Source organism: Erithacus rubecula (genome assembly GCF_903797595.1).
Source record: "Erithacus rubecula genome assembly, chromosome: 8".
Classification (NCBI taxonomy): Eukaryota; Metazoa; Chordata; class Aves; order Passeriformes; family Muscicapidae; genus Erithacus; species Erithacus rubecula.
In genome coordinates this window covers 18,255,667-18,507,589 of record NC_136659.1, presented here as the reverse complement: position 1 = coordinate 18,507,589, position 251,923 = coordinate 18,255,667, and the positions used below count along the sequence as shown (strand labels likewise).

Genomic DNA, 251,923 nt, shown 5'->3' with positions numbered 1-251,923 from the left:
GCTCCAATTCATGAGCCCTTCAGTGCCAATCTGCACATTGTTGCAAGGAAGCAACAAATGGGATTTATACTTGAAAAGGAATGGGAGGTAAAGAAGCATTTGCAAATTACTTATGATCTAAAAACTTTTTAGGGTATTAACAAGGAAAATAGGATAGGCTGGGATAACTCTGCATCTCCTTTACTCTTTTCATTGGTTTACTTTCTTATTAACAGATGAGAGATCTGTTCAGAACAAACACCTTTGTAAGTGGGATTCATACTAAAAATGGTTAGGTCTCATTCCTCCAACAGCTAGGATGAAATGCTTGAGAGATCACATAAGCACTCAGTCAAAAGACCTGAGAAAAGATAAATAATAAGACTTCAGTAGTATTAATTAAAATTCCAGGTCAAACCCAGGGTAATAACAGTAAACAAATGAGAACATGGTTTAACAGTATAGGGAAGGCAGTTGGCAGATTCTCACAGTTTTGATATGTATTACAGAACATCAATGTTCACCACTGCTCACTTAATAAAAAAAGTTGAAAATATGGCCTACATGAATTTTCTGAACAAGCCTCCTCTCTTATTGAAAAAGAGAACTAGACATCAACAGGCCTATTAAACACCATCTAAGAACAAAGTTACTGAGTGTATGATGAAAGTATAGCTACCCCACAACACCCTGTGAATCACTGATTTGTATACAGAGATATTTGTAATATAAATACATTTTTAATGTTAAATTAAATGGAAAAAAAACACAAAGAAAATTGTAGCTCAAGATAAGCCACACTGTAGCAATTCTTAGCCGATTGTTAAGGAACAATACCCAAAATATTTGGTTTGAAAATAGCACCTGATTCAGTCAACCTGCAAAACTACTTTGACAAGAAGAGACCAAACTCATGAATGCATGAGGTCAAAAGGATTACAATAATTAAAAAAACCCAACCTCTCTCCTCCTTGGGGGACTTGTTCACAGGAATGAGATCTAGGACAGTTCAGTGAGCACAAACTTTGGTAAGCAGGGTGACTGGCTTGACTAGTCCACCCTTCCCCCTTTATCCACTTTCCCTCAGGGCTGCTGCACAGCCATGCCCAGTCCCGTTTGTCCCCACAGTTAGCAGAGGGGTCACAGCACAGCCCCACAAACGCACCCTGGAGCAGCAAAGCGCAGTGGGGACACAACAGCCTCAAACCAACTGTACTGCTCGTGCCAGCATCTCAACAGGTTGTACCTTACCAGCCAGGAGAAGCAGGATAGCATGGCTGGATAAGCTATATCCACCTGAGCTACCATGAAAAGAGTACATAATGTTATTTTTATAGTCGCTTCACAGAATACAAAATTGTGAGGCAGAAGTTTGCCATCAAAATCAGTCTGATGACATGAATTGTACTTTGCTATTTGCTATATAGATAGCTAATTGAATTCCTCCTTCCTTTCAGTATAGTTTTTGCATTCAGAAGTTATTATTGTACAATCCAGTTTCAAAATTTAAGATTTTTCCTAATTAGGCAACATCTAAAGACCTTAGCACAGTAAAGGCTACCTCCTGTTGCTTTACTGTTTTGAATACATGGTGATCAGCATTATGAAGGATGACATCTCAAAAGCCACATGGAAGTTACTTTTCTAGCAAGAAAAGGAACTTCAAGAAATTTAAGATATGCAACACTTGCTTTTCTAGTGCAGCTGCACAGTAGCATAAACTGAAGAGCATATTCAAGAAACTGATACACATTCTTGACTCCTTTTGCCTAAATTCTCACTGGAACAGTAGTGTGTGAGTTCTAAAATAATGTATGAGGACAGCTAAGCAATATACTCATTGTAATTACCACTATCTTAAAATGCTTTGGAGGGGTTGGTTTTTTTTTTTTTCTTTAAAATAAATAATTGTGCTAAAGTGTCATTGTAAACCAGAGCCAGAAGCTATTAAAAGGAAATAGGAAGTTACATACCACATCTCGTAGTATTAAAACTTTGATCCTAAAGAGTGACTTTAATATTCAGCCTTCTAGAAAAACCGAAGCTGTGTCACTTTGTGTCAGACACTTTAAGAGATACTAATGAAAATGCCCTCAGTCCCCATAATCTTCTGTGGCTGATTAGGTACAGTAGAAGTTGTTTCATTAATTTGAAGGCCATTAGCTTGAGCCTTCATATTGACCTGAAAGTAATGTTTTATTCATATTGTAGTGTTGTAGTCAAAACTCCAGAAATAATTAAAAGGACAAGCCTCAAACCTTAGACCTTTGATTTATGAAGCTGAATACCCAGTTAATTATTGCACCATGTAAAAAGGGGAGTAGGAAGCCAGCAGTCCTAATAAATTAATATTGCCCTCTTCCTGTGAAAAACTGTTGGGTAATCAAACAGATATGTACAAGTTAGTCTTCAATTCTACAAATATTCCAATTACTTCCACAGCTCACAGCTCAAACACTTCCAAAAAAAAATTAGGTTAAATTCAGGCTCCATTACACTTTGGAGGCAAAAGTCCAAAGTTCAGTAGTTTCAGCTAAGATTCATCAGCAACCACTGAACAGCTACCATAGCCATTATCCAAATGAAACACAAGATGCCTGGATCTACTACAGGAACAAAAGAGAGCATTTTTCAATAAAAGCTGACAAAAAACCTATCCCTGACTTTAGAAATTAGGTTTCTAGTTTTCCTAGATATAAGCAGGAACTCATTGTAGTCAATGATCAGTTCTTTCAGTCAACCTTTCAAACAATCAGTCTCCTGAATTTTTATTAGCTGTTGCTTGAGTGGTGTTCAAGGTTTGATACCTTTTGAAGGCAATCAAACGATTCAGCCTGAAGTGCAAAGGCACACACATATGAATGGTAAAGTTTTTTTTTTTTAAAAAAAGAGTTGTTAAAAATCTGTCATCATCCAACAGGCAGATACTGATATTAAGAAATACTGAAATAAAGACTAGTGAATAGAAAGTCTGCTGACTCGTCTTTACCTTTTCCAGCAGAAGTGTATCTCTCTTTACATCCAGCAATCAAAGAAACGTGAAAATTCAAGGCAGATTTATGCCCTCCGTAACCAACACAGGCATCCCACACCATCTTTGGAGATGATTTAGTTGTATCTGTTCCTTTATCCACCTTGTTGCCAACAGTCACTGTGGATTCCATCTTGCTTGGGCTTTGATAAGTCTCGTAAGTGAGGCAATACATTATCTTTAGATGAACTTTTTCATATTTTAAATCAACTGAGATAAGTGAGCTTCAACTTACAAAACACATTCAAAATATGTGAAACTCTTCTAATGTTTTACGGTCATTCAACTTTTCCACGTTATGAGACTACAACCTCAGATTCTGAAGCACTTATTACAATCAGCAGAGATTCAAATATGTAGCGTTAGTGTCAGCACTCTTCCATTTCTGCAGCAAAGTCTTTTATCAAAAAGAGAATATTAAACCCAAATGTTGCTCTCAGAACTACAGCATCCAAAACCATTTACTGTTCTCTTAATGGACGTTACGGTCTTCCCTTTATTTCTGTTGCTATACTTGCACTTATCTCAGTATGCATCACATATTCTTCTAAATTGCTCTTCCCTTTTCCTTCATTCACAGTATATTTTGGTCTTCCTAATATTTCATTGCAGGCAAAAAGCTGCTTCTTTAAAGATTAAGTTACAAGAGACAGCAAAAAGGAATGCAAGCAAAACCAACATAATCAATATATGCAGAAGTCCTTACTACTCCTCTTACAGCAAAACAATGTTTTTTTATGTGAACTGACATGTTGATCAAGTTGCAGTAGGAAGATACAAGGTCAGATTCACAACTGCTGATTTGAACTAACTTACCAGTATAAAGAAATTATACAAACTGAATATAGTTTAAGATGACCAGAGCAAATCTTACTCCAGCACACAACTAGAATACATATCACAAAGAGATGAACGTACAACACTATAACCTCTATATTTTCCTTCTTCACAGGGATCTCTGCAAACTACATATGAGACAGAACATTTCATTGACTACTTACTATGCCTGTGATGTTTAAATCCCCATAAACCAGGATTAGGAAGGGACAAAAGGTACTTTAAAGACACCTGTCATTATCTCACGCTCATCCTGAGTTAAACACAGTGAAAGACTAGGGATTTGTGGGCAGTTTTCCATTTTGGTTTGACCTTTAGGTTTTAACAGTATAAGATTATATTAGAAGAAAGCTATGCAAAAGTATTATTCTCTCTGGTATTCAGCAAAGGGCTAGAATAAAAGAAAAAAAGGATTTTATAAGTTCTAGAATACCAAAGAGAACCATTATTATTTTTGAAATTATAAATCGTGTCACAAATTACTGATTTCCACTGGGATACAACTGTACTTTGTAGAGTAAGAAAATCCAGTTCACACACTAAGATTTAATTCTGGCATCAAATCACCAATAGAAAATGAAGTTCCAAGATACAATATGATTGGTATGATTTATAGGGACCAAGGGAGTCAGAAGCCCTTCAGCCCTTCCTCATGCTACATCTCTTGACATTCTCCTTCCAGGTGCTAAGCAGGGCTCACCTGTAAGCAGCTCTTAAAATGTGCATTATGGCCACAGACAAACCAGCAATATATTTCATGCAGTTTAATTGAAAATATCTTCATTGGGTTTGATTCATTGTGTATTTGTGAAGAACAAGAGCAGACAAGTAAGATGTTGGCTCAGAATGCAAGTTCAATTATATCAGTTCATTTTACAGACAAGAGCATAGAATTAATCTAGTGATTTGGAGACAGGAATAAGGAAGAAGAAAAAAATGTGGGTGCATCTTCCAGTGTCTCCAACACATATGGTCCCCTACATATGGTCAGTCTGAATGTGCAATATATAGCATAGAGACTCTCACACCAGATTCCCAAACAGATTCTCATACAGATTCCCATTTTGCCCTGGATTTAAACATCTACAGGAATAATGCATTTGACAGATTTTTGATACATTGCTAGCATGCATGCTTGCAGAAGTACAAAAGCAGCTGATAGCCGGTATTAAGCCTTCTGTACAAAAAAGTTCAATATTTTTAGGGACTTAATCACACACTATTCCTCTTGTAGCACCCTTGTAACTCATTGTTCATTTTAGAATCCAACCACAGAACAAAGAGGACAAAAATAAATGCAAATATCTATAAGCAATTTTAATACACTAAATGTTGGTTTATTTGGTTTACCCTAGAAGATAATAAAATATTCCTCTTAGTTTTAATGCCATTTTGATCTTTATCTCTTCATTCCCCTATCTGCCAAAGCAGATATCATAACTTCTGTCATTTGTTTTATAAACTAAAATAATAACCCCACCCACCTTTTGTGAGGAAGATCATAAGTTTTCCAGGGAACATAATTTACATTTTCAGACTACTTAAGTTTACAATTTAAGTCGGTTTAAACTAAAAGTCAGTTTAAATAAGTGAAAACTAAATTCAACAATCTGGAAGAAATCTTTCAGATTTTGGTTTGCAGCTCTTTTAGTATTTGATTTACACAATTTTCCAGAGGGTGAATGATAAAAAGGAGTCAACAGAAACTTTTCTATCAACTCAAATGCAGCATCAAAAAAGAAGTTAGTTAGTTTCACACACACATTTGCCAAAATGAGCACTATTTTCTTTGAATTTGCATTTGTGTTTGTATTTGTGCATGTTAGAAGCAGACTCACATTCTGCAGCTAGAGTCTGCTCTTTTTCTCTGCAAATTTCTTCAGGTGAAAAAGTGGGAGATGGTTGGAACGAAGCCTCCTGGTTCTTTTAATCTTATCTAAACAGTCCTAAAAGGAGTTGCAGCTGAAGATAAGGCATGTCAAGTCACATGCCTTTTCTCCCTTAGATTTTTATTGTGTACGGGGAATGATCCCATTTCTGTAACAACAATTTTAAGCTACTGCAATTCCAGCATCTTTACAGGAGAAGTTCCTGATATGCACAAATACGAAAATAACTAGGCATGGTCACAACAGTTAACTGTGGCAGTAAAATGAGGACTACTAACTACAGCCACTACAATGTCAGGTAAAATTAAAAAAAAAAACAAAAAACAACAACAACAACAATGCTTTGCCTTTGAAGTGATCTTTACTTGGGCTGCTCCTGGCTAAAAGGGTTTAAGTAGAGGATGTGAAATTTTTCCCATTCTCTGACGTGACATTTAACAGACCTGGGAAACAGATATCAGCTGTGATGGTCTACTCAGGAAGGGCTATGCCATGAATGACTTCTAAAAGCAAATAAAATAGTAAGGTATTCAGTACATTTAAAGTCTCCTTCTTTGACAAAGGACTTCTTCCTTCTCAACTTTATCTTCTTGTTGATAGTAACCACTACCAACAGGACTGAGATGGACCAAATACCTGACACAGCAAAGAAACACAATACTCAAAAAATGTTACTTCAAAATCCTTGTAAACTGCGAATTCCTCCTGCTTGCATTTGACAGAGTAACTCTGAACTATGTACAGCATGCTTCATAATACAATGATTAGAACCAGGAGCAAGCATTTGAGGCAACATCTTTTTTTTTTTTTTTTTTTTTTGCATGCTCATGGAGCCTGACCTGGACAAAGCAGCAACCACTTACACAAACAACCTGCCTGTTGCTTGTGCTGTGGTGCAAATCAGTGGATCTTAGACCTGTTTGCCTCCTTGGCTTGAGAACCTCTTGAGAGCTCTAGCCCGGAGCTGAACTTCTTACCCCACTCTAAATATATGAAGTTCTAGTGGGAGTATTTTAAAATAATTTGAGGGGGGGGAAAAACCCTACTGCTGTTTTCTAACCTTACTGCATCATCCATCATCTCCCAGTTCCCAGTTACAGCTTAGAACCATCATACTAGGACTCAGCAACCTCTACAGATATGTGATAGTTGTTGCTATATAACTCACTGAAGCAAGTTTTGAACCATATTTTGAGCAGTTCTATCCCACAGTGCTCCCAGAATCTCTAATGTCTATAAACCACTGTGAAATAATTAAAGAGGCTCCACAAAAAAAGTCACTAATCTGTAAATTAAATTGAATTCACATATCCACATAAAAAACTGACTAGAACAAAAAAAAAAGTGTAATAAAGATGCTCCAGGATACTGTCTCAAGGATATCAGAAATACAAAACTAAGACATTTCTTAACTTTAACCAGAAGGAACATTCCTTCCCAGTTATGACACCTCCATCAGCACTACCTCCTCATACTTGAAAAGTTTTATCAGGGAAAAAAAGATTTTCTGAAAATGTGAGCAATAAATGCAGTTAATTAAAAGAAGTGGAGAAGGAGCAGACTGTTAGAAAAAGACAGAAAAAATAAGCTTGTAATTTTCTCACTTTGGAAAGCTTCTTAAATGAATTTTGCTTAATTAGAATTATATTTTACACATTCCTTTGAATTAGGTTACTCCTCTCTGAAGGTCTTCATACTCTGAGATGATCCAAAATAGAACTCATTTTAACCACTAAAATATTACAAAATATTAATACTTACAAACAGAGTGTAGCAAAACTAATTTACTACTATTTTATGCTCTGTAAGTAATGTTTTTATTTCCCTGTCCGTGAGGTGAAAATATGGTTAACATAAGGAAATGCAATATAACTTTAGACATTTATTGTATATGCAGTATCCAAAGCTGACTAAAAAATACTTTTTTTTTTTACTGAAAAGAAGGAGTATAGAGAAAATCAGGAGTGAAGACAGTATAGAAATCTATTGTTCAAAAATCCACTTTATTTTCTACAATCAGAAAAACTGAAGACTTTCAAGAGGTTTTCAGGAAAGAGGGCTGAAAGTCTGTCACATTACAGTCACTCTAAAAAGGTCTAAGTTCTTATAAAAAGGAAAAGTACACACAAAGGGCAGCAATACAGTAAGCAGCCTAGGTTACCAACAAATTCAGTCATTGCAATAGGCAAGGCTATTCATACAAGAGATCTTTTCTGTGTCTCCCTTTTTCTCTACTTCAAGGACATCTCTGGTAGCTCACATGACATTACAGGCCAGGTAGGAGGATAAATCAGCTATTCCCATCCTGATATTTCTAATCCATAGATAAAGCACAATGCCCCAATAGACCATTCAAAAGAAAAAGAAAACTATAAAGACACCTACCATATTACTTGCTTTGGTCTCTTTTTGAACCAAAGTGGCTATAATGATAGCACTGTTACTCCTACACGACATCCATTACCTGAAGTTTTAAGAACAGCTGTTAGCTGTGGTACTGGTATTCACAGCCTTGCTCTATCAGTCATCTCTCAGCCAACCTATGCAGTCAAGCAATAACCATGCAACCTTGAAACGTGAATCAAGGCTGACACCCCGTGGACCTATCTTGTAACTGATTCACATTCCACAAGTTTTCATTTAGAAATCATACAAGTTTGCATTGGAAGGGACCTTTAAAAATCCCCTAATCCAAATCCCCTGCAGTGCACAGGGATATCTTCAACTATATTAGGTTGTTCAAATCTCCATTCAACCTCCATCGAATATTTCCAGGCATGATACATATATCACCTCTCTGAACAATCTGGTCCAGTGTTTTATCATCTTCATTGCAAAAAACATCATCCTTATATCTAATCTATCCTCTTTTAGTCTAAAACCATTACCCCTTGTCTGATTCTAACAGTCCCTGCTAAAAAGTCAGTGCCCATCTTTCTCCTCTTCAAGTACTGAAAGGCCACCATGAGGTCTCCTTTGAGCCTGCTTTTCTCCAGACTGAACAACCCCAACTCTCTCAGTCTTTAAACATATGCTTACACAGACCTTTTTTAAACCCCTGAATGAGGTAGAGCTTTACTAGTTTATGAGCATGAAGACCCCCTCTGCTCCACTAGCAGAGCACTTTATCACAAGCAAATGCTGTTTAATAGGGCTAATGTTTCACTGAGGGCTCTCCAAGGGGTTTGTGAAGAGCTGTAGGTGCCCACTGACATTGAGATGCCTACCAGCATTCATGGTGACCTCTAAATAACGGCAGTAGTTCTGTCAGGAGCAGCAGATCAGCTGCATCCCCGGGGCAGAGGAAACAGGGAGTCCCAAACAGGACAGCAGAGCTGGGCTTCTCATCCCATTGCCCACAGCAAGGGAAATGGGCTGGGAGCAGCTCCTAGTCCAGGATATCAGGCACCAACACGGGACAGGACAATATAAGACACCAGCAAACACACACAGGGCTGTGGTGGAGCCAGGTGGGTCCTGGCTCCACAATGGGCAAGGTTGATGGCCTCAGGCTGAGCCTAAATGGAGCCCTCAGGTGCAAGGGGTATGGGTGGGGGTGTCAGCTGAGGTTGCTCAGGATCTTTAAAAGGCTCTGAGAGCTAGCTCACAAGCACAATTACTGCTCTGAGCTCAGAGGTTAATGTGTATTACAAATAGTTCAAAAATAAGTCAAAAGATCAAATTCTAACATTTATGCAAGTTTAGAGTTATACTAGCAACACTGGTTCCAGGATAAATGCATGCCTGTTTGCAACACTATAAATAATCACCCCTCTGAAAGACAAAATCTATTCCCAGCATGGAAAAGATCCCAACTTTAGAACTGTTTAAAACAGGACTCTTTATACCAAATCTCTGTCATGTGCTAATATGGTGTTCTACATACAGCAACATGCTTTAACTAGCTGGTTGTATTTCCAGCAGTTATTCTGCTTTAAATTAGTGGAAAATATCTTTTCAAACATGCTAGGTAAGATTAATGTGTTTGCTATTTATTGTACCTTTCCTTAAAATATATGAGCCTCCAGTACTTAAAAATGTAATTACTCTATTTTAAAAAGAGCTTTGTATTGCTAATTACAGTTATTAACAAAAAAATCAGGTAGGTGGAAGAAAAATAATTATGCAAAGTGTACTGTGCAATAAGAAGTAACTGGTATGTAACAGCGAATTCAAAATAATTACTTGTCAAATACATTTTCATTGGCACCAATGTAGCAAATCAAATTAAATCTTTCATAAATCATTAATTTCAGAAGTATTCTTGATCTAGTTAAATGTTCATGTTTGTACCATCAAATGTTAGGTCAAATATTTTGTATGTTAAAAGTGTAGCTGTACTATTTTATTAGCATTCTTTCATTCTCTTGTAAGGCTAAATGCTTCAAATACTTTTGAAAATAATTTGCTTACATACTTAGGATGTAAGATGGAAAATATCTCTTGGTGAGGGAAACTGAAAATGAAAGGAGCATTATTAGAATAAAAGTAGCAATAAACAAATACCTTAAAAACAAAACAAAAGCTTTGACATTGATTGATACTGCATGCAGATTATGAGTATTTACCTACCACCAAAATGCTCAGAGTGAGTTTTCAACTGTATTGTCTCTAGATAAAACAGGATCAAATAAGAAAGTACTGAAGACAGTCTCCTCCTTTTATGCCTTGTTAGAATCTTTTTCTTGCTGCACCTCCTGAAAAACATTGCAGAAGAGCAGTATTAAAAAAGAGAAAAATGGAGACCCATGTTCATACCAGCTGCAAAAAAGAGAAAAGACATGTTTACTACTCGAGTCTCAGAGAATCATTAGAATCTGTTGGGAACTATACAAAGAGCAAGTCTTTGCCATCAAAGCCTTTGCTTACAATGCTTACAAAGCATTTTCTGTGACAGTGGGTTCAGAGGAAAACAGCTGATTTTTTTGATCAGCTCTTTCAGACTACATGCTCAAGATTTGTACCAAAAAGCAAAGACAAAATTCTGATTTTGCTGGAATCAATAGTTCTGCAACTGCCTTCGTATACACCAAGATTTCATTACTGATTTTATAAGACTGTGCCATTAGATGAGCATTTTTCATATAGAACAACTAAGTGAAGATGCAGAATATATGTTCATATTATAAAAAATTTAAACTGTAGCCTCAAGAGTTGACAAACAGAAGTCACTTTGTCAAGACTTAACCATGCTTAACTGACTGCTCAGTTGAATCCTGGGCTCTCAAATTCACTAGAATACATTTTGTAGTCAAAAGGTGAAATATAGGTTTTTATTTTATCTTTCTTGAGATACAATCCTCAGTAAAGTTCTGGGTTTTTTTAAATTTTCTTGTTCAATTCCTTCAAGTATTTGAGTTTTTGAACTGTTTTTCCCAAAATTCATATATGTCATACAACTTGCAGGACTGTGAAACACATTCTTTTTAACATTGCTCTTTTGCATCAGGATTCAAAATAGTGTAAATGATGTGCTTTCATTATTTTACAAGTTCAAGTCAGGTAGGTTTTTGTTTCTTGTGGGCACTTTGGTCATGTACTGACACGTATAATAGAGAAATACCATTACACCATGATGCAGTCAGGTTAAATGGTCAAGACTATCTTGAGGCCATGAAGAAGAAGTTTGTGTGAAGTGTGCATATTTTTAACAGCTCACAGCAGACTTGATATGTGAATTATTCACACTGAGGTAGCACAAAAATGCAAAGGTATTGCAGGAACATCATGTCAAGCTTTTTAGGACCAAAAAAATTACCATCAAAGCAGAGGAAAATCAAAGGCATGATTGTCTGCTTCATGCTACTCCCACAAACTGGCCTTCCCCAGTAGCTGAGAACTCATTTAGCATATGGAAATATTCAGATGGTATGTTGCCAGCTATGCTGGCTCATGATTACTCCATATCCACTGATGTTGTAGGCTTGTAGGACAGCCAAAGGGCTAGTCAGGACTCTATCACATTCTAATGACATGATGTCATGCAAGAAGATCTTAGTTACTCTATCTTAAGAGAAATTACTCAATGCTTCTCAATAATGTACTGAATTTTGTTAAACAGTGGATGAAGGAGTCTCAGTTGAGCCAGACCAGTCTCAAGAGTGTGTGTAAAGGACCTACCCACATACACAAGGAGGGACAGACAAAGAAGAGAATGGGAAAGTAGTTTGAAACTATCAGGCTTGCTGCTAGTTCTGCCCATTAGAAAGCAGTGAGGGCTGTTGCTGACACAAGAGATCATGCAACACCACACGAAGTGACATCTAAGCCCCAGTTCCTCATTCAGTGTCCCTTCAACATACCCTTGCAACCTCATATAGCTCTGAAGGTGTCACCACCTATGCCATCAACAAAGGGGTATAAATATCACCTTTTTTTTTTTCCTTTCCTAAAAGTGCTTAAAACACTTGCAAAAAGATCTTGCAGATCTTTCCTCATGATGCCTTTCCTCACAGTTCTAAAATGATAAGTAATTCCCTTTGATTGAGTATAACCTATTTAGATGTGGTTTTAAACAGCTCTCATATACCCCTCTATTCTTTGAAAAAATTATTGGACCTCATTTCAAATATTTGAAATGAGATCCGACAGCTGAGAACTCTTGGATTTCTAACAGTTATGGAAAAAAATCCAGAGATCTGAATATGCAGCTGTACCTGTGATCTCAGCTTCAGTTGGTACAATCACAACATAGCCTTATATTCATGTCAGTCTTTAACTTCGGCAAAAATTACCAGTCTTATTGTTGGAAGCATATATGAGGTAAGATAGCTGGGCCCAACTTAGTCAACTAAGTACAGAAGTCTGTAGTGTCATCACACAGAGATGTAAAATATACTTAAATATGTTTAAATATGAGTGGAATGGAAATGCAATTAATTGTGTGCTGAAGCACCTGGTGTCTAGACTCCTCAGGAAAAAATACACTTTTTTACTCTTTTACAAAAGAAAAAAAAAATCAGCAATACATTTATAACACTTAAATTTATAACACTTGAATATTCCTTAGCACAGGTTTTGAGACATTTATTTTATTTTAAAAATACATACAGTATAATGCCATTAAAATGTCAAATAAGCACTTAGTAAAGTTTATGGTAAATGAGGCAAGAAGTCTTGCTGTTAATTTTTATTTTTAAGAGTTATCTCAGATGTATTAGGGCATACATATTTACATTGGTATCATTCAGGTTTTGATAAACTGTCACTATAAGAATAGTGCAGATATTGAGAACTTCACACAGAAAACAGCAAGTCGAGATGTGTACTGTGTTATGTCACATAGCTGGAATTCTGGACAGAATAATACCATGCAAACAGGTATAAAAATGTGGAGGCCTCACTAAGCTTTTAAAATTGCACCTGGCCAAGAAAAAAAACAGAAAAATTTGTCCTGAAGGTAAACATTATTCACCAATGAAGGGGAGTAGCCTGAAGCCAGGAACTTGCTACTGCACAAGAAAGTAGAATAGTTACTTAATTTAGAAAATATTTCACAGCTATGTTATGAGGTAGGAATTATCAGTGAAAAAGAAAGAATGACAATGTTTTACTTATGGGAGGCATAAAATCCCAACCATAAATAAAATGCTTTTTCTTGCTAAAATTAGAAATGTTTTCCCAGTAAGACTTAGGGGCTATGGGAGATTTATTATACATATTTCAGTTAAACACCATATCATTTGTGTTCCTAAATGGGAAGATATTGCCTTTTCATTCCTGCCTTAATCAAAATCTGAATGTGACAGTCTAAGCACAGAAAAATCAAAGTGGCTGGAGAGAAATAAATATCAATCCTTTCCAGCCCTGGAAGAAGATTCTTTCTTAGCTGTAATTGTGGCAAAACAGCTGTAGCTGAGTTAGTTTCAGCTTAGGTAAGGAGAAGCAGCCATACAATATGTACAGTTGCATTCAGCCATCCTAGTTCACCAATTTTGGACTAATTACCAGCAAATACAGAAAATAGAAAATGGGGTTAGAACCACAGCAAATGGCTTCAGCTTCCAGCTGCATTGTCCTACTGGTGTCTCTCATGTATCTAAACTGGAGCCAAAGCTGCATCCTTTCCCCACAATCTCCTCAGCTGCCTTGGCTGTGCCTGTGATAAGTGGGCTGAGCTGGTGGACACTGAAGATGGAAAGGAGGACAGCAGTTAGCACTGGGTCCTCTTTGCATGCTGTTGATGGAAAATGACTACACAATTAAACAAAAAAAGGTATTTCTGTGAAAAAAACCCTACTTGTTTAATATATTAATTTGGAATGCAAAGTTTTCTGATCTTAGAAGAATTAGGTGACAAACTGCAATCACTGCTAAAAGAGAAAGCCTTCAGGATCCTTAGCCACCCAGCTTAGATTTTGAAGGCATTATACTATGTGCCAGTCATTGTTCTCTAATATTACAGTCTTTGAAAGGAGATGTGTGACAAACCTGCAGAAACTGAAACTGGCTTTCAGACCGGCCTGTCTTTTTTACCTCTTACTGGACAGTTTTACCAGGAACTGAGATTTCAGTTTACCAAGTCCATGGGACAGTAAATATCTTTTCAGTTTAGTAGTTAACAGTAATCCCTAATTATGAGGAGATTCTTTTAGGTTTGAAAGGGATCCTACAGGCATCAACTGCAAAGATGATGTTGACAACATGATGTCCATTACAAAAAGCTGCCTAGTCATGCATGAGAGATGTGCAAAATTGTGAGGGTAAAGTGTGTGTAGTAGTGATGGGGGAAGAGAATGAACACAACTGGGCTGGTGTGTAGGGAAGCCTGTTAGGGTGAGAATAGCCCTCTTCCATTCACATCTAAGTTATGGATGAGAATTTTTGTGTGTAAAGGGCTGTGGAGGATAACCTGGAATATGCACAGAATATAGAATATAACCTAGTATATGCACAGCCTCGGAGGGAGGAGAGGAGCGGGTGGGTGCAGAAGAGGGGGAGCCAAGATTGCTGTTCTTTGCCTTTCTCCTTTCTGCTGGCCCCTCCTGACACATGACACCGATTCTCACAGGAGCTTATCCCTCCTTTCCTCACAGAGCACCTTCACAGGAGGGCAACACAGCTGCCAGAAAGCCCAGAGCAGCATCCTGCACCTCTGCACAGCCTTTTGCTTAGGAGTATTGAGGTAAGGACCCTCTGCCTTCTATGTATTTGTGGGCACAGGAATTCCCACCCTGAACTATCAGAAGCCAAGAAACCCTGCAGACAAGGTTGTGTTAGGAAATTTTGTGAGTCAGAGGACTTATGCTCAGTCCTGGGAGGTTCATTCTTGCCACCCAACTGCCCTTTTGGTATGCACTGTAGCTACCAGGGGAGAATTTGCAGGGAAATGGCAATGAAACCAAAGTTCATCAGGAATGATTTATCAGACCCTGAGCAGCCTGTGAGGTATTCTGTGAGGCCAGGACAAACAGTTATAATCTCTTCAGAAGGAAAAAGTCCTATCAGTTGTTGACCCTAGGCTCAGCACTCTGGGCCCACGTCCCCAGGATTGCACAGCAGGCACATTCATGCCTTGACAGCACCCTCAGGCTGTGCCTGCTCCTCCATAGCACTGTTGAGGCCAGGGGACTGGGATGGCATGGAGAAATGTGCACGACCCTCAGTTCTTAAGAGAACAGAGAAAAACTGAGGTTTGCCTCGGTATTTCCTTCTCTCCATGTAAGCTCTGGAAAAAGCAGGTTTAGAAAAAACCACCTCTGTGAATTACACTTGGGCTTCACAGTGCATCCCCACAGGTACAGCCATGGCTAAGGTTTCACAGAACTACGATACCAGGCAGTGAGAGAGAACTGAAGTGTGTTTGTAAAAGTCTGTCTACAGTTTGTCATGTGCTAGAACAATATGCATTATGCTTGAAAATCATTTCAGTATGTCTCTGTTTATTATTTATTATGTGGTTTTGAAACTTTTTTACCCAAAGAAAGGAAAATCAGCTTGTTTTTAGGGATGATAGTTTAAAATACAAGATTGCTAAGCAAGCTGTTGAAGCAAAATTTAATAATGATTTATCATCCTTGTATTGCTGTGCTTCTGTATTTCTGTTGTTTAGGAAACAAACAAATGATGTTCCTCAGATTCTGGTGGCTTTTGTGGATACTTGAACATCATGAATTTTTAGCAGAAAATCTCAGGGAAGAGAAGATATATGGATTGAGAAGATCAAAACCTAAACACATTCTGTCAAATATGGTAGAAAAATATCCCAGCCCAAGTGATCAAGGTGAATATTGTAATTTTAAAACAGGTGTGATTTTAAACATCCTGATTTATTTGGATTATGGACTTTATGGCTAACTTGCCTTCTAAGATGCTTATAATCAGCCAGGTTTGCCTCATCCTACATTTGCACATGCCTTATTTTTCCACTTTTATTTTTTTATCCATCTTTTCCCTCCCTTTTTGTGTATTTCAGAAAAGGATATAGCATCTGTATTTTGTTATGATGTGGCTGAAAGTCTATTACTGTCAGAAGAATAATAGCCCATATAACTCCATTTTCATAGAAGTAATGTCATCAGTAGTTCAGAAAATTAATTCTCTACAGATCCTGCTTTTGGAAATTTTTGCCATAGGATGTGAGTATTAGTGCTAGGGACAAAATCCAGCCCTGTCGAATCATATTCCACTGTCTTGTTCAGTAAGTCTCATTTTCTTGTACATGACTTCCACCTATGTTGGTAGGATATACAGTGAAATACCAGGCAAGATGACAGAATGAAATTTAAAAAAATATTACTACATTTCTTATTTCATACTACATGAACATCAACACACCTTCAGTTTCTTATTCCTTGTGGCATCTGTTCGGGAGCAAATCCCTCAGCCTCTATCAGCCCTATCTTCACAAAGGGCTCACACTTGTGAACATAGATGTCATCAAAAGTTTCCATAATTCTAATCCTACTCTTGAATCCTAAAATACATGTAAGGGTAGAATGAGATTTAATATGAAGTCACTCCACTCACTTGTATACCTATTCATTCTAGATGAAGATTGCATTCTGGAAATTGCTTTTTTACTGGACAGCTCTGAAAGTGCTAAGGACTATAATCACGAACAACAGAAAAAATTTGTACTGCAAACAGTAGACAGAATGAAAAGTCTGCAGCTTAATTCTGGACGTACTCTTCGCTGGAGGATGGCCTTACTTCAGTACAGCAGCACTGTTTCCATAGAGCAAAGTTTCCATGACTGGAAAGGCCCTGAAGCATTCAAATCCCACATTGCTCCCATCGCCCACATAGGTCATGGCACCTACACAACTTATGCTATAACTAATCTTACCCAACTCTACATGGCTGAAGGCACTTTGGGTAGTGTAAAAGTAGCTGTGCTTTTCACTGATGGAGTGGATCATCCAAGAAACCCAGATATTTTTGCAGCTGTAGCTGATGCTAAACACCAAGGAATTGTATTTTTCACAATGGGAATGAGCAGAGTGGCTGAGGAGGTTAGCAATGCTGCCAAGCTCCAGCTCCTGGCCAGTGTCCCAGCATCCAGGTTCGTTTTCAACCTCCAGGAGAAAGAAGCTGTGGAGAAGGTTCTCAAAGAAATGGTATGTATGAGAAAGAATTTCAAATAGTGTTATGAACATATGTAAATCTTATTTCCAATATTTTGAAAACACATTTCTTTTATATACCATTGAAGAAACTTGTACATTTTACATGTTAAAGTGGCCAAACTATTAATGTTTACCATTGTAATTTTAGAAAATTATGGCTGGATAAGAAAAATCAGTGATTTCAGTCAAAAATTTATAAGGATTGAAAATATTTAAATTATTTTTTTAAACTGGAGAGTTTCTCAGAAATTAAAGTTTAATTAATGTTAGTCAATATATTAATTGCATAATTTAATTAGCTAGTTGCTGAATTTATTTATTTTCATATTTTGCAGTGTCTTTTCTGTAGAGTTGGAATAAAACTTTAAGTTTCTAATGTTTCAATATCTGTCTTTTACAGAAAGACCTGTCTGAGGAAGAGGTAAATATTTTAAGGGTTTTTTTTTCCTGTGTAGACCTACTGCTTAATATAGATATTTACAATTATATGGAAACATAATTCAGGAAAACTGATATCTCAGGAAGGTGGTTAAATGGTAAGTCTAATGGGATTGTCTTCAAGTTAAACATATTTTTGAATTTGCAGGACAGAGCTTTAATTTGCTATCCTAAGGTAATTTACTAATGTATTTAGTAATTAATAACTTATTAATTTACTAACCTATAAACTGACCTTGTGAGGAGTTTGGAAGTAAAGCTATTGTCAAATTTGGGATGGAGTGTAGGAGGCCATCTTCTGGGTGAGTGGTAAACTGATAGTTAAAAGATTTCTGTAAAATATGCAATTTTTGGTCATTGCAGGTATATTTAAACTAGCCATACAATACATTACAGGAAATGTCTGTGTGTTTTCTATCTCTTCCATTAAAATGTGGTGATTTGTACTATTTTCATTTGAAGTGTCCCCAGGTTGACAAATGTAACTGTGAGAAGGGGGAAAAAGGCCTTCCTGGTCCTGCTGTAAGTAGCTGTCATTTCTCAAATAACTGATGTACAGTATAAATTAAAATGTAATTCATTGTTGAAAATTTAAATCAATTTTAATAAGAGGAAATTATTTGAACCCAAAGAAGATGCCATGCCAGCAGGAAGTGCACAGAGGGACCTGAGAATGCCATGAGACATTCCCTCTGTGTGAGAACAGACAGAAGGAAGAACAGTGTGGTGTGGTGAGCTCTCCTTTTAGCCACAGCAGTGTGAAAGGCAGAAAGGAACATCTTTCCTGCTGCAATCAGACAAGACCAGCTGGATCTAACTAGCCTCAAATCAAATATTAATATCCAAAAAGCTCTTTGAAAGCATGAGAGAGCAAAAATACTGAAGCACTAGGAACAACTGAGACAAGAATAAAGTGGACTGAACTTCTTTCAGGATACTCTTATAGATATAACCCCTTAGCAAATCTAGGGGGTTTCTTCATACAAGATTTGGTGATATAAATGGCAGGGTTTACATTTCAAAATAAATGTAAGAATGATCTGATATTATATCCCAGACACTGAACTAAAGCACCATAGTACCTTACAGCCCTTACAGCTGAGAAGAAAACAAAACATCCCCTTAGCAAGCTGGGTAGTTACAAAAACAGCTGATCACCTCTTTTCTTCAGAGAAGAGCTGAACAATTTTGTTTATAACAAAGACAAAAGAGAAAAATTACTGCCTATTGAGCTGGTGCTGCTGCTCCCAGATATTCAACTTCAATTCTGAGATTTTGAGAAATAAATCTATAGGAAGCAAATATCTCAAGTTTGAGAAAAATAGCATATATATTGTAAAACAAAATGTTTTTTTCCTAACATATATCATAAGAATTGTATTTTGTTGTTTCCAGGGTAAAAAGGGTCGCACTGGGGACGATGGAGTTCCAGGTCTGAAAGGAGCAAAGGTGATTTGTTTTTTAGATTTAGGAGAAAGATTTGTCTTGTCCTTATTTCACTGATCTTGAAGTTTAATTATTCATAGGGGGAGCCAGGTCTTAATGGGATCCCAGGACGAGATGGAATAGAGGTAAAAAAGTATTTTTTCCCCCTTCTTCTCCAGTGAGCATTGTTCCTTTAAGGCAAAATACCATCTTATTTTTGTTTTGTTTTTCATTGTTATAAGAGCAAATTTCACTTCTAGTTTACCATCTAATGATTCATAAACATGAGAAGAACTGAAAACATTCACATTGCTTAATGAAAATTAATTATTCCTTCTTATATGTGTGATCTAGAAAATACTCTCCAATAATACATAGTACATCCAAAACATACACATGCCCTGATACGATAACCTAAGAACATTACAGAAATTGACACTCTGCCTGCATCATTCTGAGTTTATTTAAATTTGACAAATAAAGGACTCAGTGTATAATAGCAGTGAAAAATTTGAATGAAATATATATAGGCAGTAAGCATAGGACCAGTCTCTTTGTGTTTAATTCTCAAATAATTCATACATGAATCCCTCTACTTTATGCTTTCTTCTTTATTCAGTACATCCTTTTTAATTAGTAACTTTTTCTTGTTTTCTTATTTTAGCATGTTGTACACTGAGATGGAAATATGAGCTCTTCTTGATCTGTTTTTACATCACCAGAATCTCAGTCTAAAATGATACACTAATACAATTTATTTACCCATACAACAGCATCTGCCATGACTAAAAGTCACAGTACTTTGAATCCTATTGCCATATTTATCAGAGCCATCTTTTCTATTTGAAGTGCTATTTTTCTGAACATAGTAGAATATTAAGGAAGCCAATACTCACGTTCCTGCTTTGGGTTCTATATTGTCACAACCTGCTATGTTTTTTGTTTTCCCAGGGGAAATCTGGATATAAAGGAGAGAAGGTACTTCTTTTAGTTAGAACTGATGCCTCCATCTTTGTTGCTATTTATTATATATAGTGCTGTATTTCTTCTAAATACTGGTAAGGAACAATAACATCATCCTAGCAGCTGCTTCAGAAGCTGTAATAGAAGATGTAACTGTTCCTCAATGAACTTGCAGCACAATTGCTGTAATATGTTCTGACTAGAATAACATTTAGGTTTTCAACTAAAGCACCTAGAGAATAAGGATGATATGCCAATATAACTCATAAGTATTTATTCCTATTCCTTTCCAGGGTGAAAGAGGTGCATGTGGAATCCCAGGAATAAAAGGAGACAGAGTAAGTAGCCACAAAGATCTTGTGTTTCCAAGAAACACAGTTAAACCACAAAAGAAAAAAAAATTCCCTGAATAACAATCATGATGATAGATGTAATGCATATATTAGTTGTAAGGCTTAGGGAAATTAATAGCTGACAGTTTTCAAATATATGAATGAGCAAAAGTGAGCAAGGATACCATTTTTACTAACTTCCTGAGCTCTTTCTATATTTTCATATGATTCCTCTTATGGCCCAAGGCTGAGTCTGTTTAAAACAAGGTAAAACTCTACTTTAACAGTGGCAGAAGGCTTGAAATAATAAGCAAAGGAATGAGACATAAAAATGAAAATCAGGTTTCTAACTCCAGTCTCTAAGATTTAGTGCATAATTGCTGTAAATATTTCAAATTGAGCAAATAGAGTTTAATCCTGGATTACTGGTCCTTGATAATTAGCTCTGTAGATCGTTACATGTATTTTGATAACCAGTTAATTTAAAACTGTTTATTGAATATTTTGTGGCTGCTGAGCTTCTCCTAAATTTAGTTTCTATTTTGATGTAAAACTATCTAAATAAGACACTTTTGTCAAAAGTTACCTAAAAGTAGTTTTGACAAAAACTAAATTTACAGAAATATATCCTTTTTTTCACTTTTCAGGGCCCTGAAGGTCCAGTAGGCCCCCAAGGAATAAGAGGGATTCAGGTAAAAAAAGAAAAGAAAATAAAAACTAACGATGAAAACAACAGTACCTGGTTGCCTGGGATTCAAAGATTTGAAATAACATTATACCCCTACTGAAATAAAATTTTTGAGTTGCTGAGTTCAAGGCACCCAAAATCTATCTTCTTAAATAGCAAAATAATAAGAATTTGGAAAAGCAATTTAGTCAAATAAATCATCCTTATAATTCATTCAGTCTAAAAGACCACAGCAAGTACAGTTCCATAAAAACCAAAATCACTAATTTCTTTTTCAATGTCTTGACTAATTTCATTCCCTCAAGAAGTATATGGAAATTCTTTAGTGTCTTGTCATCCCAATACTCTCAGACTTCTGGCCGAGAAACTTAGCCCATCATAGATGTTTCAGATCTTGACTGTAGATTACTTTTAATTGTATTCAAAAAAAGGGAGAGCCAAATTCTCTCCTCAAATACCAGAACCAGCTTCAACTGGTTGAGTAACTGAATATATTCATGCTTCATAAAGCAAAGCTTTAGTTCTGATATGTTTAAAGCTCTTATTTTCATGCAGACTTCAGCAAATAATAGGTTGTTTTTCAAGCTACCATTTTTACAAAAGCTTGAAAAATACCATTGAAACCACTCCTATTTTAATAGGGTCTGCAAGGACAATCTGGAGATCAAGGGCCTGAAGGCCTGCAAGGATCAAAGGCAAGAACTGCTTTATTTCTTCTCTTTATTAATGTTAAAATGCATTAATATAGACTCACAACAACTATGATTTTATCCTGATATTTTATACTCTTCGTGTGGATGCAGTTTAATTTGACACAGATAGCAATTTGTGTAATTTTTGTACTCTACAAGATCCTTAAGAAAGGTGTTACTTTGATTTTTGTGTCGATTTCAGGTCCAAAACACACTCCCATCTTTATTAATGAACAGTTAAAATATGGTAGAGTCACAAAATACTGCCTAGCATGGCATTTCTTCAGTTTTCAATTTAAAATTTTTCCCCGAGTCCCAAACAGGAATTCTGTTTGACATCTCAAATCAAACCTTTTCTTGAAACTGAACATTCTCAAGAATTCTATAGTTCAAAAGGAATATTGTCATGAAGAAAAACTCGAAAGTAAGTGTATAGGGGACATTAATTGTTATCTCTCTTGATATCTTTTTTGCACTTGCTGGCCAACAGTGATACACAGAACAGCCGAGTGATAAAACTTACATGATACGAAATACTTTTCATTTTGTTTAATCTCTTTTCTTTGTACAAGATGAATTATTATAAGGGAATTTTGTAGCACTGAAAGGATGAACAGATGAAGTACTAAGACAATTGTGTAAGACAATTCCAATGGGTTGAAATTCATTATATACTAAAAATTAATCTACAATGTGAGTTAAACTGATTTTCCTAGACACCACTTTATAAGCAAAGTTGTTTTCTTTTCATTCTTTGAAAGGGTGAACGAGGTCTCCCTGGGCCACCTGGCTTACCTGGAGAGACTGGAATAGGACTGCCAGGTCCAAAGGTACAAAATTCTCATCTTCTGTATTGCATGTATTGTAGGCTAAGGACCAAGACAGCTGAGCTAATAGACTTGCTGATTCAGAAGAAAATTCAAGACCACAAATGCTGTTTTTGTGGTACTGGAAAGGTATTTTATATGCTATCAAAACTGTTTACAAACAGTTGCAAACAAAAAGTACATTTTAAGTTTATACTTTAAAGGATTTTTTTACAATAGGTGTTTTGCTTGACATAAACTCAACCCAAGAAGAGCATGGCTAGGTAAAAACACACCCACAGTCTTAAACAGAAATTAATCTTGGCAAAGCAGCCTTGTTGGTTTAGATGACTGGCTTAAAGGGAACAGAAACTGTATGATACTGACTTCTTGGGAAAGAACAATAAGTGATAAATGACTGGGCATATGAAGGGAATAATTAATCCTTTAAACTCAACATTGTCTTCTCTCAAATGCAGAATTGAGGCTGTCCCCTAAAGCTGTGAAGCTGCACCAGTTCAGTGCCTGTTGGGCCTTGCATGGTGTATGACTCTAAGGACACTCAGATTTTCTCTGCTGTTCCTGTATTCCCCTATATCTAATATTTCAAGCACAGAATGCCTGATGAGTTGCTATATGCTGCACACATAAAAATATCTAAATCAGGTGTATTTAAAATACATCTTTTTTTGAAGGGTGCCACTGGTTTGACAGGAAGACCAGGTCCCATTGGCCCACCAGGAGTTGGTGAGCCAGGATTTATGGTATGTCTATTTTTCTATTTGGTGAAAGGCAAGCAGGACAGAAAACAAAAATTCTATATGCTTTCCCATAAAAATGTGTGCTAAATTATACCATCTCTTTTCTTTCTCCTACTGTTTCTCACTCTTATACTTATTACGTTGTCTGGCTCTCATTTCCCTCAATAAACTGGAAATGTTTCCAATTTCTTAGCTATTCTAATTACCATATCTCCAAAACAGGTATGAAAATATAATATCTGATGCAAAAGCACACAAATATATAAATAAATCTGTCTCCTGATAGATTTAAGAGTCAAATCCCTATGTGATAACTTTGAAGTTGACTGCTTTTCAGTATCACTAGAACATTAACGTCAGCGTGGATTCGAGGAGACTTTCAGAATTTATAGTAGGTTTGGCTCTCAAATCTCTTTCTTTTCCTTCCCTTCCTCTTGCTGGCAGTTGCAAGCTCGATCACTCTATGGTAATTCAGGAAACCAGCATGTCAATTTTATGGTTCTTTTTGTTTCTAAGTATCAGGCAGCACCTTTTACTGAGCTATTTACAATACAACAGACTTAAATTCATTTCTCTTCACCCAGATGAAAGATTTCTATGCGACCACAAGGGAAATTTTGTTCAGTTTTTTTCACAAGTACCTTTTCTCCATTGACAAGGCAAAATTTGGAATAAACATTTCTTAAGAGGTGCTCCCATGAAAAAAGAGAATGATCCTTTGGTAGGTGAACTGACTGATTTCAATCCTGCTTGAAAATACACAACTGGAGAGCAGTGTGTTCTTGCTGAAGAGCCCAAAGAGAAGAGCATTACAAATAAGGCTGATGGTAACAGTCAGTCCAAGCAGGGCAATGACAATTCCAGAGTCTCTTCAATAAACACCACAGAGCAAAGACCCACTCTGTGGGGGAAGAGGTGCCTGTGAGGTGAATCTTTCCTAGCCTAGCCACAAAAGTACTGCTATAACAAGAGATTTTGATTTATAAGAAAATATATTCTAAATATGTTTCTTTTATTTATTTTAAAGTTTATTTGCTTCAAAATAAGTTCCTTTTAATGGCTTAATAGAGAACAAATATCTTTATCTCAGGAATAATTCTAGAGCTCTCTGCAGAAGGAGAAGCATATTTAGGCTATAAAGAGACACATCGGCCAGCATTCTGTGATGTATGTGTGACCTCAAGCAATAAATCAGAGAAAAAACCTCAAAACACAGATGTGAGAAAACACTGTGAAGCAGACTCAATATACACAGGTGTTGGACATCCTTTTTTTTGTTATTTGCCCCATGTGCTTGGATCACATCTGCTTTCAAGAAGAGAAGGCATGCTATTACTCTCTCTGCCAATTACAGGCAAATCTCTCTACAACGATGTGTCTTTCAGGATTACTCTGCTTGGGCTTTAATCTGGTTCTATCTCTCATTATTATATTGATACATTAGTAATAATTAGCAAGAATTTGTAAAACAGAAATTTGGGGAGTGAAGATTTCCAAAATGTAAGGAATAGAAATTTCATAACCTGAAGGGTATTGTTACTGTTATAGCTACTATTGTTATTGTTATTGTTACAGACCAGAATGCTCATCATTTATTCACTGGGAATGCTGTGTTACTGCATTATTTGTAGCAGATTACAACTACACCAGAATTTGAAGACATGCTTATAACAAACAATGACATAGAACACACTGCTGTTCATTTGAGTGATTAATACATATTATAGGTCATTTTAAATTTATGTTAACAGGGGCCTCAAGGACCACAAGGTATTCAAGGAGAAAGAGGTTCACCAGGAGAAGGGCTTCCAGGAGCAAAGGTACAGCAGTCAAAGGGTTCTAAGACCAGAGCAGCACCATTAAACGAGTGCATGCCCAAACAAGTCAATAGAAGACACAGGAATCTAAGATAGTATCTTGTAAATTAATATGAAAATTTGCCATCAAATAATCCAATATATTTTGATGGAATTCACTTGGTCCAAACATGACTTGTAAACACAGCTAGCCTTTGGGGCCTGTAAAACCAATATTTAATTACCTGATACTTGATTTGAGGGATCTAAGCCTGGAATAAATTCCATAATTTAAAAACAGCCTCAAGCATTTGACTTTAAATAAAATACCACTAAAAGGTTCCTAGATTAAAATTTTAGAATTTTGTTGTTGGGTTCTTTTCTTAATCCTTATATAGAGAGATATTTTCTGTCACTATAATGACAGCTTCTAAGCTTCTTGCATACCTCAGCCACTGGCTTATGCATTTTAAAGAAGACTGAATTCAGTTTGTGGGAAAAGAAAGGTGCTGACAGTGGTAGTTGCACCTACATGGATGGAATTACTAGAAGATTATTTTCTGCCCATTGAAAACCAGTTCCTAGGCTGAGTTGTCACTTTGCCCTTTGGTTACAATAGCAAAGTGATGCAGCTTGTACATGAACTGAATGAGCAACTGAACTGTTAGGTCATTTTTATGCAAGCACCAATTGTGCTTGAGAAAACAATAAAAAATGGTTTCACAGATGCAGAGCCCAACTGCCCCTTTTACTTTTTAGTAAAATCTATTATTTCTGCTTAGCACAATACTGTTGTCAGCCAGATTGAAATTAAATTGCTGCTAGTAAAGTAATATCTTCAAATATCCAATGTGCATTTTATGATGATGAATTACATGAATTATTTAACCTCATTATTGATGGCTTGTATCTGCTTGGCAGATCTCATGAATGAAAACTAGTAAAAATAAATTTGAAGAAAATGCACTGCAAAATCACTCAAATACCAATTCACGGGGGAAGAAACACTAGAACTAAAACCTAAAACAACAACAGGGCACAGTGGGAACAAGTACAGACAAATGCATAATCTAACCAAAACTATTAAGTAGTTGAGATGGATGGCAGAATAAAAGAATCAAAGTGAAATTCTGTCAGTATTATTGGAACTCTTCATTCTATAAAAAATGTACTACTTTTTGCTGCCAAGTCTGACCTGGAGCCAAGCATGTATCAGCAGAGTCCATATGTATCTCTAATCCAATCTGTTGCTGCCAACCATGTCAGTTCTTCACTTTTAAACACATTTTAAATAGGTGATTTATTAATCTAAGCAAACTTTAAAATTGCTTTCTTCATGACTTCTTAGTATATGCTCACAATTTAGTAAAAAGGATAATGAAGGCAGATGTTCTAAAGCATCAGGAGTAAAGAATATTATTTTAAACAGAAATCCTCATAATTTATTTCTGTCAATGTTAAAATGATGCAATTGTTTACTGAGGATAGAAAATATCTGTCTGGGGCATAATTTTGTTATCTTGGGTGATTTTTGACAATGTATACAATCTAACATCTGCCTCTACGTGTCTTATTAAGAGAAGTACAGGAAAGCACAATATTTGTACCTTAATTAGTAACTGGCACTTTCCTCAAGACCACTGTTAGTAAACGAACATTTACAAAGACAATGACATTTACAAATAGACTTCTACAACAATACAGTCAACCTGGTCAATTCTGGCAAATGCTAAGTGAGAGCCAGATCCTCATAACTTCACTTCAATGAGATTGACCTTCACTTTAATGGAATTAACCCATTAGAAAAATAAGCAGAATTCACTTTTTAGTTAGTCTCAATACTCAGTCCTGCAGACATTTAAATCAGTTGTGGTTTTGCCATTGATTTGAGAGGAAGCAGAACAGGACCTTGAGTAATTGAGGTGGGCAGAAAGATAAAAAAGAAGCTTGTTCAGCTCTTTCATCAGCAATTTCAAATTGCAGGGCAAACTCTTTTGAAAATATAATCTCTTTGGTATCCTGGAACACAGATCCTGGAGCAGTTTTCTGGTTCTTTTCATTTTAGTTTTCATGATGACAGAGCAAACACTGTCTCTAGTTACTTCAGAGAGAACAGCTGTGTGTCTCCACAATTAGCAACTTACTATTTTTTCATGTAGGGAGACCGTGGCTTTGATGGACCAAAAGGCCCTCGTGGACTTCCAGGCATCAGCATAAAAGGTGAAAAGGTGAGCAATAAATACACCAGGAGATTAATGGAGTGCAAATAAATCTAATACAGGGAATACAGGGTTGATACTCAGTACAAAAGGAGCAAGGAACCCATAAAAGACACTGGATAATGTGGTATTTAGTTGAGATTTATGCTCAATAAATTCTCCCAACCAATTTTAACATCTCCTTATACAAAAATAGGAGATATTAGAAAAAGCATTAGATTATGTGTGAAAGTTAAGGTTTAAAAAGGGAGAAAAGAGACTAGAAGTTGTTTGCAGCTGAACCAGCGGGGAATAAATGCATGTATGAAAGATAAAAGGTCAGATCCCCAGCTTTACTGACTTCAAAGAGAAGCTAAGTCAACATGTACTGACTAGCATGGGAGCTGTCCCAGATTGTTTCTGTATCTTTACACAGCTAAGCAACTGTACTTTGTTTGCCAGGGTGAATGTGGTCCTCCTGGTTTACCGGGACCAGTTGGATTACCTGGAATTGGAATACAAGGAGAAAAGGTACAATCTTTCCCTTACCACACACTTCAGTGTATAGTAACAGAGACTATTTCATTTTTAATAATTGCTTAACTACTCTTCTTAGGGAGTGGAGGGCCCAAAAGGACCGCCTGGCTCTAGAGGTCTACCAGGACAGGGGATACCTGGACCAAAGGTCAGGGAATCTTCTGATATAAAAGCTACTGTGCTGTTTTCACTGTTATGTTTTGTGATCAAGAAATGGTCTGTCTCTATACTTATCCAAATTACACTGGATGGCTGAACACCAATGTAAGTATTGACATAGATGCAGGAAAATATTTTCTATATTAATATTATAAATTGTACAGCAGATCATACCCCTCTGAAAAGCCATGGTAAACTAATCCCATGGCTATTTATTTAGGATTTTGTTTGATTCACACAGAAGCTCTCAGGTACCACGTACCAAACAATGAGCTGCACTTTGCCTGATACACTTCCACTGAGAGGGTTTGTCTGCCTTAAGCTTGCACTTTCTTCATATCAGGTGGAGGTGCAGTAAATTTGTTACAAAAAATAGTTGCACTTGAAACAGAGGACCTTCCCAATTTTATTCTCACTGTACTGTTTCCATTCTAGAAAAATATATACGTAGATATATTAGAGATGGACTGCCTTCCTTGCAACTTCTGCCACTTATTGTCTCACCTGAATTTATATATCTACTATCTATATGTTAAAAATGTCCAAGGTGTAAGGAAGACTACTTTCTGTGAAGAAAAACTGTCAGAATAATTTAGCCTTAACTGATTTGCAAAATACAGAATTGTTAATGAAAAACATTGCCCTAGAGGTGTTTGGAATGGAGATTTAAAGTCATTTCCTGAAAAATGTCACAAAGTTCTGAATTACTGAAGGCTATTAAAGCATCATATAAAGGAACTAGAGGTGTAAGTGGGTCAAGCGTTTTTGAAAAGTAAATAATTTTGCAGTATCAAGTATCTCCTCTTACATTTTAAGTAATTGTGCAGAGATATGTTTGCCACTGCTAAAAAGTAAAAAAAAGAATTAATTGTCTGTGGATGTCATATATGCTCCTGAAATACCAGCTTTTTGGCAGGAAAGATTCCTGGGGACATATAGATTTATATCTATATAATATAAGCAATACAATATATATATATATAATATAATATAAATATAGATTTACAACATTAATAATTTCCATCAACAGCTCTTTGGTGAGAGCCCAAAACAGGTGGCAAATTCCCAGTCTTTGTGACCAAGGGTTCAACACATCTTACTACAGATAATATCACACTAACCTTTCTTAAAATTTAAGCAATGAAGCATATGCTTTTATAGTTTTCATAATAATGCATTAAAAACTAATATCTGTTTAAGGGTGATCAAGGCTTGCCAGGAGAGACTGGAGTGCCAGGAGAAAGGGGTATTGGAGAACCTGGTTCTAAGGTACATTGTTAATAGAGAAATTATTTAATCTATTTATTAATTTAGATTATACATTTATATTTCCTAAGTATCCTTTCTGAAGCCACATAAAACCAGTTAGAAATAAAATTTAGTTTCTTAGTATTTTGAATTTTTAACCCTGACTTTCAATAACCTCCAGATATGGCAGCATTTTAAATACCGCTGTTCTGTAAAAATACAGTAAGACTTATGCTAACTGGAAATTTCCACCTGCCTGGCTCATGTTCAAGTCATCATTGCACACAGCTCACCTACAGCTCTGTCCAGAAAACCACCTAGAATTTTAAACAGCTGCCAGAACTTGCAATCCCAAGTGTAAGCTACCCTGTAACCAGAGAGGTGAAAAAAAGACCTGAACAGCGGCTATTGTCCTGCTCCTTCCCTTCTCACATGAATATCAATATGATGGAAACAGAGCAGCTACATCCTCACACCTTCATATGAGAAACAAGCAGGTGGACAGAAAGAACACTGAGTTGCTAAGAGGAGAGGAAGCTGTAAGCAGATTACTTTAGCACTGAAGTGCCCAAAATAGTACCCAGTCCCTATGTCATTAACAGCCAGATTTACATACAATATGGGAAGAGATGAAAAAGTACTTTTGTGACAGTGGAAAGGCACAAGGCTGTCCTGGCTTTGCTCTTGCTAGGGATTTGTGACAGGGACTGAAAAAGAAAATAAATTATTCAATTTCTCTCTTTAATTTCACAAAATACACTAATGCTGATTGAACCCATTTGACCCTAAATTATCCCACTTAATCTAAAATCAGGCCAGGGTCTTGAATCTTACATAAATAGGACTATGATAATTCCACTGACATTAATTGATTTGCGTTGATATTCATCAGCAAGATGTCAATCACTGTGTCACAAATAGCTTCGAATACTTCAAATAGCTCCACTTAATTAAATGATAGCATTATTTTTTAGTAAGTTGAATCATTAATAGCTAATAATTTTAATTACATAGATAAAATGCACAGTTCAAAATAATCAGAAAATAGCATAGTGCCAAGTAATGAGAACTGTCTTTATAGAAAAAGACAAATCTTCAGTTCATATGCATAAATATTTTCTAAAAATATACTCAAAGTTTAAGAAAAAAAATTAAATAGACTTCCTCAATTCAGAGAAGGAATAGTACCAAGTTCTGCATTTAATAGAAGAACTTACTTTTTACTGATGTCAGGGTGATCCAGGGCCTTCAGGACTGGCAGGTCTTCCTGGTCTTCCAGGAGAAGATGGAGCCCCTGGACGAAAGGTTGGTTCATCTCTCTCTCCAATCTATCTGCTTCACCCCAAGCACTGCTATTATTCTCCCTGTGCTGACACCCAAACCTGAAAGAGAGACTGCTCATGAACAAGGGGAAAGTACCACATTTTTTTCAGAAAAAAAAAAAAAATCTCTTTCAAATATAGTTTTTTAGGAATTGATTAAATGGCCTGCAAGTCAGAAGGGGAACCACCAAAATGGCTATGGCAAGCTTTCATGGCCTTCCGACTGTGTTTTTTCTTAGATTCAAAAACCCCATTATTTAAGTTTATATACTCAGAGTGTTCAGCTAAGGAAATGTGGAAATGTGCTACTTCGTGCATTCCACATGGAGTTGGTACAGTGCTTGCATCTGAATATGGGAAAAAAACCCTGGACACACCTGTCATCAGTGGGAGTTTTGTAGTTGATTCTAAAAGGTCTATGATTTTATTGAACTTATTCAAGCGAATACAAAGTTCATCTTTCACCATTGTCCACGCAGTGCTCTGAAACTCTCCTTTGATTTTTCTATTCAAGGGTGAACCAGGGTTGCCTGGTCTTAGAGGGCCTGAAGGTTCTCCAGGAACTGGAATACAGGGGGAAAAGGTGAGGATTGCCTACTAAAGGTGTCACTCAAAATTGTAGTGTTCCAGGAATGGGTTTGTCAAAGACCATTTTTTTTCTTTTTTTTTTTTTTTCCTTTTTTTTTGCCTGATATAAGTAACAAAAACTATATTATTCTGGACTTATAATTGTTTCATTTTTGTTGTAATTATTACAGTCTAGTAATATGCTTGAACAGCAGTTTTCCCTTTAGAACTTTATACAATCCTTAGCTTTTCTGGTCAATCAGACAAGGCATTGTGATCAACTGATTTGCTCTACTTGCCTTCAAATTAAAAAAAAAAAAAAAAAGAGTACTAACAAGTGAACTATATTTTCTTGTTTTGATTATTTTTCTTAGTATATTTTCTAATGTAATAACTTCCTTTTCAGCCGCAATTATTCAATTTTAAGATTTTAAACTTTAAGATTTTTTAACTTTAAGATTCCTTTTGGCTTTTATTTTTCTCACAGTATTCTGTGGAAACCAGTTTATTTAATTTCAGAAGAAATCTATGTCATTTTAATTGTATAAATCCAAAACAGGACAGTCACTGAGCAGAATTAACTGACTTGCCAATGAAGGCAATAGGAATAGCTCATGTGCACCACCTACAAATAGAAGTTTGCTTTCTTTCACTGACATTTACAATTTATTTCAGTTAATATATTCTTAAATTATTTGGCATGTGTGACATGTCTTTTTCATTTTTGTAGGGAGATCAAGGACAGAGAGGAATACGTGGATTAACAGGAGCAACAGGAGTGCCTGGACCTGTTGGAGCTAAAGTGAGTTTATTACTATGTTACATGTGTAAAATAGTCTCCCAAAGCTGTACATTGTTCCAGATCTCAGAAACAACTGTTGCAGAATGAACTTGCTTCATAAAAAAATAATTTCAAAAATGTTCAGCAAAGGTTTCTCTTAGCAAGAATCACCATGATCCCTATATACATCTAGCAGTGTTTTTAAAAAACCTTTGCATTTACTATATTGCTTCCCTGTTGGTTTGGAAAAAGTAAAGGTATATACTGGTATTTCTATACTGAAATATTTGAGAAGATATAAATAAATGTATTATAAATGTATTATAAATAAATAAATATATGTCAGGACTTTATTTTCCCTTGCACTGACTCATGACTGATATTCTTTTATGGATTTGGGAGTTTCTGTTAAAATGCTCAGTACTTACTGAAAGTGAGATAAGAGCTACTCCAGGTTTCTCCTCAGTTTCTTATTCTTTCACTATGGATACACACAAGAGTGTTTCCACAAAAAAGGAAGAAGAGGTTAAAAAGTACACCAAAAGAGACGTTTTAAAAAATCAATTCTAACAGAAATTTATATATGCTTTCAGTATGCCTACACAGCTGGGCAGAGTGTCCTGAGCACTGTATGGGGTGCACCAAGTCTTAAAGAAAAGAAAGGGACTTCTAAAAACATGTTTATTCAGTGACTGAGAAGAACATCACTTCCATGGAGAAAACAGAATATGGTTGTTATCAGTTCTCCAAATAGATTGATCTCTGCATAGAATAACTTACTATAAATTCTAATAGAATTTTCATGGAATTAAATGTAAATTGTTGCATAAATATTTTCTCTATGCAATGGTCATACTCATTTTCTGAGAAATCCATTGTTTTTTCTCTCCTACCTTCACTGCAGGGGGAGCCTGGTGCACCAGGACGTCTTGGAATGCCAGGCCCTCCTGGAAGATCTGTGCCTGGACCAAAGGTATCATCCACATTCCATCTCCTAGTGCTTAGAAAACCAGAATGAAAACTGAAGTAGGCTATGTTAATATTTGTGTAAACAATTCCAGTCTTATGAGATCAACTAAAACTTCTTCTTTCCTATGAACAGTGATTGTATTCAGTCTAGTTACCACTGTGCCCTGATATTAATTGTATGACAGCTTGAGGTGTGGCTACCTTTGTTAATTTCTTTATTTTGAATAACCCTGGATATCAAAATACTTTTGTTTATTTTTTGTATTTTTTCTATTTAATCTTTCAATTTTATTTATGCTTTTACTGTTTAATGTTTGCAATACCAATAAATAAAATTAGCTTGTTGTGTTCATAATATATGAATTTGTATAAAAGAAACCCACAGCCTGTGCTGTTTAATAATATATCTAACCAGAGGATTAATTTTCTTCATTGCAGGGTGACATTGGGCTACCTGGTCTTGCTGGGCCAATTGGAGAACCAGGTTTTGGGCTTCCTGGGCCAAAGGTAGCTGCTGAATTATTAAACTAAATTCTGATACAACTGTAAAATAAGGCAGGAGGATTTCAGTGAAGCAACAACAAATCTCCCAGGATGGCCCCAGTTTTCCACTGAAATGTTCCACAGTTCTTGACGTGTGTGTCCTACAACTCTGGCAGTATAAGGATTTGCAGAGTTGGAAAACCATGGATGGTCAAGCCTCCAGAGTGTGAACAGTAAGCTTTCAGATGGCAGACAACCAGGAGAAGAATGACTGTTTCTAACTGAGTGAGAGAGAGCACCCTACTAACCCTGCTTACATCAGCCTATGTGTTAATTAGCAAGCAGTTAATTTTTCTCAGCCAGGCTCCTTTGCTTCATTCATACCATTGACACCGGGTAATAGTGTAACAAGAACATAAGTATAGCTAATAGCTTATTATATAATAGCTAATAGTGAATAGCTAATCTCTAATGGCTTTCATCTACCACTTTTCTAGTACTGCCTCAGTGGTACCTAGATTCAACTTTCATAAGCCACTCTTCATTCCAGAAAAGATTTTGTTTGAAGACCAAGAAACTCAGGACATATAAAGCTGCATTTTTCCAAACATACTGGATCCTGCCTGCCCCGCCCCCACCTTCTTTCTTAATGAGTTTAACATTACTATCGAATACATCTCTAATCCCTTGTTCTTTGAGTGAACTGAACAGAGTAACAGAAGCATGAGAAACATGTGACAATCTCTATACCTTTTTGACCAGTCAATGGTTTTCAAGATTTTTACATTTATTTTCATCAGAAGGAGATTATGCTGATGGATTCACATAATTTTCTGGTATAGTCCAGCTAATTCAGAGAAATTCATGTTGTCCCATTTCTGGGGATCTAACATGAATTAATCAACTGGAAGCACATCCTTCACTCAGAGTTACAAGTGTCTCTCCCTCAGCCTTGAGCCCGCTAAAGCTCTTTCAATTGGGCAATACTACATGTTTCCATGACTGTGTTCTTCATTTTTGCTGTTTTTGTCAGCATTAGTGGCCCTGCTTTTGCTTAGTTCTTAGACACACAACCATACAGGGTAAAGCTTTATACATCTAATTTTTAAAAATTATTTTTTCATGGGTCTTTTCTTGCCACTGTTTTAAATGCCCATATTTTGGGTAGCTACAGGAACAAATGCAATCTTAATCATCCATTCTATTGCAACTGAGCAATTCACTTCACCCTCCAGTGTAGCTGGGAGGTTTAAAGGTCCTCTGAGTTTTCTTGGTAAATCTGTTCCTGAGATACTCTAGCTGTCTGGATCCATGAAAGAAGTTTAGTTGTATATTTCCCATAGGAAGATCCTGTTATATTCAAAAGCTTTAATGAGATTCCACAGCATCATAGAAAAATACAATTCTAAAACAAATTATGACAAATATATGGGAAATGCAACTAAAGTAATTTCTTTTTTTATGTAGGCCACAAATGATGACAGAGCTCTTGAAAAATATTAAAATTACTGACTTAAGAGTCAGAGGTCCTATAAATCATGAGCACTATTAAATGTCACTGTTTAGTCCAGGATTAAATGTAATTCACATTAATTACCTAAAATAATAATAATTCACATAGTAAAATACATTAGTCAATAGACAGACAGATAAAATTAAATTACAGTATATTTGCCAAGTAAGTTTCACTTGCATGGATAATTTCCTGCTAGCAATTATCTTGGCATTCACTCAGCTGTTTTTCCTGCCTTCACCAGGGTGACCAAGGCCTTCCAGGACCCCCTGGGCCCTTTGGACAAAAAGGAGATGGTTATCCTGGCCCACCTGTAAGTTTATAGATTTTTCTTTTATGTGAACTGGGAAGAAGTAAGTGCTACACCTAAGGGATTATCCTCCATGTCTGACATGCTAGAAGATGGTCTAAAAAAGCCTAAAAAGCCTAAAACTCCTCAACTGTGGAAATGCACTACAGCACAGAAAAAAATGAAAGCTCCCTCTGAAAGATCATCCCTGTCCTCCATTTGTCTTGACTACACACTGTAACTGTAATATTCCAAGTGGTTTCTGTTTTTCCAAAGCGTCACTGATGTTTCAATCAGTTCCCCCAAAACCTTCATGTAGGGTCCTGTTATCTGCCCAACCCTACAAAATTTATTCCCAAACAGGAAAATACAATCTAGCCAAGCAGCTGGGTCCAAATACATCCCAGAACCACTACAAAAGAAACTGTTGTGCAAAGAGCCAGAACTACTCTTTCCAGAGGCCGTTATTGGCAGATATAACCAATCCCTGCAAAAAGGATGCAAAGAGAAAAGGCTCCTTCCTATCCCTTCCCTGCACATGTGTGCAAGGTTGGCCTCACAGATCCAGTCTGCTCATCAGCCTGCTCCACCAGCCCTGGCAGGTACCTGCCTATGCAGCGAGGAAGTCTCTGAAAGATTGCTGGCTACAGGCAGGGAGTTTGGATCACACATACTTGGCATTTGCCTATGCTAAAGACAACAGCAAAACTGCTTGCATTTGCCACACTGAGGAACAAAAACTAACAAATATCAACATGGAAACTAGAAATTGATTTATAATACTTTCTGATATTTTTGTACAAACCCAATGAAGAGCTGCTTCTGGAACTGCTTCTGTGGATGAGACTCCTCTACCTTCAAACACATTCAACCCCCTGCATGACATGCAAGACACATGCAAATGCTACTGACACTACTTCTGGCATATCAGAGTAAAGTTCAACCAGCTGTAGATCACAGTGATCCCATTAAGAGACAATATAGTCAAGATACTATCATATAAATATTAACAAATGCATGTAGTCAAAGCATGCCACTGCAAATTAAATTTATGTTCTGTGCGTACAATTTCAGGGCTTGCCAGGCCTCCCTGGGATTCCCGGTGAACAAGGCCCAGAGGGAGTTGGACTACCAGGACCTAAGGTACAGACTTTAACTTCTAGAATAGCAAATGCTTGTGTATAATCTACTTCATAGAGATACAATTCCTACCTACAGGTGATGGTCAGAATACCTATTTAATCCAGCTATAGCTTTCTTCTCAGTATATAAAAGATTTTTTCTCATTTAGATTTGTTAGGGGTTTTTTGGTTTGGGCAACCTGGAGTTCATTTTATAATATGGGAATTGTAATTCCTGTGTAACTGCATAATTGACTTGTATATGTTTAGACCACCAACCACCAGTTATCCCAAATAACCTTCTTGCCCTGCCAGCAATATCCTTGGGTTAGCATTGTTTGGACTTCCACAGTGCAGTTCAGTAGTTCTCTTTGTTCCATTTGCATATAACAGATGCTTAGAATTCTAGAGATAAATTAAACTTTGGTATTCACTACTTATTTCTTAAAGTATGGACTTTCAGGGTGATCCTGGTAGTAGAGGACCACTTGGCCCCCCTGGACCCCCAGGAAAAGGCCTACCAGGACCAAAAGTAAGATATTTAAACAATTATATCTCTCTTTGTCTAATCTCTAAAACACAGTGGGGGGAAGTATATTATAAAAATGTGCGATTACACATAGACATCTACATATTTTCTGTCTTCACTGGAAACAACTAATCCACCAAATAATCTTTATTTTGTGGAAAATCAAAAATATTTCTGATTACTATATCAAAACCATAGCCTCCTTGTGGTTGCATATGATAAATGATAAGGTGATAACCTTGCAGTGAAGATCAGTGACAAAACATTTAGTTCCTGCAGACATTAGCTGCAAGTGAGTGGCAAAAATTTCTTCAGACTCAGCACTGGTCAGAATTAAGGGCTGGGCAAGCACTTAGTATGTCTTGCCTATTCTATTGTTACAGCTATAGGCAATACAGTTGAGTTCTTCTGGGTTTAATTCATCTTTTCTACTGTATAAATAAAATAATCATCACATAACCAGTATGAAGATTGATCCCTGCAAAAAGGATTATTTTTATAATTATTTTTTAACCATAACAAAGGCCTGAAAATAACTGTAACTATAAAAAGCAATTTTCACTGTGAAACCTCCCAAACTGGAAACTTCTATGCTCCTACATCTGTTTCAGAAGTCTGTTGGATACAAAAGAACAGGTTTGAATGTAAACATAAAGGAACTTAACAACATCAAATGCAAAGAGTATGCAACATAATAATAGGTTACCTGCACACTGTGGCTTTTTGGTCCCTGAGATTAATTTCCCAATGGCAGGAAGGCGGAGTCCAGAGAAAAGCAGTTGTGAAGCACCACCTCAGGCAGTACTAGTCCCAAGGAACAACATGTGCACGAGATCCTTACAAATGAGAAAACTGAGAATTTCATGCAGGGACGCTAGAATAGCACTATAGATGTAAAATTAATATGTACTTTGTGGTTTTAAATTGCTTCCTGTGAATAAGATGGAATGGGAACATTTTTTCTATGGTTCTACTTAAAATTAACTTCTAAATTAGCAACAAGTGTTTATTTGCAATGCCACATTAGTATGTATACATAGAGGTCTTACTGTGTAATGGTGGTAAAAGACAAAAACTAATAATGTTCTGTTAAATTTTAATTCAGTCCTCAATGTCCCACAATACAATGCATCCTTCAATGCAGTGTATATCTCTATCAGCAAGGTGATTCATGTTCACCAAGTATTAAGCAAAGTGGCTCCTTTCAAGTATAAACTGAATTCTTAAAATCTGATAAAGGCCAAAAAGAGTCTTTCTCAGCTAGAGCAATCTTATTCCCACTACTTATAAAAAAGACATGTTTGGTAGAGGAAGGACAAAAAATTACATGGTGGTATAACTATTTATTGTGTATTTTTATTATGAACATTCTCTAGGGAACCACAGGACGCCCAGGGCCACCTGGTTCTTTGGGACCTCCTGGTGAAGGTATTCAAGGAACTAAGGTAAAAAGATGCAGTGTCTTCAATATTTAACCTGTGTTGAGTGGTCAATCTGACCATCACAGTGTTAAGGAGATTTCACATTTTTTCTTATATGAAGAGAGCCTCAGGCTAGAAAATGAGAAGTATAATGTGAGCACCTGCAAAGTATGTTCTGTCTACTGCTGCAAACTAGCCCAAGCATGTGTGTGTTGAGAAAGGATGAACTTTTATCAGCTAAAGATACACTTACAAAATTAAAAATACTACTCCTTCAACTCTCATGCCCACAAAAAAAGTCTGAATTACTTCTGCGTACTACCACTCTCTCCAGTAGAGAAAAGGCCTTCATCCTGAATCTGTGTGTACTATTAATTTTTCCTTGTAATATGTACTTTTACCCAAGGCATCAGTCAGATGAGACAGACTCAAAAGATAGAAATAAGAAAGGCAGAATGAGAAGGAAAAAAACGGGATGGAGAGGGAAAAATTAAAATTACAATCAAATTAAAATTAAATCAAATAATGATCATATGGGTTTTCAAAATTGTGTATCTTTATACTGAAGAAGTATTTGAGAAATATGTTAGACACTAAATTGTCTCAAGTGTCTCAAGATCCTTGTTAAATGCAGTTTGATAACTTTCTTTTTGAACATTTTAAATTACTGTGTGATGAATGATTACGAAGGGTTAATATCACTACCTGGATTATCATTAGGGGGAACAAGGTATTCAAGGAATGCCAGGACCACGAGGCCCCCCTGGAGATGGGCTTCTGGGAGAGAAGGTATGATATCTAAATCAGAGATAATAGTGAAATAATGCCCTAGATGGAAGCCAACACACTCAAAATACTCTTTTACAGTCAGTTCTTATTGAAGGCATGTGAATTCCACGTAAAGGGAGCCCCAGACATTAGAAGATTAAATTGTACAAAGGCTGTACAAAGTCCCATAGTCTACTAAAAATCAAACCAAGAAGAGCTAATACATCTGTTTGCTAGGCCAAACACCTTTTCTGGGCCAAAAGGTTTCCCAGAGTGATATTCCCATTATTAATTCCAATGACACCCTTGGATTTCTTTTCTATTTCCCTAGTTTTATCTTATTTTTTAAGGCAGGGATAATAATTTTCATCATGCAATATCCCATGAAACCCCTTAGTCTGCATGTAGTTATTTAAGAGGTTTCATTGTTCATATCACTTCAGGTATTTTTTCCCATAAAAATGCTTAGCCAATACAACAAGTTATTAACGAAATTCATAAAGTACTAATTTATTTAAATGATTTCTAACAAAGATTTCTAACTCATGTCACAAACTTAATGTGCAATGCACTCAACAAAGGCTACTAGAGAGAAATTTGAAAAGTGTAACAAAAACTGACTCACACTTTCTGTCTGCTTCCCACCATGGTTTTAAAGGGAGATCGAGGAGCTACAGGTGACAAGGGGAAAAAAGGAGAAAAAGGTGATGTGGGTGACCCTGGCTTATCTGGAGAACCTGTGAGTAATTCAGGTTTATCACAGATGTTTTCTTATACCACTCAAAAACCAAGCTGGGTTGCATGTTCTTCTTTCTATTTAATTATATATAATCTGAAACACTTAAGAAACTGAAACTATCAAAAACTTGAAAGGAACAAATAAGATATTTACTTGATACCCCATTTCCCACAGGAATGTGGTTTCTTCCTTAAGGCAGTCATCATGGTTTAATCTCAACCAGCAACAAAATACTCCACAGCCACTCCCATGCTGTGGAATGTCCCCTTGGCCTGTCCGGGTCAGCTGGCCTGGCCATGCTCCCCCAGCTCCTTGTGCAGCTTCTCACTGACAGAGCATGGGAATCTGAAAAGTCCTTGACTATGGATAAGCAGCACTTAGCAAAAATCAAAACAACAGTGTGTTGTCAACATGATTCCCATAGTAAATCCAAAACACAGCACTGAACCAGCTGCTAAGAAAATGAGCTCTATCCCAACCAAAACTAGGACAGCATTGAAAGACAACTGACTATCAGTGATTCAGTGGGAGACCTGAGGCCATCCAATTCCCATAAACCACCTCAGAAGGTTCCAGGTACTACATGCATGAAGCAGGACATGTGCATCAGAAGCACACTTTTTCTAGTTTAACTTCCTATTGGTCAAATATTATTCTAATAATGGTACAGATGAAGTTATATTCTGAATTACAATGTTACTATCTAATTGCAAAAGCTTAATTAGCAATCACTGTTACAGGGCAAAACTGGACCAAAGGGAGACCAAGGCCTAACAGTAAGCAAATTCCATTATTTAAATCCCATTACAGCACGACATAAACAACACCATCAGATGAAATGTAGCCTTTTAATTATTTTGGAAAGAGCTTTTTGATTAGAAGCCATCTCAGTAATAATATAGAAAGAAACCAAATCAAAGATTTCTGGGTTTTTTTAATATACTTTATGCTGAAATGGAATTAAAAGTTCCTGGTGACGCTAAGTATTTTTCTGCTATTTTTCTGTTCTTTAATAGCTAGTGTTAGATCACCAAGGTGTGTACTTGCTGCAGGAATGGTTTCTATGCAAGTATTTAAAAGTCTAAAGAGCAAAGATCTTCAAACTTGTCATGGTCTATCATGCTATGAACTTATTTATATTTCTGCTAAGCCTTTACCACACTTGAGTCAAATTCACTAAAGTATGTCAGTGAGTATATTAATACTACCAAGGTTTATGATGGAAGCTGAGCAGCAGTAGCAAAAGGTTGTATTGAAAGACTAACTCAATGCCAGTTGAGTTCTGTCATCCACTTCAAAAAACATAAATAATTGCTCTAATACTGAGAAACACTTTGTTTACATGTCATAGAAGCTATAGTTTTTCTGAACAGACAGCTCTGAAGGCAGTAGTTTTGGGGTTTTCTGCTAATGAAGGCTGCATAAGAATGGGCCAAGTACACCAGGGCTGACAGCTCCCAATTCCATTCCATACTGGTGCTCTGGCATATGTCAGTTCACTACAAGCAATCCTATGCTTCCCAAAGATGAGTCTATTTCACTGCTCCTAGTACATTTAAAAGGAATATCATATTATTCAGATGCTAAAATAATCATTCCTTCAGTTTTAATTAGAACCTATTAATCACAAGACATTCTTTAAAATAACAGGAGTTAATTGTTTTAGATAGAGACGTTAACTTGTTGTCAGGTTATTGATTCTTGTATGTATATGAAATAGTTCATTGTAAAATATGGAACTCATTCCCAAGGACAAGGCTGGAAGTTAAACAGTGAGATTTTTCGAAGTCACTGTAGGACACAAATATTAATTATAAACATAATCTTTGTTAGTGTCAACACTATACCTCACTTGAAAGAGGCAAGTTGTAAAATATTTTAATATTTAATTTTTTTCATATCCAGAGAGAAGATATAATTAAATTAATTAAAGAGATATGTGGTAAGGACTCAGTAAATCTTTATGTTCAGATTCTATATTTCCTTCATTATATTTGCATTCTTCTCTTTTCCAAAAGCATGCCAAATCAAGTCATTGATTGGGTTTCTTTTCTTTTTCCTTTGTAGGCTGCAGTACTAAATGTAAGGAAATTCCTATGGAGCTTGTATTTGTGATTGATGGCTCTGAGAGGGTGGGACCAGAAAATTTTGAGATTATCAAAGACTTTGTAATTGCTTTAGTAGACAGAGTAACTGTAGGCAGAAATGCTACCAGAATTGGCCTTGTGTTGTACAGTGTAGAAGTTCGGCTAGAATTTGGTCTCAACAAGTATCCAACCCGACATGATGTCAAGCGAGCAATTAGAAGAATGCAATACATGGGAGAAGGCACTTACACAGGAACTGCTATCCGCAAAGCAAGCCAGGAAGGATTTTCTGGTGCTCGAGCAGGGGTGCGGAAAGTAGCTATTGTGCTAACAGATGGCCAAACAGATAAGAGAGAAGCTGTAAATCTACAGCTTGTTGTTCGAGAGGCTCATGCAGCAAACATTGAAATGTACGCAATAGGAATCGCAAATACTTCAGATCCAACACAGGCTGAGTTTGTGCGTGAGCTAAATCTGATTGCTTCAGATCCAGACAGAGAACACATGTATGTCATTGATGACTTTAACACCCTCCCAGGTGTGTTCATTGAAGTTTTATTCTGCCTTGTTGCTTCTCACAAGGGGGCAGGGTGGGGGAGAAGTGTTATCTTTGTGGACATGTTTTGATGCTGCAAAGTAATAGGAGTCCACAGATTCCCCTTTGTTTACGGTGCTACATTATGGGGCAACGTGCCAATGGGGGAATGTCACCCAGTCTAGGGAAACAGCTGCTTAAACAAGTTTTGTAAGATAAGTGCTCATGCACTGAAAATCTGCTGACTGTAAACCAGAATGATACCCTCTGTCATTAATGCTACTTGTTCACTTCCCTGGTGAAACAACCCGTTTTCACTTGGTTATTCACAACAGCAACATAAGCAGTTTTTTCCCATTACCAACTAGTAGCTGTTACTAAGCTTAGATGAACACCCTTATGTGGACTTACATGCTGGCAAATTTGTGACCAAAAAATTCATACTGCAAAGAGTCAGGAATAATCTTCTTACATGAGTGTAAACAATTCAAAGGAGTTCTGGATTATACGTGTATTACTGACATATATAAGTAATCCAAATTTTAAAAATACATTGAATTTCTCAGTCTTATAAGTTCTTTTCTTTTTTTTTTTTTTTTTTTTTTTAAACAGCTCTGGAGTCCAAATTAGTCAATCAATTTTGTGAAGATGAACATGGCACCTTAGTATACAATCATAATGAAAATAGTGCAAGTATAAGTGGTCAGTCCTTCCATTCAGTATCTCCAAGTTCTTTACATTACATACTTCAGAAGAACAATGTTAATAGACAATCACTTTCAGTACAGACACTTGGAGTATCTACAACAGAAAGTCCTCTGAGTCTTGGCCATCTTCCTCAACCATTAGCTCCGGTATGAAAATTCAGCAGGCTTTAATGAGCAGAAGTTTAAAGTATATATTTTTCTGTGCCACCTAATGTAATTTGTACCATTTCTCTTAATTTTCTACAGGACAGGTACTTTAACTTGGTATGCTCAGAGCTGCTTGTTCTGAATAGAGCTCTGATGTTGTATGCAGGAAATTAACTAATAGCTATAGCTTATTCCTGATACTGTTAAAAGGATTCCTTTGTTTATTACAGTAGTATTTGTGCCACAGTGTGAATCATAATATAAAAAAGCAATTACACTCTTATAATTAAGTCTAAGAACAGTAATTGAACTCAACTGTAGATTATAATTTTAAGTCTATAAATAAACTTCTGTAAAGCTCAATTTAAAAAAATTATCCCACATTTAGGTACGACAACTTTCCTGGTAAACCAACAAGAAGTGGTTAAAATTCTGGTTCTTAACAGTGAGTCAGGGTAAACGGAAAGGAAAAATATTAAAAAAACCCCAAGTCATGGAGGCCTTGTTCATTTTCAAACACTTCACAGTGTCTGGAAACAAAAAATAATCAAATGCTTATTTCAGACCAACATACCTCCTGTAGCCTATGAAGAGGAACAAGATGAAGACAAACAGCCAACCCTTCTAACAGTAAACACTAGAGGTATTTCTATTGTCACCCATTTCTTTATTTTCATTTTTGGCTGATGAAAAATCAATGTCTCATTCTGTTTCTTTTCACCTGCAGCTGTGTTACCATTATTGTCATCTAAACAACCATCATCAAATAAAGTGATGACACTATCTCTTTCAACTGCAAGCCCCACACCAAGACCCGGTGGGTTATAGATCATAACTAGTCTTCCATTTGTTTTCCTCTTCACCTGGTACTAACTTTTTAAAAGGCTTTAAATCAGAGTAATTTTGTTCCATTCTCCAAGGATTTTGAGTCTGTGATATAGAAGTCATGTCAGGATTTTATAACAGATCTAGTTGCAGTTCTTGTCTTCCCAAGTTCCCTATTCCACCACTCCACTTAAAGCAAAAGCAAGGTTGTCTATAACCTGAGAGGGAGCTCCTAAGGGGCATCAAAAAGAGAACATAATGCTCACTGGGAGTGGACCAGTCAGCAGGTCATTCACCAGCCAAGGAGGGGCAATCTACAGAGGTAGGAGGCCTCATTAAAGACAAAGATAGTGATTTCAGAATTGAATAGAAAGAATGTATTTCTCTTTCAGAGGAGCAATAGGAAAAAAAGATGTTTTGTCATTTTAAGCGTAATAATCAGTGGAATTCTTAAAGGGTTGATTTTTTAATATGAAATGCCCAAATGTATTTTGCTTACCATTTTCTGTTCCAGAAATACAGTATTATGATGGGAGCAGCAAAAGAGGACAATAGAAACATGTTTCCATGTTTCCTGGGAACAGTGACATTACTTATTCAGTCTCTGTCACTAATGCTTTTTTCAAAAAGTGACAAGATATTAGTCACAACATTAAACTTCACAGGAAACTATTTTCTATCTCATGGTATTATTGAAGTGAGTGAGACTAGAATAGTATGTCATAGTCCTCTAGTCCATTTCTGTAGGGGTTTTACATTCAAACTTATGTACATAACCACTACCATTTTATTAGATAAGTAGCACAAATATCTTACAAAAGCAAGACAAGAGTTTTATACTCTTCTCTGTATCTTAATATCTCTTCTCCCACACCACAAAGAAAACTAATGCACAGCAGAAGGATACAGCACATGCAACTAGCTTACAGCTCTTTGGCTTACATTTTCAGTTTGCTCACAGGACTGGTTGCATGTAATCAGATTTCAAAAAATGTATTGCAAAATTATCATATTTATATTGTTTGCGCTTTTTGTATGTGGAGCCATAATACTATTATTTCTGGAATTACTAGTATCATGCTAGTAAAGGAACAGTTTATTTGACTACTAAGATGCACTAGTAACTTGCCTTCAATATTAACATCTTTAGAATTAAAAGTGAATCTCACACTATTGTATAAGATTAACAGAAAAAAGTAAAACAAAGTAAGGGTTTTAAGGGTAAAATCTACGGAATACAATTGACTTTCACAAGCTGAATAGTTTCTATTCCTCTCTTTTTTTTTTATTCTAGAGAGTGCTGTGGGTGTCCGGTGCCAGCTAAGGCTCGATCAAGGGCCGTGCCGTGTTTACACAATCAGATGGTATTACGATCAACAAGCCAACGCTTGTGCTCAGTTTTGGTACGGTGGCTGCGATGGAAACGCAAATCGCTTTGAGTCTGAACAGGAATGTAGACAGGCTTGTGTACTTTATTCTGGAGGTAGGAATTAGTCTCTACATTAAAAATGATAAGGATGAAGCTGTTGATTGTTTGGCTTTTTTGTCAAGTATCCAGAGCGGTATCAAAAATAAAAACAATTAATTTATAGAATGCTAATATGGAGTTGTACGCTCACTAACAAAAAAAAAAGTCTACCTATGCAAGTATATTTTAATACTTCTAGCATTTAGGATATGGCATAGAGATTATGACAAAATAGCAAATTGTGAACAGCATCAAGAGTACAAATAGTGCTTTTTTACTCAGTTATAGTAAGACCAGTGTAGCATTTGCCATAGCAATTGCCCTTCCCTCACCTAGATCTTTAAATACTACCATCAGTTAGTAGAATCACTAACTAGACCTTATTTTAAGCTACATATATTGCTTTGGAAACCAATTCTTGATCATTACGTAAGTTCTTTTCCTTTTGTTATGGAAATCTGATATTTGGCATGGATTCTGCAATGAAAACTTCACTTCTTTTACGTGAAACTGTTCTCACAAAAAGTATTTTACTATTTAAAGCACAAAATATCAATTTCCAAATTACGTGCAGAGTACTACCTATTACAGATAAATACAAGAAATGCATCTACTTGTGGCCTGTGTGCTCTCTGGGTCACAAGGCAGGGAGGTGGTTCAGTTACTCATCTTTCCTAAACACATCACATGTACATTTCATCCTTTTTTTTCAGTAAACTCTCCTCAGTTTTTATCAGCTAGCCAAGATCCATGACAATTACAGTTAAAACACATACACAGATTTCTATGAGTGAATATACTAATAACAGGTATTACTGTGTTGAGTTAGTTCATGTCTAAAACGGTCCTTCCAACGTGTTTCTCTTCTGAAAGCCAAGTCTAATTTTTAAATGCATTTTAATATTTTCATCTTCCTTAGTTAACTATTTAAACTTAGTTTAAAAGGTTAAACACAGCAGTTTGTCTGCCACTGCATACTGCTTTTTACCCTTATGTCTGCTTGTATATGTTGCATTTCCTATTATTTAATATACTTTAAAGCTTATTTGTAATAAAACATTTCTGGTTGTACTGCCAGGACAGAAAAAGGATAATGGTACCACTCCAGGACTAAAACCTCACCTCACAGTTAAATTACACTCACTATGTCATATATTTCTGGTAATGTAACTGGATTTCTGCTACAGCCCTTAAAGCCAAACACCTCAGATTATGCACACGAAACTCGTTGATCATTTTCAGTTGGATTTCTGTGGTTTGGGGTTTTTTTCCCCCTGAGCGAATGGTAACTTCAAGCGTACCAACACAACCAAACTCCCTCCGCCCTCTCTTTCCCCAGCGCTCAGCCGCTCCCCTGAGGGGCCAGAGCGGCCGCGGCACTTCTCGCCTGCTGCTTTATTTCATCCATCTTGCGTCGATTTTCCGATGGGTGCAACACGGTCCTCGCCAACCCAGGCACAAGTTTTAGGTAACGATCTACCAAAGGATACGTTTTTTCTTAAGATTCTTATTCTTTTTAATTTGAAAGTGGTAGGGCGCTGCAATTAAAATTTGGATACAGTTTTCAAGTCATTCCAAATTAAAAATGACACATCTCAGCTATTTTAAAACCGCCAAGGCCGCACTACCGAGAGCGCGCGGCTCCCTCAGGATTTGGGTTTTAGCGCCTCAGCCGAGCCGGGGGCGCAGCCAGGGCGGGCGCGAGTGCGCGCGCGCTCCCCGCGCGCGGCGCCGCAGCCAATCGCGGCCGCCGCGGGAGCGCGCGACACCACCCACCTGCCCCCCCCCCCACCCCGTTGCCACGGCAGCGCGCGGACTCGTCGGGGAGGGTGGCTGCCATGAGCGGGGCGCTGGACGTGCTGTGGGAGGACAGGGATGTTCGCTTCGACATCTCCCCGCAGTGAGTGCCCGTGTCCCCACCCGGCCCTGCCCTCACAGCGGCTCTGCCCTCACAGCGGCTCTCTCGGGCCCGCCCGGCGCTGAGCGCTGCCCCCGCAGGCTGAGGCCGAGCGGCGTTACCGGCGCGGTGCATGGCGGGAGCGCCCCGGTGTGCCGCGAGCGCCGCGGTGTGGCGGCGGCGGAGGAGCGACTTCGGCTGCGGATGGGGCGGGACAGGGCTGGCAGGGCGTGCTGGGTGGGCTCCACTCGCCGTTGCCGATCTATAAAAATAAAACAAAAGGTTGGATGCTGGAGGGCTGAGGGAAGGGCGTGTACTCTTCCCAGCGGAGCTTTTCTAGCACTGAGAAGTACAACCAAACTGAAGGTGGCATTCATGGGTACCAGGACCTGGCGCCTCTGCCGTGCAGTTGGCATCCTCTTCTAGAAGGGGGCTGTGGATGAGCAGTATTTCACGGAATTCGTGTCTTAATAATACATTTTGTTTCTGTTTTGGCTGCTTTTGGCAGTACCATTAAAATACAGCAAAAATTCACACTGTTATGTAATTAAGTGTTGTTATGTAATTAAGTGGCTAGATCAGTTAAATTAAGCAGAATAATAATATAAATAAATAAACAGTCCTCACTAAAAAGACCAAACCAAACCACACCCTTTGAGGAAAATTTAGCAGAGCATTTCACGTGTCTTTATAGATCTGGTATTTCTTTTGCTGGCTTCTCCTTTCCTGAGCCTAGCTCCACTCCTCATGACCTGAAAGTACATCAAGAGGCAATGAAATCTGTCCTCTAAAAATTGCATTAATTCAAGTGGGTTTTTTTTTTCGCATTTTCCTCCAATTTCCACACACTTTGTCCTTCTTTTGGGGTACAGTTTTCATGGTCACGCTTGCTACATAATTATTTATCTATTTACTGTTAAAATTTGATAATAAAATTACCATTATTTTTCATCTGTGAGATGTAGTGATAATGTCAGGTATGTAAAGGTTATTTGTATGTATGTGTGCATATGTGGATTTTTCATTGCATGATGTACTGAGCAGAAAACAAGAAAGTGAAGCAGGGAAATAAAAATGGCCTTATTTGTGAAAGATAAATTAAATTATTTTACTTTTTCTTTAGACAAATGAAAATGAGACCTGGAGAGGTCCTTATAGACTGCTTAGAGTCTGTTGAAGATACCAAAGGAAACAATGGAGACAGAGGTAACTCAATGCTCAGGGAAATCGTAAACTTCCTATGAAACCTGTGTAGGTTCAGGAAAGCCCAGTCAGGTTTCCACTGAACTCTGTAGCAGTGCTCTATTGCACAGAAGAGATTCTGCCTATTTCACAAATCTGCTTTAGAGTGTTTTCTTAAAGTTGCAGGAAGTTAATTCTTGTCTCAGAATTTGTTTAGAATTGAAATCCTTGTAGGAATAACCCATTTACAGTGTGATGCTGTTCTGCTGTAATCCTCTTCAATGCTCAGTTTGTCCCACCTTGTTTTTAAGTGAATCAGTAAGGAATATGTAGTGGGCAGGGGCTGGGGCTGCCAGCATGCTGAGATGACCCTTCGAGGGGTTGGATGTGCTGCTCTGCAGGGTAAAGAAGGGAATAAATTTGCATATGGCAAAGGAGTGAGGTTATTCCTGAATACTGCTGTGATAGTTAACTCACTGCCCTCCCTCTCTCCTCCCCAGAGCAATTCTGCACTGATTGTGTCTACATTTTTACTATAGGCATCTGGATTGAAATCAGTAACTGTTCTTGGTGTGATTTTGAGGAGTGCTGGTATCTATTCGAGTTTGTTTCATTTGTTCCTTGTTGGATTTTCTCTGCTAGCATTTTAAGCATTTAAGTGTTTAGTAGTTTAGTGATTTTTCTGGTGGGATATCCTCTACTTTTTTCCTGTCAAGGGGAAGGATTATTCTGTTGTTTCAGAATATTTCATGTAATGGAATTTGTTTAGATTAAAAATAGCTACACTCTTTATCTCCAGGCAAGCTGCTTGTGACAAATTTGCGGATCATTTGGCGCTCACTGTCATTGCCCAGAGTCAATCTCTGTAAGTATTACCTTTTGTTTCCTTTGTGATGGCATGCTATTCCTTCACAAAGTACTGATTTCAGTACAGAATACTGAAGTATAGCTGTGTTGCTTTGTAAAGTCTGAAATAAACTGTTACTAATGAATCTCTTTATAATATAGGAACTGAGATGATAATTCATAATAAAATACTAATATTTAATATTCAATGTTAATTTCTCAGAAAAGAAGTTGAAACGTTCTTCAGACATATTTTTAATTTGGCCAATGTGGGATTTTTAGAAACAAAAATTTGAGTTTCATCATACATTGCTTTGCTTGTAGCTCTTGTTGCCACCTGTTTATTTACATTCTGCGTTTCTGTATTTATTCCCCACGAGTATTTGCCTTTTCAGTTTTAGTGTTGTAAACTCTGAATAAGTTTCTCATTTTAAATGTATGAGTTACTACTGTATGAGCAGCTAGAGGTTTGCTCATATTTAATTTAATGTGCTGAAACAGGGGCAGGATGTAGTTACTTTGTACAGAAATTATTTCCAGTGCTCAGTGTGGAATCTCCTTCTGTGGAAATATTTATTGAATTGGACAGTACACTGAGCAGCCAGAGTTGGTTCTGATTTGAAAACAGCACTTGACCAAAGAAGCTCCCATGGTCCTTTCCAGCTTAAATTAGTCTTCAGGGTTGTGATGAGGACCCAGAGCATTTACCACAAAGTGTAACTCTCACAAATAGCATCCAAAGCAGGGCTACAAAATTCAGTAATATACTTTGTAATTTTGACTTTTATTTTCCTTGTTCTCAAAACAATGTTTTTTTCTCCCTTGACTTTTAAGCTGTCGGTTACAACTGTGTTATAAATATAACTACAAGAACTGCCAACTCAGTAAGTTCCAAAAATACTTTTAAAAATAACAAAATAAGCTGTAATTAGTTGCTTATACTTCTTGCACTATATCAACAATAATCTGAAGCTCTCAAATACATAACCTGAATGGAATTGCATGCAAATGTGAAGCTGTTTGACTTGCCACAAAGAATTAGCAGAAAGATGATGTCGGTTTCCTTGGCAACCATATGATAACAAAACCAAAAATACTATTTCAGTCATCACATTGCAAATGTAGAGCAGGCAGGCTGCATTAGTTTTACTGTTGGTGGAACTGCTAGTTGGTCAAAAAGAACAACTTCAGTTGAAAACAGCAGTAGATTAATGACAGAATCAGGATTGCCTATACATATACATAGTTTAAAATAATAACTTAGAAAATATCTGAAGATTATTTATTATTTGTACAATCAAACTACTATATTGCCAAAATGTAAAGTTTCATATTTTCCTTACAGAAATTACGAGGGCAGACAGAAGCCCTGTATATATTGACTAAATGTAACAGTACTCGCTTTGAATTCATATTTACCAATATTGTTCCTGGAAGTCCCAGACTCTTCACTTCAGTCATTGCTGTGCACAGGTAGTGTACTTAAAATAGTATTGGATCAAGGACTCAAAGATGGGGGATTACAACTGCTGATAGACACAGTATATGACTGTCCATATTCAACATTCAGGAAACTTTCCCAAAAGAGAACACTCTCTGGAAGTAAGGGGGAGAATGATCGCAAATTTTAGTAGATAACTGCACATAATGAAAAATTTAAGTGTATTTATACTAGTTATTGATCACAATTTATATACCTTGTGTGTATAAACTATCTGAACAAATAAGAGTATAAAGGAGCTAATTTTAGTGTGAATTTTCTAGCTATAATTTCTGTCTGCAATAATTTCCCATAATTTCAGACCATGTGAAGGAAACTAAGAGTTAAATCCTGGTCAAAACTCTTCATTGACTTCAAAGCATTGTATGCTTCCCACCTAAAGACAAGTCATATGAATGAATGTGTGCATAATACATTACCATGAGTGTCTATTTAAGAGCTATGAAACACTGACATATATATTGGATATTTGTGGTTTAAGTGGCACTGAAAAATAATGTTAATGTCCATGCTATGTATGGCATGGGACCCAGAGAACTTAAGCTTAGCAATAGAGGCTGGGTGATGACTGTCTTAAAGTAAAGGAAAAAATAGTAGAGACATGAACAATACTGAAGAGCAAAAAGTCGTTAAAACCTCGTTATAAGGAAAAGATTAATGAAAGATGGAATATATTTAATTATGTTGAAAAAGTTTTAATGGAACTCTCACTTTCGTGTAATGTGGTGACAAGAAAAGCTGAAAATCTACACTTCATATCTGTATTAAAACAAAAAGTAAAGATAATAGAAAAATGGAACTATGTATGAACTATGTATGTATTTAATATTTTTTGCAGAGCTTATGAAACTTCCAAAATGTATCGTGATCTGAAACTGAGAAGTGCATTGATTCAAAACAAGCAACTGAGATTGTTACCACAAGAACAAATATATGATAAAGTCAATGGAGTTTGGAATTTATCCAGTGACCAGGTACAGTAAAGAATCAGAATACACTGACTACAGAAAAGTTAAAATGTTTCAGCTTTTATCTAGCAATTGTAGTTCTATAGTTTGTAACCTCCAAGGAATTGCCCTTAATGCAGTTCATCAGCTGATGCATGCAGAGAAACTGATCCCATATATTTGCTCCTCACTACAACAAAATCTCCTCTTGGCAGCCTGAAGTCTACCTGACCTGGCTAATATGCAAGGAATTAGATATACAATTTCTGTTAAAAATATATATTTATGAGTCGAAAACTCTGTATGATAATGAAAGAAAATTGTATTTCTGAAGTGCTGTGCTGAATATTTGTGTGTTTACATGCGGCTTTGACTAAACAATATTAAGATATATTGTCTTTTGATTAATGAAATTTAAAAATATTGGAAAGGATTCTATGTCTTAAAAAATAATAAAAAATTTAAGATAAAAATAGAAAACATTTATTATTTTACAGGGCATTAGTTGCAAGCATTTCTCAGAAACAAAATGGGATCTGATATTTCTGTCTGTGCAATTTTAGTCCAGAATAGAAATATGATCCACTCTGACAAGCTAAAAAGTTCTTTCCTCTGCATTCCCTTGGCACACATCTCCTCAGTTAGCTAAGTTTAACCCACATGCCATTATACTTACGCTTTATGCCAGTTCCAGATCTGTACAGTTAATAACGCTCTCAGATGCCTCATGTATTCCCTTGAGGTTGGCTGGGCTCTGACTGGATCCAGCTTTGCTGCAGTAGTAGGGACTCCCAGCTATTTTCATTACTCAGGTTCTGGTAGCCTTTAAAGATTGGATCCTGCTTCCTTGCAATCAATACAAACATTTCAACTGCGTTTGGTAGGAAAGAGTTAGACTTTTAGTGAATAAAATGTGAAGCTGTACCTTGCTTATATGTAAATAGACATCATCATGTTTGGGAAAAAAAACTCTGTAGTTAAAGCAATTCTAATATAACTTTTCTTTAATAGGGAAATTTGGGAACATTTTTTATTACTAATGTGAGAATAGTTTGGCATGCAAATATGAATGACAGCTTTAATGTCAGCATACCATATCTTCAAATTGTGAGTATCTTACAACAACCATTTTCAAAACAGCAAATGCTTAAGTCTTTGGTTAAAACTCCCAGCTTACCAAAATTTTATTTCATATCCCTCATTCAGAGAGGAACTTAGTCTAGCCAGCATCAGCCAGAGGGTTTATTTTCTTTTCTGTCCAGATTAGTTGGGGGATTTCCTGTCCAGGTACAGGTACTGAAAATGGCTTGTATTGCAAATTTTTTTAATATTTACATCGATGCTTCATGCCACCTGCATACACTGGGATTAATAATCATTAATCATCTAATCAAATCTGATGTTCAGAAATTTACTGTTACCACTGTCACCACTTCTAATAAAACACTTTTCCCTGAGGTTTCAGGGGTTCAGATTTGTAATGGTAAATGGGAGGGAATGCTGGTAGCCAAGCTTCCAGAGTCAGTACTTGTAATTATTACAGTGTAAAAAACCAAACTGAAACAATGAGATTTTTATCCAGTAATTACATAATTTTTAACAGCATTATACCTCTTTATCATTAGCGTTCAATAAAAATGAGAGACTCAAAGTTTGGCTTGGCACTTGTGATAGAGAGTTCTCAGCAGGTAAGCAGCTTTAACTGCCCTTTTCTACTGATTACATTTTTATTGTACATATATACAATATTTCTCTAAATGCAATTTTTAATATACAGTATTTCTCTAATTCTGAAATATCATGACTCTGCTTTTAAATTACATAGAGCATTCTTTCTGTGGGTCTTCTGAAAATCTTTTTAGAAAGTTCTCTTGCGCTGCTTAAAGTGCATGTTATTGTCAATATGGCTGTTGGAAGTTATGGTTTCCCTAAGCAAAACAACAACAGGCCAGCATGACTAGCTTATAACTGTCAAATACATTGTCTTCTGACAGATGATCTTTGGGATCTAATTAATTCTGTACTTAATTAAGACCACTCTCCAAAATCTTTTTCATTATTTCTGTTTATCTGAAAGCTTCTTTAATAACAACATCAACATCTAACAGACTCAACATTTGCTGAGTGGCTGGGAATAAATCATTACTATTACTTTTGAATTTGTCCCACCCTTGTTTGCTTGTGGTTTTCTATGTAAGGAGTTTGTTTCCCTTTTATATAATGGCCTAACAGTGAAAAGCTTATCTACCTCATATAGAAGCATTGTCATTGTTTTTATTTCACCCATGATTCAAGTTTTCTCAGCAAGCTTAAAATTGCTATTATTAAACTAGAAATCTCTAAATAGATGTTGTCTTTTTTCTCTTTTATATAGAGTGGAGGATATGTACTTGGTTTTAAAATAGACCCTGTAGAGAAACTACAGGAAGCAGTGAAAGAGATTAATTCACTTCACAAAGTTTATTCAGCTAATCCTATATTTGGAGTGGATTATGAAATGGAAGAAAAGGTACTCCATTTATTTATTTTAAATTAGATACATACTGTGTTAACAATAAAAAAATTATATTAAACATATTAGATATTTGAATTTACTTACTACAGTTATAATTTGCAGCCTCAACCCCTTGAAGACTTAACAGTGGAGCAGGTTCCAGATGATGTGGAAATAGAAGCTGATGAACATACAGATGCTTTTGTGGTAAGCAGTTCCAAAAAAACCAGAAAAATAGAATCATTCTTGTTTGGTTATTCAGATTTAAGCAATGTATAGCTGTAATCCTCTTTTAATGGTAAGCTACAATTGTACTTTCTATATTTAAAACACATCTACATGCCTTTTATTAAACATCATGATTTTTACAGGAATTTATTCTGTATATGAATTTTTAATTTAAGAACAAACTATTACTCAAAATAAATTAAAGTGGTAGATATTTTAAAAATAGTTTTATGTAGTTTCTCAACACATTAAAATTGGGAATAGCTTGAAAATCAGCAGTACAATATAATCGGATATATTATATTAAAACAATAATTTGTCTTCTCTTAAAGCAGATGAATACATGGTGATAGCTATATGCTCAATATTCATCTAAGATTCAAGCTTGGAAGTTTTTTAGAAAGGCAGCAATAATTTTATATTACTATGTCTCCCAGTATTAGTGTGCAACCCAGTAACACCTGGTTCCATGATTGACTGCAGGGCAGATGACACGTGTTTTCAAACATTAGCCTTGATGCACTGACCATTGACACGTTTTCTTACCAGTCTCTGAAATTTGGTAAATTACCAGGCCTAGTACAAGTGTTATTTCCACTCCATTTAATTTTGCAGCCTTTTACTAACACAGATAAGCTCATTTTTTCTTTACCCCTTTCCTAGCTTCTTGTCTTGTTTGTTTTCAATTTTGCACATATTTATTCAGTTTCCAGCATATTTGAAGATGTATCTTTTCTTTAAATGGCAGTCTGTTTGCTCTATTGGTGCCTTTGTCACCTGGATTAAATAACTGTGCTTTGTATATTCTCAAACAAAAACTGGAAGCTGAAAAGGGTTAGAAGCTTGTTGCTGTAAGAGATACAGGTTGTTCAAGGAGCAGCTACACACCAGTATTACACAATACTTGATGCTGTAGGAAAGTGCTTTCTTTCCTGCCCCTCACCAGTCCACAGGGACAGCTGAAGCAAGACTGGGCTCTTTTTGGTAAATAAGATCTAGAACCTGCTGGTCCAGAGATTTCTAGAGTGTGGATATTTTTGGAGATATGATATCCCTAAGAGTTTGAGCCTTAATTTCCACCCACACAGAATACGAAAGATGGTGTCTCTTTCCCACATCTCTATTTATTGAGTTGTTCTATTACTCTATGTTCTTTTCTTAGATTGAGTATAATGTCAACTGAATATTGATATTACACACTTCAGGCTTTGATGTTGAATAGTAAAAGCTGCTGCACAAGGCAGAAAAATACCAGGATGCTGTCAGTTTATCTTCATATTAACATTCCCTATAAAATGTTTGTCAGTTTAACAAATGTAATACAAAAATGCTGCCATTTAAAAAATCTTTCTTTATTGTGATAAAATTCAAAGGTTAATATTTAATGAAAAGTACTGTAATCCAGTGGTATCTAATCTATAACCCAAAACAGAAACTCCTGTTAGAACCCTTTTGTAAACTATTTTAACATAGAAGTAGAAGCATATAGACTGGATTCCTCTGGAAGACCTACTCAATGCAGTTTTGACCCTAAGGAATTAGCAGATGTGGGATTTAGGTTTCTTTTTCAAGGTCCTTCTTTGTTTTCCTTTGCAGGCTTACTTTGCTGATGAAAACAAGGTAAGGAGATACTTTTACATACTACCAAATTAATAAAATAAATAATTTATAAAATAGTTGATAAAATGGAATAATGAAATTAAAATTGCCTTCTGCTTTATTTTATTTTCTCTCATATGTCACGTATTCAAAAAAGCAACATGATCGGGAGCCTGTTTTTTCAGAAGAGCTGGGACTTGCAATAGAGAAGCTAAAGGATGGATTCACACTCCAGGGACTCTGGGAAGTAATGACCTGATTCACACTGGTACATGTTTGTTTCCTAAGCAGGGAAAACTCTCCGTTCTTGCTGGATTTAGATCAGTAGAAGATAATTTAGAAATACCGGAGTAGCAGAGAAAGAACACGGCAACGCTAAAGAGCAGGCAAATATTATATAATAAGCCCTCAGGCTATGTCATAAAAGAAAGATAATTCAGAAACCTTGTACACCTAAGAGCTGTGCGATTCTGCTGTTGTCCGAGCAGTGGCAGGAGAGGCGGACGGGGCGGGCGCAGCTGCCGCAGGGAGCGCTGCCCCCTGCAGGCCCCCCTTGGCCAGGCTCTAGGGACCTGCGAGTTCCTTCTGCCTGTCACACTGGGAGCCCCTGGCAGTCCCTCTGTTTGACACACTTGTAACCTCCACTGTTATCAGGATTGTCCTTTCTACCTCCCCTGACAACACAAATTCGACCATGCTGTTTCAGTCACCGTTTTTTTTTATAACTACATGGCTTCTGTGTTTATGTGTTGCCCTTTGGCTTTGGGAGCAGGCACTGCTTGCCATTTTACACACAAAACTGCTTGCCATTTTACACATTTTACATTTTCTATGTCAGAAAAGGAAGCCTCCTCTTTTTCTGCACATGGAGACAACTGTCTGAAACAAGGCAGTGTGAGGTATGCAGTTTGATGCTCAATTTCAAGTACGCATATACATAGTGATGCACTTTCCCATAATGACTATGTTTGAATTAAATTTCCATAACTTGTTTAATTATTTGCAGCACAGAAATACCATCATACATAAAACATTTTGTATGTATGCATATTGGCTGCATTATTGATAGCTTTAAGTAAAAGAAATTCTGTTCCAAATAATGGCTTTCATATCTCACAATTTTGCTAAATGTTCAGCACGTGTTATTCCAAGTATTTAATTGTAATCCAGATATCAGTTGTTGTTTGTTTGTTTGTTTGTTTTTGCTAGGGCACTTCCTAAAGCAATGATCTAGAAAACAGGGCACATGCAAATAGCTTCTGTGTGTGAGTCATTAGACCTTTTACGATGTTGTGTGTTATAGAGAAATGAGTCATTTATTGTTTAAAGGAAGACGCAGCTGTTACGTTGTCTAATGAGATAAAACCTCTGCGCTGCTTTCTATAAATGGAAAAAGTCAAATGAGCTTTCCTCTCAGCTGTTGTTTCAGCAGCTGACTGTTAAAGTAACTGTAGTGTGAATGTAATACTGGTGTTTTGTAGAAAATCTTTCAAAATATGTATTTTAATGGAATACTACCTATATTGAAAAGCAGTCATTACTTCAATAAACTTTTACAATATTATATATTGTTGTAAATCTTGCATTCAAGTAGTTGTATTTTGTTCTTGTTTCCATTATATTCAAAAAACATTTTACCATATGGATTAAGACTTCAATTTTAATTATTTTGCAAAGCAAAACTTTACCTGAAATAACATGTATTTTATGTCTAAACAGTAGTGTTTGGTTTAAAACCAAATGGATATTAAGAAGCAGTCCAAAATTTCGAGGTCTTATTATCAGAAGAAATTGCATGTGTGATATGGTTATGTATAAAAATAATCTTAGAACAAGGCAATTAATACAAAGTTGTGGAGTTTGTTAGTATCTTTATGACTGCAGCAACTCTGAAAAAGTGAATAGTAGTTAAAACTGACAACTCGATTAATAATATTTATATTTCAGAATATTTAGTAACATGTATCTGTGCAATCTTGCTCATAGTTGTCTCGGTGAGAGTCAGATTCTGCTGTCCTTACTCATGTCAAATAATTTATTACATTGCACATAAACTTTCTGATTCAATGTGGAGAATGATGGCAAAACCTGACCATAGTGACTAAGAGCAACAGTTGCTTCTTTCAGTCTTTGACAGCTGCAAGAGCAACTTTGTTTTTCCAAACTGTCCATCCCAAATTCCGACCTGTAAGTGTATGTACCTATATTTAGCTAGTGAGATTAAATTGCAGAGGCTTCAAGCAGGGCAAAAAGCACATTGGTCTGCCTTTTTTACAAACCTTTGGGCAGACAACAGCTAAAGCTTTCTACTCCCTCCCCTTTCCCAAGTGTTTGCGAAATGGATTCCCAAAGGGAACTCACTGAAGAGCTCAGACTTTACCAATCCACCCTCCTTCAGGATGGCCTCAAGGAACTCCTTGAAGAGAAAAAGTTTGTAGATTGCTCTCTAAAAGCTGGTGACAGAAGCCTGCCTTGCCACAGATTGATTCTGTCGGCATGTAGCCCTTATTTTCGTGAGTATTTCTTATCTGAGCAAAATGAAGAGAAAAAGAAGGAGGTGGTTCTAGATAATGTTGACCCCAACATCCTGGATATGATTGTCAAATACCTTTATTCAGCAAGTATTGACCTCAATGATTCTAACGTTCAAGATATTTTTGCTTTGGCCAGCCGCTTTCAGATCCCTTCTGTATTCACTGTGTGCGTCTCCTATCTTCAGAAGAGGCTTGCTGTTGGTAACTGTCTGGCCATCCTTCGGTTAGGTGTTCTGCTTGACTGCCCAAGACTCGCATTTTCTGCCCGTGATTTTGTTTCAGATCATTTTGTGCAGATCTGCAAAGAAGAGGACTTCATGCAGCTTGCCCCGCACGAACTTATCTCGGTTATTTCACCTGACAGTTTAAACGTAGAGAAGGAAGAGCTGGTATTTGAAGCAGTCATGAGATGGGTCCGAACAGACAAGGAGAACAGAGTAAAGAGCCTGGGGGAAATTTTTGACTGCATACGTTTTCGTCTAATGCCAGAAAAATATTTCAAAGAACAGGTTGAGAAGGATGATATAATTAAAAGCAACTCAGACCTTCAGAAAAAAGTAAAGATTATTAAAGATGCTTTTGCTGGAAAACTGCCTGACTCCAGCAAAAGCACAGAAAAGTCAACCAAAGGGGAGGTGAATGGTGATGTAGGAGATGAAGATTTACTGCCTGGTTACCTAAATGACCTTCCCAGGCATGGCATGTTTGTCAAAGACCTGATTCTTCTGGTTAATGACACAGCTGCAGTAGCCTATGATCCTCTTGAGAATGAATGCTACCTAGCAGCCCTCGCAGAGCAGATTCCCAGAAATCATTCCAGTATAGTCACCAAACAAAATCAGGTCTATATTGTTGGAGGACTCTATGTCGAAGAGGAGAACAAGGATCAGCCTTTCCAGTCATACTTTTTCCAGGTACAAGCTTTATAATTGTTGGTATAATAAGTGTTTGTAAGAGTTACTGAAAAGTGTTCTGAGTCTCTGCAAGTGGGTTGCCTAGTCTCTTTGTATGGTGATGGAGAGAAGTATCTAGAGAGAGTTATTTTTGTCTCAGAGACAGAAATGAAACTGAGGGACTTGCATCTTCTTTTTCAAGATTACCCCCTGGTGAGATCTCAGAAAATATTAAAAAGATTAGTATATTCTATCTAGGCACTGGCTTAAATTAAGCCCAGATTTTTCATGGTACAGATTCTAAATTTAGGTAAAATAATATTTTTATAAAATACTTTCCATGTATTTTTGTTAACTTTGATGAAAGTTGGAGTGCTTTAACTTGTTTAGATCTGATGTCTTTTTTTGCATCTGAAATACTTTAATGACAGCAGTAATGCATGTATTTTAAGTGCAGTTTATGTCACTAAAATTGCAGAAGTCCTTTTTGTTGTACCTACATTAGAAAGTCTAAGGGCCATATAAATATATAATTTATTGGCAAACTGTCAGTGTGAGTACATTAAATACCATGTTTCAACAGAGTGTAAGTGTATATCTTTGTAAATCTGTATAAGGCTGATTAGTACTAACTGTAACTCAAAGTATATTTCAGGAAAATTAGCAAAAATACAGTTTGTCATGCTTATACTATAAACTAAGTCTTGTGTTTTTAGCTACATGCTTTGGTGTATATTTAAACTATTTTGTAGTGAATTATGCAATATGCTGCTGGCCACGTCCTCTGTTTAGGCCCAGTGGCCTAAAAGAGTAAAAGTAAGTCCTATTTCAATATGAAATATGAAGCAGTAATAGCATTTTGAAGCCTTCAGATATTAAAAAATGCAAATATTATTTATAGGAGTATGGCTCACTTATTTCACACACAATAAAAGACTTGGTTTCAGAACATTGTTACGTTAATGAGAGGGAAATCTTAGTTTGTAGGGGAGGGACTAACACTGTTTCAGTTCCTTATGTTGGTGTAAAACACTAATCACTGAAATGAAAAACTTGTTACAGAAATATTCTTTCAATAGAAATAACACACTGATGTAGTAATGCATATTTAGTCCAGAACAGAGTAAGTCTCAGGCTACTAGAAAGGGGCCTCTGAGAAACAAAACCTCAAGACTTATACTAAAAATAGATGAAAATTTCAAAATTTTGCTTTATATGTCAACATCCATTTCCTGAAATCATGTTCATTTGCTTGCTGCTGCTATTCCCTGTAGTTACAAAACTTGTCTGCATTACCCGTGTGGCTGTTGTTCTCTCCAAAATATTTATGTGGTGCCAAACCAATTTTCACTTGCTGATCTTCCTTTTTCCACCAGTGAAGCATTGTATCTGGTAGCTTACAACCTGGGAGAAAACAAGGTTGCCACTGGCTCAAAAGTGCATGACAAGTTGATGTCCTATCAGTAGATATGTCATCTTGAAGACTTATGAAGTAGCTGTGATCTCTGAGGGGTACATCCTCTCATTACCCCACCCAGATCCAGCTACTGGGGAAATCCATGTCCAGGAGCTACATTTCACTGTTGCAATAAAACTTTCTGTCCAACGGGGTGGTCTGTCAAATTTGGGAGATGCATTTAGCATGGAAACCTTGACTGTGGAATGTACTTCTGGAAGAAGAATGTCACCAAGCTGAATCCTGAATTTTATTTTGACTGAACTTTCTTTTCCTTTCTATCAAATGCCTTCACACCCACACAAACTTTTATCTAACCTCCCTTCCTGTACCAATGTTCACCAAATCTATATGCAGTAGGTCTGAGAAAATAATTCTTTTTGAACATTACAGATAATTCAGGTTCAATCACAAGTTCTCAGATCAAAACAAAAAAAAAAAGCACCACAGTTCTAGGAAAAATCTAGTTTATTTTGTCGTCTGTCCTGCTGCTGCTAATTTTCTTTAGGTGTTTTCAGCATACTGGATTTGATTTGAGAGAGCCCTGAGAGTACTGGTGTAGATGTGACATCAATATTATTGCCAAGGGAGCTGCAGTGATTTCCTATTTTGCTTAAGAGTGAAGTAGTTTTTGTGTCTTCAGAGATCTCATGAACTTTTTGAGGTTATTTGTGATGAAACACACATCTGTTGCCCTAGGGATTGCAAAATAAACATTTGTGCCATTTGCCATGTGATGTCTCCTGATCAGTAAGAACAGTGTAAGCATGCCTGGCACCTCATTGTACAATGAGCAGAACCAGCTGAACATACAGGTGTGGAACTGGAGTGGCTGCTCCCTTGGGCAGCAAGAACCACTTGTTCTTTGCAACATGATAGGGAACCAAGAGCAAGAAAGAGGAGTTCAATAAAGAGGCAAGAAACACTGAGGGTGAGCAGACACAGAATTGTATGGCATTGACTCTGCTAGATCTCAGCACAATGAAGCATGAGTGGGTAGAAGACATTAATTACTTGCACTGAGGGAAGGGCAGGTTGTTCAAGCAAGCAAATTTGCTGTTGAGAGACACTGAGTGCCAATAGATAAATTCTGTGGAACAATATTCATTGTGTGGACTTTTACTCTGTGCCTTTCCTAACCCTGTTGTGATGCTCTTTCAGCTGGACAGTATTGCTGGTGAGTGGGTGGCCCTTCCTCCTCTGCCATCAGCCAGGTGTCTCTTCGGGCTGGGAGAGTCGGACAACAAGATCTATGTAATAGCAGGCAAGGACCTTCGCACTGAGGAGTCACTAGATTCAGTATTGTGCTATGACCCTGTGTATGTTTCACATTTAATTACACCCACTGAGGACATGCAGATGGCCCATTGTTAGCTGAAAAAACCTAACAGTGATCTTCTTGTTCCAGGGCAATGAAATGGGGTGAGATCAAAAAACTGCCCATCAAAGTATATGGCCATGCAACTATCTCAAACAATGGACTGATATATTGTCTTGGTGGAAAAACTGATGATAAGTGAGTTTCTAAGTCTTTTTATGACAATTAATAACATTATCTTCTTGGTCTTTAACAGATACATCCTCACACTCAGAGATGAGGGTTTCCCTTTTCTGCATGTCTAGATTAAGGTTGCTAACAGTCTGGCAGAGGGGAACACATGGTATGTAGGATTTATTTTTTGGTGATAAGGTAAATTACATAGAAATTTAATACAACTTGCTATTTCAATAACCATACTTATTTCCAAGGCAAATTTTACTTACACTGCAGACACAGTTGTTATTCATAGCTATTAGGATCTTCACTGAAAGTATTCTTTCCTTTCAGATAGAAGTACCTAGGTGCCCTGGAATTAGTCTCAGTTTTTCCAATTTTCTGACTTGTTAATACCTATTACACCTTAATGGGTATGACATTACGAAAATAATTCGCTCACACTGAACATGTGGTAATTTTTTAGTGTTTTTATAGGGGATATTTGAGATAAAAGTTTGTCATATCAGCCAAAATACCATCATAGATCTTTCCTTTACATAACCTTTTCTATATATTCCTCCACAAATCCACCTGATTACAATATGCTGGGAAAGGATGTTGTCTTTCTCCTTAAAGGTACAGTGGCCTCAAAGGGGAGTAAAATGGCTGCCCTGTATAATGTAAACCACATTTGTTTTAGTCCTATGGATGTGAGTAATGCTTTGTAGACATTGCAAGAATTCTCAGATTAGATACATAAAAGGATCTCCAGGAGAGTAAAGAGGTGGTATAGATAAACCCATACAGTCTACCTCAGTTAGATCTACTTGGAACAAGTCAGAAGTTCATTAGAAATGATCACTGGTTTTCTTTTTGCTCTCCAGGAAATGCACTAATAGATTATTTGTGTACAATCCCAAGAAAGGAGACTGGAGAGATCTGGCTCCAATGAAAGTGCCTCGCTCGATGTTTGGAACAGCCATCCATAAGGGCAAGATTGTCATTGCAGGTGGTGTCACTGAGGAGGGCCTTACTGCATCTGTCGAAGCTTTTGATCTCACCACCAATAAGTGAGTGCAATATTCAAGCTATTTTAATCAAGTGTTTTATCATCTAGGCTTTTAGAAGCTCTGAGATAAGAGTCACAAAGCTGTTCAGGTACCTATACTCCCAGTGAGACATTTGGCCTCCAGTCACATCTTCAGCAACAAGAGCAGCAGTTTACAGAGCGAGTCTCTAGATTTTTTTCCACACACACTCAAATTATTATGCTAATGACACTTGAAATAAGTATGCATTTTGGAAACTGTAGGGAAAAATGAGAAAACTGGGGAACAATATGTCTGTATGAAGCATGTCGCTGAATAATCAGGGAATCAGTAAAAAGTTGTCTCTGGGAAGAGATGTCTTAACAGTGTAATTGTGTCACATAAGAGTGGCAGAAGTCCCCAAGGGGATGCAGACACTGGAACTTACTGCTAATAAATCTCAGAGTTTTTTCCTTTTACTACACCATGGTCTTGGTACCTGAATTTGTTGCCCAGAGAAGTATTTTAGTGCATTCATTTTACAATATTTCCTATGTGTTTAACTTGACTTTTTCTTTTCATCCTTAGATGGGAGATAATGCCTGAATTTCCCCAAGAGAGAAGTTCCATTAGTTTAGTCACTTTAAGTGGAGCTTTGTATGCTATTGGAGGCTTTGCAATGATTCAACTTGAATCCAAAGAATTTGCGCCTAGTGAAGTCACTGACATATGGAAGTAAGTTTAATTTTAGTCACTCTTTCCTGGTAAAAAGTCTTATCTAAAACTGAGGTTTGTAGACACTGGAGACTATACTATTTTTCTGCTTAACTCTGAAAATGATTCATAGCACAGATTGTAAAGCATTTGTTGACAGATAAAAACATTTGTCAGAAAGTAACAAATAAATATGAGACTTGAATCTAATGACTACTTCCACCTACTAATTATTTGATCAGTCCAAGTCACGATCTTCAGCTTCTTTAGAAGAGTAAGTTGCCATCTCTTGGCAGGTTTAGCCTTGCCACTAAAAATGTTCTTTTGTGACAGTGTGATGCAGAAAAGCATGTATACACAGAGGCCTGTACATACTGGTGTGTGGTAATCAAATGAGTTACTGTTCCAAGAGAATCAGAAGTCCCTATCTCCTAGATTTTTTTGTGCTAATCACAGAAGCAGTTATGAGACATCATATCTCTGCTGCAACTCTTAGTTGCTAATGTAAATTCAGTTGTTTTAGTTGGCAGTAGGAACTTTATATGTAAGAGTCTGAAGAAATTCAACAAGGATGCTTAAGGAGGAACTTTTTTAAAGCATGACAAAGGTCAGCAACAAGCTTTATGGATCAGGAAAAGAATAACTTGTGTGCAATAACATCTTTCTGTTCTGGAGTAGAGGACAAAAGCAGCCTTTCGTGGCACTCTTCAGCACATGGTTGCTACAAGCCTGTAACAGATGGACTATCCTCCTTTTCCTATATGTGTGCTGAAGCATTAAACTCAAATTTAAAGAAGCTATTTTCTAACATTTTTTTTAAATGCAGGTATGATGATGAGAAGAAGGAATGGGTTGGTATACTGAAAGAGATCCGATATGCTACTGGAGCCTCCTGCCTGGCCACACGTTTAAACCTCTTCAAGTTATCAAAACTGTAAACAAAATGCTGGAAGATATGATATGGTGAGGGAGTTTTGATAGGCTCTTCAGTTTTGTTGCATGAAAATGTCTCCAAATTGTACAGTTTTGTAGCTGCATACTAGTCATACTGGGAACTGTTAAATAGTTCATTTGTCTGTCCACTTCTTAAGATACTTCCTAGATAACCAGCAACCACTGAATTTTTGCCAGTGTTTAAATTTCTAAAGGGTTATAATTAATGTTGATTAGATTAAGATTTTGGCAAGAACTCAATTTTCCACTCTGTGAAATTGCAAACACTAGTTAGACTTCCTTGCACTCAATACAATCCAGGCATTGATGACTTGTCCTTCAAACAATGTGCATGAATTAATTGTTAAGTAACACTAATATTATAACTGGCTGTTTGTATGGCCAGATTTCCCCTTTTAGTAATGTATTTAAATCCTGCACTCTTCAGAGATATCTTGGAAATATTCTCATCACAGACCTCAAAAAAATAATTTGGCTTGGAATTTAAATGAATGTTTTAAACAAAAGTGGCTTAATACTATGTAGCCTAATAAATGCCAGTCTCAGCCAAAGCTTTACTAGTAGACAGAGGAGAGGGTAGAGAGAGAAGTTCACAAGGCTAGTAGCTCTACTGTTTCACCTACTATGTTTAGACTTGATTTTCCACTTTTTTATGCTTTTATATTTATTTCCAAAGCAAATATTTTATGGAAGTTTTTCTCAGAGACCTGAGGCCAATAACAAGCATTCATGAAAAAGTCCTAAAAGAACTATCTTTAGCAAATACATGTGACAGATAGGACGTTTTCATTTACTATAGAGCTGATGCATTTTGATGTTGAAACTTTTAACAATTAAACTTTGTTTTTAAAACTATAATAGTATAATTTGATGGTGTCTTTTTTTAGTGATTAGGTCATCATCACTATCATACTGACAGGACACAGATCTCTTAGTACAGCCTTTACCCAAGTTAGAGCACAGTTTTCTTCAGAGCATGCATAACATTTTTTGTAGAGTATCTCTTCAAAAGATTTCTCTATTGCATAGAGGGTGTCCTCAATCTAAAGGATTTCATAAATTTAAATGTGATTACAGATGATGCAGCAGGAAAACTGGAAAAGAAGGCCACCACACGTGGTTGAATAGCAATGCCAACTATCAAATGACACCTTGTATTGCCTTCCTGTGAGACAGAAGTATACATATGCAGAGGCACAGCCATCATAGTTCATTTCAGTATGTTACTGAAATGTCCACTAGTACTTAATCTGAGTGGCATTTTCCCTTTAGTACCCAAGTCTGCAGCTGTGCTTAGCACCTTTTTGGATCTAACTTGGCTCCAGTTAGATCACTGTTTTACACCACTCATCTGCTCTAATACTTGCTGATTTAATATAGAAAGAATGAATGCAAAGAATCAAGGACAACACATTTTACTGAATTACTTTTTTTTTTTTTGCTTTTCTTCCATGCCCTTTCTGGACTACTCATAACAAGTTTTAATCCTTTTCCCATTGTGTATACTCGTAACTTTAGCCATACATAAATTGAAGAAAACTGGCTTGGTACAGTGACTGACTGATAGAACCCTGAAAAGAAGGGTTCAGCTCAAACAGGACCATCCTCACTGATAACTTTAGCCAGTGCCACCTTTCTTACACTCCAAGGCTGCTACTTGAAGACTTGTCTGTACAGAACCAGAGTCATGTGAGACCTCTTTGACATGTAGTCCACCTTCTGAAATACTAACCTATATTTATGATTGTCTTCTCCATTTTATATAAAATACAATGCACATAGAATCTTTCTATGTGCTATGCCTTCAATGACTTTTCCTCAAAGCAGTCTTAGAGCCCTTGTCCATTTAATAACCCTAAGTGTCTAGACTACCATCCACTAGTTTTGTCAGTCATGCCACAAACATGAGGGCTGCCTGAGGAGGAAAGTACCTTAGAACTTAAAACAGTTCTGATGGTTTTTCCTGAATTTCCATTCCTGTCCTGATTTGTATTTAGTTAATTTTTTTTTTTCTTACTACTGAATAGTAAAAAAAAAAAAAAAGTGACAGAAGCATAATGGCCAATTCAGATATGCAGTTGTTTATCTCTGCCAGGTTTCAAGTGAAGTGGTAAAATAATGTGTCCTGCTTCTACTAAATAAGCAAGAAAACATCCTCATTGCACATGTGAGAAAACAGGCACAGCTGGTAGTTACCCTAAGGTGAAGGCAGCTGTAGGCACAACATGGCTACCTCTGGAAATGGGGCAATTTGCCAAGCATGATGCCCTGCAGTTACTGCTCTACAATGAACATTCTCCTGGCTGTTCCACTTCTTGCTTCTACATCTCAGTGTCTTACGCCTCCTGTACAAACCCTGACAGGGTTTTCAAGTATGTGAAGGTGTTCCAGAAGGCTCAGCCATTCTTCTGCACACACCAGATCACAGGGTAGGAGAAGCAGCTGGAGGTTCCTCACCATACAACACTCTCCCGCCCCAGCACAGTTCCCACAGTACCTCTGTTCTGAGAATGGAAACTGAATGGCTCTAAAAGCAGCCCTATTCTCAGCAAAACTGCATTTCAGTTTCTCAGTTTCAGAGTACAGATACTGTTTGATTCCTAACTGCTCATTCTGTCACATGCTGGAGGACAGACATAGTTTCCAGTAGACTGCTGACTCCACTCTCCTAGTCAATAGTATTTCCAACTTTTTCTGTGGAGAGTATTATGTCTGGCTAAGCCTCTGTGCTATTTATTTAGGAGATAATAATGTAACTTGATTGCAAAACTGCCAGATTCATGTGCTTGTAATAGCTTCCAGATAATGAGAAATTTTAGGGATCCTTATCACATCTTCACAGCCCACTGTGACCTGCCTTTTGCAATCCCTAACAAGTTGAAGATTAAATCTCTTTACATCTGATGACCTTGACAAGCCTTGGTCCAGCTGATACAGATAAAGAGATTTTTGAAACTTAACTATTCCAGGATTACGAGACACTTGATGGTACATGAACTGTTTTTATACAAGTATTTAGACTGCATGTCTGATATCACTGGAGTCCATACAGCTGCTGTCTCAGGTATTCCAGCTGTTCACCTTTTGTTGACAGAACCATAGAATTCCATTCAAAGTGAGGAATCTGTAGAATAGAATGGTACAAACTGACTTTTAACATCGGTATAAGCCACATACCATATAAGAGCAAAGAAAAGGCTCTCCTTTGTTCTTCACTTGAAGATATTTACCACTTGTGTCCTTCCAAAAGCCTGGCCTATTCTAATACTGAAAAGATCAATTTCTTATTGTAAGATTGTCCTCTAAGTTCAGTCAGTCTGCTTCCAAAAAGCAGCATAGTTGCAGAGCTATAAAACAGATGCCCACACAATACAGGCTATGACAACTCTGTTACACCATCCCCTCCTTTAAAACCCAAATTGAGAGAAAAATCCCAGGTCACTGTAGTTTGTAATGTTAATGTATCAGACTGGAATGGTGTATCAATAGTATAACACGAGAAAGGATGATTATTCTGTTTTTTAAAAACCCCAACTAATAAAATTTAAGCTTAAAGAAGTATTCTACTTAAAATTAGGTTAGGTGAATAATTATATATATAGAAGCCTTTGCATTAATGAGTCTCCATTTCCCAAATGTTTCAGTGCTGGTGCTGAATTAACTCTGGCCTCTAGTGTTCTCTATCACAACACTATCACTACAGCAGACAAACATCAGCCATATGCCATCTGGCAAAACTGTCTTACCACTCAAGGAGGGTATGTTCAATTTTCTTCTGCCAGGGAAATCTTCAGTGAATTGAACTGAAACTCTCATTTCACTTTTTCTCCTTCACTCAGGCTACAATGAGATTGCTTGTTTGCCAGCAGTAAGGTCACACTGGGACCTTAAGACTTCAGTTTTGCTTCACCCTCTTCCAGAGGTGTGAGTTCTGTGAAATCTTTACACCATTTTGAGAACAGCTTAGAATTTCCCCCCTAAATACAAAAATTGCTCTCTCCCAGTAGGTGCTGTCTCTAAATCCATTGTGAGGAAAATGGATCATTCTGCATTGCTCATACAATCCAGAAAGGACACAAAGTCTTGCTGACTGCTCACCTGAACTACCTGGTATCCCAGCATTTCCAGGTGTCTCTTTTTCACTGCAGGTTCTCCTTTCAGATGACGTGAATAATCTTTGCTAAAAGCTTTAGAATCAAGAAATTCCAAAGCAATTCTGCAAACAATAAAAATGTGCATTTACTTTCAGGTCCTACCTGAATAGCAAGAAGCGGTAGTTCTAGTTCATTACTGATAGTTGCAGCAAGACTAGATAAACCTGACAATTCTCAGAAAAAAAAAAAAAAACTAAACAACTCCCTGGAATTAGACAAAACATTTTGCTCCTATTTATCTAGAGATACTTGAATTCAGAAAAAGCTGCATCTCCCTGCATTTCTCCCTGCATCTGTTTTTGTTCCAACAGTAAAAACAGCTAACCAGCATTTTCAAGGCTTAGATTTGAAAAGATGGGAGGAAAACAGTTGTCTAGTCTCATGAAACACATTTCAAGAAACTGTACTTGGTTTGGCTGGGATGGAGGTACTTTTCTTCAGACCAGTTCATATGGTGCTGTGTTGTGAACTTGTGACTAGAACTGTTAATAACACACCAATATCCTGCCTACTGCTGACAAGTAGCTTGCACAGCATCAAGGCCTTCCCTGTTCCTCCCTCTGCACCCACAGTGCCTACAGGCTGCATTGACAAGAGATTGGGAAGGGACACAGCTGCAAGGAAACCTCAGTTGCCTAAAGCAGCATTTCACACCATACAACATCATGCTCAGCAGTAAAGCAGAGGGGACTTTTTCCTACACAGCCATTGTTCTGGTACAGGTCTGCTGTAGGTGAATGACTGCATGGCCACTGAATGCTTTGTTTACCCCTTCCCCTTTTTTTCTCTTCACTTATTAAACTGTCTTAAAATTCAGTGTACAGACCTTTGAGCTCCTGGTGGTAGAGCCTTGTTCCCTTCATCCTTGATATCGTGTCTCAAGTGTATTCCCCCACTACCATCCAAAGGTATACTCTGAGTCATATAGGAAAGAGGCTTTTTATTTACATCCAGGACACACTCAAAATCTGCCAGAAAACAAAATAAACCTGTTTACTGACAAAATAAAAGTGAAATAATTTGATCTGTACAATGTTTACTTCTAGAAAAACTGATAGCTATAATTAGAGATACCCAACATTATTTATACTAAAAAGAACACTTTAGAAACTGTATTTTATATAATAATATTTTCTGTGCAGTATCTTGTGTTATCTTGGGGCCATATAATCAGGATCTTCCTAATCTTAGTGATAACAGTGATATGAAAGGACTCCATACAATTTTTAGAGTATTAACTCCTCACCTATTTCATAGCAGTATGGTGTGAGAACAGATATTCTTGAGTAATGGCTCCCTCCCAAGATCTCTGTCAGCATTCTGTGAATGTGCCGTCGCTGTGGATTTATTCGGCTCGTGCCTACAAAGACAAAATAAAGAATTCATACATCAGCCAAATTCTGAAAACAGTGCTTTGAGACATTGTATTTTTGAAATCCAGGCTACTGAATTAAATCTTTTCCACATATCCTGAGTGCTATTCCATCATAATTCAGAGACAAAGTGGTCATATTTTAGCTAGAATGTGGCAGGTGCATGCTATTAAGTAAATTTCAAATCCAGGCTTTAGATCCCAGGATATTTCCATTCACATACTACAAAAACTTAAGTTTTAGGTTTCATCTGGTGGATTTTGTTTGCTTTTAATTATGTTTAGACATGTATTTATTCACCTTGTGCCATACCACACTACCTGTCCCTTCTCTGTCCATTGCAGATTAACACCTTGCTCCATTAAACATCTTCAGTCTTAGAGACAAAGTAGCTGAATTCTATGGATAGCACAGATCTTCCCATGAGAATTAGTGGAGGAGATACTGTGTTTGCATTAGATGGATTTTCTGAACTGATCACTATTCTGAAAGATCTCAGCTGCTACACTTGATCACTAGCCTACTTCTCTATCACTCATCCCTAATAGATCTTGATACTTGTGAGGCAGAAGGGAGGATCAAGTTCAAAAGAAGGCAATAAAAATGTTTACCTTGAAAAATTTAAGTGAAATGTTCAGTTTTGCAAGTGAAGCAGAGAGCAAACTGACCCATCTCCTCCAGGACAGAATGATCTTCTTCCTGCCTTTCTATCCTTCATGCCATATATGCTGTTTCTGAGTATTTAAATTTTAATTCTTCTGCAGAAATATCCCATCTCTATTACATGAATTCTCACAAGGAAAAACAGTTTGCTCCTGGTTACACTTTCCAAGAATACATGTTCAGCAGAGAGGAGTGTGCCTTCTATTGTGTGCTAGTGTCAGCATGACTGTTTAAGAAACATCTAGTATATTGTTAAAAATAGACTATAATGAGTAACAAGGGCAGTTTTTCCTGTCCTAAATTACTTACTCGTATGAAACACACGTTGGCAGTATGGCTCATGAAACCAAGGGATGTGAAACTCTGGGCATTCCAGACAGACTGCTCTGTTCAATTTCATGAGGCTTGACTGGACCCTTTGCTTCACCGTATCAGGCAGGACTGATTTACAGAAAAACAAAACAACAACATAGAAATGTGTGAACTGAAATGAGAAAAACTCATCAAATTGAATTAAATGGTAATTTCTGAATTTTTTACTAGAAAATGCTAATATCTGTATACTATGGCATTTATAAAGCTCATGCTGCAGAATTTTATAAAGGTTCTCAAAATCCCTGAGAAAATAAATGAAAAAAAACCACAGTTCTGCTCAACATTAAGAACAACAGCAAGACAAAAGGCAGAAATTGTATAAATTTAATTAAGTAGTTGAGGGTAAAATGGCAAGAGTACATTGACAATGAACAATGTAGAGGTAAAGAGGAATGAAACAGTCTCTTACTTAAAGAGAAGAGACAGGTAGGATACATTTCTTGCAGACAAGAATTCCACGTTATTCCTTAAGCTCTGTGACTGTTTCTAGTAATAGACATCACAGTCGGGTAATTTTATGTCCAATAAAATTGAAGAATTATTAAATACGGAGTGCAATAAGTTGACTATAAAAATCGTTTTATATTACTTTCTCTCATCTGCAATACAGGTCTGTACTTTTACAACAGATTTTTGTTCATTCCTTCCCTTTTAGCACTCAAATTATGTCTATATTGTATAGAGGGTATCTTTCCCAAAAACATAATCATTAAAGAGTAATTCTACATCTCAAGTCCTATGTAAGTCCAAATTGCATTTTATGCCAAATGCTAAACAATCAAATTCATGAGAAGCTAGATCACTACCTTTAAGCTGAGCATCCAATTTGCTGAGGAAAGAAACATTAAATATTGTTGTTATCAGAGCTGGAGGAAAATACCCAGCCATTGCCAAAACATGACCAAGCAGCACCAAGTGATAAGCTTCAAGATGACCTTGAAAAAGCAGAAAGAAACCCATATTAACACATAAGAAAGATGAAAGGATTTGCAATGCCCTTTCCCTGACCTCTCAAATCACCAGATTTTCTCTCTTAATGTACAACACAAATCCATACACACTTCCTCTACAATTTTAACTACTTCTTTGTGATGGATTGCAAAATGTCTCCTGTTCCCAAATGATTCCTTGGAGAATACAAAATTTTATTCAATAACAGCACAGTTAATTAATCAGAATTTTCACTTACATTTTACTATGCCAAAAATTATTTGCTAGTCCCTTATCAACAGCCATTTTTAACAGGTGAAACGAAGTTCAACATTGAATACTTGTCATGGTTTAACCTCAGTAAACAGAGTATTAGTAGTAACATACTTACCTTTTCTTTGCTTAATGAAAGTACCATTCTATTCCCATTTTCATTCAGTAAAATATCTTTGTCTATTACACTTACTCAAGTTAGAAGTAAGATGTTGGATACAACTCTTAAAGAATTCTTCATTGTCAGGAGGGTCATAATTCAAAGCAGAGAAAAGGAAGAGAATAAAATATAGTTCAGAGGGGGGAATCTGAAAAAGAAAAACATCCTAAATCAAGTCACTGCAAAATATCCTAATATTGCTTGATAATAAAGAAAAGCTTTATAATTAATTCAGCATTTGGAGATTTAAGACTTGATTAAGTATTTTCTAATTTTTATTTTGGTCAACTTTTCCTAGAGAAAATAGTAAAAAAAATAAAATTCAGTAAGAGTTGAAATTGCAGCCACAACTAAAACTTAAAATTTATTTCATGAAGGTGATCCAAATGTTTGTTTTGCATTAAATGTTCTTGAAGAAACTGAACTGCAACAGGATAAAACTGAAGATTTATATGAACATCAGATTGAGAATGAAAAAAAAAATAGTAAGCAAAAAAGAGTAATTTGACCAAATAGACAGGCTATTGGGGAAATCCCCACAGCAATGAGTACTGTTAAAGTACCTACCATGTGATGTGATTATTTATAAAGAAGTTTAAAAAATAATAAGATGGTCAGATGTAAAGTTGAATGGAAAGGATTATGGCTGACCTAACGCTGACTGAACAGAAAAAAAGAAATGAAAATTAATGCTAAGTGCAAATTTATATACATAGAAGTTAAACAGCTTCAAGTGAGCACAAAAAAAGATGATCTCAAAGTCAGCTACGCTGAAGAAAACTCTTAAAAACGTGTGGATTGTGCTCTGAAACACATCAATTACTAATCTGTCCTTTCTTACTAACTAACTCACAGTAGACAGAAAGAAAAACTGTGATACCTTGTCTATGTTTTCACAAGCCACGGAAGATATTCTGTCAAATAACACAGGGCAACGGTGGTCTGATTTTATGAGGAAAAAAGATAAGGGTAAAATATTTCTCCATGTTATTTGATCTATCAAGCGTTGACACATGGCCAGACTTTCCTCATTCAGGACTTCTTCAAACCACTCTCCATTCACATATGGAAGTTCTTCCAACAGAAGATTTAAGTTGTTGGCTTTCTGAAGCCTCTGAAATCCACAGTCATTTAGTTTTTGCAGAAGCTTGGCACATAGCTCAGAACTGTTTTGCCAGTGCAACTGGCCATGATGATTCCACTTGACAAGAGCTGTAGCAATGCAATTCAAATGATGGAGTCTGCATTGAGGCAAAACTGCTGCTGCTTTGTTTATAATAATTTCCTCCACTTGAAAAGAAGGAAGCATAGCCAGAACACGAATTATGGCTGCAGCATCAGCAGGTATCACACTAGATTTTAAATAACTGGAAGAGAGAAATAAAAAGTCCATCAGTAGGGACTAAGCACAAATGTTTAAACAAAACAAATTACATGCTTGAAACTTCTAATTTAGAAGCTAAAAACTGCACATCAAATATAAAATAAGCAGAATATTAATGACTTGGTAGAAACCCACACGTCCTGTTCAGTGAGATTAACTTCTTCCTTCTAATTTATTCAAAACTGAAGAAGGAGAAGACAGTGAGCAGCTCAGTCAGATGGAGCTGATTCTTACTAATAAACACAGAAGTTCTTTGTAAGGCCAGAATGTCCACATTTGTCAAGGTTATCTGGAGGTTTATGAGCCTGGTCAACTTCTGTCCTAGGGAGCACCAGGTTTTGAGGTGCCTGAGGAACATGAGGACATCATCAACCAAAATAATGTACAGCCAAGGCATTACATTCCTATAGAGGCTGAGAAATGAAAGCAAGATCTCTTCTCTGCCAACTTTCTGGTGCTCTGTACAAGCCTAATAACTAACTGGACAATTCTTCAATCACAAGAGTATTTCTGTGTCACACTTTCACTTGTCCCAAGCAAGGCATTCTGTCTCTTTTTCATTACTTCTTCTGTCAAGCATCAAATACAATATTAATACCTATCCATCCTATCAAATATCAATCAAAATTTGTCATTTCAACATCATTATTTTACAGTGGTCAAAAGAAAAAGGGAAAAAAGTATTTTTAAAAGCTATCATATATATTAGCAGATAGTGCTGGATCTATAGTCAAGACAATATCTACTTTCCATCCTCTGATTTACATGTTTAATAGAATCAAATACTTTTAAAAGTTTGTTATTTCTTCGTATTTTACAGGAACAAAACACATCTTAAGATTGCTGTTAAAAGTCTTAAGTAAAGAGCTGTTTAAAAGTCATATAGCTACATTTTCAAGAACACACACTTACCCTAATAATAACATTTTCAGTTTGGCAAACAGCTCCAGATCCTGGCAATGCAACATCACCAAGTACTGTGTTAACTTTACCAACTGTAATACATGATAGCTTTCCAAGTGTTTGTGCAGAACAGAAGCCATTCTGAAATACAAAGAGGAAAAGATTACAAGGTCTTAAGCTAACACAAAAGATACTGCAAACTCTAACATGCCACATGAAAAAGGGTGGTTCACAATACCTATGTGGAGGGTTTCACACACCTGCACTCCTCTCCACACTGATTTTGACACTATTCCACCTAGAGCAGCCTCTCTCCACTTACTAAATTGAAAAATTCATGTCCTCATCACAACAAATCAGCTACTTCACACTACTAATTTCTGTTTCAGATTTCACATCAGTTAAATTTAGAGTAGACCAAGAATATAGTAAACTATAACAGCATCACCAGTTTCAGCAACACCACACTCACTCACATAACACTGGTTGCTACAGCTGTGTTTGTCCAAAGCTGCAGAGGGGGATAGATTTGCAGTGAAATATAATTCCTTAAGACCTTCTTCAGACAGTGAGACTCAGAAAGAAAAGGCATTAATTCACCTGATCTTCCTTTTAGTATCCCTTTGCTCCACAGAACACAAGTATGTCCTTTTTCTTTCAAGGATCTATTTAATTCACACAACTACCTTCAATCCAATAACTGTTCACAACCTGCACTTACACTCTGCTGTACCTCTGACATATCTAATGCTACATTTTCTGTGTCCAAAACATCAACTTCTTTTCCATTCACTGTATGATAGAACTACCTCTTCCTATAAAGAGTTTTTAGTACAAAACTGCAGAGAACATGGCCCAGGTTCTTAAAAACACAAGCTTTAATAGTCCAAAATAGGACACAATGACTTTTCAACAAACAATTCACAAAAGTAACAGGATCTCCAAGACAGGACACGTTCTCTGTAACTTACTACATTTCACTGGCGTGCCCATGAATTTACAGTAGTTGTTAGAGGCTAAATTTAGAGCATATTTGTAAATTAGACATATTATACAACAGTAACTTGGTAAGGTTGAAATGCTTTTCTTTGAAATTCCTAAATTGCCTCAATTACTTCTGGGTCAAGCTGCAATATTTTAAAATATGTAATAGCCAATAACTTAGAGTGTATAAGCACTTGGGTGCAAGTGATGCACCTGCTGCTCCTAACTTACTGGATATGTCATAGTTTTCCACACTAAATGGAAGTTTACCCAGAGAATACAACTTCTTAGTGATATTAAAAAAAAATTACTTTTTGAGTAGATGAGAATTTCGGCATTTCATTTTCTGCATAGTCTTCAGTATCATCAGCACTTGATGACTGCTAAATTCCTCTGCCATGTGTCCTGCAGTTACTAGCAACCTAAAGAAGAAAAGACATAGTTTCCAATGAAAAACAGTTGAAAATCTCTGGCAGAGATTGCAGCCATTTTGAGAAAAAAACCAAAATTTTGCTTCTGGAAGCAAAATTCTCCCAAACTAGAGACTTTTTTTTTTGGACTTTTCTTCTTAACAGTTGGTCTGTATAGCACAGATAAAGAGGTATGAGTGTGTTGGATCAGTGCATATTGTTCTGATGTTAGAAACAAGCAAGTCCAACAATTCCAAAGGTAGACAAGAAGTAGGGAAGGGACTCTAAGTCACAAATCAATTCATGATCAATCAGCAAGCTACAGATAACAAACATGAACTGAACTGATTCTGTGGTAATTAAAGCCAATGTTTATCTCAAACAATATAAATTAAAGAAAAAAATCAAGATAAGCTTTTGGAACTAAATCAGTTCTGGCGAAACCAATACAGGCTTGCAGCATGTCCAAACCTCTGAATAAAGGAAATGTTCATGAAGAGAAGTATGAAAATATGACTTACTGTAATTTAAAAATCCACCTAAAACTGCAGGTTTTGAGAGACCCATGAGTAATACCACTCCCAAATAACAAGGAAAACAGGCAGAGAAAAAAAAAAGTCTGACACAATACTATGCTCTACTATGCTCTAAATAAATGCAGAAGTGTTCCCTGATGATGATCTTTCATAAAGAATACAATGTCAGTAATCTGGTGTAGGACAAGACTCAGGCTTTTTTAGCTACTGACAGTCTTAAAAAGGAGAAAGCAACACATCTCTGCATATATTTCTCAGGAGAAAGACAGAAAGGTTTTTGCTACCACCCGGTGTGAAAGGAAGGCTGTAGTCTAAGAGACAGACTACAGGGTGGCCTTGCATAACAGCATTCACATCCCCCTTGACTGATGGATCTGATTCAACTTCTTAATAAAACATACTGCTTTTCCATGGTGAAATCATCTGTTTCTACAATGTTACAACCAGGAAACGTAAGGCTCAGCTCACAGATGGGCTCACACATTCCTCCAAACACCAGTACATTTTTAATTTCTGTGCAAGAATACATTTATCTCAAATAAGACAAAATTATTAATGAACTTACCTTTCTCTAACCTTAGATCCTGCCATAGGCCCAAGAGAAAAAAATAATTTTGCAAATGTTTCAGGATCATAACAGTCATCTATAATTTCAGACAGCAGCTGTTTAGCAATCAGGCGGAATTCAGCACTGTCAAAACCCAGCTGCTCATACAGTCCAAAAATATGACTAATACTGTGTATATCAAGATGGGAGGCATTTTCAAGGAAAATCTTGTTGCATTTTTCTAGCAATGGATGATATTTCAGTTTAACATTTTGGAGAAACTGTAGTATTCTTCTGGCATAGTTTAAGTGGACTTGATCCTTTTCTTCTAAGAGCTGTTCAGCCTTGTGTAATAACTGATCTCGAAAACTCTCTGTGATAACTTCAGATATGCTGATCATCAAAACTGACAAGATCCTAAAAAAATCAAAATGTTTTACATTTACACATTGAACATAATAAGCAATACATTTTAGATTTATTAATTGAGTGCACAAAGGAAGGAAAGGTAGTTGAGGTGTTCTTGGCTTCTGTGCAAAAAGAATTTTAAATCTAATTCAGAAAAATGGATGAGCAAAAACCATGTATCCTACTAAAGTAAAAATTCCGCTTTCAGTGAATTTCTCAAACGATTCAAATTTTTCAGCCATCCCTTAAAAAGTTACGCGTGATAAAAGCATTTGCCTAAGGCAAGACCCTAATTTGCCTGATTTATATTTGCAAAAATATCTTTAATGTTCAACAGACACCAAAGAAGGCCAAACAATTCACAAGTGACAGAATGGGGAGAAGAATCATTGTCACTCCAAACAAAGAATTCCTTCCCAAGGGAATAAAATTTATGACCACGGAGAAAGTGATTTCTGTAAAGAAATGCAGTCCTATTCAAGGAGTTTCATAAGCAGGCTCCTCACATCTGAAAAAGTCAGTGCTGGGGATGCTGGTGCAACGTAAAGCAGAAAAAAGAAAGAGAAGCCTTTGCTGTAACAGCCTCAGGGGAACAGAAGCAAGAAAAAAATGAGCTTGGTCTTCTTTGACTAGGGCTATGTTTTAAGTAGTTTAAATATGAAAGTATTGTGCTAGGCATGCTAGCAAGAGAATTTATTAATTCAACTTGACCAGAAAAACAATGCTCTGAAGAAAATAAACACAATATTGCCTTAAAACCCTGTCATAGTAGAGAAACTACCAAGGTCAAGAGAGAAAAACATCTTCTAGTGAGTCAATAGCTTCTAAATTCTCAAAAAAAGTCCATGTTTAGAATCAGGATAAAGCTGATTCTAAATGTCTGTTGTACTGTAAGTAGAACAGTGGAAATTAATTAAATCTTTATAACCTAAACAATCAAGCAGTAGTTTTAATAATTTAGATTGGTTATAAGGAAATTCTTTGTAAAGTCATTGGGAAAATGCATTCACTCGTAAATCAATGTACTAATACAAAACACTTGTTTCCCACAAACCCCCAACTGAAGCAAAGCAACCTCCAGTTGAGAAAAAGGGAAAGTCTTCAAAAAAGATAGACCTGTAATTGCAACATTTTACTTCTTCTGCTTCTTAGCTTATCTTATATCCTGATAAATCTGACACTTACCTTATATCCTGTATAGAATCCAGTTTCATGTCCACAATATGAGCTACTTGGCCAATTATGGGACTGAAGTGCCTGTGTTGCTTGTATAAGCACAGAGCAAATTTAGACAGAGCTGGCAAACTAAGCCTGTCAATACATTAAAGACAGTCAGACAGGATTTCTACTTTTTATTTCAAGTCACTAACTAGACAAAAAGACAAAAGATCAAGACAAAAATCTACTTTAACAATTATATAAAAACCAAGGTTAAAGCCAAATTACAAAATAAGAAAACAAACTATCAAAGTAAAAAGCTTAGGTGTTTAATATTAAAGCATGCTGTGTATATGGAGTTCTACAAGAATTAGCTGTCCTTCACTTAACCAGCCTAAGAAATCTATAAAGATTATATTCTCAAGCAATGATATCAAATGAATAAAATGAATGTGAGCAATTTATTACTTGAAAATAATTTTGTTTTCAAGGTACACTGTATTTCTTTACTTGTCAAGACACTCCACATATTAAGAAGAGGCAATTCTGAGATGCTGGTGTCAAGACTGACACTCAGTTCTGCTATTATCCCAAGATTAAAGAATGAAAACTACAACATCCCCCACCAAAAAAAAAAAAATCTAAAGAAGACAACAAAACACAACAAAAAATGCACAAAGGGAAAATTTAAATACGTGCCATTTAAATACAAATGGTTTTACTGAAATTAAGATAAGCATGGTTCTAATAACCACTTCAGACCTGGACAGCAAGCACTGAGATAAAATTGTAAATATGAAAACCTGCAATTCACTTCAAACACATAAATCTAAACAGACAATATATTTCAAAATCTCAAATGCTGGACTCTGTTGTTGCAGTATCTGAATCTCTCAAGCATTTGTGTACCAAAGTCTATATATATAATTTTCAAGACCTTCAAAAATACAAGTCACATTTAAAATACTCATATTAGGTTTTAAGCATAATACTCTTTGAGAAATCTTGTGTAACCTCACATGAAGCAAATCATGCTTGCAACTTAAATCTTTCACAAAGCACAGTAGGACAATACTTGCCTTTCTAATCTTTTCCACACTTCTGTAACAAGCACTTTTGCTAGAGAAGCATGGTCTTCAACATCAAGCCTTCAAAATAAAGACAATACTTCAACAGTCATAATGAAATAAGAGACAATACTTCAATAGTCATAGAGAAATAAGACATATGTTCTTTCATTATTTATCATCATGTTTTACTTTTCTATCATTCCCTCCATTCAAACAGATTATAAGCATTTGTGCATGAATAATTAGAATTCATAATAATCATGAAACATATTTACTGGGACTGCAAAACAGATCCATTCTGCCTGTATCTCCAAAACTGAGGGACAGGACATTATGCTGTCTGTGTCAAACAGTCGAGTACAGAAGCTGTGGCAGGACAGTCTCATCACAGTCTCCTTATGAGATAGCTTTGTAGTCAAAATTCCTTCTACTTTTATTATCAAATACAAAATGTATTTAATGCTCTTTACCTCAGGATGCTATATAAGATGTCGACTATCACCTCATCTTCCATGTGTTCCACCTTGTTTTCTGCCAAAATGCAAAGGGTAAGAAACTGGGAGTGATTTCTTACATAGTCACTAGTTCTCAAGAGAAAGGGCTTCTTCTTTTGCAACTGCCACAGCATGTTCAATGCAATTCCCACATGCTTTTCAGAAAGTCTGGCCTTGTTCCTCCCAACAAGGCTGAACACTTCATCTTCATGGGTGCAGGCATTAATCTGGCTGAAAAGCAGGTCACTACAAAGAGTCCGAGCTTGGTATCGTCTCAGTGTGAACAAGCAAAGCTGCCTCAAACCAAGCATTTTGCTATGCCTACCAGCCAGCTTTAATGTGTCCAGAAAGATTCTTCTTTCACTTTTTGCAGTAAACCATGCTGTTACAAACAAGAAACTCAAATATTTGAGAAACAGAAGACCATTTTTCTTTCATCCTGTCCGGTCACTGTATTAAGAAGCAAATTCTGAGGTACCTGTAATGAGAAAGTATTAAAGCACTTAATTTCAGTCACAACAACAAAGTAAAAATCAGTGTCACTACATTATAATGTATGGTAAACTGAAACCTACAGCCTGAACTCTTCTCATAGAAAAGCTCCCAACAATGAACACCGACATGCTCACAAATACTGTGAAGTCAGTCCACTTGGTAAGTTTTCAAATTTAGAAAATTCCCTTTAAAGGGCACATGTGCTACCAATGCTACTACTGAGAAAGAAAAGCTGAAGATTTTAACATGCCAGCACTGCATGACTGAGGCTTGCTCTCACTAGGCCATAATCCCAAACTGGGGTCCAGGAACTGCCAGAAAATACAACTATTGGTGGTAAAAGTGAGATGGCTTCTAGTCAAGAAGGTTGATAGCCTTTGTGTTAGAGGATATTGATCAATCACACACCATCAGCTTAAATTGTCATTACACTAAAGAAAAGCAAACTGATTCCAAATTATAATGGAAGCTACAGCCTTATAGCTTGCAAGTGATTTACCATAACCTTTTATACATTTTTAAAGAATTAGTAAATTCCAGTATCTTTCAAAAAGTTCATCAATAGAAAACATTGGATGTTTTCAAACGTCCGATTACACAGAGTAAAACCAGGAAATTTGGATCTTAAAGAACTATTTCTAAGATGTCCTCCTTACCATGCAAAACACACACTAGAAGGGACAAGGTCTTTAAAATTATTTTCTGTCAATTGAAACACAATAAGCATTTTCAAGGCTGCATTACAAAACACAGTGAGCCAGGAAGTTTCCCAAAAAGGAGAAAATGTGGACACTCACCACTTCCCAAGTATAACAACTACTACAGATTTAAGTAATTTAGCCTTAAGAGAGCTGCTTGTGCAGTACAGGCACCGAGCCGCCCGTTCCCGTCAACACCTGTCCCCGGCTACCAGCACTGCCACTGCACGCAGCCGGCTCCGCCACCGCGGGCAATTCTGACCCACACGGGGCTGGGAAGGGCCGAGTCACCGCGGGACGGGCGCGACCCGCTCCGCCGGACTCGGCTCTCGGCTGCCGCCTCCGGGGGCCGCGGGCACCGCTGAGGGGCGCTGCCGGTGCGCCTGCGGCACCGGGCAGAGGCACCGGGCAGAGGCACCGGGCAGACGGCGGCACCGGGCGGGGAGAGGCACCGGGTGAGGTGTAGGCACCGGGCGGGCGGGCACGGCCCAGCTGCCGGCCGGCGCGGGGCGGCAGCACCTGCCAGCGCTGGCTTGAGCGAGGGCTCGTCACACGGCAAACTCCACCAGCCGGCGGGGTTAAACGAGAAAGCGAAGGAGCCACCGCCAGCCGCAGAGCCCGGCCCGAGGGGAAGCTCTCGCCTACCTTGGCTCAGGACCCGTCCCGCTCACTCCGGGGCTCCACGTGCCCTGCGCTGCCATTCGCCGTGCGCATGCCCCGCGGCACAGCGCAGCCACCAGCGCTCAGGAAGCGGAGCGAGAAAGGGAAAAATCTAGCCGCTTAAGGCTTTCCAAAGGAAATAAAAATAATAACTGAAAAGGACCAAGGTTCATACTGACGGTTGCATATTAAAGAAAGCAAAGTTTTCATAATGCATTCTGAGGGGGTAAAAAAGTCTTCCCTGCCTAGGAAAAGCACAAGGGAACTGAAGTTTGGAAGGGTAAAGTTGAAGAGCTATGCTTTGTTGTACTGGAATTGGTGTTATTTTATTTTACAATGTCTTAATTTTTTTATGTTTTGCAAGAAAAATAAATTTAAAATAAATGAGTTTTGGGAGACAGGTCTAGCATATCTTGCAACAAGTATGTTGCTTATTTTGAATCATCTTAATTTGATCATCTTTCTGGACCTTTTCTCATTACCATTGATAGCAGCAGACATTTAGAAAGAATTATAACAATCTCAGATTGCTCTACATTCTATCCAAAAAACCAGAACCAGGACTATTATTACCATGACCAATTCTGACCCGCTGTATTGCTGCTGTCTATCAAATGTTTGGGGATTTTACTTTTTGTCTGTCACCTCCTAATGTATTGGATACCCATGAATATGGAACTCATACAAACTAATAGAATAGACCCTAAGTTATTTATTACAGGTCTGTGGCATTTTAAGAAAAGGAACATGTATTTTTTTTAAACTGGATTAGTTACAATTTTTCAAACTGTGGAACTTGTAATTTGGACAAGTTCTGTATCCTCTTGTTAAAAAATTCCAGATTATCCCAGTTACAATTTACACAGGTATGCAAGTAACCCAAACCCTGTCAGGTGAGCTTCAAGGGTGGCACATAAGGTACCTCTTTCAAAAATGTCAGGCCTTGTGCAAACCCACACAACAATTCCAAGGCATCTGAGAGGAAAACTGTAGCAGAAAACAATTCAATGTTCATATGAAGGAGACTTCCGTAAATCATACAGATTTTTCATATACTAGATGCTGAACGTTTCACTTTTGACTTGTGAAGTACGTTTGGATAAAATAAGTGCCTAAACTAAATTAAAAATGCTAGATAAAATTATGTTACATTTTAAATTGGAAACTTAGGGGAGGAAAGCAAGGCTTAACAAAGCATACTGTCCTGAAGCCGGTGTTGATTTACTGAATAGATGTTCACTCACCAGCTTCTTCAGGATTTCAGTACTCACAGGTGTCAGTTTCAGAAAACTATAAGAAGATCATTGGATTTTCTACTAACAAACTTCTCATCAGCCAGTCACGTAACTTCCTACTTCCCATTATGTATGTGATTACTGACCCAAATGCCTCCTGGTTTGAATTAAATCCCATCGAAGGATGTACATTCTTCAGTGCCAGACTTAGTTAATTTTGAAGGTACTCACAACTTTAGGCATTATCATAAACTTTCATTCCTTAGTTTTAAGATAAATTAACTTTGTATTGCAGTACATACATATGGGACACTATTACCAGTTATTCCTCTTTTGCACCGTTGGCCTAAATTCCCGTTTTAATTCTTTCCAAACCCTAGCGAGGAGTCCTGGCGGAGGAACCCAGAGCGCTTCCAGCGCCGTGCCAGACGGTTCATTGACCACCCGTGGCCATTTCGCGGGCTCACCGCTGAGGCGCCCGCCGCTGTCGCGCCGGCAGGGACACCAGGCCTACTGTCGAGCCCTTTTGGCTGGAAAGCGCCCGTGCACCGCCGCGCTCCGGCCCCTCCGGCTCCTTCCCGCGTCCGCCCGGGCCTGCGGCGGCGGGACGCGGGGCAGCGGGCGGGGCGGAGCGCCGCTGACGAGCCCGAGGAGGCGGGCGCCCTTCCCCCAGCCGCTCGGGCTCCTCGCCAGCGGCCCGCGCCGCCGGGCTGGGTTGTGTCGCCGCTCGAGACCCCTCGCCCCCCGCCCGGGCCGGGACAGCGCCGCTCCCGCCGCCGCCCTCCCCCGCCCGCCCCCGGCGCGCCGCCCCCGGGCCGCCGCTCCCGCCCTGTCCGCCACTGACGCAGTCCGTGCCGCACCAGCTCCAACATGGCGGCAGCGCGGCGCTGAGCAGCGCGGGGCTGCGAGGGCCGCCAGCGGGTGAGTGCCGGCCGCAGCGCCGGGCAGCGCTGGCCGCCGGCGCGGCCGAGTGAGGGCCATCGCCCGGGCCGCGCCGGGGGCTGGGCGGACAGCGGACGGTGGAGGAGGCGGTCGCAGCACCGCGGGCCTGAGGCTCGGTCACGGCGCGGGTAGGAGCTCCGGCCCCTCCCGGCCGGCCCGGCGCCCGCTTCGGAGCGGGCCTGGGGCGGCCGCCCACGCCGCCCCCTCGCACACGCCCCTCGCAAGGCCCGGGCGCCCGTGTGCGGGGGGCAGGCGGACCGCGGCGCCCGGCGCATCCCGGGTGAGGGCGGCCCTGAGGGGTGTGAGGAGCTGCGAGCGCGGCCCGAGGCGGGCGGGAGCGGCGGGGGTGGGTGAAGCGGCGCACGGGGCCTGGCGCACATCGCGCCGGGGGTCGGCTCTACCAGGCCGGCTGTGCCTCTTCGCAGCCTGGCTAATCGCGGCTCTGTGCCCGCCGCGAGCGCCCTGCTCGGGCTGGGGTGCTGCTGCGGAGTTTGAATGAGTCTTCCCTCCTCCCCTAGACGAGGGAGGAACGGGGCTGTCTGCGTGCCACATGTTCTCCCCTGTGCAGGCCTCTCCTAGGGAAGCGGAGCCTGCAGGAGCTACCGTGTCTGGCAGGAGACTCTTCTGCCTCTCTCTTTTAGGGATTTTTCTAAGACGTTCCAGAGACTTGTATGAATATTGAGTTTCAGGCTCATTTTGTTTGCAGCCATGACCAAACCATAAGTACTGCGTATGTATGGCTGTACTTGGAGGCCCTGAAGAGACTTCGAGAGACTTAAGAGAAGTAGTTCACTGAAACTGTGGACAGAATATCTGTAGTAGTGCTAAACATTGCCTTTAAGTTCAGTCACAATTAGCCAGTAGTTTCCTAACGTTTAACTGGGCAAGTTAATTATATGCAATAGTCATCTGAGACCTGTTTTAAGAGAAGTGTCAGACCATTATCTTGCATGTAGTCTATTTTCTAAGATGTGTTTTTTTCTGAGCGAATACTTCGGAGGTTTCATGGGGTTTTTTTCTATATTGCCAGCAGAAGAGGCTGTTCTTTGGACAAGGCTAAAGGCTACTAGGGTTTGGGTTTTTTTGGGTTTGTTTTTTTTTTTAGTTAGTTGTGGGTTTTTTTGGTTGGTTGGTTGGTTTGGTTGGGTTTTTTTTTTGGTGGGGTTTTTTTGTTGTTGTTGTTTTTTGGGTGTGGGTTTTTTTTTCTTTTTTTTTCTTTTTTTTGGTGGGATTTTTTGGTGTGGTTTTATGTTGCTTTTTTCCTTTAATCTTTTCCCCACCCTTTTGTTTCACTGTTCCCATTGCATTGGGGTCCAGCGTGGCTCAGATTTTTAGGTGCTACCACGATAAAAATATGCTAATAATTTGAAGTTAGACATGATTTATGAAGCATTATTTGTCTAAACTCACAGAGCTTGATTTATCAGTTTGTAAAAATTATTTATTAATATATTAGAAATAATGTAGTTTCCTGTATGTGAAGTAGATCAGAAGGGTAGCATAAAAAGGATAGGAGCATCAGTTCTGAGAGCACTCTTTGGGACTGTATTTCTCATTAAGACTTCCCATTTTTTCAGTCCTCTTCTGTGAGACAAGCATTTTTGTTTTAATTAGCTAGCAGTCATCAAGCTGCTATCAAGAGAAGATTTGGAGTTTTTTCCCCTCATAGGATCTCAGAAAATCTGGGGATTAGGAGGGAATTTAGAGTGAAGAATATGTAATGGAGTGGAGGATTTTACTGTGTTGCATCATGATTTCTCCACTATCACCAGTTCACTCCTCCATGCAATGGTAATTTAGGATCCAGCTTCCATTTGGAAGTAGAGTCAGTGAGTGCCAGGTTAAAAATGTAGCCATCTTTTAATGCAGTGAAGTTTAGGTCAGAGGCTGGGATGAAGCACAGACTCTAGCATAGGATCTAGAGAAGTAGAAAAAGGGGTAGAACATGAGAATAAAAGATAATACAGCAAGGGTTTTTTGATATGGTTGACACATATGGGTCTGCATTCAGAGCTGTCCTACTGTTGCATGATTGTCTTGCCTTACTCTCATCTTCAGTAGCAGGTAGGAAAGGATTCCACTGCTGAAGTTAATTTTGGGATTTACATGACTTGGAGATTACACCCTGTAAAAGGTTTTTTTCCCCTTTCATACAAAGAATAAACTTGCCTTTTCTTAGCACTTTTTAAGTTTTAAAATAAAATGGATTTTATGGATTCAGGCCTATTCAAATTCACACCAATAAATGCACTTATTTGTGTACAGGCCTGACAGAAAACACCTGTATTTTTTCACAAGTCATATCACAGGAAAATAAGTGCTTTCAGCATAAATTAGATAATAGAAAATCATGACTAAGACTCAACAACAAAAATTTTTAGTTACAAGTGACAAGAGCGTGGTTGGATATTTTAACATTTTTCATTGTAGGTATCCCTTTTCTAGAAAAATTAAGGGGATGATCTAGGAGGAACCTATAATTCTGTGTAAACAATTTCAGAATGTTACTGCTTTCTCAGCTGAATCTTGTGCTTGTGAATCCAGCTGCGATGTTAAAATTTGGCGTGCATTCCTTATTTTTTAGTGCAAGAAGATTAAATTCATGTTCATAATCACAAAAAGTCATACTGAAAGTGCTAGGGTTAGGAGTAGGTACTGCATATTCAGTCAGGACCTATCTAAGGGTGATCTTTTCTTAAGTCTCTCTTGCCTCATGTCCATGTAAGATAAGGGTTGATATTGTCAGGTGTCTGATTTCTGTTTTTAGAGGAAAACAAATCCTATGTCAGTAGTCCAGTAAAGACTTGTAACATCATTGTAGAGGAGGAGGCCTGGTGAAAAGTGGTGTCAATCTCTTTTTGCTTGCAAAAATATTTAAAGTTTTATTTTATGGTTGGTTTTTCTTTTGAAGGGACAGTCAGATTGAAAGCTTATAATGCATGATTTTTAATGATGACTAGAAAGTCTTCCTGAATAAATTTCCTAGACCTGTACAGAAAACAAATTTTTTCTTCTTTTCTAATAGGTGTGTTATATCCATGTTATTGCAAAGACATCATAAAATAAATCTGAAATGTGTTCTAGTGTACCACCTTATTTCTAAATTTGGCAACAAAAGTCTTGTGTTGCTGATTAGTGAAATGAGCACAGCTGCAAGCTCTGTCACAGAAATGGAGCTATGAACAAATTTTCATGTCTCCCATTTCACAATCATAAATTCATTTATAGTTTAATCCATACTGGAAAGAACTTGTAACGTTTTTAGTCTGTGCTTTTGCCATCACATTGAGCTGATATGTGCTGCTGCTGTATCTTTCTGTGGAGGGAGGAGGAAAGGGTGGTTTTTATGCAGCCAGATAGCCACTTGTGTGCAAGCTAAACACATGGGTGTAGGAACCCTCTATTGTAGTATCAGCCCACATTTATATTGTCTTCAAGTGACTGCAGCCACAGCCTTAAAGAATATATATTCTGAGTTCACTGCATTTGCATTTTCTGAATGTAAAGTTTTGCTTTAAAATACATTTCTAGAGATTCTACATGCCTGTCTTTGAAGTAGGCATCAATGTAGTTTAGTCTTACTGCCTTTGTAGATGGTGTGAAACAAAATGCTAGGAATGTGAATTTGTGTGCTTTATTGATCACTTCATTTGGACACTGAATGAAGATCAGTGCAGGTAGTTGTAAGTTGATGCAAGGAAACACATATAAAGGCAAGGTAAAGGAGAAAATCAAAATCTGAAAGAGCTGATGATGACAGGGAAGGAAGCAAAGGAATGGGGCACAATATCTTTTTCCTACTAAATATCTAATCTTTACTTACTATTCTGTCCTGTATTGGGGTTGAAACAAATCAGTAGTTCAGCACAGGTGTAAAGAAGGTTGTTTTTTCCCTCCTAAAAAAGTAGGAAATACTGCTGTATTGCTGCTTGCTGTGACCTTCTTTGGGATGCATGATGTGCTGAAACTCAGTTGATGTGCTTCTGTGAGTGCTTTCTAGCCAGTTCAGTGAAAAGGTTCTGGTATGTGTTAAAAGATATTACCAAATCCCTGCTAGCACTGGTGATTTTGGAAACAGAATTCCCCAAGATGTGTTTTTTAAGCACATCAACAAATATTAGTGATAATCTCTGGGAGAAAGATGCTTGTGACCAATTTGGGGTAGTTATCTTTTTTCATTGGCACAGATAATTTTGAAGAAGAGCTGCTGGAAGCCTGGCCTTGAGCTGGCCAGCTTTATCCTGCAAATATTTAAACAAAATGAGGCTGATGCAGATGTGAAGTAATGTGAACCCTGAGGGACACAGTTGGTGAAATGTTGCTTGTGGATGCAGCTGTTATGACAAGACTAAGTACTTCTGCTGTATTTATCAACAGATACCTATATGCTCTAAGCTGAACTGTAATTCTAGTTTCAGACATAAAAGAAACAAGCCTTATTTTTAGATATGCTGAAGTGTTGTTCTAGGTGCTTGGTTGGCTTTGGGTTTTTTCTGGTTATAGATTCTACTTAGACTTAGTGAGAGCCTCTTCAAACAGAACTGGTTGAGAATGATGAATGACTTGAAAATTTCAGAGTAGTCCTTAGGCTGTTTTTTTTTCCTTAGAATTTTGCAACAAAAAAGTGAGCTGACTTACCAAGATCACTCTGCATAGTATATTTTTTTAATGCGTTTGTAGTAAGCATCTTTTTGGGCTAACATCAAATTACCAATTTTATATTCCTTTCACTAGTGAAATTCCATTAAGTTCACAATTTAAAAATGCAAGGTATTGAGGGTTAAGAATATCTATGTTCTAACTGAAAATAAATCTTGAGAAGGAAATAACACAAGATATTTAAGCCCTATTGTTATCAGACATGTAAGCTACTGAGTACGACTGAGCTTGTAATATTCCGACTCCATTGTTGATAATTTCTGATTTTAGTCTTGGCATGTTTTTGGTGTTTTTCTTTGTTGGTTTTGTATTTAACATTGAGACCCCCTGTACTTTCTTTTAATACAGACAGGTTTTGAATTATGAGTATGTAGAACATTGTGTTTGGTGTTACATACTACAGGAGTAGAAATTACTACTTTTAAGGATTATTTGTAACTTGGTTTGCCCTGTAGCACATCAGAAAAAGATCTGGCTGAAATAACAGTGTAAAGGATATTTAAGTATATTGGAGAAGAAACACTCACTTGAATTGTGAGGTAGGTTGGATAAATGTCACTGATATCTTAGGCTGGTTTTCCAGGCACCATGAGTTTGAGAGTGAGATATATTTGCTTGGCCTGGTGTTTGTCCATCAGGGGGTTCATACTGACCCATTGCCATACCTGTCATTTAGAATCAAGTGCAGCTGGTGTTTAGGGGATGCTATTGGAGGGTTTAGAGACAGTGCAGGGTTCACTGGTGGTCATGGTTAGAACATGGACTAACTTCGTTTGTTCCACTGTTTATGAAACAATGGAGAGGTAGAAAAACATCAAATTGAGAAAACTTGGTGGGGATAGGGAGTTGGGTAGAATTTCTGCTTTCTTTCTCCCATCCTCTACAAAACAGAGTTAAAATTGACTGACAGATATATGTATTTCACAATTTAGCTTTAGGCCTTATCAGTGTTTGAAATAAAAATCTTGTCATGTATTAAGATAGTTGTCATTTATTATGGCTAAAATACTGTCTATAAATGTTAAGGCATACCTATACATTTCTCAAGCAAATTGCTTGTAAAGCAGGAAATTCCTTCTCACTTAAGCCAATCATTTGTGGTACTGATGCTCGTTAGAGGTCTCAGGTCAGTTAAAACTGGCAGTTCTAGCACCAAACAACATTTATTGCAGCATTTATTGTGCAAGGTTTCTTGAGAAAAGTGTCCCCGTGCAGCTGTGTAATCTGTTGTGCTGCTGACAGTGAGTGGCTGTGCTTTGGCTGGTCTCAGTTCTGTCCACTCCCACCGATCTCATCCCCTCCCTTCCTTGCACTGCTCACAGTCTGTGCCAGCAGTGTGGTGACCTGGGCAGCCTCCTGCTCACCTGCTAACATCCAAGTTTCCAGCTATGGGCATCTTCTTTATTGGTTTCTCTGCTGGCTAGAAAATTGGTTGTACTAATAGGAGAGAAATGCTAATTCAATTCAAGCAGACTGAGATAAGCCTGCTGCTTTGGACATGTGTCTGGCTTGTGTGTATGAATGTATTTGTTACACACCTAGAGAATATCTAGTGGGATTCTGCATTTTTAAAAAATCTTCTCATGCTAAAAATCACATAAATAATTAACTACTGAGTGGTGTTTAATTTAAGCCAGTCCTGCATTGTTCTTGTGATTTTTGCTGTGTAATCTTAGCAAATTGTTAGGAGTGACAGCACAAGAGAGAATATAGACTAACATGATTACACTGCTGTCTTGATTTTTTCCAGCCTCTTGTTCATATGCTGAGAGTGACAGATGGTGACAATTGAATTTTTCAAAGGTGTTCTATGGTACAACTATGAGAGAAAATTTAGGAGAGAGGTGTGCAGTGCATCAGCTAGATTTGAGCTATGTTTTCTGGCAATAAAAAATAATTAGGACTGAAAATGTATGGATTATATTCCAAATTTTGGAAAAGGTACTCATGTCTTACAGATCCTTTTGCTATTACTGTTGGGCTTTTTTTTTCCCCCCAGGCTGAAGTAAATCAGAGAGGATAGGGATTTAGAAAGTGAAAATAATATGATTGTACATAATGTTGGAATGTTGGAGATGCAAATGAAATTAAGACATAGCTTGTTACACTAAAATAAAAGGATTTATGTAGTCTAAGGGAAAAGTTGTGTTAGAATTCTCTATAAGGAATCATAAAATCATTGGAAAAACTCCTTAAGACCAGTGAGTCAAATAGCAAATGTACAGTACTAAGTCCACAACTAAACCATGTCCTTAAGCAACACTGTGCATCTATACATCTTTTTAATGTCACCAGTGATTGTGTCCCAAGAGATAAACAGTGACACAAAAGGAAAAGAAACAATGAAAAGCTAATATAATTTAATTTGGCAGCAGATGCGGAGCAGCTACACCCTGTTGTTTTTTTTGGTCCAGAATTGTTTGGATCCTAATTGGAGCAATACCTGGTAACTACTATGACAGGAATCCAGGAAATACTGAATTCTGAAATTTGAAAATTGATTGCTGAAGTCTTGCCCATACCTCACAGTATCTTTTCCTTTTGTATTTCCCCACTGAAGTATAGCACTCAAGATTAATGTTATTGCAGCAAATATGAAGAAAATCACTGATTTGTGGCTACAACATATGAAAGTGATATAAAGTACTTGGCATTTTCTGAACTTCTAAAAAATGCTTATATTTGCTGTCTGGGGCTTTTTTTGTTTGCTTTTCTACAGGTTTTATTGACTTTTGTATTGACTTACACATGATTTCAGTATACAGAAGGAAAAACTAAATTTTATTTTTATTACTTACAGTATTTAGACTTCCAAAGCCATGGGAGTAAAGGTCCAGAGACCTCGTTGCTTTTTTGACATAGCCATCAACAATGTACCCGGTAAGAAAATGAAATTAACAATTCAGTAGCATGAGATTAATATAAAACATGTATAGGAATAATACAAATACAATTTAACTTTACAATAAATATGGTGCTTTTTTTTCCAGCTGGAAGAGTGGTCTTTGAATTGTTTTCAGATGTGTGTCCAAAGACATGTGAGAATTTTCGCTGCCTTTGCACAGGTTTGTAGATTTTAGTATTTAATACTTAATTTTTAATGTAATACCATGTTAATTAATTTAATAATAGATGTATATTATTTTTCACGACATTTTCTTAAATATGAAAATAAGTTCAGCGTTGGTTCTTGACACCTCCAAAGTTTTAGCTGATGTACACATATGATCCTACACACATGATGTAGAATCAAAGCTGTTGTACCTTTGGCTTAGTGTGTTGCAGGAAGTATATACTAACCAACTTTAAATACAGGCACAGTAAGCTGATTTTCTGTTACTAGCACAGATATTACTGTTCACATTATATAACATCATCCAGTCTTGAAAGGTAGCCAGCAAGAGGTCAACCATGCAGACTTACTTTTCAGTCTCATGATACTTTGAGGAATTTGAAAGGTAGTGCTGGTATTCGTCAGATGTTTTTTCTATTATTTTAGTTTCTTGATGGAAACTGGTGATTTCTACTCCTACTGAAAGGTATTTCTTGAGGAAAATACTCAGATTATTCTCTCTTGGAAGCATTTACAAACAGAATTACTTTCCTGTGGACTGCATACTTTTACTGAAATGCTGACAGCTTAGCAAAACTTGAGTTTATTGTCACAAAAATAACTTTGTGAATACATAAATAGCATATCTGCTTTCTGTCTTCAGCTTTTTCTGCTTCCTTTCCTTCCAGCTTGGTTGTTTTCCAGATCAACAGTCTGTAGCCATTAATAGTGAATCCCTCAGCAGTACTTGTATGATCTAAATCAGGTGTGGATACATAATTACATTCATGTTAACTTAGAACATACAACACACCATTCAGGAAGTCTGCAAGAATGTAGGTATTATCTGATTTGAGAATAGGTTTTCTGCCACAAAATCAAATTATCAAAATTGTTCAGAAATTTGAACTTTGATGATTTTTAATGGCTGTGGCTACATTAACACATGATCGTGGCATTCTTGATCTGCTGTCAACCAAAAGTCAGATTACTCAATAAAGGTGTTGCTCCCTACTACTGTTTTTTATTTGTGAATTGAATTCTTTCAACAGCATTTTCAGGTCAGCAACAAGTGTGACTTAAGTTCATCCTTTGTTGCTGACATCCATAATCAAATTCAGATCCTGAACTATTTTGCTGCCTTAACACATGTAAGAATAGTGAGAAAAATATGCAGAAAGTTTATTATATTGATCATCAACTTATTATTCAAACTTCTAATTTTTGTTTTCCTTACCCAGTTGTTTTTCTGGAAGTTTTGAAAAGTGTGTGCTGCCTTCATAAAACAGGGATCAACAGCTCCATATTTTCCTGGCATACGTTGAGTTAGTGGAACATACACAGCTTCACATTTATCAGAGTGGATTTTTTTTCTAGCTATTCAAATCCATATGGAGATACCAGTCTGTTACAGATTGAGTTCATAGGCAACTGCCCCTGACAAAAGCTGTCAGTTTAATTGTGCAGGATAAGATTATAGGAAGATGCTGTCTAACAATTTGCCAGCATGAAGGGGAAGTGTCAGAAGTCCCACTGGTTACCTTACTGTTACCTTGAGGCTGGCTCTGTGTTCACAGGACCCACCATTCATCTTGCTAACTCAGCAGAAATCTTTTCTCTTGAGGAGGGAGAGGTCATTGTGTTGTAGCTGAAGCAGAGTTTGATTAAGCAGCAGAGCTGATGCAAGGGAGGAAGATTGACAATTGTCATCATGAGCAGGGAAAGGAATGAGAGTCCTTCTTTCCCCCCCTACTTCTATGACTTTCTTACAAGTTTTTATGGTACCTTAACCTTGTTGTGTTTTAACTACAAATCTGATTGTTCCTTGCATGTTTCTGAGCAATACCAGTTGTCATAAGTATAAGCTGGATGTTTAACTTGAGTCAGTCAGCATGGAAGTGACTAGAGTTGTATACTAATGTCAGTGAGGAGGAGTTCTAGTATAACTATAGAGACAGAAAGTAGTTTCTGCACCACTTTCTTAAATGTCTTTTTTTTACTGGTATTACAGGTAAGTGTTTGCCACACAAGCCAGTTTTTCAGGGCATAGAAGATAATTTTAGTTGAATGTTTTACATAGCACTTTTTTCGTAATGAAGATGATGCAGAGAGTAATTTTTGGTTTTGTTCATTCTCTTCTTTAGGTGAAAAGGGTACAGGAAAGTCCACCCAAAAGCCATTGCATTACAAAAGTTGTCTGTTTCACAGGGTTGTGAAGGATTTTATGATCCAAGGAGGTGACTTTAGTGAAGGTATGACGTGAATCTTTAAAAAAAACTTTACCACTGATGTAATGAAATGTTGCAGAAGTTCTGTATAGAACCATTTACTTACATTAATTATTCTCTGACAGATATCACTGCTTTTTCCCCTTTCTTCTGACTGAGAATCTTTCCATGAGAACCTGTATAATCAATTTATATATGTGCACGCACACACACACTTTTGCTCAAGTTATCTCTACAAGTATTCAGAGAAATAAACACCTCCTACTGAAAGGTTGAAGTGTGAGAATAAAATATTGTCTCTGCTGCTGGGAGATACAGAAAAAAGGGAGATTGTTGCTGCATACAGTGGAGAATGCTTTCTTGTTTTCCAAGTTTTTGCTTTTGGATTACAAAGATGCATCTTGATTGTGTTTGCATTTTTTGAAGAATCGTGTCAGTGACTTGGATGCAGTTATATCAGTATAATGAAGCACCTTACACATAATGTGACTTAATCACTGCTTTAACTGTCACTTTTCCTCTTTTAAGGAAATGGCAGAGGAGGGGAATCCATTTACGGAGGCTTTTTTGAAGGTAAGAATTTTATCAGTCTGTTCTATGTTGTTAAAATAAACAGTCACCTTTACATTCTGTAGTCTCTGTTCTGTAAACCTGAACCATTTTTTTTAAATATTTTTGTCTGGTCTTGAAGGCCTTTTACTATCATGTCTAAGTTATTTTACTTCTAAGATATGAATCTCACGAATTTTAGTGAATGAAGAACTGAAACTGAACTCCTTCATATTTGTCCCTTTCACCAGATTTACATTTATGTTGCTGATTTTAGACATTTACTTTTGACTTGATCAGCTAGATAAAAGCTGAGGATGGTCTTCTCTTTGAGGGGAAAGCAGAAATGTGTTGATGGAGTTGGGTTTCCTTGCAAATTTTTATTTAAATGAATGCGTAGAGCCCTGCTTTCCTGAACCCAAGATGAATTAATGATAGAACTTTTAGTTTTCTTAAAGTCCTGGTTCTTTCTCAGCCAGTTTTGCAGAAGAAGTTATAGTTGCTGCGTTTCTCAGCCTGTGTTTGTCCAGAATGTAGTGGAACATGTGTTTCTAGGAGCAGTTGTTATGTTACATCTTAGCCCACGTGCTGGGGGCAGCCACCCAGGCAAGGTCAAGCCCCTCTCCCCTCCTGGATACTCTTTTTTTTACTGTAGGTTGTTGTCTGAGCTTGCAGCACTCAGAAGAATTACTGACTGCTGTAGTAGGGCCAGGCTGCAAATTTATGTCAGACCTTGAGTGGAATCAACAGTTTGCAACTGCCAAAAGAGGGAGGAGGCCTTACCTTGCACTGACTCGGATCAAACTTCAACCTGATTCAGTAAAATGCCTAAAGATTATTGCAGCAAAAAAGTTATATATTTCCATCTTAGTGAGTGGATCCAATTAAATAATTTGGCAAGCATCAGAACCAACACAGATGAGTAGTTGGGTTTGAGGAAATGTATGGCTGGGAGAAATGGAAAAATGAGCACAGCCTCCACCTATCTTCTGGCAATAGCAGGCTGGCTCTTCAACTTGACTGGCTACAGTATGAAACTGAATTTGTGGAAGGTTTTGCTTTTGTGGATCAATTAACTGACACACCATCGGATTAGACTGACATTTGATGCTATTGTACAGGTGATTGGAAAGTGGGACCATTCCTTTTGTGGTTAGTGACAGTAGCATTATGAATATTGTATTTTCCTTTGTTAATACATCCTCTTGCCATCTGTATCTGAACAGTGTTGAACAAATGTCCTCACACCTGAAGAATTTCCTTCCCCCAAAAGCCTTTTTGCTGTTTTGGGAAAGAAAGGAGAGGTTTCTTACAGGTGTCTTTCTTAAATGAAGAATAGTGACAACATTTTACACATATTTCATAGTTTAGTTGGGGTTTAGTTTGAGCTATTAACAATTACTTGGTCATAAAAAGTAGGATTTATTGAAGTTAAACTAATATTCTTAGCAGCCAACTTGATAAATTCATTTGTGTCTGCCCGACGAACAAGTTGTTTGGGATTGCTATGAAACTATCCATGTTTGGATATTGGAATATTTGGTTTTATCCATGAAAAAATAAAACCCAGAACAACAAAATGCCTGAAAATTAGGGATTTATTGATAGTTAATACAAAGCTTCTGTTCCAAAGAAAAATAGAGCAACAACTTAAACATCTCTCCTACTAGACGTAGAAGACAGATCTTTTGTGCAAGAATACTAAATTTTAATTTTTCTCCCCTTAGGCTATAAGCCATTGATTTATATTTCTCCTTGTTATACAGAAAGAACAGAATGATATGTTTTAAAAATAGCTTTATTTTAGTCTATTTTTAATACAACTTTTCATTCAAGTGACTAATGGATTTATTTAATTAGGGTTAATTTACTTAGACAGTAGCATTTACCTAAGCATATATTGTATGCTTAAAAAGTAACTGAAAACACTTTCTTTAGATGAAAGTTTTGCTGTAAAGCACAACAAAGAATTTCTTCTTTCAATGGCCAACCGAGGGAAAGATACAAATGGTTCACAGTTCTTTATGTAAGTATTGAAATGTCTTGAAATGCATATATGGTTTGCTATTTGTAAGGTGTAAAGGAAATTCCTTTCAAATATTGAAGACTAGCTCAAATTTTAAAAAGCCAAATTTGATGTTTTTCTACCAAGTTGCCTGGAAGTAGCCATTTTCCTAATGTGCTTATTTTTACCCCTAATGTGCTTACTTGTGTTTAATTTCCTGTGCAAAAGGGCTTTTAGTAATTTTCAGTAGCTGTGTTCTAACTTGGGCAATAAAGCAAACCTGTTAGTTTCTTGTAAAATTCTTAGTACTCTAATAAGTTGTTTTCAGAACTGTAGCAGAACAGCTCTGGGGGCTCTGCAAAGTAGTAGAGAGCTTTTTTAAAATCACAAAATAGCTTTCAGTATAGTCTTACTTATAGGTAAAACTTAAATTCTAAAAATATATTGCAGTAGAGTCTTTAAGTTGTCTACAGAAAATATTCTCAAAATACATCACTCTTACCCATGTTTCATGGCCTTAGTTAACATAACAAGTTGTGGATGTCAGCATTAAACTTTATTTTGGGATTTCTATATGATCATTATCCCAATCATCCCAGTTTTCTATTCTGCCATAACTGACAGGTATGCCTTGGTAATGCTAGTATAGGGGAAAGCTGAGAGAGAGTCAGTTCTTGTTTCTGTGTCAAATAATGTGTACATGTAGATACTTCTTCCAGTTTTCTACTTATTTCCTAATGTGTAGAAGGTTATTTGCATTTTTCCTGCAGATTTTTGTATCTGTTCTTCGTAGTATTTATATAATTTAATGAGTAGAAACTTATTATATCCTGTATGAGGATTCTGTCTAAAAATTTGTGTGCAATTTTGGGGTTTTTTTTCAGTAAAATGTAATAATCAAAGTGTTTCATTGAATAAGTAGTTTGACATGTAAAACATGAAATACATTAAACTGTGCACAAACTTAGACTGATATATATATGTTTTGCTCAATTTTATTAGTGCACTCAAAATAATGTTCATTTTCATATATGTAGATTACATGGTTTGAATGCTGTCTGCTTTTCACTAATACTGGTTTTGTCTTTCTCTTTAAATCTGGAAACAACAGAACAACTAAACCTACACCTCATTTAGATGGGTAAATATCTCTTATTTTCTTCTTACATATGTTTGGGAACTGCCTTGAGAAAATTAAGTGCTAAGAGTACTTCCTTTTGTTTACATTCTTCAGGCATCATGTTGTTTTTGGACAAGTCATCTCAGGTCAGGAAGTTGTGAGAGAAATAGAAAACCAGAAAACAGATGCATCTAGTAAACCATATGCTGAAGTACGCATACTGAGTTGTGGAGAGTTAATTCCAAAATCCAAAGGTAAAGTTGAACTGTACATATGAGGTAATTTTGTTTGTTTTCTTCCATGCTGGCTGCTTACAAAATTATTTAGAAACTTACTTAAGATAGAAGATGGCACAGTTGGTGGAAAGGTGAATAGTGTTGCAGAACAGTCAGTCTTCTAAAGAACTTAAAAGTTGTTGATGCAAAAGACATTAAAGAACAACCATACATGTTTTTTTTCCAAAGCTTCTCCTGTCTTAAATTTTCTTACCCTAGTTACATTTTAGCTTGCCAAAGCTGGCAAGCACTTGTCATATCAAATAGGGTCTATGTTAAGAAGATTCGTGGCAGTCTGACTTTGTGATAAGTTGTACTTTGGAAGGTATTGAACTTGTTTCAGGTTGCTCTAAGGTAACTCTTCAAATCAGGCACTGAGATTATAAAAGCCTGGATTTGGCCCTTTAGCTTATACACTTTATAATAAACTGTTCTTAAAGAGGAATACACCAGAACCTGTCTTTCTGGAGGGGATGTTCTGCTCTGCCATTTCAGAACTGAACATAGTATGAGAGCTTGGATCAAGCCTTATTTTCTAAGAGAAGCAGAATCGAAAATGTTCCTGTCACCATGGAGAATCTCATTAGTGGAAAGACAGGATACTTGTTTTGTAGGAGTTATGATGGGGGATCATCCTGCTATTTCATTCATAGCACATTCTGTTGATATATACTGGGAGGGGTTGCACCAAGGATATTCAAGCACAAGAATAATGGTTTGTTTGGCCAAAGGAAAATACAAGTATTTGAACTTCAGCTCCTTGTTTTTTCACCTCCTTTTTGCTCATGATATTTGGCAGAATGATTTTGGCATCTGATGTGATCTCTTCAATACCACAGAATTCCAAGCAGAATTATCTTTTCATGCCTGACTTCTGAAAGGTTCTGAGTCATGCCATGTATTAGGATACAGTTGTGGGATTTTTGGAGGTATTCTGGAGCATGGCATCTCTTAGGAAATGCACAGATGATGTAACTAGGAAATAGAACAGTACAGGTACAGATGAGTGAAATTAAGGGATGAGATACTCACTTACATAGATGTCTTCATCAGATTGCCACACTCCCTTTGAAATCCACTCTAGAACTCTTAAATGACTAAATGAAATTTTTGGCATTGAGCAGTCTGATGACTTAGAGCCTATAGGCAGGGATTTGAAGTGCTTGTCATCCCAAGAGTGAATGAAATAATTGCAAAAATATTAAAAGAGAACAGGCTTCTGGAAGGATTTGAATTGTGTTGTCTTTACCCATCTGTCTATGTTCTTGTACCTCTGACTCAGTACTGCAGCTTTCCTGGCAACTCGGGTTGTTATAACTGGCCTGGTGTGCCATGGAGGGATATTGGCATCATTAGGTTTTTTTTCATTGCCACCTGGCCTACACCTGGCTCCTTTGATTGAAATTAGTTAGAAAAATGTTTGGCTTGTTTTATAAATATGTACTTGTTACATTTTGTAAATATGTATGTATATAGACAATCTAAAACTGATACAAAATATTACAGAGACTTTTTATTAAATGTTGTGAAAAATAAGGATGTTGAGCAAGTTTGAGAACAGAGAGCAGTTATCTTAGTCTGGAGATACAAGAAAAATCAGAAATATAAAGAGAAGTGTCCTTTGGAAGCATTTTGCAAGAAATCTTAAAAACTTCTGATGAGAATGAGCTGATTCCAATCAACAGGCTGCTCTAAACTGGTAAGAGTACATGCTAGTTTATACTGCACCTGGAGGTGACTAGAAGACCAATATACTCTGTGAAGGACTGAAGTTTTTCAGTGGGTTGTCAGGCTTTGTTAGTCTGTATCAGGTGAGGCTTGTGAATAAACACACAGAAAACACTGTGTGTAAATTAGAATTACAGTGCATTCTGAGTTGGAATGGGCCCACAAGAATCATGATTCCAGCTCTTAGGTGAACAGCCCATTACCAAGATCAAACCTTGGTGTTCACACTGTGCCCTGACCAGCTGAGCTCATCTCTGTTGTCACACAGCTATGACTTGTGTCTGTGATGCTAAGCTGAAAAATGAATGACATTTAGTGCAGCAGGATTGAATTCAATCCACTCTACCAGTGTGGTGATTTGTTAATGATGTAACATAAAAAAAAGTATCCATAAAGTGTTTGACCATAAAAAGAGGGCAAGATTGTTTCTGTTGGGATGTATGCCACATCTCTGATGCAGTTCTGTGAATTAAGCTCCTGCTAGCTTGTTGTCACCCAGAAGTGTTATCTCAGCCTGTTCAATTGGAAGCGAGTGTGCTCCATCACTGTGAAGAGGAAACCTTTCACCATTCTTTGTATCACTGCTTTCTGAATGTAAGACCTGACTAATTAGGATAGTGAGCTAAATTCAGTGAGTACTTGGTTTAATCTGTGCCTTTCATTTTTTGTTTCAAAATTCCTCTTATTAATGAACATGCTGTGAATAAATTTTAAAGAATTATTTGTATGTAGCTTAATGTTGTGTAAAGCATCATCAGAAAACTTACATGGTTCTGCAAGTACTTGACAGTATAAATTTTAGACTTAAAGTTTCATAAATCTAAATTATGAAAATGTCTTGTTTTTCTAGACATATTCTTTACTGTACTATGAAGAAACAATGTTTTTCAACAATGCCAATTTTGATGAAGTAATCTCATGACACGATTATAAGAATCTGAGACAGATACTAATTGGGGTGTTTTTTTCTGAGATTAGTTTAGAAGTGTTTAATATTAAAATGTGTCTTTGCTATTCTGATCTAAAGCCAAGAAAGAAGAAAAGAAGAGACACAAGTCATCTTCCTCATCCAGTGACTCGGAAAGTTCAAGCGATTCAGAATCATCTTCTGATTCATCATCGGATTCTGAGAGTGCTTCAGAAGAGAAATCTAAAAAACGAAAAAAGAAACACAAAAAAAATTCCAAGAAACATAAGAAAGAAAAGAAAAAGAGAAAGAAAAGCAAGAAAAGGTCAGTTTTGAGATTTGTTTTGTTACATGTACACCATACAGTACCATTCTCTTGTCTTAATAACTACAGATTAGTTTTCTTTAAGCTAGCAATGCAGGTTTTGCAGTCTGGGAGATAGTTGGTTTCCAAATACAAGAATAAATTTTCTGATCTGTGAAGGGTCATGTTCATGTGCCTGTGTACTGCAGCTTGTAAAGAAAAAAAAAGGAATGGAGTAAGACTTCAGTTGGCTTGAAAAGTTGATGGAGTAGTAAGTTTGAAATGGGTAGGGATAATTTGTTACTGTAAGTTTACTTCTGTACAGTCAGTTTGAAACATATGCAGTAGAACTTATGAAAATGTGGTATGCAGGAAATGACAAAATTAAACACAAAATTAATAAATTAACTTTTTTTTTTTGTCTGATATGCCAAAACTCTTTCAGTTTCACTGAAGGATAATAAAACTGAGAAAGCAGTCTTGCTTCTGAGTGTTAATTTTAATCTAATAGTCTTGTTACAGTTCAGTGTGAGATAAAAGTGGTGTTAGTGCACAAAGTCACATTTTTCTAAGCTAGCAGTGAAATTTAAGAAACGTTCATATAGGACAGTTCTGCCTAAACACTGTTTCTGTGCACCTAAGCCCATTTCACAGGAGTTTGTAAATTGTTTGGGTTTACTATAGTCTGTAGAGAGTTACATATGCTAGTATAAAATCTCTATTTTTAGTCTCCTGATAGTGTTTTTTAAAGAAAATAAACTAAGAAGAAAAGTTGTATTTAAACAGAGAGTATATATATGTTCAGTGTTGCTCCACTGGAATTAGTAGAGAAAATGTATTGGTCAGAAATCTACTGCAGTTGTATGCTTTGGAACAAAGATATCATGGGGGGAAAAATGTTGTTTCTGAAATTGCTCTGTTTTCTGCAGTTCTTGTGGTATCAATGTATGTTGAATTAAGATAATTTCTGAATTATTTAAATAGATTGAAAGGTCTTCCCTCATCTAAATAACTCATTATGCATATTTTCTATACAAAATTAAAGCTCATCCAGTGAAAGTGAAGATGAAAATACTGAAGCACAGCCATTATCTACTGTCCGTCCTGAAGAAATTCCTCCTGTACCTGAAAATCGCTTCCTGATGAGGAAGAGTCCTCCTAAAGTGGATGAGAAGGAAAAGGAAAGAAAAAGCAGAGAGAAGGAAAGAGAGAGGTAATATATCTGATTTAAGTCTGTCTATGTGCTGGCCATGATTTGGTCAACTCTAACGTTGAATCTTTTCCATATTGAACAGTTCCATGTTGTAAGCACTACTGCAAGAAAAATAGATTTCTCCCTTTACTGGAAACTATTGTCTTTGTCCTAGAACAAAGGCTTAGTCTTTGAAAATAATTTTATTGAATAAAGAATGTAATGACTGGCTCAATTTCATTTAGAATGTATTGCAACTGTCCAGTCTGAGTCTATAATTTATTATTTTTTCAAAAATTGAAAAACTCTGAAATCTTGTAAAATTATTGTAGTCACAAATTGAAGTTTTACTGTGTAAATGTTACTGTTGTAAAACAAAATTGTGTGTTTTCATTTCGTTTCTGAAGATGTTTCAATATTGATTTTCCTTTTTTTTTAATTGTACAAACAATATCCTTATTTTTTTAAATTATTTTTAGTAATCTATCAAATTCGCAGTCAACGTACCAGAGAAGGCTGTTAGTCACCAGATCTGGAAGGAAAATAAAAGGAAGAGGACCAAGGGTAAATGTTTTTAATCTATTCTTCAAAATAAACAAGGTGGTAGCACAGTCTCACTGCTGGTGTTACTAATCATATTCATTTGGATAGTCGATTTTAAAAAAAATAAGTGCATCATAATTGATTTGAGGACTGTGGCATGAAGGAGGACAGAAAGGAAAATCAAATTACCTGTTTGCATACTGGGTCTGTTTGAAGAAGGGGGTGAGAAAAAACCATAACAACATTTTATTTAAGTTAATATGGTAGTATTTAAATTGGTGAATGGAACCAGCTCAGAAAGGGTTCTAGTGAACATAGGGACCAGTAAGACATCCGTGCCAAGAACATGGGGAAGACTTCTCCCCTTTTGGCAGGGAGGAGTTGTCAAATTGTCTCTTAATATTGTGAGGCCAATAGTAGACCTTAGCCTTAAAATCAGTTTTCTGATCAGACACTTTGTATTCCCTCATTACTTGAGTGTCAGATACATTTTTACTAAGTAACTAACTTATCAGTGGAAACTTGGTATATACATGTGAAGTGTCATGTTAGGGGCTATGTAGAACCCACTGTCAGGGGTGAAAATCTTGCTGAGGCTATCACAGGTATCACAGCAGGTGAAATTCAAGCTAAGGCATAATTTTTCTTTTTTCCTCCAAGCGTTACCGGACGCCTTCCAGATCCAGGTCAAGAGATCGATTCCGGCGCAGTGAAACTCCTCCACATTGGAGGCAAGAAATGCAAAGAGCTCAAAGGATGAGAGTGTCTAGTGGCGAAAGGTGGATAAAAGGAGACAAGTAAGATTATTTCTTTCTGAAATATGTGCATATGTATTGATTTTTTTATTTTTTTGTTTTAGTTCTGAGAGGATTTTTTGTTTGTTTATTTAAAAGTAGTACCTATTATCTTGGATTTTCAATTACAGTTGCTTTCAAGAAGCCAGGATGCTGACTTTGTTATTCCATAATTTAATTGTGTCTGAGTTTAACCATGCTACTGCAAGTACATAGTTATTAATACAAATTATCTGATGTGAAGTTTTAGTTGTGACGCTATCTCACTTCTGCTTTAATTTTATAGAGAGGAGAAAATGAAAACTTTTTTAAAATTGTATCTTTTTCTCTCCAAGGAGTGAAATAAATGAAACCAAGAAAGATAATCAAAAGAGCCCAGGAAGAGGAAGAGAGAGAAGAATATCAGACCACAGACAAGTTTCTGAAAGTCCAAGCCGAAGAGGAGAAAAGGAGAAGAAGAAAGATCACAAATCCAGCAGTAAAGACAGGGAGACAAGAAGAAATTCAGAAAAAAATGACAAGCATAACAAAAGCAAAGCGAAGAAGAGAGCTAAATCTAGGAGCCATAGTAAAAGCAGGGAGAAATCAAAAAGTAAAGAGAGAGACTCCAGGCACAGCAGACATGATGAAAAGAGACTAAGATCAAGAAGCAAAGAGAGAGACCATGAGAAAGGTAGAGAAAAAGAAAAGCACTATGATTCTAGAGGGAGAGAGAAAGAAAGAAGTAGGAGCAAGGAGAGAAGTAAAAGAGCAGGCTCAAGAAATAATGAACAAGAGCATAGGAAGAGCAAAGACAGGGAGAAACGCAAGTCAAGAAGCAAAGAGCGTGAGCATGCTAGAGGAAAACACAGCTCCAGCAGCAGAACAAGGGATAGAAGCAAAAGCAGAGATAGGGGTAGGAGAGGAAGATCAAGAAGCAGGGACAGGGATCGCAGTAGAAGTAAGGACTATTCAAGGAATAGAGATAGAGAAACAAGAAGGAGAGGAAGATCAAGAAGCAGAGAAAGGAGAGGTACACCAGATAAATACAGAGGAAGAGAAACTAGGAGGAGGAGAGAATCAAGGAGTTCAGAGAGAGATGAAAGTCAAAGCAGAAACAGAGAGAGGTATTCAAATAGGGAAGGTAGAAGCTCATATAAGAGGAATGGTAGTGAAAGCCAAAGGAAGAGGCGTTCAAAAAGCCGTGAAAGTAGCAGTCCTGAATCCAGCAGAGATAAGAAGTCCAGTAGAGATCAGGATAGAAGTCCAGACTCAAAAAAGAGACCAAGTAGCAAAGAAAGAGAATCAAAAAAATCATACTCACGCAGCAGTAAAGAAAAGGAAAAGACCAGATCCTCAGCAGAAAAAGAAATAAACCAAAAATCAAAGAGTCAGGAAAGAGATCATGCCCCTAGTAAGGATAAAAAGTCTGATCGTGAAACAAGTCCTGGAACAGATGATGACAGGCATGGATGAGTTTGTGGACTTAATGTTTCCATTGTCTCAAAGTTTTAGAGACGTTTTGGGGAACGCCTTTTTTAAAGATGTGGACTTCAGTTTGGTCTTTTGATAATCTAAAACCTGGATCATTTGTACTGCTAAAGTTTTAATAAACTTGAAATGAAAAACAAATTACATGTGTAATACAGTGTGCTGTGTTTTAAATATTTCATTGGATTATATATCCTTCTTGTGTATTGTCAGCTAGAAAGGTAACTTCCATGCCACTTATATTTTTTACCTAATGACCATAGTTCAGTGCAAGCAGTGGCTGCCTGCAAAGAGGTTTGTTCCATATATAAAGAAGAAAGATGCAGATAAACTACATGTCATCTTAAAGCTAGGAGAATATTGCAAGGTGTCCATTTCTCCAGTCTTGCATCTGTTTTTCAATAGGTATAAATCCTAAGGAAATTTATTTGTAGAGGTAAATTATTTTAGTTTTTATTGTAATCACAAAATTAATTTAAGTAATTTTTACTGTTTGTACTTCTGTCACTGCCAACAGTAGAATTCGTTCATGTTCTAAAGCAGTCATCTCTGTTGGAGAGTTATTTCTTTGTCCTAAAAAAAAATTCTAAGTGTTCATCGGCATAACTTTTTTCCTCCGTAACCTCTTTTCATTTCATGCTCTCATGTTGTCTACTGCAGAAATGGATGATTCAGACTACATGCCTCAGTTACCTAAGTAGTGGATGCACAGAGATGAAGCAGATTCCAGAACTTAGAGTGAGGTCAGATAAGGAACCAGGAAATCCTTTCAACTTCTGTTTCTTAACAACTCCATGAGAAAACTCTTGCAGATCTCCAGTACTAGTTTTTGGAGTAATTGAAACAGAATTTCCAGTAATGTTTTAAGACATGCTCTTAATTTTTTTTAAAAACTGAAATTTGCTTTCTCCCTTGTTCCCCTTCATTCTAAAGACTGTACTGTGAATTCCTTCTCATTGTCTACTATGTATGTGTCCCTCAAACCAATTTGCTCCCTTTTCTGCTTTCCTCTCCTGCCTCTAGGTCTCACCCCAGTTTGTATTTCACCACTACACCTTCACATAGAAGATAAGGAGTTTGGCTTGTGTTGCTGCAGCACTGCCCCCATATGTGCAATCCCCAGAGAGCAGCTGGTATGTAGTAACTCAGTGCAGTGGTCTGAAAGGGTAGATGTGGTACAAACCTCAACACTCCTTCCAGTCCATGAAACTATTCACATCTAAGACTGGCAAATCTTGAAAGTCCTGAAGGGAAGTGACAAGCATTAATCTTAAGCTGTATCAAAACAAAACAATATTGTAATAGTTGAAATTTTTGCCAAATCTTTCATGGGGTGACACAACTTGCTTTTACTGTCTTTGTAATGAGTTTGTCAACATTTTCACTTTATAATGCACTTTGTGATCAGTGTTTGTTTACAGCAGATTAGGAGGAATGCCAAAACGTGCTTAAAATCCTTATCCAGACAGTTCTTATTCTAAAGAATAGTTGTGTCTTGAAAGCAAAAGAAAACCTAGGATTGTGAACAACATGATGTGTTTAAAGGAAGAAAACCGGAAGTGTGTAGAGCAACTTTTTAGCAGAAAAGTTTGTGGAGCTGCTTTGGCTGTCAAGTGCTTTTTTGCTTTTTTTGTTGTGTTTTAGGAACACCTGTGGATTTTGCATTTCAGCAGTCATTTTATGCAGAATGTTTAAAACTGTTCTGGTCCGCATGTGGGTTGATGACACAGCTGTTAAGAGAACTCAGAGTGAACCAAAGACCTTTATAGTGAATCTCTTTCTGAACTTTGCAGGACTTTAGAGAAGTTGTAGTCCTATTTTGGGGGACTGTAATAAGAATAAAGGTAGGAAGTTAGGCTTCAGAAAGTTTTGTGTGGCAGCTTAACCATGCATTTATACTGTGCTATGCATGCCATGTGCTTCAGAGTCTCATTTGAAAACTGTTTGCAATGTTGTTTCATTATTTTTTCATGGAGCTGACACATGAGCAAGCTATTGTTGAAGAATTTTATTTGCACTACTGAGAATATTCTTGCCAATATCACTGAAGCTTGTATAAGCATGTGAACGAAACAATCCACAACTCTTCTGACTCTGCTGTAGAAGGGGGAAAATATAGGCAGTCAGCAATACAGTAATCCATAGAATATTTTTTAAATTGTGTTTAATTTAAAATCTCAAAATGGAGATTATATTCAATTGTAGTTTGCAGCTGTAACTACTTTAAAACATGCACTTGCATACCCTTTTGTATGGACTTTGTTACAGTTCAGAAAATTATTTGCACAAGTTAAATAGACTTTAATTCTTTTATAGTACATTAAAACTTCAACTGAGTTGGTGGCATAAAGCCCATTTTCTTGTTTTTAATGTACTTTGTTTTTGTTTAAAATCTGGCTACACTAAATTGTAGGTGGTGGGACACAGTTGCCTGTATTGTATTTGATGGCAAATTGGTTTAGTGGGGAACACTTTGTTTAAACAGAAGCACACTTGCAGTCTTGTACAAGGAAGAGCTGGCCAAAATTGTGCTTTTCTTTATCAAACTGGAAATTCAGAATGTTGATTCAGAACTTGCTGGGACTAAAGCTCAGTCCCAGGGACAGCAAGATGTTTCTAAGCCCTAGTCAATTCTTGCTGCTTTGTGAGGAGGCACTGACTTGCTCTTGCAGTCCTGGAAGTGTTTATTCCCTCAATGACAGAGCTTTCCTCTTCCCAGCCTCACAGTAGCCACCGTGTGCTGCAGTCACAGTATAGCTCAGTGCCATCTTTGACATCTGTGTCAGGTCATTCATTGGCTTTTGGCTCAGAGGACTGACTTGGGAGACTAAGTATTCCAGAGGCAACAATGCTCATGATCTTTCATTGTGAATGCAGGAAAAACGTCATGGAGTACAGCTTTTTCTGCTGGTACCCCAGGACTGATCTTATTCCTTGGAATTAATGAATCCCAAGACACAGTCTAAAACAAGAGCAGGGGGATTACTGGACTAATTTAGTAGCTGTATGTTTAAATGTCCATACAGGCTTGAAATAACTTCCAGAGATTAGACATCCACTCTCTGTTGTATCAACAACAAATGCTGAGATTTTACTAAAGCCATTCAACATATAGATGCTGAATTTATAATTGACAGTGGCTTTCCAAACTTTACTAGAAAGAGACTGTTATTTTATATTGGATTCTCTGGGTACTGCCATCAACTCAGAAGCAGAAATTCGTGCTGAGAATGGGTAGATAGAATGTGCAATTATGTAGACACTATTACCTGTAAAAAATGTGTTGCTGTCTGCTAATTCTTTAACACAGCCATAGTGTTTCAGTTGTTCTGTTTGTTTCAGTTCATTGTTTTTAAGAAAGATAAAAGCCGCTGGTTATATTTTGATGCTTTGTTACATTTGGTTGTTACAATTTTAGCCTGAAACTTCGCACTTTGTACTTGAAATCCCAGACTACAGGCTTTTCTTGCAGTGTTCTTTGTCAGATGTGTTGAAGAATTTGCAGTGATCCCCAATAATGTCTAATTTGTAATAGTGTCAGCCCAGCAAATGGATTTTAGGTTAATGTAAACAAAAGAAGCAGACCTTTAGCTGCTTGTTCTGGAACTGTTGATTTATTGAAGCAAATAAAGTATTTTTGGAAACACCTCTAGGGGCATGATAGACTCATTGCTTTTCTGATAAGCAGAAAATGTATATTCCTGTTTTTAGGCCTATCCTTATGATAGAAAACCTAATGATATATATGCTGTACTTTTATAAAAGCAGCAGCCATGAAAGTGTTCTTTTTGGGGGGTTGGTAATTTTGTTTTGGTGTTTTGAAGTTGTTGTTCTTGGAGTTTTTTTGCCGGGGGAGGGGGGTGGTCAGCCACACTTCTAGAGTCAAATTAATGGAAATGTAAACAACTATTATGTACCTTCCCTTTACTAAAAATAGTAATTTTCCTAATGCAGTATTTGACTAAATTATTAAAGAAAATGCACTTCAAAAAGTCTGTGAACTGCATTCTGCAAAAATTGAGTTTGGTACAGTTCTGCAGTTACCTAGCATGAGACTTTAGCTTTCCATGATGCTTATGTACTTTGAGTTTAACTCTTGCTTCTCACCCTTGAACAGTTCATACCATTAGAAACACTTTTTCAACAAAATTTGTTGTGTAATGGCCAAATGTAATGTTCAATTGTTTGGATTTTTTGGTTTTTTTAAGTATCATATGAAAATAAGTTTTCTAGTTCTAGTATTAAATTTCACAAAAGGAATAGCAGTTATAAAATATTAAACAAGTGATGAGTTTAGATAGTAAAACTACATATTTTGTGAAAGAATTAGTAAATTAGTAAATCTTTCCTTAATCATAAAGTCATTGTTCAAATAAAACTAATAGGGCAGTTAACATGCCTAAGATCAGAGGAGAAATCCTGAACTGCTCAATATGCATATGATTGGATTAAAATTTTTATTTGTATTCATGGAAATTCTAAGACATTAAAAGGACTAAATAAACTGAATTAATGCAGCAATCTGATTTTGAATTTAAATTTTGCAATATGTAAAGCACTTGAGCACTTGTTATTTTTGGCAGGAAGTTAGACATTATAAAAGATAGCCTGTATGTGGCATTAGCCATAGCTGCTATTGAGAGACTGGATGAAAGGATTGGAAAGAATTTAGGCATATTAAATTATGAACAGTGGTGAGAGGAAGTAGCTGATAACTGGTTTTCTTCAGCTATAAGAATTGCTAATTATACCAGCAGTGTTGTGCATGTAGTGTTTAGCAGAGTATTTTGCAATTAATCTTTGGTTTTGTACATTTTGCAGTTTGTAACAGGGAAGATTATTCAATTGTAAGCTGGGATAATGAGTTCTTGATTTAAGTGTACAACTTATGTACTCAAGTACTTCTCAGAAATAAATGGGTTTTTTTCCATATTTATTGTGTATTTCACATCTGCCACATGTGCTTCTTGCAATATTAGCATCTTCTGTATTTAGAGAAATAATAATTTCTAAGTCATATTGTGCAACCTGTGCTTGTAAATGCACAGAATATTCCAAGCTGGAAGGGTCCTACAAGAATCAGCAGGTCACCCTTACATGAGTGGGCCATACAGGGATCACCATTATTAGCACCATGCTCTGACCAAGTGAGCTCATCTCAGGGTAAATGTGCTTGGCCAACCTCCAGCCTTCTAAAGTTCTGATACTTTGAGTACAGATTTACAAGGTAGAGTTACATGATGTCAGGATATGACCTCCTCAGTTAAACCAAGATCAATAAATTTTTACTGAAGATGTGAAGTTAGATTTTTATTCCATGTTACATTACATGATAGTTTAAAATGGCAGGTACAATTAAGAATTTTTACAACAGAATGGCAAATGACATTTACTATTACTCTATGGTAACATATAAAAATGCAGCCATGTAATGAAGTTGACCTAGTGTCTTAACTGCAAACTCTGCTTGTTGCCAGCTGTGGTCTTCTACTTGAAAAAATGCAAGTCTTTGTGTGTGTGTATGAATGTGAAGCAGAATCATTTTCACTATTACAGAACTATCTGTTCAATATGAATGTAAATGGAGTGGTAACACAGCTTACAGTCTAGAATTTGAGTGAAAGAACAATTTTCAATCAAAAAGTCACCTACAGCAGTATCACAGCCTGGTTGGTTGGCAGCAGAGTGCTTAGGAAATGAGAGAAGTGTTTTTCCCATTTCCTGGGGTCAGCCAGGTTAGCTGGGGTGCTAGATACACAGTCTTGCTGCAGACATATCCTGTAAGGGATTAAAAGACTCGGCCAATGCCACAACTTCTCAAGATACTATTTCTACCTTCCACTGCATCCTCCAAAGTAAAAGTAAGTGGAAAACTGTCACAAATAAAAGGTACAGTCAACATGGATTTTATTATTGTAGACAGATGTACTCAATTTTGTTTGCTCAGTAAGATTTTTTTATTTTCAAGTCAAAACATAAGGTTTGAATTAAGCCTGGAGGCCCAGCAATACTCAAGGAGTACAGTACATATGAATTGATAGTTTACCTTTGGTTGTTACCTCTTGACTTTCTGAAAAGAATTTACTGCTTTGTTCCATAATAATATTAGACTACAGTACAGTTGCAAGCTAGGCACTTGTTTCTTGAGCTTGAGTTATAGGCAGGTTCTAGCAAATAGCATGTCTTGTAACTTGGTCCACAGTTAGCTTCTGCTGTTGGGCACTGATTGGTTTTGCAGGCACACCGAAGGAAGGAGAAAGTGGCTAGCTTCTTGCTCCTTTGTAGATGCTTCTGTAGTGGTCAGATTTATAAAGAAAAAAGAAACAATTTAAGTGTATAATTAGTAGCTTCTATTAATTGTATATGCACTGATTGTAGCTGAAACTAATGCAGAAATACTTACAAGCTTTACCAAAGATAGTTCCAAACTTTGCCCTTGTCCACTGTTCCAGTTGTTGGATTTTTCTTGGTTTGCTCAGTAACACACACTCCTTTTCAGTACATGCTGCTTTTTCTTTCTAACCTTTGCTTATTTTCTTCTTACACAGAAAAGGAATGAGACCAGATTCTACTCACTGGGGAAGGGGAGGTGCAATTATTATGTTAACAGATCAGCGGTGTTGAATTTTCCTGGGCCTGCAGTGCCGATGTTCAAGCCCTTCAGTAACCAACAGAATTGTCAATATCTCTGGGTAATGTATTGGAGCTGAGGCAATCCACAGAAAAACAAAGGGCCATGCTGGTTTATGCAAGACAGTGTCAACAAGCTACAAACAGCTCTGCTTTAAGAATGCTTACTAGAGAGAGATTGGTTTACCAGATCAGAGGACAGATTTGAATAATTCATTATTCACTTAAATACATAGTAATATCAAAGCCATGATATACCAAGACAAAAAGAATATTAGGTTGAAGTGATGGCAGTGCAGTAGTGTGAAAGCAATGACTTCACACATTACAAGCTTAACAAAGCCTATACCACAACTCATTCTAAACAGAAAAGAAATTAAGATAATTCCAAAGGAGACATCTTATACAGTCTTCTGAATATCTCACCTTCACCTCCCTCTAAAGTCTTAGTCTTCACTGATTATGGGGATTTTTGCATGCTATTTAGAGGTAATGAATTTTCTGTTTTTCAGAAATACATTGCCAGAACAGGAAGGCAGATCAGTATCAGAAAAAAGGATGCACTGCCAGAACAAGGAGGAAGATTACAGACTAGTTACAGCACTCTTCCATTCAAGAGACAACAGGAAGGCCTAAGTTAATAACAGATATTTGAAAGAATTTAGCTGTTGAAACGGAGTAAATTATTTGACCTAACATGAAAATGAAGCTTTGAAAATTTTTTTTTCTTTCTTTTTCAGAAGTATAGAGCAAGTCTGTATTGGGATGTGAAAATGTACATCCTTAATAGTCCCATGGTGCCAGCTCTTCTGTTCTTGGACAATTTTGTTTCCAGGTATGTATCCTCTTCAAACTTCCTCAGAGCTAATTGGTAGCAAAGACTGTCATGCAAAAAGAACTTGCACAGATCTAGTAACTCCAACCTGGAACACTACCTAACAGTAAAGAGCTACACAGTTAATTCAAATTCCCTTAGGATATAAGGCATTTTAGAGAGCTGTTCTCTTCCATTCCCTAGGTAGGAGTTGAACTAGATCCATGAAAATAATACTGTCTTACATGTGTATGCCACACAGGTATGAGTTGAAATACTGTTGGGAGAGTACCATGTTAGACACTGGAGGCCCACAGGTTCAAACTAAAGTTGCTATTCTACTTACAGAGGTGTATCAGAGGTGTGGAAAAAATGCAGTTTGATTTAAGGTCTCTGTTTCAGTCCCTCTGAGGGTTGCCTTGCATTTCTAAGGTCTTGGTCTTCAAATCAGGCTAATAGCTACTAGGACTCTTATCTACTGCAATATCCTGAAGCAGAAAAATATCTGAGTGGATGCTTTTTAGAGCAAAACCAATACTTAAAGTTTACTAGTCAAATTATTTCTCAAAGCATTTTCTGATTTGCTAGCTATTAAAACTTTATATAATAATTTAGATTGGAAGAGACCTTTAAGATCAAGTCCAGCTGTTTACCTAGTACTGATGTCCAACACTAGCTAATCCATGTCCCTAAGCACCATTTACATATCTAAATACCTTTAGGAATGGTGACTCCAGCTAATAACTAATACAAGAATGGCCCTAGGCATTAAATGAGAGATACCTCTCACTAAGTAGGTTCTTCCAGTTCCACAGTTGCCCTTCTTATCAGCCACAGTTCATCTCTCTCTGTTTTGTTACCATCTTTAAATGGCAGCTGGAAAGGACTGTGGTGAGCTGCTACACCAGCCTCCTGCTTTACACCAGACACCTTTTACCAGCAACATTCCACCATTCTGGGCATTCAGATCTAGGTGTCATCATACTATGCTTTATACAGGTTTTACAGAAAATCACTAACTAGAGTTAGCTATTTAAAATAAGCATACAAAGCATGGGCATCTCAGAGTCAATAGAATAAATTGAGATAGTGATTGCTGCTGCATTTTTTTCATGCTGAATTTGGGTAACTAAATCCGTATTTAGTCACTATGCTTTAAAATTACATGGGATTCCCACTTTACTCTAGATATACTGAAATGAAAAGTTTTCTGGTACTGGAGTTTGATGGGTTTTCTGTAGATGTTCAGAGTAAAGGAGGATAAGCCTGATGGAAGCAGGCTGTAGACTTCAAATGCAGACATACATAATCTGCAGAACATGACATTCCTGGAAGCTGAGTAGGAAATGAGGCTGCCATCCACCTTGTTCTTGCTGTTGTGGAAGTAGACTAAAAACCCATTTAACTCACCAATTGCATAGCAGTGAGCATGTGCAAATTTGCACTTAGGGATGCATTTGGAGCATTATCAAGCTCTGCAGGTTTCAGCACCACTCCTGCTGTAGTCAATACTTCTTAAGGCTTCAGCTTCTGCCATCAAAAGGCTTTTACAAAAGTTTCCATTCTTTCTACTTGCTGAAAAAAAGCTTCATGTAATAAAATGAGCACTGGCTCAGAGAGAAAGGAAACAAATTTTTCATTAGTGAACTAAGGAAAAAAGTATAGAAGGACAATTCCACAAGTTAATTGCCATTTATCTTTTTGTAATATAAAATTTCCAAAATTAATTACTCCAAAGTAATTGGAAAGAACTCTGTGTGAATTCTGGTTGATAGTGCAGCAATGTTTTTCTTTTACTTTAGGTCAGAAGTGAGGTTTTGAAACAAGTCTTCATTGTTCCTACTTACTGTGCTTTGGTTCACTTTACAGAATAAGGGCCTTGCTAACTGACATGGTAGAGAGTTAGCTCCACCCAATCATGTTCTTCTATCCAAAAGGAATGCAGCAGCCCAGACCACAGTAGGACTGACCAAGACAATAATAGTCTGTGCTGGCCCTGAGGAGAGTTCTTGGCCCTGCTCTCAGGCAGAGCTTTGAGAGCCAAAGCAGGCTCTAAAAGGCATTGGAAAAACACCAAGTGTTATCTCAGTCCTGAGCAAGCTGGGGGCTCATGTACATGAGGCAGGAAGGCATTGTATCAACCATCTTCACCCACCCACCCCCCAATTTTTACTGTTTTTAATACTGCAGATTATCCATTCCACCATTCTTGCAGTTGTCCTTATTAGGAAGCCCACATCTTGTTCCTTCCTTGAATGTTTTGGAGAGAAGGTACTTCCAGTAATAGCACTGATTTACTTACTCACTGTCTTTATCTCCGAAATGCTCGATCCTGATGAAAAGCACCCTCTCTCTGAGCATCATAGTCCAACTCTGCTTGCTTTTCCTGCTCTTTTCTTGCCTGCTTTTCAGCCTGATGAAGAAAAGGGAATAACAAAGCTTTGTATTTGTTCTTAATATCACCATCCTGTAAAGCTGAGAGGGCTAAAAGCTTAGAGAGGTGTGCAGCATTCTCAGTAGATACTTGGCACTTATCATCCCTCCCCACTTCTCTGCCATATCCCCCCAGAAAGGGTTATATTAAATAGCTGAATGAACATCAGCATTAGCTGCTGCTCTTTGGTGACCTGGCCAGAAGATACAAAAGGACAGCAGTGCATGGTTGAAAAAATGTCATGGCACAGGACAAGATGTGATCTGTCATTGTTGATCTGTTATTACCAGTTCTCACAGTAATCCTCCCTGACTCACATGGGCCAAGTCTGCCTGGAAGAGACTTCTATTTTACAGCTCTAAGAGGAGGCCCATACACCTCTGAAACACATGTATCGTGCATTGTCAAATTCTCAGCAGTAACCTTCTCAGTCCACAAACAAGCCTCTTGTGGATATAGTCGCCTCTCCAATATCAGCAGCTGCAGTGCTTACAGGTAAAAACCAAACTGAAATATGCACATCCACAGCCACCTTTGTTTCTCTCCCTCTATCTCTTCTGACCAAGAGGTCTAATACTATGTGTTGAGTATACTTCTTTCTGAAGGGGCTGACAGTATACAGTTCTTCTATTTACCATTTGCTGGAGCAGAATTTTCTGTACTTCCATGTTTGCATCACGCTGTCTTTGTTTCTTGGCTTTTTCCATTTCCAGGTAGATGCCATTTTCTGTCATCCATTGATTACGATCCCTCTCATCGTCGTCTTTCTCCTGTCTCTCCTTTTCCCCTTTCAATTTCATCTGTAGTTTACAAAACAGAAAGTTACCCAAAGAGCTGGCCTGCTAAGCTGGAAGTTGTATCTCCCTGCAGAAGCAGCCCTGTATCAGCGCTCTGATAAGCATGGTCACTGTGGCTGGCCAGGGTCCAAGCCTGGGTTTTCAGCAGCCCTGGCAGATGTGTGCCCAACACAGAAGGGGGAAAAGGAGAGGGGACTCCAGGAAAGGTGGCAGCAGACTTGCTGAAGCCTGCTGATGTATGGCACCAGTCACCAACTGTGGTCTGGGCCAGGCTCATCAGATGAAGTAAGCAGTGTAGAGTTTGCACAAATTACAAACAATTACAGAGCCTTCTCAGTCTAATGTTTTTGAAGAGAAGATCACCACATATGCTGCTTGCAACCTTTCTTAAGGATTTAGTTGTAAAATTCTAGATGACAAATGAGAAGCAACTAGTGAGAACCTGCATGTGTGTCTCACTCCAGATGACTGTCCTAGAAACGATGGCATTTCCAAACACTATTCCTATGTACAAGTGTATGACAGAGGAGCAAGGACAGCTCCCATTTCTTACCACACTGACTCTGTGTTCTTCAATAGATTCAATAGCAGCCTTCTTTTTAATTTCTTTCTCTTTACTTTGCATTTGGTACTCAACTTCTACCTCTGCAGCTCCTCTAGCAAGTCGATCATCTTCAATCTTAAATGTCTCATTCATCTGTGCAGTTAATTGTTCAAAAGCTTTGTCCTTATGCTTCTGTATCATCCTGCAGGAGAACATGAACTACTGTAACATCTCAGGACATCCACTCAGATTACCAGAGGCAATTGGTAACTGTTCCTTCTAATAACACCACCAATCCTACTGCCACCCCAACAGCAACAATTACTACTGGAACTGGTGGGCATTTTTTCTGCACTTTCTACTTCAAGTTTTAATTACAGAAAACTTGCTTGCATCGAAGTTCTGATTTTGCTGAAATAACACCTGGAATAGTGTTTGTCACGAAATGAAATTGCAGGTTTGAATCTTAATACTGAAAATTATCCCTGGACCCACCTGTCAGTCTCTGCATATTTTTCTCTTGCCAGATCAGCCATCATTTCTTTTCCTTTAATATAAGCCTTAATGCGATCATCATCTTTGTCTTCTTTTTCTTTCTCTTCAGCTTTAAATATTTTTTGTTCAGCTGCATATTCCTGTTTAAATGGAAAACTACTTTAATTTTCATGTAGAATGAGATTTTGGAAACAGAAACTAAAAACAAATTTAGCAAATACTTCAGGCCTACTCTGTAATAAGGAGTTCTTTACATCAGTGGAGAAGCTACAGAAGATAGAAACCCAGAGATAAAAGAAAATATTTGTTATCTGTTTATCAAAAACCAAAACAAAAGTAAAAGCAGTGTGTGGCTGCAGCCCCAGGCTTATAGTATCTTTATTTTCTCTCCTCTACTTTCCCAGTGGCTCCAACTGTACTGTTCACATCCTGTGTATCATTCATATGGTGCAGACTCTGAAGGACTCAAACAATAAGTCTGTAGAACAATCAAAATCTAAAGCATATAAGGCATTTTTGTAATAACTCAGAAATGGTACTTGTGTAGCTTGGCAGTATGTATAGCTTTTGTTGTACATACAAGTTTGGGGGGAAAGGGGAGGAAATTTGTGTATTTGGAGTGAAGAGTATGGAACGAAAAAAAAAATGTAGGGTTTTAGCAGGAATTCTCTCCTTTTACTCTCTCACATGGCAATGAGTCATCACAGTACCTCTACTTCAGTTTCCCTGCTCAAGAAGGCATTGGCACGGAAACAGTAAGTGTGGCAAGTAGCTCATCACCAAGTTTAATAGATATTGTCATACTAAGGCTATTCCCTCTTCCTAACAAAGAAAAATGGACTTAAAACAGAGAAAGTACATGGAACCTAAATCCAGTTCTCCAAGTCAAGGACTTGGAGCCTTGCTGACTCTAGCAGACTTTGTCCATTGAAGACCAGTCAAAGCTCAGGTGCCACATTAAAACTTCCAGGTCTTTCTCAAAAGCACAGGGGAAAGACATGGCCTGCAACTGTCAGGGTAGGCATTTGAGCCCGGGCTACTAAAGCTGTCAGCAAAGACCCTGTTGCCCATAATCCTGCTTATTTGTGAACCAAGTCCAGCCAGCCCAGCCAAGGTGAAATACGCATTTTGAACTGTCTGCTTTTCTGCTACTTACATGATGCTGTCTCTGGAATTCAGCTTTTTTCTCCTGTTCCTTTTCTTTTCCTCTCTGAATTTCCAGTTGGTATAATTGGCTCGATCGCTGTATTCGTTCCCCTTCTCTTCTGGTTTCCAGCTTGGCCAGATCCGCTTGATCCTTGTGCTCCTTTATTCTGAATCAGAAAAGGGAGTGAATAAATAAGCTAGGGACAGAGATTACACACTTCTATGGGTATTTTAACAGTAAAAAACCTGGTACTTCGAAGTAAAATATCAGAGATCAAAACCAGAGTCGGTTTCTATAAGCTAGCTCCAAATTCTTTGGCGAAAGCTCAGTTCCAGTCTGAGGGTGCTGAGTGCTAGGTTGGTCTATACTAGCGAAAGTGAACATAAGCAGTGTAGGGATCAAATGTTAGATTGAATTTAATGAGCCTGTCTCACTGCTATCCCACGCCAAGAGCCGCCCCTTTGCGCGGGCCGTGCAGCCGGGTCCCGCCCGGGCCGGGCTGCCCACGGAAGGTTTTTAACCCAAACCTCGCCCCGCTCCGGGCCCCGCCGCCGGACTCACTGCGCCAGCTGCTCCTGGGCCACGGCCCGGCGGCTCAGGTAGCGGCCGTGCTCCAGCTCTGCCTCCTGGCGTGCGGCGTCCGGCCCATCCAGGTCCATCCTCGGCCTTCTTCGCCGCCCCTCTGGACACGGAACGTCTACCGAAGGAGAAGGAGGGATCCTCAGCGGCGGCCCGGCTTCCCGGGAAATCGGGGCTCCTTCTCTCACTCAAAGGCGGTGGCCGCGGGAGCGTTGCGGCGCCGAGGCGGACAATGGCACCGAGCGGGCGCGGGCGCGGCGCTGCGAGTGCCGGAGCGGCACCGCCCCCGGCCAGCCCCGCCCCGGGGAACCGCGGGCCGGCCGCCACGCCCGGAGCGAGGGAAGGGAGCCGCCCCCGGGAGTTCGGACCCTCCTCCCCAGCCGGTTCCGGAGCATCTCGTTTCGCTGCGGCGCGTCCGTACCCGGTAAGAGGCTGAAATAGCCGCTCCGCCTATGTCCTTCCGCTGCCGCCGGTTCTCCGGGGCCGCGCAGCTCGGCCTGGCTCCGTGCGCCGCCGCGCCTCACAAGAGCCTTCGCCCCGCCAGGCCTGCTGCTGCTACTGCGGCCCAGAGCCCCTGGGAGCTGCATCAGGAGGTCGGGCTTCCTTCTCCTTCCAGGCATTCAACCCTTGCCTTGCCTGTCAGAGACTCCTCAAGGAGGTGACTGCACCCAGGAAGGACAGCAGCCACCTTACACCCAGCGTTTTTACAGCGTAGGGGAGGTAAAGCCAGTTCTGCTCGGCCCTCAGCTTCCTGGAGGTACCTTGCTTCCGGGGTAGCCTCACATCTTCCTCAAAGTCCTGTGCTCTCTCCAAGGCCTGCTGCTTTTGGCAGCTAGGTCGAGGAACTTGAGGACACACCAAAGACCCACTTTCAAAGCTAAAATACTGGCAAGCATCCTTTTTTATTAAGGACTTGTATTATTTTCTAGTCTGGCCAGCAGAGAGTGGCAACTGTGAGGTGCAACAAAGCTAAGCTTTAAGTTTCTTCAGCTTTGTTTCCAGTGGACACCAGGATAGAAGGATACCCTGTTCAAAGGCCAGGGTACTGGTGGAGGAAGTCATTACAGGAATTCCCAGTTTACAAGGCAAGGAAATGATGTTAACATTTCACCAAAGAAACCTAAGCTTAAGGAGGGAGATGTGTCTGTGGTTTGGGTGCTGTTGAGTAAATCTGCTGAGGAATCTGAGATACAATTTTAGGTCACATCTATTTACCACAGACTAAACTGCTATTAGTCTTTTTGAAAGAACAGCCCAACTATGTTGTCTCTTGTTGATGTGCTGATTTTGTAGGCCCCATTTGCAGTTATATTGGGACCTATTTGCCTCTTTGGTGACCTTATAAGAGCTAAGATCAAATCACATTAATATTTTCATATAATAAAACTGATTTATAGCATGACATTTGTTTCTCAGACATAGTTGAACAATGCTACCAAAACTGCACACCCGAACTATTCTAACTTTCACATATATTCTCTTTTTTTGTCCCCTGTAGTTGTTTTAGTTTGGTCTTTGCTATTATGGGGAATAATTAACTGGAAGTAGGCTAGTGAAAGATGTGACTTTTTGCCCTGATAATTAATTTTGTAGACCTGAAAACCTCATGACAGTGAATTTTTAGAACAAATAATATTAAAATTTTAACAAATAGTGGAGTTTTGGCTGGAGTGGGTTACAGTGACAGTCAGTTATATAATATGAATCCCTGTCTCAAGTTTAATAAACTAACATTTATGAAATACCAGCTGGCGATTTTTGAGAATATAAGTAGTTATATGGCAATCTTTTATTTTTTCAAATAGAAGTCCATATTCATGGTTTATTTATTTGATATAAATCATTTACAGTTTAACTCTGTCTGTAAGGTTGAAAAGCATATGTCTTTAACTTGAAAATGGTTTCTGCCTTTCCTTAGTGGATAGTTTAAACAATATTTCATGGTTTTGTTTCTTGAGCAGCATTTCAGCTATAAGGTAACTGGGTCCCAACGTAGAATTACGTTTGGAAACTAGTATTTATTTCTTCTTTTCTCAGGAAAATGGTCCATGTCTAAGTCCCTCTTTGCATACTTTGAGAAGAGGATAAAGATGATGCGTAGTCTTGGACTCTGTTTCAATTACTTCCTGTGCATATTTCTGAAATTCATGCTCTTTAGAAAGTGCAATAGCCTCTGTCTGAGCATCATAGTCCAACTCTGCTTGCTTTTCCTGCTCTTTTCTTGCCTGCTTTTCAGCCTGATGAGGAAAAGGGAATAACAAAGCTTAGTATTTTGTTCTCAACATCACCATCCTGTAAAGATGAAAGAGGGTGAAAGCTTACAGAAGGTCTGCAGCATTCTGAGTTAATACTTGGCACTTATCATCCCTCCCCACTTCTCTGCCATATCCCCCCAGAAAGGGTACATTAAATAGCTGAGTGAACATCAGCATTAGCTGCTGCTCTTTGGTGACCTGGCCAGAAGATACAAGAGGACAGCAGTGCATGGTTGAAAAAATGTCATGGCACAGGACAGGATGTGATCTGCTCTTGCAAACCAGCCTTGATTTGCACCAATGCTCTGAGGAGGCTGGTCCCCAACACCAGCATATGCCAGGCACCCATGATTAAAAAAACAACCCAACAAAAATTTCAAAAAAAACCGCAAACTTCCTCTCAGCAGGAGCTAGTGCTATTGGTTTAGATGTGTGCAGGTATTGACAGAGTACAGCTTCTTCTATTTACCATTTGCTGGAGCAGAATTTTCTGTACTTCTCTGTTTGCCTCAAGTCGTCCATGTTTTTTGATGTTTTCCATTTCCAGGTGGATGCGGTCTTTTTCCATTAACACATCACGTTCTTTTTCAGCCTCTTCTTTCTCCTGTCTCTCCTTTTCCTCATTCAATTTCATCTGTAGTTTACAAAACACACAAAGAGTTACCCAAAGAGCTGGCCTGCTAAGCTGGAAGTTGTATCTCCCTGCAGAAGCAGCCCTGTATCAGCGCTCTGATAAGCACAGTCACTGTGGCTGGCCAGGGTCCAAGCCCAGGTTTTCAGCAGCCCTGGCAGATGTGTGCCCAACACAGAAGGGGGAAAGGGAGAGAGGACTCCAGGAAAGGTGTCAGCAGACTTGCTGAAGCCTGCTGATGTATGGCACCAGTCATCAACTGTGGTCTGGGCCAGGCTCCTCAGCTGGAGTAAGCAGAAGTAAGATCAGTTTCTTACCACAGTGGCTCTGTGTTCAGCAATAGATTCAATGGCTGCCTTTTGTTTTGCTTCTTTCTCTTTCAGTTTTTTTTCTTCTTCTGCTTCTTTTTCTGCAGTTTCCCTACGCAGTCGATCATCTTCTGTCCGTAGTGCCTCAGCCATTTGTTCAGTTAATCGACTCACGATTTTGTCGTGTCGTTCCTGTGCTTGTCTGCAGGAGAACATGAGCTTCCATAACATACCAGGGCAACACTCTGGGTCTACCTGAACCTACCAAACTCAGCAATTCTGCTTCTACTTCTAGAGTTCTCTCCTCTTTACCATAGAGACTGGCCCACCCACCCAACTCAGGATCTCCCTCTGTTCTTCCTGTTTGATTTATTTTTATATTAACTGATTTAGCAAATAAATGTTCCTGGTGTTCTTGTATCACTATTTTCTGTTGCGATAATGAACTGGAGCATTCAGTAAGGATTCCAGTGAGCATCATGCCATGAGGAGAGGAATGTTGGAAGTATTGGCCAGAAGCAGGAAGGGAAGAAAACTCTTAGGTTGACTCCGTGGTATCATCATGTTGCACCCTCAATGTTAAATTGATAAAGCATCTCCCCTTAATAAGACCACGATATAGGTAATTAATTAATTAATGTACCTTGTTAAGAAGTCAAATCATTTTTCTTGAGCTGACTCAGAGAAATATAGTTGTACTCAAAAATATTTTCATCAAGGATCTCAATTGTCCTTAATTGTCGAGGAGGTGGAGGTTTGGCAGGCCATATGGAAAATCACTCTTCCCAATACACTGGTTCAAAGCTTTGTACTTTCATAAGCCTCTGTACTTTGAAGGGTGGAAGGATTGCTCCCTCACACCCTTACTAAGGAACCTTTGAAAAAATTTCCTTTTTCTCCTGAATTCCCTGCTCTCCCTACCAGTAGAATTTAGAATAACTGTTGTGTTATATCATTAGTCTAAATAATCTGAAAACTACAGTATCATTTTAGATCATTTACAATTTATACCCTAGTATTGTACCTACCTACGCATTTCAGCTTCTTTCTTTTTTCTCATCTGGGCAATAATTTGCTTTGCTTTAAAATGAGCTTTGATCCGATCATCTTCTTCCATTTGGTTTTGTTCCTCTATTGCTTTGATTATTTTCTGATCATTTATATACTCCTGTATGGGCAAAATGGTCCTGATGTAACTGATGATGTTTAGAATATTGACCTGGGGTAGCAGCTTACAGGAGTCACTCCCTGTTACCCCTTCTCAAGTTTCTTTCAAAATCAGAAGAGAGAAAAGAGATTCTCAGGAAAGGGGAGAGAAAACAGGAAAGGGATACTTCCACTTACTTCTGCCTCCATCAAGAGGATATAGTTGATGTGAGGGTAGGGAAAAGGAGTTGAGCAACAAACAGCTGCTGCTCTGGTGCATTGCATAAAAAGCTTGCTGTGTGATGCAGAGAGCATTGTCCTGTGTTCCCACTGACACGTGGGTGAGGGGGACGGTGAGTGGCAGGAACTGTCCAACCACCACCCCCACACACAGATCATTCTGCTCCTGGTCCCACCTCATCCAAAGCTATCCCTGTCTAAGAGCTTAATCTGAAACAAAGCTGAGGAGGAGTTTTCTATACTTTATGTAAAAAGCAACTGTCTTTAGCATGCTGGCCAGAACCGCTTCGAGGAACCTCTTGTTTGTACCTTGGTAGGATGTCTTTAAAAATGCAATGAGATGGCAGCAGTTCTCAAGGAGATAGTCCTTGATGTCTACAGCACATGGTTATGTCTTAACCATAGACCAGTCAAAGCATTAAGTGCCAACCGCCCTTCAGACAACAGAAGGGAGTGGCCTCCAAGAGGTCTTTCTCAAAAGTACAGAGGAAAGACATGGCCTGCAACTCTCAGAGTAGGCATTTGATCCCAGGCTACTAAAGCTGTCAGCAAAGATCCTGTTGCCAGTATACCACTTCAACTGTGGGCTGAGTCCAACCATCCCAGCCAAGGTGAAATACACATTTTGAACTGTCTGCTTTCCTGCTACTTACATGATACAGTTTCCGGCATTGCATTTTTTTCTCATGTTCCTTTTCTTTTTTTCTCTGCATTTCTAGTTGGTACAGTTGGACTGATCTCTGCATTTCTTCTCCTTCTCTTTTTTTTTCCTGTTTGGCCAGATCTGCCTGATGCTCTTGCTCTTTTATTCTGAATCAGAAAAAGATGAATAAATGGTCTAGGAACTGCACAAATTAATGAGTTGCATAACCACAGGTACCTTGCAGTTAAGAATGTGATAGTTTGAGTTGAAGGTAGGTGGAATATCAGAGGTGAATAACAGCAGGATTGTTTGCAATTGTAGCCCTGGTCAGAAATTTACTACATGGTATGCTCACAGTTTGTAGTCTCATGGTGATAAATTTTAGCTGGATGACCCATTAGCACCATGGCATTGGTAATGCTCTGGCCTATATCTGCAGCATCCTTGAAGAACAAAATTTCCCTGGTGTGACCCACCATACCTGTGTTTCATCTAGGCATGCAGGCAGCAGTTTAAGCTGGTAGTGTTCTATACTAAATTCTGCAAGGATTTGTGTTGCGCCTGGAATATGTAAGACCAGACTTTGCATCCTTCCTCTGCCTTGGGAAATGTGACTCCTTCTATCAGACCAGGGCCAGTCCTATAAATACCACTGGGGATCCCTCCATGAGATTTACAAAAGACTTGAGAGAAGGAATGTAAGTGATAGTAATGCCTTCTCTTATGCAGTCTGGAAGCTCATTATGGGTAAATGGAAAATCTAATTTAACATTTTCCTTGTCTGGAAGAAAAACTGAGTAAAATACACTTAAATTTCATTAACAACATTTGAACAGTGCTTTGCCTAAAACCTGTTGATACTTCCCAGAAGTGATTTTGCATGCAGACTGTTGGCAACTAAAAATGCATATAGCTTTTCTCTTTTGGGCAAGATCTTCTGTGATCTTTTTTTAGAAGAATGGCATTTTTGAAACAAATTATTAGTAAGTTTCTGTAGAAACCTCACAGAATATATTTTGAGAAGAGCTGAAGTAAATAATGAGGTAGGGTTGCTTTTAATTATTACTTACTGTTCTAGCTGATCTTTGCATAGTGCCTTTTTATTCATATAATGCTGACGTGCTTTTTCTTGCTCACTGAGAATGTATTCTTTAAATCGACGTTGCTCTTCTTCATAATCCCTCTTTTTGTTATCAACTAATCTTGACTTTTGAAATTCAACTTGAGCATCTCTTTCTTTTAGGACCTTAGTAAGTAGAAATGCACCCTGCAAGAGAACATTTAAAGTAATTTTCATGTTCAGAAGTCTTTAAAGACATTCAGTACAATTTCCATGTAAAAAATATAAGTTGTCAACAAACATGGAACTGTCTCATTCTGTCCTCCTGATAACGTAGGTAGGTTTTTGCACGGTCAATAACCTCCTTTCTTTTTGCTGCTTGGAACTTGGCTTCTTCCAAATCAAGTAACTTTCTTTCTTCCTCTTCCTTTTCTTCACGTAATTTTTTGGCTTGAAGTTTCTGTTGTATCAGGCTCTACAGTGCAGACAGAATTAGAAATCACACTTAAATTTTGGATTGGTTTTCTTACTTTTCATTTTACCTTTAAGTAAAAAAAATATAAATGTTTGTTAGATGTTAACTGCATATAAATGGCATTTAGTTGAAATACATATTCAAAAGCAAATGTTAAACAAAGGGAGTACACCTAGAAATGTTACTATATGTGTTTTTGTATATACAAAAGCAACTACTCTTGTTTAGGAACATATCTTGTACTTACCAGAGTGGCATTGGGTGGGTCTTTTCCAGCAGCTTTGGAGTCCAAGTGCACTTCTTCCTGTTTTTTTTTCTCATCGATGTGTGCTGCTTCTCTAATGCTGGCCTGAATCCTTTCCCATTCTGCTTTTGGCAATACAATGACCTGACGAAGATCTGTTTCATCTGGGAGAAAATATTCATCTAGAACATTCTTTTCTTTCAAATTATGTGCTGTGCAGAGGGAAGAAAAAATACAAAGGTTACTTGATAGCAGAAAATCCAATAAGCAAATGTGTATCAGGATTTGAATGCTTGCATGGCAACAATAGTAAGTTATCCTTATTATTAGTTAGTCCCCCAGACCCCAGAGCTAAGACAGGGTATCTGTATCTGTAGTCTGCCTACGACCAGTGCATGTACTTGGACAGGCACTGACTGACTGGGCTGTTTGCATGTGCCTTTGCCTGTTTGTGTGGGTTTGGCTGTGTTTCCCAGGCAATACATGGGCATGATTCTTAGAATAACAAGGAGCAGAGACCATTCCCAAATGAAAAGGAGAATATTAGTAAAACCATTCCGCTGACTAGATGAGGCAGCAATTTGGGCACAGACTTTACCTTACTACCATGACCTGCATACTCATTCTATTTACTGAAATAGTTCTGTTGTAGGACAGTTCTTGATCTGTTGGCAAGACCAGGATTTCTTTATTGCATTAGGCTTACATACACGTGTGCAGGCACAAATGCAGCTTTTCTAGTTGACATCTAGCTTTCCTGAAATGCTCTTTCAAGTGTCACTACCATTTTTAAGTGAATGACCCTGTACAGAGTGGCGTTCTGTAGAAATTGTGTGATTTGCAGCAGATTGACAGGCCGTGTCTGAAAGGTAAGGAGGCTTTCTCTTAGAGTGACACCGCTGTCAAAGTCTTTTTGACAGATTCCATTGCTGACCAGTCTCCCGACAGGGATCACACCTGGTCCTCTCCCTCTGTCCTAGGCAAAGACAGCCTCGCCAGAAGAAAAGGCGCACTGATGCAGCTGTGCCCTGCAGGCAGCAATCTGCCAAGCCCCTCGTTCTACCCCAGCTGCTGCCCTTGGAGGTCACTGGACCTGCGCTGCGTTCAGGTCAGTTCTCTCACTCGGTTCCTAGGGAAACAGCCCCTCTGCCGTCTGCAGCTTGGGGAGCTTTGGGGAGAGTGCCGCTGGGCACCCCTGCAGCCTCCCGGAGCCGTGCGGCCGCGGCCTCGGCACTGCCCTCCCGCCGGCTCCCGCAGCCCGGGGGCAGCCGCACTCACGGGCACGGCCGCTCCGCCGCCGCCGCCCCGCCGCTGCCGCCGCCATCTTCCCGGGCCGCGGGGCCGTTGCCGGGCGACCCGGCGGCGCGCGGTCACGTGACGGAGCGCGCGGGGCGAGCCCCGGGCTGCCCCTTCCCCTCACGGGCCCGGCCGCGGGCGCTGCTCCCGCGGGTGCGGCCCCGCCGTTCAGGCTGCTGCGTCTCCAGCTTTGGTGCGGGGCCCGGAGCAGGGCTGAGCTGCCGGCTGGGGTCACAGGTTCACCTTCACAAATGGCTGCATTTCATGTCGTTGGCTGCTTTGATTTAGTGCGGCCTCGTTGAAGGCACAGGTTCCGTCTGTTCGGTGGACGTTTCCTTTTGGAATACCTATTGAGGCGTTTTGCCAGGAGAATCTCAGTTTGGTTGCATTGGCAAATGCTGATGGAGAAATTAACATCTGCTCAAACTGATGGTGTGTGAGTACAGAGATTGGTGCTGTGTTAGCAAGTATTAGTAACTGCAGCATGAGTTTAGATAGTCACGGTAACTGTTTTGAACAGAAGTTGGGCACTGAACTTTGGCATTTACAGATTGTATTTTTAGCTACGGCACAACTTCCTGTCGCGGTAGTGGCCATAAATAACTCATTTTGTTCAGATATTTTCTTCCAGAATTTTTTCTCTTCTGAGCACAAGGTCAGCGTAGGAATATAGTACTTGTGTTTATATAAATAATTTTCTTTTTTGTTTGTTTTTGGAAACTATTTTCTCACAGCTATGAAATTTCTGTTGGTTTTTGATTTTGACCATACAATCATAGATGAAAATAGTGACACCTGGATTGTGAAATGTGCTCCTGAAAGAAAACTTCCGAATGGATTAAGAAACTCTTACCAACCAGGACATTGGACAGAATATATGGGCAGAGTTTTTGTCTACTTGGGAGACAATGGTGTCAAAGAAGATGAGATGAAAAGAACTATGACAACAATTCCTTTCACTGCGGGAATGATAGATCTTCTGGGATTTATTGGCGAGAACAAGCAGTTGTTTGATTGTATAATTGTTTCAGATTCTAATACAGTATTTATTGACTGGATTTTGAAAGCTGCTGACTTCCATAAAGTGTTTGATGAAGTGTTTACAAACCCTGCAGCATTCAACAGTACTGGCTATCTCACTGTACAGCACTTCCATGCTCACCATTGTGCAAAGTGCCCTGAAAACCTTTGCAAAAGGAAAGTTTTAAAAGAATTTCTAGATAAACAGTTGGAGCGAGGAGTGAGTTATACACAAATTGTATATATAGGTGATGGTGGGAATGACCTATGTCCAGTAATGTTTTTGAAGAAGAATGATGTTGCTATGCCCAGGCAGGGGTATACCTTGGAGAAAAAGATTTCTCAGCTGGCCCAGAGTCTCAGTCCTGTACAGTGTTCTGTTCTGGTTTGGTCATCTGCGATCGACATTATGTCATACCTGAAACTGCTTATAAAGGAATGATTCAAATGATAAAAGGAAACTGGTCCAGTTGCATTTTAACTTATTGGGAGAGAAAAACTGCATGTATATAAAAGTTCAAAATTGTAAAATTGGCTATTACCTGAAATTATGGGTTTTTTAACCATGACATAAAACTGTTTATGTTCAATCCTGGTAATAATAGGAAAGTGCAGTAAAAAAAGGCCTTCTAACAGTACAGATTCCGACTAAGTGGAGAAGGGATGTTGGGACAGGACTTATCATTAGTTTTTGTCTACTCCCTCCCCTCCAACCCTTTCCCAAGTATATAACTGACATTTTGCAATCCCATACACTTAGGGGAAGGAGTAGGATTACTCTTCAAAATAATTAAATTTTTTACTTAGAAAATATTAGGTGCCAGGAGCATGATTCTGGAGCTGTTGGCTTTTATACTTCTTTGATCTGATGGCAAATTATTTGTTGTAATCTTGTTTAATCCAAAGATGCATTTATATTTTCAATCTATTAAATATTTTACCAAACAAAATTGCTTTTTAATAGTTTGTATTATTTTGTATTGTAAAGGCAATAAAAGTTGCTGTCACTGACAAATGCAACACAACTAATTTGTGTCATGTATTCTGCTGGCCTGTGAGTCATCAGGCCTGGGGAGTGTAGATGTAAGTGTAGGTTTCAGCCTTTGGCTGGTCAGATCCTTTCTCTTCTGGAAAATTGTAAGGATGTTGCACTTTTTAAAGGAAAGTCTCTCTCCCATTCTGGTTACTGCCCTGACAGCGTGCTGCTGCCACTCTGTACAGAGCTGACCTTCCATGCTGACAGCTCTGAGTCAGCCCCTTTTTCCTCCTTGGTTTCTGCTGCAATGCACAGGCCCACAGAATGGTACATACACATACATGTATACACTGATTACACCTATTCATCCTCATCTATATCTGTAGTACAATCTCTTACAGTCTGGGAGGAAGCATCTCTGTCCATTTTAACTTTTAAACACATTGTTCTAAGTAGTTCCAAAGAATTGTGAACACGCAGTCTTTACCTCTGACAGTGAGATGAGCCCCAAGTGTATATAAAGGTATTAAAAGTAAGTCTCATTAAAGTTAAATGTGTTTTCATACCGAATGTTTTTATATCCCAGAATAGGTTCAAAATGCTGATCTAGTCTGCTATTAAACTGAGGTCATATTTAGCTTAAGTGCTTTAATAACTGACAGATTAGGGCAACTTTAACCTCAACCTCAGTTGCAGATGTCTGAAGTGTAGCTCAGCAGTCTGCAATTATCATATCTGTCTTCCTTTTGTTTTCTGTGCAATGTTATTCTCATTTTCTTACAGATTTTTCATGACTACATTTTTTTTCCTTCATTTCCTTAATTGAAGATTTTTGAAGACTTTTGAGTGTTTTCATGCTTCTTCTCTAGTTCTGCAGATTTACATATATTTCCCTTGTGTACTTCTTTCCTTGCCTCAATTACTTTACTGTATTGTAGAAGGTTGCTTTGAACAGTGTGTTGCCTAAGATGTCCAAAGTAATATACTTCAGTTCTCAGGAGCCTGGCTTTAGTGATGGATATTTGATAGGTGTCTGAGATGTTCCTATTTGGGATCTTAACCTATTGTTTTACACAAGGGCACAAAGACATCTGAGGACTGGTGGGTCTCAGGCTGTGGCAGGTTTAAGTTTTCTGGTTTACAGGTCGTACAAATGAATAGTAATGGCTGATGCACAGAGCAATTTCGTATGTTACTTTGGGTTTTAAGTTGTTGCCACTGTTTGTCCCCATCTGGCAACTAAGTAGAGCAGCTTGTGCACTCCAACATCCCTCTCAGTGGGGAGGAGAATTAGGGAAAAAATTAAACCCTGTGACTTGAGATGAGACCAGTTGAGACAAAATAAAATACAGTAATACTAAACTATTATAACTGCAATGAAAAGGAGAGAGAAAGGAGTGAAGTCCAGAGAAACAAGCGATGTACTCTGCTACTCTGCACTCTACTCTGTACACTGCTCACCACCTGCTGACGGATGCCCAGCCCATCCCCGAGCAGTGATCGGCCCCTCCCAGCCGACTCCCCCAGTTTCTGTGCTGAGTGTGCCCTCCCATGCTGTGGAATGTCCCCTTGGCCTGTGCGGGTCAGCTGGCCTGGCCATGCTCCCCCAGCTCCTTGTGCAGCTTCTCACTGACAGAGCATGGGAATCTGAAAAGTCCTTGACTATGAAAAGTCCTAAGCACCACTTAGCAACAACCAAAACAACAGTGTGTTGTCAATATGATTCCCATAGTAAATCCAAAACACAGCACTGAACCAGCTACTAAGAAGGAAATTAACTCTATCCCAGCCAAAACCAGGACAGTTGTGTGTTTCCTTAATTATAGATGTGCTGCTGAATGTTCCAGATTCTGTGCTGATCTCTTCTGTGTTTTCAGAACTTAGTTATGGAATAGTTTATTTTCAGTTTGTCCATGGATTTCAGTTACTGCTTACTTAAAAACAAAAAATAATATATCAATAGTTACTCAGCTTTTTCTTCCACTTACACTAACTATTGTTCTTCTAGCCTTAAGGGACCCACCTTGTAATTTGCTGTGAGATTTGAGAAATAGGGTGAGAAATTCTTCTTCATGCTTGAAAAAGGGTTCTTTCTGTGGCTTTGATAAAAGTGCTGAAGCAGGAGTTGAGAGTAGATTAAGCAGAGTACTTGAAATATTAGCAATTATGTTCTAATCACTTCAAGTAGAGGGTAGAGCTGATTACATTAGCCAGACAAGGTGCGTGTTGGAGACAGAAGAAATTTTTCAATTCCAGTAGGCAGACCATTAAGCTATTAATCAGTCCTTGTTTGGGTTTTTTTCCTTACTGAATAAAAGCAAGGACTTCTCTGAAGCACCACAACTACAATTTTTTTTCCACATTTGGTTACAATGGAGGGGAGACAAGTATCTCCAAAGAGTGAAGTTGGTTTAAACTGGTAGCCCAACCAAAAGAAAGGGAGAAGCTCCTTGAAGGGGACACATGTTCAGTACTAAATGTTGCTGACCTCCTCACTTGCTCTCTGGGAGAGACATGACTTAGGTAAAAATGTTATGGAAAAAAAATGCATAATGGAAGTCATATATGTATGGGAAACTTTCTGTATGTGTGCACTACTGATATATGAGTACTTAGCCTTAGTATTGTGTGCTAGTAGGATAGCCAAGACTTGGAAGTGCTTGTCCATAGGAAGCTGATGAAATGGAAAATTCAACCAAAACAAATCTGTTGGCATGGGAATGCATAAAGACTTCGGGCTGCACAAGGGAATTTTCTAGGGAAAGAAATGGAGTAATGTAGCTGAGGGACAGGCCTGTGTCAGACAGGTTTACACTGTCTGGGTTACACTACAAAACTCCAATTCTCTGGGCTAACAATTCATCAAGAATGGTTGAAAAAAAGGAAGGCATAAATGTGTGTAGGTGCGGGGAATTTTTAGTTTGGTGGGGGGTTTTTTGTTAGTTTGGCTTGTTTTGTTTCTGTATCATGCTACTGTGTAAAGGCCAAGGGGCCAGTTTGAATCCTGGTGCAGGGTTAGCATGGGAAGAAGGATGGCAGAGGGGTACAACCATATAACTTTCCTGTTTGGATTTCCTTAGTTCATACTTCTGCTGGGCATTGTGGCGGAAATACCATCGGTAATTATAAGAAAAATATGATGCTTTTACATCTGTGTCGAGTGGGAACTCTTAAAATTTCTCCTTTTGGGTTTTGCTGGCACTTAGCTAATAATAATATTCACCTCCTTTTGGTTGGAGAAATTATTGGCAGTTCTTTCAATCTAGGAAAAAAGCTCTGGCAGGGCAGGGAGAGCCTGACTGCTGCATCCAAAGAATCCAAACCCTGCTGCAGATGGACAGCCCAAGCTACTTGAACCCAGAGGCTGCTGTGTTTCAAATAAAGAAAATGTGTTGCTAGCAGAAAAAAAAATTAGTTCTTAAATTGTGAATCACATTTTCAGGAGTTTTAAAGGCCAATATAGCCTACTTCCTGAAAAATTTACTTATATCTGGAATCTGTGGGCATAATTGGTGATTGTCCTTTGCACCCTGCCAGTTCAGGAGTTTGGGAAGAGCTATGGCTGTTCCCCTTTTGACTCCTGCTCTCTGGTAACGAGGGAGCCCTTGGAGCTTGCTGCTCTTCCCAGTGTCGCTCCTCCAAGCGCCCTGGGAGCGCGGGGGCTTCTGCGGGAAGCGGCTTCAGGTCGCTGACAGCGGCGGCCGAGGCCCCTCGCTTTGTTGTGTGGCTGAGTGACACCGAGCTGGTGACGCTCCCAGGCATCTGCTCCTGTCCCTAATACGACCGGGCCTTCTGTCATCGCCGCGGGCAGCCTTTAACCCCTGCCCCGGGCTGGGGAGCGCCGGGGCGGCGGCGGCAGCGGTTCGGGCCGGACCTTCCCAAGGCAAGCGGTGCGCGGGGGCCGGGCTGGGCGCCGGGGCCCGCCGGCCTCGCCGAGGGGTGGGCGGGGGGGCGGCCGGGGCACCAAAATAGGAGCTGCGGCTGCGGCCCCGCTGCTCCCTCCGGCAGCGGCTCTTCCAAAGACGGTCACGGGCCGCCGCGGGCTGGGAGCCCCCGTAAGCGCCGACCGGGCGGGTCCGTAGCCGGAGGGCGGCCGGGCTGCGCGGACAAAGCGGCGGGAGCTGCGGAGCGCGGCGATGGCCGCGGCCGGGCAGGAGGAGTACGCTTACCTCTACAGGGACCCCGCGCACCCCGCCGGCTTCGTGGAGGCGTTCCGGGCGTTTTACCTGGACGGGCTGTTCACCGACATCACCCTCCAGTGCGCTTCGGGGGTCATCTTCCACTGCCACAGAGCTGCCCTGGCAGCCTGCAGCAGTTATTTTAAAGCCATGTTCACAGCCGATATGAAAGAAAAATCCAAAAATCAGATCAGCCTTCCCGGGCTCAGCCATGCAGTACTGGAAGCTCTCGTGAATTACGTATACACATCACAGATCCAGATAACAAAGAGAAATGTCCAAAGCCTACTCCAGGCTGCAGACCTGCTCCAGTTCGTATCAGTAAAGAAAGCCTGTGAGCAGTTTCTGGTAAGGCACTTAGATACTGATAACTGCATCGGGATGCACTCTTTTGCTGAGTATCATGATTGCTCGGAGCTGGAGAAAGAGTCGAGAAGGATATTGTTATGGCAGTTTGAAGAAGTGTGGAAGCAGGAAGAGTTTCTGGACATTGGCAAGGAGAAGCTCTCTTATATTCTGTCCAGGGAGAATCTCAATGTTCAGAAAGAAGAGGTAGCCATTGAAGCTATCATTAAGTGGGTTGCACACAATGTGGAAGGAAGAGTTGAAGACATCTGTGAAGTGCTGAGCTGCATCAAAGTAGAATTAGACAATGTGTATTTGAGGTCAGCTTTAAGCCTGCAAAACAAATGCCGACTCAATGACAGTAAGATAAGGTCACTCATATATAATGCCCTGAACCTCAATCTCAAAGGCCTTTCCAGAAGATCTACAGCAGCCATGTATGTAATTGGAGGATATTATTGGCATCCCTTATCAGAAGTGCATGTCTGGGATCCTTTAACCAATGCATGGGTCCAGGGAACAGAGATGCCAGATCACACCAGAGAGAGCTATGGGGTCACTAGTTTAGGACCAGACATATATGTGACAGGAGGTTACAGAACAGAGAGTATTGAAGCTCTTGACACCGTGTGGATATATAACAGCGAGAGAGATGAGTGGACAGAAGGCTGCCCCATGCTCGATGCCAGGTACTACCACTGCGCAGTTTCCTTGAGTGGCTGCATTTATGCATTGGGAGGGTACCGAAAGGGAGCTCCAGTCCAAGAAGCTGAGTTTTATGATCCTTTAATACAGAAATGGCTTCCCATTGCAAACATGATCAAAGGTAGGTAAACTTTTGTATGGTGTCTACCTCCAATGTCAATTATTCTGTATTTGCCATTTTTAAGTGTCACAGAAACATTTAGGATTTGATCCAAATTCTAGAGAAGTCCAGGGGAATCTCCTGGTAATATCAGTGGGCTTTGGTTCAGGTCTTCACTAGCCAAATGACCACAAACATCCAAATGCTATACTGGGCTATAGAACAGCAGGTAGAAAAGTAAGTGGTGGTCTCAGTTTAATTTTGCCTTCTTTCCTGACAAAACTTTCTGTTCAAATTAGAAAGAAATCAGAAAACTACCCAGGATAAGAGTCCATTCAGTACACACTCAAAGAGTAGGCTCCAATAAAGGGACTGTATTATTTTTATATAAGATTTTCCATGCAGTCATTTATAAAGGTGTCATAATTTAAAGCCTCTTGCATGGAGTTCCCTTCTATTTCTGTGTATCATCTGTTCAGGATCCTTTGTTTAATCTTTAGGGTGTGTATAATGAAAAGCACTAATACCTGTTTCTAGCAGCCAAAGTACCATTCACTTAAGAGTTGGACTTGATCTTTCTGGGTGTCTTCCAATGCAGACTATTCTATTATTATTTTGTAACAGTAACAATAATGCTACAATTATACATTTTATCATACATTTTTATAAATGAATGCAAATGGTTATAATCAGTTATAAAAATTTACTTGAGTTAATGCAACATAATATTTTTCTATGTACATGAGAATTTTTGAATGCATATGTAAAAGAAAAAAAGCAGGCTTTTACAACCTTCTCCATTGTTTGCATGTTTTTCTCAAATATTGCTACTATTTTCTTCTTATTTCCTTCAGAAGTAGAAATGCTATGCTAATCCTATGAGTTACATATTCTATGCAGTTGTTTTGCCCAGTTTTCATAAGTGTGAAACTAATTAGGTTCTCAGACCCTCCTTTGCTGTATTTAATTTTGTTTTCCTAGAGACACAGTTAAAATGGCTCCATTCTGCCTGTGTCTTTGTTTATACAACAGCTTAATTAGTAATACCATCAGAATGACTGAAAGTATCAGAAAAGAAAGCCTGAGACACTGAACAATCTAAACTCCCAATACCTTTGCTCTTGCCATCTAAGTGATTTTTAACAACTCTTAGTGAAACAGTGAAACTAATTGCCTATTCCAAAATCAGTGAGACAATATGACTTTAATTACTGCCTAAAAATCCTGTGAACTATTGTGTGCCTGTATTATATGCAATATGTATTGGTTACTGCAGTTTTATTTAGTCGTTCTTGACTTATGCTGATATCTTGATAAATCTATTTTATTCACATTCAGTTAAATACTTGCAAGCCTATAATATTAATAAAATATTAACAAATCATTTGAAATGGAGTTATGGATGAAAGAGACCATGGTTATTACGGGCAGTCTGAATGCATGTTTGACTTTCACACTGTGAACAGGAGTTGGAAATGCCACTGCCTGTGTCCTGCATGAAGTCATCTACGTCGCTGGAGGTCACTATGGGTACAGGGGCAGCTGCACCTACGATAAAATCCAGAGATACCATTCAGGTAGCAATGAGTGGAGTATAGTCACCACAAGTCCACATCCAGGTAAATAGTTTCTCTAATAAAAATAGAGCTTGATTTGACTGCTTGTACCTGGGATTCCTTAAGCCCAGTTAGGGGTTTTCAGCGTATTCCTAATTATAAAAAGAAATGCCTGTAAGGTTGCAAGGGCTGCTCCAAACTCTGAAAGTGGAAAGGAAGACCTTCTTCAAGAATCTGTTATATAGAAATCATTATATAAATACTGAATTAAGGAATGTCCACATTCTATTAAATAATATAACTTCCTGTAAATTCTAACTATTCATTGACATTTGTCAAAAAATATTTATATTAATTTAAAAGGATTTTCTTTACATTTTACATCTGATAACAGTAAGTTTTTAAAGCAATTTTCACTGAGTGCTGGTGCTGTGGTGTAGCAGAAATTCTTGAGTGTTTCCTAAGCTCGATGAGGACATTCAGCTGCCCTCAGTAGTGCCTAGTATTTGTCATGTACTTGTAGTTTATGTTATCATGCTGAGCTGTGCTGTATTCCTTTCTTTCTGAAGAATACGGATTGTGCTCAATTACGTTACAAAACAAGATCTATTTTGTGGGTGGACAGACCACGATCACTGACTGCTATGACCCAGAGCAAAATGAGTGGAAGCAGATGGCTCACATGATGGAGAGAAGGATGGAGTGTGGCACGGTGGTTATGAACGGATGCATCTATGTAACAGGAGGATATTCCTATTCAAAAGGAACATACCTGCAGAGCATTGAGAAATACGACCCTGAACTGAACAAATGGGAAGCAGTGGGCAATCTTCCCAGTGCTATGCGGTCACATGGCTGTGTCTGTGTGTATAATGTGTAAGCAGTTAATTTTCATCTTGCTGTTACAGACAACAGCAGATGCAGTATTCATAATGCTGCTGATTACCTCATGAGGGGTTGCCTAATACAATCTCTTAGTGCATGTTGTCAATAACTAGATATAATTTGTTATCATTTTAGACAACTCAGAAACATAAATGTGGTAACAAGATTTCCTATATTTTTCAGTCAAATCATTCTTTATCATGGAAGTTTTCAAATTACTCTCTTATAATGCTTAGGAACTACTGTGAAAAATCGATTTGTTTTTGTTAATCACTGGATGAAACTATGACTTGGTGCTCAGATGAGTAAAGCCAAACAAAATACAGTTCTAAGGACTGCTGGCCTTAAGATGAAATCTTTGTATTCTGAAGGTAGCTGTAGAAATTGATCATTGACACAACCTAGGTACATGCAGTTCAATATCACTTGGACAACTAGGTTATCAGAGTCAGAAATGGGCATTTACAACTCTACCTTCAAGTGCCAGAGCAAAGAAGAGATTGGTCGAGGAATGAGGGAAGAAATGTTGGTAGTAGCCCCAGACACAGACCAAAAGCATGCACTGGTTTTCCAGAAGGAGAAATAAAAAGGCATTTCGCTTTCCCTTTCTCACACTCCCTTTAACACTGCCAATGAGAAATGAAAAAAGACTGCAAGGCTTGCAATGGGATCTTTTGCTGATGCACAGGTTATTTGTAGTTTGTTTTTGGGGGGGAGGGGTTAATGTATAACCCTTTTTTAATATCAATTCAAGATGTGTGCCTGTGTGGAATGGAAGGAGGAAATGAGAGAAACTGGAAAATTAAAATCTGCCTGAGATTCAAACTTCTCTATTTTGTTTAATACCATTTGGTCTTTTCTAAAGTATGACTTCAGCAAAGGTAACAACTAAAGAAACCAGTCAAAGTATGTTGTGCACAAAGAAAAAAAAAATTGTCTAGAGGATTGATGTATTATTTCTCTCAAAACTTAAGATGAGATCTTCAAATTCTGTGTAGAAAGTGGATTTTGTAAAGTGATTTACAGACAAACAGATCACACTCTGACTGGTCTGACAGTGGTGATTTAAATAAATAAATGCTTGGAGGAGCAGAGAAAGTTCTTTAAGCACTGATCCCCAGTTTATAAAATGACAGCAGAAACAGCTGTTAGATATTGGTGTGAGAGGCAGAGGCAACACAGGGCTGCCGTAGGGAGTGGTGGGAACTTCCCACACCAGCACTGCCACCTAAAATGAAATTTTGGTTTTATTGGATTTCTCAGGTACAAAGAAATTACTTTTCCAAGTAGTAAGTTCTGAGTTTATAATATTTCTTTTGCTTCATCACAGGCATTTTCTTTTTTTTTATTATTCTTTCACATTTTTATGCTATTTCTGACTTGGATTTGACTGCTGGTAGCAGGTGGCACTCAGCTGTGACTTTGATGTGAAGTTCTGTGGTGTATATGTACAGTTCTTTTTTCATAATTCTGTATGTTGCCTCACTGTCAGAAGCTTGTGTGTATGTTCAGTGTTTTGCTTTGTTATCCATCCCATTGAGATTTATTTAAGGATCTGATGCAATTTGTTTAAAGACTCTAAACTCTCTAGAGGTGTGGAGAATTGAACTCTGAGGCCATTTGAAATGTGTGAGCCAAGCAGGTGGGCAAAAGAGATAAAGTGAATTTATTTCTCCTGGAAATCTCCACAGCTGAGAATTGCTCAAGGGCCTGTGGAGATTTAAAGGACATCACATGAACATGAAGCTGATCTTTTTATTGAATGAAACCACAATGAACTCAACTGTTTATGTAATTTTTCAGTGCAAATTATGTACTCATGAAGCTGTGTGTTTGTTGAAAAACACAAGCACAGAACAGCTGCTTGTGGTTGGCCTTGAGGTTCATTCTGGCAGGTATCCAGTCATGAGTTAGTGAAAGGATCTATGAACAAGGTGAGGACTAACAAAACCAAACCTCAGCATCCACCTGTCAACTGCTTGCTAAGTGCTTGATGTTGGTGAGAGAGTGCTGTTCCAGGGCTGGAGCACAGGCACTGGAAGCTGGACTCTGCTTTGTGCCCCGGGTGACCTGCAGGCAAGCAAATGCTGCTTTTGGGCCTCAGTGTTAAGTGCAGAGTGGAAAAAAGCCTTTAATTATCTCCTGTCAGGACAGCGTTTGTTGGTCTGGCATAAAAGTCAAATAAATTACTGCTTAGGACTTCTGTTAAATCTTAATTTCTCAGAGATTTTCAATGCATTAGAATAAATGGAGAGAAGAATAAGTTCAGAATCATGGTTAAATTTCAACTGGTGCTATTTTTCACAATAACCTCCAGTGCCCTTTTAAAAGAGATGTGTAGCACATCCCAGGAAGGTTGCAATCAGGTCTTGGGCACAGGTAGTAAAATGAACTCAGCAAGAGGAATAGGATTCTGACCTCTGGTCAGCAGCCTACGAGAGGTGGGAAGCTCAGAGCAGGGAATCTCTTAGCCATCTGTGTAATGTTTTTAAAATCAGTTGGGTGTAAACACTAAATTATTGTGCTAATGGACCTGTATTATGGTAGACACTGTTTTACTGTTTCACTGGTAAACTAGAAAATAAAGTAATGTGGAAGTCAAATCCATTGTAAGGTCAATACTCTGTTAAAATTTTCACTTGTGCGATTCCCGTGTCTGTAGCGCTATAGATGCTTACAGTCCATCTGTAGTGTTTAAGTGAATGTTTGCAATACTATTTAATAAATGTAAATATACCAGCACTGTACAAATCCAAGTTGTTAAGTTACTTTTTCTGTTCAGTGCGCAAAAGCTGTGAACAAAAAGACTGAACAGAATCCCGGCGCGCGGAGCCCTCACGAGGGGCGCGCTCCCGGCGCGGGGCCGCTCGGGGCAGCACCGTGGCCCCGCCCCCGCGCCGGAAGTGGCGCAGCCGTGAGGGGCGGGCGGGCCGCGGGGGTTGCTGGGCCGCGCGGCAGCGACTCGCGGTTTCTGGAGCGGCGGAGCGGGGCCCGAGCGCGCAGGTTGGTGTGCGGCCGCTCCCGGCGGCTCCCGGCCGCTCCCGCTGTTCGGGCGTGCCCCCTGCTCCCGGCCCTGCCGAGGAGCGCCGGGGCAGGGCTGGCGGCGCGGCGCGGCGGCCGGGCCGGGAGGGAGGGTTCCCGGAGAGGGGAGCACGTGCCGCCTTTGCCCCGGCGGGGGCGCGGAGCGGGCCCGGCCGTGCCGCCGCCGCGGTCACTTCCCGCCGGCAGCGCTTCCCGCGGAGCTCGGTGCGCGCTGCGGGGCTCGGGCCCTGCGGGGGAAGCGGAGCCGCGGCACCGCTCCCGCCCGGGGACCCGGGCCCGGCCCGAGGGCGGCGCTCCCGCTCCCGCCCGGCAGAGGAGCCCGCTGGGCGGGAGGCTGGGCCCGAGGCTGCCACAAGAGCTCTGTGCTGCCGCTGCAGGCGTGTAAAACTGTCAGCAGCAAACTGATGGTCTCCTAGCACAGTTAATGGACCGACGTTTCAATTGCTTAACAAATCCTTTGAATCAATTTTTTTCTTACATTGCACTGATTCTGAAAAAAAAAAACAAAAAAAACCCTTTTAAAGTTAACGTCTGTAAAAATGTATGGCTGTAGTTAATCCTTACCCTTAATTAAAAAGCAGGTTCAGACCGCTAGTGCAGGGGTTCCTGAAGAAGGCATAATATGAATAACAGTTCCATGCTCCTTTATCGGGAAAGCTTTCTTATTTAAAAAAAGCCTTTCACTCTATTACAGTAATGGTAGAATCAGCCTGCAACTAAACTTTGTACAGAGCTTGAAACTAAATGGCTGGTAAGAGGAAAATCTGCTTGAGAGTTCTTTTGGGATGATCTAGCTAATACAGTGTGAGATCTAATGGTTCTAGTTAAGGGGCTTGACTGTAATTTTTTATAATTTAAACCTAATGATTACTTGCTTTATTTTAACCTGTCTTTTTATGTGTTGTGTCGTACTAATACAGACTTTTGGCACATTGAAGGAACAAATCAGTGTAGTTTATTAACAAAGTCCTTAAAATGAAATCTTTTGTAGGATTTTGCATGCAGTTCTGACTGCGATTGCTGTTCATTGGAGCTTTTTATCAGTCTTCTATTGATCTGGAAGTTGTGCCAAATGAGTGAGCTAGAGTCTGAAGTGAGCATGTGCAGACAAGGCTAGAATTTCTCTTAAATTAGAAGGCTGCTTCTGTTTTTAAGTAGGTTAAAGCTCAGTGACTGAATTGAATTCCATGCATGGCAAGCTTGAATCTTTCGTTTTAGAAAACTTTTCCATGTTTAAGACTTATTCTAAAGGAGTTGTCCTAAATCTTGTGTTGGATCATACTTTTTGGTATTAACATTGAAAACACTACTAAGGAAGTAGACTTTTTTTTTCTCTCTTCTTAACAGTGAATAAGAAGCTGAGTCTTATGTGGAAATTGAGTTTTTGGTGTTGAGTATCCTGGGCTGAGGCAGCAATCAGCAACATTCTATAGGTTGCCATTAAATTGGATCAAATTTGATATAATGTGAAATAGAACACTGATTTCTCTCTCAAGTAGGGTGTTAAGATACTACCAGCACCTTATTGGTGGTGAAGTGTCAGTCTCCTGTAGTCAGGGTAGCTCATGTGGGACATCTCTGAAGTAACTGCAATTCTCAGCTTGGGTACCAGTGCCTGGGTTTTGTAAAATGCTTTTTAGATAAATGGATCACACTCGGCACAGCTGGCTAATACTTGCTGAAATCATGCTTTAAAAAGTGTTACAGTGATAGGTACAGGTGCAAGCACACCACCTTTCAAGGCTGTAAGTCCTGAAGAATTGCAAGTTCCAAGGATTGAATGCGGCCTTGAGATCAGGAAGAGGAAGAAATGGGAATACTGTAGACTGCAGTAGGCTGTAAGAGTTATTGGTGAATTAAACTACTTAAATAAGAAGATGAGGCTGCCAGCTGGGTATTCTGATTAATAACATAATTTCCTGTAACAAGGACACCTCAGGGGAGTTTTCCCTGCTATGTTGCCAGTCATCTTGATGGCAAAACCATCTTTGCCAGCAGCTGTAGATCTATGAACTGGGGTAACAACCACGAAGCTGCTTTAACTTCTGTAGCTGGATTTAACAAGTGTGTTAGTGCTCAAAGTGAGAAGAAATCTCTGCTTCATAGTTCAAAACTGAATTCAAACTAATTTCTGACAGCTTCATAAAGCTTCTCAAGGATTAATCTTTACACTCTATCCATAAGAGCGACTAGATAGAAAATGTCTGATCCCACTTAATTTTCTGGCCAGTAGCTGCTTTCTCAGTGACTGCATCTGACATACTGGGATTATACACTGCTGCCAGTTAAGTAAAGTTACTTCCAAGCTAAAATGTCTTATGTTATCAAAGATACTTGATTTACTATTCAAGCAGAACTGCAGTGAAGACACATTTGTAAAGGAGAGAATGAGACATCTTTAGGATGTGTCAGTAAATGCAGGTATTTTCATTCCATCCTCCAGTAAGTTCTGGGAACTTTCCAAAGATTACACAGGAGACAGAAACTTCAGAAACATTTCTCATTATACCTATGTAGGAATTGAACATTTTTGTTAGTGATTGTTTTGCCTAGTGATGAGAGGTTGAATTTGACTTAAAACTGAGAGCCAACAACATTGTTTTTTGTTGTTGTTCTGAACTGAGGGTATGTGCCTAGAAAAAGATAAATAACAAATAAAGCTGTGAAGTGCCAACATTTTTAAAATTTTATCTTAAATAACAAATAAGGCTGATAAATGCCATCATTTTTTAAATGTAATCGTGACTGCTGAATGCCAAATGCTGCCCTAACACCCAAAGTGAGGAGCTTTTTTCCCCTCAGTTGTTTCATAGTTTCCTCTTGGATTCTGCAGTCATGTTAATAGTTGCTTCACAGGCATAAATGTATGGCTAATGAACTTGGCTGTTACCTTATTTAGATGAGGCTGCAGTGAAATGCAATGCTATATGAATGTAAGTCTGTATAAAGTACTATTCAAAACTTAGTGCTTTTGCTCTGTATTCTCTTCAAAACAGCTGGTAAAAATGGCTGAAAATGGTAATGGAGAAAACATGTCTATCTTGGAAAGCAAAATCTGCCAGCAAATTGAGGTAAGTTCATTTTATAGTTTGGGATCTGGACTGAGGTGTTTTGGGGGCAGGGGTTGGCTAACTGGAAATTAACTTTATTGGGAGTTAGACTTGAATCTTCAGCTCTTTAAAAATGTCAAGTCTGTAACAGGTATTTAACACTTTAGGATAGTCATAATCATAGTTTAAATTGGAAGCTGTACTTGAATAGAGTTGCTTGTAAGAATACCATTTCAAACTAGAAAAGGTTTAATTTGCTAGCATTTTAGATGCTATAGCAAGTGACTCATTAAGCAATTTACTACCATGTTTGCTGGGGTTATTCTACCTGTGCAAATAGGAGGAGAATGCATTTTAATTCTATGTGCATTAATTTTTGTAGGGAAAAAATCCTGGTTGGGAATCTCTGCTGGTGAAAATACTAGCACATGCATGACTTGCTATTATAATTTATTGCTTTGTATTTTATTGCAACTAAACTTACATGCCTACTTTGAATTAACTCTTTGTCTCTCTAGAGGCTTGGAGGGTTACCCTACAACAAAAAATCTGAGCCAGTTGCTTTTAATGGCATCTAGAACAAAACCACTTTCCTGAAGGACAAAAAATGTAGCTGCACATGAATGCCCATAGCAATATGGAGCCATTATTTATATATAACAACCCAAATGTGGAGTTCCTCAACCACTGTATTTTGTTTTTTATATGTAGTTGGCAAAACTAGACTTTTGGTAATGTGAGTTTGAGATATACTAGAGGAAGAGGCAGTGTTAGAACTTACACTGACTTTTCAAGGCACAATGATATTGGTGAAAATATTCCAACTTATGGTTCCAAGTATTTGACCTTTGCTAGATGACTGCTAGTCAGGGAAAGAATCTGATTAACTTGTCTTGTGAACTGAATTGTCTTCCCATGCCAGACACAATGAAAATAAGGACATAAAATTAAAAGTTAAATATAAAATCATTATTTCTTTATCTTATGATGTTTTCTTGAATGAGACCTAGAATTTCCAGTCTATGTGTATGATTTCTTAGTGTGAAAATACAATGTTCTTGCATACATACTCCTTAAAAAAGGAGTACAACATGTTTCTGCTGGTGACAAATTTGACTTTTGACTGCAGTTTGAGCAGGATGATGAATGCTTATCATGTTAACAGAATAAGCTTTGCTCCTTTCCTAAACAAAATTGTAATCTATCTTTGCCTCATTAATTCCACTGGATGAAGAACTGTTTTGGTGTGGAGTTGGTTTGTTTGGGTTATTGTGTGGTTTGTTTCTGATGGTTTTGTTTTTACAGCTTACACATTGCAGCTAACTTTTGGCAAAATACCACATTTAAGCAGGAAGTAATAATCTCAGAATTCCCAACTGTTCAGATTAATTAATTTTGGTATCTCTTAATCTACTGCAGTAAGCTGTTAGATGAAAACAAACATTTGAGACTGAAAACTTAAGGAGACATCTCTCTTTCCTCCCCTCTCCCCTTTCCCCCTTCCTTTTTGCAGTACTATTTTGGCAATCACAATCTACCAAGAGACAAGTTTCTAAAGGAACAGATCAAACTAGACGATGGCTGGGTACCTTTAGAAGTAATGATCAAATTCAACAGGTAAAGCACAGTACAACTAATGTGGATAAAACAATAACTTTGAGCTACCTATCTGTATATCAGGTCAGGTATTCCTGATGTGCATTTACAATCCTCATTGCTTTTTTTAACATCTGGCTTCAGTTCTGCTTGTGTTTTTGTGATAACCTCTGTCTCCTTACTCAATAGGTTAAGTCGCCTTTCAAAAGATTTTCATGTTATTGTAGAAGCACTAAGAAAATCCAAGACTGGTTTAATGGAAATAAATGAAGACAAAACTAAAATCAGAAGATCTCCAAATAAACCCCTTCCTGAATTAAATGACCAGTATAAGGCTGCAATTAAAAACAGATCTGTATATGTTGTAAGTAAACTTTTCTTTACTTAGTGCTGTCCTGCATGAATTTACGTGATAGCCACCAGAGAGTAAAGCTTGAATTAACTCATACTATAGAGGTGATAATTTTTAAGAGTCACTTTGTGGCATATAATTGAAGCTTATTGCTGTCTTGCAGAAAGGCTTTCCACTAGATGCAACTCTAGATGATATCAAAGAATGGCTTGAGGATAAAGGTCCAGTTGAAAATATTCAAATGAGGCGAACATTGCAGAGAACATTTAAGGTAATGAGCATTTAGACCTGGGGCAGGGATCCCTCCTAGACAACATTCTGTTCGATTCCTCTAACAATATCTCTTTTCATTTAATAGGGCTCAATATTTGCAGTTTTTGATAGTGTTGAATCTGCTAAGAAGTTCACAGAGATACCAAATCAGAAGTACAAAGACACAGAGCTGATAGTACTTTTCAAGTAAGTCCACTTAATTGATATATGAACTAACAGTAGTCAGGAGTAGATTTACACAAGGACCTGGCTTGGCCAGAGAAGTGAGTTTTTCATGCTGTTTTACAGGCATTGATAGATATATGTACCTTTTGGAGACTTAGCATCTCAGCTTGGAAAAATAATTTCAACTGTTTCATGTCTACTCCTGTATTACAAACTAATTATAACAGAATATCTTAAAATAACTTACATTCTATTGAAGGGAGGAGTATTGTACAAAGAAGAATGAAGAAAGGAAACAAAACAAAGTAGAAGCGAAAGCGAGAGCTAAACAGTGAGTCATTGTCAATCAAAGTGGCTGTCTTGCTTGTCTGACCACGCCTGAACTGACTCATAACTAATTTAACTTTTTTGCAGGGAAAAAGAAGAAAAGCAGAAACAAGCAGCAGATGCAGAAATGGTATGAGTTTCTTAAATCATTCACATTTTATAAAGCTAACAAGAAATATTTTATTTGAAATGCTGTAATATAGAGCACTTTCTAGAAAGTCACTTCAGCTTTTCCAAATAACTTACATTGTCTGTTTTATCATGGTGTTTTAATCTTATTTTCTAAGACTAATTTTGTTTAAAGGCTCATGTCCTGAATTTGCAGTATTAGGCATGTTTGCCTGTTCAGAATGATCCTGAATGCACCATTGAGGTGATTGTTTTTCCATGGTATTTAAAGGCTCCATTAAGGATTTCATTGGTATTGTATACAATTTCAATTAATCAGCCTTCAGAAAGCAGTTTGTAAAATTTAAAGAGTGTAATTTATATGGGAAAGGAGTCCTAAGCTCCATATGACAGTAAGCAAAGAACACTCAAAAAAAGGAGGGAGAACACACTGTGCAAGACTTGGACATCAGCAGAACTAGGTTATGTAGGAAAAAACGCTTGAATTACTGTAACTTCAAATGTTTATTTATTACTATTGTGTTTAATAGGATTGAGGGGGGAATATTAATATTCAAACTCTTCAGTTATAATGTGGGGGTTTTTAATTTAATTTAGAAATCTCTGGAAGAAAAGACAGGATGTCTTTTGAAGTTTTCTGGTGATCTAGATGACCAAACATGCAGAGAAGACCTCCATGATGTATTTTCTGGTCACGGAGAAATCAAGTGGATACACTTTGTTAGAGGTGCAAAGGAGGTCAGTAATCTTAGACACTGATTTAAGATCTACGTATTGAAGTTTGAAAATGAATGATTAAATGTTTGTTCTTTTATGTTATCCAGTAACTTACTGTTTTGAGAAATTGCAGAATATTTAAAGAATTAAATGATTTCTTTCGAAAGAACAGATAATGGTTCCAGCCTTGCTAGTTAATAAGGTCAAAACAGAATGTTCATTAGCTCAGGCTGAGGGCTTTGCTTCAGTCTAGACATGTTTTACAGTCATACAAGATTAATGAATTTGCTGAGGTACTTAACAGCATATATTGTTCATCATTCTAGCTGAATGTTTTTGCAGTAAGATTAAAATGTAAATACCACTCTTCTTTTAAAGGGAATTATCCTATTTAAGGATATTGCCAAAGAAGCTCTGGAAAAAGCCAAAGCAGCACATAATGGAAACTTGCAGCTCCGGAACAAGGATGTTTCATGGGAAGTGCTAGAAGGAGATGCAGAGAAAGAAGCTCTGAAAAAAATCCTGGAAGATCAGCAGGAATTGCTGAAACAGAAAACAAAAGGTTCTCTCTCCTCTTCTTAATTTAAGTCCTTATCTCCTAGAATTGATGTATGAAATTCACTTTTAAGTAGTGAATACATACTGCTTACTGATTTCAACTGTAAAGCAGTCTCTGCAGCTGGCCAATTAAAAGACAAATGATACAAAGTTCCTGATCTTGTTTTTCCACAGGGCGCAAAATGAAAGGAAAAGGAAGAGGTGGGAAGACACCTCAGGGTGCACAAAAAGGAAAAATACAGTTTCAGGGCAAGAAAATAAAGTTTGAGAATGATGAAGAAGATGGTGAAAATGATACTAAAACAGGTATGTCATTCTGTGGACTTGATATAGCTTATTTTTTACACAAAGTAGCTCCATGTACTCATGTTTCTTGCATGTGTTTCAGATTTGGCTCTGCTTTGTAGCATTTCTGTCCTCCTGGCAGGATCTGCCTTAAGAATCTTGTACTCCATTCCTTCCACAACTGTCCAAAAAGCATGTTTAGATCATTACTAGACAGAGAAGGCTATACTTGCACAGCTGTTTAACATTATGCATTGAAAGATGGTGGCTGTCAGCAGCATTACACAACTCTACAGACTCAGTCTCTTGAGTGGTGCTTTTTTTGCCCCTTAAAGATATGAGAAGATTCAACAGTTCAGCCTGCCAGTATTTAGCTTGGAGTAGAGGAAGAGCTAAGCTATTCATTACATGCAGCACCTGCTTAACTCAAACTCAGTAAACCCTACTCCTGGTAGATTCTACTCTTTCATTTTCTTAGCTGCTCTCCTCTGTGGAGATAGGGGTGAAGCTCTTAGAATGGGGTATTTTAGAACATCTAAAAGCTTTAGTTACAGTAAGAAGCAAACCCTCTAGTGTAGTTGTGGCTGTAGATAACTGTGACTCAAGTTTACATGGTGGGAAGAGTTTGGGTTTTTTCTGAAGATTTCAGGCAAAGCTTCCATTTTCCCTAAATGACTACATATTCCATCTTGCAGAACCAGCAAGTCCCAAGAAGAGACCACTAGAGGAAACAGAAAAGGAAGAACCTGCACCAAAACAACTGAAAACAGAAAATGGAGATGGCAATCAGTAATACTCAAAAGAATTTTAAAAAAATAGTGGTTTTATTTTTCCATTTTCAATAGGTTTTAAAGACATGCCTCAGTTCAGGACTTTCTTGGCAGAAAATCTAATGAAATCCACTTCAATGTCAACCTACAATTAGAGAAAGCTTCATTTTATTGGGTTACAGCTTTCCTTTTTTGTTTAAGAAGCATGGTTACTCCTAACATAAAACCCTGGAAAACTTTTCTATTTATAGTTTTGTTTATACTGTCAGATCTTCTCAGTTTTGCTGGCATCTCATTCAAATGTAAAAGGTTTTTGACTTTGTAATCTCGTGGTTATGTTTAATAACAGCTGACAATAAATTCAGAACTTAAAACTGCTTTCTACTGAAGCCTGGTTAATACAGTATAGTGTTTCAACTGTGAATTGGTAAAGGTAAGGACAGACTTGAATAATTTTGAGTCACCAAAAGCATTGTCACCAGTTGATTAAAGCTTCTATTCTTTGCTGCTCATACCGTCTTCAACTATTGCTCAGTCTCCTCTCTGCTTCCCTTATGGTGAGGGATGGGGATACATGGCTTCCACGCCAGCATTTAGTAGCCAAGAACTTCCTGTGGGCTTAGGCTGCCATACTGTAGTGTCTTGATTGTATCTTTTAACAGTGGGATGAAGTGCATTAAGTTCCTCCTGCTGCCCCCAGGCTGGCTCTGAAATAATGCTACTGCTGTAACATCCTTGTTACTGTGGCCTTTATTCAGCACTTCATTCACTCCAAGTCTGAGCTGCAGGTACGGTTGAGCAAACAGCCATTAGGAATTGAGTCAAGGAGGCTACCCCTAGCTTGATCACATCTAATTGTAGTGCTGGCTTTAATCTCTGTATATAGCTTTGACTTGCATTATCATGATACTTTTCCCTGTTCTGCTACAAAATGTAGTAACAGCAGTGATGTAACTGAATGCTGTGCGCATTCATCCAGTACATATGGCTCAAAAACTTTATTAGGAGAATTTATTTACCTCAGTATTTTATCAGTTATGTCAGGTTTTATACTTACTGATTTCTTCTTATGGAACTTGTACGATGCTGGTAAATCAAACCTAAGTTCTGTGAACAGTATAAAGAATACATGTTAGACTAGGATGATGATCAGCCACATAAGCCCTACAGCTGTGTACTTCTGTTTCTAATGTCTGCATCTGTTATGGCCTGGCGTACCTGTTTCATCTCTGCACTAGATGATGACTAAACATTGAAGCTGTCCACATCAGACAGTTAAGTGGATGGCTGAAAATGAAGTTGTATTTCAAGCACTTGTGCAACTTTACATCTCAAGTTCTATAACTAAAAAGTATCTGGTTAGTGCTACTGAAAAACTGGGAAGATATTTAACTGTCAAAAACATTTAGGTGACTAAGGACAGGATGCTTTTTTGGTTTGTGAGAACTTTCCAGTGCTTGGCTTTTCTTTTTCAGCAACAATCCCTCTGAAGCAGGAAGAGAGCTAACTTCTGCTAGAAGACAAAATCTAGTCAAAAACCAAACCTAATTCTGCACAGAATATGTGTTCCTCAGAGCTTTATTAAGTGCCTGCTTGTATTCCAGCTGGGTAGCAAAACATTTAATTTTTTTTTTTTTAAGTCTGCTAAAAGAAGAAAAAGACCTGTGTAATTTCTGTGTTAAATAACACTTAAATTTATCTTAGGCTGTTATGACTGGCTGGTAGTATTAGAGATAATATCGTAAAACAAAAGGTTTTTGTTTCTTTTCTGTTGACAATAAATAAATATTACCTGCTAAGACTTCCATCTTCACTTCCCATTCTGCCGCTTTCTTTTCAATGTGCTACAATAGTAGACAGTGTAGAAATGAGCTAAAATTATCTGCTTTATATACATCTACACCTCTGTACTTAATAAGTCTCCTATGCTTTTGATTCTCAAGCTGAAGCATTAGATGACACAGTTATCTTGATGTATGTTAGAGACATAATTAGTGATAACCTCAAATGTACCCTCCAAAGTAGGCAGGAAATCAATGAAGCTATAGACATTTATATAGCCAACTATTTTGTTGTCTGGTTAGTTTCTTATTCTACTGAAATTAAGAACTTACCTGCCGTGTTGAAGTTTTGTGAAGGGAATATACAGCTGTTTTTGCCATTTGTAGAGCAGTTTTCAGAAAAATCATATCAATTCCTAAAAGAATGATGAAATTATTAGAATTGTTAAATGGAAGCTCATAGATCCGCTTAATTTTTTCTGGAATAACAGGTACTTGAGAAACAGCACTGAATACAGTAAGGTACAGAAAGTATTTCTAAAACATAACAGTTTTTAATAAAAATGATAGGGATACTAAATATCTAGTATTGTTTATTTCAAATCCCAGTGACTGTTATTTACAGTGTTACAGTTGTTAATCTTAAGAAGCTGATTCTAGATCAACAAAATATTAAGTAATTAGAATATCTACCTAATAAAGAAGGGAGATGTTTCATTGAAAGCATTTCCCTTGCTGTTTCATTTGTAATAATTTCTGAGTTTCATAGTTACCAACCTTTGTTATGTTTGGTACCAAATGGAGGGTTCATAATAACTGTGTCAAAAGTATCTGACATGGTATCAGATAAAGAACAGATGTCACACTGAACCATGTTGACATTTGTGAGCTCAAAATCTTCAATATTGCTATTAAATATTTCCAGTGCATCTGCATCTATGTCAAGCCCCACACAGAATCTATTAAAAAAAGGAAAGTGTCATGTATTAGTCTACTACAAACTAAAATGGCACTTAAATTCTACAGTAAGGGATCTGTGTACACAACTTGTTTTATCTAGGAAATGTAACAAGCATACATTATAAATTCAGTGCTGATAAAAATTCAAGTACTTCTGTTGCCCCTTCTCAAGTATAAATCCAAATTTTAAGTTTCATGTGTCTGTATGGTGCTTATGAGGAAAGCAAATGATTTCCAAATTCATTACAGCTCCATCACTTTCACAGTATGAATGGTTATTGATGGTCAGAACTTGATGAATAGTCTGACAATCTATCTGAAATGTTGCTATGTTTTAATCTTACTTTCTGTCTATGGCAGAAAAAAATATAATCAGAACTTAATTACTTACCCTGCTCCTAACATTGCACTTCCAATGCTGAGCATGCCACAACCACATCCTAGATCTGCAATTGTTTTGTTTTCAATATCATCAAAAGTATTATGAATTGTATAAAGCATACATGCTGGGGGAAAAAAAATCCAAATAAAAATGTAAATAATACCAAATACGTACATGACTAATCAAGAAAAGCTCTTTCTGTCTTCAGAAAACTTAATTTTGCATTAGAAAACCCCTTTAGTTAAACTGATCTTCTCACCGCCTGTAATTCTCTTTTTCATTTATATATAAAGAGTCAAAAATATTTTGATGAGTTACAAACTGTGGACTTTGGTGGAGAGATAGAGCTCTGAGTATTATTTGTGGGAAAAGTATGCCTTTACACTTTTTTGGGGAAAAACAATAGAATATAAAATGCATATAAAATATGGAAAAGAACATAATTAAGGTATAGATGAGTGTCCTTATAGACACTTTTACTGGTTTTGTGGGCCATGACATAACTCCATTTAAGCTACAGATTACGATTGCTTCCATCAAAACCCTATCTTTTAAATTAATTTATTTGGTTTTTGGATTGGACATAACCAGAATAATACTATACATGTTCCTGTTGGATATACTTTTTTAATTACTTTTGGTAATTCGCCTTCAAAGGAGACAATGCAGTAGAAAAAACTTTTTGAATTAAAAGTGCTGATGAACTAGTAAAAGAGGAAACAGTGGTGTCGTCGCCTCTACCTGCAATATGAGGTCTCGTTGCATACTGTTCAAGGAGGAGCTTTGGACTTTCAAAAATATCAACTTGTTGAAGACAGCTTTCCAGTTCTTTAAGCTTCATGTTTGTGGTTTAACTAAAGAAAATAATGTATAATCAGTTACAACGATATAAATAAATACTACTATCTTTAATTTCATATTTAGAATCCCCTGGTACTCTTCAGCATCTCTCACGCTGCCGTTTCCCGGGACGCAGCTGGCACGGCACCGATGATGGGGAAGGAGCGCGGCCCCGGGCAGCGGCAGCCGCTCTCCTCACGGGGAGAGGCCCTGGGCTCCGCTTCTACAGCCCGAGACCGCCCGCCGCCCAGCCCTAAGCGGGGCAGGAACCGAGCGTTCGCCGCCACCTACACCGTCCGCTCGCCCCGCTCCGCCGGGCCTCGCTCGGTACCGGGCCCACTCACCGCAGCTCGCCCGGGCCCGGCGCTCCGAGCGCCGCCGCGCACTTCCGCCGCGCCGCCCGCCCCCGAAGCGCACCGCCCCTTCCCTTCCCTTCCCGACGGGTACCTGCGGGAACGAAACACCAGGGAACTTCCCGCGTGTCCTTAGCAAGTCCCAGATTTGGTCTCGTGTGTTATAAACACGAGACATTTGATCGCAGCCTTACGCGTCACCGCTGCGCGGTGCCTGAGAAAGCGCCGGGGGACGCACCTGGCAGACCGGGCTTTCTCGGGGGTCCCGCTCCTGAGTGCCCTTAGGGACTGGGAAAGGTTTTCCATTGCAAAGTTGAAAATCTATTTATTGAGGTTCAAAACAGCCGATCGGTGTGCGAAACACGGTAACTCGCATCCACACGCGTTCTCTGCTGGTGGGAGCGCGCAGGCAGCCGCACGCTGGCACCTCGGGGCGCGGCTCTGCGGACACCCCGAGGTGCGGAGCTGCTGCCGGAGCCCGGCGCTGCTCTGCACCCTCAGCGGGGCCGCTTGATGGCAGCGAGCGCAGAACCGCCGGTCCGAAGCCTGATGTGCCTCCCACATTCCCCGCAGTTGCTCCTGCCCTCAAAGCCGCCACCACCTGAGCCCGGCGGGACCCTCGCGGCCAGGACACAGGGCGGCCGCTTCGCTGCAGGCACGGCTCGGTAACAAACGAGCTCCGCTGTCGTCGAGGCCGCCAGTGCACCCTCCACGCTCCCCGGGGCTGCCGGTAGACCGGCACGAGCGGGAAGTTTCGGGCCGGCGGGCGGCGACAAGGCGCGCGGGCGGCGGCGCGGGGCGCGCACCTGCGCGCTGGGAGGGCGGCGGGAGGGCAGGGGCGGAGGAAGAGGAGGGTGGTGTCAGGGGAGGGGAGAGGCGGTGTCGGGAGGGGGGCGCGGGCGGCGGGCAGGGCGCCGGTGCCGCGGCTATCGCGAGAGGGCGGCGCCGCGGGGCGGGGAGCGAGGGCGGCGGAGGGATCGCGGATCCGGAGCCCGGCGCGGCCGTAACGGCCCCTCGGTGTCCCGTCATGGCGGGGGCCGGCGCCAGCAGCACGGACAAGTGGGAGACGGCGGCGCGGCTGAAGGCGGCGCTGGGCGGCGAGAGCGGCGCGGCGGCGGCGGCAGAGCTGCGGGCGCTGCTGGAGCGGGTGCTGGCCCCGGCGGCGGGCCCGGGCGGCGGCGAGGCGGCGGGCGAGGCGCTGGAGTGGTGCCGCTGCCTGCTGTCGGGCGGAGAGCCCTGGGACAGCTTCGTGCAAGCCGTGCGGGCCTACGACCCGGCCACGCTATGCGGCCTGGTTTGGACCGCCAACTTCGTGGCCTACCGGTGCCGGACGTGCGGGATCTCGCCTTGCATGAGCCTGTGCGCCGAGTGCTTCCACCAGGGCGAGCACGCCGGGCACGACTACAACATGTTCCGGAGCCAGGCGGGGGGAGCCTGCGACTGCGGCGACAGCAACGTCATGCGGGAGGCCGGGTGAGCGCGGGGCGGCCGCGGCGGGGCGGGCGGGCACCTGCCGGCGGGGGCGGCCCGCGGGCGGCGGCGCCGTGCCCGGGCCGCGCCGGCTGCCGCCCTGAGGGAGGCTGCAGAGTGCGGCCCCTGCCGCCTCCTGGGCCGCCTCCCTCCATCCCTACCTGCGGCTCGGACCGCGGGCTGAGCCAGGGGTCTGCCGGGGTTCGGCAAGGTGGCTTTGCTGGTGTGTGCGTGCCTTGTTTTCGGACGCTCGTGCGAATCTTGTTGTCCTTGCAGCGAGTGCCAGCCTTCAGGGAAGTTGATAAGGCAGAGTGCACGGGAGGCAGTACCTGTCAGTTCCAGCTAGCAGCCTTGGCCTAACACAGCTAGCCGTGAAGGCAAAAGGACAGCATGTGAGCAGATAAGCCAAAGTGAACAGATTGACTGAGGGAACCATTTTTGTGTGATTTCCCAGTCTGCAGTTCAATTTGCCACCTTAGCTTTAAATCGAGGTAATGCTTGGAGGAATACAGAAGGGCAGAGTTTTGTGGAAGTCAAAGGTCTTTTGTATTCTGACCTACTGGAGGCAAGACTGAGGTGCCTGGTCAGAAGAAGAGGTGGGTACCTCATTAAACCCTCCTTTGTTCTCATATGTACTCAATGGTGAAAGGAAAGATCAGTCAACCAGTTACTGGATGAAGGTGATACCTAGCCAGTAAACTTCAACTTTTACATCTGAGTATCTTTTGGAGCTCCTTGTGCTCCTGTTGATTCACCAGCTAGCTAAAGGCTTCACTAGATGACAGTTTGGAGTGCTTGAATGAGGATTCTCTTCTGACAAACCTTCTGTAATAGTCTGTCTTTACTGTCTTAGCCTGGATGAGATGGTATGCTCTTGAATTCTAAGTTGTGGCATATGTAGCAGAAAACACGAGCAACATAGAGACATAGAGAATTAAAACATTTTCTGTGGTTCTTTTCTTGTTTTTGCAAATTTGCAGTCTATAATTCTGTATCGCTCACTTAGCATTTTAGGATTCCTTCTCTTTTTGCATTCCTGCTTAGAGATTTCATTAATTCTGCTTCTTCTGTTTCTTGAATGTTGTTGCCTTGACTCCGATTCTTTCCGTTCTCCTGCTACAGGTCTTGATGTGGCTTCAGTTTTTGTTTCTCATGCTTTTCTCAGCTTTTCTTTCCTTTGCTATCTGCCTTCATCATTTATTCATTCTATTTTGGTGGACTCTTCTTATTGATAGACTTCCTCCAATGGCGGAATTTTTTCCCTTCTTTTGTTTTCAGTAATCTTCAGTGGTTTCAAGTTGCTGCTGCTGAAGTAGTTCTTTCTTTATCGGTTCTTCTTCAACTTGTGGTGATTCTGCTTTCCTCTGCATCACTGAAGCAAGAGTTTCCCTTGATTTGAGAAGTAGGAAAAAAAATTAATACTACTTCTTCCACTGTACATTGTGGAATAGACTTGGAGCTCCTCTTAGTGGCAGGATTTTAACAGAGCACACACAGATTGAACTGCTTTAGGGTGTCTATTAAAATGATTGTGATGCTGCTCTCATCCCAGACTGGATAGCTTTCACAGTTGTCTTATTTTAAATAGTTTTCTTCTTGAGGAAAGCTGCTTTAATAAAGAAGAAATAAAAAATATTGTTAAATTTGCAATGTAAGCAGATGCAAATCCAGAGGGAGTAACAATCTTCTCATTTCTATGTATCCTCCTTATTACTTTTAATGGTAGAATTTGAGAGGAAATTGTCTTGTTTGTGAGGTAGGTCCCTTCAGGAGTTTTGGTCACTAAAGATAAAGAATTGCATAATATTTGTTCAGATACATCATTGAGCTGCTGTTGGCACTGAGCACTAGATTTTCCAGTCCACTTGGACATATAAGGAGGACAATACATGACAGCATATGGGGTATCTGCATTTAACATAAGGTCACTTCTGCTTATGTTGATAAGAACTGATGTCAAGCCATTGCAATTAAGTGAACTAGGAACTTGGTTTGCTGTGCAAGACAAAGTAAATTAAGCTTAAACCAGTGTAAAAGCATTAATATGTTCAAACACAGAATTTTGCCTACTGACTTGAATTGCTACACTGCAGCATGTTTAGATAGTGTTTTAACTTTGTGTATGCCAATCAGCTGCACAGTGACAGAGGTAATGCTTTGCATGTTGAGGTTAGGAGGCCTTCATGGTGGACTTAGGAAACTGGAGTGTGTCTAGCCTGATATAACCTTGGCCACTCCAGCCTAGGCTTCTATTAATAGCAAGGGAATCAAATGGGGAGCCTGCTTACAAACTTTATCTACCATCTGTCTGCTCAGATGAAATTTTGTGTAGATACTGTATATGAATAATATAGTAGCATTCTTTTGTTTCTGTTCTTGCTATCTGGTCTCCATATTCATATTATTTCTTTGATACAGCTTAAAAAATACTTCTAATTAAGTCATAGTTAACTGATCTGCTATGAAGAAATCTCTCCAGTTTAGAATCTGGAACATCTTTTCATTGCCTTTAGGATGGCTAGTGTAAATCTAAAGGTGGTTTGCCCTAGAGTTTAAGGATAGGTGTGTGTTAATCTCATATTACTAATTAAATGCAAAATTTGCTTCATAGGGGTACCTGAGTGTTAGTTTTTTATTTCTGGTGCCTATATTTAAAGAAGCTGGAATAGAGCATAATATATGGATACTGATTTGCCTTAGGTATCTTGATTTGCTTTAGGTACCTTGTGTAATTCTCATTTCTTTAGAAAAATCAGATTGTCACATTTTTTAACCTTTTGATTTCCATGCAGATTTCAGTGGTTTTGATGTTTAAGTTAATTGCAGTTGGTCTGATCTAGATGTAGACTTTAGAAAACATTCAAGTTTGTAAATGTATCTGCTTGTGAAAGTATTAAAAATTTTACCTATGGCAAGGCTGAATAGATGACTTTAAAATCCACTGATATGTCAGGGGGTGGAAATAGTTTATAGTTGTCTCCCATATGGTATCTAGCTATTTGCAAATGAAATTCAGCAAGTCCTTCAGAGGTAATTAATAATGTTCTGAAGAAGCAAAAATCTTCAGTTCTAAAGCATTTTGAGTAGACATATGCTCATAGTTCAAATGAGTTCATCTGTTGGATTAGAAAAACCCCATGCAGTTGGATGGGGGAAAATTCAGACTGGAGTATTTTTTGGTTGGTAGATGGTCTCTTGTCTTATAATGAAACTGATAGTTTATGAAATAAGCTTGAAGAAAGCAATATGCCATATGGTTATTATAAAGGTATAACTAGTCAGTTATCTGTTACTGCTGAGTACCATCCTGTTTCTATGGTGTCTTGTTCTGATTCCCCTCTAAGTCTGTAGACAATAACCTGATATACCAGAGAGCCTCAACACTTTTGCAATTGTGTGCTGCTGTGTCCTGTTTCAGAGTCTGTCTGTTGGCTTATTAGTTAAATTAATCATGTGAGAAGCAGATCTTTTAGTGCTGCATTACAGTACAACACAAATAATACCTCCCTCAAGGGTTGCATATGCTGAAAGGTGAAAAGCCAGGTTAAGAATTTCGTTTAATAGGCTTTTGCAGTGATGGTTTTTTGTGTATTCCTTGGTAGTTTTGGCAACCAATACATTTACATAGTGTTGCCTTCTCTTATGACTTGCATCAAAGGGACTAAGATGTTATCCATTTCCACTTGCCACACTGGGCTGTTTCTTTATTGAGTAAAAAATCATGTAGTTATAAGAAAGGTGACTCTCACAGATTGGTGATAATGCTGTGTGTTCAAAAGCACCTTCAGGTACCTAGGTCTAAACTTCCTGCAGTTCTGTCTCTACTGATCCCTGCTTATCTTTCCATTTAGCTCTGTGTTTTAAAGTGTGAGTCAGGGTAGGTTTCATAGAGTTCCTGTATGAGCTGCACAGTAGATCAGACTTCTGTTTTCTTTTTTTCCCCATCATTATGTCTCGCTTGGAGACAAATGTATCTGTTGGGTCTATTGTGATCCCCTTATGAAAAGGTTGGACAATTCTCCTTGCCTCCTCTTGCTGGCTTGTATGAGAAGTATATTCTTAGTTTTTAAACTGCTTTTTTTTCCTGCTTTAATTTATTTAGAAATGGCCTTGATTTTTTCAGTGTTTTAAAATGTTTGCACTCAGTAAGGATTATTGAATGTTTTTGTTAAATTTTGGATGGTAGATACCTAATTTTGATGGCCCTTGCTATTCTGTCCCCCTAGAATTCTACTCTTCATTATATTCCTTTTCAGAGATACTTCAGAGATTGGGAGCTATGGAAGATTATATTATATTTCTTTTGCATTCTGTACCTAAGTAAGAGTAAAGGAACTTTTTCATATTCTAGGCTTGTAAAAATTTTAACAAAGAGAAAGATCATAAAAAAGGAAGCTTGCTCTTGAGAAAGCTGTTGTTACTAGTTATCTTTGGATGCATTCGGTGCATGTTTATCAGGGAAGGTCTCTTTTACCATCTTGGATTGTAGCACTGGGATCCCCTTAGATCAAAAACGTCAGATCTGCTTGTGGCTGTGTTCTGGACATACAGGCAATTATTGTTTTAGTGTCACAAAGTGGATTATGTGGTTATTTTGTGGAGTATCTTGCAACAGCAAATCACCTTCTTAGCATATATAAGAAGCATATATATGCTTCATATATATATATGCTTCATATATATGAAGCAGCATATTGCTGCTTTCAGGTTCAGTTCCCAGGACCTAGGCTAGGTTTGGTAATTGAGCCTCAAAGAGTTAAGGATGTTCTTTTGGAACTTTCTTCAGGAGGTTGGTGAAACAGATGCTTTATCATCAGGCTGAGAGCTGACAAGTAGCCAACTTTAGTTTAGCCTCTGAGTTTTATGAAACCACATAAAATGCCTGTGTGTTCAGGTTTGTTGAGCTGTGTAGGGTCTCTGACAACTCCATGCAGCTTTTCTGCCTCTGAAGTCCTTTGAGCTACCAAGGCGGGACTGAAGAGAAGTCTGAGCTGTAGTGGCTGTTTTGTGTGTGAGTTTAGATAAATCCATGGTCATGTGTGATGGATGTAACTCTTCAGAACAAATCCTCCACCGTGTTCATCCACATACAAAGTACAGGAATTCATACTGGAATTCACAGGGATCACAGAATTTGGAGTTACCATGCATTTTTAAATAATTTATTTCCTCTGTCCTCCTTCATGTCTCCCCTACACATAAAGCTCAAGATACAGTATTGCTTCTTAAGATTCCACAGTAATACTGAGTAGTTTACACAGAGCTTCATGTTAGGCCTTATCCTTGGAAAGCAAAAAACATTGCAGATCAACATGTTGGTTAAGTCTATCATGTCATATACTCAGCTCTCAAACCTGCCTGACTTGATTTCTTTTAAGCACATCTCTAATTAGAACTACATTAGCCTCTAAATTAGTTGCTGAGATGTATTCCAAGTGGTCAACAGCCAAGTGATAGTTTTGTATTACTACCTTTAGAGCTATGACCTGACTGGATGCATTGTGACTTTATACATGCCTCTGGAATAGTGTATAATTGTTTCAGTAAGATGTTGAACTATATCTATATACATAACTATAAATATTTAGAAGCCTGAACTATTGCTGTGTTAGTTACTGAACAAACTTAAATTATGGTTTTACCCAAAGGTTTGCTGATAGGACCAGTCTGATTTGAAGAACACAGCAGTACTGTGAAGGCTGAGCTCACAAGATATGACTGCTATATATCTTGCCTTGCCTGACATTTGGCTCATTTATTGTATCACTTGTCTCTTTGTAATTTCCCTTGGTGGTATATATTCAATTTAAGAGGAGCTGTGTTTTAGAGCTCTCTGTAGCAATCTTGTTTAGATTTAGGCAGACCAGTGGTGATTTTCAGTTCCTTTACTGTGATCCCACCAAATTCTAAAGCTGCTTGTATACTTTTTATGGACCTATCATCTGACCGGGATTCTAAGTTCTGTGCATCAGGGTGGAGTGTTATTTGTCTGGTATATATCTGATCTACATGGAGCTGTCAGTGGATCTGTTTGCAGTGGAACAAATGTGATTTTGGGAATATGTTTAGGGAACACATTCCTGAAGAACTATTGTTTCTTAGATCATTTTTACTGGCCATGTAGGTTGATTCAGTTTTCAGGCCATACTTCCTTCTCACTTTTACAGTGTCAGGAATTTTATATTTTTAAAACATCCTAGAATAGTATCTGACATCTGCAGGTGATTTTCAATAATAGTATCTTAGTTGCCTTCCTCTATAGAGGATTCTAGTACCAAGCTTTGAAAACAATGAATTTTCTTTGCATTGAATTAGTGGAGATACCCAAATGGCTATTACAGTAGCAAGGATTAAATGAACTCCTGCCTTCTTCAGGATGCACGTTTTTGTTTCTGCACAGTACCTGCACTGATAATAGCTCTGGCATGAAACACATAAATACTTTCTAAGAGAACTGCAAGTTACTTAAGTTACTTTGGACAAAGCTCAAGTTGACAACTATTATTAAAATTCACACATCTTACTGAAATCCTGAAGAAATGAAGGTTGTTTTTGCATTTGTCTAGCACTGTGTAGTCACTTAGAACTTTGTCATATGAAGTATTTGGGTCAAAATAATACGTGCTATATATTTGACCTGTTTTAATTTCTCTTGGGAGAATTTTGTTAGTCAGAAAATGTTTCTGTTAACTCTGTTTTGAGAACTTGATTTTTGTTCTTTAAAGTAGATGTACTGTCCATGTACTTCAAGGTAGATAATTGATGTTATTCCAAAAGCAACTGGTCAGGAGACTGGGCATGAACTTAGAGTGATTTGGGAAGATTGAGGGCTAGGCAGACATGGCTCTGATGAGGGCCCAGGACCAGATAATTTATTTGCTGATCTGATTGTCTTTCAGGTCTACTTCTGAAGTCAGCTGGTAATTCTGCATGTGGGTGCTGTTTAAGACTAAGAACTCTGCAAAATCAGATCCTAAATATAATTAAGCCTTCAAAATTAGAATATACATTATGTCTTAATTCCTCTATCTTTTAGATCATAGTTGAAGGGGAAAATAAAGACACTACCTTTAGACTCCATACTGTGAAGTAATGTTGAATGTAAATATTTTTCTTGTGTGCTTTTTTCATGTAAACCTTGATAAGGATTGCTTTTTAGAGTTTAATTTGAAACGTATTCTCATCAATGCCTTCTTCAATACAGTGAAATACTGTATTGTAAGGTCCTTTAAGAAGTAAGTTTCTTTTCTCAGCTGGAAAGGCTGCAGTTCCTGTTGAAGACTGTATTCACACATGCAAGTAGATGAATTAAGATAATTTAAAGAACCTTAATATTTCCATGAATACCATAAGTGAAGCCTTTTTTAATTTGTAAGTGCTTCACTTTACAATCACTGTGATGTTTGCAAAAGCTGCACCAAAGAGACTGAGTATTACATTTGTAATGTCTAGCTGTGTATCTGATATTGTACAAATATGTTTCAAATTACGTGTAGATTGAGGCTTTTCAATCAGGCTAGGTAGAAGTTAGTTGTACTTAGATGGAATTACAGTACAGCAATTTAATTCCAGAGCATCCACCTTTTCTCTAAAGAGTATTTTTGCAGCAGCAGGTTGTGCTACTCTCTGGAGTTGCTCTCTTGGCTATCAGAAATGCACAAATACTCACATTTAGTAACTCTGTGCTTCCTTTCAAACATAGCTCAGCTCCAGCTCTCAGAAGTCCATTCCTTCTCACTCTTACTCAATTTTTCTTTAAAAAAGGCCTTATGATTGAAACTGCCAAATCTACTGTTTCTGATTGATAATGGGTACTTGTATACTAAGGTAAATCACTGTAGTTTTGTCTACAGTACAGGATGTTTATGTCTGAGGACTAAGAATACTAGAAATGTTCTGCAGAGAATTTGTCGGCTTTTCCTTTGAACTGCTGTGCTTCTTCTCATAATGCAGCACAGAGCACTGAGAGAGCTTCTAGTGAGTCATTGCCTCTCTTCCTGCTGTTCTGCAAGGACTGGAATAGCTTCTTAGTGTCCAGATTTCTAGTCTCTTAACCTGGCTAGTCAGCTTTGTCATGAAAGCTTAAAGCCTGAAAAGATGTACTTTAAAGGTGGGGATTTTTTTTTTTTTTTTTTTGTTTTGGTCTTGAGAAGCTGTTAGTTGTTCTGCTGTGTTTCATTGTCCTCTGCTATTCACTCTCTTTTCTCTACTTTGGAAATTTTCTGGTTAAAAGAGTTAGACTGACATCTTTTCAGTTGGCTTTGTCCCTAATAGCAGAAATGCAAGTATTCAGTCAATGAGCTCTGTAGCTTGCAGTTTTCATAAAGAGCAGAAGAGTGCTCATTCCTTGGGTCTTGAAGTCAGTACCACATTTATTCACTTTTGGAAGCCTTTTGCAGGTGAAAGGAATTTAACTAATGAAATGTAGTTATTAGGGTGTGTGGGGGAAACATGTTAAACTTAATTTTAATAGGAACAGTAGATTTCTTTCTCTGCATTTCTTCAGAGTTACCATTGTATTTGTTATTACTAGTGGATTTGCATAAAGCAGCAATGCAGTATATCAGAGCCCTTTTTCATACAAATAATTTTCTAATTCTGATTATGCAAGTTTTATTTTGTTCTGAATTAGGATTTGGTTTGATATTTAAAGCTCCAAAAGTAGGAAAAAACATTTAAACACTCTACTAGTGCATAAGAAATGATGAAATGGGTTTGTAAAATCTCAGAAATATTTGTAGCACTCAAAAAGTACTTTGTATTTTGCATCTGTTTGTAGATTGAGCGTGTGTAAGAATAGTGTTTTTATGTTAGTTTTACAGTGGAGAACAAATACATGCTTTTTAAAAAACTTGTGTTTAATTCATATTTACAAAACTTCACTTGAATACTTTATGAAACATTACATGATGACAGTCACAAGTTATACAGTATGAATGTATATTATGCCATGTATGTACATATGAAATGCATATAATGTGCTCAATTAGAACTCAGTTTAGGTATGACTTACTGAACTGAAGAATCAAGTAGAGCTTTACTTTCTTTGCTTAAGAATTGATTCCCAGCAGTTTTCATTTAGATTTTGCTTGAATCCCAGATCCTTATCCCTAAAAGTTTCTTTCAGAGTCAGGTACTCCATGCTGTAATACCATTAAGAACGTGAAATTGGGATGCTTTCTTTTGGCAGTCTTATGATCCAGTTTAAGAAAAAAATTACTTTTAAACACAGGGAGACAGGGTACAAAATAGTGAGAAAAAAGTGGGGGTAAAAATAGTCCATCTGTGTATATGTAAACTTAAGTTTCTGGAATGTCACTGAAACTTGAGACACTGTGGGGTGTAGTGGATGAAGGACTGATCAAATGTTCAAAAGCTGTAAAGGTGTGATGTGGCTGCTACTTGAAGGCATTTATTAGCTGCTGTGATAACTGTGGAGTTTAAAAAACTCTCCTTTGAAGTGATAGAATTGCCTCCACAGTGAGCATTGTATCTACATGTGCTGGCCAGGATGGCATTTTCCTGCATGCTTTTGTTTGGGATTTTGGTTGATTTTGTTCTCTGTATTTTGCTCCTTGTTACGTTAACAAGGAAAGGGATGATGGCAAAATGGTTTGGGGATTTCAGTGTGATTTCCAAGGAGACTGGTCTGTGAGTTGTGGTGGATTTAAAGTGGCCCAGTGAAATATTTTATATATTCTTGTAAGTAAATAACTTCTGTTGGCTTGGCTTCTGAGCTCATTTAACATAGGATCAGTCAAGTGCTAGGGCTAGAACAAATGAGAAGACAGAGTTGTGGCAGGACTGATCTAATCCAACTAGGCTGTGAAACTGTATCCTAAAGGGAAGGAGTTATTTTACCTGAAGCTGTTTCTGAAATGCATTTTGGAAATCCACAGTAGATTTATTAAAAATGGAAATAGTAGGAAAGAATGGAATGAATTGGAAGAGTTTGACATTGAAGTTGTTCAGAAGATATTAATGCTGCTTATGTTTATAACATAGTATTGCTTGCTCATGTAGATGTCAGCAGTGTTCTGCATTTCACAAATAAGATATTAATGCAGTGTAAGATATATCAGAATTTTATTTGAAGTCATGTGGACAAGATTCTTTGTTAAACCTAAGTTTTTATTTAGTTGCAAGTTTACTGTTTATTCTCTCCTGTTGCTAAAATTAGTCTTATATTTTTGTGAAAAAGTGATTTCAAAGGTAGGAAAATACATACAAAATCAAAATCAGAACATAGTTTTGAGTCGGAGAAAAGAAGAAGGTAAAAAGTTTAGGGGTTTTGTCTTCATGTGGACCTGTGTTTTAGTATTTCCATGCCAGATCTTCAGATACGTAGGGCTTGAATATTTCTGTCTGTTGAATTGGCATTCTCACTGATAAACTCATTCTTAAACATCATTCTAGTATAGTAGTAAAAATATTTGAAGAGTATATAGTACAAGAAATATGAACTGCTCAAAGATTGAATAAGGACTACAGGCTTGTTGGAAGAAGTATTTTGCCATGGTGAAATCAAGTTAAAAAGCTTAGATCAAGGTGATCTGTCAGTTACCTAGTCAGTCTTCCCCTCTGTCTTTATTTTTGAGTTTCTTCAGAAAAAATATATTTCTTATCTAGATTATATCCACCTTTCATTGCCCCCCGTTACAGATTTCTACCTGCAAGTGGTGGATTTCTGGGGCTTGATGGTGCCAGGAGACATCTGGGCAGTGCTTCTTTTTGTTGCCTATTAAGGCCTGTTTTGATAGTCTCAGAAGCATTTTGAAACATTTATGTAGATGTCACATTCTTTAGTTGATGCTGTTGTAAAGAAGTTCTTTCAGAAGTATATAAGGAACTGGTAATGGAATAGCTGTGGCTGCTGTTTGTCCAGTGATCATGTAACCAACCCACTGAGGGTGGAAGGAAGCCTTGTGCTTAGCAGAAGCTGGGATTCAAAATTACCTGTGTGTTTCCTTACAGTGGCTTCCTTATGAACATAACCAGTGAAAAGATCTTTTGACAGAATGCAAAATATATGGGGGATGGTGGGCTGTGAAAGATTGTAGAATGCACTGTGTAGTAATCCCTTCCTTTTGTGTCTTTTAGATCTTTATTTACTTATGATCCCTTCTGATAAAGACAGTGGTGAAAGGGAGACCAATTACTTTGAAAATATAGAATACCATGTTTTAGCATAGATGAAGTCACATTTGTGATTTATAGCAGTTTCAGTTTCTCAGTGTGGAAAAGATAAAAGTGGATGACCAAAGAGAAAAAGTGAATGACTTTTACAAGCCTCTTTGAATTACCTGCAGTTGCAAATTGTGCTGTTTATCTGTACTTGAACAAGGAACATGGAATGACTTTACATAGCTTTTGTGGATGTAGTATGTAAAGTGGAAGGCAAAAGTGAGCACTATTTATTTGGACACAAATTAACAGAAAGCAGTCAGTCACCAGTGAATTCTTTCCATCCCAGGGATATATTGGGTGTATATAGAAACAGCAAATTGACTGGCTGATACTGTCCTTCTGTACTTTGTCTTAATAAAAAGTCTCATTTCTAATATGCAAAAGTAGAAGAGAAGCTCTTAATCCTGTGGATTTGCTGGCCGTTTTTTTTAATTGCCATTTTAATTGTTGGACTTGTATCCTTTTTTTTAAATTTTTGCCTTTTTTTCTTGATCCACCTACTTTCTCTGTGGCTTTCTTCTATTTCCTTCTTCTCTTGAAAGTGATCCTTCAGTGATCCTCAGAGAGGGAAGGCTTAAGTTTTAGAAAGTCACAGGCTGCTTCTGGAAACCATGGCATAAGTTTTCTGGAACAGTTTTTGTAGTCAAACAGAGCTGGTTTTTTTCTGAATTTTTGTGTTGAAAAATTATTAGTAAAATCTAGTGAGTGTTTTTAGTAAAAGTTTTTCTTGTGTGATGTATTTTTAGACTATTCTTTGTTTGGTGTCGTTTTTCACGTGGGTAAATTACTCTTTGATGTTGGTATATGTCCTTTCTAAAAATAGCTTGGGAGCTGAAAAGTATTCAGTGTCTCTTGAGTCAGGCTCATGTTAAGTGAGTAGGAAATCATTCTGTCTGCTCTAATGGGCTTTGGCTCAACGTCGTGTCACTGTGCATTAGCCAAGCCTCAGCTGCTACCATGCTGGAATTTTCTGAAGAATAAATGTTTTCTTTTTAAATGAAAGAATTTTGTAAGGATTTTGTAAATCGCAGTTGCTGTACATTTGAAATACACATGTCTGCAAAATCCTGTGCCTTTTAAAGTTATTTTTATTGTCAAAATAAATTTTTAAAAGTCATTGTCTGGATGAGGACTTGAAAAATCAGCCCAAGCTCTGATCATGTCGCAGAAAGAAAAAGAAAGTCGGTGTTCTTCTAATTGCTCAGTGGAAGATAGTTCTGATATTTATGGGAAGAAGCTGAAATGTTAGATATATGAACTTTGAGCAGCAGAAAAAAATTGGCAGCTTTATAATTCTCTGGCCTCAGAATCAGAATGGACTTGAACAGAGTAGTTGGAATTTGAGAATACCATTTCCATACTACCTCTAATGTAAAAGCATATACTCTCTGAAAAATGGAAAAAGGAATGCTTTTCTTAGTATGTGTTAATAGTGCTGAGCTGTGCTTGGCTAACATTTTTCTCATCTGTTTTCTAGGTTTTGTAAAAGACACCGGATTAAATCAAATTCAAATGTTCCATGTGTTCCGAAAGACTTGCTGATGATGTCAGAATTAGTTCTTCCACAGTTCATCTTTAGTCTGATTCAGCATTTAAGAGAGGGATATAATGAGCCTGGTATGTTTTGAATTTGCATGTATCTAGCACATCTTACCATGCTGTTTCCTTTTGCTTTGCAATCTGTGAAGACACAATATATGAATGCTATCCATAGTTTATGTCATTGTATTTTGTACTTCTTTTCCCAACAAAATTATAGCCTGACTAGCTGATTTGATTTTGTTACCTGCTGGCATGCTTAAATATGTTTTAAGCATATGTTAAATGTGTTTAATATGCTTATGTTACCTGGCATTGTGCTGGACTCTTCCAGAAAATGAAATCAGGTATGGTTTGGAATTGGTATGTGAGAATTTTGGAGCATTATGAATATATAAATTATTTTCATTTTTGGAGGTCATAACTGTTCTGCTTGTCACAGTTTTGGCTGAATTATATTATATCTACACCAAAAGTTCTTTTTATGTGGTTTTCAGCTCTTGATCTGCCGTCAGAGAAAGACCTTCATAAAATCCTCCAGGTATTGGAGCCTCATGTTTCCTTCCTGGAAGACTTGACCAAAATGGGAGGTGCAATGAGATCAGTTCTTACCCAGGTTTTAACTAGCCAACAGTTCTACAAAGATCTTAGCTCTGGTATGTTTTTGTTATTTATAATCATTAGATTTTCAAACTGTGAAGAATTAAGGGCATTAGTTTTGTTTATAACTTAATTTTCTGCCTTTTTTTTTTTTTTCTGACATCCCAAAACACAGAGAAAACCCGTATTTTTAAGGCTATTGTGTTGATGGGAACATGAGTTTCAGGAGGGACTAGAAACTTTTGTTATTAAGACCTGTAAGAGCAAACATCAGATCTGTGTCCCAAATAAATGTATAAAGAAACATCATTTTCTGAAAAGTTTTTGTAGGAAATTCATTCTAGCTTAATACTTCCAAACTAGTCGTAACAAGGTTATTGAAAGTGGAATATGTCTAACTTATTTTGGGATCTGCTGTCATAGAGGTTACTCCAGTATCCTGAATAGCAAAAGGCCGTTGTCTTTCTGTCCTGCATTTCTGTGCAAAGCCTTCTTCATCTTTTTTTTCTTAAACATGATTCCCACTTCATTATTTATTCAATCCTTTACCAAATAATGAATCTAAAAATGTTGGCCAGTCACAACTAACCCCAAACACCTAGTGTAAATAAACTCCATGTAATTTTCTTGTGATTAAGAGTCCTTTGCATGGGTATGGAACAAATAGTAATTACTATAGTTTTAAGTTGCCATAACTGGATTGGGCAGCAGCTAGTTAAAGAACAGGCAATCTCCAATCTTTATTGGAAAGGAGAAACATTTAACACAGCTGCCTCAAGGGCAGTTCTCTTTATTCTTTCCTTCCTTTTTCTCTCCTATTATAGTATTCAAATGGGAGTAATTTAATTACTTCTCTTTCCTATATGTGATGGATTTCCTGATACAGAAATACAGAAAGGGAATGGAAAGTAAGACATGCTTATCTGGACTCCTGTAATGGAGAATATGTGTTATTAAATTAAAACATTGTGGGCCATTTTTTAGATTGTTTGCATAGAGTATGAAGTGTATGAACCAAGGAGCTGCTTTTTTACTTTAATACTGTTTTATATATGTATTCAAGGTGTTGGAGAGAATGCATGTGCAAAGAAAAGTCATGAAAAGTACCTCATTGCTTTGAAAGGCTCTGGATTGGCATTTCCTGAGGATAAAATTGCATGTGGTATGCAGGAACAAGGAGCTGGATCTAGCACATTATCTGTTCAAGGTTTGTGTAGAAAAAGATTTTAAGAGAAGACTTGATTATTGATGGGTTTTGTAATAAACTGCTTTGGGTTTATTTTTAAGAAAAGCTTATCTTAATGAAGCTTAGGGAATTACCAGTTATTTATTGCACTACCAAATTACAGTACTCTTACTTCTATCAACAAAGCTAAACATATTAACTTCTTGTTGCTAATATGCTAAGCACCATTTTTTCAGTCATAACATTAGTGGAATTTGAGTAGGCAAGATGAAATTGTTCATAGTGGAGTTTTGCCACTGCAGCAAAGTGTTTATCAGTCCACAGTACCTCTTCTTATAAAGGTTCTGTGAATTTTTTTTTTTTGATCACTGAAGTCAATCAGAGTTGGTTTTTTAAAATTTCTGAAAGAATACTTGTTTGTTAACACAGTGCATTGAAGTTCTACAATGGCATGTATTTGCACATCCCTGGTTTTGTTGGAAATCTTAGTCCAACTTCTCAGTCCACTGCTATGTATCTTTTAAAGAAAGTTAATGTAGTGTTCCATTTTATACTGGCTTAAATATCTTAAAATAGTGTCTTTTCAATATAAGACTTATGAAAAGAATCTCTGAACTTTTTATTTCTAAAGGTTTGGCAGGTGGTACGGCAACATCAGGACAAGGGGATTCTTCAGATGAGGTGAGACTTTTTAAAGACTGTAATGAACTGCAACAGAACATGAAAGGGAGAGAATGCTTGCAGCCAAATCCCACAAATCTTATGTCTTATATCTGTCAAACGTTATCCCAGTTTTACTAATTAGGAATAATGGAGGTATAAAGGAATAGATCTCATGCCTTTGATTTACTAAGGACCTCTTGAAAAATCCTGAGTTTTGCTAATACTGTTGCAGTTTACTTTTTGTATGTAATGGAGAAGAAACCTGTGTAGGTATTCCAGAAATCACTATCAAGTAAATTGGTCTTGATTAAAGCAAACTTAGAGCATGTAATGCTGTGGGTGGTGTTAGCAGTTTTCAGCATTTGAGAATCCAGCTGAACTGGTGTTAGCAGCAGTGAGAATTTCTCTGTAGATAAATTCCCGTGTGTAGACTTGACCTTACTTACAGAGGAGAGGAGCATTATTTTTCTAATTAGCATTTCAGCTTTGCACTTGCACAGTCTATTTTGACTTTTGGATGAAAGGAGTGGACTTCTTTTCAGTAATTTTTGCTTGTCAAGCAGCTCATGGTTAAGAAAAAGATTATAAAATAAAAAAAAATTAACTTTCTTCACTGATGCTTTTTTCAGGGCAGGAGACTTGAATTGCAGAGTCGTGCAGTTCATGGTAATATCCTAGCAAGTGTGATTTTTTTTCTAGAGAATACATGGTCCCTCTGACTGGGGGCTGGGCAGTGGCAGCATCCTGAGAACGTACTGACTCATTCCTGATTGAAGTACCAAAGTACCCTGTGTTCAAAAAGACCACAGGATGCCTAAGTGTTCAAATGTGTATCCATCTTAAAACGAATTTTCAGATGGAGGAAATGAAAGGGTAGGCAAAATCAGACCTTTCATTTACAGCATACTTGTGGTCAGGCCTTAGATATAAAGTGTGAACAGTCTCCTTCCTCAAGGAAGGACTGTAACTTCTTGAGATTCTGGTTCTTTATCATTCCAGAGAAGTTTGGAAGTAAAACATGGCATTTGCTTATGAAAGAAGGATTTTGAGTGCTTATTTTTAACTGTAGATATCTGCATTAATTATATCTCATTTATTAGCTCCAGTAAAAGTCTTTATTTCTAGTTTTGTTAGGACTACCGTTGTTGGCAAAGAGTCATGCAACATTTAATATACTCCTGTAATGTCACATTCTTTTTTAACATGCACTGTTAGATTTTGTGAAGTGCTGGTGGAGATGTTTTTAACTTATATTACACTCTGGAACCTTTGCTGTTTAGTTTGTGGAGTGTCTTGAAAGCTTCAGGTGACAAGTGCTTGTGGAAAATGTTTCCATTATTCTGTAGGGAACAAACAGTTAGAATTGGCCTCTTAAAGGTATCAAAAATACTTTCTTCTTGCATTAGAAGTTTAGATTGATTGGAAAGTAGGTAATTATATATGTTGCCAACTTTGACATACAATATGTTGGCTGATATTTTTTCTCTGAAACAAAACCCTACAAACCCTACAAGTGGTTAAGGTAAAATGTTAGATGTACAAAGGTTAGACATTTTTGAGTGTTAAACTTTTGTAACAATCAGTTTTAGAAATCAAAGCAACTAACTTTATGAAATTAATGAAATAAATGTGCATGATAAGACTGCCTGAGGGGGAAAAAAATGCAATGTAAAAAATTACATTTTTCTCTGAAGGGTTGCACGCAACACATGATTCTTGTAAACAGTAAAAGTGTTTTTCTTGTGAGAATATGTTGAAGGCTTCTCTGTTTTAGTTTGGTAGTTAAACCAGAATTTTGAGAGCATACCATCTCTTGGCAATAAGGCTCTAAGTATATGATTGTCAATTTTTAAAACTCTTGCTCTACCCCAGGAGGACCAGGATGGTAGCCAAGGTGTGGGAAAGCGCAAGAGGGTGAAACTAAGCAGCACCACCAAAGGTATTTATAAAGTACTGATCTCCATTTATCATGTTTGCTTTATGTCTGTCTCAAAAATATCCAGGGATACTCACTTCACTTCCTGAGCACTGTAGTGCTGCATGTGACATGTATTAAACATAGCAAAGTCTAATAAAGCATAGCAAGTGAAAATGTGCTAATTGGCAGGTTACATTTCCCTTGAGTGAGTACCACTGTTTGGGCCTCTATTTGACCATTTTGTCACCTCTGTGCTGTAAGCTGACCTCCAGAAATTCGTTCACTTTTACTGTGTGCCTATCAAGGCTGCAGTATAGCTTTACCAAACAAGTGTTGGATGTATTTGTTCTTAACAAATTTTTTTGATTGTGCCACTGTCCAGTATGATTGTGTTTGCAGCCAGGCAAGAACGGTTCTCTCTGGTTCTGGTTGATCTTTCTGTACTGTTTTAGTAATATTTAAGACAAAATACTTGAATGAAGTCTCTCTGGAAAACACTCTATTATTTTTCTAGCTTGAATTTAGTCCTTTTTGCAGTTTCTAGTCCAACATGAGTAGCACTCGCATTGTGGTCAGCGCAAGTATTAGTTCAAGAGTAACCATAGGCTAGACAAGGTAGTTCTATCTTGTGCTTGACATGTTTCTATGCTAAAAAGTGCTTAATAATATTTGAATGCTGTTGTTAAATAAAGAAGACCTTTTTGCTTGTACTTTTTTTAATATAAGTGTGAGGAGGCTGACATAGGAAGTGCATAGAACTCCAAGCCTTATGAAAAGAATATTTGGGTAGAGAAATTGTGGTGAAAGTTGGAATAAAATTTCTGGAAGGTCTCTGGAGCAAAGGTTTGGAGCTTGAGTTTAAATGCAAAGGTTCATGAATCAATGAAATGGTATGATGTAAGGAGTATGGAAAAGAAAGATCAATTGTTTCTAGTGTGTCCAGATTGAAGGGAAAGTGATAAGGAAGCTGCAAAGCAGAGAACTAAATGTTTTGGCAGTGTTGTTTAGAGGTGATCTTAAAAATGGTGTGAGAAAGATTGTTGTAGAGATGTGGAAGAGGCAGTAGTTTTGGAGAAATGCAGGAAGCATAGAGACATCCAAGGAGGGTTCTCTTACTTTGATTTAGGAGGCTGTTAGCTTGTCTAAAAGATGAGTTAGAGTCAGGTAACACAAGAAAAAAATGCTGCTGTTCTGATGCATAATAACTAATTAGGGTGAGGCAGAGAGAAAGCCCAAATTTAGAAGCTGCCTGATCAGAAAACCGGTATCAGCAGTGGCATTTCAGAATAAGTGATACTTGAATTCAACATTTCATTTCCCCCCAGGATTGTAGTCTTCCCCCTCTGAGGCATCCCAACATGGACTCTGGTCATGATGTTGATAGCTCCTAATATCTGCCCCAGAGGAGGGAGTCTGCCAATGGGGGAAGGGTAAGTATCTGTTTTTATTAAATATCGAATAGTTTTCTGAAGTTTTCAGTATTCATATTTTATGTCCAATAGGGTATAAAATAAGAGTATGAAAAGAAAATTTTGGAAAACTGAGTATTGAATAAAAACAGATTTACCTTTTCCATATAAGCAGACTCCCTGTCCCATACTAGCTCTGCAGTGGTACTGTCTTCATCCAGGGTTATTTATATACTGGGAGTATCTTGGCTTGCTAAGTCTCATATTCCACAGAGGTATTTACAACACTCTGTGAGGTGTTTTGTGGCACAAAGAAAGAATAAAATATTTTCTTAAAGAAAGTACAGGTTTTATGCTGAGATTCACTTATACAGGTATAGGACTGAGTATTGAGTATTTTTTTTTTACTCTGTTTTAAAACATCATTCTGCACCCATCTGAAATAGAAGTTTAAGATAATTTTAACCCAGAGACACAATTTTTTTAAAAAACAAATTTAAAATCCAGTGCTGCTTTTCGGAACATGAGTCCCAGTGTTCTTGACAAATTTTCAAGGTTTGATAAGAGCATTCTGCCTACTCAAATTATATAGCAGGTGTAAGCAGATATGTATTGTTGTGTCCCTGACTGAAACTGCTGCATGAAGTATTGGATATGCACTGTTCACCTGTGCTATATGTCAGAGGAAGCTGCATGGTCAGTGACAGATACAGTGTTGTGTCTTTTCCATACCTGGTGTTCTCACTCAGAAGCATTTGGTACGTGCCTAAACTTGTGCTCTCTGTTCTGTGGACAGAGGGCTTCAGTCTTGCATGGTTACCAAGCTTTTGCGAGCAGTCAAATCACACATGCAACTTCATAACAAGAGATGAGGAAGAGAACATAAATGAGCATCATACGTTTATTGCTGTAGGTGATGTGTAATACCTTACAAAATAGTTTAATATTAATTAATATTGCAAAATATCATAATATTTCAATAACTGTTATGATTCTGTGAAGGTAAGGTTTTATCTCAATGCTTGTTGAATATATTGAATAAAGCATGTTCTTTTTTTAGTGGCTTGCTAGAGTCTTGAGGAGAACCCTAAAATTTAAGTCTGGGCAAATTGGTTACTTGCCTGGGGAACTCTGACATTGGGTAATGGTGGAAATTTGAGATAATTCCTGCTTAGGAAGATCACAAATGCCTATCTTGCTTAGAATAGCACAGAACTATCCAGTGCAGTCTCTAAAGCTGTCACACTTCAAGATCTAGTCTTCAAGGCCAGGCGATGTTCAGTGTAAAATGTTTTCGGATGTGTGCTGGTGGGAGCACTTCATACACTCCTGTTGGAATATATGATTTTGTGTGGAGTTACATTACCTCAGGTGTAGTTAATTTCTAGATATGGAGAAGTAGTACTATTATTACTCTCTTCTTTAGTCCTGTTACGTTGTTGGAGAGAACACGCCTGTTGTAGTTGTAAAGCGTAAATAATCAACCCCTTGAAAAATGATGATGAAGAGTCTTTATTTCTTTTTTAAGAACAAAGTTAATATGATTTATGCTCTATCAAGTGATAATTTCATTAACAGTTTATTCTGGCAAAGGTCAGTTTGCAGCTTTGCAATCAGGAAACTGATCTGCTTGAAAACACAGCTGACAAAATGGAAAGATCCTGACTTGATTCCTACGTAGGTCCCCCACAGGGATCTACTATCAGCATGAGTAAAGGGGCAGAGTGACTGGACAGGAAAGGAGAAAAATGAGACTGTCTCCTGCTACCATCAGGAGTTAGTGCCTCCTGATTATCTGGTTATGGTAATTTTTGTATTAAAAAACCCCAGCAAACTACTTAGTGGTTAGTCAATCAGTGCATGTATTGCTTTGAAAGTAAGAATAAAGGATACATTATTGCTTCTATTTATTTTGTTTAGAGTTTGATAAAGTGTTATTTAGGTAATAGAATTCATCACTTAATCATAAATTGTATTTTATTGTTTTGATATTTTAACTTCAGTTGAATAGTAGTCTGCAGCGTTTCCCTTGGTTAAGTGGTTGTGTAAATATTGTGCAATTTGCTGTGATGCATTATGATTAGTGCAGCTGTTATGGTAAGGTGGTGTGATTCAATGCAATCAATGAAGATTGTACTCTGTGGTAGAATTGTACTGAAAACTTTCACCGACTTCTCTGGGAGGTTCTTTTTATAGTTACAGACCCTGACACTCTGCAGTATTGGTGATCTTCATTTTCCCAGTTTAAATATAAATTGTTTACAGAATACGCTAAGATGTTCTTTAAGTTTTGTTCCTGAATTTTTATATGAGTGCAACTGCACTATTACTGTTCTTAATTGCATTACACATGCCCTGCTTCAACCTTCTATGCAGATCAGTCTATCATGGATGTTTTGAAGCATAAATGTTTTCTAGAAGAGTTATTATTTTGGACAATAAAATATGAGTTTCCGCAGAAGATGGTGACTTTCTTACTCAACATGCTGCCAGATCAAGATTATAAGGTACTTGTCTGTACTTCATTCAAACCTAGTGTCTTTTTATATTCACTTACTTAGTGTGTATTATGCCTTGCATGACACCATGTATGCTTATGTTTGAATAATAAGCAGTAAAATAATACAGATCTTTTGCCCTGTTTTGAGTATTTTCTAAGAAGTTCTGAAGTGTTTAGTATTTGAAAACCAATGTGGACAAAACAAGATGGATAAATCTGGAGCAGCACTATTAAGTTTGACTTCATGATATATTTTCCTTCTTGTCTGTTAGTGCATGTTTGCATGTGTAGGGCTTAGTTTCATTTTATTTTACTTTATAAATTCTTTCTTGTCACTTAAAACATGTGACTCAGCACTGTATGATTCTGTAGCATGGTATGACTAGTGAAAAATTGCAGTGATTTCATTCCTGTTTTAATTATTGTAGTAGGCAGTGGTTTCTCCATACAGGCCATTACAGTGTGAATGTTCTTGCAGCTATGCCCTAGGTGATTTTGGCAGCCTTCCAGGTGCTTCCTTACAGAGTTTTGCAGTTGTCCCTACCAAGTATCTCCTGGCCTGGAGTTGTGGAGACTGGATGTCATCTTCCTGTTTTAAATCTTGGTGTGCAGCCAGGTTTGGTTGTTTGCTCCACATGTTCCCAAGACCTAGTATGCATAGCAATCAGGCTTAACATTTTGCTCTGATCATGTCATACCCTTGAGCCATACAAATATTTTGGACCTTCTCAATCTCTGCTGGGAGGAAAAGATCAAGAAATTCTGAAGTCCAGTTATGCAGATTTCTTCAAATATGTCTGTTTATAATGGGACAATCCTGTATTTGTGCCTCCTTAAAACCTTGCTGCATCAAAACAAAAGACATGAAGATAACTTGCAAGGAAGAAAAAGCTAAGATATGGGCCTTCAGCACTACTGTGTCCATGTCAAGACACCATTTTGGTTTGGGATACCAGCGTAGATTCATCTTGTTCTTAAATTCAGCTAATGCATGAGGAAACATTAGGACTTCTTAACTGATGATCCTATGAAGCTATGAAGCTTGAATTCTTCTTGGTGTTTGGACATCCACATGGACATCCAGTTCTCCTGGTCCATTGCCAGCTAAATTCCTGTCTGTAAAAACACCCAGCTGCTAGCAGCATGCAGAAGAATCTGGTAAGTGTTGCTGTGTTTCCCTTTTAACTGTACCATGTAATAACAGCAGCTTCTAATGATTGTGGGATCTTCCTTTGACAATGAGCCATAGTCTTCAGTGACTTTCTTTGTTCTGTTCATTATCTTTCTTCACTCAGATTGGAGATTGTGGTGTATTTGGTCTCTCTACTGATTGCCACCTTTAAACAGTAGAAATAGTCTATTTTCTACCCACCAATACTGCATGCTCAGATTGAAACGTTTTTATGAACTTTTTTGGTTGCTTGCTTTTTTTTTTGTTACCAATTTCATGTTGTTTTTCATAAAACAGTTCATTCCTATGTAAAAAGCTTTAGCAGAAGCACAAATACCAAGTGTTCAAAATTTTTTTAGAATCTGTGTTTAATTGCTGTGATTGTCTAAATGGCATTTTTAAGTAGAAAGGAAACTCAGAGCAGGAAATGTATCACATAGCAGTAATAAGGAGGCAGTACATTATTTTTTTGCAAGACACCTTTGCTGTGTTGCAAAACTGCCAATTCTGCATGAATGTTAAACATGTTAATCAGGCCTGTGGTTACTTTACAAGGAATGACTCTGCTTTTTTCATGGAAAAGAGAGAACATAGCATTTTGTTATGAATCTGAAGAATGTTTTATTTCATGTGCTTCCATTTAGCTTTTTTGAAAGAAAAGCTTGTTTGCTGATTAATCATACTGCATTCCCAAACAACAGGAATACCTCTAGGGTTATAAACTGTTCCAAGTGGTCTCTCTGGTTTGTATTTTTCTCTCATCCCATCTACACTACATGTACTGTTCTAATTTTTTCTGTATCTGCTGTTGTGAAATTTATCTGATTCTTCGTGAGGTGATTTAGCTCATTAAATCAGCAGAATTCTGCTAGGTTGGGTTTCTGATAAAGAGGGAGCTAGCTGGACACAGAGCACAGAGCTGGCTCTCTGTGTATGCTTTGAAATTATTGAAATCTCTGACCTCCAGCATAAACATATTAGAATCCATCATTGCCCTGTGTAGCAGTCGCTGAGCCACTAGCAATCTCAGTTACACAGATTTTTTTTTTTAAAGGAAAACAGACTTCCCTTTAAGGATTCCCAGTACTGAAAAAAGATGTTGAAAGGGGTGGGCTGAAACCCTGGGTTAAGTAGCTCTTCCCTCTCTCCCCACTTTGGTATATTGGAGAGATGGCACAACAAAAAGTGTGGTCTTTGCCTTACAGATTTGTGCTTGAGGCATCCCTTCCAGCACTCTCTGACATTTGAAGCTTGGAAAACTTGCAAGTGAAGAAGAAGAAAGCAGAATAAAAATTTATTGAAGCTTCAAAGAAATTAAAGGTGTTATGGTTTGGACAAGAGGAAAAGCAAAAGGCTGGAGAAAGAGACTTTCATGTGACCAAGGAGAAGATGAAGAATGTTTTGGCAGTAAACATGAAGATGGTGGAAGAGTGTAAATCATCGAAGAGCAGAGCCTTGCTGAAATCTGGAATACTGGAAATACAAAAATGCAAAAGCATCTGGTAGACATAATGAATCAACAGACATAATTACCAGAAATGCTGTGCTTGTCAGGCACCTCCCATAGTGACCCTTGAGGCACCTATTACAGCAATAGGACTTCACTAACCCCTGGATATGCTGTTCCACAAATTCTGTAGAACCTTAGTTTTAATGCAGCATTCAGTTGGCAGAAACACTTTCCATCTTAGCATTGAAAATATAAACATGGGAGATGTAAGTTCTAACTGAAGCTGTGGGATTGATGTTAGGCTCCAAAGAGTTCTGGCATTGAAGTTGAGTGGTCACCAAGAGGAAAGGCTAGCTGAAAAAAATAACTTTGTTTTCCCATAGATAGAAATTTAGAAGCTGCTCAGGATCATAGAGAGTAAGTCAGTGAAGATAAAGAGATGTACAGAAAGCATGTTTGTCTTAGGAGCAATTTCTTGCAGAGGATTGGAAGCTGAGTATTTGGAAACATGTTATGACAACAATCTCATTCTTGCTTCATTCTGTATTTTTCCTTAGTTGTGTGTATAGCTTTGGCCACCAAAAGAAAGAATGTGTGGATGGACTCATTTGGCCTACTATAGATGGTTTTATGTAGTGACTGCAGTTTACTACAGTATTTCTTAACTTCTGGAAAGAGTTTAGTTTCTTCTTCTCAAAATTGGAAAGGGTTGTATTTGTTTGCTTAACTTGCAAGTGAATGTAGGAGTGAAGCTTCTGTTTTTCCTTTGGTTAAGTGTTTTTCAGAGTCTCTACCATTATACTGTAGTGAGAGCAAATTTACAATGTTTTCAGAAGTTCATTATTGTAAATGAGTGAGACACAAAAAATTTTGATGCGTGCTGATATAAACTAAAGAAAAAAAAATCCAAAATTTATCCCTAGGGAAGGACCTTGTTTTTGCAGTCAATTTGAATTGAGTGTTCTGTGTGAAACAACATAGTTTTTTCATCACTGAACCCAAAAATCCTATTTAAACATAATACAATGCGAAGAAATAATATATAAATATACTTTTTTACTAGCAGCATTAATATATTGGCTTCTTAAAATACCTGCTACATCATTTCTGTCTGAGGCTTAACATAAATAGTGTGAATGTCTTGATAAGTGCTAATACCAGTGATGAAAATTGTTTCAAGCCCTTAACTTAAAGGAAATTGGTGATGGGAATATCTGTAATACCAGAAAGATAATGTATTAACTTTGCTCAAGTATTGTGAATGAGTTGTGCTCAAAAGGCTTTAGCTGAAAACAGTTCCCATTGTGTGGGTGCTGTATGTGGAACATACTTTCAGTTTTTATGCAGGTTTCCATCACTGTGGACCAGGTATAGGAGGGCAAGTTAAATATTCTTTCAGTGTTTCCTGCAGTGATATTTCCATTCTCACCCTGGTTCAGTTTCTTGCATCAGCAACTTTGTCTTTGGGTGTTTGCTGGGAGAAGCAGTTTCTGTGCCTAACAGCAGAATTATGTCATCATATTTTTGGAAGTATTTTTAGGTAGCAATAACACAATTGGGCCATAATAAAAGTATGGGAGCACTGAATCTAAGGCAGGTCAAATAAAGTGGTGATCTGTATACAGTCTGGTGAAAACATGGCTGCCTGAGGGTGGCTTTAAATTTCTAACTCTATGCTTATGAAAGGTTAATATTTCCAGAAGGAATAGGCAAAGGATTTTTAGACATTAGATTTTTATCACTACACAGCTTGTGTTCTTACTAAGCCAAGCAAGTCCAGATGGTGTTAATACAGAACCTAAAGTACTAAGTGAGAAGTGATTTCAAAGCTAGCAGATATGTTCATGTTTGTGCTGTGCAAAAGGTTAATTTATAATGCTTTTTGAGGCTTATGGAGTGGAACACTGAACTGTACTAGGAGTTATGTTGTATGTACAATACATCTAAATACTGATCTGGTTTACAAAAAATACCAACAGTTGTGTGAAGAATAACAAAGCCGAATAACTAATTTAGTTCTTGAGAGAAAAGCACTAAAGGTTTATTTTAAAAGTATAGGATGCTATGATAGTAGAAATGAAAATCAATGTAGAAATGTCTTGATTGAAAAGAAATTAAAACCTAACTTCACAGCTAGATGGCTGCAAGTGATAAGGCAGCCTTAAAAGGCACTACTAAACTCATTGTTCATAGTGTATCATTTTAGGACATCCTGTTGTAGGATGTAAAAATTTAGGATAAATTAATTATTAGAACTTTACTACTTTCACAGGCATGCTGAGACATTATATTCCTTGTTTGAACATTTCTTTGTTGGGTTGTGTTTTTAGTGTGGAAAGTATAGAATGAGAAGATTAGATTCTGAGGAAAGGTAGTAGAGTTAGCAGCCTAAGATACCCCTCCCTATAAATAGTTCTTTTCATTTGGTCTATTTTTAGAAAACAGTCATCACTTTTGGTTTGTCATAGCAACTGGTGTTTCCCAGACTATGTTGATTGTACATTCGTAAAGGAATATTTCATAATCAAAGAAAGCTGTAATTTTTGTATGATGCTTATTAACATCAACATTTCTTTATAATTTGCAGATTGCTTTTACAAAAACATTTGTTCAGCATTATGCTTTTATTATGAAAACACTGAAGAAAAGCCATGAATCAGACACCATGTCTAATAGAATTGTGCATATCAGTGTTCAGTTGTTCAGCAATGAAGAACTAGCACGCCAAGTAACAGAAGAATGCCAACTGCTGGATATTATGGTCACTGTTCTGTTGTACATGATGGAAAGTTGCCTTATTAAAAGTGAGTTGCAAGGTAGGTTTAGTTGTTTGTTTCTTTCTTTCCATGGATAATAAATTGATTATAGAGGAAATTTAATCTTTGTTTGATGGCCAATCCTCCTCTCTGATGTCTTTCCAAAAATGTACCAGATCTACCAATATATGGTAGAGGATGAGTCTCAAAATTCCCTGGAAATATAAAGGGGTATATATATATATGTAAAGGTAGTTATCAAGAGTGGTATCTTTATCCTTTGGTTTGTGGGGCATTTTTTTTTTAGGAATGTTGCATAGAATGAGGATTATTACCTTGTTGCACAAAGTGTATAAGCAACTATTTGAATGAAAAATTATATACACAAATTGAGACCTGTATTAATTAAAAAAAAAAAATTTCAAAGAATTTCAAAAGCTATATTCAGTATTTTAAGTTGTTTTAATTTTTAAAACCTGTGATTTCCTTAATAAAATTTTATATAATTAGATGAGAATAATTTAATAGTTAGCTATTGTAGACTGTATAACATCTTTAGTGAAAACAGCTGCTAAATAAGTATCAGAAACTTCTGCATGAAATTGTATTTTTTTCCCTAAAGTATCCATGTCTGAGAATCCACTCTATGTATAGCCTAAATCAAAATGACTGAATGGGAGAAATAGGAAATCCTCATTGAACTAGCTATCAACAGTGTCCTCATTCAGCAGCACTTCAATATGAAGATTTTTTCTGTTGACCTACATTGATTGCTTTACAGTATTAAAAGGAAAATGCTGAATATTTAACGGTTTGTAGATCATGTGATTTTTGCTAAATAAATGCCATATTGGTGGAATAATTAATAATTAATTTAGTAATTTAGAACTATTTCTGAGCATCTTTTGAATGTTACTTTTTGGTCAGTATGGGATGTTGTTGGTGTGTTGGTAAGGTTCTGTAATGGGTCACAATTGCAGTACAACAGAAAAAGGGTATGGCTGTGATAAGTCATTTTCTGGAGAATCTTCCTGGTAATTAATGGATGTAAACTTGAGCTGGTAAGTTAAATATTGTTAGATATATTTGTGATAGATGTGTGAGAAAAGATTTAACCCTTGGAGAAGCTATTCCACCATTTCCTTTTCTCTTTTCCCAGCACCAGTGATTTCTCTTAATTCAGATACTGTTACAGACTTATAGAATCTTTTAGGTTGGTCATTGAGTCCAGCAGGAAACCTAGTACTGCCAAGTCCACCTCCTGGATATGTCTGGTTCTTTTCAGTGTTTTTACAACATTTCCTCCTCACTACTTTATATATGAGGGGTTGGGTATACTGTTAATGGACAGAAAAGAAATAATAAAATTTGTCATTGGAGTTTTTCCCTCCCATATTCTCAGTGGCTTTCTTTTGCATTTCTTTGGGCTTGTATCTTGTGTTTAGTTCAAGTTATCTCTTATACTGCTGGAAATAGTGCACCAGCCTATGCTGGTGAGATAAATTAAGAATATTGTTTGTGCAGCTGCTGTAAACAATAGGCTGTTTAGTATTTGAATGAGACAAAATTTACAAATCCAGCCAATGGACAGGTGGAGAAGGCATTTTGAGAGGAGTAAGGAAAACATGGAGCAGGACTTGTGTGTGCTACAGCATGTTTAATTTGCATTGCTCACAGATCCTAGTTGTCTTTTGAACAGCTGACAAGTGCTTAAAATGTACAGTTCACTAAGGATATTTGTGGACAAACTGTTTTAATGAAACAATTGTCCTGGGTTGATACCAACTTTGTGTTACTAACTCAGCTTACTTCTCTCATACATAGTGTGAAAGCATGAGGGGTAGAAGTATAGATGCAGATGATGAAATTGGCTCTGTAAAGAGATTTATGTCCGTATGTTCTTAGAGAATTTTTTCCTCTCTATCAGCACTTTCATTCTAATGAACTTTGTATGGGAAAAGGACTTTATTTATAGCCCCTAGGAAAAAGTTTTGGTAATCATTTACCCTTTGAAAATCTCTAAATGCCTTTGCATTAACCCTGGCTTGTAGAGTACTCTAAATAAGAGGCAATGCCAGTGTCCATTTGAAGTACTTTGGATTTTTCTAATCTATACTGGGATAGATGTAATTGTTGGTCCTTTGCAAAATCCTTCAGCAGATTCAGTCAGAGATGTTAACCCTGTTTTTTGACAGGCCACTGTGTAAAGGGTAATTACAGGGGTCCTTCAGTGCATTTGAATGGAGCAATCTCCAAGGCTGCTTATCAGATGCAAGATTTTTTTTTTTTTTCCTTCTGTTCTTCTTTCTGTTGAAATAGAACATTAACTGATGTGGGTACTGGAAGTTGTTTTGCTTGGATGGTGAATCCAGGACCAATTCTGTTTCCCTTCTGGTCTTTCCAGAAGTCCCCTTTATGAAAAGGAAACAAAGACATTTGTTTGACATATATAGAAGATGAACTTCCATGATTTGGGGTGGGAGGGAAAGAACCTCCCCCCCCCCAATTTCTTATCCTCCTTTTCTAGGAACCTTCTCCTGCCCTAGTCTTGGACAGGCTGTATAAACCTTCTCTCTGTCCCAAATTCAGAGTGGAAATGCTTTTCTCTGCTGTTTTCAGACTCAACATGCCAGTGTGGGTTTTGATCATCAGATTTTTTCTTGAATGCTGTAAGGTATCTTGCTCACTGGGGGTTTGTCAAATTCAAAGTAGAATTCAGGTGTTTGTGATAGGAATTGTTTGGGGTTTTTTTTATACTTTAAAGTATTGGAGGAGCCATAGCTGTGATGTTTTCCTAATGTGCTACTTTCCAGAGTTTGTGACACTGTTCAAAGTTTAAGTGACTCTTGCTAAGTGGGATCTCTGTTGGCCAGCCCATGATGAAAAAACACCCTCAGGTACCATGAAAGGACCATTTTAGTTTTCTGCAGTTTTCTCTGTGTGTGTCTGACCCCAGCATTACAGTGCATCCTGATTGTTATTTTTGCATTCTTTTGTAACTTTATTAATAAATGAAAAAAATTACTTTGTTTTCTCCTTCTGTTTTGTTGTTTTCTTTTTAAAATCTAGATGAAGAGAACAGTTTACATGTCGTGGTGAATTGTGGGGAAGCACTACTGAAGAATAATACTTACTGGCCCCTGGTTAGTGATTTTATAAACATACTTTCACACCAAAGTGTGGCAAAGAAATTTTTGGAAGATCACGGTCTTTTGGTAACATGGATGAATTTTGTATCATTTTTTCAAGGTATGTGGCTTTATAATCAGTACTAATACATGAATGTTAAGGCAGTTAATACTCACAGTAGAAAAATCCCTTCAGTGCTGTATGTGAATATTTAGTTTGTTAGTATTGCCCCAAGATTGTATTTCTTGAAGAGAACAGTATATTCTAGAAAACAGATTACAAAAATGATTTAATCGCTCTTTTTCTTGTGTGAAGTAATTGAAGAGCAGTCACATCACACTTAGTCAACTGAGATCCGTGGTGTAAGAATTCTGAGGTTGTACTTAAAGTACAGATCACAACTGTAAAACAAACTGTTTTACTGGTGAAGTTCTAAATTTAAATATATGGGAAATTATTCTGATAAATCTGGATCTTTTTCTAAGTGTTGCTTTTAAGAAATTTTTAAAATTATATTAAAAAAAAATTTAGGATGGTGTATCTCAATACTGATAAATGTTTAGCTTAGGAAGAGGACCAGCATTGAGATGTTTTGGTTGACTGAGTGACATTCAAAGTAGAAGTTAATGTTCCCTGAACAGCAAGGACTGCAGTTATTAGCCAGTCTTTTATCTCTTCTGATATATTTCTATTCAAACTCTGTTTTATCAAATATTTTGCTACTAGATAAAATAGATTCTTACACTTTGTGGAGTTGTTTTTAGGGATGTGTAAATGCATAATACTAAAAATACTGCATTTCATTGAGCCTTGGTTAAATCTTGGATTGTATAATTCTGTTTAAATCTTTGAAGGTATGAATTTAAATAAACGAGAATTAAATGAGCATGTGGAGTTTGAATCACAGACATACTACGCTGCCTTTGCTGCTGAGCTGGAAGCCTGTGCCCAGCCAATGTGGGGTCTGCTGTCACACTGCAAAGTTAGGGTAAGGCTAACATTTCCCTTTCATAATTCTTGGTTTTATTCATGACTTATCCTAGAATTCTCAAACCTGAAAGGGCTGTCTTTTGTGCTTGAAAAGACTTTGGTTTGGCTGTCTTTGTCTGTTTAAATAACATAAAACTCCAGTCAGTTTAGATTCTGTGTATAGTGAGTGTAGAATTTATGCTTGTGCATAATTTGTTGTCTCCAGTACTGGGACAGCAAGTTCAGGATGTGTGCAGTCATTTCATATGACTGTACATATGGAATAACTTCTACTCTAATGAACTTGATAAATGTCTCTGAGTCATTCTTCCTTTATTCATTGGGAACAGAGATACAGAAGTCGTCCTAATGTGGTTCTAATGTTGGCTGTGTCTGTGAATAGACACTTCATTATGATGGAGAATGGAGTGATTTATGGGTTTATGTGGTTCTCCTATCAATTTGAGGTGAAAGCCTCTTAGGTTCTGGCATCACATGGCCTCCAAACTACAGCAAAGACTTGTTGCTGTTTGCTAGACTGTAAAATATATTAAGTTACAGCAAAAATAGGATCTGTCAGCTTTTAGAAATACTTAACATATGAAAATGCTTTTTACTTTTCTGTGAAATAAATACTTACATTTGAAATTAGCTCATTAAGATATGTAGTATTATCAGTGAGACAGAACTGCCTGGATTGAATTATTGCACACTGAAAAACTGTACAAGCAGTCCATGTGATTTTTAGAACAGTTTTAATCAGGCAGTTGCAAAAGCCTTTCTGTGATGTAAATTACACTGATACAGTATGAATTTGTCAATTTATGTGTCTGCATTGGTTTTTGAAAGCTGAATTACAGCTTCTGGCTTTCTGAAGTGTTCCTTTCATTTTTGCTTAGGGATGGGATGTTCTTTGTTTTAAGGCCATGTTCCTCTACCAGTTCTCTCATTGGTCATGTCTTCAGCCACATGTTTGAACATATTGGTCATTCTCAATAAATCTGACAGTGTTAAAGAAAGTTCATAGCTTAGTTGTTGTATTTAGGGGAAACCTGGTGGGTTGAAAGAGATTCCAGCTCATGTCTCACAGCATAGGGAAAGCCAGCAGAGCTTGGCCCTCACAGAGTGTGGAGCAACAGGATGGAACCAGGGCTGTTGTATTTCCTAATGAGAAAAGGTGCCTGACTGAGGTAGTCACCACTTGTGCAACTTTTGGCTGGCCTGATCACTGCTGCCTTTTGCATGAAAAGTGTCATTGGATATCCTAGGAGTGTGAGGCAAGTCTGGAGTGTGTGTTTAGGGGGAAGGGAAAATTAAAGGAAAAATCTGTTAAGAAAAGAGGCTTTGCAAGTTTTGCTGATCACAGAGCAATTTGGTTTAGCTTCCGTTCTACCTTTCCTTCTTGCACACAACTGCCTCTCTCCTGAGGACAGTGTAGAGCTCTAGTCCTGAAACATGATTTAACCTGAAATATAGTTTAGTTTTATGGCATTGTCACAGAGTTATATCATACAATCATAACAAGGTTTGCTTACTGTTGAAATCTATGCATGTAATGTAGTATGGTATCACTTAGGATGTTTTGAGTTAGCCAACTGTAAAGACCTTTTAAGTAGATAGAACGTGTAGGCCATTAGCTATTCCTTTCAGTTGCATGGAAAGACTTTGTTTTATGCTTACAGCTCTAAATTATGGGTAAAAGTAAATGAATAAATTAAACAACAGTAGACACTGGAACCACCTAGAGAGTGAGTCCTATGAGGAGCAGCTGAGGGAGCTGAGGTTGTTTAACCTGGAGAAGGGAAGGATCAGGGGTGGCCTTATCATTCTCTGTAACTCTCTGGAAAGAGGGTGTAGTCAGGTGGGAGTTTGCCTCTTCTCACAGGTAATCAACAACAGAACAAGAGAAAATGGCATCAAGCTGCAGCAGGGGAGATTCAGGTTGGACAACAGGAAGAATTTCTTTGTGGAAAGAGTGGTTAAGCATTGGAGTGGGCTACCCAGGGAAGTAGTGGAGTTCCAATCCAAGTATTCAAGAAACGACTGGACCTGACGCTTAGTGCTGTGGTTTAGTTGACAATGTGTTGTTCAGCCAGTGATCTTGGAAGTCTTTTCCAACCTCAGTATTTCTGTGTACTGTAAAAATATTCTTGAAATAATTGTATTTGTGTGTAGTGGGAAAACAATAGCACTTAAAACTTTTTTGGCTCATATAAGTGTGCTGGTTTCTCTTAATTGCAGGAAACACAAGAATACACACGGAATGTTGTCAGATACTGCCTTGAAGCACTTCAGGACTGGTTTGATGCTATCAACTTTGTAGATGAGGTAAATATCCTTAGTGAATTCAAGCAAAGTACTGTGAAAATCTGATTAAATTTCAAGCATGATACACTCTCTACACCTAGCTCCCTCTCCGTAATTTAACTGACTATTCAAGCAGGTGATCAAGAAAGGATTGCCTTGCTGAAATTAGTTTGTAGTTAACACTTCCAATGTTATGTCCTAGGATCCTTTTTTTCCCCATAGAGTCTTGGTGATTTAGATTTGCGGGTGCAGGCATAGCTGTGAGTTTTAAAAGCAGTGCTGTGGATACACTGCTATTGTGCTGTATGAAGAGCCAAATAAAGCAGGTGCAAAACAGAAGTCCTCTTCTGCTTTGGCAGCTGGGGAGCAGCTTTGCCACTTGGCAAACGATACTTAGTCAGCTCAGAGTGCCATTAGCTTCTGGGAAAGAGAGAAACTACAACTGCCTGAGGAAAACTTCTGAATAATCAGAAAGACAGGGGAATGAAGTACTGCTAGGTTAGTGGAAAGTAAGGCTATTAAATGAAGACCTACGAGATACTGTCCTTGATGATTATGCCAAAGATATTTGTATGTTTAGTTTTTTTCAATATATTAAATACCTTTATTTTACTTACAGCCAGCACCCAACCAAGTTACTTTTCATTTGCCACTACACCGTTACTTTGCCATGTTTTTAAGTAAGGTAAGCACATGCTGTAGTTTCACAGAAGATAGAAATTCCCTGTTGGATGTAGTCACATCCAAGTCAACATGCTTGCTTTTGTTTCTAGGCTGTTAAATGCCAAGAACTAGATCTGGATACTATTCTGCCAGATCAGGAGATGCTGATGAAACTAATGATTCACCCACTTCAGATTCAGGTAAGGGCAGACTTCTGACTTAACTATAGGAAGTATGTTTTAATTGTGGAGTATAAAAATAAGCCGTATGTGACAGTAGTAACTAGAACACAAAGAGTAGTTACGGTAACGTCTTTTTTTTTCTCTTCCTATTTCCAAAATTTAAAAAGTGGCATTAGTTATCACACTCTAAGAAGCACATAGTAATAGTATTCACTATAGCTCTTCCAAAATGGTAGGAAGGACCAATCCTTTGAAAACAAAATTGTAATATGGGCAGAATGGAGTGCAGGTTGACAAGAAACCCAAATCTGGAAATTCTGTATTTTAAATTGAGAGTGAATTCTTTTTATGTTCCCTGAACAGGCAAGTCTTTCTGAGATTCACAGCAATATGTGGGTTAGAAATGGTCTACAAATTAAAGGACAGGCCATGACTTATGTGCAGTCTCATTTCTGCAATTCAATGATTGATCCTGACATTTATCTACTGCAAGTAAGTTACGTTTTCTGAGAAGCCAAGCCAATATCGTTTATCTACAAACTATTGAATAGAATTAATTTAATAAAATCAATTTATTCTCTTTCTACAGGTCTGTGCCTCTAGACTGGACCCAGATTATTTTATTTCATCTGTTTTTGAAAGGTAGGACTAAAAGATGAATGCTCTTGTTGAATGTTGTGCTAGCTGTCATGCTAATTTATAGTGTATAATAGAAAAATTGCATATCTGGTACATATCTTCAGTGTTACTACTCTGCCTACCCAAAACTAGCACTTACCTAAGGGCTTTACTGAAAGATTTTTAACAGCATTGGCTTTTGATTTACAGGACAGTAGTGAACAGATATTTGTTTTCTGAGCATCATTAGGGTTTTGAAAGTTTCATACATGTTCATATGCTAGGGTATTCTATCCTGAAGAACTAGGTAAATAGAACTGCAGTTGCAAGAGACACAGAATGTTTACTTTTCTGGAAAAAAGTTGTAGTTTGAGCACCAACTAATATGTATTAGTTTTTATATGTTGATAAATATAAGGTGTTTTCATGTGGAGTGAATATCACTATAGCACATTCCATTGATAGTTAAATACAAATTGAAATTTAAAAAGAAGTGGGTTTTCACGTAGGTTGACTTGCAGTTTGGGTTTTCATTTGAACTTTTGTATTTTATTTTGGGTTGTTGTGAGTGCTATCCTCAGTTTATCAGTACATTTCACATTGGTGTTTTAGTGTTGGAGAATGTTTAATTGTTGTTTCTGGCTTTACTGTTTGCTATATAGATTTAAGGTGGTAGATCTGTTAACGATGGCATCAAAGCATCAAAATACAGTTCTTGACTCAGAGCATGAAAGGTCCATGCTGGAAGGAGCCTTAACATTTTTGGTCCTTTTGTTAAGTCTTCGTTTACATTTAGGTAAGAGTCACTACTTTAGGAACATTTGTATGTAAATAACATTCTTACACCTTTATTTATATTCAGCATTTGGTAGGTGCCATAAAGCTGTTTAACCATATAGTAACTTAAAGCATTCAACACTTGGTTTCATCTTTGCTAGTTACTGAATTTTAATCCCTTATTAAATAGGAATAGATATAATCATAAAAACGGAGAAAAATGGCTTTAATGGAAGTGGGTGATTTGTGTGGATGATGACATGAAAATTCTGTATCTTTTCCAGAAAGACAGAAGTTTGAGTTTGTTCTGGTATTTTCTCACTGAGATTGTGCCTTTCATAATATTTGCATGTTCCCTTTTTTTTCCCCCCTGTATTTTTATGGCACTGTATCATTACTTAATATTAATTTGGATAATGTTTGACAAGCTTCTAATGTGAAATGAAAACTGAATGTGTGTTTTAAAATCATGCTGTTTTAACAGCTTTTTACATTTCATTGTTCCAGGAATGACAGATGATGAGATCCTCAGAGCAGAGATGGTAGCCCAGCTGTGTATGAATGATAGGACACACAGTTCATTATTGGATCTCATATCCTTGGAATATATTCACTGATGTGACTGAATGAGAATGACAGGTGCCTGAATAGTAGTGACACTACTAAAAACAACGTGTTTTTAGGTTACATAATTTAAAAACTGTGTGAGGGTGTGAATGTATATACTTACTAGCAAAGGCATTTGCTCTGGTTTTGGTTCTTCTTACAATAAATGCAATACTGTTTAATACTTAAAATTAGTTTTTGGTACAAAAGCTGTACTGGTCTTTAGAAGTCTTTTAGGTGTGAAATAAAGCATCTGTTTTCCAGTGATGTTCTAGGAAGTTAAGCCAAGTGTCACTTTTGTCTGGATTTGAGCCTTTGATTTTTGCTAAGTTTATGCCAATATGAAAAGAAGGCATTCTACATTATCTTGGCTTTTGCTGTCAATAGCTGAAAATGCAAATAATATCAATCCTTCATATTACTTTGACACTAGGGTGAAGTGCATGTGTTATGGGGAAAGAATAGCAAACTCCAAGAAGTCCTTGTGCACAGGCATAGGGTTCATGTCCTGGGACAGCTGACCATAAATATGCAGGTTTTCCTGCTGTCACTCTTAGGCTGCCTAGGCAAATTGAATAGCTTGTGGTTGCATAGAAGAGCTTGCAATCCAGGGATAGGCATTGAGCAAAAATATTAGGAATGCCAAGATAGGAAAGGATGACATTGAGATTAACAAATGTATAATAATAATTTTTAGTTATTGAGATATGATCTAGTAACTCAGTCAAGTATGTAAAATAAGCAGTTACTTAGAACAATTCACTTAAGTGAATGACTTAACTCATGTAAGTGAATAATTTATATAAGCCATCACTTATCACTGAGCAGAAGTTTACATACTTGTGTTTTAAGGTAATATCAGTAGGTCAGTTAAGTGTTGCTACCAAAAGTGAGAACTGTAGAATCCAAGGTGCAGAGTTATTTATTATATGTATTATGGATCCTGAGCTATTTGCTTGCTTTCTCTGCACTTGGGTGTAAATGCAAAATATTCTCCCTGTGAAGAGAGAAAAAGTGTTTCTAAATAAAGACAATAACAGAAACGTTATACACTACAAGCAGTGGTTTTTACTTTTTTATACAAAGTACTAACAGCTTGAGCCAAACATGTAGCAAGTCTTACTTTTAAAAGTTTAGTGTCCTAGCTAGTAGGCTTAGATTCTGTTCAGTAAGTTACTGGTCTTAGCAGCTGGAGCATACAGACCTCTTGTGGTAAGCACAGAGCATTGCTGAGATGTGGTCTGAAATGACTGACTGAAAATATCAAGAGAGAAGTGAAATTCTGTGTCCTGCAACTTTGCTTTCCTTAATATAAGCATTACATTCCAGAAAACCCTAATCCTAAAAGTGGTATTATTCCAGGAAGCTTAAGCTTTGAATCAGTCCTGTCAGCAGTTGCTGATTTTAAAGCCCCTGTTTTTGAACCTGGAGGTTCCATGCAACAAGGAATGTATACACCTAAAGGTATGGTAATCAATGTTCTCTTGCAGCATACTCATCGGTAAGATGCCTAACCAGGTTTTGTTTGGTGTTGTTGTAGTGGGCTTTTTTCCTTAAAAAAACCAAAAAGCAAACCCAACCTACCAGTATTGAAAACTCCACCCCATCCTCCCCATGAAAAGGCCAAACCTACCACTGCCACCAAAACCCCACAAAACTTTCTCATTATTGTCAATTGCTTATATTTAAGAGCATTGCTAAAGATTGTCACTAGTCTTTAATAAATTGATTTTGATCTAGAGTTAAAATTAGCTTCTCATGCTAATCAACTACTTTGAGAAAGCAAATGAAAATGGAGAAATGAAAAATTATCTTATTAGTGTTTTACTGATCTGCATACTTAATTATTCATGTGATTTAAATAAATCTCATGCATATTTAGTACAGTTTTGAACTGTTTGCACGAGTGAAATGTCAATTGCAAAAATACTTTCTTTGAACTTCTCTACCTTTTGACTATTGAAGATACCACAATACATAATTCTTTATTTTATGTTGCTTAACTATATTAGTATCCTGTGACATTTTTTGCAGGTCTAGAAAAAAGTTCAGGCTAGACTTTTTATAGAATATTGTTCTGTAATTCTGCAATGCATACAGTGCAAAAATGACAAGTTTCTTTCCCTGACCAGCTTGTCATCTGAATTGGACTCAACACAGCAATGGTATATCAAAGGAGAGAAATAATTTAAAAACTCAGTGTTCCATTATCATATCCTGTCACTGAGCTGATAAGCCTGTAGAAATCTGAAATGCTCCATGTGCTGTGGTTGTGCTGCAGGCTAATAGCAAAGCTGAAGAGGGATTAACTCCTTCTTCCCCCACATACCTCTCCTGATTACTGGGAAGCTTCGAGTCTGGAAATTTTGAAACCATTTAGTTTTGTGGTTTTTTTGTGGTGGGGCTGGTGACTAATGTAGGAACTAGTATTGTAATAACATGTTTGCCAGTTTTTGTACTGGGAGATTGAAGTGTCAATAAAGCTCTTTTATGCAAATTAACAACTAGTGAAGTGATTTTGTGAAACCAAAGTTTTGGGAATTGATTAATCTTGGTTCTTTGATGTAATTAGGCAGCTTAACACACGTCTATATAAAGTAACTTAATTTTAATGTTACATAAACTACATTTACTTATGTCCTGTCTGGCTTCATTACATGCTGGTTTTTTTCATCACACAATGTGAAGAAAAGAGAGATGGATTATGCTGGTTTTAATCATAGTACTTTGTATTTAGGGCATCTAATGCTAGATAGTAGTGTCTGGAGGTTTTTGTATATAGGTTTTTTTTTTTTAACTTTTAAGTAAACAATTTATTCAAGAGGTAAACTGTCTTAAGTGTCTCATCTATAGCATTGAATAATGAAGTGGTTTATAACACTATACAGATTCCCTTTTTTCTTAAAGTAATAAAAGCTGAAAAATCTGCAGGAATAAAAGCTGACATGGCTTTCTTTACCCTCTTAAATGTTTATATTTTCCATATTATCTAGGTTTTCAAAACCTTTGCTTTTAAGAATTGTAATTTGTGGCCTGTCACAGTTAAAGCAAGTCATCATCAGATCAGTTCCCTCTAATCCCCTAATCCCTTGTTTCCCTAAATTTGAGGAGGTGGAATCTACTTTATGTTCACAGATCCCTAGGTTTTGCTTCCATTAACCATAATTTAAAAAAACAAAACCATTTAAAAAAATCAAACCAACTTCCAGAGCAAAGCTCTTTCTACACACTGTAGATTTGTGTGCTGAAGATGAGCTGTATGTGCATTTCCAGTATTCACTTTATGGCTCACTTAGTCCTTTTTTCTCATTATGCATTAGCAGCCCAAACAGGCTTAGTGTGTGTTTCAGACTGCACTACTAAATTCTGTCCAGAAAAAGATGTTTGTTTCTTTTCGCCACCAGCTGAGTTTGATCATATTTCATACATAATAGAAACTTTGCTAAGTGTTCTCCCTCAGCAGTCTGTGAGGGTATCTGTAGAACTGTTTGCCTTAGCAGGGGTTAATATATAGAGGATAGATCACTAGCTATGAGTATAGACACTTGTCTTCCTGTCTGAGGAAAACTAATCTCAGAAGTGTGGTAAAGCTGCTTATTTCTGCCTGTGGAAACTTTGAAGAATGTTGTAAGCACTTGTGTTACACCTGCTGGTGGAGCTAAAATTCTGTATCCACTGGGTATCTTCCTCGTTTTGAGGTCATTGAATCTTACCTTCAATTTTTTGTGTCATGAGAGCTAAACACTTCAAAAAAATTAATAGAATTAATGTCTTCATTTGGCTTTAGATTGGAACTTAGTTTTGTTTTTTAATAGCTTGTTAATAAAAGAAAAAAGGCCATCAAATGGGATACTTTCTTTTATGGACTATTTAGATTTTTCTGTTTGTGATTGCTCTGAACAGCCACTCTGGATGTCACTTTAGAGCTACTAATTAAACGGATGTAACTAAGATTTTAATGCTGAAATAATGCATAGATACTAGTTATAAAACAAAGGCATATTTGTGAAGGGTTGATCACATATTATTTGATGCAAAGTTTGACCATTTTTGATACTGAACAAGAAATTGTGTTACAGCAATGTTGTTCACTACAATTAATGGTAAAATATCATCTACTTGCTAACAGCTCCAAAGTCTTTACTACTCCCTACTTTCAAGAAGCTTGTGCTTATCATGTACCAAGTGAAAAATAATGTAAACCTTTTCTCACATGTACTTGGAAATGAAAAAGAGCAAAATTAGATGCATACAGAAATGATGTTTTGGGGGTTGCTTAACACATTATTTTTTTGTTTTGAAACCAATCAAAATTTGCAAAAACTATTTTTCTATTCTGATAAATAGTGGTAATTATTAGTATAGAAATTATTGTTAGTAAGAATTATTATAAATTGCTGCTGTAGTTTGCCAGGATAAAATATATAATAGAAGTGATAGCATCAAATAGTTGAGAAGATAGTCTAAAATAAATAGTAAGGTCTTTAAAGAGAATGTTAACATGTAATTTCTTTTCAACAACAGCTGAAGTTTGGGATAAAGAATTTGACCCTGTCATGGTAATACTTCGAACAGTTTACCGTAGAGATGTGCAGTCTGCAATGGACAGATACACAGCATTGTAAGTTGGATCATTTTTAGAAATGCAACATTGTATTGTTGCTCCTTCCACTACAAATTTTCTTTTCACTGCCAGTGTTTATCAGTGTTTTCAAGCTCCAGATTTGTTCTTGATAGTCTAAATAGTCTATAAATTTACAACCAATATCAGAGTTTTGGTTATCTTAGTCTGTTACTCTTCCATAAATGTTTAAAAATACATCTGAAGTGCCAAAGATAAAGTAGTGAATGTCATCACTGATAAAATACTTAACCAATGATACTGTTTAAAAATCATTTACAGCTTACTCGAAGGAGTCTTATTTATTTTTATTTAGTTTACTCGTAGGTACACAAAGCAGTTTATCCATAGTGGCAGTTTTCTATATTATTGCAGTATTTAACAGTAGTTTTGACATTTAACATTTGTTTCAACAGCTTAAAGCAAAGTGGCAAATTCCCTGGAAATCCATGGCCTCCTTACAAGAAGAGAACACCACTACACCCGAGTTACAGAGGTCTCATAAAGCTTTTGCACTGTAAAACCCTGCACATCGTGCTCTTCACACTTCTTTACAAGGTACAGTCATGATTTGCATTAAGTGCATTGGTTTACTTCCATGTTTTATACAGAGGTTCTTAGAAGCATGACTTTTTAAAGTTCATTTGGAGTAGTCGGGTTCAATTTTATATGATATTTTTGGTTTTGGTTTTGGTTTATTTTTCAAGTCTAGTAGGAGTTTTTTTCCTACCACTTTGATTATGTCATGAATGATTGTTTCATATATAAGCACACTGAGTCTGTACCAAGTGGATGAAAGACCCTGTTCTACTTTGAGGAACACTGTATTAACCATCAGAGTTACCAGTTTTTCCATGATGGTTTCAGGGAGCACAGTAGCATGAGTGGTGTTCCTTTGGCTCCTTCTGTAGGATTTTAAGGCATCAGCAGTGCCTGTTCAAAAATACACAACTTTCATGGCTTTAAATCCTCATATAATATATAAATGTCATATAAGTCTCATAAGTGCAGTTGTTTCTAACATAATTTCTAAATACATTCTGGCTTTTAATAATGTTACAGCAAGTGTTTTTCAGGGCTAATTGGTGCCTTTAAGTTGTGTTTGGTTTTATCTCTGATAGTTGGCTGCTGTCTTCAAGAGAAGCACATCCTTTTTGAAGAAAATGGACTTTGAATCTGTACTTAGGAAGTGTTTTCAAAGCAATGTGCTGCAGAGGCAGATTAGGGACTATAAAAATTGCTTTGTTTGCATAGCATTTTTCCTGGGCAGACTTTTCCTTTTGTGCTCTTTTAAGGGCTCCCAGCTTACCTAAAACTCTTACTTTGTTTCACTTTTAAATTTCTGTTGAATAGAAGATACCTGTTGTACTACAGAAAGGCTGGTGAAGGAAAGGAGAGCTTGGGACTACATAGAAGATAAATAATGTCTTGACATGGAACAAAAATGGAGAATATAGGGAAGGAATGCATTATCTTTTACTGTCTTGCTTTGGCCACTTTTTCTCTTACTCCATTAAGAACCTTTAAGGGCTTAAATCTTGAAAATCTTAGCCATTACTGTGCTGCTATTTTAGCTGGAATTCTGAATACTTTTCCACCAGATTTATGGATGGTGAAAAAGACATAGTGGTTGATTCTGTGGGTTGGCTTAAATAGTGCCCACTCTCTTTGTGAATTTTTGCCTATTCATAACAGCCTTTATTGTATCTCTTGGCTTTTGGGTCTTCCTGTGGAACAACAATAACCTGTATTTGGTGGTGTTACTTTCCAGAAGCATTGGTCAATACAACTTTTGATTTCAAATGGTACAATTACAGGTGCTCTTCATATTGACAGAATACTGAGCCCCCTTTTTGATTAAATAACCTCTGTCATCTCAGATTTGGTTGGGATTGATTAAATCAGTTCCTCAGTCACTTTTTAGAAAAGCTGCTGTAAAACAATACTATTTTTAAGAACTTTGTCTCTCTGATGTTTTTAATGGCTTTATCTACTTAGAAAATACATCCATTCAAAACCAAGTCATATTTAAAACTTTACTAGGCTACAATCTAAAAATACCAATTTGTGTAGCAGCCTGTCTACAATGAAATGTTAAACATATTTTCTCACCTACGGTTTTGGTAACTTGCATTTTTTTTGCCATTTTCTTTCCTTTAATTCAGAAATTCTCCAGAGGAAAGTTGTCCTGGTTTTTAATTTTAGCAGTAGTGGTTCTTGCTCTCAATGCATTGAAAGCTGTGTTAGGAAAAAGATATGGGCATTTATTAATTTAAAGATAGGTAATTTATTATTTGTAAATAAAAAAGATTATGTGAAGGTGGTTGTGGACTAAATTGATGTTAACCTTTGTGGTATTCCCAGTTATGCTGGCATTGCTCATGGGACTGGGACCTTGTGAGGCCTTGGGTGACTGCTCACATGAAAAGGGAGGGAAGATGTGGAACAGCTTTCTGTATGTGACTGGCAATAGTGATGTCTGTGCAACTGTGCCTGTCACTCTGGGGTTAGAGCAAATCACAGCTTGAACCAGTAGTTGCTTTAAGGTACAAATTTGTTTGACTGGAAAGAAATAAAATTAAATTTTGCTTTTGTGTTGATGGTCAAAGGTTAGATTTTTTCCTAAACCTCAGAATGTTTTTTAATCAAATTTTAAAACAAACAAAAAAAAAAAATCTACAAAAACTGAAGAGTCCAAAATGTATTATCCAGAACCCTCTTGTTTAAGTTGAGATGTACTGAAGCCTTATTCTTCTATGATGTGTCTCTTTTCTAACCTAGATATTAATGGATCATCAGAATTTATCAGAGCATGTGCTTTGCATGGTTTTATATTTGATTGAGCTGGGGTTGGAAAATTCTCCTGAACAAGAATCAGATGAAGAGGTAAGAATAAATGCCATCATTTTTTTCAAAATACAAAAGTATTTTTTAATGATTCAGTATATTTTAAAATTAGATTTTACCATAGTAGTTAGAACAAAACATCATTATTAACTTCTATAGGGAGCATCTAACACAAACATACTGTTGTGAGGAAGAGTATGGTATCTTGTTAAGTTTCTCAGCAGTTTCTGTATAGGTAGTCTGACAAAACAGATTGATTAGATTTTTACTACTCTGTAAAGTAGTACTAGAAATGGTGCAAAAAAACTTTAAATCATTCAGTCCAGAAATCTCTAAATATTCAATTGAAACCCTTATCACTGAGCATTTTATTGCCTCAGATCTGTATCTTCTAAAATATATTAATTAGTCAGAATTTTAATTCTACTTTTGATGATATTTGAATATAGGGAGCCATTATTTTTGTGATTCCAGATTCCCTTCTATTACCATTTTTTTTAACTGATCAACACTTCTTTTTGGCTAAGAATTTGCCACATTTTTTCCAGAGATTGACTTCTGTATAGTTTTGATTTTTTTATATTAATCTTCAATTGTACAGCTTTGGATTACTCTCTGGAGTTCCTTTTACTTCTGCTAGCTAGCACTAATGGCTGAATTTGATTATATTCGAATAAAATACTTAGACCTATGTATTTATCAGTCCTCATGGGCCTCACATCACTTATCAAAAATTTTAAGGGATATATTAGCTTTGTTGAGGAACATAATGTTCAACATACCATTCCTATCTCATGCAGATATTATGGCCTCTGTAATACAGTTAAAAAAGCAGCACAACTTATTTTAATACATAAGAGAGAGTATACCAGGGTTTTCTTAATTGTTCTAGGAGTCTGCAGGGGGACAAGAACGCTGCCACGATAGTTGGTTTCCAGGCAGTAACTTGGTTTCTAACATGCGTCACTTCATTAACTACGTCCGAGTGAGAGTACCAGAAACTGCTCCTGAGGTGAAGAGAGAACCACCTGCAAGTACAAGTTCTGATGGTTTAGCTTCATCACAAGTAAGTAGATACAAATACAGAATTGTCTAGGTTAGTTTAAGTTGTTGCCTGTGTTGGCATTTTTGTTATTTGGTTGCTGTTTTTATGAATTCCTTAGGGCTTTTTTCCTTAAGTTATTTTTCCTATATGTACTGATAGCAGAAATAGAAGTTATTTCAAATGATGCCTCCTTCCAAATGATGTATTTAATGACTTTTTTTGTCCTCAATCTACCAGAGTTCAAGGCGGAAGAGCCTCCAGAGAGAGGTAGATCTGTGTGCAGTTTGTTCTCCTAAGCAATTAACTAGCAACTTGCTTTAATTGTGCTCACCTTGGCGTTCAGTGGAATCTTCTAATTTTCCTGAATTTCCTTTTAATTCATATTGCAAGGGCTCATGCTTCTTTCATGTTCTTGATGGTAATCCTAGGTGGTAGACTTAAGCAATAAAATACTTAAACGTTTTTAATATGTATTTGGAAATAAAAGCTTCCTATCAAGCAAAAAATGCTGTTGATAGCTTACTGCTTGAGCTTTGTGTTTAGGCCTGTTTGATCTTTGCAAGATACTAACATTTAATAATGTAGAATAGTCTTAGAATTCTTGAGGCTAGGTAAGTTTAACCTTATATTGAAAGTGTTTTTAAAATGAGTAATAACATTTGTTATTGTTGTTGTGAAAACGAAGGAATAATGGGATCCTGAAAGATACATAGCCAGTAGGTGGTATAATCTCTGTGTCAGTGTTGGCTTTGTATCTATTGTATACAGCACTTCAGATTACTGTGTGTCAGATGTAGTGAAATAGAATGGATATTTCTTTTGCATGTTCATGTCAGAAAAATAGACAAAATCTAAAGTTGGGAGATGGCATGAAATAGATTAAAACATAAGGTAGGTGAGATGATGATCAGAATCCCATTTTTATATTTGATATCTCTTAATTGCCTAGCCTCCTGAGGAGGAGAGGGTAAGATGTTAGTGTGTTGAATTTCATGTTCAAAACCTTGAAGAAATATCTTTCTGCTCTGGTTTTGGTATATGTACCCTTAATTTGGTACTGCAAGCAAGAGTAGATAGATCTAAGTGGGCTCTGTCATTAATGTAACTGCACTTGTATGGTCTCATGCCCTGAATAACAAGTTCTGCTGGCAAACAGGGGTAAGTGGCTTCTGGATTTTACCTAATAAACCCAGATAAAATGCACAATGAACATGGGGATGTGCAGGCTCACCTGTATTCACCTGTGTGACATAATGAGTTACATTGCCCAACAGTGCTCAGTAGACTTGACTAAAGACATTTAAATGACATAAAGATAGTGAAATCATTACTATTCCAGAAAAACTAAGGAAATAATACTTGGGTAACTGAACTGTAAGTTAGACTAGACTAAAGCCAGTTGTTAGTTGTTTTGGTTTCGTTATTTTCCTTTTGTACTTGGCTTTTTATGCAGTTGCACATAACAGACTTGTACAAAAATACAATATGCAGGTTTAGTATTTGGCTGTCTTAATTTTCAATACATTTTGGGAGTGGAGAAGAATTTTTAAGTTTCACGCTGTTCTTCCCAGTTTCAAATATTTTTCCATAGCTTTAGAAATGCGTGTTGTTTATTCTTGTAGTTTTGCAAATTAATCACGGTACTTTTTCCCCAAGAACTCAGGGACAGCTCAAGTGTTCAGTTTGGTCGCAGAACGTAGAAAGAAATTTCAGGAGATCATCAATCGGAACACCAGCGAGGCAAATCAGGTGGTTCGGCCCAAAACGTCGATGAAATGGTCAGCGCCTGGTGCAACTCCCCAGTTAACCACAGCCATTCTAGAAGTCAAGGAAAGCATACTGTCTTTGCTGATTAAATTGCATCACAAACTCTCAGGAAAACAAAACTCTTACTATCCCCCGTGGCTGGATGATGTGGATGTTTTAGTCCACCCAGAAATTCCAAGATACGCTCACGGAGATGGAATGACGGCAGTAGAAAGAATTTTACTGAAAGCTGCTGTACAGAGCAGATTGAATAAACGTATAATTGAAGAGATATGCAGGAAGGTCACGCCTCCTGTACCACCAAAAAAGATAAGTTCTGCAGAGAAGAAAACTTTGGATAAAGAAGAAAGGTAATGTTAATAACAAGATAAAGGGGCAGTAGAAGACAGTGTATGTTGTGCATATATTGCAGTCATCTGACTCGGTTTCTGGATTACTCTTATTTTTCTGCTATTTTTGTATGTTTTTTCATTTCAAATTTTTCATTAAAATCTCTCTGACCTGTCCAAGGCCTACACTGTACTGGCAAATAAGGATATGGCAAATAGATTTAATATATTTGTATGTTACATACTTTACAAAGTAAAATTGGTTTTGCCTTGATAGTGTTTATTAAATAGTTTAATTTTCAGCATTACTTCTAATAGTTCATTTAAGAGAGAAATAGTCAAGGTTTAGCATGAAAAATTGCTAATCAGTAAAAGCCAGAATGAATTGCTGCTTTAGATAAAACACAGCTACATCTTGGGCACCTAATCATTAATGTGGTACTCAAAAGTGCTAGATTTATGTGCAGGAGAAGCAGGGGCATGGATGAAACAAGTAACTTTTCATATACTAAAGGGAAAGGTCATTCAATTCCCTCTATAAATGGATGTGATATTTTCAAGGATCTGTGGGAGACACGCTATGTTTCCTGTTAAGTTTGGGTGCTAAAGCAATGGTTGAAATTAATGTTTCCCATTTTTTGTTATTCTGAGTGATTATTATCTTCTCAAATTTATAATGGTATTGGTGTACCCATGAGCTTTATTGAAGGACAATGTGACAACTGAAATGACTAAACCCATAGAGTGACAATGTTCAGCCAGGCTGCAATTTTTACTGTTTCCATTGTTTTTGGTATTCCCCTCAATTCTAGTTATGTATCAGTGAAGACTGAGCAGACTGTGAACATTAAGCAATGGCCTTTTTTAGCTTACTTCAACATGTAATGGCATCACTCAGGCAATGGATTGTTGCCATAGAAACTGAAATGCAGAACTAGAAGCAAGCTTGAGCTGCTTGCAGTATTTTTTCAATTGCAGTGTCATATTCCCATGGGCCATCATGGAAAATTACTGAGCTGTACTGAATCTGTCAGAGTTTGTTTATGTCTTTTTATTAAATGCATCTATTTACAGTTACTCTGCTTTTATTCAAGGTGTTTATTGAGAATTTTCCAGGGAGAAATAAATAAAATCAAGTCTAATGAATGCTCTGGTCTGACCCTCAGAATAATAAATCTTAGTGATGTTGTAAATAGAAGTTATTTTGGAAAATGGTGACTGTACAGTGTAGCAGATAAATGGGCAGAGATATTTGGGTCTTTCAGAGGCCTCTAAGAAAACAAGTTAGAAGCTTTGACTTATAAACAAGTGACATCAGGTTACACTGTATGAGCTTCTTTGGGTCTGTGCATGCCAATTCCTGTGCCAGGACACTGATAACCAGACAGTGCTTGAGAATAAAGAGGACTCACTCAGCAGGGTATCAGATACTGAGTGATGTTTTTAAAGCCCATGTTAGTTATCTGAATTGTCTCTGAGCAGTGGAAAAAATGCCTTGTAAATGCTGATGCACAGAATTTGTAGCTATGATAGAACTTCTGTAGCTGCACTGGGGAGGTGCTGTCTAAACCCCTCAGCCGAGGACATTTTCTGTGTCCTGAGCAGCTGTGGTGTAGGGCTTCTGTTTGTTTTTCCTACTTCCACTCTCCTATTTCCTTTATTTGTAAACTCACGTCAAAGTAAGGAAAATTAATGCCTATTTTCTTCATGTTTTTACATGCATCAATATTGCTCTACCCACTGCAGTATAGATTTGTATAGGGAGTTGTATATCTGGTCATACAGCCTTGTACAGGTCACTGATACAGTTTAAATGGAAGGATAGACAAGAGTAAGTCTCTCTAATGTTTTCCATTTGTAAAACCAGAACTGTGACAAACAGTGAAGAAAAGTTAGTGAAGTCAGTTTGGCTGACTTAATCTGGACACAATCTCAAAGTTCTTTAAATCCCCGTATAAAAGCTCTTGGTGGCCAACATCAGTATCTTGGGTGGAAGTGGGGGAGAAGGAAGCTCTGTGAGGAGGCTTAGCTGGGAAATAAATTATTCATAGTTGTTTCCCGTGCCATCAAGCTTGATCTCAAAAGGGCATGAGGTAGGCTTTTATTATTATTGTTATCATTAACTTGCACATGTTGGTTTCTCACAGAAGTGCTCATTTTTGTACAAATGACATTGTTCTCTTGCTTTCCTCCTATGCGTAACAGATAAAGTGTCAAGATTAGGGTCTTGAGTTCCTTTTCTTGCAATGTTATGGCCTAATCTGTTAAAAGATCCTGTGGTAAACACCTTTGAAGGGTGTTTTAGGACAGGATTTTATTCTGATTTTTCAGACTCGAAAGTAACACTAATTTCTTTAAAAACTCTACTTTCAAAAATCAAAAAATTCCCTTTTTAGGCTTGGAAATTATTCCTTTAGATCAACCTTAATTTGGAATGATGCTGTTTAAGGTGGTAATTACAATCAGCTTGACATTTTCAAGTTTTCTTCTGCTCCATTATGTATGCTTATTTTTTCTTCTTCCCCCTTCTTTCACATAGACGACAGAAGGCCAGAGAAAGGCAACAGAAACTGTTGGCTGAATTTGCCTCGAGGCAGAAAAGCTTCATGGAAACTGCCATGGATGTTGGTAAGTTGTTGTGTGATTGAATGCTTGCTTTTATGCCTTTTCTCACATGTTAGCATTAAGGTTTCTACTCTGTTCAAAAAACAAAGACACACACAAAAAACAGCCAACCATCTACTACTGTAACCAAAAAGGAAACCCTCTCCTCAGAGTCTACTTTTGTATCCACTTGTTGTCTTTAACTTCTTAGGGAACTTAACTTTGTTTTTAGGACAGATATTACTGAATCCATAGATTAAATCTCTAGCACATAAATTTATTCCTAGTTTCTGTTAATATACAGTACATGAAATTATTAAATGTGTGATAAGTTTAAAAGTATTTCCCTTTAATATAACATGTCCCCAAATTAGTTTGTATGTTAAGATTGTATTTTTCTTTAATATGTAGTAATAAAATTCAAGATTACTTTTCCATAGAGCCCCAAAGTTCAATAAGGTGAAAATTTTGCCTTCTAAATGCATTTATGGATCTAGGGAAAGCATAATTTTTAGATCATCTCAGTTGCTATAAGTGCTTTCAATATTTCAAATACTGGCTTTACAGCACAATCAGGTCAAGTAACTGGGAAACTTTGATTCTTAAGTCACTTAAATTTTGAATTCTTCATCTTGCAACTTTGAAATTGATGAAGTTTATATATGAAATTAGATATGTGTATATATATATATGGATATAGATGTACCTGTCAATAGCTATATAGCTGTATCTGCATATATGCATAAATATGCATAAATAATTCCATGCATAAGTTTTATAAGCTATGTTTTAAAGATAACTGCTTTGATTTGGGAATGAATCATGGTAGCTAAATCAGTAAATTACACAGCATATATTTTTTTGAAGGACTGTGAACACTTAGCTTTTAGTTAATTAATATTAAATTCTCAGATAGGCAGACCTTGGGCCTTTGTGTTTATGATTGTTAAAAAGTTGTTGCGTATGCAAGATTTAAATCACTTGCTTCTTAGTATTTAAAGAATTAATAACTTCTGATGCCTCAATGTAAAATGTAGTGTTTGTTGTCAGTTATACCAGCTCATGCACAGCACCAGATAGAATCAACTTTGCATTTTCATTAACAGTTTTCAGTGTCTTATATGTTGTCATTCCATTTTCTGACTTTGTTATGAAAATAAACTGAAGTAGTACTAAAGTCCAGTACTAGCTTTTATGTTCTGACTGGCATTAAAATAGCTCTCAGAAAGTAAGTTCATATACCATTATAGTGCATAGGGTTTGTTTAATTTTTGCCAGGAGTATTTTCTTCAGCTTACTGAATCTAAGTGGTTTGTTTGGCTGTGAATGCAGTCTTTATATGTATGATACAGAAAATTACTGAAAATGTTGCAGAAACTGTAGTTACTCTAATTTTAAAGCACAAGACACAGTAAACTGAAATGAGTCTTTCTGGAGTGATTAAGTTTAAAACTACTGTTATGTAGTTCATAGGTTTACCCTGAATTGTAGCATAGCAGTGCTGAAATAGCTATTTGAAAATTAAAAAATCTTTTCATACTAAAATCAGTAGGAATTCATTCCCCTTTCACACAAAGTCTGTCATCTGTTATTTTGTTATAGATTGAAGACCAGCAGTAGGTTTATTTCTTAATTTTGTTCACTTGTTATAACAGTAATATTACTGTCAAAAATGCAGGGGTGGTGAGGCTTCAGCTCCCTTGTTTTGTCACTGTTTCAGTTGGTATCATCTGGGCAAATTTTTATTATTATCATCATCATCTTTTAAACATTCAGTTATGAAAGTAGATGTGATTCACTGCTAAGATATGAGAGCTGTAATTGGTTTTGGATATAGCATTTGAAAACTTCATAATACCTTTCTATTGACAGAGTAGAAGACTGGAAATACTCTGAAAATAAATGTGCTTAGGAAGAGATAGGAATAATGGAGAATAGCCAAAGCTTAAAGATTATTTTATTATAACCTATATACTTCTTAGTTTCTCAAGTGTTTAATAAAGTGCACAGAGGCACTCTTAATACCCTGAGGAATTCCTCATTGATTGTTGGGATGTTGCAATGAATGTGGCTCAAAAGGAAGTTACCTAATTACATGTTAATTATTCAATAGTAAATGTGTCTCATTTTACTAGTAGAATTTATTTATTTGAATTGACATACACAAATTCATCTGAGATTCTGAAAATAAAGGTTGGCATTTTCTTTCACATAGTTACTGTAGGAAAAAAATCCAATTACATAGCACTTTCCATTTGTGCTCCCTGTTTCATTCTATTTATATTCTGTGACATCTGCAGAACTGCATTGCCATTCAAGCTTGCCTGGAAGTAATTAGATGAAATTTAGAAACAGTTATGTTAATGAGCTAGGATAGAACAGCATCCACCGTGCTGTCTTTAGCTGTTAGACTGCAGGATAAACAAAAAAAAAGGAGAAAACCAAGAAAAGTATTCTAAAAACAGCAGATAGAGCTCTTGAGGTGTCTGAGGGACTGTCCAGAGAGTCAAAAATGTGGTGCTGGTTTCAGCTCCAGAGGTCTTCCTGCTCCTGGCTACAGCTCCTGGTTACAGCTCCTCTGAGCTCTTTGGGAGCTCTGCCTCAGGGTTTGTCTGTGTGGAACTCTGTGCCAGAGATTTTTGAAACCTTCATAACCTTCAGAAGAGACTTGCTAAGAACAAAACTAAACCACTCAGTTCTACATTAACAGTAGCCTTTAACAAATTACAGTTATATTTGTAAAGATGTCTGTCTGAATTTTATAAAAACAAGATATGATCTGTTCCAGGCAAGCTGCTGAACTACTTACCATATTAAAAATTTGTAAATTGGTTGTTAATTATAAATGCTAAGATACCTTTCATTTCTTCAGTAGTTTTCATGTCTCTGAAATGGCTGGTGTGATTTTTAAACTTTTTTAATACATCCTGATAAGTATGCAAATGATCTTTTATAACTTTCTTGCAATGTGTATCTTAGCAGGATGTCATTTTGTCCTTCATGAAACATTCCTTAGTTAGACTTAAAAAGAAGCTGAGAGTTTTAATGCAAGGTGACATATATTTCCTAACACTCAATCTTCTGAACCCAGATAGAAAAATAAATTAGGTACTGATCTCTTGAGAATATATATGCTGGGTCAGGGCAAAGAATATTAGCATACTAATGGTTGCTTTGATACCAAGGGGCTGCTTTGACACAATGTGTACAGCAGGACAAATGTTGACTACAGTCAGTGGAGATTATGAGCTATATTTACTGTGTTTACAGAGCCCTTTTGGTTTTGGGGTGTTGCTGGGTAGAGGAAACAATGGAATACATCTTTAGCTCTGGAGAGTAGAAATGAAATTGAATTCAGGTAGCAATGCATTCTGCAGTACATCAGTGTGCTAGTTTTTAGCAGGTTGATCAGTAATTTGTTAGGAGATAGGGAGTGCTAGGTTTTTGTAACTTTGTGTCTCTACTTCCATTGGTACAAAACTAAACAAAGAGATAAATAATTAAGTTTTTAAAAACTCTTGGGAACTACAGGGTTTGGCTCTTCCTTGGATTACTGTCTCAGTTCAAATTTGTCCATCCTCCTTCAGTGTTTTAAGGTTCATATTTATTCAGATTTGTGAAATAATTCCTAAGGACAAAGAAGAGTTCCAGAATCCACTGTAAGGGGATGAGGTATGCTACAACATAAGACAAATTTCATGACAAAAACTTGGTAAACTGATACCAGTACCATGTGTCTTACCTTGTATTTTTCATTGTCTCCTTCTTCACACACTGACATCATTAGGACAAGTCTGTGAAATCAATTAGATTAAATCTTTGGAGCTAGTTTGAGTAATTGAGGTTTATCAGAGCCCATTCAAAAAGAAGTAAGGAGTTTTGTTTGGTTATGGTTTTTCTGGTATGCTTATTTATTAAGAGATTTTAATTTCTTGCCAATACCCCTTTGTTTTCTTTTACTAGCTCATGTGCAGATTTTTTTCATTAGGAAGTTTTCCTTGGTGCTAATAGCTTACTTTCCTTGAAAGGTTATTGTTTGCCAGAGTAGCCAGCTACATCTACATCTAAGTAGCCGTGAAGGAAACATGCACGTAATCGTTGAGTTCTAAAATTAAATTAGCCAGATTTTTATGTTCCTGTTCCCCATAGGCAATATTAGAAATTGCATATATTGAACTGATTTTAAACACCTTTTAAATCCTGACTTTGGGTTTTTTTCCCTTCAGGTTAAAAATACACAGTTTATGATGAATGAATGGTTTTTTGTAAATTAACTATTGACAGATTTTGATGACTTCCATTGAATTGCTCAAAATCAGGTTGATGCATTGTATTCTCTTTCTGTGCTTCTGAAAAATATTGAATGGTTGCATATTTTTTGTTGTATTGACAATATTTTAGATAAAGAGGGAAAAGAAAGCTGAAACTCTACTCCTTGTCAATTTGTGCATTTGATACATAGGTGTACATGATCATGCATTACACAACTGAGGTGGTGTTAAATATAAAAAGAAGCATCTAATGTTTACTTCCTCCCTTCTGTGCTACCATTTGCTTTTAAGTTTCCTGGATGTTTTGGACATTTGCAGTTGATGCATTGTGCTTTTTATTTCATTGTGCATCTGGCTTCCACTAGATGGTGATAGACATGTGTACAATATGAACAACTGCATGTCAGTGAAGATCAGGGTTCATTTTCATACAACCCTCAGTAACTGACTAGGAAACCAGTACTTACCAAAACAGTGAAATTTTGATTCAGCCCTATAAACAAGAGCATTGCATGGAGCTTTTTATAGCACAGAAATATTCTGCCTGGCATTCAACAGGCCTCTCCTTATGGCAGCAGCCTCCTGTGCCAAAGTAGTAGTAGACTTTCAGAAGACAGCAGTTCTCCTAAAAGCAATTCTGCATGAGACTGTTGCTGCACTCTAGGTTTTTGGATTCTCTATCCAGTACCTCGGCCTACTTAATCAGGAGAAAGGTTTGAAGGCAGGGAGGAAGTGTTTTCCTTTAGAAAAAGTATGCTTAAGGAAAGGCACAAACAACCCACATATTCTATATCAAGAGGCTCACGGTGTGTATTCCTGAGCAGCCAGGAGTGGATCGTGCATTTCTTTCAAGCCAATAAAGAATTCTTAACTCTAATTGTAACATAACATAAAATGGCATGCCCTGAAATCAGCACCACCGACTGTCATGTGATCAAAGCTGTGTCAAGTGCAATGGCTTTGATACTTCAGAGCTGGGCCTTAGCCTTGATCATTTCTGTGTACCTAGGAAGGAGCAACGTAGTGCATGGACAAAACAGATTTTTTTTTTTTTCAAATGGTTTTTTCAGCTGTGAGCAAATCTGGTTTTACTAGAGAACCATATTGTTGCCATTCATCCATCTATATTCAAAGTTTTCAGTAATATATCTAATGAAATAGAAGTTAGATCTCTGTTTTACACAAGTTTTAGAGATCAAGTTTAATACGAAACTCAAGTGAAACATTTGATTCCACAGGGAGTAATTGTGCCTGTGGAAAAACATGTACTTCATTTTGTAGTCTTTCTTGGAAGCAGAAAGGTTTGTTTCAAGCAGCTGGAAAAGTTTTAGTTGTAGATAAACTAGAGAAATTATTTTGTAGTTTTTCATGACTACCTCAATGTAGATCGATTGCACATCCTCAGATGAAAATCCTCAATTTGATTTTTTTACTTCTGTTTAATAAAAATTTTCCTATTTGTTTTTAGAATCGCCAGATGCTGATATTGCCATGGAGGTAGCTACATCTGAACAGCATGTTTCTGAGGCAATATATGACTGTGTTATTTGTGGGCAAAGTGGCCCTTCTACTGAAGACAGACCTACAGGGCTGGTGGTACTATTACAAGCATCCTCAGGTATGAATGTGTGGCATGTAGGAAAAGCAGTGTTTCTGCAGCTTTTAGTGTGTGCATAAATCCTGTTGTATCTTGTGAAGTCTGGAAGCATAAGGTTTCCTATTTCTTTTGTGGATGGTCCTCTCTGAGACGCACAAGGAACTTTTAAAAAGTTTGGGGAAAGAACAAACAGTTTGATTCCTTCCTAATATCTATTAGTTTTTACAAATGCAGCGGTGCATTACAAACCTACTGGAATGAAACAGCCATCAGTGTGTCTGCATGTAGATATGAGTGTTAGTGGACATAGGTGTTTGTATATATGCATATATATATTATGTACAGATGCAAAAGAACAACTTTCAGTATTTAGATTCTTGAGTAAGCTTTTACTTTTTAACATCAACAAATTGCATTATACAATTGCCTGCCTGTCATGTTATTGTTTTGCCTGTTGTTGCCCATGGCATTGTGTGTTGCTGCTTTTCCTCACGCAGTGTTGGGGCAGTGCCGCAACAGCGCGGAGCCGAAGAGGCTCCCCACGACCGAGGAGGAGCAGATCTACCCCTGGGACACGTGCGCGGCGCTGCACGACGTGCGGCTCACCACCCTGCAGCGCTACTTCAAGGATGTAAGGATTTCCTGCCAGCAGGACTGCCACTGCAGAAACACTGCCTTGTGAAAAGATACATGAAATCACAACTTGGAGTTCTCCTAGTTTCATTTCCACGTTTAGTGAATGCTTTTTCATGTTGCAGTCATTCGGAAGTGTTTACATTTGATAGGGTCCTTATTTTTAAATATTTTCTGGCTTTCCTCAGTTATGTTTTTAGCAATAGCATCTAGTATACCTGCAGGCTACACAGTCATTAAACATCCACACAGATACTCTCTAGAAGAAGGTATTTCACACGCCAGTGTGACCACACAATTGAAATTTGGATTCACTGTCTAAGTGAACACCAGTTCTCTTGTAGCTGTTCAGAGAACCCAGTCAAGGAATTGCTCTTATCAGGTAAAAGTATTATGGAAGCACGGAGTAAGTGGAAAGAGTTGTTTTAATCTGTAACAGGTTTCTGAGCCACTACAGAAAAGAGGAGTATTAGTGAATGGGAAGGAAAAACCAATAAAATGCATCCTCTTCTACTGAATCCTCAACTCTGCGCGACATCTGGAGTTCAGTTTTAAATTAATTGATAGTAAATGTCTGCTTTTCAGTTCTGTTGGCTGCTCCAAGCAGTTTTGTATTACTTCACAAAGCCGAGTTACAGCTTTTCACATTTAATTTTGAGAACCAATTCTTGTTGCAGGGACATGTTCAATTGTAGACCTTTGTGGAAGGGCTGCATGTCACTTCCCTTGCTAGTGCCTACTATGTAAGATAATACACAGCTGTTCTGAGAAATCATTTTCAGGGAGAATAATATGGAACCTGTGACCCTAAATTAGCTTCTATAGACTAGTCCTAGGTGAGATGCCAGCTTTTCAGTGTATCTAGCTAAATAATGAGCCTTTAGGAGATTAGATTGCCTTTAAAGTGGAAAAACTGACAGTTTTTATTCTAACACAGCTGTTGGTACAGCTGTTGGAGTTAGACCCACCTTCATGCAGTAAGTAAGTGTAAGTAAGCAGTACAGGAGATTCCTTAAAGAAGTTGTTATCTTAAGTGATAAGAACTGCAGAAGTTTAATTTGACTATTGGAAAGAATAGCATAATAGCATCCATGTCAGTCAGCATAAATTATACTTTTTATAAAATTGATCTTTTTCTTTATTTTCTCAGGATATCTTTTAATTAGATAGCATGCAAATCTGTCTGTATTGTAGATCTTGAAGTTTTGGTAAATACTTTTACAGCTTTATATATAATCATTATTTTTCTTACTGTTGTTGGTTTGTTTTAGAGTTCCTGCCTACAAGCAGTGTCAATAGGCTGGGAAGGAGGTGTTTATGTACAGACTTGTGGTCACACTTTGCACATAGATTGTCACAAATCTTACATGGAATCCTTACGGGTAAGTAAAACTGAAGATCATAGTTGTTTATTTGGATCTGAACTGCTTTTATTGAAATCAATTGGATTTATGCTGTTCAAATCAGATCAAATATTTTGTATGAATGTATAGAATGGTTTTATTATGTTTCAGGAACTAAATAACTTAATCTCGCACTGAATTTTGACATTACTAACAAAAGTACTTTGTTTTCAGTTATTTTGATATATCAGAAAACATCTTTTACAAAATTAACCAGCACAAAAAAATAAAGACTAAGTGATGACTTCTTGTTTCATATGGACCAGCATTTTGGTTCAAGATTACTTTACAGGATGTTTCTTCAGGTTTTGGGTTTGGTGGGTCTTCTGGTGGGTGTTTGTTTGACTGGGAGAGGGGTATAGTTAGTGGGGGAGGGTGTTTCCTGGAGGGCTTTGTTGGTTTGTTTTTGTGGTTTAGGGATTTTTTTGTAATTTTTGTTGATTTCTTTTCATTTTGAGAAAAAATTACCAATTCCTTATAGTTTTAGTATCAGCTTTGCTCATACTTTGAAACTTAACCTCTAAAGAAACTATGAGGTGTGCAACCTTTCTTGGATCCCATGATGTTCCTTTCCATGTTAATTTATATTTGCTTGCAGCAGTAATTGTGTCATAAAGATAAATATAAAGCAACATAAAAATTACATAAAGTAATATAGCAATAAAATCTGGACTTTCACAGTAGAGTCTCACTTTACAGAATTTTGGAAAAGTGATTTTTTGCCTCATATAAATTCTGAAGTAGTTTTTCTGGTGGATTCTCTATTAAACTTGAAACAAAGATTCTAGATTATTTATGTGAACTTCTGATCCTAGCATATTGTAGTAGTACCTAGATGAGTGCATGATAATTTTGACTATTTACTTCAATTTTTAGGACTGAGATAATTTATACAGACCTGTGTTCATCTGGTTAAAACATTTATTTTTACATAATATGGTTAGATAACAACATGGGAGACCATGGAGGCAACTCCTGAAGCTGAAACAAGGTTTCATAACAGGAATACTGAGGACATGTCCTCACTTTCCAAAATGTACTTCTGTGTCCATTCTTTCATCCTTCATGTGATACAAGAAATAATCAGGGTTCTTCTCACACTGCCTGCCAATGGTTACTTGATTAGGCTTTTTTCAGCCTGTACTTGGAGTCTCAAACTTTATGGGAGTTGTCAGAAAGAGGCAACACATGAAAGGTTGGAAATACTCCACTGAAGTCTTTCTACTTAATTTATCTACTATTATGTGGATATTGTTCACAATGTAGAGTGCTTAAAAATCAGGAAAAGTAATTGAGTTGGAGGATTGTAAGACAGTCTCTAGTAAATGTAAGACCTTTGTCTAGTAAGTAAGACCTTTGTCAGTAAAATGGGGAACTATGATAATTATTTTTTCTTTACAGTTTTTGGGTTTAGGTGTAGTTTTTTTAGCTATACATCTGAAATATCAAGCTAAAAAAACAATAATCATTTGCAAGTTTCAGCTACATCTTCTTTATTTTCTTTTAGAATGACCAAGTCCTCCAGGGTTTTTCAGTGGACAAAGGAGAATTTACCTGTCCCCTGTGTAGGCAGTTTGCCAACAGTGTTCTTCCTTGTTATCCTGGAAACAACATGGAAAGAAGTGTTTGGCAAAGTCATAGTAACAAGTGTATGCAAGATCTTGTGCAAGAGGTGGAAGACCTTCAAGAACAGCTGGGAACTTTCCCAGTAAGCATCAGTGTAAGGCAGAAAGATCCTTGTTAATTTGCCTCTACCTTTCAGTTTTTACGTTATATTGCATTTGTGATCTCTTAGAAACATGGCAACCTTGGGAAGTTCATTTTCATCTGATATTGAAGACAACATATTATTGTTTTCTTATCAAGAAACTTAGAGCATTTACTGCATTACCTACTAAAAATAAACAGTTGAAAGCTGTGACAAAATGTGATTAATATAATTTTTTATTGAGTACATTTTCAATTTTCTCCATAGTAATTTACGTAGAATAAAGTAATGTAATATAAAATATATTTATAATTTCCATGCAATGAAAAAACTGTAATAGTCTTGTAACTGGAAGCTATTTAAACAATGTCTCTTAAGAACTTTGTAAGGTATGGACTATTTGTTTTACATTTGCAGATGCTCATATGCTACAAAGCTTCATGAGGTCTTCTAAATGAAAGAATAAATTATATTAAATTTTGTTACCTTCAAGTCTTGATGGAGATGCTTTGTGTTTTTGTGTACAGTGCAAGTATATTTTAAAATAGCACAAGCACTGAGATTCTTAAGCTTAGGAGATAGACAAAACAGAGTAACTTTCCAAATTATTCTGACACTTCTGTGAGACAGAATGCTGACATTTAATGCATATTTTTTCATAACCTGCAAGCGTATTTTACAAATATGAAAGTGCTACACTTTACAATCAGCTACTGCATTTCTTCAGGTAAAATTAACTAATTTCTTTTGTGTCTTTGTTCATAGTCTGAAACCAACCTCAGTAAAGAAATGGAATCTGTAATGAAAGATATAAAAAGTACCACACAGAAGAAGTATACAGATTATAGTAAGACACCTGGATCACCTGACAATGATTTTCTGTTTATGTATTCTGTAGCCAGGTGGGTATGTTTTTCTTTTTACATCTTTTCTTTTGTATTTCTGACTAATGGTATTAGTCACTAGATAGCTTTCTTTAAACCAAAAAAAAACAAACAAACAAAAAAACCCCCCGGCATTTTAAAAGTATTTCATCCTCTCCAAAATGGACTTTTGAATACTTAGTACATCTAGGTTACGTTTCCTGATTTTCATGTACAGGCTTTATGCAAGATATTTGCCTCTCAGTTCATTTTTACTATGTGCAGCAGTGGCACAAAGCCCAGAGAACATTGTGTCATATGCTTATTTACTTTTCTTCTTTATTGAAGGTTTTACTTATATCAAAATTTTATCTTGCATATCTTGTTTTACTTTCCCAAATTGTCAAATCTACTCTGAAGAATAAGATTTTTTCTGTATCACTGCCATATTGCTAGTTTTTAAATCATGACGTATTTTTTATCTCTCTGCCACATATTAGTTTTATTTACTTAAAAGGTGATCGCAGATGCAGCTTTTTTATTATATCAGCAATCAGGAATTTCTCTTCATGTAGTCTTTGGACTTCTAAAAAAGTGTTGAAATCAGCAGCCATTTCTTTGTGATGTCTGATTGTAGTTTTAGAGCTGTCAGTGTCACATACACTCCCCAAAATAATCAGTCCCTCCTTCTATACCATTAATGTTAAGGTATTCTGAATGGTTAATCTATTCAGAATTACTGTAATACCAGATTTTCCCATAAGAGCTTGAAATACTCATTAAGCTAATAATTTTCTAAACTCTGACTTCCTGAGGCCTGAAGAGAAGGTGCTGACTTGCACAAAAACTGCAAGCATAGAAGTGATGCCATGGAGTAGCATTTTTTTATTGCAGTTTCATGAACTCTGATTGCTGAGTGTCTTTAATATTATATAAGTAGTGGAAATATTCAAAGTTTGGCTCAGCAGGATGCTGAGTAATCAAACCTAAGGTTCTGCTTTTCACAGAAGGTTAGACCATCTAATCTCCAGATTTCTCCTCTGACTTGGATTATTGCATTGTTCTCTTAAAAGAAATACTATCTGTATTCTTTCAGAGTATTTTAACTGATACAGAAGAGCTATGAAATTCTCTACATAGCAAGCTAAAGGAATATTCTATATTTTTAAGTAGCATATGCTATGTGAGGATAAGCAATGTTAGGAATTTTAACAATTACATGTTTGATCAATACAGTTAAATACTCTTCCAAAAATACAAGGTCTCAAAATTATTTTTTCATGTATCAAAGTATGATTACTTGTAACCATAACTTGACATGCAATTTAAGATACAAAAATGATGTTAAAATACATTTTTCAATGTTATATAACTTCTAAAATGCTAGCTAAAGATATTGAAATGTATCTATCTATTACTTTCATATTTACACACAGAGCTCAAGATTTGTTTTCATTCAAAGAGTTAAAAATACCTCAAACCAGAACAGCATTTCATTGCTGCTTGCACTGCTGGAGAGAGAAATCATGGTTGACCACTAGGATTAGGATATGTCACTTCTAGTCCTTGTGATCTCTTCCTGTTAGGCTTGTGTCACCAATTTTCTGTTTATCCATATTTGAAGAATTTCAGGTGTTGGATCCAGCCTTATGTATTGTTACTGCAGCTCATAAGATCACTTGTGAGGGGACCTGGCTGATCAGCTTCAAGGTGGTTAACTTGCCTTGCTTTTCAGTGCAGCAGTCAAGATTTACATGCTTCTACTACTTGATAGTTGCCTAAGAACTGTAGGGTTAAAAAAATTAAACTTTTAAATAGACATTTTGATGTAACTTTACAGTTTGTATCTATGGAAATAAATCTGTACATCGTCTTCCAAACTGGAAGAGTTTTCTTTGTATGATTTTATTATGTGTTTAATTTTAAGTAATCAAACAACAGACTATCCATGATTAAAATTACATACTGAAGTAATTTACTTTCTGTAAGTTATTTCTGTCATTGGACCCGTTTCTTCCTTATTTACATCCAGCATTGTTCTTAAGGTAATGATAATACCCTTGTGTTCCTTACCAAACAGTAACCTTTGAGCATTTCTAGTTCCAGGTGGTCTGAACTATTTAATTTTTTTTGCTCAGACCATCTACAGCTGTTGCACAGTTTTTCCTGATATTTAAGTCTTGTTTAGATGAGCATTTGAACACAATGATATTTTGATTAGCTCTGTATAATTCCATGTGAATTAAACACTCTTAATCTTCTTATAAGTCATGTTCCATTTTCAATCAGAAGATGACATCATCTCCTGTCCTAAAAGATGCCAGTTTACAGCTGAATGCCAGCTTTGCAGTGGATTACTGCAAGCTGGAATGGGAATGTGGAACAACACGTAGCCAGTTGCTGCAGGTTATTCTTTCTCCTTCAGGAAAAAAGGAACTTAATTTTCTTCATTTTTGCTTACCCAGGCATATGTAGCAGGCACTGGTAGCAGAGAAAAAAAAATAACGAAAGAACTCTACCACCTCATGGGAGGGGTAGCTGCTTTCTGTTTTCTAGCAAAAGAGGCATTCTGGGTCATGGCATCCTGCTTTGCATGCACAGCTGGAACAGCAGCTCCTTGACTACCTCCTGCTTTTCCAGCAGTCACGTCTTGTTATATTTGTACTATTTTCATGCATTCCTCCCTGTCTTTGCTGCCATTTATGAGATTAGTGTAGGGTGTCGTTCCCAAATCATGTGCCTAGCTTTAATTTTAGTAGTTCCAATTCAAAGCATTGAAGGCTGTGGTGATATCTTGGAGGACAGTTCATGTATTGCATAGCAGTAGTTTCTTGCTTTTGTTGGCTGTGCAAACAAATCTTTTGGGTTTTCTGTCAGCTATGTATAGACTAATGGAAGAGCCATGTGTTCTTTCCTTCTGAGTCTGTGTCTCAGTATCTGGGGTTTTTCCATGTATGTGTTGTGTTTGTAAATTGAAGTAAGAAATGTCACAGTGCTTAGTATGCTTCTTCTGTCCCAACAGAATGAGCAAGTCCATCCAAATATATTCCCTTTCTGGAAAGGACATTGCATTTTTACTTCTCCCTACTCTGTCCTGGTAGGAATGCTCAGAGATATGAAATCACTCTTCCCACCCCCAGTATGTTCCTTTAGTAAAAGCCCCCAAGAAGGGATGAAGTAGGTCTGTTTTTTATCAGTAGTCAGGACAGCTGACTAATTTTCTCTGGGTTTTTTCTGTGAGTGAGGAGGATAAAGGCAGTGTTTTACAAAATTCTTTGCTCCAATGAATGACACGGAGATTTCTAGATAGGAAAAGAAGACACTCATATGGATTTTCTTTCTCATTCCTTCATGTTGAGGAGTCTGAGATAGCAAAGGATTCTTTCAGAGATCACTCTGTATTCCACACTCCTATCAGATGCCCCCAGTTTTTCTTCATTACTTTTCTTCAGTAAAGGGCAGAGGGTACAGAGATTCTCAAGGCAGAAGGGAGCTCCAGTTAGGGAGGATATGCACTGGTCTTCAAAAATAATTGATATCTATACTTGATGTAGGATATTTTCTGAAGGATAAATGTTCATTTTCATGGAAGATGCTTTCTCTGCTGTTGCATTTTGATGCCAAGTTACAAATAGGTTTTGAAAGAGAAATATTGAAGGAAAAGATTAATGCTTACATTTCCAAGAAAGCTGAACTATAAGGTGCTGCTTTTGCAGAGCTGGGCACAGTAAAGAAGTGTGGGAGGTGAGACTTGATATCATATATGTGAACAGAGTATATGATGCAGAAATAACTTTCCTTACATTCCTTATAGTAAAATGTACCATAGGACACCTTGTATACCAGCAAGAGGCATTTTTCAGAATTGTCCCTGAGGTTTGTTTTGTGAAATGGCACATGAGGCTTGGTGAAAGGGAAATTTAAAATTGTAGATCTAGAAAATAATTCTTAAACATTCAGGTAGTCTTTTTGATTTAAATCTTACTTATCTTAGTTTTAATGAGAGAGTGTCACTGATTTTGTTCTTCAAATTAGTTATCAGAAGGTTTATAGAAATAAAACGTACTGATTTCCTTCATATTCCCATGATGAACTAGCACATGCTGATCTGCGGTTGCTATTTTGTCCACTAATATGAAATCCCTGTCCCTGCTTCCTTGCTGGTAGATTTTCAGAAGTTCAGTGAGCACTGCAAATCGCCTGAAGAGTGGAAAATTCCCCTGTCACACAGATGCCCTTATCAGCAGCAACCAGATGGAGCTCTGAGCAGGCACATTATCAATGTTAAATTGCCTTTTCTGAGTAGAGAGGATTAAAGCATTCCTTCAGAAATGGATGGCATAAGCTGCAAACTTAGGGATGGGAATATTCAGAAATGTTGCTATTTTAAAAACATAGGAAAGTATCTTAGCAAACACTGCATATCAAAATGTATTATTCTTTCAAGTTGATGAAGCTGAAATTCTTAAAAATAATTTGTTTTGAATAAAAGTAATCCTGTAGTTTCTTCTTAAAAAATTTGGGGGAAGGAGGGGGGATGTTCTTACCTTGGATGCATTATGTGCCTGAAATTCTAGAATAAATTTTAATATGGATTCAGTCACATTTTATTAAATATAAAATTGTTTCATTTTTCATTTAAGGAAAAATATATGTTTAGAATGACATTTGCAGTTTGGATTGAATTAGCAAAACAACACTTCAGAATAATAGAATTATATTCCTTTATTTTAATTTTCAAAATGTATGTTGACTTACTAAAACAGCCTCTCAAAGAATATAACATGAATTGTTTGCCCCAAATCCTGAGAGTAAAAGATAATGCGGTAATGAAATATCCAGTTTCAAAATTAAACAAAATTACCAAGTTTGGCCTAAACAATTGGTGCCTAAGTATCAGATTACAGTAATACTAAGAAAGGAACCATCAGTGTGACATGCAGAGGTTCAGTGACACAACTCCTGTTTCATACTAATGAGCTGCAGTGAATAGCATTTCATTCAGAATTAACCTCCAAGTCTTTTACTAACTAACTTATTTATAAAGGGCAGTGCTTTATTTATAATTTAGACTGTATTCATATTTAGTTGATGCCAAATCCATTGTACTCTCTGATTGTTTAAAGTGAAACAAAAGCTCTGCCAATAAAGAGAACACTTTCTAGATGTATATGATTGACTGAAAGTTGCTAATCTGTATATTGTTTTTCCAGATTTGCACATAAATTCCCTTATTACACTGTGTGCATACAGAAGAAGGCCAAAGAATTAACATTTTTTAATTTTTCTCTCACTACTTAATACAGTATTATGTTAATATAGTGCTTAAAATCATATATGACAATTTCTTGATAACATTTGCTTTGTTCTGAGCTGTATTTTGGCAGTATTTCACACTAAAGATTCATTCACAGTATTCTTTTATTTAGTGTATGCTGGGAGTTTGTCATGGTTCGTTTGTGTCCATAGAAGATTCAAGAATATTGTTCCATTCAATACTGTTATGTTTTTCTTACAGAACAAACTTGGAACTTGAGCTGGTCCATCGAGGAGGAAATTTGTGTTCAGGAGGTGCAAGCACAGCTGGGAAGAGATCATGTTTAAGTAAGTTCCATGTTATTAAATGCAGTATAAATTATTAGAATATTGAATAAATATGTCTGGTTCTTTCTGATATTTTCTAAATTACATCAGCTTTTTCCTTTTAAAACCTTTTTTTCTGATGTAAGTAGTCTTTGGTTTTTTGTTTCTGTTAGAAGAATCTGAAAACTAATTTGCACAAATTCTTCATTAGAGCTGTTCATGTTTTATGAGTACAGTTATTTAGATATATGTATATAGATATATGAATGCCTTGTTGCATTAAACAGCACAGAGAGCTGAATGCCATCTATTCATTGTTAAAATGTCCACATGTTGTTCATGTTCTGAATTGGTACTTCCTAAAATTGTTATGTAGCAATCTAGGCATATTTAATCTTGCATTAAAATAGGCTTGTTTTTTAATGTAAGATAATGGGATTCTCCTAGAACAGACCTGTACAGTATTTCCATTTATTATTACTATATTTAGGTTTGGACATTAGGCTAAATATGACTAGTGGGAGCACAGTTAGCTTTACATAGATAGTGAGGTTTGTTTTCACTCTAAAGCATTATATAATTGTGTGTTTCCTTCATTGCCCTTTCCATATCCTTGCATTTAATTATGAAAAATTGCAGTTCTGTAAATTCATATTCTGAAGTATTTTTTATCCTCCCTCCATAGTTATTTATTTTTCTAAGAGCAATCCTGCTTCTGAAATTTCATTTAAAATGTACCTTCAACTTCTTAATTGTCTCCTGGAGTGAGAATGGTTTTTAAAATCCATACCCCATCTAGAACTTGAGTACCGTTTTGTTAAAGTCTTCCTTGGCAGTATTGAAACTGCTTTTGGTTTTAAACATCTTCATGTCAGGTTCAGCAGAAGTAATCTAAAACATAACCTGGTTTGGCTTTTTCTGTGTCTGAGATACTGAGGGGTTACTTTTGTGATTAAGCAAACCACTCTGTAATAGTCTTGTAACAACTGTGAAGTTTGGTGATTAGATATTGAGGAAAATAGAATATGTTATCCCAGGTGAGCTGTTACAGCAGCAAACATCAGGGAAGATGGTGGGAACAAACAGGTCAAGAGCTATTTAAGTAGATTGCTCCATGAGGGGAGCTCATCTTGGGAAGTAAAATTAAGAATGATTAATGTAGCTCTTAGTATCAGTGCCCAAGTGTGTGTGAGAAGAATGGTGAAGAAAATTTGCCTCTAAAATTGCCATTTTAAAGCTTAAAGTTCTGTATGTGTGTGCAACCAAAAAATGCAAACAGTATCCTATTAGGACTTGATTTTTGCTTACACAAGGACTACATTACAGTTTTAGAGTCTATGGCTTTGCAAATTCTCTTGGGTTTAGGGAAAATTATGATCTATAATATCTGTACAGGTCTTATTTCTCTGTTTTATAAAGTATAATAGAGCTATTTCTCTTCATTGTTCTGTATTTATCAAACAGGGTCAAAACACAGCATTAAAGCTGGATAATTTTGATTTCTCTGTACAGTTTTTATGTAAGGCCTTGAGCAACCCAGACTAATGGAATATGGCAGAGATCTGGGGGGGTGGAACTGGATGATCTTTAAGGTCCATTCCAACACTAAGCATTCTCTGATTCTGTGACCTTTCTTTAACTTCTATAGATGTTTTTATTTGCTATTTGTACTCTGGTAATCTTGCTGTAATTGATGGACAGTTCCACAAAATTTAAAAGTTACATATAAATAAATTTATAATCTTCCTTTTATAACTTTTAAATAGTACTTTTCTTTCTGTCTGTGTTTTGTGGGTTTTTTTGGTTTGTTTTGGTTTTTTTTGGTTGGGTTGGTGTTTTTTTTTGGTTTTGTTTTTTGGGGTTTTTTTTTCCCTTTGTGAGAAAGATAGGATTAGGGTTTTGGGTAAAGATTAAATATTTTATCTTTTTTTCTTCTGGCTTCAGTTCCTCTGTAAATGAGCTCCTTATCCTTATGCTTCCCACAAAAAGTCTGACATTGCAGCATCAACTGTGTTAATTGCAAAGGATGTTATTTAAAACTGGACATCAAAATGTTATTTAAGAGTTGTTGAAACTCTTCTTAAGTAGAACATCTAGCACCTTTGTAACTTCTACAATGACTCTAAACATTGAGAAACAGTATAGCTTCTTGGGAGTTGTTTTTGTTGGTTGGTTTGTTTTAGTTATGTTTTACTCATTTGTTTGAAGCCTTTATTTTGAAGATGGTGTTAACATCTGTTGAATCAGTGCTTTTAGTGTTTTTGTGAGCATAGAAACTCATTGTTTGTCTTCATCATTCTTCTTTATCAAAATTTTCAACCATGTTGAAAATACTGACTGTCTCCATTTTATCAATATGGACAGTGACACTTGGGGCCACTTAGTATTTCCTGTTGGGAGAAAAATGGAATTTTTTTGTGATTTGCAAGATTGAGTTGCAGCTGTCTCATTCCTATAATCCTTGATATGAATAATGGTTGCAAAGAATTCCACACTGCTCTCTGCAGCCAGTGAAAATAAAGAGAATTAAAGAAGTTTTCAGGAATGCCTTGCTAGAATGGGTTTCTGTGGTTGGTTAAGCTTTTTGGTGTTGCAGGGTTTGGGTTTTGGGATTTGTTTGCTTAATTTGGAGTTTTGTTCAGTTAGGAGATGTCAGTGTGCAGATCCTTGGTGCCCATTCATGCTTACTTGGAAAAAGCAGCTTTTCTCACCAGCAGATGATCTTAAGTATTTTCTAAAACACTTGGTATCTATGCCACTACTATCTAGTGTGGGAGAAGCAAAGATAGATACTGATAGAAATTAGTTGCTAAAGGTGATTTCATACACTGACAAGTTTTGTGTAGAGGGTAATCAGCTACTTCATCAGCATTTAAGACTTAGTAAAGGATATAAGAGATTTTGTAAAGACTATCCAGTCTTAATACCTTAATAGGCTTTTCCTGACCTTCCTGGTTTTTTTACTGATTCAAGTCTACTGGATCAGGGATGAGTGGGAAGATGTTGTCAGCAGGTCTTTGCAGCTGCTGTTGCTAGGTAGACCATGTAAATCTCTACCAGGAGAAAAATATTAACAATCAAGTTCCATCAGGTTATATCAAGTGGTTTTAGTTATAATCTACGTTCTTCTTGATAGTCCCAGGAAGTTTAGGGAGAAGAAGTCTTACCTAGTCTGGTAAGATCCTCACAGTTGAGACAAGGATGTTTTCAATTCTACCTGCAGTGAACTGCTGTGTCACTGTGTGATATTTTCACACTGTAAATATGAATACTAATTTAGAGAATGCAAAAAGGGAAATCTGAATCAAGACAGAAAATTCCATGACAGCAGTATATGTCCTAAAATAAAGAGAGATTGGTGTATAAATACATTAGACTGTTGCAAGCAATACAAAGGCAGCTAATTCCTTAGTTTTCTTTGTTTTCATTCTGAGAGCACATTGCTCCACATTGTGGAATTGGAATTAATAACAAGAAATTGTCTGATTTGAACTCTGGTAATCTGAGAGCTTACTTTACCAGTCAAGAAACCAGAAAAAAACAAGTAGAAGAAAGGCAGCAAAACTTACGTAGAAATTTGGGATCACTTTGGCAAAGGTCAAACCAAGATTACGAGTTAGATCAAAACTTAAGTCTGAATGCAGCTTCCTGAATCACTCATTTTTGTCCATTGAGCACAGCATTTTTGGAATTTCTGCTATTTGTCTATCAAATTGCTGTCTTTTTATATCTTGAATTTAGTCTTTTGTTCTGTGTATATCACACTAAACCTGAAAAGGGCTGTGAAATTGCCTTTGTGGGCTCCTGCTTTTTGCACTGTAACATAGCAGAATATTTTTAAGAGCTTTGCAAATATCTGTAAAATGAGTGTGCTTTATTATTAAAAACAGTAACGAGTACAGGTGCTGATGCAGTGTGACATATAAAGTACTCATTATCTTTGGGGCTTGTGAGAGAGCAGTATTATCATGCTGTCTTGCAGCTTCAGGCCCAGTGGAAAGACAGTGCCTTATCCATTGAGCTGCTCTTTTGAAAGTACAGATTCCAATTGAGTTTATTGCTCTTCTCTCACAATAGATGAACTCCAAGAAGTAAAGTCTACCCAGAAGAGCAGTGACAATAAAACAGTAACAGTAGAGTTATTTTCATCATTTTTAGAAATGGATTAAGAAATGCTAATACAACTGAAAGCTAGTTCTGCTTGCTAATCTAGATGATTCTATGAAGCATTGTTTAAGCTTTACATGTATTCTGTGAAAACAAAGACATAAGCTGAGAGAGTTGTGACAGCAGTGCATCAGTGTAGGTAATACTGGGGTCTGTGATCATGTTTAAAACAATAATAATCTTACCCACTTAAATTTCTAAATTTTAGAATCCTGTCAAGCCCCTGACGACTTGCAGCAATAAGTTATATACTTCATCCAAACTGTGTGATTTTTATATTTATTCAAATTATCTCAATGCAGCATGCCTTAAATATTACAAAGTTATTAGAAAAGGAGGATCATATTCAAATTCTTTAAAATTTTGTTGCTGCTGCACTTTCTGAAATTAGTATTGTTCCTACATAAATTGGTTAAGAATGATCTTTTGGTAACTGAGCTACAGGCAGGTCGTGCCTTTCCCCCATACAAGGGTGGGCTGGAAGATGAGCTGTGAGGACAGAGGGCTTGGGGATACCTGGTGAGGTTATGGCCTCCCTTCCCACTCCTCATGAGCCTGGGCATGATTGATGTTTATAGACCATTGTCATGGTCATGTTTTGCTGCTACTTGTTTAAAAACAATCCTTCCATTTATTTTAAAGGTTCCAAGTAGGGCGTAAGAAGATAGGAGGACGTTCTGTGTTTTCATGCTTATGTTTTGGAATTATGCATTCCACAAATACACGGGAAGAGTTCTCTGGTATTCCTTTGGTTTCTGCCAGCCCCTCAGGCATAAGGACGTGCTGCAGCACCAAGCACTTGGTGCACAGTCAAGTTGCCAATTCTTGCTTTCCAGTGCTCTGGTGTTTTCCTTGGCTTTCTCCAGTACTTGGTAGTCATAGGAGGTGGGAAGTAAAGTAGCTGGAGTGGCTGTGGTGTAAAGCAGAAATAAAACTCGGTGTGTGCCTATGGCCGGAGCTTTTCCAAGCGCCAGTGCTGCTGGCAGAGCCCTGAGGGCTGGGGAATGACCGTGCCCGGGGCCACGCTCTGAATGCACTGCCCTGCTCAGGAGCTGCACATGAGCCCCCCTGCACAGGAGCCCCCCTGCACAGGAGCCCCTGCACATGAGCACATGAGCTCAGGAGCCCCTGCTCAGGAGCTCTGGGCCTTCCTTGCAGCCCAGACGTGCTGCGCTGTCTGACACGGCTGCCGAACGGCATTTCCTGGCAGATGCAGTCCATAAATGCTACACATTTGGAGATTACAAATAAATCCTCCAGTGCTAGAATTTGATGCTTGTCTGCTTAATTTTATATTAGCAAAAGCTAGAGAGAGTAGTTGTTAAAGGAACAGGAGATGAATTAATTACTCTGAACAATTTTTAATTTTTTTTTTTTTCCATTTTGCATAGTTGCCCATTTCTGTTTAAAGGAAGGAACAGTTGAGGGGAAAAAAACCCACGCATTTTAGTGAATAGGCAGGAGGGAAGGGATGGATATTTCTTGGGTTTCATTCCAAATAAAACCATGCTTGAGGGTTTTTTTTTATATTATTTTGATAGAATGTAAGTATATTTTCAGAATTTTCAACTTTATCAGCAAACCAGTGTTTTGCTAAGAATCTCTTGCCAGGAGAAAAGATGACTTATTTTGTCCTCATTGAGTTTTTATTCAGAAAGCAGGTGGCAGCTATCAATTCCAATGCCATCTACAGCTCCAATTATTTTACAAACCCCAGGAGCTAATTACAGCCCTCAGGCTCTGGCAGTCAGCTGATTTCATCATGCGACTCTCTTGGTCATTGCGTACCTCTGAGTAATTGTCTATTTATGGAAAATAAATTAATAGCTGCTATTTCTACTTGAAATAGAGGACCTGTGAGTGCGTAGGTTGAGCAAGGGGGTTTTAAAGAGAGCGAGAGAGATTTAGAGAGAAAGATGTAAAAGAATCAATTGAAAGAATAAGGGGTGGACAGGGAAGATGATGTCAGGATACTAAGAGAAAACCTTAAAATGAAAGGGAAAAGGAAGCAGGGTCCTAGAATATTGAACAGGAGAAAAGCATGACACCAAATAGCAAGATATAGTGTGACAGGAAGAAAAAAGTGAGCAAAATTGTGGGAAATGATACTTTAATTATTTCAGGATAAACCTATGAAGATACAGATTAATTGATAAAAAGTGAAGTCTGAATCCTGAGTAGTCCCTGATCTAGTTGAAGCTATCCCTGCTCATTGCAAGGTGCTTGGACTAGATGACCTTTAAAGCTTCCTTCCGTCTCAAACCATCCTGTGCTTTTTGTTGCATGTACCTTTCTGAAAATGCTCTTGACCTAAATGGTGCTTGCCTTCTTGGGTGGCTTAATGGAAAGAAGGGTTAGATGTTGTCTTCCTTTGTGTGATCATATGATTCATAGATAAATATAAAATGTGCATTTTAATTAAAAAGTACTGCAGTAAATCTCCGTGAGTAATTGTGCAACTTCTGTTCGAAAAATTCTACAAGTGTTTTGCAAGTGATATTTTTGATACAGTGAAGTACAGAAGGTTTTGAAATTACGAATATCAGCAAACTGCCTGCAGGTTGTACAGACAAATCTCTGACATTATAAAGACTGTTGCTACTCTAGTGCCATTGATGTGTCAGAAGTTTGTTGGTTTGAGGATTTTTTTTGTCCAAAAGTTACCTACAAAATAACCATATGAAGACAGAAGGAATAATGAAGCTTGTAAAGATGAAGAACAAAAGTGATCCTGCCACAGGCCAGAACTCATAGCAATTTTAGATTAAATTTCAAATGTTTTGTGCACAGAACTTAACTGTGAGAGAGAGGAATGAAAGCTCAAAGTATATCAGGTAAAAGTATAGCAGTCACTGTTAAGAATAATTGTTTAGGAAATCACCATTTCTGGCATAAGCTAGAGAGGCAAGTGAAGTGAGTGTGGAACCTTGGCAACATAACAGCATGCTAAACAGGATTTTTTAAACAGGCCTGTAATTAGGTACATGGAGCACCAAAACAGCTGGGATCTGGTCAAAGCTTTCTAAACAGCCTTTCTCTTAAACATTTTTCTGTATGCATACATGTGTTCACTACCTTCTATTGAAATCTTACTTCCCTTCAAATCTTTTTTAGGGACATAAATCAATCCTTAATAAAAATGTGCTTGTTAGGGTACCAGCTTATTTGGAATGATGTGACAGGCTTCTCAGAATCTTGTAAAATACATGATGGCAATTTAATGTAAAATAGTTCATATCACTGTATATAATACTCAGCAATCTGTCTTCTTCACCTTTCAGATCAGCTGTTTCACGTGTTGGCCATGCACATGCGCCTCTACAGCATAGACTCTGCATACAATCCCTGGAGAAAACTAACTCAGCCGTTGCAGGATAAAAATTCAGAGCAAGTATTTTAATTTACCCATTATCAGTTTTACATGGTGAAAGAAACATCCTTACAGAGGGACTTTGGGTAACTTTCTGTCTTAATTTAAATTCTCTGTGAGGTATGCTGATGGATTTAACATCTAAAAATTGTATGTATGAATTTGTAAAAATACACTTTTTGATTTCTTTTACGTAAAAATCTGACAAATACCAGTTTTGAGCTAAAGTTTAAATATACCTCATGCAGGCTTAAGCACATGCAAATTTAATAGTACTGGGTAAGTGGATAGGGTGCTGCTGTTTGTGATATGGATGCTCAACAAAATTTACATTGGGATAAGTTGGTAGTTTATTGAAAGTTGAGTAATGATTTAATAGCTGTAAATAGGTCTGATATATGTGAGAAATAATTATATTTTAGGCTAAAAGTTTTCATCAAGTTTATTATTTTTAGCAAGTTATTTACCTGAGTTTGCTTTTAAAACATGAACTTTACATACACAGGTGTACAAGGATTACCAATTTAATCAATTGAATACATTGAACCATATGCTTTGTTCTGCAAGAACTCTTCTCCTTACTTTACTGAAGATCCATCACTTTTCAGATTCTGCCTTCATGACGAGGAGAAAGGTTTATTGCCTAAAAGCAGATTGATTTTTCCTCATAAGAGGAAAACAGTATATTTTTTTTTTTTGTCTTAGCACCTTGAGCATCTTCTTTGTACTAAGCTCTTCATTTTGTGTCTTACAATTATGTCAAAAGACTGTCCTTTTAGTGCCTATCCAGCTGTGCATTTGTCCGTGTTTCTAGGAGCTTGAGGTAGAAAACTGATCTGGAATAGTGATGCCACAGTCCTAACTGCAAACTGGAAGGACTGTTAAAGCACTTGTTCTCATTTGTAGTCTAAGATTTTATTGTTCTCCTAGACCTAGGCTTCTTTTTGTAATGAACATTAGATTATTGGAGTAATTAAAGAGATTAATTTATAAACCATTAGAAGAAGAAAGCATCAAGCATTTTATAACCTAAAAACCTATGCTGTTCAGCATGCATTCAGACTACTTTGGGGGTCTGTTCTCATGTGATTCTGATTGTGACCTGTCCTAGACTGAGCAGTGGGATGATGCTAATAAATTTGGTGTGTGGTTGGTTGAGTTACATGAGGCAGAATTAAGATCATGTGTCCAGAATGGCTGTAGAGCAGATCATGCACTTCTCATTTTGGCATTTGAAGGGCTTGCTGGCTTTGCTGTTAACAAAGGGGGGGCTTACAGAGGTGATGGAGTTCACCATGCATTGGTCATGTCAAGGCTCAAGTGCAGTATCTTATATTTCATTTGGCAATATTTTGAATCACTTAGAAATTAATGGTACTGAAGGTCTGCAATGCCTTGCTTTGCAGAAAGGGTTGCATGCTGGGAATGCATTTGAGCTGTTCTTGTGTTTTCTGCTCTGGTTTTCAGTATTTCATGGCAGACTTGATGATATTGGTTTGGCACAAAGTCCTAAATGGTTTGTAGGAAGCTACAACTGATACAGCATCCATTTAGCCATGAAATAATTTACTGGTGAGATGCACAGTTTCTTTTGAGCTGGAATATTTTTGCTCACTCCTTGGAATGTTTTTCCTTCCTTAGTCTGCAGGCACCAGAACGCTACAAAGGAGGCAATTTGAGGGCATGTTTTTCATGTATAAATTGGAACATAAAATGAGTGTCTGTAATTATACTGCAAAAATCTGAAGTGGTAGTTTCACTTGAAGATGGCATTCACAGGATTGGTGTGTATGATCTGATTGCACACTTCTTAGAGTCAGGCAATCTTTTGAGAAATACAGAATAGCAGATTTTTCAGGTACAGGAAAGTGTGCTCAGAGCAATTAGATGACACACTGCTGAAGACTGAAAAAGCTTAAGAGGATGGTAGAGAAATAATCATTTCAGATTTTAGATGTCAGTGGCATTCTGCCACTTTGAAGTTAACCAAGTCATCTAAATCATCAGCCTGACCTGCACATGAGATTTCAAGCAAAGACTTATAGGGAAAAAATGTCAGTGAGAGAAAAAGTTCTCTGTTTTCTGGCTGTATTACTGTAATTCCAAACAATTTAACTTTTAGGAAACCATAGAAGCTAAATAACTTCAAACCATCTTTTTCTAATTAGTTTTCACTTTAAATTATTATTTGAGTTGAAACCAGTTTTCCAGATAAGCTAGTTTAATCTTCATTTATTTAAAAGGATAATTTTCAAAATGGAAATTAAAAATCCCTGCACACATGCAAAAATCTGTGGAATTTTTTTGTGCAAGTGCCATTATATTATATTATCTTCTCACCCTCATTTAATTATAGCTATTTCCTTTAAATATACATAAATCTTTGCAAATAGAACTACCCACATCTAGAACCCACAATTTTTATCTTGGTTTTCTAAAACTTAGCTGTCATTCGTCATAAACAATGCCTTAAATTTCCTGTGTCTGGGAGAACTATCAAAGTCACTTGTACTCAAAGTAACTTGAGAGTCCCAGAGAGTTGCTTCACTGTACTTCCCAAAACCACCAATTTCGTCCAGTGTCTTCTAAAGTTGTGTTTAGATCTCCTTGTAGCTGAAAATGGCAACTGAAAGGAAGGATAGGAAGAAGCTCAAGCAGCCACAGCAAGGTAAAGTAGAAGTAAGGAAATCTTGAGCAAGAAGATAGCCTATCAAAAAGGGTCTAAATAATGTGAGCTGTTTGGAAAATGAGGGGGAAAAAGAAGCTAAATCTGGTGAACTGTGAATGGTTTAGGAGGAGATTTCTCCTGTGCAGTTTAGGCTGCAAAATTCAATGTATGCTTGGTCCCACAGACTGTACTTAAGCAAATTGTTCTTCTAGGGACAGATCTGGTTTCAATAGTGATCAAATAAACAATATTGTGGTGCAAAGGGGGAATAATAGCTTCTGGCAGGGGGCAGGCAAGGAGCAGCTGGAGGCAATAATTACTAAACCTAGATGTGAATTTAATGGACTAGTCCAAATAGTCACAGTTTCAGGAAAAACAAACATGAAATGAAAGGATATACATGATTTTTAAAATTTAAATCTCTACGAAGGCTAAAATTTTTGTGTCTGTTTTGACAGACTGAATATGTCAGCAAAGAATGGATTGGTAAAACATTAAGAATCTTTGCAGTAGAAGCACTTGGAGGGTGGAACTGCATGATAAACTGAAATGCTGGGTTATTTTTACTACAGTGTTTCACTGATGTTTCATTCTAAGCTAGATCACTTCAGAGTGTTGATGGTGTCATACTGGGGAAACAAACTGCAGCTCAGGGATAGGACTGAGCAGCTGTGCGTAGGAACCTCTTTAGTCACATCTCCATCACAGAAACTGTTGTGAAATGGGGAAAAAACCCACAGTTTTTATGAAGATACTCTGAGACAGAGAGAGTAGGATGGTGGGGATAGCAGGGTTACTTAAGGTTTATGCAAGAGATGGTCTGTACATACACAGAACAGACAGAACTTATGCAACAGGACTTATGAGATCTACTCCATGCTACAGAAATCCTGCCTGAAACAGCTGTCTCTCAGGGCATATGTTGCAGTACATAGGTTTTGACAGTAGTGCCAGCTTTAGAGTATTTACTATTGGCTGTTTCTTCCTTGCCCTGCACTACAGCTCACCATCTTCTTTGGCTGTGTTGATGTAACTTGAGCAGGCTGCATGGACAAAGTCAAGCAAGGAATCCATGTTTTTACAAAGGTTAAATTGGATGAGTTTGGGAACGGGTGACAAGGGACTGCTGGGGGCACTGTGGTAAAAGAGAGCAGGAGATGCCCAATGTTAGTACTGTCAGTGAATGTGTGATGAGTAACTGACCTGCTGTAAAATATGCTGTGACACAATGAAGAGCAAATACGAAATGGTGATTATATCCTAAGGTGCATCAGGGATAAATAGTAGAATTCTGCGTTCTTGCTGTGAATATCAGAAGCTGTGTCTTAGTTTGACCTTTCTGCCATCTGGGATTTTGTGGGCTTTACTTCTTACCCTGCAGATTGTGGAGAAAATAGAAGTTTACCTTAGCTGATGATGCCTTAGTTTAGGTGTACCTATATCCCCATATCTCAAGTTCTCTGTCTGACAGTTCAAAGAGTTGTGTGGCTCAGAACTTTTATGTTACTTACTGAATTTCTACCTTTATAATTAGTCGGAGTTGGCATCAACCAAAAACTTCTAAGTGTCTCTGGTTGAGAGAAGAGGGAATGGGGAGCATAAATAAGGAACCATCATAAACAAAATGCTGCTTATTGCAGAGTACAACCGAATTTCCCATTTCTCTGTATCCATTCCCAAAAAGTGACTACTCTCAGCTCTCTGGAGGAGGATGCAGAGTTTCTTAGCTGTCGTGTGATAGGCAGCCCTAGTTTTGGCACAGAGAGAGGTGCAGCCCAGTTACCTTGGGCTGGAGAAGAGGTCATTTCCAAAGGGAAAGATGAGCTTTGCATTTTTCATTTTAGGCCGTTCATTTTGCAGTGCATAGTTTATTTTCACCAACGACTCCCTTTAAAAAATTGATTCAGCATACAATGTTACACATCTGAATCATTTTGTATTACTTTGGCCCTATTTGCTGTTGTACTTGCTTTCTTTTTATTAAGTGCTTCTGTGGCACAAGTTTTTGTAGTCAGATTTATCAAGCTTTCATAGATGCATTGGGGATTAACAGAATGGACAATTTCCATAAAACACATTTTTAACACATTTTGTAATTTCAGTTTCATTGTCATAATGAAGAAGTTTCTGAGGCTCTTTAACAAATGACAGAGCAGTTTTTAAGTGCTTGATGTACTGCAGTACTTGATGTAAGCAAAAGCAGCTTATCTAAACCCTGACATTTAATGTAGCTTTGCTTCTCAGTTCTTATGAACTGAATAAATTAGAAAAGTAATTCAGTTGGTCCTGCATGTGCAAATGAGTTCATTTATATGTGATGTCACCAATTATGGTATTCTGTGTGTGTGTATATATATTTTTTTTTAATAATTTTTACAGAACTGGTATTTGACCTAATTGTTACATGACTTTTAAACAATATTGAAACCAGAAAGAAGCATTCAGCTAAATGTGACCAGAGGGAGTAAGATGTTTAAAATGTTGTTCAAAATTAAATTTTCCTAAGTTTATTAATAATTTAAGAATTAAAGATGAGAAGTAATTTAAGGGATGTTCATGGTTTTAAAGTCATTATACAATTAGGGTTATTTTTAAATTCAGTGTTGTAGACCATAAAGTAGAAGTAGCTGTAGGTAAAAGTAGAATTAGAGAGACATAGTGAGATGAGCATCTTCATGATCTGTATAATTTTGAAAATGAAGCTTTGCAGTGTGTTACAAATTTTTTACCCCTTTGTCTTCTTTAGAGTTCAATATACTGATTTTTAGAATACTTGGGTTTTGTTTAGGAGGCTCACATATATATATAATAAACAGTGGTTTGAAACAATAATTTTATTTAATGATTGATTATAGCAAAAGGGTTATAGATGGTGTTTATTCTGTAGCTGTCTAGGTTCATTAATTCAAAAGGACCAGTTAGACCATGTTTTCTGTCACTTCATTTTACAAGACCAGTCAGCCATGTGACCATAAGTGCTCTTTTAATCCTTATGACTTTAATCATAATCTTTTAATCTCTTGTATGACTGCTTCCGTGTGTTAAAATTTGTATCACAGATGACTCCTGGCCATGCCTTCTGCAGAGAGATGCCAGAGTTTTCAGGAAATCAGTAACTGTGTAGTCTCATTTCAAAAGCAGGATCATGATAAACTGTTTGAATCCCCAAAGGTGCTAGAGGACACTAAAGGTCCCGTGCATGCATCCACGTACCACCACGCGTGGGCAGCCTTCTGCAGTACATGATGTGCAAGAGCTCAGTTTGTTCATTTGCAGCACTGGTGCCCATTGGTAGATTTTTTTTTTTGCCTTTTGACTTAGCTGTTGAACCTGAAGAATACTGTTGGTTGGAATTTTATTGAAGATTGCTACACAAATCTAGAAACTACCTCCTATCTGCAAGCATTTTCTGCTTTTTTGTGTAGGAAAACAAGCTGATATTACATCTGTAAATCTGGATAGTTGAAAAGTTTGCACTCTCTCTGTGCTTATTTGCTGTTCTTCTAGACATCCAGGGAGTTTAATGAAGACTGTAAGACTGCATAATCCCACCTGTCATGGATGCTTAAGCTTTCATTTCTTTACATGAAGGAAAGCAGTAGCTTTTTGAAGCTGTTTTCCAGTAGGAGCATTCCCTGTAACATTAAATGTTACAGCCTGGTTACATGTATAGGTGTGAAATGCCATGCTTTGGAAACCAATTAACTATTTGAATATTCCTTGACTCTCTACATAGACACAATGAGTTAAATGTTTTAAAACATTCCAACAGAATCAGGTACCCAAATGGAAATTTCCTCATGAGTTTTTACATGAGTAACATTACATTTTTGAATTGAGATCAGTTTTAAAATTGAGATCAGTTAGCAAATTGTCAGGTATTAGGCTTCTGTAAATTTGATATCAAATGTAATACTATTTAAAATAAATACAAAATAAAATATGAAAATGGGTTTATCGTATCTGAAGTGATTTTCTTTTGGTTTTATTTCCAGGCTGGTAAGTGAAGAACTGCCAGAAGTTCCTGTGCTTTACAGAGATGTCTCATCCCTTTTGCTTATCCAGATTTTAACCATGCCTCAACCATTGCACAGAGGTATGTTACAAAAATATGTATATTTAAATTAGTATGTAGATGAAGCTGCTTTCGTGATGGTTCTCAGGATGGTAAATCATAGCTGATCTACTCTGTATTCTAAAATGGTGTTTCTGCCTTATCTACAAAAGGTGGCATTGAACAGAAGTTTTTGTTCTGAGTTGACAGGTTTATCTGTGTTGCCTGTCTTTTTACCTTATCAGTCAGCTGTTCATTAAAGATACAAGAGCTGAGCAGAAACTTTAAAGTATTTCTACTCAAAGAAAAGTGTCCTTTGTTTGACCTTCATCTTTTGCTTAGAGGGACAGCTCAGTAATTCAAGTTGAACTGAGTGCCTAAGGGTGAAAAATTTGAAAGATTGTAATTTAATTTGAATTTCTGAGTTTAAATTGCAGCAGTTTTATGTAAGAGTTCATACATGAAGATAATTTGTGTAATGAAACAATTTCAATAGAGACAGCATACAGTATAATTATGAATAAATATTAAATAGATATTTTAAAAGTAAATTTTTCAGTACTCAAGTCAAAACTGTCGTAAAATCTAAATTTCTTTTTCTGTATAAAAGGAACAGCTGAAACTGGTTCCTCTTGCTAATAGGTAATGTATGTTCCAGAATAAGGGTTCAGACCCTCTGGTCTCTGGCTTGATTATTAGTATTTATACCTTTATTTGCAAATGAGGACTGACAAAGCAAGTATCACTTTACTGTTTCATTGACAATGGACAGAATATCTCCTGTAGGATCGGTGTGGCACTTTTGATATATGCTGAGTTTTTTAACAGGTAAATTCAGGAACTGTTCTGCTCTTGATGCTTACACCTTAGTTGAAACTTTCCCCTTAAGAGGTGTTCTGTCCTTGGCACTGAAAGTGACTCTATATGTATCTGTTAATATTGTGGGTTTGTTTTTTCAATTCAATATATTTAAAATCATAGAATCGTTTAGGTAGGGAAAGTCCTTCAATATCATCAAGTCCAATTGTTAAGTACATGCTTATGGGTTAAGTATATCCAAAAGATTATTAGAATATGAAAATTCTAAAAGAATAAATCTTTTGCATAGGAAGACTATTGTCAAAAATAGTACTTTTTTAAAACTACAGTTTAACTTAAATTAACTCTGTTGGGAGGACTCAATCAAACTAGTATGAAGACAGTAAATACAAGTTTAATGAGACTAATGTCTGAAATTCAGAGAAGGAAATGTTGAAGATAAAGTACAAACCAGTGTTTTTGTAGTCAATATGCAAGCATTGAATACCACCATTTAAGAAAGTACTTTATCCTAGAAAAGAAAGCATTCAATTAATAGCAATGCATTCTGTGGAGAATCCTGTAAAATGACTCATCAGCAGCATGTTTTGTCTTTGCTCTTAGGTTTATTGTATGTTGCAGTTGAGAGGGAAATGGAAAGTGGCAGAAAGAAAATAAATGTATCTACTTCAAATCTGTGAAGCATTAAATTGGAAATAAATTGCCATTTATCTTCCTAATTTTTGTTTCATCAAAATGATTAGGCAGAATGAAAAGAAAGTCTTTCATAATTCTTTGTTCTGAGGTATAGAGTGGTGTTCACAAAAATAAATTATAACAATTTTTTTTTCAATTTATACAATGAGTGTGTAGGTCACAGAGTCAAATTCAATATTATTAATTCTTTGTAGGGTACTGAGGTATAATTAAGGAAAAATGGGTTGTGAAATGTCTCATGGTAAGCACAAGGTGCCTGTGTGTGCTGGCAGATATTTCCAGTATATTCCTTTAACAGTAGACGTAAGTAAGTTGCATTGTGTCCTTCATCAAATATGACATCTTTTTTCAAGCTTGTACTTAAAATCCTTTTTGTTTACACAATGTTTTTTTAAAAATAGAGAGTGCTCTGTAAGGAGGACTCAAAATCTCATCTCTTGCCCTTCAGATGGCAATTGTATTAACTTGCCTATTAACTGTTAATTTTAAATTCAGACTGGGAATTGCATTAACTACCCTATTAACTGTTGGATGGGTGTTGGTATCTTTTTCAATCTGACATAGATTAAAGCAATAAAAATGTCATTACTGTTCAGCCTCTTCATTCAGAAGAGAAAATTGATCTGAACCTATCAGAAAGAAAGCAGACTACTACAGAAAAACTTCTTGGTGGAGGTCAAAGCATTTACAAGCATTAACCAATTTGTGGAGAAGGGATGAGTGATACTTGTACCTCTGTATAGTGTAGCAAAAATAAACATGTTTAAGATACTAAGATACACAAAACCATTTGTGAAACCTTTTTTTCTTCTGAATTTCACACTAGAACATGGGCAGAACTTTTATAGGCTTCAAATGTTTAGCATTTTGTTTGAATTTTTTAAAGTTGTACAGGGCTAAATGCGTAATAACTGACATAGGAATTTCTGTTTCAATTCTGTGGTAGTTCTTGTGCAGAGGATGGAGTGTTCATGGTGTTGTGAATTGGGACTCCATACAAAACAAAGATTTCCTTCCAACTCCTTACTTACCAAAATAGCAAATGATGGGGTGTGTAGAGAAACAGAGAGAGTTGCTTGATGGTTATCAAAACCTAGATCTGTCTTTGTAAATTGAATTCAATTTACTACTCTCCCACACCCGTCCTTTCTGCAACACAGTTTTTGTATATTGGAGTAGTTTAATTGAAATTGGTTATTTTCTTACTTTATTTTCCCACCACCTGACTTTGGACCCTGTGTACAAATTTCTAGAACTACAGTGTAGCTTCTAGTGAGAAAAAGCAAGGTCTGTGTGAACAGAAGTGAGCCTGAGGCTGGTGGGTGCATAGCAGTGGTGGCCAGCAGTGGCCCAGATGCCAGCAGGGCTGAGCAGCACTTGGCAGCAGCTCTCATTCCCCAGCCTGGCACTGCTGTGACTGGTCTGCAGGGCTGCTGTGAGACAGCTGTGATTTAGGAGTGTTGGATGTGTTCCAGCTTCAAAACTCCTTTTGGGAGTTGAACCAGCCTCTATGGACTCTGGGAAAGGTTTTCTTCTCTGGTGTGTAAAACCTAAATTCAATGCCTTTTCCTGTTATGCTGGTTAGACTCAGCTGCTGAGGAGGCTGATTTGCATGTTCTGACAGATTCTTTTTTTATGAAGTTTGAATGACATGCAACAAAAGTGCAGCAAGCAGCTCTCAGATGAACACTAACACTTTTTTTAATGATTGGATAAGGATCTTGACTAAATATAGTATGGATGTAATCAGCTTGAATAGTATCCAGTTTCAAAGTGGAAGCTCAAATATTTATCTGTATCTTGGAACTTTAATATACCTTTCATGGATTATCTGAAGTTCAGTGCTGTCTCCGTTAGTTCTGAAGTTGTGTTTTAGATCAAGAAGAATATTTTTCAAAGGTTATTTATACAAAGATTTCCTTCTAAATTTAGTAAAAAAGTCCCCATGTCCTTAATTTTGCATCTTGTTCTCTTAGTGGATTCCTTCTGTCATCACTACGTGCCAGAGTATATAATCTAATTTGTTATTGAAATTGAAAGATGTATATTGTTGGTAATATGCTTATTTATCTGCACATTTCTTGCATTAGTGTTAAAATTAGAGTTATATAAGTGTTTCCCATATAAACTTAATTTTAAGGGTGTTGGTTGATGCATATAATGGGATGAGGTGCTTTAAAATTATTTAGTTCCAAAAAGCTTTAAAAATAGGAACACAGTAGCATTTCTCAATATTATTCAAAAATAAGTACAAAAGTTCTGGATTAGCCTGCCTTGATTAGATTGGCCTAGTCATAGTAATAATATTTTCAGACTGTCAGGTTAGGCACAGGAATCCTAAATGCATTTTAGTGCAGAACTTTGCTCAGTGGTTTACTTCACGTACTTGCAAGCTTTAGAATTATTAAATTGAAAAGATGATGTAGCAAAAGTACAGCCTGCCCCAGGGGGCAGCAGGAAAACAGCACACAGCCCCTGCAAGCACACTGCAGGAAGTCAAATTAAGTTGCTCTTTGCAGTAGACAAGAATGTAACAGCCATAGCTTGCAGGTACCTACAGCTGTCAAATATTTGGCATTTTAAAAGATAGCATAGTAATGAAGTGATAATTGATGCAGTGACTGATGTTTTAATATATTTCCCATGGGATATTTCTCTGGCTATAGAAAAGCCTTGGTGTTCATTACACTACATGTGGCCTCTGAGAGATCTTCCTAAGGAAAAAAAAAAACAACAAACAAACAAACAAAACAAAAAACAAACCAAAAACTGTGTGCAAAATTCAAGACCCAGATGTTGGAATGTGCAGTTTTGTCCAATTCTGGATTCTCCAAAAATGTAATTCATAGTGATTTATGAGTCACATACATGTAAGTAAATACAAAAGCATTCATTTAATTGAAACATAATATGGGCTAGACATATTCCAGGTGAATTGAATAATTAGTATTAAAGGGGGGAATGGGGACAAAGAGTAATTCTCTTTAGAAAAAATCAGATTTTTTAGATGTGCAAAGACACCCAGTGTTGAGCACTGCAATCTCCTGAGCAGAGCTACAAGATGGAGCAGGCTGTGGCAGGCTGGTTGCACATGCAGTGGGTTTGTTTGTGCTGTCTCAGGGTGAAATTGATTCCAATTGTTGGTATCTGCCATTGAGGGCTTAGAGCTCAGTACCTGGGTTCAGTTCTAGCTGTGATTACAAACTCTCAACTAGGGCCAAAGAGGCAATTTTTACAGTTCTCTACATGTGTGTGGTTTCATCTTGTAGATTTCAGTCCCAGAAAATTTCCTGAAAGCTTCCCTGCTGTTATTCCTCAGGAATAGGATTACTAAGGAAATTGAGGTTTCAGCAGAGACAAAAAATATGGCCTCAAGATCTAGTGTCATCTGGTGAACCCTCCTTTTGGGGAAATGTGAGGAGGAAGTATCATTATAGTGCTGCCTGCTCTAGAATGGGGGGCTGAAGTACAGGACCATTCATTTTCATGTTTAACACAAGCTCCATAGGAAAATAATACAGGAAAGTAAATTTTTAATTGTGTAATAACAAATGATCTTTTAGATGCTTAAATTGTGCTTATGATTTATACTCACATAAGCTTACACTCAGAGAAATTTAAAATCTTCAAAATCCATGTCTGCATTGATTTGTTAATACTTGTTACATAGATTAACATACAATTGTTAATTCACAGATTTAATTATGTACTCAAGTCTTAGCTGTGTATATTTTAAAATCTAGTAGTGGGTTTTGGTATTAGATGCAGGAAAGGAGAAGCAAGGTGTTTAATTTTCCTGGCTTTTACTCATTTTCACATATGAAGCTCATTTAAATCCTTTGGGAAGAAAGAATGAATTTAACCCAGTTTTTGTGAGGTGTTTATGTAAATAAAATTGTTTTGCTTGACTTCAAAGCCTGACAGGATTTCTTAAACCCCTAATTTTTGTCTACATTTTTTTAGATATATATTAGTTACATTTATGCTAAAGGAGTTGTGTAAGTGATGATAGAAACTTCTTTGATCTGCCTAGATTTAAAAACAAACTAGATAATTTGGGACTAGAAATAGAACCTAAAGTAAAAAGATAAAAAAGGACTGCTTCAATATCTTTATTTCAGTGAATGATCTTTTTTTTTTTTTTTTTTTTTTTTTTTTTTTCATTTTAGGAAGTCTTATTTTGCTTCTGTTGCTAGCTTCCCCCAAAAAATGTCAAAACCTTTCTCCTGCAGCCTAGCTGTAGGAAATAATAGTCCTTTAAATATATAGAAAAAAAAAATCATTAAGATCTTTGAAAACTCAGAAAATGCCAGTCTGCCTTTTGTCTTTTTTCTGAATGCATGTGAGGTCCAGGAAATAGGTACTCCTTCAAGAGTGTTCTGCAGCAAATCTTCTATGGCTGGATCCATATCTGGGAGTGAAGGGTTAGAAACTGATATGCTAGGTGTTCTTGTGGTGATTTTAAAAAAAATTAATTCTTCCAATATTTGTATGAGTGTCACCCCTGATGGGAACCATAAGAGATGGTGGGATATGCATTTACTTACATCTGCAGTAATCAGTAGCTTAACTTGATGTAACCTTTGGACAAAATATAAGTTTGTATTATCACCAGGCCACTAGGACGAAGTCACTGCTAACCAGGATTAAGATGAATATAAGGAGCAGTGGAAAATTACTTGCTCAGTATTTGTTCAGTTCACTATGGCTGTCAAGTCATTTCTGAAAGCCAGTAAATATATTTATATTGTGTCTATAGTTGTTTTGTATGTTTTGAGGGGCTGTTCTTTTTGTATAGCACTTGCTTTTCATTTCAGAATTATCATTTCCATAACTCGAGACTCTGTAATTATTATATTTGCTAAAAATACCAAGTGTTTAAAAATTACTTTCTTTGTTTTACAGAGCATTTCACCTGCATTGTAAAAGTGCTGTTCACTTTATTGTATACTCAAGCCTTGGCAGCACTTTCTGTTAAATGCAGTGCTGAAGATAGGATGGCATGGAAAGAATCAGGAGCTCTCAAAAAGGTTGGTTAGTTTATTAAAACATTTATGAAATTTTGCTTAAGTATTTCTGGTGTGAATATAACAGATACTTATGCTTTTCATGTGATAATTTGCTTCTACTTCTAAATCCAGTATTTTGTTTCTGTGTGTGTAATTTCTGCAGGTTTTTGTACATGATGAGACTTAAAATTAATACCTAATATAAAATTAATACCTAGTTCCAAAACTGAGTTTCAGATTTGAGTCTGTATCTTTGTAGTTTCGGTCTCTTCTTTGCTGCAGTGATTGTAATCAGTAAATGCAGCTTTCCTCCCTGTGAAATTGGAGCCTTCCTATATAAAGCATGGACATTGATCTGATGCATTTCTCCATAGGAAAAGCAGGCAGCCTTGTTGGAGAAAAAGCCCTCTTGACTTTTCCAACTTGCTTGTGCTATTTGTGGCTAGCTATATAAATTTCTCTCACTATGTGGTTGAGAGTGCTCATGTGATGAAGAGACAGAAAGAAATTTGTCACTATTGTTTCCTTGACTTTTGGTAGTCTTACAAGTAAAGTGACAACGCATCTTTCCATTTCAGTTCAGCTGATTGAATGCCAGTTGCCACTAAAGACAAAGTTCTCTGCACTAGCACCAGCATTCATTTAATCCTTCAGTTAACTTTCTACTCCATAGATTGGTTTTCCCAGAAGGTCAGGAGAATGCCAATGTCAGACTAAAGGAAAGGATAGAAGTGTTGGGACCAGGAGAAGAAACGGGTATTACCCCTTAATACAACAGCTGGGCCTTAGATGTAAAATGAAATGAAGACTGAGAAGCATGACCTGCCTTTTCACATGTATCTTAAATTTGTCATACTGGTCAGTCAGAATTCCAAGATCTAAAGGGCAAATTATCTGCTGGCCTGCTACTATGACAATTTTTTTTTTTACATTGGGACCACTGGACAGTACTTCAGTCCCTATCTACCCCTTCTTTCAATATAATGTCATTTTCTTAGAAAAACAAAGACATTTGCTTGAGATTGTTGCTAGTGATTGGGTTTTGTCGTTGTTTACTTAAGTGATTCTCAGGCGATACATAATTTTAATTTTGCCGTTTAAAGCACTCAGGCCAGTGGTAATCACACAGCTCCCTGTTCCTCTCTTCTTGAGCCTATCCCTCATCCTCATGCATGTCACGAGGGAAACTGGTTTTTAATTTAGAAATCCAAGTTCTTTCTTTAAAGTTTCTTAAAGCCCCAGTGGTTAAAAATATATGGATCAGGTTGGCTTTTTCTTCCCTGCTGGTAAGATTGACATTTTAATCTTGGGATGACTACACAGATCACACCTCACTTAACTTTTGTCAGTAGATAGTGCCAAGTGAATCTATTACAGTTTAGTATTCCAGACATTAAACATGGACTGAAGACTTTGCTCTATATTTATGTCAAATGATCGAACAACATGAAGAGTTTAATTTCTCAGCAGGACTGAAAGGTAGATATTGTAATTCACCCTATTATCTTTGCAAGGTGAGTTACAGTGTCATAGGAATCACACTGTAAATTCCTGTGGAATAAACTTCCAGGAATAACATAGAAAGAAAGTTTGTCTTAGTGCTGAATTAAGTTTGTTGCCCTCTGGTTCATTGACTATAAGCATAAACAGTAAGTGTGTGGTCCCAGTATGAAAGGTGAAGACCCATCTAAAAGAGAGAATGAAAGTTAATGTCAAAATGCACTAAAGAAACCAACTGATGAATTATATATGTCACTGTGTGGTGAAGTATTTGGTTTCTTGAAGGAATCACAGTAATGTTTCACTCCCTTGTTGTTTGTTGTGTTGATAATATACAAACAGAACTCAAAATTCCTATCCAGTCATCTTTTTTGAGGGCACAATTTATTCTGGCTTGAAAGAAAATATTTATGACAATACTGTCTTCTATTTCTTAAAGCTTTCTGTGTTGCCTTTAAATGTAATTGCTATGGCACAAAGCTATGTGGCTGTTTATTCTTTGCATTAAATCTGTAGTAGACATTGTTCATTCCACATGCAACTTTGTACTTTCTGGTAGGTTCATTTTAACTTAAAATATATAGCAAGTGTTTTGTTATTCATTCTGGTTGGTATGTCTTCAAAAAATTGGTTTTTTTAGAAAAATTCTTGTATTAGAATTCAAATTTTCTCAAAACAAGATGTATCTATGAAGTGATTCTTTCTAGTTTTAAAGTAAGTGTTTATATACTCACAGAAAAAATGTGAAATGCAAACATTATACAAGTGCTTTCATAAAGCACGCAGTGTAGAGCATATGTAATTAAGTAGCAATTCACATTTCACTCTTGAGCTAAATGCAGTCCCTTTCTGTAAAATTATATATTTGTTTTTAATTTTTTCTAAGCATTATGTATTTTTGTAGGTCAAAATTCACGTGTTGATCAAAAGGAAATATTCTTCATTGCTGTTGCTGTTACAGAAATATTTTCTCCTTTTTCTAACCAGTGCTTTTTGGATTTCTTTTCTTTTCATTTGTAGAATACATCCAGTGGAGAAAAATCTTGGGAAGTATTGCTGGGTCATGTGATTAGTGAACTTTCTAAGGGGAAGATATATGAAGAAGGAGAGACTGAAGAATTAGCAGTGGTATTGACAAATTTCTGGGAAATTTACCAAGCATGTCCTTTTGAAGTTTTTTTGCCTTGTTACAATGATTTTTCTCTGATCTTGCTAAACACTTGCAGTACAACTCTTTTTATTTTCTAGATCAAAGCATATCTCTTTGGGACAGTTTGCCTGTGCACATCTTTCTTTTAATAATATCAAAGGTGGTCAGTGCCACATTGAGAAAGTTATTGAGACATACTTCTTATAATTAACAGGTTTTAATAATATCTATGGGTTTTAATCATAAGTACAAATGACCTTTCAGAAACTTGGAAAAGTAAATATTTAAGTAGAAAACCCATTTGTTGAGGGGGAAGGAAACCTACGGAGATATTTCAGATTATTAGTGAAATACTGGCCTTTGGAATTTATGTTTGATGTTGTTTATATAATATGCTTTAAAAAATACTTCATTCATATTGGAGTTTCCATACTTAGGGGATAATTGGGTAATTGGGACAGAATTTAGTGATTACTTCTTCTTGCCTAGGTAAATCCGGATTCTGTAGAGCGCTATCTGCAGCAGTTCTGCCTGCCTTTCCTCAGGATCACAAGCCTTCTTCAGCACCATCTCTTTGGAGGGGATTTGCCTAGTTGTCAGGTACAGAATGAGAGGGGCACACTCAAACATTTCCATATAAAAGCTAGAGATCAAAAATTAGAACTTTAAGGTGTTTTTTTCATTGTATACATTTTCTAGCCTAAGATCTTTTTTTTTAATATCATATATTATAGCACTGCAGTTTTCAAAAAAATAGTATTATGTTGTTAAGCTTCAGCAAAGTCATGCTTATTTAATTAGGTCATAGGTGCTTGCCTTGTAAAATACCAACATATATTTAAAACTTGGCCAGTATTTGCAGAGATGGTGTAATTCCACTCAGGATGAAATTCAGTACTGATTTTCTTAATGCCTCTTAATACTTCATTCTCAAAGACATTGCATCAGCAGTTTATGTTTAAGTTCCATGACTAATTCAAATAGAGTTTACTGTAGGTCAGCTCCTTCTTTTTCTTGCCTCATCATGTCCTTTGTAAAACAGCTGTTAGCTTGTTTGGGGAGCTAAACAGAAAAAGAATTATTGTGGAGTTTGGGGCTTTCTTGTTTTGTTTCTGATTTTTGCATTTGCGGTTTTTGTGGGATGGTTCTGTTTTGTTTGTGGGGTTTCGTTTGGGTTGAGGCTTTAAATTTGGTTCATTGGTTGGTTTTGGGGTTTTTATCTGACAATTTTTTTTTGTTTGTTTCAAGAGTCTAATTTGAAGTTATCTGGTAAAATTGAATCTTTCTGTGTCACTAAGCATGACTATTTGCATCTTAGTACTAGAATACTCTTTTATTGAACTAGATATATATTTTAATAAACTATTTAAAAATTGAGAGTCTAGGTATTAATCTGAACTTCTCTAATTTCATGCCTAAAAAGGAAGATGAAGAATTCACTGTTCTTGCAAGCTGCCTGGGTCTATTACCATCTTTTCAGTCAGTTCATCAGTTCACCAGTGCCTCTTGTCTTGATTGGCCAGTGCCAGCATTTGACATGATATCACAGTGGTGCTCAGAACTGGCTTCATTTGCAGATAGACATCCAGATCAAGTGAAGGTATGTAGCAAAATTATATTTTCCGACATAGTCATGATATGGAAGCAGCTATTTGTTGCTTGATTCATTATGCACATATACTGTTGCTTTGGATAGGGATCTGAGACTATAACTTCTAAGTGAGAGTGAAATTGTAATGGAAAATATTAGTAAGTGGGTGTGGGTTGAGTTGGTTAAAAGCAGGAATAAGAAGACCTGTGTGGTTTTTATGACTGCTGGAAACAGAATATAGAAACACTATCCTTACATGGTACTAAGTGTGTGCAGATCTTGTGCACCTGTAGCTAGTAAAGGGCAGGTAATAGAATCTTTAAGAAAATACGTATCAGAACTTTTCCTTGCCTGTTTTAAATTACTGTAAAACATTGCATCTTCAGTTGCAATACTGAAAAAGATGAAAAGGTTAAAAATCTGTTTACAAGTTACTGATGAAAGATGGTACATTTTCTCTGAAGGTTAAAGAAATGATACCAAGACTTGGAGTTAGTGCAACTGAAATACTCAGTTGTGAAGTGGAATGTTTCAACATGACTGCTTTGTTTTGATGACAAAGCTGCATTTCAACAATTCAAGTCCCCCTGTCCTAAATCTGTGGTGTCAGGGGAAAGGCACTCACTGCAAGTCGATTACTCTTGTGAAAATTTGAATACCCAGATTAATCTCCAAATACAGTTGCTGCTAATCTGTTAGACATTACAGATTGCAGTGAAATTGATAACATTCTTCCTATGATTGGAAAGTAACTGGGTACAAATGCAGTATTTATTTCTTTTTTGTTTTCATTTTTGCAATTTAGGTTTCAAGATCATACACTCTTAAAAAAAGTTGGACCTTGCAAGAAGGATCCCATCTGACCACTATGCCCATCAATTATAGACACAGAAAAAAATTACTATATTAAAGGAAAACATATTATTGTTTAAACCCACTCCGACCCTTCCCCCAGCAGGCAACCAAGCAGAAAAACCCCAACATAAAATTAGACAGTATTTTTAAGGGCAATTGAGAAGAGTTAGGGTTTTCAAAGCAGTATTTGAGGCAGGTAGTGCCTGTCTTATCAAAAATTGTGTGTTCTGGCAACTTCTTAAAGGCTTGTGTCCAATACAGTTTTGATGTCTTCAAACATAATTTACAGAGCCTAACTTTAGTTCTGTTTTTGAAAGTGTGAGTCTAAATTTTAGCTGGGAGACAGCTTTCATAGTCAGTGCCAGGATTTGGGAGTAACACATTGGTATTGCCAAACAAACTTAGGGCAGGGAGTGAGAGTCTTTCCTGTAGATCACTCTTAATCCTCTTTTTCAAGCTGTGAGGGTTTTTGCACTTAAAATATGTCACATTTAGAAAACATCCTTGGGAAGAGGCTAGTGCCCATTCTGTGCCTGTTACAAAGGATGAAATGTCACTGCAGTTGGGGAGGGATTATTACAAGGTGACATTTGACTTCTTAGTTTGTGAAATGCAAAAGAAATTAGATACTTTAAACTGCATATTTCTTTTATTTGGCATTCTCTTTTTTAGACAATACAAATTCTTTAAAAAGTACACAAAACTGATATCTATTCTTACCTTATTTGTAGGCTTTGCTTATCCAGGAACCTAAGTGGGACTTGCCACGCCTCCTTCAGTTGCCTGAGAATTACAATACCATTTTTCAGTATTATCACAGAAAAACTTGTTCTGTTTGCACCAAGGTTCCTAAAGATCCTGCTGTTTGCTTAGTTTGTGGTACTTTTGTGTGCCTGAAAGGACTATGCTGTAAACAACAGAGCTACTGTGAATGTGTACTGGTAAGAGAGATTTAATTCAAATTCTGTAATTGATTCTCACACTCATTGATAGTTAACTCCATTGCTCAGTTTTGATGGATTTCTTTTCAAAGTATAATCAAAATGTAATCATGTTTGTATAATCACAGAATAGTTTGGCTTGGATGACCCTTGAAGGGTCATCTAGTCTAACCCCTAGTGATAGAGTTCAGTGATTATTTCTGAGGGATAGACCTAGACTGGATTCTGGAGGGCAATTTACTTGCACAGCAACCTATTTCTCCTTTTTGTAAAAGTCTTACAAAGCCACCGTGTGTAATGTTGACATTTAGTTTTGTTTCACAGCCAGTTGAAATTTATTGACATCCACGTTCGTATATTATTTTAATTTTCCTCTGTTTTGTTTCCTTGCTTTCCAAGTACATAGAAAATCAGTGTGTGGTTGATTTGAGTATTTTCTGATACCCAACTGCCTACTAGAGATCTGCAGACTGTAACTACAGAGGTGCTGATTGAAAGTGTTTGACTTTTTCAGTAGCAAAGTTTCCTAGTCAGCAGATATATATAAGCTCTTGCAGGAGCCTGAGTTGGATGACATCTGTTATTGTTCTTCACACTATGATAAAGGCTTGCTTTCATAGGTTTTCTCTTTACTTCCATTGAACAGTTAGGGGAAGACTGGAACTATATGGACTTCACAAAACTGTTAGAGAGACATTTTTAAATGGGGCATAAAATGTCAGAGAGATTTTGGACTGTCCTGAAATTGTTTGAACTCACCTTTCTCTCTCATAATGCTAATATGGTGAAAGAAAAAGGGCTGGGCAAAATTTACTGTAGAATTTATAGTTACATTTAAGGTGTCAAGCTTCATGAAAACAGAATGTTATAAAGAAGGAATTAACAATCCATAAAATTAATTAATTGTTGGTGTAGATTATGAGATTATAGCTTCTAATTGTAATCAGACCATATAGGAAGGGTGCATTTTTTAATTGCTGAAATTAATTTATGAATATAGATTGTGCTAGTCACACAGATGAATGGCATATTGAAAAAGCAAGAATCCCTAAAAAAAAGAAAATTTTACTATATTTTTAGAGCCATATACTAGATTTGAGAGTATGGATAGAGAAAGCAAATGTTTAACAATATAGACTATTGTAAAAGAGGTAATACTATGTTTTTCTAAATACTTTCTCCTGTTTTTGCCATCTGTGGAAAATATTTGGTAGTCCTATACAGTTTGCTCTACAACAACAAATTCAAAATATTATACTGAATATTTTTGCTTGTTTTTTGTAATTCAGTTTTTACATGATAAAAATATCTTCCCTTTTTAAGTAGGGAAATGTTTTTTTATGCAGGTGTTGTTATGGCAGCACAAGACGCTGCATTTTAGTCTGCATGGAGAATTTTGGGGCAGGCTATCTTTTGACAAACTATCTCAGTAAATAATGTCTGCATGTTATTTGAAGCAAAATAAAGTATTATTTTTAAAATTTCTTTTGTTACAAAGTTGACAGACATTAACAGAGTTTTTGTCCTCTTGCCTTCCTTCACCCATAACATTACAGCATTCTCAAAACTGTGGAGCTGGGACAGGAATATTCCTTTTGATTAATGCATCTGTAATCATCATCATACGAGGCCATCGTTTCTGCCTTTGGGGCTCTGTTTATCTTGATGCACATGGTGAAGAAGACAGAGATCTTAGGTAATGTTTTCATTACAGCTGTGTTTCATTGTTGGTGCCTCTGTGTAGATCAACTTTGTCTTGTAACATTCTATAACAGATAATAATAGATCTCTACCTTCCTTGTGTGGAAAAATGGAAAATCCCCATTTATTGCAACTTGGACTGACCTTTCTTGTCTTGGGTTTTTTAGGATTTTTTGGCCCAGAGGTGGTGTAATCATGATCTTTGAGTTACACCAGGAACCCAGCAGACAGATCACTATGTTGCCATTCCCAGATACGGTTAATTCTGAGCGTTGTGCTGGGAAACACTTATCTCCCAATTTTGTTGTTTGGCTATTGGTCAAACAATGCAGTTGGATTCCAATAGATAGGGAATGAGCATAATTTACAAGCTACACATGACTGAGAAAACAAGTGATGGTTCCTGGATTCTTTTAGCCAGTGTAAGGAAGAGAAGTCCCAGCAGTTACCCTAGCAGAAGCAAAAATAAAAACCCCTCACCAATAAAAATGAGTGTTTACCCTGCAAAAAGAGTTGTATGAGTATTGTGTTGATTGTATAATGAAGCATCTTTACATTTACTTGGCATAGTAACCATTTATTTTTTTCTTCCCTTCTTTTCCCCTTCACAGGCGTGGTAAACCCCTATACATATGCAAGGAAAGATACAAAGTGCTTGAACAGCAGTGGGTGTCTCATACTTTTGATCATATCAATAAAAGATGGGGGCCACATTATAATGGCTTGTAAATCATCGTCATCATCATCTACACACCATGCTGTTACCATGAACGAATACATCTTGACTGACAATAGCTTTAACTGAATGGGAGTTCATCTCCTTGGCTCGGGGTGGAATCGGGTATGGGCATAAAAGGGAAATGGAACTTTGTCAACATGTGAAATCTGTGCAAAATGAGCTGTTGTTGCTACTAAAGAATGATACAATAATTGAAATTAAATCCTCATAATGGTGTGAGCAATCTTATTGCACTCAGTAGTCTATTTTTCTTGTGTTTTTTTAAAGCCCATTATTGTTAAGAAGCACAAATTTGACTTGGAGTTGTTTAGAGGCTCCAGGGGTAGCTGTCTGAGTTTTATTTTCCTGTGCATGGAGTTGAGTTTTTAGCAATTTTTGCTGAAATGGTGTATATGTCTGTTACATCTACTAAGTATGTTGGATAAAATTTCTTTGCCTTTTTTGTGCTGGCTTGAGGTTTTTACTTCGTAGGCATTCGTAATTAGGTCTGTAAAACGACTGTGAGACTGCATGGTAATAATTGGTCAGAAAGTTGAATTTTAAAGAGTATTTCACTTACAGAGGTCTATTGAAATAGACCTCTTGAAATTTCAGGCATTACTGAAAACTTTTAACATTCTCAGGAACTTCATTTTTTTTTTCTCCATAAGTAAGTGAAATAGCTATAAATTAGGTATCTTATTGCTCTTTATGTAATCCAGAACACACATTCTGTCTTCATTTTTTTTCCAGGAAGGACTTTTTCTTTTTTTTCATATCAGTTGAATAAATTGTTAATGATAACATACATAAATTGCTGTATATAGGGAATTTGTATGGTGCCCAACATAGCAGACCCCAGTTACAAGCATAACAACCATAAGCCTGTCTGTCATTCCAAACCTGGATGTATGTTTCAGAATGATTGGATTGGGAATGTGCAGGCTATTCTAAAAATGAAACATTACTTTGTATCTTTGCTGTCATTTCAGGAAGTTTCACAATATTGTATTTGTTTAAAGTAATCACTGTTCTTTCTGCTTGGTTTCCTAAAAAGGAAAAATAAAAAACAAAAGAAAATTCAACAGAAGTAGCCAAAATGAGCTACCAGTGCATGTGCAGCCTCACTGGATGAATGCCAAAACAGTTTATGCTTAGAGGACTAAAAAATTCATGAGAAGAGGCATGACTGGGCTAAAACCCACTATGTAAGTAGGTAGGAAAGATTATAGTCAAATACTGGTATGTAATATATTGCTACTATTGTTTTTCACAAGTCTTGGACATTTGTTGGCTATTTCATACAGTACTACCAAGCAGTTCCTGGTAGTTTTTACTTCCACAGCTTGCTTGTAAAATAAAATTTATGTGTGTAAAATAAAAACATCTTAAAGTAAAGCCACATATACAAAGAAAACAATTCCCCAGTGGAAATCATTATTTAGTAAAAAGTGTATAGGGGAAATAAAATGACTGTATAGCAATCAAGAACAGACCGAAGGAAAAGTAAGTAAATACAATTAATTTTTCTGGATACTTACAATTTGAAAAACCCTACAATAAAGGATACAGTTTTTTATACATACATATAATTATATATATATATTTCAAAAGTATTACAGTACTTCCTGTAAGATTAGAATTACTCAACTAAATGGCTGTGTCTTTTCCAAAATATTACTTTTTTGATACTGTATTATAAGTTCTGCCTGTGATATTTTTGCATTGCTCATTAAGAATATCAGGCCATTTTGTAAGTGTGGTTACAGAGCAAAAAGATTCTTTACATTGCCAGCATAACAATATTACAGGGCTCATGAACTTGAGTGATCTGTAGTTTGAAGCTCCAATGCTATATTTACAAGAGATAACGTGTTCAGAATTTGATTACTGTGTTTTATTTGAAACAGAATGTTCTCTGATTGTGCATATGGATGTGAAGAAAAACTATTAGCCTTAACTTTAACATTTGGATATTTCATAGTGGTTATTATATTACTGGTGAATTAGTCACCAGTTGATTTAAAAACAACAAAAAATTACTTGGTTGAAAAATTGTACTTGAATATCCTTGCATGCTGCTAAACAAGAATTTTTATTTCCCCCATAACTTTTTAAATCCTACTTTATTAAGCTAACCTTGAAAAATAACAGGTCCAAACTAGAGTGGTGTGTGCGTGTATTACTCAAATATTCTGGTGTGATATCCTGTATGAATGACCATTTAAGTACAGTACATTACTGTAGACTCTAAATCAATCTTTATAACACATCAGAAGACTACAAAGCTAGGAATACAATAATTGGCATTGTAAGATATGTTAATAAAAGTCTACTGTCAATCTGTGTGTTCATGAAATTTTTTCTCTGTACCCCAGTAATCCAAAATGACACTGAATTCCACCCAATAGGCAGACAGTTATTTAAATATTAAAATCTTATGCATGCAAAGTACTTTGCAAAGAGAGTAAAACTGGTATTTGTTTTATTTTGTTATTTACAGTAATGTATTTTGCAATAGTTATTTGGATTATTTTACTCATGACTATAGCACTTAAAGTAGTGCTTAAGTATATTCCAGCATTGCTGCTGCAAACTGCTAGTTAAATTGCTGAGTTGAGAAACTGCTTCTGGGAAAACTGCTTGATCTTTTTTGTCAAGTCTGTTTTTTGAATAACTATTACTTCAATTTGATGAATGTAATAATTTTGTATTAAGTTCTTTCTTTTCTTTTGACCTTTGAGAGATTTGGTGGAACAGTCTTCTTTTGGCACTGACCTTTGGATAACAACATCTTTCCTTTTTCAGGGGTGGCCTGAAATTTTTAATGAATATTTTCATCACCTCTGCAATAGGAATCTTCTATAACTCACAGTATTTCACAAGGAAATTACATTTTTCTTTTAGAGAAAATATATTTTCCTACAGTATCCAACAAATGTTATTCTTTACTTCAGAATCCCATGAGATCAGTTCACATTGCATGCATAGCTGCTAGGGGAGATGAGTTTTGTGGTGATCTTGATATGATTTCTAGCTGATTTTCATCCAACCTAGATTCTGCACTCCTGTTTTTCAATTTCTCTTCTTAGAGGTGGGGGCAGTGATGAATGGAGCCTGTCTGTTAGCATAGATGAGAATGAAATTATGCTGTTTGCAAAGAAACCCACAGGAGTGACCTGAGC

General features: G+C 37.4%; 12 protein-coding genes across 31 annotated transcripts; 8 read left to right on the top strand and 4 right to left on the bottom strand.

The window, feature by feature from the left end:
• Positions 1 to 15,801: 15,801 nt before the first annotated feature.
• LOC306804263 (uncharacterized protein) lies at positions 15,802 to 47,165 on the top strand (the record flags this gene model as incomplete). The annotated part of the gene is made up of 36 exons (XM_079310589.1): positions 15,802 to 15,958; positions 16,726 to 17,294; positions 17,704 to 17,724; positions 18,204 to 18,263; positions 19,137 to 19,190; positions 19,268 to 19,312; positions 20,118 to 20,144; positions 20,423 to 20,467; positions 21,109 to 21,153; positions 21,791 to 21,844; positions 22,603 to 22,671; positions 23,343 to 23,411; positions 25,160 to 25,228; positions 27,364 to 27,432; positions 27,865 to 27,933; positions 28,019 to 28,087; positions 29,299 to 29,367; positions 30,580 to 30,651; positions 31,183 to 31,251; positions 31,966 to 32,037; positions 32,921 to 32,989; positions 33,424 to 33,492; positions 35,226 to 35,294; positions 36,345 to 36,413; positions 36,855 to 36,923; positions 38,297 to 38,365; positions 39,062 to 39,130; positions 39,768 to 39,848; positions 40,589 to 40,624; positions 41,754 to 41,790; positions 41,916 to 42,473; positions 43,083 to 43,324; positions 43,889 to 43,967; positions 44,052 to 44,141; positions 45,444 to 45,632; positions 46,897 to 47,165. The coding sequence occupies 36 exons, from the start codon at positions 15,802 to 15,804 to the stop codon at positions 47,163 to 47,165; spliced, it is 3,837 nt and encodes a 1,278-aa protein (XP_079166715.1).
• A 195-nt stretch (positions 47,166 to 47,360) lies between these two features.
• Positions 47,361 to 57,889, top strand: BBS5 (Bardet-Biedl syndrome 5). The gene is made up of 12 exons (XM_079311213.1): positions 47,361 to 47,517; positions 48,638 to 48,720; positions 49,496 to 49,561; positions 50,377 to 50,426; positions 50,888 to 51,015; positions 51,882 to 52,017; positions 53,002 to 53,097; positions 53,616 to 53,678; positions 54,365 to 54,499; positions 54,608 to 54,691; positions 56,309 to 56,332; positions 56,469 to 57,889. The coding sequence occupies exons 1-12, from the start codon at positions 47,456 to 47,458 to the stop codon at positions 56,568 to 56,570; spliced, it is 1,029 nt and encodes a 342-aa protein (XP_079167339.1). The 5' UTR covers positions 47,361 to 47,455; the 3' UTR covers positions 56,571 to 57,889.
• A 578-nt stretch (positions 57,890 to 58,467) lies between these two features.
• Positions 58,468 to 66,225, top strand: KLHL41 (kelch like family member 41). The gene is made up of 6 exons (XM_079311207.1): positions 58,468 to 59,759; positions 62,356 to 62,513; positions 62,603 to 62,710; positions 63,556 to 63,741; positions 64,288 to 64,434; positions 65,240 to 66,225. The coding sequence occupies exons 1-6, from the start codon at positions 58,650 to 58,652 to the stop codon at positions 65,349 to 65,351; spliced, it is 1,821 nt and encodes a 606-aa protein (XP_079167333.1). The 5' UTR covers positions 58,468 to 58,649; the 3' UTR covers positions 65,352 to 66,225.
• Positions 66,226 to 66,333: 108 nt separating this feature from the next.
• Positions 66,334 to 83,091, bottom strand: FASTKD1 (FAST kinase domains 1). Of its 4 annotated transcripts, none has more exons than XM_079310760.1 (15): positions 82,986 to 83,091; positions 81,166 to 81,731; positions 80,705 to 80,773; positions 79,653 to 79,778; positions 78,078 to 78,476; positions 76,878 to 76,988; positions 75,592 to 75,723; positions 74,176 to 74,662; positions 73,329 to 73,443; positions 72,739 to 72,867; positions 71,867 to 71,998; positions 70,768 to 70,881; positions 70,348 to 70,489; positions 69,466 to 69,583; positions 66,334 to 68,491 (listed from the first exon to the last, which is right to left on the bottom strand). In XM_079310760.1, the coding sequence occupies exons 2-15, from the start codon at positions 81,498 to 81,500 to the stop codon at positions 68,402 to 68,404; spliced, it is 2,499 nt and encodes an 832-aa protein (XP_079166886.1). In that variant the 5' UTR covers positions 81,501 to 81,731; positions 82,986 to 83,091; the 3' UTR covers positions 66,334 to 68,401. The 4 variants fall into 4 exon arrangements, with proteins under 4 accessions (XP_079166886.1, XP_079166888.1, XP_079166887.1 ...); XM_079310762.1 differs by having other exon boundaries at positions 81,166 to 81,667; positions 83,028 to 83,049; XM_079310761.1 differs by lacking the exon at positions 82,986 to 83,091 and adding an exon at positions 82,341 to 82,421 and having other exon boundaries at positions 81,166 to 81,667.
• A 1,965-nt stretch (positions 83,092 to 85,056) lies between these two features.
• Positions 85,057 to 106,186, top strand: PPIG (peptidylprolyl isomerase G). 3 transcript variants are annotated; one of them, XM_079310764.1, is made up of 13 exons: positions 85,057 to 85,198; positions 92,679 to 92,758; positions 92,869 to 92,943; positions 95,075 to 95,182; positions 95,687 to 95,731; positions 97,646 to 97,733; positions 98,824 to 98,853; positions 98,947 to 99,086; positions 101,863 to 102,067; positions 103,092 to 103,259; positions 103,718 to 103,802; positions 104,442 to 104,578; positions 104,911 to 106,186. In XM_079310764.1, exons 2-13 carry the CDS (start codon positions 92,698 to 92,700, stop codon positions 106,028 to 106,030), a joined length of 2,262 nt encoding a protein of 753 aa, XP_079166890.1. In that variant the 5' UTR covers positions 85,057 to 85,198; positions 92,679 to 92,697; the 3' UTR covers positions 106,031 to 106,186. The 3 variants fall into 3 exon arrangements, with proteins under 3 accessions (XP_079166890.1, XP_079166891.1, XP_079166892.1); XM_079310765.1 differs by lacking the exon at positions 85,057 to 85,198 and adding an exon at positions 85,306 to 85,499; XM_079310766.1 differs by lacking the exon at positions 85,057 to 85,198 and adding an exon at positions 90,397 to 90,417.
• Positions 106,187 to 111,935: 5,749 nt separating this feature from the next.
• Positions 111,936 to 119,805, bottom strand: LOC306804351 (cilia- and flagella- associated protein 210-like). Of its 8 annotated transcripts, none has more exons than XR_013774859.1 (8): positions 119,468 to 119,805; positions 118,916 to 119,072; positions 117,760 to 117,899; positions 117,274 to 117,466; positions 116,559 to 116,723; positions 115,796 to 115,902; positions 114,900 to 115,096; positions 111,936 to 112,336 (listed from the first exon to the last, which is right to left on the bottom strand). XR_013774859.1 is itself a non-coding variant. In XM_079310773.1 (7 exons), the coding sequence occupies exons 1-6, from the start codon at positions 119,563 to 119,565 to the stop codon at positions 115,801 to 115,803; spliced, it is 855 nt and encodes a 284-aa protein (XP_079166899.1). In that variant the 5' UTR covers positions 119,566 to 119,793; the 3' UTR covers positions 111,936 to 115,096; positions 115,796 to 115,800. The 8 variants fall into 8 exon arrangements, 5 of the variants coding, with proteins under 5 accessions (XP_079166899.1, XP_079166900.1, XP_079166901.1 ...); XR_013774861.1 differs by having other exon boundaries at positions 114,900 to 115,064; positions 119,468 to 119,793; XR_013774860.1 differs by having other exon boundaries at positions 112,449 to 115,902; positions 119,468 to 119,793.
• A 1,683-nt stretch (positions 119,806 to 121,488) lies between these two features.
• Positions 121,489 to 127,956, bottom strand: CFAP210 (cilia and flagella associated protein 210). Its single transcript, XM_079310768.1, has 9 exons — positions 127,766 to 127,956; positions 126,491 to 126,699; positions 126,070 to 126,243; positions 125,779 to 125,975; positions 124,719 to 124,875; positions 123,708 to 123,847; positions 122,689 to 122,881; positions 122,210 to 122,374; positions 121,489 to 121,722 (listed from the first exon to the last, which is right to left on the bottom strand). The coding sequence occupies exons 1-9, from the start codon at positions 127,809 to 127,811 to the stop codon at positions 121,519 to 121,521; spliced, it is 1,485 nt and encodes a 494-aa protein (XP_079166894.1). The 5' UTR covers positions 127,812 to 127,956; the 3' UTR covers positions 121,489 to 121,518.
• On the top strand, positions 127,477 to 129,828 carry PHOSPHO2 (phosphatase, orphan 2). Its single transcript, XM_079310777.1, has 2 exons — positions 127,477 to 127,595; positions 128,518 to 129,828. The coding sequence occupies exon 2, from the start codon at positions 128,520 to 128,522 to the stop codon at positions 129,243 to 129,245; it is 726 nt and encodes a 241-aa protein (XP_079166903.1). The 5' UTR covers positions 127,477 to 127,595; positions 128,518 to 128,519; the 3' UTR covers positions 129,246 to 129,828.
• SSB (small RNA binding exonuclease protection factor La) lies at positions 127,503 to 149,190 on the top strand (the record flags this gene model as incomplete). Of its 3 annotated transcripts, XM_079310771.1 has the most annotated exons (13): positions 140,463 to 140,551; positions 141,285 to 141,341; positions 143,587 to 143,661; positions 145,154 to 145,257; positions 145,426 to 145,600; positions 145,752 to 145,859; positions 145,947 to 146,047; positions 146,286 to 146,357; positions 146,441 to 146,483; positions 147,080 to 147,220; positions 147,578 to 147,761; positions 147,932 to 148,063; positions 148,738 to 149,190. In XM_079310771.1, 11 exons carry the CDS (start codon positions 143,596 to 143,598, stop codon positions 148,833 to 148,835), a joined length of 1,224 nt encoding a protein of 407 aa, XP_079166897.1. In that variant the 3' UTR covers positions 148,836 to 149,190. The 3 variants fall into 3 exon arrangements, with proteins under 3 accessions (XP_079166895.1, XP_079166896.1, XP_079166897.1); XM_079310769.1 differs by lacking the exons at positions 140,463 to 140,551; positions 141,285 to 141,341 and adding an exon at positions 127,503 to 127,595; XM_079310770.1 differs by lacking the exon at positions 141,285 to 141,341 and having other exon boundaries at positions 140,433 to 140,551.
• On the top strand, positions 132,714 to 140,302 carry KLHL23 (kelch like family member 23). Its single transcript, XM_079310767.1, has 3 exons — positions 132,714 to 135,128; positions 136,574 to 136,726; positions 137,233 to 140,302. Exons 1-3 carry the CDS (start codon positions 133,916 to 133,918, stop codon positions 137,541 to 137,543), a joined length of 1,677 nt encoding a protein of 558 aa, XP_079166893.1. The 5' UTR covers positions 132,714 to 133,915; the 3' UTR covers positions 137,544 to 140,302.
• Positions 134,615 to 152,789, bottom strand: METTL5 (methyltransferase 5, N6-adenosine). Of its 3 annotated transcripts, XR_013774862.1 has the most exons (8): positions 152,677 to 152,789; positions 151,945 to 152,059; positions 151,371 to 151,552; positions 150,927 to 151,009; positions 150,605 to 150,656; positions 150,031 to 150,156; positions 149,870 to 149,919; positions 148,848 to 148,957 (listed from the first exon to the last, which is right to left on the bottom strand). XR_013774862.1 is itself a non-coding variant. In XM_079310779.1 (7 exons), exons 1-7 carry the CDS (start codon positions 152,774 to 152,776, stop codon positions 134,630 to 134,632), a joined length of 588 nt encoding a protein of 195 aa, XP_079166905.1. In that variant the 5' UTR covers positions 152,777 to 152,789; the 3' UTR covers positions 134,615 to 134,629. The 3 variants fall into 3 exon arrangements, 2 of the variants coding, with proteins under 2 accessions (XP_079166905.1, XP_079166904.1); XM_079310779.1 differs by lacking the exons at positions 148,848 to 148,957; positions 150,031 to 150,156 and adding an exon at positions 134,615 to 134,635; XM_079310778.1 differs by lacking the exon at positions 150,031 to 150,156.
• A 1,266-nt stretch (positions 152,790 to 154,055) lies between these two features.
• On the top strand, positions 154,056 to 250,339 carry UBR3 (ubiquitin protein ligase E3 component n-recognin 3). Of its 4 annotated transcripts, none has more exons than XM_079310757.1 (40): positions 154,056 to 154,601; positions 167,263 to 167,402; positions 167,822 to 167,980; positions 168,988 to 169,131; positions 169,742 to 169,791; positions 171,646 to 171,712; positions 175,477 to 175,607; positions 180,809 to 181,037; positions 184,047 to 184,226; positions 184,961 to 185,094; positions 187,317 to 187,403; positions 188,002 to 188,067; positions 188,156 to 188,245; positions 188,591 to 188,719; positions 188,817 to 188,869; positions 189,508 to 189,641; positions 190,130 to 190,217; positions 191,553 to 191,692; positions 194,753 to 194,849; positions 195,266 to 195,407; positions 197,631 to 197,735; positions 198,589 to 198,762; positions 198,979 to 199,008; positions 200,398 to 200,858; positions 203,377 to 203,465; positions 209,181 to 209,330; positions 209,807 to 209,940; positions 211,214 to 211,324; positions 212,853 to 213,053; positions 213,819 to 213,955; positions 219,435 to 219,520; positions 226,948 to 227,053; positions 233,700 to 233,800; positions 240,179 to 240,303; positions 242,803 to 242,910; positions 243,422 to 243,532; positions 244,356 to 244,532; positions 246,110 to 246,319; positions 247,876 to 248,015; positions 248,632 to 250,339. In XM_079310757.1, exons 1-40 carry the CDS (start codon positions 154,156 to 154,158, stop codon positions 248,747 to 248,749), a joined length of 5,580 nt encoding a protein of 1,859 aa, XP_079166883.1. In that variant the 5' UTR covers positions 154,056 to 154,155; the 3' UTR covers positions 248,750 to 250,339. The 4 variants fall into 4 exon arrangements, with proteins under 4 accessions (XP_079166883.1, XP_079166882.1, XP_079166885.1 ...); XM_079310756.1 differs by having other exon boundaries at positions 212,853 to 213,065; XM_079310759.1 differs by lacking the exon at positions 198,979 to 199,008.
• Positions 250,340 to 251,923: the final 1,584 nt, after the last annotated feature.

Coding starts and splice junctions, on each gene's coding strand:
- BBS5 (XM_079311213.1), top strand. CDS start 47,456: ATGAGCGGGGCGCTGGACGTGCTGTGGGAGGACAGGGATGTTCGCTTC. Junction 52,018..53,001: donor GGAATTTATCCAGTGACCAG/GTACAGTAAAGA, acceptor TTTCTTTAATAG/GGAAATTTGGGAACATTTTT. Junction 54,500..54,607: donor ATTATGAAATGGAAGAAAAG/GTACTCCATTTA, acceptor TATAATTTGCAG/CCTCAACCCCTTGAAGACTT.
- PHOSPHO2 (XM_079310777.1), top strand. CDS start 128,520: ATGAAATTTCTGTTGGTTTTTGATTTTGACCATACAATCATAGATGAA.
- METTL5 (XM_079310778.1), bottom strand. CDS start 152,776: ATGAAGCTTAAAGAACTGGAAAGCTGTCTTCAACAAGTTGATATTTTT. Junction 152,060..152,676: donor AACGAGACCTCATATTGCAG/GTAGAGGCGACG, acceptor TTTTTCCCCCAG/CATGTATGCTTTATACAATT. Junction 150,657..150,926: donor ACAAAACTTCAACACGGCAG/GTAAGTTCTTAA, acceptor CTACTATTGTAG/CACATTGAAAAGAAAGCGGC.
- CFAP210 (XM_079310768.1), bottom strand. CDS start 127,811: ATGGCGGCGGCAGCGGCGGGGCGGCGGCGGCGGAGCGGCCGTGCCC. Junction 126,244..126,490: donor ACCCACCCAATGCCACTCTG/GTAAGTACAAGA, acceptor TCTGCACTGTAG/AGCCTGATACAACAGAAACT. Junction 122,375..122,688: donor CTGAACACAGAGCCACTGTG/GTAAGAAACTGA, acceptor TGTAAACTACAG/ATGAAATTGAATGAGGAAAA.
- FASTKD1 (XM_079310760.1), bottom strand. CDS start 81,500: ATGCTTGGTTTGAGGCAGCTTTGCTTGTTCACACTGAGACGATACCAA. Junction 79,779..80,704: donor GTGTGGAAAAGATTAGAAAG/GCAAGTATTGTC, acceptor ATGTATTGACAG/GCTTAGTTTGCCAGCTCTGT. Junction 69,584..70,347: donor CTACCACCAGGAGCTCAAAG/GTCTGTACACTG, acceptor TATTGTTTGCAG/AATTGCTTTGGAATTTCTTG.
- KLHL41 (XM_079311207.1), top strand. CDS start 58,650: ATGGATTCCCAAAGGGAACTCACTGAAGAGCTCAGACTTTACCAATCC. Junction 59,760..62,355: donor TCCAGTCATACTTTTTCCAG/GTACAAGCTTTA, acceptor ATGCTCTTTCAG/CTGGACAGTATTGCTGGTGA. Junction 64,435..65,239: donor GAAGTCACTGACATATGGAA/GTAAGTTTAATT, acceptor TTTTAAATGCAG/GTATGATGATGAGAAGAAGG.
- LOC306804351 (XM_079310772.1), bottom strand. CDS start 119,565: ATGGACCTGGATGGGCCGGACGCCGCACGCCAGGAGGCAGAGCTGGAG. Junction 119,073..119,467: donor GCCCAGGAGCAGCTGGCGCA/GTGAGTCCGGCG, acceptor TTTCTGATTCAG/AATAAAGGAGCACAAGGATC. Junction 117,467..117,759: donor AAATATGCAGAGACTGACAG/GTGGGTCCAGGG, acceptor GTTCTCCTGCAG/GATGATACAGAAGCATAAGG.
- UBR3 (XM_079310756.1), top strand. CDS start 154,156: ATGGCGGGGGCCGGCGCCAGCAGCACGGACAAGTGGGAGACGGCGGCG. Junction 194,850..195,265: donor ATGGACAGATACACAGCATT/GTAAGTTGGATC, acceptor TTGTTTCAACAG/CTTAAAGCAAAGTGGCAAAT. Junction 200,859..203,376: donor ACTTTGGATAAAGAAGAAAG/GTAATGTTAATA, acceptor TCTTTCACATAG/ACGACAGAAGGCCAGAGAAA.
- PPIG (XM_079310764.1), top strand. CDS start 92,698: ATGGGAGTAAAGGTCCAGAGACCTCGTTGCTTTTTTGACATAGCCATC. Junction 92,944..95,074: donor TTTTCGCTGCCTTTGCACAG/GTTTGTAGATTT, acceptor TCTCTTCTTTAG/GTGAAAAGGGTACAGGAAAG. Junction 102,068..103,091: donor AGAAAGAAAAGCAAGAAAAG/GTCAGTTTTGAG, acceptor ACAAAATTAAAG/CTCATCCAGTGAAAGTGAAG.
- KLHL23 (XM_079310767.1), top strand. CDS start 133,916: ATGGCCGCGGCCGGGCAGGAGGAGTACGCTTACCTCTACAGGGACCCC. Junction 135,129..136,573: donor CATTGCAAACATGATCAAAG/GTAGGTAAACTT, acceptor CACTGTGAACAG/GAGTTGGAAATGCCACTGCC. Junction 136,727..137,232: donor CACCACAAGTCCACATCCAG/GTAAATAGTTTC, acceptor TTCTTTCTGAAG/AATACGGATTGTGCTCAATT.